Genomic DNA, 274,108 nt, shown 5'->3' on the forward strand with positions numbered 1-274,108 from the left:
GCTCCCCAACTCCTGGTTTTATCATATACCCAATCATGATTTTAGCAAACATTTCTATTTAATTGAAGTCACAGAGTAATGTCCCACGTAGCCATCAGGAGGGCCCAACAGAATATGGCTACCAACCTTTTGATACGCGTTATTTAAAGAGAAGAAATCTTTTGGAACAGTAAAATTTATTGCTTTGCACAATAAGGAAACAAGCACTTGGCTGCAACCCCTCCCCCTCACCCAAAAAACCCACGACCATTATACATTCTTCCAGCACAACAAATGGGGGTAGTGAAGCAGTCAAAAGAACTGAGCTTCTTGGTACAGCTTTTGCATAGACATCATAGTTACCAACATGTGAAAATGTTTATCAGCAACAACTCACCTCATAGGCTGAGGGTACCAAATCAACTGGGGATCCTGTGCATACTCTGGTGAATTTTAGGCCATTTTCTTCTTAGTAGGGAGAAATGAAAAAAGCAACGGGTAGGAGGACCCTAAAGTTCACCAGAATTATCCTTCCACCAGGCCCCTGGCTTACTTGTGGAGTTTTCTCTTGAGAAAAATATTGCTCATCATCTGCCCCCCAGCTGACCTTTTCTCTTCATCTGTCTGATTGCAGGCATCCTCATCCTCATCAGGAACAGGGAGGGGGCAGATGGGAAGTGGCTAAAACCAGAGGCAGTCAGTAGAGGTAACAAAACTCCAGCTACCGGCATGTCTACTTCCACTGTGTTCACATGCACATACATACATACATACCCCACTCACAAACACATAGTTACCAAGCTTTGTGCAGTTCCATGTGTGAAATGTATGCAATTTTTTGTCTAATTTGCATGTCTGCAAATAAACTTCAGCTTACAGTCAACAAACCTTGCTCCAAGCAACAGTGGAGGTTGGGCAAGAAGATGCACCAAACTGATCTGCTATGGTTGGAATAGGTGGGGGCTGGAAAGTGTCTGCAGTGTTCGGGTACCTGAGATGGGTGGTTGAGGGTGCCTAGGGGGTAGTTGGCTGCTGAGTGGAGTGGGAGACTTGGGGACTGGGGGTGGGGGAAGAACTGCATAGCTGCCAACTTTTGTGCAGGTTACATTTATAGAAGACCATAAACTTCAGCTGAATGTCAACACACCCGGCCCCAGGCAGTAGAAGGGGTTGGACATGGAGCTGCACACACCTTGGCATGTGTGGCTGGCGGGTGGATGGATGCTGAGGTGCGTGCGGGGAGCAGGCGGGTGCTGCATGAGGGCTGTAAAGGAGCTAGGGCTATGGGAAAGCTGGGTGGGCAGTGGCTAAAGGAAGCTGGGGTTGTGAAGATGTCTGGGTGGAGGAGGCGGTGATTGGGGGCTGGGTTTGTGGGAAGTAGCTACAGGGAGCTGGGGTTGTGGGGAAAGATAGGGAGATGCTGAGTGGCAGGGGGCTGGGCACAGCTGGGGTGTGTGGGGCTGGCTGGGGGTTCCTTGGGAAAACTGGGCAGTAGCTGGTGTTATGCAGGTAGTGGGGTTACTGGAGGAGGGGCTGGTCTTGAGACACCTGCGGGGAACACAGGCCCAGTACTAGCTCCCAGCCTCCCCTCACTTACCCCTGCCGCCTCCTCAGCAGCTGCAGCCCGTGCCACTTGCCTGCTCCTCCCGCTTGTTGCCTCGCTCAGATCCAGCAGGGGGAGTAGCGAGACAGAGGCCGCTTGGCAGCCTAACTCAGCAGGTACCACGGCGCCCTCTCGTGGGCGTGACCTGCAATCGCAGCGCATTCCTGAAGCGCCGCTGGGCGGGCCATTCTGCCTGGCCCGCAGGAATGCGCCTGTCTGTGAGTACCGACAAGATGCGAGACATTTGGCAGCCCTGAAGGTGAATGTGTAGGGGCTTCTGGGGAGAAGCTTGAGGGCAAGCTGTCTGGGATGTCAAGTCCCACTGAAATCAATGCGAGTTGAGGGCATTGCCATGCAGCACTTTGCAGGATTGGGCTCATTGAGCAGAACCTGGCGCAGAATAATTGTATGCTATTGTTCGCTGTCTATTTCATCATTCTTTACACAGGATTGTTTGCGTTTCCCTATTTGAAACGAACAAGCACTAGGAAAAGGGATGAGCTGTGTAACATTTTTACAATGCTTTATAATTTCATCATACATCCGAACATGTCAGAAATAAATATTCTGTAAAAACAATACTTTGGGGAAATAACTCTATACCAGAAATTCCCCCCCCCCCCCCCCAAAAAAAAAGTAATTATAGATGGGTTGCACAAAGAGCTTGAAAATGTGACTCATTATTTGTTTTCAAGACCCCAACATTAATTATTATTTTTAAAAAATCACATGATTTTAAGCCACTCATGATTTTTTAGGGGGTCTGATTTATGATTTTCTATGGATTGGGGTTTGCAATACATAATATTATTATACTTATTCATGTTGCCATAGCACCTAAAAGCCTTCCACATAGGCACACTGTGCTAGGCACTTATGTGAATTAATTTCCTTTTGTGTGTGTGTCTCTGATTATACAGTACAGAATATACACTGTGTAAAAAAATTTATAGGCATATATTTGGGATGACCTACATCTCCAATGAGCAAGAGTTTGTGATGATGTGCAATTCCTGCAAGTTTATTCATGAGTAAATTCATCCCAAACATATGCCAATAAAAGCCTTCTGCCACACTAAACCTTACCATAGCATTTGTTTACAGCTGTTCCTCAAACTTTTGAAAGTTTAGTGCTCCTTCAGAAAAATAAAATTGCATCCTCCTTCAACCCTGCCATGTGTTGTAAAAGGCTTACCCATATTTTAGAATTTCAATAAAATGAATCTGTAATTTAAAATATGTTCTTAAATTTTTATTCAAGGAACGATGTATATTTAATATTAGATGTTAAGAAATGTTTGAACAGATGTTATTTCATTATTTAAAACTATCATTTCCCCTTTCTTCCATGTGTCCTTCCAAGCCCAGGATGCCTGGACACAAGGCATCCCTTATTTTCCTAGCTCTCCTGCACCCACCCCCAGCTGGCGCATATTCTGGCTGCTTTAATCTAGCTAGCTCGGATATTGATAGCAGTGAAACTGTGGCACTATGGGCTTCAGGAGTGACTGTGCAACCCTGCCTGGAATGCTCAGTAATTATCTGGGCAGATAGGCCACCCTGAAGCCTTTGCTGCCACAGCTTAATTGATACCAGTACCCAAACTAGACAGATTAAAGCTATCTTGGGTATGTCTACACACACAGAATCACACTCCATGAGTGCAGTGTTGTAGGCATATCCTTCAATATGTCTACACTGCACACTAAGCCTGGGCTCTGACTTATGTTTGAGCCCAAGACCCCCTTTCATCCACACACAAATCAGCCTGACTCAGATCAGCAGGCACTGAGGACCCAGGACCTAGGATCCTGCTAGGACGGTGGGTCAGAGCCCGAATCATTTTGCAGTGTGGAAGCAGGTCAAGCCACAGACCCAAGTCAGAAGGTCTGCATAGTACAGTAATGACACATTAGCACAGCTGTGAGACCTGGGTCCAGCAACTGGGCTTGGAAACATCAAGTACACAAACAAGGCTCCCACAGACCCTGGCTTAGAGTGCAGTGTAGACATACTCTAAGTCTCTATCTCTAAGCCCTGGTCTACACTACGAGTTTAGGTTGAATTTAGCAGCATTAGGTTGATTTAACCCTGCACCCGTCCACACAACCAAGCCTGTTTTGTCGACTTAAAGGGCTCTTAAAATCAATTTCTGTACTCCTCCCCAGCGAGGGGTTTAGCGCTAAAATCATCCTCGCTGGGTTGAATTTGGGGTAGTGTGATCGCAATTCAACAGGATTGGCCTCCGGGAGCTATCCCACAGTGCTCCATTGTGACCGCTCTGGACAGCACTCTCAACTCAGATGCACTGGCCAGGTAGACAGGAAAAGCCCCGCAAACTTTTGAATTTCATTTCCTGTTTGGCCAGCGTGGCAAGCTGATCAGCACAGGTGACCATGCAGAGCTCATCAGCACAGGTAACCATGTAGTCCCAGAATCGCAAAAGAGCTCCAGCATGGACTGAACGGGAGGTACTGGATATGATCGCTGTATGGGGAGAAGAATCCATGCAGGCAGAACTCCGTTCCAAAGACGAAATGCCAATATATTTGCCAAAATCTCCAAGGGCATGATGGACAGAGGCTACAACAGGGACACACAGCAGTGCCACGTGAAAGTTAAGGAGCTCAGGCAAGCCTCTCAAAAAACAAAGGAGGCAAACAGTCGCTCCGGGTCAGAGACCCAGACATGCCGCTTCTATGATAAGCTGCATGCAATTCTAGGGAGCCCCCCCTACCATTACCCCACCACTGTCCGTGGACACCTGCAAGGGAGGAGGATTTTGTGCAGGAGGAAGATGAGGAGGAGGAGGAGGTTGAGGATAGCGCAGAGCAGGCAAGCGGAGAATCCCTTCTCCCCAGCAGCCAGGAAGTCTTCATCATCCTGGAGCCAATACCCTCCCAACCCTCCCAAGGCAGGCACCCAGACCATGAAGCCGGAGAAGGCATCTCTGGTGAGTGTACCTTTGTAAATATAATACAAGGTTTAAAAGCGTCTTTACTGATTAATTTGCCCTGAAGACTTGGGATGCATTCATGGCCAGTATAGCTACTGGAAAAGTCTGTTAATGTGTCTGGGGATGGAGCAGAAATCCTCCAGAGATATCTCCATGAAGCTCTCGTGGAGGTACTCTAAAAGCCTTTGCAGAAGGTTTCTGGGGAGGGCAGCCTTCTTCCGTCTTCCACGGTAGGACACTTTACCATGCCAAGCCAGTAGCAAGTAGCCTTGACTCATTGCGGAACAAAGCATTGCAGCAAATGGACCCAGGCTTTGGTAGCATTCAAGCGACATTCGTTCTTTATCTCTCTGTGTTAGCCTCAGGAGAGTGATATCATTCATGGTCACCTGGTTGAAATATGGGAAATTTGTTTAAGGGGACATTCAGAGGTGCCTGTTCCTGCTGGGCTGGTTGCCTTTGGCTGAAAAGAAATCATCCCCGCTGTTAGCCACGTGGTGGGGGGAGGCCCGTTCATGCTGAGCTGTTCACGTTTGGCTGACAGGGATCTTCCCTGATACTAGCCATGAAGTGGGGGTGGGGGATGAAGTGATCATCCCAGAGAATTTGGCAGGGAGGGGGAGGTTTGGATTGTGCTACACATTCACCCTAAAACCGCAGCCCCTCCTTTTAAATGGCCAACCCAACGGGCTTTGCTTGGTATGGGAAAGGAGGATGCTGCTGTTTGAAACTGTTCCCACGTTATGAAGGTTGAAGGAGCCGAAACCCTTTGCCTTACCATGGCTGCCTGCAAGCTGAATTCTGTTGCCCAGCTGAGGGTGTGTGATGTCTCGCACCAAACTGGCAGGCACATGTGTTATGTAATGTGAATCACTTGATTCAGTGTGAAATAGTCTTCCCTTTGTTCTCTAAAATGTATCTTTTTAAATACTACTCTCCCTTTTTTCCCTCCCACAGCTGCAAATGTTTCTACACTCCCCCTATCAACTCCGTCCCAGAGGCTAGCACAGACTAGAAGGCAAAAAAAATGCACTTGTGATGACATGTTCTCAGAGCTCATGCAGTCCTCCTGCACTGAAAGAGCTCAGCAGAATGCGTGGAGGCAAACAATGGCAGAGTCTAGGAAAGCATTAAATGAATGCGATGCGAGGAGGGAGGAGCACGATGAGAGGAGGCAGGATGCAATGATGAGACTAATGAGGGAGCAAACTGACATGCTCAGGCGTCTGGTGAAGCTGCAGGAAAGGCAGCAGGAGCACAGACCTCCATGGCAGCCCCTGTATAACTGCCTGCCCTCCTCCCCAAGTTCCATATCCTCCTCACCCAGACACCCAAGAACGTGGGAGGTGGGGGGAGGCTACAGGCACCCAGCGACAGGCATTCAGTAAGTTTTGAACTGTAGTGTGGACTTGTCCTTCCCTCCTCCCCTCATCCACCACTCCTCCCGGTGCTTCCCTCCTCACCCACCCCTCCCAGGCTACCTTGCAAGTTTTCCCCCTATTTGTGTGATGAATTAATAAAGAATACATGATTTTGAAACAATAATGATTTTATTGCCTCTGAAAGTGGTGATCGAAGGGGGGAGATCGGTTGGCTTACGGGGAAGTAGAGTCAACCAAGGGGGCAGGTTTTTATCAAGGAGAAACAAATAGAACTGTCACACCGTAGCCTGGCCAGTCATGAAACTGATTTTCAAAGCTTCTCTGATGTACAGTGTGCCCTGCTGTGCTCTTCTAATCGCCCTGGTCTCTGGCTGTGCGTAATCGGCCACCAGGCGATTTGCCTCTACCTCCCACCCTGCCATAAACATCTCTCCCCCTTACTCTCACAGATATTGTGGAGCACACAGCAAGCAGCAATAACAATGGGAATATTGGTTTCGCTGAGGTCTAACCTAGTCAGTAAACTGCGCTAGCGCGCTTTTAAATGTCCAAATGCACATTCTATCACCATTCTGCACTTGCTCAGCCTATAGTTGAACTGCTCCTTACTACTGTCCAGGGTGCCTGTGTATGGCTTCATAAGCCAGGGCATTAAGGGGTAGGCTGGGTCCCCAAGGATAACTATAGACATTTCAACATCCCCAACAGTTATTTTCTGGTCTGGGAAGTAAATCCCTTCCTGCAGCCATTTAAACAGATCAGAGTTCCTAAAGACACAAGCGTCATGAACCTCTCCTAGCCATCCCATGTTGATGTTGGAGAAACGTCCCTTGTGATCCACGAGCGCTTGCAGCACCATTGAAAAGTACCCTTTGCGGTTTATGTACTGGCTGCCCTGGTAAGTCCCGTCCCAAGATAGGGATATGCGTTCCGTCTATCGCCCCACCACAGTTAGGGAACCCCATTGCAGCAAAGCCATCCACTATGACCTACACATTTCCCAGAATCACTACCCTTGATAGCAGCAGCTCAGTGATTCTGTTGGCTACTTGGATCACAGCAGCCCCCGCAGTAGATTTACCCACTCCAAATTGATTCCCGACTGACCGGTAGCTATCTGGCATTGCAAGCTTCCAGAGGGCTATCACCACTTGCTTCTCAACTGTGAGGGCTGCTCTCATCTTGGTATTCTTGCACTTCAGGGCAGAGGAAAGCAAGTCACAAAGTTCCATGAAAGTGCCCTTATGCATGTGAAAGTTTTGCAGCCACTGGGAATCATCCCAGACCCGCAACACTATGCGGTCCCACCAGTCTGTGCTTGTTTCCCGGGCCCAGAATCGGTGTTCCATGGCAGGAACCTGCCCCATTACTACCATGATGTTCAAATTGCCAGGGCCCATGCTTTGAGAAAAGTCTGTGTCCACGTCCTCATCACTATCGTGATCGCACTGTCGTCACCTCCTCGCCTGCTTTTGCAGGTTCTGCACATACTGCAGGATAATGGGCGGGGTGTTTACAATGCTCACAACAGCAGCGGTGAGCTGAGTGGGCTCCATGCTTGCCGTGGTATGGCATGAGCAGGAGAGCAGGAGAGCAGAGTTGCAGCAGAAGCGGTGGCTGACGACGGATGCCACGAGAATAGATATTTCTACAGAACGACGAGAGGACCTGTGAGGTTGATTTATGGCACCAGGAGAGCAGGAGAGCAGAGTTGCAACGGAAGTGGTGGATGACGACAACATGGAGAAATTTGCTAGTGAGACTGAGCTCATTTACAAGAGCAGGAGAGCAGCGTTGCAACAGAAGCGGTGGATGATGATCATTAGCAGTCCTACTGCACCGTCTGCTTACAGCAGCACCCAGGACACAACAGCAGGAGTGACGGTAAGCTGAGCTGAGCAGGCTCCATGCTTGCCGTGGTATGGTGTCTGCATGGAAAAAAGGCGCGAAACAATTGTCTGCCATTGCTTTCACGGAGGGAGGGGCGACTGACGACATGTACCCAAAACCACCCGCGACAATATCTGCCCCATCAGGCATTGGGAGCGTAACCCTGAATTCCAGTGGGCAGCGGAGACTGCGGGAACTGTGGGATAGTTACCCACAGTGCACCGCTCCGTAAGTCAATGCTAGCCATGGTAGTGAGGACGCATTCCGCCGACTTAATGTGCTTAGTGGGGACACACACAATCGACTGTATAAAATCGATTTCTATAAAATCGACCTAATTTCGTAATGTAGACATACCTAAGTATATTTCTGTACTGTGTTTTTTGTATGTCTCTCAGTTTTTCTGTGTAACGTTCTCAGTCTATTTTGTGATTTTGGCTGCCTACCTTTGTCTTTGTAGTCTGTCTCTGAATCCTTGTAGTCTGCCTCAGTATATTCATCTGCCACCCCAGCAGACTACCTCACTACAGCGAAATGTATAACACTGATTTTTATATACATATAAGGCTGATTCTTACCAAATACAAAATCAGTGGCTATGAACCAGAAAGAAAGCACCAAAATCCAGAGGAGGACAGTGCAATCTATCTGAAGGAGGAGAGCCTGAGATAGAAAAACACTTTGTTCACCACTGTCCAAAATGTGAGGAACTGAGAGAAAAGTATTTCCTCAAAATCTTAAACGCGATGAGACTTTTCATCAACAAGCAAGGCAGAAAAGCTGAGGGAAGGAGGGAGGCAGTGATGGCAACCTACCAGCCCAGAAAGGGACCCAAATGAAAGAGGGATAATAACCCTTTCCCCAAACACAATGCTAACCCCCGCGGTGGGGCAAACGGTAACTACGTGTGGCAGTCACCAGCGGAGCACCTCTTGGACAAGACGTGTTTGCCTTGCCACGCTAATGACTTGCTGAAGTGCTGAGCCACACATCCAATGGGGGGAGCCAAGGGGTGTGTGCCTCTCTCTCGGGGAGGGTACGCGTGGGTGCCTCCCTCTGCACTGGCAGCGACTCTGCCCCCTTCCCACTTCCTCTCCCCCTGGCGCCCCGGCCCGGCTGCGCGGCCCGACGGAAGGGGATTAGCGCTCGCGCCTGCCCCTCTGGCTGGGGCGTGCGTGCGGGGCTCGGAAGATGGAGGGCTACGGGCTCTTCCTCGTGCTGCTGGTCTCGGCGCTGCTGCTTGGCTTCCTCTCCGTGCTCTTCGCCCTCATCTGGGTCTTTCATTACCGGGAGGGGCTCAGCTGGGACGGGGGCTCGGCGGAGTTCAACTGGCACCCGGTCCTCATCATCACCGGCTTCGTCTTCATCCAGGGGATCGGTGCGTGCGCGGCGCCTGCACCAGAGGGCGCGGGGAGGGCTCCGGGGGACCCGGGCCGGGCCGGGGGCGAGGAAGCGTGGGGGGCCCGGGCGCGCGTGGGGCTGCGGGGCGAGGAGCGGAGCATGGGGCTGGAGGGACTGGACGGACCTGCCGGGACAGGCCAGCGCACGGGCTCGTGCGGCTCTTGTTATTGTTGACAGGCGCAGCCCGGAGACTCGCGTTCTCGCTCGTGAGCGCCCCGCCCCTCCGGGGAAGGGACAACGCGGCTTTCGTGACTCGCCGAGGCGGCTGGGTGGGTTTTGCGCTGGGGCCGCTGATTTTCCCTGGCCTGGCATTTCTGTGCGCTTTGAGTAACGCGGCGGCGCGCTAGCAGGCAGGGTGCAGCCTTTATGCAAGTTGTGGAACTAAATGTCAGGGCTGAGGCGTTACTCTGCTCCTCTTCCTCATGCCGTGTCTGGGTCGCTGCTTCGCCCGGGAACAAGCAAATCAGGAAAGAGAAGGGAGGGTCTGCACCACTGACACCATGCCCAGGGAAGTTTTGCCTTAGCCAGAGCCAACGGCAGCATCATATATGCCATTTAAAAAGCAATTAGTCACTCTGGCTTCAGTGCAAGTCACCCCATCCGGCTTCCACTTCTTGTTTTATGTATATTTAACGCTGCAACCTAAGTATTGTGAAGTGGCCAGGGCGGGGAGGGAGCTGTTTTCAATAACTCTGTTTTTGGTTGCTTAGTCTTCAAACTTTCAATGACTTTCAAGCGCTTCCTGTTAAACAAGTACCCCGATAATATTAACTATTTCTCCTTTCCCTTCCATAACACACCATTAGTCCCTGGCACCTTTGTTCTAAATGCAGAGGGTGCTCAGAATGGGTTAATCGTTACTCTCCATTTTGGACTGTGACGTAACTTTTATTACTTAGAATGTTTGCTAGCTCACCAGAAACAACGAATGAAGACATACTATGGTGCACAATTGTACCTTTATGTAATATGGGGGAGAAGAGGAAAACTTGCAATTCTCTCATTAGGCTTTAAACAATAGAGAAAGTGGTAGGAAAGCTATGGGTGAGTGGAATAACAGTGACATTAATCTATTATGTCTATGATTTGGTCCAAATTGAGATTACAGAGTGCAAAAATGAAGGCATTAGACTGCATCAGAAAATACTGAAGTGTTGGGTGAAAATAAAAGGGATAGAATAATAGAGGAGATGGACATAGAAGAATAATAGAAAGGGTTCCAAGAATCTGCTCCCACTGCAATCTGGCAAAATTTGTGTTGGCTTCCACAGGAGCAGAATCAAGTCCTATATTAACAAATGTCCAGGTGCAGTGCAGAAAAAAAGTGAAATACCAGATTATTTTACCACTTTTTTCTTTTTGTTCAGCATTTAAACTTTTTTGTGGGAGGGCAGGGAATCATTTCTAGCCCTTCTGTTTGCAAAAAACTTCAATATAAATGTAAATTAGTGCCTTTTTTTTTTCACTTTATACAGTAGTGGTTAATTTAGAAGGTTATTTTTGACCACTTTAAATACCAAAGTTTTTGTTTGGTTCACTGTTGAATGATGATTCAGATTCATCCAGTAAGCTCACTAGTCCAAAACATCACACTATTTCATAGGAAACTGCTGCATGCACATTCCTGCAGCAGAAAAGTCAGGCTGCATCTACACGATGGGGCTGTTGATGTCAGCTATGCCCCCTAGTGCAGACACAGCGTACGCGGATGAAAGAAGTTTTTCTTTCAGAATGGCAACACCAGCTACCCAAACAACGTTATCTACATTGACGGAAGCACTCTACGCTGCGGGTTGTTAGCCCTGACTGACACAGCTAGCCTGATGTAACTTTTCAGTGTAGACATAGCCTCAGATTTAAAATCAAAACATAAGGGTGTGGGTGGCCTTTTAGTTTTGGTTTGGACAGGGAGTTGTGATTTTAAAAATAAAATCCAAAACTCATTCCTTCAGTGGGGAAGTAGTCCCAGTTTGGTAGCTTAAAGTAAAAATATTTCTTTTTTGTCCATTTCTAAGAGGTTCAGTAGATCACATGAAGTGCAGTTTTAGGGTCTGATTACACTTTTAATGGTAAAACTCCTATTGACTTCAGTAGGAGATGGATCAGGCCTGTGACAGGGTGAATAGAGCCTCCTGGGCAAGGAAGAGGCCAGAGAGGCCCTTGTGATAGTACTAGCCCCACCCTTCTGGCCCTGTCAATAATACAGAAGAGGGAGGAAGGCTGAAAGGGTGGAAACTGCAGTCAAGGGAGGCGGGGGGGGGGGAGGGGGGGAGGGGAGGGGAGCAGGATTGCCCTAGGCCAGTGGCTCTCAACTTTTCCAGACTACTGCACCCCTTTCAGGAGTCTGATTTGTCTTGTGTACCACCAGGTTTCACCTCACATAAAAACTACTTGCTTAGAAAATCAGACATAAAAGTACAGAAGTGTCACAGCACACAATTGCTGAAAAATTGTTCTTTCTCATTTTTACCATATAATTATAAAATAAGTCAACTGTAATATAAATATTGTACTTACATTTCAGTGTATAGTATTTAGAGCAGTATAAACAAGTCATTGTATGAAATTTTAGTTTGTACCGACTTTGCTAGTGCTTTTTCTGTAGCCTGTTGTACAACTAAGCAAATGTCTAGATGAGCTGATATACCCTCTGGAAGACCTCTGTGTACCCCTGAGGGTACGTGTACCCGTGGCTGAGAACCACTGCTCTAGGCACCAGGCTGTAGGAGTGACTCCTGATACTGCAGAGTGAACTCCTAGGTTGGAGACCTTCACCACTAAGTAGCATACAGCAGACTCCGAGGGCAAGACAGACAGGTTGAGTCTGCCATGGAGACCTAGCTAGAGCTATTTCCACAAACCCATTACCTTGTGACTGGATTGTTGACAGCACTGTAGATTCACTAGCTCCCTTCCCCAATCCCTTTTTCTGGGACCTCATGGAGAAAGTATCCGTGAAGGCATGGGGTTTTGTGACTTCCATTTTGATCTCCCAACCAGAGAGACTTAAGGCAGCCCACAAAGGGCAGACCACCACCTGCCAATAGTACGGAAGTGGGGCTGGTGTTGTGACCACCTGGTGTGAATAACTGGGCTTGGTCAGGTTCCCCCACCCCCTGAGGAAGGAACCACCAAGGACTCTGTTACAAGGCCCTTAATCAGTCTTCATCACACGAACAACTTTTATTTACAAGCAGGGGAATTTATTTTTGCAGAAAGTAAACAAGTTTCTCTCTATAGACCTTTCCCCCACCACCATCACAACCACCCCGAGATTTGGTTTGCCCTTCTGCAGTGACCAAAGGTTTTGTTTAAAGCAATATTTGCACAGGGGATTTTTAAAAAGTAAATAAAAGGTCCTCACAGCTCAAAAGAAATAAGTGTAAAAAGAAGTCATTGGTAAAAGAATTATCTGTGATATTAAACTCTGAGTACAGTTAATATTGTCAAATAACAGGAAAAGCAAATGTGGAGAATGAAAACAAGATTGTGCAAGAAATTGGGATTAATACAAGAATAAGAACATAAACAACAAGGTTATAGACCAGATCTAAAATTCACTGAAGTCCATCAAAAGACTGCCATTGACTTAAAAGGGATTTGGAATTGGATCAGGCCTTAAAATAGGGCACCCCTTTGTACACAAACTGTGAAAAGAAGTACAATTTCAAAGTAATTAATATTGTATTAGAATGGAATCTCAAATTAAACTTAACTGTGGGATATGAATGGGTAACCAGATCATCCAAACTGAGAATAGAATGAGCACATGCGGTTATTTAAGGGTGGAAAGTTACGGAAAAGCAGAAGTGTGAGGTATGAAAAAGAAGCGTGGACAGTGGTCGAGAAGTAGACTTGTAAAATGACCGAGACAATCTAAATTCAGCCCAGGAGGAAGGGAGAAAGCTGGTTGTCTTGCTGTTCTTTGTAAGTGACGCAAGAATAAGCACAAGTGGAGATCAGACATAGTTAATGAGCTGTGAAAGAAAAAGGTGCATGGGCCCCTACACAGAGGTAAAAAAATCTTTATTGCATGTCACCAGCTCTACCTCCAAGATGAGTTTGACACAACAGTGTGTACGAGGATGAGCAGTTTCAGAGATTAGCACGCATATTTAATGTAGCTAAATTAAATGTTAATGAAATTATTAATTTTCTTAACTAATAAGATAATTTCACAGCAGTTTTTAGAAATACTTGTCACTGTTTCAGTATCTTTATTTGGTAAATGGGCTGAATGGAGGATTGCGTAGGATTGGAGAATGCCTGAAAGCTGTATTCCCCTCGCTTTTTTATGTCCACCTCGAACTGCCCCCTAGTTACCACAGTGATGGGCATGGTGCCAGTATATAAACATAAACAGAAAATAATTTAGGTTCCTCCACGCATGGGAGTGGAAGGGATGGTGAGCCCTTAATCACCTGAGTTTTAAGAGCAACATTTTCACTGGAATTCCTTAGTTTCACAAAACTTTGAATACATCTGTGTTGCACCTGCAAAATTCCCATTTGTCACTGTAAAATGGATAATGGAAGCAAATAATTATCAGTTCAAGTACAGTTATGGAGGCCATAACAACTGGGCCTGAAACACAGCCTGAACAACTCTTAAGGCATTCCCAAAAAGAGACACAAATAAGCAACTATAGTTGAACCCAAACTTCTTCCCTAAGTTGCCTTTACAAGAAGAAATATTACAGTAAATTAGGATTATGCCAAAACGGGTGACCAAGGAACCTTAGCATGTCTGAATAGTTGCTAAACTCTTGGACACATAAATATCCATTCCCACAATTTATCCAAAAGCCAGTGGAATTTTTGCCCTTATAATTCAATTCTGAAAGTTTCCTAAAAAGATGATAGAAAATGCATTACATCTTCCTCAATCCATTTGTGCCAAACAAGTTTCTGAACAATTTTAAATGTAACTTTTTTATTTATGAAGGAATCTCAGGAAGATCTAGAAAGGTATGTAAGCCACTGTTCATCAGTGGGGATGATGGAATAAATCTTCCCAGATTATTTAGAGTGTCAGCTGTGTGAAGTATTATAAGTCCTATCTTAAGTTGGGCCTCTATAAACTTTAGCTGTTTAATGGTAAACAAAATTATTTTTATTAATTGAAAAAGCATCTTATGCTTAGGTTAGCATTTAGTAGGAAAGTTATGAACTAATTTACCAACAGAGAACTGAGGAACTGAGGTACATTCCACAATATTTTAAGAAGTGCTGAGAATGAGGGGATGTGATGGTTGTGGGATTGTTGATAAAGCTATTAGTTATTTTTATCAAGAGATAATTCTTATTGAGTGTGTACCTCATGCTAGAACTCAAAGCAGAGGCTGCACCAGTCTTTCCCAGCATGGACCAAAATAGTTTCCTCCTGAGCCTACACATTTCTGGAACATCTGATCTTGTACAACCAGGGACATTCAGATAGGATTTTCCATATGATGAAGTACGGCTTAAAAATTGCCCACTAGAATTACAATTACTTTATCCAGAATACCTGGATACACTTAATTGGCCCTGAAGCTACAAAGGTGGTCTTTGATACGGAGTAAAGGGAAACCTACCCTGTAAAATTTAAGACTATGTGGAAATAAAGTGCTGTCTCTTGAGGCCAGAGCAACACCTGGTGCCACGTGCTCCTTGCTTCCCTTGAAACATCTGGGTCATCAGTGATGCCAGCCTTGACCCACTGTTGCTGCCAGAGAGAAGCTGCATGCTTTAAGTTATGAGCTATGATCACCTCATTCCAGTAAACAACTACTACATGAGTAGACCTGGGCAAAATTCTTTTGGTGAATAGAAAATATGACCTCAAAATGCATTTTTTAGAGCACCAAAACTATTTGTGAATTCAGGTCAAATTTGGTGTCTAGTTTCAGCCAAAATAAAATGGATTTTTTTTTCTGAAAAAGTCAAAACAGCTGGTTTTGATAATTTTGAAATAAAATGTTTGGACTTTTCATTTAAAAATGTAATTATATTTATTTGGGAGGGGAAGTGAAAAACGTCAGGAACCAAACAAAAACCATTGTGGATCGAAAAACAACCCAAAAACTAAATGAAGTCTCCCCTCCCCCAACAAAGTTGTTTTGTTTTGATTTTTTTTTCATTGTTTTGGGTGTTTTTTATCTGAAACAATTTTTTTTTTTTGGTTTGGTTTGATTTATCATTTTGTCAAGAAACCGAAAAAAATCCATTTTGGTTTGAAACTAACCAATTTTTTTCTGGTTTGGCCCCCAAACCAAAAAAATCAAGTAATCACTCAGCTCTACAGCTGTGAGTTAAAGATCATAAGAAATGAAGAAATGTAAACTCTTACAGCTGTTTATCATTTAGTTCATGGGGATGCCTCAAAACTCCTGTGCTCTGAGTATGTGAATAAATATTGTGTTTATAGGTAACAACACCTTTAATAGTCTCCTATCCTAAATAAAATCCAACTATCCTTAAATTAGCCAATAACTCTCCAGAGTTAAGGAGTAATATTCTGGCACTGGCTTTTAACATTGTAACTCTTAGTCATTTTTAATTTGAAATAAAAAATTTCATATGTAATAGAAAATGTAAATTTCTCATTTTTAAAAATATTAGTAGTAGTTTGTAAAATATAAAGGAGCAAATTCTGCCCTCAGATACCCATTAATAATAGAAGTCACATTTGTGTATCAGAGGGCAGAATTATGCCCACATTATTTTCAGAAAACTTTGGGAATAATTACATGAAAATCTTCAAGAAGTTGTTTACGATTATGCTACTTAGCTTCATTCATAGTAGGACAAGGCAAGGCGTTTTCCTTCTTGTTAGATAGTACTCATGAGACTGACATGCTGAACTGTAGCAATCTTTGCTGTGTCATGTGGTTTGACTCCTGTCAAGCTGTCTTGAAAATGAGGCTGCCATCTTTTCTGAGTTTGAATAGTGCATGCTTTACTTGTATCCCATTCTTGAACAAAACCCCATAAAATACCTAAATGCTGTATGCACAGTTATATTAAGAGGATTTTTTCATTCCTATGTTATGCTTCCCATAGGATGTAGAAATTTACGTTGATCTGAGACCTGTTCATATTCAAGGACATTCCACTGGTGAACAGAGTTCTCTTTGTTTATTGTGTAGTGAAATTCTGTAATTTCTGGCATGCATTGTACCCAAATAAAAATCCAAATGCATAAATAGGGCCTTAAAAGCAATTTGCCATTCATTATTATTCATCCAAACACACACAACACATATTTCCTTTCAGGATTCCTATATGATTTCATTAATAATGCTAAGATTATAGCGCAGCAGTGAACTGAAAGCATGAGTGCTGTTTATTTTGCTAAGTAGTGATTTTATCCTTATATTACTGGGGAAAAGTCAAGAAATACACTCCCCCCTCCCCCCAGTGTACATAATAGTACATTCATGCTCCCGCAGAGCAGGAACATTTCATATAGCTAGGAATACTCTCATTCTTTTGTTTTCAGCATAGTTAACTATATATACACTCAGCTTGATCCTAACACATCTGATTGCCAGTCTGCAGCCAGAAAAATTAAATGAGGATTTTATCAGTTTGCTCATTGTTAAGAAACCGTTGCTTTGTTTATTGTGAAGGGACTGTCCCCTCCAACCATTAAATGATTTTTGGATTTTTTTTACATTAAAGTGGTAAATTTCTGCCTCTCTTCATTCAGTTGCTTTTCCTCCCTTCATTGATATTTCCTTGGAAGGGAGGGACCTGTGCTCATAATCTGTTTTTTTCTTACTGGTGAGCAGTTAAGATAATGCTATTTCATCAGCAATCCAGAGTCAGACGCAGCCTCTCCTTTCTGTAAATAATATAGTTTAAGGACTGACAACTGTGTAAAAGGGGTCAGTGCCAAAAAAGACATGACTTGTGTACATTTAGTGGATTCTGAATTAGTAATAACAACTGCACAGCGATTCATTCCACAAATTTTCTCAGGAAGGGGCATGTGGTATCTAAAAAGTCAGTACCTGACAGGAGAGTAATACTTTCAGACTTAGACAAAATATACAATTTGCTAACATTCTTTTGCAATATGCATATACTAAAAACTATACTGATACAAGATTAAGTTTTTGCCTAATCCCTTTGGTTTTAAGGGCCAGATTTTGATTCCCTCACTCTCACTGAGTAGCATCTTACTCCACATATAGTCTCATTGGGGCAATGAAGCTACTTGTGGAGTAAAGCGCTATTTAAAATGAGTAAAGGCATCTGAATAAATTTTTCCAGTAGATGATCCCATGGATAAATGAATTAGGACACAATCCTGCAATCTTATCTGCAAAAGAGGACCCATGTGCCCTGTAGGATCCCACACAGATCAGGCTTCAGGAGTGGGGCCTAACATTTGTTTGCTGTTAGTTTTTAACCTGTTTAGACAAAACTTCTACGAAAAAGTTAAAAGAAAGTTTCTCCCTAGAGGTTATACTTTGGCCTGAATTGTGTGTTGGGAACTAATGAGATTACATGTAACATTGTGAAGTGGGAGGAAAAAAATCTGACTCCTCTAAAGTTTTTCCTGTTCTGTAGTTTACACTGGAATGATTTGAATTATGCATGATTATCAAAATCCTTATAGAAAAGAGATTTACTATTAAATCTTGCTTTTATTCCCTCCTCAGCCATTATTGTGTACAGATTGCCATGGACCTGGAAATGCAGCAAACTCCTGATTAAATTCATCCATGCTGGGTTAAATACCATAGCAATGATTCTTGCAATTGTTTCTCTGGTAGCTGTTTTTGATTTCCACAATGCCAAGAACATTCCCAACATGTACAGTCTGCACAGCTGGATTGGACTGGCTGCTGTTATATTTTATACTCTGCAGGTCAGATTTTAACTACTGTATTTATAAATAAGATATAAAGCTGAAGAATGTGTCCTATAATTAATTAAAGTACAGTAGAACCTCAATCATTTACATTAACTACGAGGAGACCTATTTTGATTTACTGAATATTGTAAATGTGCAAATAAACACACAAATGATTAAAAAATGTCAAGGATACTGTATCACAAAATGTATTTTGTTTATTTTACTTTGATGTAAAAATAGTAGTATCATCACAGTAGCACGGGCAACGGCGGCAGTCGTGGGGGCCAGTTGTCCCGAGTACGTACTCGAGGGGTTCAGGTGGGTTTGTACTCGGGGAAGCTAGCCTGTGCTATCATGGCTGCACTACTATTTTTAGTGCATTAGCTCAGATAAGACCTAGCACAAGTGTGTGTACGCGACCTGGGAATCACATCCCTTGCTTGTTGTGTTGACATACTCTACAAGTTTAATATGAGTCATTTTCTCTACCTTCAGTTTAGTGATTCTGCAGTTTGAGCTGAAGCCTGTAAAATTAAAAGAGGGCTTGGTTACCCAATGGTCACGAGGAAACACAGAAAATGCCCACTCCTGAGCTTTGTCCCTCATTCTCCAGGCTGGCAAGAGCAGGGAGTCAGTGTGTTCTGATACTGCAAAAGGGGAGCATTTTGCATCGCTGTTCAGCATACGGTCTATTGTTGACTAAAAGAGCAACAATTACTGGGTTATGAGAGGCCTATTGAAATATAAAAAATATTACTCTCATTATTAGACATTCCACCATTGCCCACCATTCGACATTTCTATAGCAAAGCAGTAATGCCTAAAGAAAAAAGTTTTAATATGATAAAATAAGTTTTTACAAATTAATAGTCTGAATAATTATATTTCAGTAGAGTTCCTGAGAAAGTGTTCATATACAGTACTGTAGCTAGAAGATACTCTGTTCCTATGGATATGGTACTGTAACCTGCTCTATTTGGACAAAATTTATTTGAATACAGTGAAGTGAAAGGTAATCTATCTAGGAATAGAAAAGAATGCAGGCCATCCCTATAGAATGGAGGCTCTATCCTGGAAAACAGGGACTCTGAAAAGGACTTAGGGGTCTTAATGGACAAGTAACTCAACATGACCTCCCAATGCTGGCGTAAAAAAGGCTAATGCGATCCTTAGATATATAAACGGGAACAGTGAGTAGGAAGGTGATTTTACCTTTGTATACACCATTGGTGAGACTGATACTGGAATACTGCATCCAGTTCTGGTGACTGCATTTTAAAAAGGATGTTGAGAAACTGGAGAAGGTGCAGAGAAAAGCCATAAAAAATATTTGAGGGCTAGAAAAAATGCCTTAACATGAGAGATTAAAGAGCTCAACATGTTTAGTTTATCAGAAAGAAAACTGAGAGGTGACTTCTTCACAGGGAGAAAATAAGAGGGCTCTTTAGCAGAGAAAGGCATAACAAGAGCCAATGGCTGGAAGATAAAGCAGGACAAATTTAAATTAGAAATAAGATGCACATTTTTAACAGTGAGTGGGATTAACCACTGGAACAAACTACAGAGTGAAATGGTGGATTTGCCGTCTCTTGATGTCTTCAGATCAAGACTTGATGCCTTTTTGGAAGATACGTTTTAGTCAAACTTAAGTTACTTGGCTCAATACAGGGGTATCCAGGTGAAATTCTTTGGCCTGTCTTATACAGGTCAGACTAGTTGATTTGTGGGAAGGGGGAGAAATCAAAATGAAAGAGGATACTGTTAAAATAAAAATAATTTTCACTCCATACAGTATTATTCTGCCGTAGTTTATTGAAAATGAAAGCTTTACTGTTGGAAGACAGGATCCTGGGCTAGATGGATCTTTGGTCTGACCCAGTATGGCCATTCTTATGTAACTTAAAATGGTGTTTTTCACTATGCAGTTTGGTTACTTTTTACCATTTCCACTTATTTTGGTCAGTGGTAGAAGATTGGTTTATTTATAATCCATTTCATGGACTGTGTCTTAGAAACTAGCACAATATTGTCTTTGCGTTTAACACTATAGGGCAACATACTTAAAAATATATTCCTAGTTCAATTAGGTTTGGATCTCAGACACTTTAAAAATGAACCTTTTAGGGTGGTTTCAATTTTCATTTAAAAGTGCAGATTTCTTTCACAGTTTTAATGCTGAATCTGTATTCTGTGTTTAGCTTGTCTTAGGTTTTGCTGTCTTTCTGCTGCCCTTTGCTCCAGTTTCTCTTCGAGCATCTCTGATGCCAATACATATTTATTCTGGCCTTCTCATCTTTGCAACAGTGATTGCAACAGCTCTCATGGGATTCACAGAGAAACTTATTTTTGCTCTGTAAGTACTATATTTCATAATTTCACCCTTCCACTTGTTTGCTCATTAAATTCAACCATGAAAACTATCGTCAAGTTTGCATACACCAATGTATTCTAGTATTGATCCAGTGTTTATTTTTAACAACATGAATAGTAGTCTTTTTTTTTTAGGCAACTTTAAGATGATTGTCCTTAAAACAGTTCTTTTTATTTATTTTTTCCTGCAAAGGAAAAATCCAGCATATAGCACATCTCCACCAGAGGCGATTTTTGTCAACACTCTTGGTCTTCTGATTCTAATCTTTGGTGCTCTTATTTTGTGGATGGCAACAAGACCCCACTGGAAGCGCCCACCAGAACAGAATTCTAAAATTCAGCAACCAAATGGAGGGACACCTGAAGGTACAGAAGAGGAATCCACTATGACAGACTGCAGCAATACAGATAAATCTGATGTGGAGTTCAATAGTGAAGCAGCAGCCAGAAAACGAAACCTCAAACTTGATGAGGTAGGGCAAAGGTCTACCATGTAAAGGGAGTACACAGAATTGCTGTAGTCTTACATTATAAAAAAAGCTATTCCTATCCAGCTATTGATTACATTTGGTATTTAAACAGGGAATTTCTATCAGGCTTGCTTAATGCAGTTCAATTTTTCTGTACAACTAGCATGAGCTGAAAAGGTCTCTAAAATTCAGTAAGACCCACATTTGTCATGACATTTCTTATTGTATCTCTGTCTAAAAGAATTGGGGACTGGGATGAAAAATCATGTTGAGATTTGTGCCTTTTAAGAAAAATGTAGTATGTTTGGAATAAGGACGGAGTTTAAAAAAGCATCTAATGGGAAAATTTCTAGATCACATCTTAATTTATCGGTTGTTTCTATGCAGTTCACTAGTTTCTTTAACCAGTTATTATGACTGGGACAAAATGCTGCCCCGAGTTATGCTGTGAATGGGCATAAATGAGAGTTGTATATGCACAGCTGAGTGCAGAATTTATCCAATAGCACATGCCTATGTTGTTTTATAATATTGTTCGACTTTCTTAAGGGCCTGATTCTCAAGCATTTTTCAGAATCACATTGTAAACGTTTTTGGCCAAAAGTTTTGAAATTAGGAAAGAAATTAAACAGAATTTTTGTTGAAATTTTCACTAAAATGTCATGTTGTTTTTGACCAGCTTTTTCCATTTATTTTTTTAATGAGAGTTCATCAACATTTTGAATTGGTTTTAAACCAGCTCTAGTAAATGTATAGATTTATAGCCAGCACTCACCCTTGGATACACGTGATTGCTACTGAAATCCATGGGAGCTACAAGTAGACATCTAAGGGAAGCGTTTGACCTGTCTTGAAATGTATGCAGTTTTTGCATTCACTTCATTAATAGAATTACAAAAACTATGTATTGGGTCATTGAATCCATCCCTTTCCCTTGGCCTCTGGTACCAGTACAGTATGGTCCTTTGTGGTTATATCTTATAAGCTAATATTTTGAAGCCTTTTTTCTTTTTGTTTTAATCTGGAAGAGTAAGATGAAGAAAGCAGTGTCTAATGGTTTAAGCACTGGAGTAGAAATCAGGGCATATGGGCTATGTCTACACTTCAGTTAGAATCCAGTGGCTAGTCTGTGCCAGATGACTGGAGCTTGGGCTAAGGCTGTTTAATTGCAGTGTAGACAGCTGGCATGCGCTAGTGGCAGGTTTTTAATTACAGTGTAGACATATACATGGATTCTGTTCCCACCTCTGCCACTGGCTCACTCCAATCTTAGGCAAATCATATAACCTCTGTCTTACTTTCTTCATTTGTAAATTGAAGATTTATGTAATCCTTACCTTAGGCAATTAATTTAACGTTTGTAAAAGTGCTTTGCACTTCTATAGCTTCTTCTGACAATCAGTATTAATGCATTACTTTTATCTAAAATCTCTCTCAGATATAAAAATAAACATTGCTTTTACTCACTTGCATAATTTTAGAAGAATGGAAAACTACTCTCATAGAAAAATAATTATAGTGGATGGCTTTGTGTGATTTTAAGTGTCCAAAGTGATTAGCTTTTCTCTTGCAATCTGCTTGTAAGGGTTGCCAAATTTACTTTTGGAATCCTAGTGTCTAGGGCTAAAATCATATTGACAAGTGGCATGACTACTTCATGTTTACCACTATTCATGTTGCAAAGAGCTCTAGACTAGACCTGTGGACACTATACCACTTTCCATTTCTTCTGAAGACTATTTTCATTTTGATTTATTTTTCAGCTTCTCACATATATTTAAACACATTAGGATCCCACAAATATTTTAAACTTTCTAGCTCAAAGTGATGCATTGACGTACATAGTTTTGATTGCTTATTGTTATTTTAGGTCTCCTTTGAGATAATAAAGCACCTTGTGTCACGAGCTTGGGTCTGTAATAACACTGAATCATTTGACAATACAAGAAAAGCTAGTATATTAATTCTTAGAAAAATTTCTCTACAGTTCTGTTTTGGTAAACAAGGTTTATATCCTAGGTTTCTGTATCACTTACATATATGTCTGACAGAGCTTAAAGTCTTAATGTGTGCTTGATCTTAATATAATTGCTTAGAAAAAGATTTCTACACACATTGTTTAAAAAAAAATCATATTATTGACATCTGCCATTTCCTCTTAGAAAACATATGGCCTTAGGAGATCAGAAACTTTTACACATTTTAATGTAGAACTCAGATATGAGAAGGGAAAATACTTTCTTCCCATTGCCTGATCAGACCTCCAGTCCCACTCTTTGGGCTTGTCTACACTACCCACCGGATAGGGTATAGACGCGATAAATCGACTGCTGAGTGCTTTCCTGTCGACTCCGGTACTCCACCAGAATGAGAAGCGGAAGCGGAGTTGACAGGAGAGTGTCAGCTGTTGAATTACCACAGTGGAGACACTGTGGTAAGTAGATCTAAATACGTCAACTTCAGCTACGCTATTCACGTAGCTGAAGTTGCGTATCTTAGATCGACCCCCCGCGGTAGTGTAGACAAGCCCTTAGTAAAAGAGAGGGCTGCTGCTTCCATCTTTTTAAAGTATACACTAGGTATGTCTATATTTCCCAAAACAATCTGGATTCACTAAGAATCCCCCTGTAGTCTGAGTCTAAAATCAAGAAGGCACTCTGCATTCATGGTAATGTTTGTTAAGATAAGAGGAAAAGTGAGGAAAATTAGAGTACTTGTCAAAGTTCACTGTGACCAATTTATATGTCCTTGAATTTACTGCATCCTATTATGGCTGTACAAGTTACACATGAGAAAGGAAGGATCACCGTAATTTACACAATGTGCTAAATTGCACTGTGTTTTTTCCTATGATTTTTTCATAATCGGATCAATCTACAGTGTTTTTTGAAAGCTTGACTCAGTGAGCACCCGATACCGGAATAAGGCCTTTAACAAAACAAAACAAAAAACAACAAAGATGCTTTAGTGCTTATAAAAGGTGCCATCTTAACTCTGGAGGCTGGATTCCTGTGTTTATCTATAGAGCAGGTACAGCACAGAAAGCAGTAGTTCAAATGTCTACAAACTTGCCAACTCTTGTGTCTCAGCCACCTGTGATATGTAATACATTTTTAATATCCATTTAATCCTTCATGCACTGCTGAGACTGCTAATATATGTGACATCTGACATAATAAAGATATAATAAATGTGGGTCTTTTGTGTGCAATATGGACACCTGCCCAGGAAGTGGCCTGGAATAGACTAATTTCACATGAGACATAGCACAGTAACTATTTAATCACTTCTAACTTGGGCTATGGTGGAACCAGAAACTTACAGGTGAAAAGTTCTGCATTCTGTTAACAGTGTCTTGAGTTATACTAGTGACTATGCCTTTTATTTTCTATTTGCTACCTATACTGTCTAAGATTAACTTAAAATTAGTTGTAATGATACAGTTTAAAAGAGCAGTATCACTTTTTTCCCCTTCCTATGAAATACATTATAAAATCTTTCATTCTAAACTGATAATAAAATAACATTTCTATCCCAATTCAAAAATGCTTCTTTTAGTTCTGTCCTGGAAAAATATCTTTAAAATAAAGCTGCTTTAAGGACTGAAGAAAAAATGTTCACCTTTTAATCAATTAATTCCTAAAAGGCAATGGAAATCTCACATCCTAACTTAAATTATTACACTGTAAGTGGAGCAGGTTAGCTTACCTCTCATCATAGGGTATAATAGGGTATTTCTCAGAGCAATTTGTCAAGAAATATGCATTCAGAGACCTGTTAAATCTTACATCAGATAAATAAACTGCACATATTCTTGCTCTGTTTGAAAAATGTTATAAATATGTAACTTGTATTACCTCTAGTAAAATGTGATGTGCAAAACCAAGTTCAAGTCTTGTAGAAACGTGGAACCCGAAGGTCATTTTCAAAGGCAAAAATGGGAGTTAAGACCACAGCTTCTACCAGCTTTCAACTGGATGCCTAACTGTGCGTTTGAAAATGTCCCTCTAAACTATTAGACTTTTAAAGGGAGACTGTCACAGAGCTTAGACACCAATTTTGGATTTGTGTAACACTATATATAAATAGGGGGTGAGGAAGGCTACAAAACCTAAAATAAACAAGTATTTTCTTTTAAATTGAATGAAAACAGGATAACTTTTAATGTATTTAAATGCTTCCCTGCAGTACTAGGCATTGAGACATAACAGCATTTTGTTCCTCATGAATGCAACCGAAAAAAAGGGAAACTGAGAACTAAATTCACTCTTCTGAGTGAATGCCAGCACTAGACAGCATAAATTATTGAAAATTAGATTTAAAAATAATTTCTATTTTGAATATTTAAAGTGGTGGTAATGATTTTTAAGCTAAAATGGAGTTGAATAAAACCAAATAGCTGAACGTACAAGAATTACATGTAAATTTCTCTGCCACAGATAATGAAGATGATTGCGTATGAGATTGTAAATAAGGATTAACAATGTACATGCAAATTACAACCCGGGATTTTAGTGAGATGGTAAAAGAACATTACCAAAATATTTTCTATTTCATAAGAGTTCTTTACTCTATTTCAGCTTATTTATAAGAAACTGAAGCAACTGAATGTTTGATCATTTGCATTGCTTATTTGTAGAGGAAAAGAAAAATGTTTTATTACAATGTATATTTCCTTACTCTTTTTTGTATGTCAATAAAAAGTATTTTTGAAGCTTGCAATACTACTTAGTGTAGAGGTGTATTCTGATACTAAATCTCAAGCGTTTGAATTTGGTGCAAATTCAAATTTGGGTTTTAATTACAGTGTATACAGTATATTGTTATAGTGAAGAGTGCTAAGAAAATTCAGTAACTGAAGATGTAAATATTCCCTGTAAGTTTCATGCTGAATACTATGCATGGTACAACATTAAAAGATTTGATTATAATCACAGTATCATAAGGGAGAAATTTTGCATATTCACCACCTAATGATTTCTGTGGAAGTTGTACAGACATACTGGAGAAAAGAACATGGCCATAAAGTTGTTATATTCTATAAGACTATTACCCCCCGCATAGTGATCTTTGCCAGCCGTTCTGTAGCACTGCCACCTTTCACCTGGCATTTAGGCAGAGTTACCTTGACCCCAAGAATAATGGCCACCAGATACCCAGTTCAGTTTGGCCTAAACTAAAAAAGTCTTTATTTGCAGTTTTACAGAGAAATTTTAAGACAAATGACTATGGGTAATCTTTTACAAACTGCCTAAATCCCATTTTTCAAAGTCGCGTAAATACTTAGGAGCCTTAATCTCACTGAAAATCTAGGGGAATTAGTCTTATAAATCATGTAAGTGCTTTACAAAAAATGTTATCCCATATTCACACCTATATGAATAATAGGAAAGTATGGTCAGACTTAAACTTACAGAGCATAACAAAATTATCCTGTCGACTGGTGTGAAAAAATATCTTTTGGTATCTTCTTGCTTGGGGGAGGCATAGTAGAAAAGAGTTTCCTCTGCAGAAATTTCTCCAGAGAGAGTTATGAGCTTTCATTTAGCAATTCCATGCACCCTGTTCACCTGTCTCAGTATCCATTTTCCACACCCTGGCAGGGAGCCAGTTTTCCCTGTAGCCTGCTAAACTGTCTCAACATGAACCTCACTCACATGCTCAACTGCCTCACTGTTGACCTTGTCCACGTGCTAGTGAGAATAATGGAAACAAGGGGAAGGTGTTTCCCCCACCCCAAAGATACCCTCCCTCTGCTATAGGCATGGGACCCTTATTCCCACAGTTTTCAGAGCAGGCAGGAAAATTTCAAACATGGTAGTTCTGTGAACTGATCAGGCCTCCATCCTCAAAGTCTCCATGATCTTCCTCCTATGGTAGCAGTGGTATTGCTGCCCTAGTGACTGAATCCAAACATCCTAAGGTTGTGGAAATGCGTAAGTTAGATGTGAACAGAGCCTACAGGTGAATATAGCAGAGGGAGTCAAAGCCTCAGGTACAAATCCTCTCATTACTCTGTATCCGTGAAAAGAGCAGCAGTTTTGTGAGTGGAGTGATCTCTCACCCTCTGAGGAGGTCTGCACAGCTCCTATAGTCAGGGCCGGGTCTAGGAGCGAGCCAGCAGAGGGGTTGCTTGGCTACTTATTGGGTGGGGGCACTGAAAACATTTTCAGTCCAGGCCAGCAAAACAGCTAGGGACACTTCTGCCTACAATGTATTCCATACTTTGATACTTTAGCGTGAACATCCTCACTCCTGCTGATACAGCATTTGGTTGAAGGGTGTTACAGAACAAAGGACCCCAGTAATCCATAAGTTCATTTTCAATTCTCCTCTCACCCAAGGGATAATGTACTGCTTTCTACGTTTCATCATGAAGACTGTCTGACATGGAGGGAACTGAGAAAGGAAAGATTCTGTCTTGTGAATTTTCATTCTCAGGCCCTCCATGTCAGACAGTGTGACCCTCCCTCAGAAGACTGCATTATATCCAGGGTTTTATCTACTATTGCTCACTTGTTAGGTAGTTTGAAAAGGGAAGAGAGCGTTCCTACAGAAAATCCCAGCTCTGCTACAAATGGTTTGAGTTGAATAGCACTTTTATAAAGGTAATATTTTTCTGCTTCTGGAGAGTTCTTTCTGAATGGTAGTCCTAAAGGCAGTGTGAGAGCACAGATCTAGTCTGTCTTCAGTTGCCATGAAGACTGGGAATGCCCCACTATGAAGCTGTCTGACATGGAGAACCCTAAATGAAAATTCACAGGTAAGTCAGGATTTTCCCTTTTTGTATTAATATTCAATAGCTACAGATGTAATATACTGAAATTTTGAGGCAGTACAAATTATACTGGAGAGGATTTTTTAAGACCAAAATATTTTTGTTCACTGCTTCCAACAACAAATCACAAGAGGACACACTAAAAAGAAAAAAAAATCCAGTTAGCCTGGGAATATCTATGATATATTTCACCCTTATCTAAGAACTTCCTTGCTTTTATGGTTCACTGTTATTTTAAAGTACAATATTAAGCCCTGATACTGCAACGACTTACACAGAGGCTTAACTTGATGAAAATGAGTAGTACTATTGAAGTCAATAATAGTAAGATCTGGCTTCAGTGATTGTTTTACAGCTATTATACTTTTGTGGGTAGTTCCACAGTTGATGAAACTACTCATGTGTGTAAATGTAAACAAATGCACAACTTTTTGCAGGTTCATTGCCTTGTTTGGTGCTTAATATTATGAAACTTCAAATGTTAGGGGCCATTTATTGACACAATGTTTTTATTCAAATAAATTGGATGATATCCACTAACTTGATGCAGCACATTTACAAAACAAGTAAAATTGCACAAATGATTCCTGCTTTTACAACACCACGTGTGTCTCTCTTTGCAGATAATATAAAAAGACAATGACCCTGTACCAACGAGTTTATACAATATAAGGACTAGGACCTGTGATCCTTACCTACAGTGGTACTCAGATGGTCAGCAATTAGAGATGAGCCCCAAGGGACAGGTCTAGGTCTCATTGAATTCAAAGGAAGTTTTGTCCTTGACCTCTATGGGAGTTGAAGAAAATCATAAGTTATATTAAACAACAAAAATGAAGTTACATTATTGTTAAGGCTGCTAAATGAAGTTCAAAAGGTAACATACCATTAGGCACATCTGCAAAAAGTCCACAAACACCAAAGCGCATGCCAAGTTTACATAAGCAATTTTGAAACCAATTTTAACACTCAGTTCACACAGACCATTAACACACACTCGCTTATGGAGGGTGTTATCTTTGATTCAGCCCTTTCTTTAGTTCCTCATGTCCAGGCCATCTCTAAATCTCACCGCTTCTTCCTGCATAACATCTCTCGTGCTTGACTGTCAGGACTGGCTGACTACAGTGGAGTCAAACAAGTCCTGGCTCGCTGCACAGCTGGATCCCCTGGTCACCTGTGCCCCATACTCCTTCTCTTCCTCATCCACCTCCTCCTCCTTGCTGTTCATGTAGGGGCCTGTAACTCAGGCTTCTCAGAAATATCAACGGTGCTCTTGGGGGGCTGGGGTGATCCTACTGAGGATGGCTTGCAGCTCTTTGTAAAAGTGGCAGGTCTGCAGCTCTCCACCAGATCGACTGTTGGTCTCTCCGGCCCTCTGTTATGCCTGCCAGAGGTCCTTAGCTTTCATGTGGAACTGCAGCTGGTCCCTGTTGTAGCCCTTCTCCTGCATCCCCATAGCAATCTGTTCATAGATGTCCACGTTTCTATAGCTGAATTGGATCTTTGCCTTCACAGCCTCTTCTCCCCCACAGACCCACTAGATCCACCACCTCCTGTGTAATCCAGACAGGAGCATGTCTGCACAGTGTAGCTGGCACAGTCAGCTGGGTAGTTACACTCAACAGTGGGGAGCTGCTAGGTGTGCTTGCCAAGCTGGGCAACCAGGAAAAGGAATTTCAAAAATTCATGGGGCTTTAAACAGGAGGGGGTGGCTTCCTATTTACCTGATTCCAAAAGAGTTTACAATGGTGACCAGAGCTGTCAGCATGAGTCATTGTGGGGCAGTTCCTGGAAGCCAGTAACTGTCGATGTAAGTAATGTCATGCCTACACTACCACTGTGTCAACCCTGACTCTATGCCACTTGGGGAAATGATGTTATTAAGGCAGCGTAGCGAAGCACTTACATTGGCAGGATCCAAATTTAAGTGAAGACACAAGGCACCTTACCTTGCTGTGTATGTGTCGACCTAGCCATATAGTGTAGACCAGACCTCAGATCCAGCCTTTCCCTAACATCCAGATAACTAAATGTCTTATCCAGGCCCTCATTATCACATCTCAACTACAGCAATCCCTTCCTCACAGGCCTTCAGAAATGCAGTGTTGTCACTCATATACCCATTCAAAATACTGCTGCAAAGAAAATGTTCCTAGTTTGTCGCTTTGCCCACATCACCCCTCTTTGCATTTCTCCACTGGCTGCTGTCCTACAATGCATCAAACACAAACTACTCACCTTGACTTTTAAGGCCCTTCCTGGTCTACCACCTCCCTATCATCTCTTAGACATTATCAAGATGTCGACTCCCACTTCTGCTCCGCCAGCGATGCCAGCCTTCATTGCTCATTTGTTAAAATTTCCAACAAGCATCTTTGTTCTTTTTCCCATGCAGTTCCTTGTGCATGGGACAACCAATGAGGAAACAGATGGATGGCATGTGGAAGGTCAGTTGCTATGTGTTCGAATTTAGCAATGGATCACGAAGGCTTCCAAAAGTTCTGCTACTATGTCACTGATATTCAGACATAAATAAATTGATTTACTTACTTATGTTAGTTCTAACCACAAGAAATCACTCTGAAGGTCGTATAGATGCTGCTTTTTGTTCTGGGTGTTGAAACTGGATATACTTGGTTCTCTGAGGCCGTATCTAAACTGGAAGGACTTTTTTAATCTCCCACCATTATATTACCACTAATACAGATCCACTGGTGGTAGCAACAGTGGGAGCACTCACATAGACAGAATATTTGTGGTTTTACACCTGTTTAGAGCAGGTCTAGATGACAAAGTGGTAAAAATACCAGTGGACACCTGACCCCGGTATATACTAGTTCTCCCATTAATGCTGTGACTGCTGGATCTGAACTGGCAACAACATAATGGTGGGAGAAATCAAGCGTAGATACAGCCCTGGAGTATCAGGTATGCCCAGCTTTAATGCTGATCTTTTTGTTAACATTTTCCACTGTTGCACTAGTTCACAGGCAGCACCACAGATGGCAGCAGGAGTGGGAGCATTAGCATTGACTGGCTATTGGTTCTGCGCAGACCTAGGCAACACTGTATTTAAAAATGCTGACGGTCAGTCTACACTAGTGCCCCCACCATTGCTATTACTGGTGGAACTGCACTGGTGCTAGTGCCATGGGAAGAGATTTTTACAAAAAGTTCAAAGTAGATACAGGTTTCAGAGTAGCAGTGTTGGGAGGTCTCTTGGTTTTTGGTACTGTTTCTCTCCCTCTATGTGTGAAGCTTGCAAGCTGCTAATTGCATTAGTACATTCTAAGACAGAGTCTGTTCTCAAAGCAATTCTTTGTAATAACAACTACTCACACAGAGAGAGACTCAAAGCAATACTCTGTAACAACAGAAACAGCACCCAGAGACTCCCCTCCCTTTTGTTGTATTCATCTTGCTTTGTTAACAATTGTGATTAAAATAGAGACAGGATGTATGTGGATGGATGCTTGGTGTGGATAATAACTGAATGATCAGGGAGGTGCCAGCCTAACATTTTGGTGGAGAATTGCGAAAGGGGGAATATTGGTAAAAAACCTCAGTTATTGTAAATATTGGTGTGCACACCACCAGCTCTGTTGAGCTAGGCATTTCTATTAGGTTAACCAGACCTGCTGGCCTCCGGGAAGGTAGCAGGGGACCTGCTGGCCTCCAGGAAGGTAGCAGGGAAAAGTGTATAAATCAAGCTAAGGTTACTAAAAAAAGAACAGGTTAACCAGACCTGCTGGCCTCCGAGAAGGTAGTAAGGAAGAACAGGTTAACCAGACCTGCTGGCCTCCGGGAAGGTAGCAGGGGAAAAACGCATAGATTAAGCTATGATTTCAGAATCTAGGCTGTGTCACTTGCTAAGTAATACCAGGAGTGACAAAGAGATTGAAATATCCATGTTAAGATGTTTAAAAGAAAACAGGGTAAGCCAGTCCCAGAGGGAGGAATGGAGTCAGAAGGAACTCCAACCTCACCTTTTGTTAAAGAAATTACACCTTTTAAACAAATCCTTCAAAAATTTGGGCACAGTCCTTGGACTAAACAAGCCCTAGCTGATGTCTGCACTATTTCGGACCTAGAGGATAGATTGGCTCAGTATATCCTCATATACAAACCTTCTAGTGCTGCCAAAAGAGATGCAGCAGCAATTTGGTTGTTGTGGGAGGCATGTAAGGATTCTTACCTCCGCTTGTCTTCATGTAAAGAGGAAAAGGCACAAACGGAAAAGGGAGCAGACATTTGGAAGGTGCTGGCTACAAATACCCAAAGCCAGCTGAAAATAGTGAAAGAGGCACTCCAGGAATACAAAAAGAGTGAAAAAGTTAACTCTGCAGAGGCTGGAGGGTGGCAGGTAAAGGGGGAAAAGGTCCTATGTATGGCACCCCCAGGCATAATTACAAAGAGAAAAGAGAGTGAAAAAGTTAACTCTGCACAGGCTGGAGGGAATTAAGCAGCTAAACTTTGTGAAAATGTTAAAAAGGAAAAGTGTTAGAGAAAGAGCATTCTTGGTTTCTTTGCAGCCATTCTGAAGGAAAAATGGGCCCTTTTCCAAAGGAATGTCTGTAAATTAGCCAGGCAAAAATAAACTATCTAATTAAAATAATTTGACTGGACAATTTAGTCAAATTTGCTAAAAGAACATAAGAGGATTCTATTGGAACTTAACTGCCTCAAATGTATAAAGGGAATGTAAGATGTAAAAAACAGAGCAGTGTGGAAGGGATGTTAAGGAAAAGAAAATGTGTACGTATCTATCTGTGTGTGTGTAAATATGTAAAGTTCTAAGGACCAGTTGGTTTTGTTTTTGTTTTAAATAATGCCACTAAAAATCCATTTGACTCTTTAATTCAAAGTTGCAAAACTGACAGACCTTTTTGCTAGACACAGGTAATTAGTGTTGTTTGGCTTTGGGATTTGGCATTTAACCCTTAAAAGATAACTCAATGCTTTACAAAATTTAAAATGTTTTTAAGTTGTGGCTGCAGCAGGGCAGTCCAAATCAGGAGAAAAAAAATTTCTGGATTCTTTTTGTTTGTTTGATTTTTGTTTGTTTTTGTAACAAAATAGCAGATGAGAACTGTAGTAAAAAAAAAAAATTAAAAAAGACAGTGCCCCTCTGAAGCAACAGCAGGGGTGAGGTGCACAAAACAAAAAGAAGCAATGTTAGAAACACTGAGCCTTAAAATGACTCTGAGTAATCAGACTATCACTTTGATAAAGGTACATGAAAACTCTGTAAGCAAAAAAAAAAAAAAAAGAAATAGTGACACCTTATGTAAAAATTGATATGGATAATGTTATAGAAGTTAAACTATGGAAGGAATGTGCATTTGCCCCAGAACATGTGCAGGGTATATTGTAGAAGGGGCAAAAGAAATGCAAACATACCATGCTACTTAATTAAAATGCTATTAGGGCTCCAAAGGGAGTTCTCTTTTTCAGATTGCTGTGTGTTTTGGAAGCAGAAGTTAAAAGTAATCAAAACTCTGGTGAAAGTTGATTGTGTCCCTTTTAAGATAGGTTTCAGAGTAGCAGCCGTGTTAGTCTGTATTCGCAAAAAGAAAAGGAGTACTTGTGGCACCTTCGAGATTAACCAATTTATTTGAGCATAAGCTTTCGTGAGCTACAGCTCACTTCATCGGATGCATAAAGTGGAAAGTACAATGAGGAGATTTTATATACACACAGACCATGAAAAAATATACATTGTAAGGAGAGTGATCACTTAAGATGAGCTATTACCAGCAGGAGAGTGCGGTGGGGGGAGAGAAAACCTTTTGAAGTGATAATCAAGGTGGGCCATTTCCTGCACATTTCCAGGAGTTAACAAGAACGTCTGAGGAACAGTGGGGGGGGGAAGGGGGGAGGAATAAACAAGGGGAAATAGTTTCACTTAGTATAATGACTCAACCACTCCCAGTCTCTCTTCAAGCCTAAATTAATTGTATCGAATTTGCAAATTAATTCCAATTCAGCAGTCTCTCGTTGGAGTCTGTTTTCGAAGTTTTTTTGTTGAAGGATAGTCACTTTGAGATCAGAAATCGAGTGACCAGAGAGATTGAAGTGTCCTCCGACTGGTTTATGAATGTTATAATTCTTGACATCTGATTTGTGTCCATTTATTCTTTTACATAGAGACTGTCCAGTTTGACCAATGTACATGGCACAGGGGCATTGCTGGCACATGATGGCATATATCACATTGGTAGATGTGCAGGTGAACGAGCCTCTGCTAGTGTGGCTGATGTGATTAGGCCCTATGATGGTGTCCCCTGAATAGATATATGGGCACAGTTGGCAACGGGCTTTGTTGCAAGGATAGGTTCCTGGGTTAGTGGTTCTGTTGTGTGGTGTGTGGTTGCTGGTGAGTATTTGCTTCAGGTTGGGGGGCTGTCTGTAGGCAAGGACTGGCCCGTCTCCCAAGATTTGTGAGAGTGATGGGTCGTCCTTCAGGATAGGTTGTAGATCCTTGATAATGTGTTGGAGAGGTTTTAGTTGGGGGCTGAAAGTGACGGCTAGTGGCGTTCTCTTATTTTCTTTGTTGGGCCTCTCCTGTAGTAGGTGACTTCTGGGTACTCTTCTGGCTCTGTCAATCTGTTTCTTCACTTCAGCAGGTGGGTATTGTAGTTGTAAGAATGCTTGATAGAGATCTTGTAGGTGTTTGTCTCTGTCTGAGGGGTTGGAGCAAATGCGGTTGTATCGTACAGCTTGGCTGTAGACAATGGATCGTGTGGTGTGGTCTGGGTGAAAGCTGGAGGCGTGGAGGTAGGAATAGCGGTCAGTAGGTTTCCGGTATAGGGTGGTGTTTATGTGAACATCGCTTATTAGCACTGTAGTGTCCAGGAAGTGGATCTCTTGTGTGGACTGGTCCAGGCTGAGGTTGATGGTGGGATGGAAATTGTTGAAATCATGGTGGAATTCCTGAAGGGCTTCATTTCCATGGGTCCAGATGATGAAGATGTCATCAATATAGCGCAAGTAGAGTAGGGGCATTAGGGGACGAGAGCTGAGGAAGCGTTGTTCTAAGTCAGCCATAAAAATGTTGGCATACTGTGGGGCCATGCGGGTACCCATAGCAGTGCCGCTGATTTGAAGGTATACATTGTCCCCAAATGTGAAATAGTTATGGGTGAGGACAAAGTCACAAAGTTCAGCCACCAGGTTTGCTGTGACATTATCGAGGATACTGTTCCTGATGGCTTGTAGTCCATCTTTGTGTGGAATGTTGGTGTAGAGGGCTTCTACATCCATAGTGGCCAGGATGGTGTTTTCAGGAAGATCATCGATGGATTGTAGTTTCCTCAGGAAGTCAGTGGTGTCTCGAAGATAGCTGGGAGTGCTGGTAGCGTAGGGCCTGAGGAGGGAGTCTACATAGCCAGACAATCCTGCTGTCAGGGTGCCAATACCTGAGATGATGGAGCGCCCAGGATTTCCAGGTTTATGGATCTTGGGTAGCAGATAGAATACCCCAGGTCGGGGTTCCAGGGGTGTGTCTGTGCAGATTTGTTCTTGTGCTTTTTCAGGGAGTTTCTTGAGCAAATGCTGTAGTTTCTTTTGGTAACCCTCAGTGGGATCAGAGGGTAATGGCTTGTAGAAAGTGGTGTTGGAGAGCTGCCGAGCAGCCTCTTGTTCATATTCCGACCTATTCATGACGACAACAGCACCTCCTTTGTCAGCCTTTTTGATTATAATGTCAGAGTTGTTTCTGAGGCTGTGGATGGCATTGTGTTCTGCACCGCTGAGGTTATGGGGCAAGTGATGCTGCTTTTCCACAATTTCAGTGTCCAGCCAATGGACACTGGATTCTTAGGCTGTTTAGAGCAGTGTCTAACTATGATAACAACCTTGCAGAACCTGTGTGTGTGTGTGTGTGTATGAATGAATGTATGAATAAATATGAGATTGAATGGAATGTTACAGCTATAACTAACTGCTTACTATGATTCTTTCTATATTCACAATAAATGTGGTATTTTGCCTTTTCCCCTTTAATAAAGATCCTGCTGGTTTTTATTTTATTGGTATAACAGCAGCCGTGTTAGTCTGTATTCACAAAAAGAAAAGGAGGAGTACTTGTGGCACCTCAGAGACTAACAAATTTATTTGAGCATAAGCTTTTGTGAGCTACAGCTCACTTCATCGGATGCACAGTTATTGAGACTTGGTCGAATAGATCAAGTTCCTAGTGTAGACAGGACTTAAAAACGATTATCTCCCAAATGGATTCTCAACGGGCAGTAAAATATATAATTACAATACTGTCTGGTTAAATTGTTCCCTCGTGAACTGAGTTATTCTGTCTGTACTTAATATTTAGGTCATGCAGAAATAAAGGCCTCTCTATCCATAATCACACTTCTGTCAAACTGTCTTCTTATGTTTTTAAGGAAAACACCAAATTTCAAAAAATAAACTTTTTAAAAAATGTACTTTTCATTGACATCTTTCAATATAGTTTTAAAGCAATGGCAAGCGTGTTTAATGAAAAAAGATGGTCTGGCACATAAGTCGAGTAAAAATGTATAACATGTAAGATATCACTTTTGGTCTTTGCAATTCAACCACACCTCTGACCGGTTTTTCTTCATATCTGAACTGTACAGCAGCTAGCAATATGATAGTACTCCCTTTGTAAGGCCTACCAATATCCTGTCAAAACCAAGTCCTGTCCCTCAATGCACAGTCTATGTATTCTATGGAAGTTGAGGTTGGAAGGTCCCTATAAAACCAGCTGCAGTGGCCAACGCAACTACAACAACTGATGTAGTACTCAGCGATACCCTCAGCTGCTCTAGTCTCTATGGCTGTTACCCTTCTGCATTGAAAATACAGCTGGTGGTTGCACATAATCGCAGATTCACTGATCATATCCCTACCCCAAGTCCTACTGCCACAGCAAAGAGGGAGCCCTTCAGAGAGTCCTCAATCCCATGTAGTGGAGCCATGCCAGTTGCACTGCAGATAGGGTCTTCTGTTTCTGCAAAAGGTGAGGCAGAATTTGCCTCTCAATGAGGTTGCAAGTGTGTAACTGACAGCAGAATTTGGTTTTGGGTTCTTCCCTGCCCTTCAGGAGTCCTCCATAATCCCGATAGAGCCCTGTGATCTCCTCTATTTTAACCTCTCAGAGTTTCTAATCCTTGCTTAGGTTCCAAACCCAAAAAAGGAACATAGGACATTATCGTACTGCATCAGACTGCAGCTACACACACTGAGTAGAGATCTAAACTGAGCTGTCTGCAGTAATGCGCTATCCCTTTCCTGAGTTGATACGGTTAATTTACAACCCTGTAGGTAAGTGAGTACACCTGTAGTTCAAATTCTTCCACCCAATGTACATTACTTTGTATTTATCAACATTGAACTTAATCTGCCTTGTGTTACTCATTCACCTAAACTGATTATGATCCTCTGAAATTTCTCACAGTCCTCTCTGGTCCTGACTAACCTAATTAACTTTGTGTCACCTTCCAATTCTATTATTTCATCGCTTATCTCCATTTCCAGATCATTAATAAATATATTGCACAATACCAGAACTAATAAAGAGCCTTGAGGCACTCTGCTGTTAACCTTTTGCCATGAGCTGTTTGCATCAGACACATACGTACACCACTTGGGCATAAAAAAACCAAATAGTTATATGAAGTGGAGGAGGGATAGCTCAGTGGTTTGAGCACTGGCCTGCTGAACCCAAGGTTATGAGTTCAATCCTTAAAGGGGCCATTTAGGGATCTGGGGCAAAAATTGGGGATTGGTCCTGCTTTGAGCAGGGGGTTGGACTAGATGACCTCCTGAGGTCCCTTCCAACCTTGATATTCTATGAAGCCAGTCATCTGCAGGGGTCAGGACAGAAATTTGTTCCCCTTGATGTTCTCTATGTTTGGGGGTGATTTTGTTTTTGTTTTGTTTTGTTAGCTTGTGATACACAGAAAATCATAGTAGATTAGTTTAAGATTCTTCTAGTCTTAAACTCTGAAACTAAACTGGTTAATGCCCACCCTGGTCACTGTGCAATAGGTGTTCTACCTCCTTAGTTAGACTGCGTTTAAACTCTGAATATAGTTAAAGTTTTTATGTGCTCTATTTAATCACTTAGGGAAGAACTTCTAATTATTTAGTTTAATCATCTATGAACAATTACATTTAGAAGTCTACTCCCCCTCAATGCTAAACTCACACATCATTCAAACTCACCTGTGGTCACTCCATCTGTTTTCCTTGGTTTGTAGCCTCTCCTCACCCAAGAAGATCCTCACACTGAGGAACACTGCACTGTAAACATATTTCTGCATCTCAATATTCTTTATATTTTCCATAGGTACTGTAAGGTAAGCCACAAACAATAGCCTGAAGAATAACTGTAGATGATTAAACATCACAAAGGTCTGAATTATAAGCAAAAATGTTTTTTCCTCTATTTTATCATTCAGAGCATGTTATCCAAAATCTGAAAACACAAAAAAGACCATATGCACAACAACAAATTGCTAAAATGACTGTAATGATGCACAGTTCTACAGTGACTCTTTTCTCTTAGAGGAAGAACCCTGCATGCAAGCCAAAGCTCCATCTGGCAAATTCTAATGGCAGTCTTTCTTATTTATACATACATTACACAATGCAACATGGTTGGCTTTAAATAAAAACACTATGTCACTTCCATTATGGATTGGCAACTGGTACAAATGGAGTTATGCTAAAATACACAGTTTCTTTGCTAATCTCAGACCTTGGCTCCAGGCCAACAGCTGTTCTGACTTTTATTAGTTGCAGTAGAATCCAAAATAGAGGCTGAATAAAATAATTGAACAGAAATAAAGCTCCAGATAATAATGCCTATGTGCCTCACTCTCTCATTTCCTTTTTGTCTCTCCCTAGGGGTAAAGCAGTTATTCTTCCTCATGCTAAATCCAGTTGCTCCCCACAGCAATCATGTAAATCTTGGCATCCGTCACACAGCAGAATGAAAAGACAAATCAGCAGGTATCTTTCACATAAGTGCAACAGGCAGACATGGGGGAGGGGAACCAAAAATATCCTCTTAAACTGTTCCCCTTTTCTCCTAAGATTTCTAGTCACTAAAACTTTCAAATATTCTAGTGATTTAAAAAAACCCAAGGTAATGTGCATTCAAAGGGTAACAAGAAAACATTCTACAAATACATTAGAAGCAAGAGGAAGACCAAGGACAGGGTAGGCCCGTTACCAATAAGGGGGGTGGGAAACAATAACAGAAAATGTGGAAATGGCAGAGGTGCTTAATGACTTCTTTGTTTCAGTTTTCACGAAGAAGGTTGGTGGTGATTGGACGTCTAACAAAGTGAATGCCAGTGAAAATGAGGTAGGATCAGAGAAGGCTAAAATAGGGAAAGACGAAATTACAAATTACTTGGACAATTAGATGTCTTCCAGTCACCAGGGCCTGATGAAATACATCCTAGAATACTCAAGGAGCTGACTGAGGAGATATCTGAGCCATTAGCGATTATCTTTGAGAAGTCATGGAAGACGGGAGAGATTCCAGAAGACTGGAAAAGGGTAAATATAGTGCCCATCTATAAAAAGGGAAATAAGTACAACCCAGGGAATTACAGACCAGTCAGCTTAACTTCTGTACCCAGAAAGATAATGGAGCAAATAATTAAGCAATCAATTTGCAAACATCTAGAAGATAATAAGGTGATAAGTAACAGTCAGCATGGATTTGTCAAAAACAAATCTTGTCAAACCAACCTGATAGCTTTCTTTGACAAGGTAACAAGCCTTGTGGATGGGGGGGAAGTGGTAGACGTGGTATATCTTGATTTTAGTAAAGCTTTTGATACTGTCCCGCATGACCGTCTCATAAACAAACTAGGGAAATGCAACCTAGATGGAGCTACTATAAGATGGGTGCAAAAATGGCTGGAAAACTGTTCCCGGAGAGTAGTTATCAGTGGTTCACAGTCATGCTGGAAGGGCATAATGAGTGGGGTCCCGCAGGGATCAGTTCTGGGTCTGGTTCTGTTCAATATCTTCATCAATGATTTAGATAATGGCATAGAGAGTATACTTATAAAGTTTGTGGACAATACCAAGCTGGGAGGGGTTGCAAGTGCTCTGGAGGATAGGATTAAAATTCAAAATGATCTGGACAAACTTGAGAAATGGTCTGAAGTAAATAGAATGAAATTCAATAAGGACAAATGCAAAGTACTCCACTTAGGAAGGAACAATCAGTTGCACACATTCAAAATGGGAAATGACTGCCTAGGAAGGAGTACTGCAGAAAGGGATCTGGGGGTCATAGTGAACCACAAACTAAACATGAGTCAACAGTGTAATGTTGTTGCAAAAAAAAAGCGAACATCATTCTGGATGATGTGGGATGTATTAGCAGGAGTGTTGTAAGCAAGAAACGAGAAGTAATTCTTCTGCTCTACTCTGCTCTGATTAGGCCTCAACTGGAGTATTATGTCCAGTTCCGGACACATTTCAGGAAGGATGTGGACAAATTGGAGAGAGTCCAGAGAAGAGCAGCAATAAAAATGATTAAAGGTCTAGAAAACATGATCTATGAGGGAAGACTGAAAAAATTGGGTTTGTTTAGTCTGGAAAAGAAAAGACTGAGAGGGGACATGATAACAGTTTTCAACTATGTAAAAGGCTGTTATGAGGAGGAGGAAGAAAAATTGTTTTTCTTAACCTCTGAGGATAGGACAAGAAGCAATGTGCTTAAATTGCAACAAGGGAGCTTTAGGTTGGACATTAGAAAAAACTTCCTGTCAGGGTGGTTAAGCACTGGAATAAATTGCCTAGGGAGGTTGTGGAATCTCCATCATGGGAGATTTTTAAGAGCAGGTTAAACAAACACCTGTCGGGGATGGTCTAGATAATTAGTCCTGCCACAAGTGCAGGGGACTGGACTAGATGAACTCTCGAGCTCCCTTCCAGTTCTACGATTCTATGAAAGAATAACAGTTGATGGTTCAGAAAACTTGCCATCCTTCCATTTCAAAGCAACAAATCTGTAAAGGGAACAAATTGAAGTCTCTGTCTTTCACTGTATTTTGCATACAGGCTATACAGTCTATCTTTATCAAAATGGGTTTGACCTCAAATTATTGATCTAAATTACTAAAAATTGTTAGCATGAGGTTTGAGGGACGTAGTCTATATCTTTTACACCAAGATGGAAACTATAGCCAGAAAAATATTTTGATTCCAAAATTCAGTAGATTAAACCAGATAATCAAAAGCCCTGTTCTTTAAGACAATATTATATATTCAAACAATTTTTCTAGTAATTCAGTTTTAGGTAGCTTTCTAACATTCTGAAGTATGGAAAGAGAGAATATGATACAAGTATAAGTGAGCTATTTATATACATATATCAACGACATTATGGTAAATCTACAAGAGCTGCAGTGGTTTGTGGTGTCATCTAAATTCCTACATATTGTACTGTTTTATTCCTTGTTCTTCTGTGATTTACTTTCCATATCCAATGGATTGCACATGATATCTTTAATAAGAAACCCATTTTTAAAATGAAAATCATATACAAAATGTCCTTCTGTCATGCTGTATGTTTATTTTTTGTGATATGCTGTTAGAATCTGTCACAGGGTGAGCTACACCTTTAGGGAGGCTGGAACTCAACGTTTTCTGTGACAGGATTAGTCCATCTCCCCAGGTTGGAGGCAATGAATACAAGGTCACATGGCAGAAGAATATGTGACAAAGAACCAGGCCTGCTGGTAGTGATAAGGCTAGCCTGCACTGAGTCAGAAGAGAGACTTTATTTAGGGAGAGCAGACCTGGAAATAAGCGGTTATTAGAGTAGGAGAACAGCCAGGAAAAACTAGTGGGGAGCCTTAGGCTGGTGTTTGTATGCTTATCTGACCACAGGGAGGCCCTTTCTCACAAGACTCGGTCATCCTCCCTCCCCTAACAGACTCCCTTATGCCTATGGTTTTCTATCTAGGGGGAGCCTAATGACCTCTACCAGCTTGTTTAGACAAACGGGGCAGGCTTGTTCCATACAGTAGTATTTTTAGGAGGTATCTGTTGTTTTCTCAGAGTGGGAGTTTGGGATTCTCCCTTTTGGAACTGGGAAGACTTGGGGCTTCTCCCCTCTCTCAAACTCTCCTTTATTTCTCTCTTTACCTTTGTTCTGTCTCCCCTCTTCCCTGGGGAGAACTGGGCAATCCTCACATCTCTCTCCTCCTCCTCCCCTGCTGAGTGCTCAGATTTTCAAAGTGGAGAAACCAGGACACCTGTCTTAGGAGGAGATGTTCATAGACTCTAAGGCTGGAAAGGACCATTATGATCACTAGTCTGATCCTGCATAACACAGACCACAGAATTTCACCTAGTAATTCCTGCATCAAGCAACTTCTGTTTGAGCTACAGTGTATATTTTAGAAAGACATCAGTCCTGATTTAAAAACTCCAAGTATAATATTCCTACCTACATTATTACTATGGTCAATTACCCTCACTGTCAAATTTTCACTTTATTTCTATTCTGAATTTCTCAAGCTTCACCTTTCAGCCATTGGATCTTACACTTTTGTCTGCTAACTTAAAGAACCCTCTTCTATCAGTTCTTCTCCCCATATAGGTACTTACAAATCATGATTAAGCTCCCTTTTAATATCTCTGTAATGTAAATAGATTACTTAGGACAAGGTCAGCTCCTGGGCAACACAGTATGGGGAGGAGGTGAGCAGCCCTCAGTGATGAAAGAACAGGTTAAGGACTATTTAGAAAAGCTGGACATGCACAAGTCCATGGGTCCAGATCTAATGATTCCAAGGGTGCTGAGGGCATTGGCTGATGTGATTGCAGAGCCATTGGCCATTATCTTTGAAAATCTGTGGCGATTAGGGGAGGTCCTGGATGATTGGAAAAAGGCAAATATAGTGCCTATATTTAAAAAAGGGAAGAAAGAGAATCTGGGGAACTACAGACCGGTCAGCCTCACTTCAGTCCCCGGCAAAATCATGGAGCAGGTCTTCAAGGAATCCATTTTGAAGCACTTGGAGGAGAGGAAGGTGATCAGGAACAGTAAACATGGATTCACCAAGGGCAAGTCATGCCTGACCAACCTGATTGCCTTCTATGATGAGATAACTGACTCTGTGGATATGGGGAAAGCGGTGGATGTGACATATCTTGACTTTAGCAAAGCTTTTGATATGGTCTCCCACAGTATTCTTGCCAGTAAGTTAAAAAAGTATGGATTGGATGAATGGACTATAAGGTGGATAGAAAGCTGGCTAGATTGTCAGGCTCAATGGGTAGTGATCAATGGCTCGATGTCTAGCTGGCAGCTGGTATCAAGCGGAGTGCCCCAGCAGGCCGGTCCTGGGGCTGGTTTTGTTCAACATCTTTATCAATGATTTGGCTGATGGGATTAATTGGACCCTCAGCAAGTTTGCAGATGACACTAAGCTGAGGGGAGAGGCAGATATGCTGGAGGGTAGGCATAGGGTCCAGAGTGACCCAGACAAATTAGGAGGATTGGACCAAAAGAAATCTGATGAGGTTCAACAAGGACAAGTGCAGAGTCCTGCACTTAGGAAGGAAGAATCCCAGGTACTGCTGCAGGCTGGGGACCGACTGGTTGAGCAGCAGTTCTGCAGAAAAGGACCTGGGGATTACAGTGGACAAGAAGCTGGATATGAGTCAGCAGTGTGCCCTCGTTGCCAAGAAGGCCAACAGCATACTGGGCTTTATTAGTAGGAGTATTGCCAGCAGATCAAGGGAAGTGATTATTCCCCTCTATTCGGCAGTGGTGAGGCCACACCTGGAGTACTGCGTCCAGTTTTGGTCCCCACCCCCCACTACAGAAGGGATCTGGACAAATTGGAGAGAGTCCAGCGGAGGGCAATGAAAATGCAGAAGAGAAGAGTGAGGGGGTATTTGACAGCAGCCTTCAACTACCTGAAGGCGGGTTCCAAAGAGGATGGAGCTAGGCTGTTCTCAGTGGTGGCAGATGACAGAACAAGAAGCAATGGTCTCAAGTTGCAGTGGGGGAGGTCTGGGTTGGATATTAGGAAAGACTATTTCACTAAGAGGGTGGTGAAGCACTGGAATGGGTTACCTAGGAAGGTAGTGGAATCTCCATTCTTAGAGGTTTTTAAGGCCCAGCTTGACAAAGCCCTGGCTCAGATGATTTAGTGGGTGTTGGTCCTGCTTTGAGCAGGGGATTGGACTAGATGACCTTCTGAGGTCTCTTCCAACCCTAATAGTCTATGATTCTATTATGGGCCTCAAAAAGGTGTGCCTGGAAGGGTGAGGGGGAAAAAAGGTGCCCACTTCTCTCTCCTGCCCTACAGAACTCACCTGACAGCACATATATCTGACTCTGTCCAAAGGGGGAATGAGTTGTTTAAAGTGCTTGATTAGAGCGGGTTGTTCAGAACATCTGGCAGAGGATCAATATGTAGCAGGCCTAGTCATGGGAGATCAACTGACTCAGCAAGCGTCAATAATTTCTCTGTCTCATCTGGCCAATGGCTCCTTCTTCTAGCCATTACACATTTACAAAAACTGGCACAAAACTGATTTTTGTAACAGGGACAGTATAGCTTTTCAGGGGTAGATGGGCACTCTATTCCCTCCATTTCCTCCTTGTGGTAACTTTCATATATACACCTGACTGCAACACCAGGACACCTGCAGAGAAGTAGGAAGCCAGTTACTGACAGCTCCTCCCTTCTCTGTCTCAGTCAGTTTTTAGATCCACTCTGTAATGGATGAGAGAGGCTATGTCACGAAGAAAAGAGAGAGCATTAAGTCATCAGCTTCCTACCTCCCCCACCCACAGCAACATATAATGATGAGACACATTAAAACACACAAAAAACAGATCCATCCAGCAGTTTGGCTGGCGAAACAAACACCAGCGCTGTTTAAAAAAAAAAAGAAAAAAAAAAGCACAGTCCCAGTGAAAAGGGAATAGTTGGCATATATAACTCGTGTGTGTGTGTGTGTGTCTGCCACCCCATTAATTAATACAGCTGAGCAATTCCCGGTCAGACTCCATTTGCCAAATGAACTGCCTGTAGCTAGCAACCTGACAATATAAACTGATATATACTGTTAGGGTACCCTTTAAGTAGCATGTTGTTTCAGCCATGGTGTTGGTGAGAGAAGTGTAAGGCAAATCTGAGTGTATTATGGTACATGCTGCCTCCTTCCTCCCCTCTGAGCCTTGTCTTCCAGCTCACCAACCCTCTACCTCTTGTCTACATTCAAGAAATCAGTTGGTGCTATGTACACTGATTGCTTAACTGCTGAGTATGGTCATCCTGCAACCGTTTAAGGATAGTAATTGCAGTTTTGCTTTGCATCACTTGTGTATTCTGCCTCTGGCAAAGTCAGATAATCCTCTGGGGCTTCTATTCTCACCTCAGCAAACAGTTCCTGGCTGGTAAGATCGATCTCATTCTCATCTTCCTCCTTCTAGCTCTCTTCTTCACCCAGACAAGGCTCTCCGATGAGCTCTGGCATTATCTACTGCCAGGTTGGATCTTTACTGAGGATTCTGTCCATGTCCTGGTAGAATGGATACATCGTAACAGGCAATGCAGGGGCGGGCAAACTTTTTGGCCTGAGGGCCACATCGGGTTTCCAAAATTGTATGGAGGGCCAGTTAGGGGAGGCTGTGCCTCCCCAAACAGTCAGGTTTGGCCCGGCCCCCAACCCCTATCCGACCCCCCTTGCTTCTCACCCACTGATGGCCCCCCCAGAACTCCTGCCCCATCCACCCCTCCCTGACTCCCCACCCCTGACTGCCCCCTGCTACCCCATCCAACCCCTCCTCTCATTCCTGACTGCACCCCCAGGACCCCAGCCCCCATTCAACCCCCCTATTCCCCACCCTCTGACCACCCTGACCCCTATCCACATCCCCACCCCCTGACCACCCCCCCGAACTCCCCTGCCCTCTATCCAACTCCCCCCGCTCCCTGCCCCCTTACTGCGCTGCCTGAAGCACCGGTGGCTGGTGGCGCCACGCCACTGCGCAGCTCAGAGCACCAGGTCAAGCTGGTCTCTGCAGCTGCGCTGCCCCAGGAGCTCACAGCCCTGCCGCCCAGAGCATTGCGCCGGCAGTGCGGTGAGCTGAGGCTGCGGGGGTGGTGGGAACAGCAGGGGAGGGGCCGGGGGCTAGCCTCCCAGGCCAGGTGCTCAGGGGCCTGGCAGGAGGGTCACGCGGGCCATAGTTTGCCCACCTCTGTGCTATTGTGACCCTTGGTTGGTTTTTTGCATGTCTCACATCCTTCCCCCGCTTGCAACAGTGTGCAAACAGCTGTTAAGTCAAATATTAATACATGTTGGTGTTGCTTTGGTAGTTGTCAGCTATGCCCTGATATGCTCCTCAGCTTAAAGGCAAAGGTATAGATATCCACAAAGGAGCAGCCATCTGAACACTGTGGCATTTCAATAGGTTCTGGCTGAAAAGCTTTGCTATGAAAATGACTTGCACCTGCACTCTCTGTAGTGTGCTGCACTACTTGTACAGGTATGTAGCTTCTGGACAAAGAAGTGGTGAAAGGTGACTGCACAGGCCACGTCTGCAGTGACTGTTGTTCTCTGGGATAAGTATTTTGGAGTATCCCAATAGTTTAATAATCCCACAATAAACTGGGCAGCAGTAGGCTAGCTTGGTACAGGAAAGTAAAGGAAGTCTATAGGGAAGAATGGCAGGCACTCCACTGCTATTAGGCAAGTATTAGGAAACTTTTTCAACCAAAGTTTAAATGTAACTTGATAAACTGTCCCTCGTCATTACCATCAAGCAGCGTCCAGTTTTAGATTACAACCAGCACAGTATTAACTTGGACAGGATATCAAGCAGGTGGCAACTGTCAAATTGAACCTTAGAAATGTAGGGCTTCAAGAGGTCAACTAGTCCCGCCTCCTGTGCTGAGGCAAGAACAAGTAAACCTAGGCCATCCCTGGCGGGTGGGTGTTTGTTGGAGATTTGTAAGAACAGTTTAGACAATGGGGATTCCACAACATCCTTTGGTAGGCTATTCCAGTATTTAACTGTCTTTATAGTTAGAAAGTTTTTCCTAATACCTAACCTAAATCTCCCTTGCTGCAGATGAAGCCCATTACTTCTTGTCCTACCTTTATTGGACATGGTGAACAAGTGATCACAATCCGCGTTGTAACAGCCATTAACATATTTGAAGACTCATCAGGTTCCCCCCCGCGTCTTCTTTTCTCAAGACTAAATATGCCCATCTTTTTTGTAATCTTTACTCATACGTCAGATTTTTTTTAAACCTTTTCTCATTTTTGTTGCTCTCCTCTCCAATTTGTCCACATCGTTCTAAGCATGCGGTGCCTAGAAATGGATATAATACTCTAGCTAAGGGCTCACCAGTGCCAACTAGGGCGGGAAAATTACCTCCAAAGTCTTACATATGACACACACAACTGCATCAGATCATTGACATATTCAATTTGTGATCCACTAATTCCCAGAAATTTTTCTGTAGTACTACCACCTAAGCAGTTATTCCCCATTTTGTAGTTGTGCATTTGATTTTTCCTTCCTGAGTGAAGTACTTTGCACTTATCTTTATTGAATAGCATTGTCTTGATTTCAGACCAATTTTCTAATTTGTCAAGGTTGGTTTGAATTCTAATCTTGTCCTCTAAAGTGCTTACAATGTCTCCCAGCTTGTTGCCATCAGCAAATTTTATAAGCATACTCTCCACTCCGTTATCCAAATAATTAATGGAAATATTGAATAGTACTGGACCCAGGGCAGACCACAGTAGGACCCCACTAGATATTCCCAGTCTGACAGCTAAGCATTGATAACTACTCTCTTCCAACTAATTATGCACTCATCTTATGCTTGAGAAGTGTTACAGACAAGTGCTGGAGAATGTCGAAAGATGTGGATGCTTGTATAGCAGAAGCTGCTGCCACATTCTGGGGCCTTCAGCGGCCTCTGTGGATACGTTGGACATCAAGTTTACTGTGAAGCTGTAGATGAACAGAACTACAGTTATATCAACTCTATTGTACAGCAGTGAAACATGGAGGCTGAGGAAGATTGAAAAGGACCAGACTGACATGCTCAAGTCTCATCACCTTCATCAGCTGCTCCTTATAAGTAGCAGGAAAAGATCAGTAATAATATCCGTAGCCGAACCTGCAAATCATCTCCATCAGCACTGCTGAGGTTTTGGCAGTTTTCTTGATACTAACATACTAGAATGGAAGACCAAAAAATGCTGCTATATGCTTGGTGATTATACGGGTGCCAAAAGCTTTGGTGGCATGATAAGGTCACCCATGCTGGACACTGACTGAATATCCAGGCAGATCATCTTAAGGACCTAACTAGAGACTGATCTGGGCAGCACTCAATCTTCAAGAAGGTTACTTCCCTTCAAGATTTGTCATGATGATCATGATGAGATAAAGTCTTCAGCTAATACCAGTTCACAGAAACTCAACCTACAAAAGCTCTCTAGCAGGATACTGAGTGGCAACACGCTCAACCAAAGAAAAAAGACAGAAACAGAACAACAGAAGATTTTCAGTGAGCTGAACATACTTTAATAGCATGACACTCACCCAACAACTACTGAGAACTGATAATCCCACTACTTAGCAGGACACTGGTACCTAGTAACTACTTGCATGGGCTATAAGTCAGTACAAAACCTGGCCTAATACACTCTGAAATTAATCTTTTGCTTTTGAGTTCAATATGGCTATTTCTTTTTGGATACTTCTGTACTTGAAGCTTTTCTAATTATGTAATATAAAGGGCCAAATTCTGAGCCTGAAATCTGAAATCAATGGAGTTACTCCAGACTTACACTGATATAACTGAGGACAGAATTTACTCCTCTAGCTCCTTGACTGTGGGGAAATGTGTCGCTCTTTTTTCCACTTACACATCACATTATGCTCCTAGGCTTTGCTGAAACAGTATAACTAGCTTTTCTCTACACTTTAAGTAAAATATTTCCTTTGGCCCACATCACAACTTTTGGACATAGAAGACTTCCAGCTTTTCGGTAATTTAGGGATGTTGCAATAACACAATTTTTGAAAGTCAAAACAGGACTGTTTTGTATTTAGTGAAATGTTTGCATTCCTGCGGTTTTTCTTTGGAATGGATTCAGCTCCCTTGTGTACTTTGGAGCCTGCGAAGTCATTAGACACAAGAAGAAGTTTTCCACATTTTTTTCCTCTTTAAATGGTATAAACATTTGAAAAGCAATAAATGCTTTCACTTAGCCTTTATTCTCTTGCTGTATTAATATTTTGCAATGCCAGCTTGATTACTGCCTAAGCATAATAATGTTTAAACAGACATAATTAAAATTCATTTTAGATCTCTAGCTTACGTAATTTTAATTTTTTAGGCCTACAAAAGGCCAATCGGAGCAGCACTAAGACAAGCATGGAACTACGCCCATCTGGGCGCAGTTCAGACATCTTTTAGAACAAAAGATTCCCTCCTCCCTTCCCCCGCCCTCCCAAAAAAAATAAAAATAAAAAGAATCCTACTCTTGTAAGACCTAAACAAAGCTACAAGATTTCCTTCAACCACAAACCTGTATTTGGGGAGCGATGAGAGCACTCTCTGTGCTCTCGGCTGTAGTTGCTGCTAGCTATTTTGGAAAAGGAAGGTAACACACTCTACAGGCTGCTTTTGAAAAACAGCTTCTGATTCTGTGGACTCACTTAACTGCAGGTGCAAATGCTGGTATCTAGATGGCTAGCAACAGAAGTGTACTCAGAAATCAGGCAGTCAGATAATATCATTAAGTATTTCTATTGTGGTAGCACCTAGAGATAATGGGACGGGGACCCTAATGTGCTAAGCACTATATACACATACAATAAAAATACAGTCACTGCCCCAAAGAGTCTACAATCTAAGATATCTATAGATTAGCTTGTTGAGAGTGCAAAACTGGTGGACACATTTAAGATGCTTTTATCTTAGCTGGATGTGTTGTAACATCTTTTCTTAGCCTATTAAATATAAAAACTGGATGTTTCAAATAGCACCTCCAATTACATAAGCAACTGTCACAATGCCTACCTAGTAACCCTCCTTTGATATTTAAAGTGTTCTACTTCCATCCTAGGAGGAAGCAAAGAAGCTTTATTTCTATTATATGATCCTGCTGATTGATAGCTCTTATATAAATTGTCCAGAAATGTCATCCCTATACAGATGGAATATATTTCTAGAACATAAGCCCCTGGACTACTGAATGATATACACATTATGAAAACCTTTCTCCACTGAAGTCAGTGGGTATTTTTCCACCAACTACAATGGAGCCAGGATTTTGGCCATTAGCCTCTTAACAGTCCCAAATAAATGAAACACATGGAAGGAGGAACTGTGTTCAGAATCCTATACTCCATTACTGACTACACCAGCATATTGTCCATGGCAACGAGGCTAGCAAGGGTTCTTATGTCATTCAACAGCAATTCTCTGCCCAGTTCATGTTCTTTCCTTTCATCCAACATATGGCCAGTATGCCTGGGAACCCAATCCAATATAACTTTCACATCCAGAGCTCCCGCTGACATCAATGGGAATTTTAGGTGCAAGCAGTGGAGGAATCTCACCCTTGAACTTTACCCATGCAAGTTACAGGATGCACTGTCCCTATTAATTATAATCACTACAGACATCACATTTTTATACCTATAATTAAGGGCTAGCTATCATACAAATTAAGGAGAACAAGATCAAACAGATTTATTTTCTCTCTTGTAGTATCACAAAGAAAGGGGACAAATTTTAAGGTCACTGTGAAAAAGGCATCACAGTAATTTTTTAAAAATATTTTTTTTGCCTGTGGACATTCAGGTTCAGTGTCAAAATTTATAAGACATATAATAGAATCTGGATTTCAGTACGTGCTCTAATCAATAAAGGCTTTTTTTTTTAAACACACTGAAGTGCAATTTTATTCTGGCTCTACAAAATGGCAGTGTGGGGTTCCATACTTATTGTCTGTCTCAAAGACTTATGTATCCAGTCTACTCACTGTACAAGTTAAAAAAAAATTTCTAACTGCCAACCCTGCAAACTCAAAGTCAAATTGGGTTCTTTCATTCTGATGCATTAACACCTGTAATAAAGGATGGCAGGCTGAATTAGGCCATCATTGACACCTGTGCAACCCTGTGTCTTCAAGTCAGCCATCAGTGACTCTTCTTATACGTAAGCTGCCATCAATAAGTTTGCACAGGTAGAACCAATTCATCCTGTAATTGGAAGTCAGTAAAAAATTCTGTTGCTATACAACAAGGAATAGAATCCAGCTAACATGCTCTTAGTTGTGTTTGGTTTTGAGTGTCTACATGAGGACACTCAGGAAACTTAAGGGAAATCAACTAACAGGGTGAAGTCAATGCACATAAGTTACAGTGGGTTAAATCCATGTGTGCATGCTCTCACTCAGCAATAAAGTGGTATTAGTTTGCTGTAACTTAACCTATAAGCCAAGACAGAAGAAAATAATAGTATAAAGTTAAGCCATGTCTACATGGGGATATTACAAAGATGTAATTTGTTTGCACTAAAATTCAGCGATTTAACTGTAGTGAACAGAAGTGCATCCACAGCACTTATTACAGTGTAATAATACTACATTATTAATAATAGCGTCCACACACATTGCCTTAGATCAAATTTACTGCTCTTCATTCTGGGCAGATATCTCATGGTGCACTGTTCCATTACTCTGCTCTCTGTTCTATGTTTTTTCACATGATACTTCTGATGCATACTGTAAACTCCAGGAATACTAGGACTTGGCGTCAAACTAACAATCCCATGATTCCTCTCCTGCGATTCGTTCATTTTGCTGGTCCCATTTTCCAGCTGGTATCAGGCAGCATGGAGCACCCAGTGCTGAGGACTGTGATCATGGTAATCATTCATATGAAGAGGATGATGCATGTGAATTTTGAGTCATGTAGGCAATGGGTTTGGCTCTGCGGTTTCATGGAGATGTTGATGTTGTGGCAGTATGGCTACAAGGTAAGCAGAAGCAGGAGGATGAAACTGAGCAGTCACTTTCACAGGGCATGTACCAGGAGCACCTGTACCCAGTGGAGTGCTGCTTCTGTGCTCGGCCAACTAACAGTTACTGATGAGAGAGGGTAATGATGCAGAACTTCAGGATGATAAAAACAACTTTCCTAAACATCTATGCAGAGATCATCCCAGATCTGCAACAGCACAAGACTAACATGAGAGTACCCTTCTGTGTGAAGAAACATGTTGCCATCACCATCTGGAAGCTCACCATGTCTGATTGGTACTGGTCGTAATTAACCAGTTTGGTGTTGGTAAAGAAACTGTCAGGGCTGTTGTCAGGAGGGTCTGCAATGCTATGAGGAGGATGCTACTGTGCCATTTCATAAAGCTTGGCAATGCATGGGAGGTTATTGATGGCCTGGGGCTCCCAAACCATGTAAGAACTATTGATGGGACACATGCGCCTATTCTATGTCCCCAAACCAGGCCACAGAGACTTTATCAAAAGGAATGGGTATTTCTCCATGGAGCTGCAAGGCATGCTTGGTCACTGTGGAAGACGAATCAGTAGTAATGTACTGTGGTCTGGAAAGGTCCATGATTCAACTATTGTTAGAAAATCATGCCTGTTTGCTGGAGTGAGCAAGGGAACTTTTCCTCCTCAGAACACTGTGGACATTCACGGAATTAAGGTGCCTCCATTCATTCTTGGAGATGCAACTTACTTTCTGCTTCCTTGGCGTATGAAGCCTTACACCGGAACTTGTACAAGTGGAAGGAGAGATTTAACTTTAGCCTGAGTAACTGCAGAATGTCAGTGGAATGTGCTTCTGGAAAGCTGTGAGGGAGATAGCAGTGCCTGGTGAAAAGGCTGTTATGTGCCCTGACTTCAGCTGACTTTGGATTAGGCCCCCATGTTTGGAATTGCTGTTGAGTTGAATGGGAGTTTTATGCCTAGAGGGCTTCCAGGATTGGGCCATAAGTGACTACAATGAAAGTAAAAATGCCTGCATGTGATTCCCCAGGCAGAAGTACAAATACAGTAGAATCACATTTATCGGGCTCTCCATATTAACCGAACAAGCAGCACTCACAGGTCCAGAAGCAGGTGATCTCTCCTGTGACCACTAGATGGTGCTGCAGCCTTGCACTCTCATTCTCTGGATTATCCACATTTTTGGTTATCTGATCTGGCCCCAGTCCCAATTAGATCAGATAAACGGAGGTCTGCTGTATCTCTGCTGAGATGATCTCCCATTCATACATCATTACTCAACATCTATTATGTTATCCACACCTAGCCATTTGTTATAGAAAACAAAAATAAAATGAAGACCCCTATATATGTTTCATTGGGTCCGAAAGCACTGGAAATGATGTGCTATGACTCATTACCATTTTCCTGGAAATACATGTAGTCTAAACAAGCACATAAGTTTTGATTCCAAAAGGCTTAGCTAATTAGTTTTCCTCCTCTTGAATTTATGTTTACATTTCTTAGCTCCTGTTACAAGTTTCATGTCAGTATTTTTCAGTAAAGGTTGTCAAAAGTGCTTATTCCTGTCTTTTCTGAACTCTTTGGCATAATTCTGTGCTTCTGCTTCAAATGGATGGTCCACCAAAGGGTCTGGTTCATCCAGAAGCTCCACGTAGACTTGTCCACACACAGAAGTAATTCACTGACTTAAAGTTCAGTTGGTCCAATAAAAGATACTACCTCACCCACCTTGTCTCATTAAATCAGTTGAAGTGAATCTATAGTTAAGTGTCTGCACCAGCTCAACTAAATCACTTTAGAACCAATTTAGTTAAACTAGTGCACTTTTCTAGCCTAAACAATGACAAGACTAGGAAGTGGTGAGTTAGATAAGAACTTACTTTGCACGTGGGCAAAATTTATTAGGGCATTTTGCCTAAGAAGGAACTGCAGCACTATGCCCACAATATATAAAACTATATTATTGCTTTTCTGCTATTATGATACGTATGATATGTTATGACCAAGTCTGACATATGCAACTATCTTGCAGGAGAAACTCCTAATACGAAGTAAAAAAATCTAATACAATTTACAAAAGATGGTCACAGCTGACACTGTTGATACTGTGGATCAAATTACCATCTGCTGTTTTTACATACTTGGTATAATTAGGCAAAACAAAGATAGATGTATTATTTTCCTATACATCCCTGTACAAACAAAATTAATTGCTGTTTCAGATAACTGGCAAACAACTACAAAGTAGGTCCTGTGGATTCCAGAGGGTTAGAACCTGATCCTGCAGTCCTTACCTAGTCTAAACGGCCAATGAAATCAATGGAAGTATTGCCCTTGAATGACAATTTTCAAAGTGGCTGGTGATTCTGGGTGTCTCCGTTTTTGAGTGCTTAACTTGAGACATGCTGCATCTGATTTTCAGAAGTGTTGAACACCCACAACTACATGTTAAATCAATGTGGTCATTATATCTGAAAATCAAAACCAAAATATCTCATGGTGGTCACCCAAAAATTGAGGGACCCAAAATCAGTGTCACTGTTAGAGAAATAATCTTGAAGTTGACTTCCTGAGCCTGAATCTCATGTGATTACTCATTTATTTTTACAGCAATAATTAATATTCATACATACAAAGCAGAGGTCTAATAATTGGCAGTGTAACTACTTCCAGCATTTTGGTTTTAAGGTACTTCTTGGAAGTTATCAGAAAAGAATGACTGTTTCACGACAACAGTACAACACAATGTGTAGTTAAATTTCCACGCTAAAATGTTTAGCATAGAAATTACAAAACAACTTCAAGTAATCATTTCAAATCCATGTTAGCACTTCAGCAATATAACTTGCTTAAACATGGAGCTCAAACATGATTGTATTTTTGCTTTTTTTATGTTTCGTTCCTTTCTTTAATTGCCATTTTGCACTGCTTATTCCACCATGGAAGTGAGATTTCAGTTTTGGAGGGACTTCAGTATTCTAGATAAGGCTACAGTAGCTGTTGCTATTAATCCCTTTATTACATTATAATTGAAATTCTCTAAGCCATCACTCACACAATTAGTCACAAATTCAGTACAGTTACTTGCAAATAGCTCCCAGTTAGCTTTCTTAAAATTCCAGGTGGGTAATTTTCTATTACCTTCAACCTTACCTTGCCCTTGAGAAGTAATAAGTATAGGGAAATGATCACTCCCCTTTCCTTCTTCCTTATATATTTCCCAGTTGCATGTAGCTGCAATATCTGTTGTTATAATTCCCAGTTTATAACTAGGAAACACTACAATCTGCAGCATTAAATCTAGTTGGGGTGCCATCTTTTAAAATTACTAGATTGTTTTCATCAATGAACTTTTCTCAACATGTGCCGTTTTTATCAGGTGTTTTACTTCCCCATAATTTTTTAATGGATCTACAGTATAGGTCACCACATATATATACACACAGTCATTTAGCATTCTTCACTATTCTTTGCAGCTCCAAACTTTTTAATTTCCCAAATGGGTTACAGATATTATAAATCCTTAAAGAAATATTTCTCTTCTGCATTAGGATCTCAGCACCATTATGTGGTAGGCTTACTTCTTCGGTCTCTATTGCTATCTCGTTTAACCTTATGAATTACATACGCTGCCTCTCCTTCCTAGTTTTCGGTCTTGCTTAAAGATTATGTACCCTGAAATTTTAAAAGCAAGCTTTTCAACCAATCATGTTTCCTGGATTCGTATGATATCTGGTTTAGTTTTCATTGCCAGGATATTTTTTTTAGTTCTTGACCATGTGCTATCAGACTGTGCATTTTCCAACAAAAGTTCGAGATCCCCATATTAGTCACATTTCACCATTAATCTCACCCAAAACTGCATGAATACAGTCCACTAACATATTGCTAACATACACGTATTTTTCCATTGCTGTCTCTACAATTTTCATTTTTTTCTGATTTCTTCCTAGTTTGTAATATACAGTTTTATCTCTTCTATCATAAATGCAACAAACCTTTCTTTTTCACTACGAGTATATATCGCCTATTCTTTCCACAGTGTTTATCATAATGTTTATAAAATAAGGCTGTGTTTGCTGTTTGCCTTTCCTATGCTGATTGTCTCTTCCTTCTCGGCCTGATGATTTGAGACTCCTAACACCTTTTGCATAAGATATGTTATTAATAATTTTTTTTCTTTAGTATCTCTGTAACTTGTCTTGCTGCAATACACCCTCTATATGTTGGACTGTAATTATTACTGCAATTATTATATTTGACCTCTCCCCCTTTTATAAAATTTTCATAGGAATGCTCTCCCCCACATTTACCACACCTCATTTTCTCTTTACAAACAGTTACTACATGCCCATACCATTGGACTTATGACACCTTAGGGGAGGGAGGTCTACGGCTTGGACAGGATGGCAGGCATAATAGGCCAGGGAAGGCTGGGGCCTTCAACAACTGGGCCCCTTCCCCGAGACCCCCCCACCTCCTCCACTCCACCCCCACCTCCAAAAGCCCCCACTACTCGCCGTGTCCCTCCTCCTCAGGATGGGGGTGGGCGGTGAGGAGTGACACAGAGAGCCAGTGGCCAGTGGACTGAGGAGGCTGAGGACTGGGGCCAGCGGCTTGGTGGGGGAAGGAGCTGGTATTTGGGGAGGCTGGCGGCAGCTTGGCCAATGGGTTGGGGGGTTCATCTGCCACCCATGGGCTTGGATCTGAATATCTGAAACCCTAGTGTTACTTGTTCAGGTAGAATCCTTTCCTTAAACCTAATCAGTGCAGCTGCTGATTGCTTGCTTTCTCCTCCTCATTAATGAATTAGTGGCTTACTTCTAACACTTTATCTTCTCCTGTGCTTCTGATTATCTCATCATCGGTCAGCTCTAGTGGCACTCCAATATTACCGCTTCAGTTCAGTCAAATACTTTGGTAGCTGACAACTTATTTTAACTTTCCCTAACACTTTAATTTTTAGCTATTTATCAGCTTGGTCTTTGTTTTTACATTCAACTAAAAGATCACCATCTTGCAGCCCCCTGGCTCTTACAATACCCCCAGTCAGCTACTTTCACCGGGTTAACATCACCTAATCTTATTTCTTTGGCTAGGGATCTTACAATTATAACATTTTGGTTTATTTCCTTCCTCAGCTTTACCTTTTTGCTGATATCACCTGATTCTGTTCCTGCTCTTTTCTCTTTGTTTCCTACTTTGTATTCGTTCTCCATCTCTTTTGGTTCAGGACTATCTCTAGTTTTAAATACTAGAAAAAAATATACACTGTTAAATATCAATAAAAATATAACCTAAAGACTGTATAGCCTTAATATTACTACAAAGATACACTTCAGGATCTAGACCATCAGATGTAGCTAGACAGATTTCAAGTTTTCAAATCTGCTTTCTCCCTATGAGGTTGACTGTTAAGTGAAATGAATAATAAGTTAATAAAATAAGCTGGGTCTGTTCCTCTGTATCTTTACGGTATATTTTCATTTTGCCTTAAACTACTTGTCATTTTTATGACATGGTAATTATATTATAACCTCAGTCTCACTTAATTAGAAACAAATGTTCAGGCTGTGATTGCTTATTTGAACAAATTAGCTTGATACTGGAAATGAAATATTGATTATTGCTTATATTAAAAAAAAAAATCAGTGAGTAACATATGACTAAGCCAGCGTAGTCTGAGAATCACTGACTGTACATCACATAAACACAGACCACCCCTCCTGCAAAAAAGATCAGAGTAAATAAGGGAGATGGAATTCATGGCCCCCACCTGCACAACTTGTATGCTGTAACAAAGCTCCTCTGCATCTACTACTCCCGCCTACAAATTGAACTATTACTACTATCACGCCACATATTCCATGTGAGTGTAAAGGAAGTCAGAGCTCTGTAGTTACAGATCTAATTTTTCCTTTCCTAGCCCCCTCTATACCTTCTCACACAGTAAATTTTTAAGGTCAATGCTAAACCCTCTTCCATACAAGAGCTGCAGAAACTCTCTCTGCCATCTGCCCTCTTTCCCAGACTTTAAGCTCTGCAGAGGGCCTTTGCACAGGTGAATTTTATACTTTTTGACATAGGTGCTGACTTTTGGTTTTGCCGGTGGGTGCCCCATCCCGGCTCTGCCCCCTTCCCCAAGGCCCTGCCCCCACTCCGCCCCACTCCACCTCTTCCTGCCCCTGCTCTTCCCCCTCCCCTTAGGTCCTCTCCCCTGAGCATCTCCTGCCCACTGCTCACTCCTTTCTGCCCCCTCCTGCCTTGAAGGTGAGGTGTTTGTGTTGGGGGGGCTCAGCCTCCCCCCAAAACTGGCAATTTTCAGCATATTTATACTCTTCTTTCACATTCTGTTATTGAATGTGTGTCTATAATTGGCATCTTAACAATGTAATCATTATTAAAATAGTAATGAAATATATCATTACATTATCATGAATTACAGTATATTAAAATCATTACACTCAGCTACAACCTGTCTTCACTAACATCCCTGTTTAAAGACATTACGTTCGCTCTGGGCTTCATACCTGCTCGGGGCCTGTTTGGGAGCTGAGGCCACTGATGGCTGTGGGAAGAAGGTGGATGGGAGGGACAAGCAGTGGAGAGTCTTTCCCCTCTCCCTGCCCCTTTCTGCTCTCCCTTTCTTTCGCTCTCCCTGCCCCTTTCCCTTTCTCTAGTTTCTTCTCTAAGTCCTTGCTCCCCCTCCTGATGTTTCCCCCTTCTTGCTTCCTGCCCATGTCCCTTTTTCCATCTCTCTCTGCTCCCCACCTCCTGGTGACTCTGTCTAGTGCCTGCTCCCACCCACCCACTCAAAGTGGCAGAGGAGGTTCCCCCTCCTTGGGTGGGAAGGTTGCCTAGTGGTTAATGCACAGGCCTCGGGCTCAGGTGTTCTGGGTTTGATTCTCTGCTGCCACAGACTCCCTGCTTATCCTTGGGAAAGTCACTTCAACTCTGTGTGCCCTAGAGCCCACCTGCCAAATGGGACTAATGCTGACCCTGCCTCCTAGGCTAAATCCATTCATGGCTGTGTGATGATGCGGGAAATGGAGATACCAATGTGGGTAGATTTGGGCTGAATTTCTCCACAGCCAGAGAGTGCGAGCCAGCTCCCCAGTGGGGATGGGAGAGAGGGGGGCTCAGTCCAGCTCCGCACAGAGTGGAGTCAGGGCTTCAGCCCTGCAGCTTCTGCCACTAGGGTGGCTGGGGTTCCTGAGCCGGAGACTTCAGCCCCACATGTTCTGCCAGGGTCCGTGGCTTCTCCTCCCCCAACCCAGCGTGGCTCCTGCCGGGATCCGGGGCTTCTCCACCCACTCCCCAGTGCGGCTCCTGCCGGGGCTTCTCCCTAGCACGGCTCCTGCCAGGGTCTGGGGCTTCTCCTCCCTCCTACTTCCCCCAGTGCAGCTCCTGCCAGGGCTTCTCCTCCCTCCCCCTCCTCAGTGCGGCTCCTGCTGGGGTCCAAGGCTTTTCCTCCCCCTAATTCACCACTGCACCCAGCCCTAGCCTAGCTGGGCTCCCTTGGGTTACCTGATGCCTGCTGTGGCCAGAGTGGAGCCTGGCTGGCAGGGAGCAAACATATATGTGGAGGACATGGCCATCAGCCCAAGAGTGTAGGGCGCCCCTAGGTGAGCAGGGGCTGGCTGGGCTACTGCTGATAGCCCAGCACTCCCGCCCACGCCTAACCCTAAGGCTTTTTTTTTTTTTATGAGACTCACTCAGCCCCTGCCGGAGCAGGGAAGTGGGAAACAGCTGATCTGAGCCAGCCCACCAAACAGCTGATCGCAGCAGCGCGCAGGCCACCCACAGAAAACAGCTTATCTGCCGAGGCACCCGCAAAACAGTTGATCCCTGGCTGCCAACAGCTGGTCATCCCAGTGGGAGCTGAGCACCCCCTATTTTTTTTCTGTGGGTGCTCCAGCCCCGGAGCACCCACGGAGTCGGCACCTATACTTGTAGATAAATGAGAACTGCCCCAGTTAGACATAAGATTAGTGTTGTGGAGGTGTTGGAAACTACATTGTTGGTTAGGAAGGTGTTGGAAAGATTTGGGGGAAAACATTTTGAAGAAATATAACTATTTAAGAACAGAGAAAATGAATGATTTCCTGCAGTCTTTTATGGTGAGGGAGGGAGGGAAAGATAGTGGCCAGGTTTGAGGAGAACTTTTTAACTTGAGAAAACTCAAGCATAAGTGTGGCTCACTATGTAGTCAAGGCTGGAGGTAACAGAGGTGTTGACGACTGTTGCAAAGTCTGCATTAGAAAGGAATGGCTGCAGTACCATAGCCATCTCTAGATAGAAAGGGCACCATGATCATTGACGCCAGGTGGGAATTCAGAAACAACAATGAATTTAGTAGAACCAGAGTCTGTAAATCATTTGACAAAAGTCAAGCACACAGCCAAAGCAGATGAGGCAGACCCAGCCACCACCAGCTCCTCAAATGCTTTCTCCTAACAACAAGCATGACTTTTGTGGTTAATTTACTTTTTGATACAGTATCTTTCTGCTGGAAGATTTTTTGCTAATTACGTCTCCATACATTTACGTCTCCGTACATCAACAAAGTATTACAAATGGCATGTGTTTACAAAGTATGACATCTAATAAGTTACAGTTGAAATGGAATCTCCTTTCAATATTCTTATTTTCTGTTGCTTCTATCTTTCTGAAAATATTACCCTTAGGGCTGAAACATCGAATACTTAGTTTTGGCAGGAGATTAATATTTTCTGAAAGGCTGAGGAAAATCTGCCTCAGTGTGTTTTAATTATCTAAATATGAAAAAAAAGTTTTATCCATTAAGAAAACTGAGTGCAGATAATCATGTGAACAAATAAGTATAATGGCTGTGGTCTTAAACCTCAATTTCGGCATATACAATATGTAATCCTGAATGAGGAATATGCACTTTGTCTCGTCTAAAGAGTTCTGTTTTTTAAACAAAGTTCCAAAGTGTGCAACGAACATTAATATACTTATGATTTAAGTTTACATCATAGCATAACAATCACAGGTGCAAATTTATGCACGTGATTACATCACTGTGATAGCTACCACTGAGGAATGAGGCATGGTTTAGTCCCAGCAATCTTCCAGAAGAGAGATTTCTAGGTCTTTCACCTAGACTCCCCTGATTTGGATGGCCTTGTCCTGTCTTGGTTCACCTCCTACCTCTCTAACCTCCTTTATTATTGTTGTTGTTCTTTTGTTATTACGTGGCACCTAGAAACTCCAAATGGAGAATCAGAGCCCCTCTGTGTCAGGCACTACAAATATATGGATAATGAAAAGATGGTCCATGACTAAGGCTACGATCTAATCATGGGTAGTTTTAGTAAAAGTCATGGACGGGACACGTGCAACAAACAAAAATTCATGGCCCGTGACCTGTCCATGACTTATACTATAAATACCCCTGACTAAATCTTGGGGGCAGGGGCCCTGCTAGTGGTGGTGGGGACTTGAGGGGCCTCTGCTTGGGTTGGTGGAGCCAGCGGTACCAGCTGCAGGGGGCCACCCCAAGACAACTGCTAGGGCCTGCTGAGCAGTGGCTGCTCTAGCCACCCCCAGGACTGCTGCTTGGTGGGGACCGGGGGGGCTGCTGCTTGCGGGGGGCCCAGGCCAGCAGCACCAGCCGCCGGGGGCTGCTGAGCACCGGCTGCTCCAACCGCCCCTGGGACCGCTGCTCAGGTGGTTCCTGGGGCCAGCCAGACCAGCCACTGCTCACACTGTCCCCGGGCCAGCCACACTGGCTGTTACTCAGGCGGTCCTCAGGGCCAGCTCCCCAGGGCTGCCAGAGCAGTGGCCGGTGCAGCTGGCCCCAGGGCCACTCTGGCAGCGGCCGGTGTGGCTGGCTGCGGGGCCGCCTAAGCGGTTAGCTGCAGAGCTGCCCCAGCAGCAGCTGGTGCGGCTGTCCCCAGGGCCACCTGAGAAGCCGGCTCCGGAGCCAGCTGCTTGGGCGGCCCTGGGGTCAGCCACACTGGCTGCTGCAGAAGTCACAAAAGTCACTGAAAGACTCCATGACACACACAGAGCCCTACCCATGACCCAAAGAACTAAGTAAGCACAATATTTTCAGTGTTCCCTTGGGCAGTTCTTTCTCCTCCTGCTACACCTTGCTTATGAAAGTTTAGGACTTTCTTCTCTCTCTCTACACTTTATCCCTGTATAACCTTACTTCCTTAGCTTCAACTACCATAGCAGTGCTCAGATCTCAAATCTCTCTTTCATACCTGTCCTGTCTCTTGACATCCACTCCCACATAACTGAGGGTCTCTATCATTCACATACTGGCTTGCTGCCAACTCCAGCTAAATATGGACATAATTTCTCTTAAAACCTTTGAACTTCCCCCTTTCTTGTTAACATCACGACCACTGCAGGTCTTCAAACTTGATGAAATCTCAGACTCTCTTAATCCTCTCCTTCCCTTGGCCCAATTAGATTATCATCAAATTGTGCTTCTTTTTCTTCCATAACATTTAGAAAATCAGACCCTTCCTTTCTGTCCAATGCAGCACCTCAACAAATCTGGCTCATTGTTTTTAAAGCTCAGAAAGACAGTGTCTAGTTAGTACTTTGATGGAAGACCTCGAAATAAACAAGAAATCTGAAGAAAGTGTTTTTTGTGTATTACAGTATATTTCACAGATCTCAGCTAGGACTACAGCTGACAGAAACTACAGATTCTCTTTTAGTGCTACTGATTTAGATGCAGATGTCCCCAATTCAATCTCTTGCTGGACTGGATTCCTCACAAATAAGGATAATCCTTCATTTTTCGCTTGGATACCTTTCTGTATTCTGCACTGTTCACATCAGACTTTACAATTTTTATTTATTCTTGCCAGAATGCATTTATGCATTGGCTGATTTTATTACAGTTATATGGTTGAAACGGCACTTTCATTTTAGAGCCCCATTTTTAGTGGCTTAAAAGAATTTTCCAAAACAATTGTCTGTGGACAGATTCTTCTCATCCTTTTTCTCAGCCTAAATTTTTTTTTGAAGTTTTAAAAAAACATATCTGGTAGCTTTTGTGGGTCAGACAATCAAATACACATCTACCCCGACATAACGCTGTCCTCAGGAGCCAAAAAAGCTGACCGCGTTCTATCCAACTTGCTTTGATCCACTGGAGCGTGCAGCTCCGCCCTCCCGGAGGGCTGCTTTGCCGCGTTATATCCGAATTCGTGTTATATCGGGTCACATTATATCGGGGGGGAGGTATATACACCAATGTGTTTTTACTAAATGTATTATTCTCTTATTTTTCTTTTCAATTTTGTTGGTTTTTTTCTTGTGGTTTTTATTTTTTACCACAAAAAATGAGTCAATTAGAATTAGTAATGAACAACCATGCACCATTTTCAAAAAACAAAAAAAATTATTCTCTTTTCTGATCTTTCCTGCGCATCCTGTCCACTCTGTGTCTGTCTTGTTTAAACTGTAAGCCATTTGATGCAAGGACTGGCTGGATTGTGTGTGTATTGTCTGTGCTTATTAAATAATGTTAATAAAAACGCTATTTTGACTGTTTTGGTAAAAATAAACTTACACAGAAAACTATCAGTGAAACATTCTGATTTTACACGCATAAAAGTTAAACCATACCAAGTTAAAATTCCAAGAGCAGACACTACTCTGCATCATAATATAATGCATTACATAATTATTATATAACCACCTATGTTGTGATATCAACATTATATGATCACATGGCCAATGTGATATAATATGCAGCAAATAATGTAATTTAATTATCCAGATTTTCAGGTATGCCAGCAAAATCTGGCCCCGGAGCCTGTGCAACTCACTCCCTGCTGTCAGTCCTGGGGGTGTATGTATTCACACCTTACATGCCACTGAAATAATTTTTGTACAAAGTATGCCTTGTGAGGTATCATTTGAAAACTCATAATTTACTGGTCAATACTGGTCATGTCTTGGTGAAATATGTATGTGAAGTTATAAGATACCCCTGTATAGTGTTATTAATACATGTTCCAAACCCCACAGCCCAGCCCAAACCGAAATCGATAAATAAGTCTGTCCTAAACAAAGGGAGCTTAAACAGGTGAGGAAAAAGCAGCAGGGAACATCCTTCTCCATAGACTTTTTGTTTCCTAGTGCTCAGCTGCAAATGTTTTTCAAAAGGAGGACTGAAACAATAAAAAGGGAGGGACAAATACCCAAGCCACCCCTCTCATCCCTTGCTCCCCTGCCTATCATATTCACAGTACCTGAAGCGACAAAGAAAGCATTTGTTGAACTCTGGGAGAAGAGGGTCCTGACCCATAAGGTAAGATTGCTGAAAGCGTATGGTGCGAAACTTTGCTTGAATCTGATATGATTTGTTAAATGTGGGAATAGTAAATGTCTTATCTTTATTTTTCTTGTAACCATTTCAGACTTTTATGCCTCATTATTTGTACTCAAAATCTATCTTTGCAGTTAATAAACTTGTCTTATTGTTTTTTTCTAATCCAGTGTGTTTAAATTGAAGTGCCTGGGGTAGCAAGTTATGTGCATATTATTCCCTTAAAGGAATATCGGATTCAAATGGTTTTATTGTACAGCAGAGGGCTGAGCAGAACAAGACATACGTTTCTGGGAGGAAAATCTGAGACGAGGGCTATGCTAGGGTCACCCTGCAGTATAACCAAGGCTCGTGAGAGCTGGAGTATAACCCAAGTATGGCTAGCAGGCTGCAGTTACACACAGACACTTGGTGTGGCATGCATGCTGGAAGCCTGTTTGTGAGTGGCCCAGGTGGGACTTACTTCAGCAAGGCATTGTAAGGCAGCCAAGGTTGAAGGGCAAGGGTGACACAGCGGCTCATTAGTCTGGATTGTATAGTGGTATGTCACAATCATCATGTGGCCAATGTGATATAATATTCAGCAAATAATGCAATTTAATTATCTAGATTCTCAGGTGTGCCAGCAGAATCTGGCCCTGGAGACTAGGCCACTCACTCCCTGCTCTCAGTGCTTGGGGCGTTTCTGTACCCTGCTGACCCAAAGATACTATTTTGGTCCCATGGGGCCAAGACTGGACTGGCACAGAGCTAGTCCAGGATTTGAGAAGTGCAAAAGTGAGCTTTATGCCACCCTTCCATCATCCCACATCCCAACTTGTACTATGTACTGCTCAGCCACAGCTGAAGATCTGGCCCACTATATACTTTAATTTTGGATGGTAGGAGACTCAAAATGACTATCCATATCAGACTTTGCAATTCCATACAACTTTTACTATGAGAGTTGTTTATTTTCCATTCAAAATTATAGTTTTAGTATCCCCTGATTATTACGCTGACAAATTTCAACCAAATCTAAATTCAGTGTGGATTAAGGAACTCTCATTTAAAGCAGTACCAACATTTTCTTAACAGACACTACACCAGAATTTTCTATCACTTACAGCACCTATGTAAAATATCTATTTTAAAATGTATTTCAGTCCAATGCAGCCACATTTATAACATAGTACTTTCACATCTCTCAGCCTTCCAGCACTAGCTCTATGCCTTATAGATGGTCTGCCTGCCCGCCACGGGGCCTCAGAGCCCAACCAGGAGGGGTGACAGGGCTGGGAGAGGTGACAGGGACAGGCCCCAGCTCTCCGCCCTTGGGAAGGGGAGAGGCCCGCAGAGAGGCTCTGACTGATGGGCTGGTGCTGCATCCCGGGCCTGTGCCAGCCTGTGCTATCATAACAAAGAGTGCAACACTGCCCCCCACCTCAAGTGTAAGGCCACAGGTACCCCCTGCAGCCCCCCCAAATACCCCTTCAAGCACCCCAAATACCTCCTCCCAGTACACACACTCATCCCTCTAGCACCCCCCACTACACCCTCCCAGTACACACACCGCCCTTCAGCACCCCCCAACTGAACACTCCCCCTCCAACTCTCCCTACCTCTCCCCCCGGCAGTGTCCTCCACTTGGGAAATTGAAACGCAGTAACCCTAGCCAAAAGGAGTATGTGAACTCACCTAACATCAAAGGAGCTTTTCCTGAGTTTTACTTTGGGTGGCAGGAAGGGCATGTGACGTGGGGTACGTATGTGTGAAGGCTGAACAGACAAAAAAAAAAAAACAAGGAAAGACTTAGCATGAAGGAGAGAGAGCACACATGTGCGCACCTAAAGGAACTGCTGCAAGCACGGTGGCTGACCCTGGAAGAAACCTGGGGAGAGGTTTTTGGGTCAGGGTCAGGCTGAAAAGTGTTCTTGGTGGTGCTACAAGCAATAAAAGCTGTTTCCTGTTATTTGATTCCTTCTGCATTCAGAGACACAGACTTTGTACATTCTTTATAAATAAACAAAACTGCATCAAAGAAATACCTGACTGTCACTAATTTCTCTTCCCAAGTGGAATAACCTACTAGGCCCCACATTTTTGCCTAGCCACTCAGATCACAAGGGGTAACATTCTATATTGTGGGCTTACATGGTGGTTCTCTTATTTAAGTCAATGAGACTATTTCTGATAGTAAGGTGAGCAGGATGCTATGCATGAATTCTACACATTGTTTTTAAAAGGTTAAATATTCTGAATAGCTATTTATTGGACCATACCTTTACTGGTGCAGAACTGAGGAAAATTTTATCAACTATAAAAATATAGGGAAAGTATCTGACTATATTTTTTCTATTAAAAAAGTCAATTGGGTATTTAAAATGTACTAATATCAAGGAGTAATTGGTTATAGAGGGAACAGTTGCACTGAAACTGGCAGTCATTTTATAGTTACATGCACAATTCAAATGGGGTAGTACCACTATTACTCAAAATTCATTTAGCTGAAACAATAAGATAATTTGTTCTAAAAATTCACTGTCTTATACTCAACACAGTAAAGGATCAATTTAATCTAAACATGAGTAGAGTATATACCACATCATCTGATCCAAAGCAGTGACCTACTTGATTCAAATGCAAAATGCCTATTCCTGCTGCAGATGAAATTCACCAAGACAAAATGTTCAACAGAAAGATTACATTTCCAGTGGGGCAGAAGGATATTTACCAGTATCTCATTACGGTTTGATACAAATATCCTGGATTTCAATCAGCATTGAGATACAATGGCAATAATCCAGTAGTAAGACTCTAGCCAAAGCTTTGTTTCCTGCAGCATTATGCAGGGTTTTTTTTAGCTACAATAAAATCTTGAAAAATTTCCAAGAGGAAAGAAATAGAAGGAAATAACCTTCTTGTCATTTTAATGTCAGATACAGGATGCATCTAGTGATGTCTGCCTGATAACTTTGCACCGGCAGGAGAAGGTGACATCATTTACATTTTTTCTAGCATAAATGAAAAGCACTGAATTCCTTGAACTGTAAGTGTCCCATCAATTCTTCTACTCTCACTGCCCCACCTCCTATCATTAACATAGCATACCCACTCTATCTGATGCATTTAATCCTTTTCTAAGAGAAGTAATTTGCCTTCTTAATGGAAATGTATGAAATTTGCTTTAGCAGATTTTCTGAGTTTAAACTAAAGCTCCACTGAACATTTCCATCTTGAAAGAGGTAACCTTTTAGTCATAGGAGACATGACAAATTTCAGTCATTTAAAAGGTTTACTTCTAAGTATTATTTTTAATTATGAGAAGTAATGTGGTCTTCTGGTTAGACCATGGAACCTGAGTCTTGGATTCTACTTCTGGCTCTATCTCTTGAGTGGCTCTTTGACCTTGGTCAAATTGTCTAAGACCTCTGTGCCTAAGCTGTCCCATCTATAATACTGGGGCTAATACTTGTCATACTTACCTCACAGGGGTGTTGTAAAGCTTACTCCATTAGTTTACTCTAAACGCTGTGGGCTGGGATCCTTGAATAGAAAGTTATGTAAATGTAAAGTATGATTAATTTACTGATTTCTCTGTTAAGAAAAGCTCTTATACTGTATGCAGCATGGATCCAATTTTAATAATAAATAATAATAACATTTACACTTACTGTATATAGCTCCATTCAAAGAGCTCAACATGTTTTACCAATATTAATGAATTTAGCCTCACCTGTAAAATAGTATTATCATCCCCATTTTAAGAAAACTGAAACCTTGAGAGAATAAGGACCCTGATTCTGCTCCCACAGAAATCACTGTCAAAACTCCCTTTGACATCAACGTGAGGAGGATCGGGTCCTAACTCACTTGCCCAAAAAAAGGAAACAGGATATATGTGCTAGATATGGGAAATAATCCAGTTCTTCTGATTTTCTGTTCTGTGTACTAACCACAAGACTGTCTTCCCTCCCATGAAAGTGAGTTCTAAAAAACATTAAATTTACCAACAAACAGAATATAATAATAATAATTACTGAATTGTATAACTCCATTTTTGTTACACCCTTACCTTGGATTTTAAAAACATTAATGATTACAAATATATCACAATAACTGACCAAAATCTGCCCTTGTATCTATGCACTGTAGGTTTACATACGTGGCAATTCTTTCCTCATCACTAGGGTGAAGAACAGCTACAGTATGCAATTGTTTCATTTGGAATGGAAATGGAGGAAAATTTCTCCTAGAACTAGAGGGAAGAGCTATTAAAATATTGGACACCTCAGTAGCCTAAAAAACCCACAGCTTTAGCTAGATTTTGATCCTACATATACATCTCAAACTCTGTGCTAGATTTTGCTAGTACCAGCATGCAGAGCTAACAAAAAGAAAAATTCTCTCAACTTCTGACTACATGGTTAGAACAGTTTTGATTTAATACCCATGGCCCCTGCTCTACATGGGTTCTACATCAGGGGTCCCAAACACGCGGCCCACGGAGTTATTTCCTGCAGCCTGCCAAGCTCCCCACACCCCCACCCCTACCACTCTGGAGTTATTTCCTGCGGCTGCCAAGCTCCCCTCACTCCCCGTCCCCCCTCCCCAGCGCGGCAAGTCCCCACTCCTTTGCCTACCTCCAGGCACTTTCCAGGAGGGTGAGGGGATGAGCAGGGAGCCGCGTGCTCAAGGGAGGAGGCAGAGAAGAGGCAGGATAGGAGCGGGGATTTGGGGAAGGGGTTGGAATAGGGCAGGGAGGGGTGGAGTTGGGGTGGGGCTTCATGGAAGGGGTGGAGTAGGGGTGGGGTGGGGGGGGCTTTTGTATCTTTGTATGAAAAGGTGTCAGTGGTGCAGCCCTTGTGCCAACGTACTAGTCCCTCATGTGGCCCTCGTGGTGATTTGAGTTTGAGATCCCTGTTCTACATACTAAAAATTCACACAAACCCCTACAGATAGGCAAGCAAGCATTTAAAAAAAAAAAAAAGTCTGATTCTAGGGAATTCTTTTAAGAGATTCTACTTCCTTGGAATTCATGGATTTTCCTCATCCATTAATATCTGTTGCCCCAGATATACTATTAACTGAAACTCAAACAAAGCTCCCCCATACTTGTTAGATTTCAGGCAATTGAAACAGTGACAACTGTTAATTTGTTTTTTACCAGAAGAGGGCTCCTTAACTACACCATTCACTCAAAAACCACAATGAAAATTACTGAAAAAATGTGTAAAGCCTATCAATTTTTTATCATGCTGTATGCTTAGATTACACCCAAAGGACAAAAGCTGTGCTGAAAGTTCATAAGGCCTAGTCTATAGCTAAACTTAGGATGACCTGGCTACATTGCTTGGGGGTGTGAGAGGCACAGTTAAGATGCGATGCCCTTATAAGCCCCGGAGTAGACACCACTAGGTAAACGGAAGAATTCTTCCATCGACTTAGCTACCACCTCTTGGAGGGTTGGATTTACCATTGTGGTGGAAAAGCCCCTTCCATCGCTGTAGCAAGTGTAGCTGCAGCATCACAGCTGTGCCCGGTAAGGCTGGTAGCATAGAGATACCCTAAAACATGGAGTCTTCATCGTGAACAGAATAATGTATAAAGACCACCTCCCACTTTCTGCAAATGCACTCATAAAATATATAATTAAAAAAACTAACGGTCAAACAAATTATGTCCCTGAATGGAAAGAGCAATATAAACAACATAATGGGTGTAGGGCTTGAGTTTGGGTTAGAGGCCAGGAACGTTTCTGTTTTAATGACTTACGACAAGGATGCAGCTCTTCACCTATACTTAGGTCACTTTTAACCTCAATTTTACCATAATTTACTGTAAAACCAGTTAAATTGGACTACAGGTGAACCATATCATTACAGAACATGTATATCATTACAAAACAAATGTATTACATCAATGTACATATTTAAGTTGAGTGGTAGTAACATTGGGCTGCTACCTCACGGCTGTTCAATAGGACTCCGATTTTGCTAATTGTAGGGATTTTATGTGATAGCTCAATAAAACAAGGTTTATTAAGTTTGTCCATCACTAATGATGACTTTCTGTTCTGATAAAACTGTGAACTGATATGACTGCAATGGGAATATCGTCAAATTCTCAATTCAGATTGTTGCACTAAAAATCAAACCATCCTAAATTCTTTACTTTCTGGGAATGATTCATACCCTGGACAGGTTTCAGAGTGGCAGCCGTGTTAGTCTGTATCAGCAAAAAAAAACAAGGAGTACTTGTGGCATCTTAGAGACTAACAAATTTATTTTGGCATAAGCTTTCATGGGCTAAAACCCACTTTATCGGATGCATGCAGTGGAAAATACAGTAGGAAGATATATATACACAGAGAACATGAAAAAATGGGTGTTGCCATACCGACTGTAACGAGACCAATTAATTAAGGCGGGCTATTATCAGCAGGAGGAAAAAAACCTTTTGTAGTGATAATCAGGATGGCCCATTTCCAACAGTTGACAAGAAGGTGTGAGTAACAGTAGGGGGGGAAAATCAGCATGGGGAAATAGTTTTTACTTTGTGTAATGACCCATCCAGTCCCAGTCTTTATTCAAGCCTAATTTAATGGTGTCCAGTTTGCAGATTAATTCCAATTCTGCAGTTTCTCATTGGAGTCTGTTTTTGAAGTTTTTTTGTTGGAGAATTGCAACTTTTAGGTCTGAAATTGAGTGACCAGGGGGGTCGAAGTGTTCTCCGACCAGTCTCCGACCAACTGTTCTCTGAGCAATCTAGAATTAATTGGTCTCATTACAGTTGGTATAGCAACACCCATTTTTTCATGTTCTCTGTGTATATATATCTTCCTACTGTATTTTCCACTGCATGCATCCAATGAAGTGGGTTTTATCCCACAAAAGCTTATGCCCAAATAAATTTGTTAGTCTCGAAGGTGCCACAAAACTCATTTTTTTATACCCTGGACAGACAACTTAATAATGAGATATGCTGAAGTCTCCTTAAACACCAGAGTAATTCCTTTATAATTTCTTCTCTCTTTTTCTTCCTGTGCTAATGTGAATCACAAAACAAACTCAAAATACTGCTCCACATTGTACTCTCCCAGATTCACACATGAAAGCGACCTCTGACTGCAGATCTCCCACATTCAGTGTAGAAATGGGCTCAGCCTCCTCCGCAGCGATATTCCACCTCTTCTCAGCCTTGAAAGACTCCAGGTGCCTTGTGGGTCCAGGTGCCAGTGAAAAATGCATGGGGATGGTGGGAATGCATGTTATCTCCATTCCGATACTAAGGAGAATCCCCGGAGGAGATAATACAGCCTCAGGTCCCAGGAGTACAAGGGAAAAATATAGTCAGGGAATTGCACCATCAAGAAGCCAGCATCCAGGGATTACAGCTCATACGGAGGCACAGGGACATCCATGCATTCTTTGGGATCTGTATGAAACAGTGGAAATCAGCTACACTTGGGAGTGGGTTTCTTGAACTTTTCTTGTCCTAGCAAGATGGGAAAGACTGCAAACTCCCCTTTCTCTGTAGTATTATGTTGGGGAAAATTTGCAAGAGAATCATTGCAGAGATTTTCTCCCCAATCACCCACTCTTACAGGTTTTTCTATGGGAAACGATCAACCATTTCATTTCATTTCATTTCATTTTGGTTACATGGATTTTAAATTCACTGATCATCGTATTTCTCTTTATTGCACATTCAGTTAAAGGGATTATCTATAATGATTTTGACCCTGCTTTTATATCATAACTTTCACTGCAAGAATCCAAAGCTCTTTCAAACTTTTGCCCTTATCCTGCAAACACTTATGCATGTGCTTAACTTTAAGCTTATGAATAACTCCTCTTAAATCAATGGGACTGCTTATATGCTTAAACTTAAGCATGTGAGCAGGGTCGTCCCCAGCTATTCTGGGGCCTTATGCAGCCCCCCCTATGGGTGGGGAGGGGTGTGGGACCCCAGGCCTCCGCGGGGGGCGGGGGGCAGGGCTGGCTTGAGGGGTAGGAGGGAACTACCCCCCAGCACTCACCGGCGGCGCGTCTGGGGCCAGGTTGATGCACTTCCCACTGCCGGTGACTGCAAGCCCGGACCTGCTTCAGTCCTCAGGTGAGTGGGGGTGGGGCTGGGGCAGAGCGGGGGTGGGAAGAGGCAGAGCAGGGGCGGGGGCCATGGGGAAGAGGCGGGGCAGGGGCTGGAGCAGCACGCAGCTGCGTAGGGCACCAGGGAATTTGGCACCCCAAATTTCCTGGTGCCCTACATAGCTGCATACTTTGTGTATGGGTAGGGATGGCCCGGCATGTGAGTACATGTATAGATCAGGCCCTTTGCCTTATCTCAACAATTTGATCCAACTATTGGGTCGGAATCCTTGACTTTTGCCCATTAGTTAATTTTGGGACCAATATTTTAAAAATATTGTAGTATGCAATATGTTCTCTGTAACACAAACAGCAACCAGGTGTATATTGTTTTAATTAAATTATATATTTGAAATACATGATAGAATGTATTTCCAACACATTTTATTTATCTAGTCAAAATATTTGGAAAAGTATATATTTCCACCATATGTAATTAAACTATATATAGAATTTCTGCAAATAATAAACGTTTACTTTGTGTGGAGAAGCAGAATTTTAATTGTAAAATACTAGAAATGTACAGGAACTGAAATTTCCATTTAGCAGGATGTTCTGCAATGTCAAAATTTGATTTTGTTCTGAATCAGAATATTGAATATTTCCAAATTTACCACAAAATGAAATTTTAAAAAAATCATTTTTGATTTTGACTTTAAAAAATAATTTGATAAATTTTTAAATTAAAAATTTAAACATTCCATTCTGGAAATAATCAAAATGGACCATTTCAGCAATATGCTTCAAAATGCTTCATTTCAACTTTTTATCTAAACAAAATGTAATCAAAATCGACGTGCTCCTGTGGAAAGTTTTGATTTAATCAAAATGGCATTTTCCACCAAAATCTGTTCTATTAGAAAATTTTTAACGAGAACTATAAAATACTTTAATTTTTCATTCGCTAGGGAGTTCACTGGAATAGACTATGACATATAAAGGAACAGCATACTCTATGTTCTATTGTTTGTAATATATGTTTGGAAGAAGCTAGAAACTTGATCAATGTAGAAGACATTACTAACACAGTGCAAGAGTTTTTTAGTAGCAAATCTCTGAGAAGAATTATAAGGATTTCTTAGTAGCATTTATTGGTTTCAGACAGGCAAGCATGCATGACTATCCTATGGATGACCAAAACCCAATGACTATCCTATTCCAATCTATTTTATTTTAAAGTCTATTTTATAGTCCTTTGCTTAAGAAGCTACCAACTATGCTCTCAAAATTACACACACACACACAATTCATTCACTTGGAAACATATCAAAAATTGATGCATCCAAAGATGCACCAATTCGTACCAGTCAATGAAAGTTTTACTTGTGTAAGGACTGCAAGTTTTGGCTTAAAATAAATAGATCTGCTAATGGTTAATTTGGGTTTTTGACCAGCAATTGGTCAACGTTAGCGTACAGTTGCCCTGATTCTCATTTACATTACGGCTGCTCTACATCTCTCCAGTAGTGTAAAGGGCCCTTGAACTGGGTGTAAAGGTTAAAGTTGTAGTTTTAAGAATGAGATTCAGCCCACTACCTGATAGAAATATTTTTATGTGTGTACAGATTTAGGTTTGTAGTTTCAAGAACGAGAATTAGGCCCACTATCATCATCAGTCCCTTCAGATTAACAACTGATCTGCTATGCTAAATCTAGATGTACTACATCACACATGTTGAAGTAATAGTACATTCCTCTCTAGCCACAGGCTAGTAGGCAGTCCCCTATGAGAAAGGTACATCTTTGAAGGCATAGCTGTAACGTTTCTTTTATACTAGCACTTCTGCTCCAGTAACAACTCAAACAACAAAACACAAACACAAACTGCGATTCCTTAAGACAAACAGGCTGCGCATCTTATAACTGACATAACTTATGACTGACAGAAAGGACAGATTTGACTCCACAGGAAATTGAACACTAAGAACCACTGAGACCTGTGGAGATTACCCTTATGGTTAAAAGCATTTATTGGATAAAAATTTGCCAGCAGTAGAGTATCAACTTCTAGACATACATAGCAGCAAAATACACCGTCCTTGCAGGAAATTGCACACTTCTCTCAGCTTTTTAAAAACTAGAAGCAGTATTTTTTTAAATTTCTAACATTATATGATGTGTGCTTTTCATTGTCTTATGATTTTCTTGAGTCTTAAAATCCCATGTTAAAGGATGGATATAAACTCATTTAACTCCACACAATTTAACGCATGTATTCCATTGTATCAGAAGCATAAAAGAAGGCCTTTTTCAATTTTTTTATATTTTATTTATTGCTTTTTTGCATCCCAATATAGATCCTTTAAAACAATCAAGAATATAAAATGAAACACCCTATGACTCAAACCAGATTGCTAGGACATAAAAATGTGAGTTTTTTGCTCTAAAATAATTGTATTTCTAAATCAAACCACTTTTAAAGACCAGAGTACTTTATAAGAAAAGATTTACCAAAACATTTATCAAACAGATTTGATTAGATAGAGTAATTCAGAGTGATTCACAGACATAGTCTGTGAAAAGTCTCGCAGGGGAAGTGGTAATAGCCCTATGGCTTAGGACTTCTAAAACTAGAGTGAACAACTGTTCTGCACAAACAGCAGAGCCAGTGCTAGGCATAAGAAGATTAAGCAATTGCTTAGGGCCCCAAGCAGCTCAAGGGGGCCCCCAAGTAATTATTAATATGTGTCGGGGTGGGTAAAATTATTGCTGCTTAGGGCCCCCATGGGCTAGCACCAGCAGTGACTAGCAGGGAGATTGACTAGCTGTTCAAATACGTGTTTCCTGTCTGTAACATGTATTATTCTTCCCTTTACATTATAAAAAGTTAGGATTTAGTCCTTTATCTGGAAATATTTTCCTATGAAAGCATATTGGTTTTACATTTAACTTTCAAAAACAGCTGATTCAGAAACAAATCAAAATATGGTTCACTTACAATATCTTTCATTGACAGTCACCCAACTTTTGCACATAAGAGTTGTGTTGATGAAGTGCATCTACAACTGTCTGTTATACATCCCCAAAAGATAAAGAGCTTGATTACGTGCTTCTTTGTACCCATGGAGGCAACTGTGCCAACAGCGCTGTTGGGGAGTTCACCATATTGATACCATTCTCACACAACCATGCAACCAGAAAAGGGCAATTTGAAGTTCTGGCTAAGGGTACATAAGAACTCTGACAGCAGAGGCTGCCTGGGAGATACTGTGAATTAGTGCCTCTCTCTGACGTCATGTCTCTGCCCTGTGCAGCTATCTCCACCCACTTTTGGGCCTGTAACAGTGAGCTTTAGGGCCAGTTTTGTTGCAGTAAATAGCCAGCTTTTACTTCTGTCTTCCCACTCTGGACAAAAAGAAAAGGAGTACTAGTGGCACCTTAGAGACTAACCAATTTATTTGAGCATAAGCTTTCGTGAGCTACAGTTCACTTCCTTCTGTAGGCAAGAGCGAGGAGTGAAGGTTTTCTGACAATGGTAGAACTGCATTTTCAACTACTTACAGCCTTGCTACTTATTTTAAATATGAGGGATTTGTTTCAGTTTTAAGGCAAGTAAGAAAAATGTACAATGCAATGCAATATTGTTGTTTACACATTTTCTCTGTAGTTTAACTGCACATCATTTTTCAGGACTTTGTCCATCACATTGGCAAGGCTCTTACTGAATCCTCAATAAAGGGCCAGATTCTATTTTTATTTACACTGTTAGCTCCAGTTCTAGTTGATATTTTCATAAATTACTTGAATTATAGGTTGGAGATTATGCTTATAAAATCTGCAGATGCCGCCAAACTGGGAGGGGTTGCAAATACTTTGGAGGACAGGATTAGAATTCAACACAACCTTGACAAATTGGAGAATTGGTCTGAATTTGAAAAGATGAAATTCAATAAAGATAAGTGTGAAGTACTTCACTTAGGAAGTCAAAAATCAAATACACAACAAGATGGGGAATAACTGGCTAGGTGGTAGTACTGCTGAAAAGGACCTGGGGATTATAGTGGGTCACAAATTGAATCCAAGTCAACAATGTGCTGCAGTTGTGCAAAAGGGTAATATTATTCTGAGTTGTATTAACTTGAATTTTTTTTAAAAGACACAGGGGGTAACTATCCCACGCTACTTGGCACGGGTGAGGCCTCAGCTGAAGTACTGTGTCTAATTCTGGGCACCACTTTAGGAAAGATTTGGACAAACTGGAGAGATTCCAGAGGAGAACAACAAAAAGGATAAAAGGTTTAGAAAAACTCACCCATGGGGAAAGGTTAAAAAACCTGGGCACATTTTGAGAAAAGAGAACTGACAAGGGACTTGGTAACAGTCTTCAAATACATTAACAGCTGTTATAAAGAGGACTGTGATTAATTGTCCTCCATGTCCACTGAAGGTATGACACGAAGTAATGAGCTTAATTTGCAGCAAGGCAGATTTAGGTTAGATATTAGGAAAAACTTTCTAACTATAAGGTTTGTTAAACTCTGGAATATGCTTTCAAGGGAGGTTGTGGGATCCCCATCATTAGAGGTTTTTACAAACAGGTTGGACAAACACCTGTCAGTGATGGCCTAGGTTTACTCAGTCCTGCCTTAGCACAGGGGACTGGACTTGATGACTGCTCAAGGTGCCTCCAGCCCTGCACTTCTATGATTCTATGAGATTCTCAGATGAAAGGCAGTATATAAATGCAAATTCTTCTTATTATTTTTATATCCTTATATTTTATTGCTCTTTGTCATGTTTATTACTTGTCATCAGCATACTGAACTTTTTCTATAACCAGAAAGGCTTTAAATTTACCTAGGATTAGAAACCTATATGTAGTTCCCTGGTTTGTAGCTTTAAGATTAATGATTTTCTTTCATGTAATCTTTGTTTTTTTCTGAAGTCATAAAACATTTTGCATGTTAGTAACTGGCAATTGCTACATGATGGTAAATAATACTGCTAACAACACCAAGTACTTATAATTGCAAAGCACTGAACAAACAATTATTAATCTTCACAAAATCTCAGCAAAGAGCATATTTTATCCTACAACTTAAAAACAAATGTAAAAAAATGAATACGACTGAAAAATGAGATGCTTCATTTCTCCAGACTTATCCTATTAATTATTTTAATTAACAAAATGTATATAATAAATTTATAAGGAACTCCTATAGCGTCTTCTAACAAACATTCAGACATACTGTCTCCTTGGTGCATACACATAATCCCTGTAAGGGTTAATGGGAGTTAGATGCACAAATTGAGAGCAGACTATATCACAGCCTGTAGTATATCTGAAAATGGTTCTTTGGATGCTGATCTTTTGGCTGTGTTTTCATTCTGTCTTTTAAAACCATTATAACTAGCACAGGTCTGGATGCATTATAGGGACCTTTGAGAAGCCTTCATTATCTCCCCTCTTTTTAACCACATAATAGGAAAAATTGAGAGTATAGTACATAGACCACATTGAGGAAAAGGAACTTACCTTGAATTTTTGAACTGGTATATCTATTTTCTATAATGCTCAGTGGTGAATCACTCTTAAGTGCTGGCCCATTCACGAGTATATGTGTTTTGTGCCAAAGGTTATCAGATTGCAAAAGTGTACTCATCTCCCAAGGGACTCATAATTCACCATCACCTTATTTTGACACTAAGGGAAAAATATGTGTATCAAGCAGGGGAAATAACAGGGGGAAAACCCTGTGTTAATGGTGTAGGAAATCTTCCAAAGGGAAAAAACACAGGCTAGAAAATTAATAAAGATAACAGAAAAGTAATACTATCACATTATGAGAAAAGACTTGCCTGTGAGTTCATGCACTTCACAGAGTTCCCAAACTGTATTTGAGGAGTTTTCCTGAAATGCAAGGAGAACGAGACAATTAAAATGTTTACTTAAATTAGCAAAATCTGAACCAGGTTTACAATGGCTCAAAGAAAAGAGACAACAGGATTTATTATTGCCTGAAAATACAGTAAAAGCTTGAGTAAAAAAATATTCCTGCAAGGTGACTATAGATACAGAATATTCCTATACAACTGTAGAGTCATCAGCCCAGATCCCCAGGTCTGGCCCAGCTGTGCTAGGCATAGGAGGTGAGGTGTGGGTTGGACAAAGGAAGCTAAAAGCCACCTTTACATTCCCCCAGTCCTGGGAATAGACAGGGCCAACTGTATTCCCATCATAAATTAGAGCATCTTCAATCTAATTTACACAGGGGCAGAGGCTATTACACAGCTGGGGATCCCTGTAGTACAAGATGCTGCAACAACAGGGGAAGGTTAGAGATAGCTATGCTGGCTCCATGCCAGCCAATGTTTGCCCTATTCAAAAGGAATTCCCAGATGCCCTGTTAAGCAGCTTTACTTTGGGAATAGTGGGATGAAGTAAGGAAAATGATGGATTTATGCTGGTGCTGGATCTGCACTGTATATGAATTAACATTCTGTAGATATTTGTACACCATTGCCAATTTGCCCCAAATAAAACCATTTTAAAACTAATCAGCAGAAGTGGTTGTGGAGAAAGAAGAAAGATAGGGATTCTAATGCTAATAAATATTAAATATTAACTATTATACATACTATTTTTAAACGTAAAACTAATTTTAAAAACTGCGCTTCATTAAGTGTAATAACTATGCTCTATACTAAGAAATATGACCCAGTGTTAAAGAATTTAAGGATTAATTAATAAAAATCAATGAGCCAAATTCATCATGTTTTTTTAACCTGTCCATATGACAATCTATTCTTTGGACTCTCATTGCTAAGAATTAATATGTTTTTCTCTATATAGAATCTTATATATGAGGTATTATTTAACACCTGTAACTTGTCTTTTGAAAGAATTTGCAAATATTTCAAAATCTTACAAAACATTTTAAAATGACTTTTTAACTAATATCAAAATTTGTTATATATATATATATATATCAAAATATATAACATTAAAGAAATAAAATTAAAATCTAGTACATTCCTGTTTTCAGGCACACACAATTTTCAGAAGACATATTGCCCTTAGCAATGAAATTCAAACACCGACAGATGTTTGTAGCAATTCATTATTGTCGTCTTCACATTCTCATCACTGAAAGGCAGCCCCTTTTCTTGCACATCATGAAATCTCCTCTGACAGTTTCATTAAGAAGCATTTATATTCTCCCTTGAATAGTATCCCTTACTCTTATGAATAATACCTCATTAACGATTAGTAGCAGCCAGGACACAAGACACCTTTTCTAATTCCCCCTAAATATATTCTAGGTCAATGGTTCAGTACTGACTCACAGAACAGACAAGCTATTGAATAGTCAACACTGCTTCTTGCAGCAACCTGAGTTTTCTTTGGAGACATATAAGTCATGTACTAACCTGCTTAGTTTATGACTGTGATCCCCAAACTTTTCAGGGTCGCACCCCTCATTACACCATCCATGGCTCCCCAGAGCTGGGGCTGGGGCCATGGTTCCTGGGGGGAAGAGGAACATAAACAGGGTAAGGGGGCCCAGGCTCGGGCGGGGCCAGGGCCAGGAGCAGAGCCTCAGATAGGCCACGGTCAGGGGTTGGGCGCAGGAGCTGGGCCATAGCTGGGGGCAGAGCAGGGCTGGGTGGCACTCCCTCCCTGTCCCATGTGGGGACTGACCTGGACCCCACCGTGACCCCCGAATGTTCCTCTGCCCCCCCAAAGGGGGTCACACCCCACTGCTTGGGGACCTCTGGTTTATGATACATAACAAAATCACAGCGTGAAGTGGCATGAATGCTGCCTTGAGACTACATATCCTGAGAACAAAAGCAAGCCAACCAGGAGACACTGGAGCATTTCCTTAGCAAATGTAAATTAGCACAACTCCATTGACATCTAATGGGCTATGCCAATTTACACCACCTGAGGATCTGGACCCGACTCTTGAGCTAACTAATGCAGGTCTTTGCTCTACTGCAGTGATACTGGCCTCAGGAGTTCAGGCGCCAAATTAATGATCAACATTACGCGAAAGAACCAAAGTAGTGTGAATTCATTGTTTCATTTACTATAGTACTATATATTCATATTTAAACAGTTTGACAGGGGAAATATTTTGTGTGTGTGTGTATATATATATTTCTCACAACAAAATGACTGACCAAATATTATTATTTTATCAACTACAATTGGTTAATAACATAGTACAACCATCCTGACTGGTTAATAACTTAGACTGGTTAATAATTAAATCATACAGTGTTTTCATATCATGTTCTGCAAAGGAGAGACACAGAGCCACTTGTGGCTTGCAAGCCTCAGTCTGAGTATCACTGTTCTATGGATTCGATTTTACAAGGTGCTGTGCACTCTAGCCCTGATCTAGCAAAGCACTTCAGCATGTGCTCAACTTTAAGCATATGAGTAGTCCACATTAATAACATGCTTAAAGTGTGTGCGTAACTGATTTGCTAACTCAGGATCACAGAGATCAGCATTCTGAAGGATCAAGCCTTGTACTGAGAGTGGCAAGGTTTGCCTATGGCTTTGGCTTAACCAGCAGGAAAAAGGGCAGCTCTTCAAAAGGGCAGCCCAGTGGACAAGTGGCAACCCCTTATCTTTTGGAATATTTGTCTTAACCTTACTAACCTACTAACCATATTATTAAACTGGGATTTCTTTGTGTGTAACTTCAGCACTAGCTTGGAGTTTGAATCAAAGTTGATTGTTTGCGTGTAACTTCACCTCAGCCCAGCACTCACATTGAAACAGCTTGTGTGCAACATTACCTCTAGCTTAACAAAACTTGCATCAAAGTGACTTGGATGCATGTAATCTCATCTAACCCAGTCTGACATTTATATTGGTTTATTTGTGTAACTTCACTTCTAGTTTGGCACTCATGTCAAAGCAGGTTTTTAGTTCACAACATCATCCCTAGCTTGGTACGTAGACTCAAGTAATTTGTATCTAATTTCATTTCTATCCTCTTGCAGAACCAGCTAGTTTGTAACTTCACCCAGTCTGGTACTCACATAGAAGTGACTGGTGTGGAACTTCAACTTGCAGCTCACATGGGAGTGTCCTGTGTATCTTTACCCAGCTTGGTACTTGCACTGAAACAGCTTGTTTGTGTAACTTCATCCAGCTTGGCCCTCGAGCCAGAGCAGTTACTTTGTGTGTGAAACTTGATTACTGGCCTGGCACTTGCACTTAAGGGACTTTGGTATCACCCTGCACAAAACAGTGACAGTCCTAATAGCCTTGTTAAAATTGCTTCTTTATGAACCCAGTGACATTACTGCCCCATCGCTAGCAGACATGTTAGTAAGTGGAGGGGGCAGCAGGTGAGGAAGGGGAGGGTTATGCAGGCGGTGTCCCTGCTTGTGTCCCTAGCCAGAGCAAGATGGGAAATGCCTCTCCCCGTCCCCATTTCATCTCAGCATGAATGTGACAAGGATGGGAGCTCTTGAGGCCCAGCAGTGCCATGTCCTCACACCAGCAGTGAACACACGTTGGGAGCCTTCTTAGTGACCAGGGGGACACCATGACCGCACCCACCGCCCGCTTCCGACACTGCGGTCCACCATGGCTGCGTACGCCCCCAGTGCGCCGATGTGGCCTGTTGAAACTACACTTCCCAGCATGCAGTGCTCCTCGCAGCCTCAGCCCCTGAAACGATCGTTCCCAGAATGCATTGCTCCATTCCCAGGGCTGCGGCCTGGCCGCGTTACCTGCTGGGAAGTGTTAGCCCTCTGGCGCCGCTATGCATGCTGGGAACGGTGATCTCCTCGGCCGTAGTTCCGTACTTTGATACCGAGGGAGCAGTGGTGGGTTTATTTTATGCTATTTAGGTGCCGCTGGAGTTCAGCCCTCCTGGGCGGGGTCGGCAGCGTTTTGCCAACACTTCCAGTGTATTCGGGTTCGGGTCGAGAAGTGCATGTGTCCGCCTGAGCTCTGCGGCGCGTGCGCGTTCCATCGAGAGACGCTGGTGTGTCCTTCCGCACTTGCCGTAGGTTCCCGGCTCGCCCGACGTTGCCACCGCCTTTGTGAAGAGGCGAAAGCGGAGCTGGGCGCGGAGCCTCCGAGCGGCGGTTTAAGCGGAGAGAGGCCCCGCTGTCAGGTTAGCGCCGTGCCCGGCGAGCCCTGGGGGAGGGGAGCGCCCCGTAGCCCCTGAACCAGCCACCGCTAGCGGCAGAGAGGTGTCGGGCCCGCCCTTCCCCCCACACCCGGTGCCGCCCAGGGGAGGAGAAGCCGGCAGTGGGGAGAGGGGAGCAGGTTCCGCCCATGGCCTGTGGTGGGCGAGGCGGCCCCACACGCGGGGCAGTAGGAAGCGATAGGCTGGGGCGGTGGGGAGAGCCGGCCCCTGTCTCAGGCGGCGCTGCCAGGCCTCTCGGGAGGCGCTTGCTGCCTTGTGTTGTGGGGAGGGGGCCTTGGGCTGAAGCGCCGCGGTTGCTGTAATGGGTAAGCCCGGGTAAGCCTAGGCATCCCGGCGGCGTCTCCTTCCAGCCCGAAGGGCTCCAGGGTGCGCCGATGCTGTCACCTTTGGGTGGCAGCACGAGTCTGTGCAGCAGCAGCAACAACAACAACACAGCCAGTGTGCGCGGGTGTCCCGTCGAGCTCTCTCACCCGTTGTTCGCTTATCCCCGCTGGCACAGCCCCTTTCAGGCGTCTCTGGTGATAATGTACTGGGTCAGGAAGAGGCACCTAATAAGATCAATTTTTCATCTTTTTCCAGTTGCAGCAGTGCTGTGAAGCTGGCTTTCTGTATTGGAGCCACCACGTTACATAATTTATGCTTTGTAAATTTAGTATTAAACTTGCAATTCCTTTATTAAAAACTAAACAAAACTAAACAAAAATATTCAGTGGTAGTATTAATGTCTTAAGTTGTTTTGACAATCTTAAAAACAAATCAATTGGCAATTTTATGTTTAAAATAAATATAAAAACATCAACATTTACAATGGACTTAAATATATGAAATTTCTGGTATGTTTCTTTTCTCATGCACACATGCATGTATGTGAAAAAAGAAACAACTGTCAAGTAATGGTTCACGGCTTTTAGCTTTATCATCTCTGGAAAGCACTGCATCTGCAAACATTTGCTCAAGTGCATAATTTCAGGCTCTTGAATAGTTCTATTACTTGGGCTTAAAGTTAAGCACGTGCATCACTGTTAGCAGGATCAGGGTTTAAGGGCATTCACGGCTCCTCCTATTGTTCACTGTAGAACTTTCTCAGACATAATTTGGATTTCTTTTTCATCAACAAATTTGATCTTAGTCTTCCACCCCATACACATACAGCTCTTCTGATCTGTATTTTAATTTTTTGGTACCTTTGTTTAATGGGGATGAACTCTCCACTTCTACCAACCCGTTGAATTTGGGAAACCTTGCTGTGTTCACAGTATAACATATAATTGACCATGTATTTCTGAATCCACCCGTGTCTTCATTTTTCTTTTGAAAAATACACTGGAATCCCTGACAGTAAACACTAGACAAAAAAAAATTATACAGAAAAACATTGAGTAATCTACATTTTGTATAGTTCAAATTGTGTTCTCTAATCAATTATACTTACCTTGCTTTTTAGTTCATAATAAAGTTGGCGTTCCTCATATGATTCAGAATATAGATTTAATACAGCTACGTACTATGGAATATGCTGTTAAACTGCAACTTTTAAAATGAACTTAAATACAAAGGCAGTACATTATTCGTTGATATTTTCCTTCCTACTGTCCTATGCCTGGATCCTGAATGTAGTTGACACTCTTCATATGCAGAGACACATTGTCGGATTAGAGGCTCTAATCTTTTGGTAGCCAGCAGGATATGGTGAGTGAGGGAAATCTGGATATGATGTAATGAATGTTTAGGTGGCTCCTTAAGGCTTTGTTTCACAGCTTTGTTTTTAGTAGGTCAGATAAGTATATTTTTATCAAACTGACTAATTTTTTGAAAAATCATGGAAGTCCACTATGTTAAAAATACATCACTGTCAGTATTATATGACTTGTTTAATAATCACTTCATTTTGATCAGGATTCCAGCCATGTCTGACAAAAGTGAATTGAAGGCAGAGTTAGAGCGCAAAAAACAACGCTTGGCGCAAATCAGGGAGGAGAAGAAAAGAAAGGAGGAAGAAAGAAAGAAAAAGGAAGTAAGAACCTAAATTTTATCAACAAGAAAATTATCAAATATTTGCTTATGTCCTGTAACTTGTCTTGCACTTAGTAAGTTATTAATTTGCTTCATATTACTTAAAGGTATGCTGTCAAGTAGGGTAGGGCTAAAACTTAAATGTGCGGTTTTGTTTTGTTTTTAAGGGGGACTAACACCATTTCTGAATAGAAATATTTTGATGAGTGTGTTTTTCTTCCCCATGCATTGTTAGAAATCCAAACATAATAGCATTATACTAGTGCATGAGAAACAGAAAATTGAAGTGATCAGTCAGATCGCTAATCAGTGATCAGGGCGGCACCTGTAGAAAGTAAACAAACTGCATAAACTGTGAAAAGTTTTGGTTTTTTGTTTTTTAATTTAAAGTACTTTCTTAAATGTAGTTCTCAATATGTCCCTCAGTAATGACTATCAGTGCTGTCGGTGGCCAAGTAGAATATTGTGCCGTTAGCCAACTCTAATCTTCAGCCTGCATTTTCAAGTCAAAACAATAATCAGGTCAAAGCCACCTACTCTGCATGTTAGAAGAGAGAATTAATAATCAGTAAAAAGAAATCCAAGCAATTGCTTAAGTGCACAGTTGGCAGTTATACTCTAGAGACTTCTGCTGCACATTGGCACACATTCAACAAAGCACTTAAGCATGTGCTTGAAATTAAGCATGTTTAAATGCTTTGCTGAACTGAGGCCTTCGTTCATGTCTTTTCTGCACTTAAGTTATGAGCTGTTAAGAATCTTAAAACAGCACTTTACTGAACACGCCAGAAGCATGATTCATATGTAAAGAAAAGACAGAGAAATATCTTGCAATATAATTCATGTCCCAATGATCACAGAAAAGTGTATTGACAGTTTGCACTTTCCAGGAATCATGTATAATACAGATAGCACATCATTGGGGGCTTGTTATAATATTTGGGAACTCCTTGATTTAGGAGAAATCATACAATGGTTTGGAAATATTACGTGTATCCAAGAGAGAAGTAGGCATTTATCTTTAACCATAAACATAGTGAGAAAATTGACTTATCTAGGTTTTTCCACCTATACAAAGGATTCCGGTTGAATGACTGGTTTATCTTTGTCACTGTTATCCTTTTTTATAGAGTGCCAATGATCGTACTCTAATTATGTGATTGAGATAAATTTATTGTATGGTATGAGCAACTTGAATTTGAGTCATATTTCTTCAAGTTAATAAGTAATAGACATAGACTTATTTGTTTAAACTTAATGAAGTGTTATGGATCTCTCTCTCTCTCTAGAACATCAGTTATTGTAGACTTTTTTCAGAGACCAGTTGGAGGATAGTTCATTTGATTTTTAGTCTGAAGTGATGTTGTTGGGAGCTGAGTGTGCTTTAATCCTAAAATTGCCTTGGCCCAAACAATCTTTTGGTTATTATTTTGAATAATATGCTGAAGCATTTGATCACTTGATTTTTCCTTTTGTTTTGTGGAGTGTTGCAAGAAACAACTTAACTTAAACTGTACATTGCATCCATCAGTTGTGTTTTTGCATAAAGAAAGAGTGTAATATAGTTATTTCACCCTTCCCTTTCTTTCATTTTGTGAAACCTATATGATTGCATAGAAAACCTAAGCAGCCCATGTACACACCTACAGAGAAGTGGTTCTAAATATGTTCATGCCCACTAGCACATGATCTATATATTCTCCTAATTAGTAAGCTTGTAAATATTTGCCATATTGGGCAGAGTGTCCTGTCACACCATTGGCCAAGCTTCTGTCTGTCTCCTTGCTGTCCCAAACCCATAGTATTTTTCTTTATAAAAGTTACTGCCATTTGAGAGGTTTTCCAGACCATTATCTCATTAAGGAACATAGAAAGAGCTCTTTGATTTCCCTGCAAAAGGAGCTTGAGGATTTCTAGATCAGACTTTTCCAAGTTCTGCTCATGATGTTAATGAATACTGGAAAAAAAACTAAATGTTTTCTCACACATGAAACCACAAAATGTTTTATACCAACTATATACTGTCTCATAAAGGTTGTGTCTGTTCCTGAAATTTTTTTAGACTGATCAGAAGAAGGAAGTTCTTCCTATACAAGAAGAGTCTGACCTTGAAAAGAAAAGAAGAGAAGCTGAAGCATTGCTTCAAAGCATGGGATTAACACCAGATTCTCCTATAGGTAAGAATAGTACCAGTTAACTGTTTCATCCCTCGTATCCTACATTAAGAATGTAGCATTTGTATTAGAAGCATGAAAATTAAATGACTGACTCAGTGGTTCTAGCCTGCTTCTGTCTCTTGTCTTTGGCACAATTTGTCCTGCATAGTTCACCATTTGTCATAAATGTCAATCCTAAATTATGTGCCTCAGTGCACACAATTAAATGCTCGATCTCTCTTCTTTTACAAAATATTGTGAGTAAAATGTTGAACTCTGCAAATCTGCTCAATATTTAAGACCATCTCTGAGAACTGGGATCTAAATTTAAAGTATCTTTGGTACATAAAATTGAGGAGTATATGTCAAAAGTAAGTTTTCTTCAGAGCATAAACAAAAGTGAATTATTGGGAATCTGTTTTGGGCTGCATTAAATAACATACATTTTTGTTTTCCTCCTATTTTCCCTGAACAGCACATTGGTATTTTGTCCTCTGTCAACAGGCAGGGTTTTGGCTAGCGATTTTCCACAATCACTGACCTTAATTACTATACATTATCAGTAATGCATCAGTCTGTGCATTTGTTCTGTTTCTACTACTTCCCCCTCCCACCAACACAGTCTTATGGGTGTTGGATTGAGGTTCACTTAATCAGCCGATGGGTCTAACAAATATTTTTTAAGGAAAAACGGAGTAGTGATCAGTTACAAGTGGGAATTCATTAGGACTATCTCATCAGTATCCTCCAGCACCAAACAATACAGCAGTCTCCCTTCATCACACAAACTTATTTATAACTTCTGGTTATATTTTCTTATAGATATGTACTAATTTCTCATTTCCATGTTAACTCTCTTCCCGGTCCGTACAAGTTTAGTTTTAAAGCAGACCGGTCTCTTCTAGCTTTTTAGTTATTATCTTGATTACTCTGCAATTTCTTACACATATGCAACACTAACATGATTATTCTGTAATTTCTTACATGTACACATTTCTGTTTATGCTGTTAAATGTTATCAGAACAGCAGTCTTCTGTCAGGCCTAAAGGTGCTTTCACTTCCAATAGTGGGGGTAATAGCAAGGTCAAATGTAAGTTTTAACTGTCTAGGAAAATATACTTGTTCTTAACTTGTTCTTTCCCTGTTTTAGCCTCAGATCCTACCCCGTTCTTGGATAGGCTTGTAATCAGGTGTGTCTGATTGCTCAGACTTTGGTTTTCCTTAGTCGTATCTTTCTGAAAAAAAAATCAGACTGGAGTAGTATTTTTAAACTCCATCCTATATCTCAGACACTTTTCTCATCACTAGTTTTTGAGCACCCAGGATTTCAAGTTATCCTTTTGATTTGGGTTTTCACTGTGAATCTTGTCTTGCAACTATGAAGCAGTGTGGTAGTTGCTTTTCCATTATGGACATGATCCTTCGCTGACTACCCTGTTGCATCTGGTCTTGAAACAATCCCTGTGTATTTTGAAAGCGACCATGGGGATGCCATTAAAAACATTCTTATTCCATAAGCTTCAGCAGTGACCTACAATTGCTTGTGAGGGCAGAATCCGGCCCTAGAATCCTGCCCTTAAATCATTACTCTGGCAATTGTACTCCACAGATGTTTGAGTATCTTTTTCTGTGCCTTCCATTCAGTGTTTTGGCGTCTTTAGCAGTACAATATGTTACAAACTATCCATTCCTCTCTGTGTATTTTTGGTAGACTAAAATTTAGGACATTTCCATACAGGAGAAATGACGGTTTGATAGTTCTGCTGAAATAATATGAAAGAGTCTTTCAGAAGTCCACAAGCATATGCTTACTAGCTGTCTGTGAAAGACTGAAAGCCATGAACTGGTACATCTCTCTGAAAGAAATGGGTTTATAAGGTATAACTGTTAATGGAAAATTGTCTGAAAAACCATGCCCTAACAAAATTGGTACTCTTCATGCAGGGAACCATTTGTCCAAAGCCTGGACCTTGCTCGCATGTGACAGTGGAGAACACTCCCTTTCAGTGGCTATATTTAACTTCAAGCAGTAGCTTTGATCAAGCTCTAACTCAGGTTACATTAAGTTTCTTCAAAGGAAAGAGTGGTATTGGAAAAATGTATGAAGTAAACACGTATTGATAGTTTTTCCTTTCTGTAGACTTCCAGTAAGGCGGTTTTCCTATATTATTGCCTTAATGATAGAATATGGGATTTCACTTTTAAGAACTCCATCCTCTGATCCACGTTTTCTTAAATACCACCATATCCCTGATGTAAGAAGATATATTGTAGTAGGAAGAGAGCCTGAGATATAAGCCCTTGTGTTAGAGGCCTGAGCTAAAGTAGTGGGCAAGCTTTTGCTAATATAACGCAAAGTTAGCAAAAGTTAGGCTGTGAGCAAACATCAGGCTTTGCCTGCTTGCAAGTTCACAGAATCTGGCAAGAATAGGGCTGATATTGCAGAAACACACATTTCTAAGAAGTGCTAGGCACAGAGTCCGTATGCAAACACATTTCAGAAGAGTGGTACCAAAACATCCCGGTATCAAGGATGGTACAAAAATATTTTCCAAGAATAAGGAACATGCTGACCCCCTCCTAAAAGATAAGGTCAGGATAACAAAGTGATAAATAGAGATGTTTTGTTTGAACCAACATGCACAAGGAGATGGGTGATAACTAGCCACCTCAGGGAGCAGTAACTAACTGTCTCACAGGAGCAGTACGTAATTTGTTTGTATCAGGGTATAAAGAGGTATCTCTAAAGCCTGGTCTACACTGGGGGGCATCGATCTAAGTTACGCCACTTAGCTGAGGTTGACATACTTAGATCGACTTACTGCAGTGTCTTCTCTGGTAGGTTGACTGCTGACGCTCTCCTGTCGACTCCGCCTACACTTCTCACGCCGGTGGAGTACTGGAGTCGATGGGAGAGCGCTCGGCAGTTGATTTATCGCATCTTCACTAGACATGATAAATCGACCCCCGCTGGATCGATTGCTCCAGAAGTAAGTGTAGACATGCCCTGAGAGAGTGTCTTGGTCCAGCCAAGGAAGGAATGGAAAGTCCTGCCATTCACAGAGCTATGTTATGGGCATACATGTCTTAGTATCCTCGTAGAGTCTGCCAGGTGCTATTACTGTGCTTTTTCTGCAATAAACCTGGCCTGGTGCCTTCATACCTTAATGGATCTTGTGGTTATTGGACAGTTTGCTCGAGGTCTGCTATGCCGTCTGTCTGCGTAGAGCTAGGGCAACACACAGGGAGAACACACACATGCAGCTGAAAATCTAACAATACTTACTTAGTGAAACACAAAACTGCTTCAAGAAATCATTAAAATTTTATCTTCTAACAACCAAAATTAAGCATCCTTATTTGGACAGTCTCGTAAGATAATTACATATGCATTAAATAGACATTGTCCCCACCAAGGGGGAGACTGCCTTCTTGGAAATGACATGCTCCACAAGGGGGCATTGCAGTATCGCAGACTAAACTTGAGAATGATTTAGAAATAATAAATTCTTTGTGCTTGTCATAAGGATCCTGTGCGCAAATCTTTTTCTCAACAGTCCTCTGATCTGCTCTTCCCACTAGCCCACTTCTTAACTAGGAAGAGTGTGCAAGTTTTAGTCTAGTAACAGAGCCTAAAGAGATTAGGCCTCAAACCTCTTCACTGCATCTTTATTCATAATCAATACTACAAATATTAAGTACTGTAGAAGAAGATGTAGTAAATTATGGTTTTACCTGAAAATCTGTTTACTAGATATATATGCCTACTACAAATAAGTGATAGGCTACTACAAGTTGCCTTTTGGTAAATCAGTTTAAAAGGACTAGTTCTTGTCAATTCCTTTAACATTTTGCCTAATTTTAGTCTGTTTTCTACTCATACTACAATATTTTAGATCTGCTTTTACCGTACGTGTATTGGAGAGTTCTAAATGTAATTTCCTCTGCAAGAAAAGCATTTTGCGGGAGGAGCAACTTTAGGGGTTTTTTTAACAGGCAGAACATCAGAAATAAGAATTATTTTCCAAAACCCTGGATTAGATCTGCCATTTACTTTGGTAATGAGAATCTATTTCTTTAGCATATACACATTGTACTACAGATAAATCACTCAGCTATGCTGTATATAGCAGTTGTTTTTTAAAAAAATGGAAACTTCATACAAATGCAAATAAACTAGGAGGCATAGAGTAGGTACTCAGGTTGACACTAGTCTTTCCTTTCCACCTATATAGTGCTGTCTCTCTTTAAAAAATAATAATTCTGGTGCAAATAGGATTTAATAAAGATAGAATTTTCATTAAACACTTGTGTGGTCTTCTGTTGAACAAGAGATTCCTAAAAAGAAAAAAGCATTTTAACTTTAGTGTATATTAGAGTGTCAAAATCTGTCCTGACTCTCACTCCATGTAGTTTCAAAGTCTCTAACAGGGTTGCATCATATATAAATTGGGGCAAAATTTGGTGTAGAAAACCAGGGAACCTTCAAACGATTGTTTTCATTGGTTAATTACTTTCATGGCAGTGATTATAGATTATCTCGATAGGTCATCTAGTCCAGTCCCCTGCACTGAGAGAGCACTAAGTATTATCTAGGCTGTCCCTGACAGGTATTTGTCTGACCTGTTCTTAAAAATCTTGAATGATGGAGATTCCACAACTTCCTTAGATAATTTGTTTTAGTGCTTAACTACCCTTACTCTAAGGAAGTTTTTCCTAACATCGAACCTAAATATCCCTTGCTGCGATTTTAAGCCCAATTATTTCTTGTCCTGTCCTCAGTGGATGAGAACAATTTTTCACTCTCCTATTTATAACAAACTTTTACATGAAGACTTATCATGCCTCCCTCTTCCCCTGGTCTTCTCTTCTCCAGACTAAGCAAACCCAATTTTTGCAATCTTTCCATGTGGATCACATTTTCTAGACCTTTAATCATTTTTGTTGCTCTCCTTTGGATTTTCTCCAATGTGTCCGCTTCTTTCTTGAAGTGTGGTAGCCAGATCTGGACACAGTACTCCAGCTGAGGCCTTATCAGTGCTGAGTAGAGTGGAAGAATTACTTGTCATGTCTTCCCTGCAGCACTCCTTGTAATGTATCCCAGAATGATGTTCACTTTTTTTGCAACACTATTACATTGTTGACTCTCATTTAACTTGTGATCAATCTACTATAACGCCCCCCCCCCCCCCCCCGATCCTTTTCTGCAGTACTTCCTAGGCAATTGTTTCCCATTTTGTATTTGTGCAGTTGTTCGAAAATTACTTCCTGCATGTTTGTCAAGATTCCTTCTCCACTCTGAACTCTAGGGTACAGATGTGGAGACCTGCATGAAAGACCCCCTAAGCTTATTCTTACCTGCTTAGGTTAAAAACTTCCCCAAGGTACAAGCTTTGCCTTGTCCTTGAACAGTAAACTGCCACCACCAAGCGTTTTAAACAAAGAACATGGAAAGAGACCACTTGGAGACATCTTCCCCCGAAGCCCAACACCCCCTTTCCTGGGGAAGGCTTAATAAGAATCCTCACCAATTGGTACAGGTGAACACAGACCCAAACCCTTGGATCTTAAGACAATGAAAAATCAATCAGGTTCTTAAAAAGAATTTTAATTAAAGAAAAGATAAAAGAATCACCGCTGTAAAATCAGGATGGTAAATACCTTACAGGGTAATCAGATTCAAAACACAGAGAATCCCTCTAGGCAAAACCTTAAGTTACAAAAAGACACAAAAACAGGAATACACATTACCTCCAGCACAGCTTATTTTACAAGCCATTAAACAAAAGAAAATCTAATGCATTTTCTAGCTAGATTACTTACTAATTTTACAGGAGTTGTAAGGCTTGCATTCCTGATCTGCTCCCGGCAAAAGCATCACACAGACAGACCAAACCCCCCCCCCCCCCAGATTTGAAAGAATCTTGTCCCCTCATTGGCCATTTTGGGTCAGGTGCCAGCTAGGTTACCTTAGCTTCTTAACCCTTTACAGGTGAAAGGATTTTGCCTCTGGCCAGGAGGGATTTTAATGCACTGTATACAGAAAAGTGGTTACCCTTTTCTTCCTTTATATTTCCCTTTCCTTTATATTTATGACAATGTTGTACTTTGCATTTGTCCTATTTATTTCACACCATTTATCCAGTTTGTCAAGATCATTTTGAATTCTAATACTGTCCTTCAAACCACTTGCAACTCCTCCCAGCTTAGTATCATCTATAAACTTTACAAGTGTACTCTCTCTGCCATTATCCAAATAATTTATGAAGATACTGAACAGAACTGCTTTCAGGACAGATCCCTAAGAGACCCCTCTCTTTATGCCCTTCTGGCTTGATTGAACCATTGATAACTACACTATCATTTTCCAAACAGTTGTGCACTCGCCTTATAGCAGGTTCACCTAGGCTATATTTCCTTATGAAAACATCATGTGAGACAGTACCAAAAACTTTACTAAAGTTGAGAGATATCACATTTACTGCTTCCATTCTATATCCACAAGGCTTCTGTCAAAGAAGGATATTGGGTTGGTTTGACATGATTTGTTCTTGACAAATCCATGTTGACTGTTAGAAGAAAATAAAGGTGGTAACTAAGTGCTTACAAACTGTTTATTTGCTCCATTAACTTTCCAGGTACCAAAGTAAAGCTGACTGGTCTAGAATACCCTAGGTTGTCTTTATTTCTCTTTTTATAAATATGTACTATATTTGCCGTTTTTCAGTCCTCTGGGATCTCTCCAATCCTCCACAGATCCTAGCTCATTTACACTTATGTTCCCTATGTTAGCTCTTTTGGTGAAAAACTGAAATAAAAAAAAGTTTCAGAGTAGCAGCCGTGTTAGCCTATCCGCAAAAAGAAAAGGAGTACTTGTGACACCTTAGAGACTAACAAATTTATTTCAGCATAAGCTTTCATGAGCTACAGCTCACTTCATCAGATGCATTCAGTGGAAAATACAGTGGGGAGGTTTATATACAATGGGTGTTATCATATACACTGTAACGAGAGTAATCACTTAAGGTGAGCTGTTACCAGCAGGAGAGGGGAAAAAAAACAAAAAAAACCTTTTTTGATAATCAAGGTGGACCATTTCATGATCACGTTCACCCAAGCTGTCTTCCACCTTCAAATTCTCCTTCATATTTGTCAGAATTAAATCTCAAATAGCTTCTTCCTTCTAGTCTTTCACCACCTTCTGTAATAAAAAGTTGTCTCCATTGCATTCCAAGAACTTGTCAGATAATCTATGCCCTGCTGTATTATTTTCCCAACAGATGTCTGGGAGGTTGAAGATCCACATCCTGTGCTTTGGATGATTTTGTTAGTTTAAAAAAAGCCTCTTCCAACTCTTCTTCCTGGTTAGATGGTCTATAGTAGACTCATATTAGGACGTCATCCTTGTTTTTTACCCCTTTTATCTTTATTCGGAGACTTTCAACAGGTCTGCCTCCCACTTCTGTCTCAGTCTCAATGCAAGTATATACATCTTTCATGTACAAAGCAACCCTTCCTCCCTTTTGTCCCTGCCTGTGCTTCCTGAACAAGCTGTACCCTTTTATATTGATATTCCAGTCACATGAATTATCCCACTAAGTCTCTGTGATACCAAGTATGTTGTAATTGTGGTTATTCACTAGTATTTTTAGTTTTTTTATTCCCTATACTACTTGCATTAATGTACAGGTATCTAAGATGTTGATTAGATTTCCCCTCCTATGATTTCCTATGTTCCCCCCAGATTCTGACCCTTCATCCAGATCTCCATGTTTTGGATTTACCTGTGGATTTTTGTTTCCTGCTCCCTTTGAATGTAGTTTAAAGCCCTCCTCTGTAGGTTAGCCAGCCAGATGCTCTTTCCCTTCCTTGATAGATAGATCCTCTCTCTGCTCAGCAGTCCCTTCTTCTTGGAACAGCATCCCATGGTCAGGGAAATCAAAGCACTCCTGGCAACACTGTGACCGAATGGCTTTGCATTCATCCCAGGATGTGTCTGTCTCTCTCTCTGCCTGGGTCTCTACCCTTGACCAGAAGGATTGATGACACCGCCACCTGTGCCCCAAGCTCCCTCTCCCTCACCTCCAGAGGCCTGTAGTCACGTCTGATCTGCCCATTGTTATATCTTACCAGCAGGTGGTTTTCTCTCAGGACTGGTGGCCACATTTCTTCCAGCCTTGGGGATATGTGGCTTCTCCTCCTCCGCCTTTGGGGGAGATTCCTCATTGCCAGGGTAGAAAACTAGTTTTGAGGGTTTTTTTGTGGCCTATATGGAGGGTGGGTTGGGAGCAGAAGTAGCCAGCATCCAGCTTCCTCCCTATTAAGGCACTCCTCCTCCCCTGGTGGTGCTACTGCTGGCCTCCCCACATGGATTGCTTCCTCAGTCTTGGAGGTCTCCATGTGTATTATTTTCAATCATTTTCAACCTAGCACCTCCTCCTGTAGCTTTCCCACCTGCTCCCTGAGGGATTCTACCAGTAGGAAACTCTCACACTGGATGACCTCTTTAGCCTGCCTTTCTGTGATGGGTACTACAGGTCACAGTCTCTGCAAATCCACACCATAGAGTCATCCATGACTGGGTCCTCTGTCTGGACACAGGAGCAGTGTAGGCATTGGCAATGTGGCCTTTTTGACCCATGCCCCCTCGTTAATGCAGGGGAAGGGTGATCAAAGATGATTCAGGATCAAGGGACAGGAGGCTAGAGCCTTGCTAATGCACACTCAGCAGGCCTCTGGCCCCCAAACACACAGTCCCATATAGGCCACGCTGTAAACTTTAAGCAAGCCAAAAGAAAAACCAAACAGAAACAAACTCACTTACCCCAAGAATTAGTGTTCGCTCTTTCAGCAGTCTATATCCCTCTCAGACTCCCCTGTTTGCTCTTTATACAGTTAATGCAGGCAGAAGATGCCTGTTCATACACTTGTAAACAAGCTCAAAGTGTTCAGGGAACAGTTATGTCATGTTCTGGTGGGGGGGTTTTATTGCTGCTCCTACCTTTTTTGTATCTGACTCTTTCGTGATCTATGAAGTTGTGTACAGTAAGCAGCTGCTTCCTGGGGCAAAAGAAATCCTGGGAAGTCAGTCATTTGTCCTCATCTTTTCTTCCTTTGGATTTTTTTGGAGGGAGTGTGGGGAAGAGCTGCTCTGCTTTGGAGAATAAATACATACAATTTTAAGTTGCAGTATACATAAGTATTTTTAGATTTGGCTCTGTGATATTTAATGTCATAGTTCAGTGTTTGATACTTTATATCTATTAGTTAGAGCTCAGTCACTAGATTGCACATTATTAGGGCCCCTACCGAATTCACGGTTCATTTTGGTCAATTTCATAATCATAGGAATTTAAAATTTAGTCAGTTTTATGGTTTCAGATGTTTAGACCCGAAATTTCGTGGTGGTGTATTCGTGGGGGTCCTGACCCAAAAAGGGGTTGGCTGACTCTCTCCGCCCCTCCACCCCCCAGCAGCTGTGCAGGGGAAGAGGAAATACCATCCCTCCCCAATCCTGCCAGAACTAGCAGCTGGAGCTCGATTTATGGTAGGAGCCTCCACCCTCAGTCCTGCCCCTCTTCACCCCCTCCAATAGCTAGATTTCACAGGGGAGAATTGATTTCGTGACACATTTTTCAAGGCCATGTATTTGACACAGTCTGAGCTAAATTGATAGTCTGGGCATTGTGATCCCTTAGCTCTGTTTTCAGGAGTTAACTGTTTAATTTAATAAAAGCAGAAAAAGTTTTCATTCATGCTTGTCTGTTTTTATGTTAATTACCTTTTTTTAATTGAACAAGTTAGTGATAAAATCATGCTGTACTAGAATAGAAGGTTGTAGGCAGTCATTCTATAAATTATCCAGCAGATGGCAGTGACTACCCAGTAAAAGTATACCTGTAAAAAGAGCTATCTACCAACTCTACCTGTAACTTTTCTCTGTTTTGGGAGCAAAGGGGGAGTTTTGTTTTTTGGTGGTTGGTTTTTTGGTGGTTGGTTTTTTTTTGTTTTTTTTTTAACTCCCAGTTTAGGGGAGAACCATGGCTTTGGGTGTCTGTTACTGAAAAATGGAACGTGCAAAGAATTTTGAGGCATTATTAGGCTGTCAAAAAGGTATAAAGATGGGTTAGGCCATTCTTACAAATCATAATTTCTAGAGTGGGGAAACACAGTTTTGCATGATATTTAAATTGCATGATGTCACTCTTCATTATGCATCAGTTCCCAAAAGCGCATTGCTTTTTAAATTTTGTTTACAGTCTTCGCCCAAAATGCTTGAAACTTTTAAAGGAGATATATATTTTAAATATAACATCATTATATTTAATTAAAAAACAGCTTCAGGATAGCAGCTATTCTTGTGTTTAAAAGAAGTGTTAATTACTATTATCCAATAAAACAACAACAGTACAGGTTAAAACTTATTGTATGGCAAAAAAAATTGTTGCAGTTGTAACTGAAGCAAAGGCAAATTTAGTAGAATTTAAATAGTGCATTTTATGGTCTACTTAATCCATGAACAGTTCTTAATGCTATACTAACAAATGCCTTGAACTTATTTGGAAATGACAAACTGTAAGGAAAATTGTCTCCTTTGAAAGTTGGTGGCAGCATTTTGTAGAAACTGAGATCTTTTTTAAAAAAGATTCACCAGTCATTTTCTCCTGGGTGCGTCTTTTTTTTTTTTTTGTTGTTTAATATATATAAAATCCCAGGTACATTAAATGCCAAAGAGTTGCATGAGTCTCCAGCATGAAATGTTAACATTGTCTTTTCCCCTCTCTTTCTACTATTCATTTTCATCCATGTATTTTTTGTTTGCCATCACTTTTTTTTTAATACTTCATGTTAAATTAATTTGGAAACATCCTAAGCTGTGCAACCTCTACGAGTAGTAACAGCGGATACCTGTCTGTTTCACTATTTAGTCCCTCCTCCTATGTCTCCATCTTCCAAATCTGTGAGTACTCCAAGTGAGGCTGGAAGCCAAGACTCTGGTGATGGTGCTGTTGGATCTAGGTATGGTAACTTTCTTAAAACATTAGATTGTTAAAATGATGTTAGAAATGTTTGTAGGTTGAGAAGTGCTTTAAAATAATATTGAGTTACTGTTAACTTAAAATTTGTAAACGTCTAAGTCAAATTTTATATGTCTAAGTCATTTTAAGATAAACCACATAACATCTCTTGTTCTAAAGCAATTAATGTTTTTTACTCTAGTGATTATGTAAAACCATTTTATCCTCTGATTCAGATAATTTTCTTGGAATGTATTTTATTTAAATACTGAAGCTGCAAATAAAATGTGAAATGAAACTTTGAATTTCTTTTTAATTTTAAGATGAATCAGATATGTTTGTTTCTAATGGACCGATAGTTTAAAGTGGGTGGGAGGAAAGAGAATGTTATATCAAAGGGGTGTTTTCACTGTCATATCATGTGCACTTTCTTCAGATAGTAGGTAAATTCTCGTAATAATTTGCTCAGAAAATCTATTAATTGGCAAAGAGATTAAGGTATTATGCCGCTATCAAATATGTTTTTTAACTTATCACACTATATGCTTATATTATGGAATAACTTGTTAAAACATAATCTTCTAGATTTCTTTGTGTGTGCTTGCACATGAGTTTTGCTCCTTTTTGAAGAAGTTTAAATAAGATGTTTGCTATAATATTTATCAGGACGCACATATTCATGTCTTCCAAATACTTGTGTTGTGGCTGATGTGTCATTCCCATATTTTGCATACCCCATGCTGTGAAGAATGAGTGCTTGAGCCCCATTATGTATAGTTTAAAATGTTGCTATTCCCACCATCCTAACTGTAACCAAAAAAAAAAAAAAAAAGTGAGTATTTTCATAACCAGTTAGTGGCATAAACAAAAGTTTAGGTTGTTGCTAAAAAATGAGCTATGAGCAAAATTAGGAGAATGTAACAGATCACTAACATGGCGACACATTGCTTTCCTGACTGTTCGTGGACACTATGCCTCTTGAATGCTACTTTGTGTTTAATATTTCATTCAGTCTGCGTGGATAAAGCCCACTTTTGATGTAATAAAATATCCAGTAATATTAGTCTTTCATTTAGTAACAACCAGATTTTAAGTAGTACAGTTCACATGTGACATGAGATCTGTGAATCGTTTGTATCATAATCCATTGGGTGGGAGGGTTATTCTCTGCTAACATTATTTTAATCTAAAATATTTGAAGTTTAAATTCCATTCATGTGTAATATTTAATGGTGAAGCGAGTATGAAACATGTTTGACATGAAACAAACTTCACATGTGCATTTTATGGTGAATTCATCTCTAACTAATGAAAATATTATAGTCCTCACTATTGTGTATTCTGCACATGCAGTTACATAAATGCATGTCACATAAATGTAGAGTAGGCACAGGTGCTTGAAAACTGTTGAGAGAAAATAATACCGTGCACTTCTATAATTTCATCCATATATCTCAGCTACATGTTAGGATTAACAGCAATTTACAGAGTTTGGAAGTACAGTACAGCGGTTTTCCCATGTTGCAGGTGAGGGAACTGAGGTATAGATAAACAACCTAATTTGCTGAAGATCAAATAGTGAGTCAGTGGTAGAAAAAGAATATAATTTTGAGCATTACATTGGGAGTCAGAAGAGCCAACCACCAGACAATACTTTCAGATAATTTAAAGTACTAAAATATCTGCCTCTATGTATAGTATATTAATACATATGGACTCTTGGTGAGACACACTGGTATTCAAAAAATCTTGAATTTGGAAAATCATTCTGCAGGAATAGTTTAGTATGATCGCCTCTAGAAACCATGTTAAGGAGTTAACCAGTTTCAGAGGCCCATCAGTGTGCCCATATCAGTACACATCATCTTTTGGAATCTAGTTCTAAAAGTTTGATACGGATCTGAAAATGTAAAACTGATCCTTCTATTTTTTTTCCTCCATGTTTTTAACCCTTTAATCCCAACATTCCACTTCAGTTGCATGTTGAACAGCTATGTGATCACATGATCACAGTGCTTCTCTTATGCAGCAACTCAGTTTACAAAGATTGTCTTCCTGGTTAGCTTAGCATCTCCTCTGCATTTTTACCTCTCCCTTATGGTGGTTGGCACCCAGCTGCATTTCTTAGCTACCGGATAAGCAGTAAACCACTGTTCAAGCCCTATGTCCACTGCTGCTATCAGTTTACCTGACTGCTTCTCCTGTCCTTTTCATCAATAAACCATTTTGCATACCTGCTTCTTCTCATCCTCAAGTTGCTGTGTTTATTGCAGCTCTTCTGCCTCTCTTTCCCACTCCCTATGTTTCTCAGGAACATTCAGAATAAAAATTCAGGGCTTTGCATTTCTAACTAAATCATTTAATGAAAGGTTCATGCCTTTTTCACCAAAACTTGCTACTAGAACAACCTAGTACATAATTAAAGATACATAAATTTTAATTTAATATTTTTACCACACTTTATTAAACTATTGGGAGCAACTTTACATCTTTCTAGGAACTCTCCAGTTACACTGGAAAATAACTTCAGTCTTCCTAAAATAATCATATGGAAAAACCTTTTATTGATCTAGCATACAAACATATTACATGTTCTTTATTTTTAAGCTTCTGATACAAAATAATAGTAAAATTCTCTACAAAGTATGGTAGCATATACAAGCTTACTAAAAGCAGATGTTCTGCTGCTAATATTTCACGTACATTTGTTTGAAATTGCTTCTTTGTGCCCTGGTAGAGTTAGAAGTAGACACCAATACTGGATGAAGTAGATTTCCCTCCCCCCTCCAGGCAAGACTAAACTATAAAGAAGGTCCTATTTTATATAAGTGACCTGTAACAGATCCATTCCATTTCTTATTCCTATGTACTGTGCTGAATACTCACTATTTTGAAACGTTTTAATATAAAGCCCACTGTTTTCTACGATACTGAGTATCTTAAATTGGCTTTAAATCGGATGACATTTGTAAGCCCAAGGCAGTGCTTAACCCATAATTACAGCAGTGTCACATCTTGGAAACTCTAGCAGTTCTGTATCCCAGTGGAAACGCATTTTGCTTCTCTACCAAAAAGTTTGTGTGTTGACTCATTTCCTTTACCAATATGACAATTTCCTGCACATATTTAATGCTTTGGGCAAGATTGCAGTACATTAACAAACGTGACTTCATATGACATAACCAAATTTGTATAGCTTTAAAATGAAGTTTAAAGTTTAACAGTTCCTAAGCTGTTACAAATGGATTTTTATTCATTTGGTTTTCATTTAGGCTACTTTTGTCAGTGATTCTGCAATGCTTTAATTTCCCACCTCTGAAAGAATTGAATGTCTCTAATTGCTCTGAATTGTATGTTTGTGTTTAACTGTTTTATACTTATTGCATGTATTGTAGCATTGAACATTCACTGAATTTCCACTAACTGACATTATATTTTGTTTCCTTTAAACAATGAAAAAACTGTAAACTTACAGTAGCTTTAACATTTCATAGTGTGTATTTGCTTCACTAATCTCTGGCCTCTTTTGCTAATGCTGCATGGTTGTTCAACCTACGGTATCAGGACGCTGCATTGGGATACTGATCCATCAGTTCTTCAGCTCCACTCTGATTCCGATCTGGGGTATTTCATAGATTTTATATTCCCTCTTTTGTCTATTTATAAATATACAATTTTTATATATATACTCCAATATGAGAGCTCTTTTTTTAAAAAATGAACTTTAAGTTACTATTAAGGGAACACAAGTTCTGAAAGTAATCAAAGTTCATGCTCTCCCTGGGTTTAGTGCAACTGGCCTATACTAGGCAACTTCAGTATTACTGTGATTGCAAGTTTATCATTTTTCCAGCAATATGTTTCAGTCTTTTAACTTTTTATCTACATCTTTTTTTTTTTTTGGCAAGACAAACTATAAAAAGTCATTCTATTGAAATAAAATAACTACACATTTTAAATATATACAAAATGTGTCTAGTATAAGAAAAGATGGGAACTTACTGTTTTGTGGCTAATGTATCATGAAGTCTATTATAAATTGTAAGCTTTTTCATTAAGACCCACATCATGTTGTAGAATTGTTTGCCTTCCAAAAATTAAAGAAAGAATGTTAGAATTTTTCCTTGAGCCTGTTTAGTCTGTAATGAATTTTTTTAAGTGTGGGAGAAGATGATGAAAAGATTAATTTTCACATACTGCTTTTTATTGCTGGATTATTGGACTAGTGATTAATATACAAATTGAAGTTAATAGGGGTTTTTACATAAAAGTTCTCCTGAGGTGGGTCTAACTTGCAATATATATATATTTATATATAGTGTGCGTGTGTGTGTTGCAGTTAGACCCATTTTGTCCATGTCAGTATTGTAAATGAGATCTTGTTCTCTCAATTTTTCTTGTTAAATCTTTATCTTAAGTTCTTTAGTATTCCGTTCCAGGATATTATACTACTGTTTGGGAACAGACTTACAGTTCTAAGTCATAAATAATAGGTTTGGGAGAGCTAAGGAAATGGCCAATATAGTTAAATGGACTGGCAAACAGTCATTAATTGCAGAATAATTAAACAATTTTGCAAGCTATGCAATCTTGGAACCCTAGTCCTGCAAATATCTTTCACGTGAGCAAGGAAAACAATGGTAGTGCTCACATGAGTTTGGTTTGTAAAATAGACCCTTTAGCCAGTGAGAGAGAGCCTTGTCATACACTAAGATTTAGCAAGCCTTGAAAAACACTTCGTGTGAAGTCAAGAAATCCAGATATCTTTGCCTTTTTTCTTTTTCTTCTAGACTGTGTGTATAAGCCAGACACCTTTTAAAAAATAAAGATAGCATATCACTAACATATATAGCATTTTTCAGATGATAGCATCCTTTGGATTTAAACTTGATTTTTAGAGTGTGGAGTGAGATGATGCCTTGCAATCTGAAACGCCTTATAACTTAATCATGATTGTATTAAAAATATCAATTGTTCTGATGTCTCTGTTCATTTTATTTAGACGTGGACCTATTAAACTTGGAATGGCTAAAATTACACAAGTTGACTTTCCTCCTCGAGAAATTGTTACATACACGAAGGAGACTCAAACACCAGTTATGACTCAACCAAAGGAAGGTGAATGTTAACTTATACTACTATTACATGTATTTTTTCTGGTTATTAAAATGTACCAAGACTATTCTAGAAGGACAGATGGAGATCAGTCATTTCTATTTGATGTTTTATATTTTACAAAATAAATAGTGTTTCAGAGCTGGACATGGTTAAGTGTAAATTGATCTGAGAGATGACTGGTAATGTCTTGAGTCCACACACATCTTTTTAAAGAATGTCATCCTGCATCTTGTAATTAATTAAAGGAAACCTATTAAGCACTCGTATTTTCCTCTCCCAAATACACAGTTTTCTAGAAGATTTACTACATTTATTTGTAGACTTGCTGATGTTTAAGCAATGTAGAATGTGTTCCATGCACATTAAGGTAACAAAATCAGTTTATTTGAAGGCTTATGTGTTCTTAATCTAAGAGTCAAATATGTGATTAGCATATGCAACTCCTATTCTCATCAATGGAATTTTGATCAATGATTAATGGCAGCCTGTGTCCCAACACATAAAAATCAATTTATAAAAATAAGAGTCTTTGAGAGTGGCATCACTAGCAGTTGATGGAAAAATGCCACTCTCAAAGACTCTTATTTTTATAAATTGATTTTTATGTGTTGGGACACAGGCTGCCATTAATCATTGATCAAAATTCCATTGAGAATAGGAGTTGCATATGCTAATCACATATTTGACTCAGCTTACGGCACAAACTGAAAAGAGTTGGAAATTTCTAAGTTAAAGCTCCAGTTGTAACTCGCTGTCTTTGCAGGAAAGAGATTTTTTTAAAGACGATTCAGTGGGTTAATTCACTTGCTGTTAACCTTTAGAGACCTGGGAATTCGATCACAAATGACAATATTTGGTCTTTGCCTAGTCCTTAGTTCATATCACAAAAACACTGAATTTTTCAGTGTGACTTCCTACCTGATCTCTGATGAGAAGCTCACTATGAGAACATAAATTGAGGGCCTAGAATTTCAACTTCCAATTTTGTATTTCCTAGCTTTGGTGGGGTTTGTGTTTAATTTTCTGGCATCTTCTCAAATATAGATAAAAGCTATGGGCAATGTGTTCATTTATTCTGTTAAATTTATATTTTACAGGATTTAGTTCTTAAATCTTTTCATTTAAGAATCACAAGCATATTGTCTGAAAAGGTTTGATGCAGAATGTATAGCACTCTAGCTTGCATCAGTACTTTTTAAATATTTGGCAGTGGTTTATGTTGAAGCCACTTATATTAGAAGCACACCTCTATAGAAGAGAAATGAGAAAAAGCAAGTCACAGTACTACTACCTCTCTGTTGAAAAAGAGCTTTTCTTTCTTTTCCCCCCTTTTTGCCTCATGTAAGGGAATCCAATATACGTTCCAAACACCTAAGAGGGCAGGTTTCTAAACTTGATAAACTAGAGTAGAAGAGGATTTTTTTCCCTGTATTTAAATGGTTTGTTTTATTTCCCCACAAAAATATATATAGACCTAGTATTTATTTTTATTTATCTGACAAACTGAAATATGTACTAATACTTCAATGAAACGTATTTATTGAATATTCAATATATTGCCTACAGATCATAGGCAAAACCATTCTTTTGTGAACAAGCTTTCTATCCCTTCATATGTGAGGGTTTTTAAAAATACTTACAAGTTCAAAGGCTTTTCTGTAGTTTCTTTTCAGTTTTTGAATGGTGGCTTCTACTTGGAGCACTGGCAAAAATGGAAGCTGAATGCTTGTTTTTCAAGGGTACATCAGTAGTGACATCAGAGGAATCACATTGTTCTTCAGGAACTCACCAGTTCATGAAAATGCTGATTTCCACTTTAACTGTTCTTTATTTATGAGGTCATCTCAATCTGCCTCTAAGAGCTTACAGTAGCAAGAGCCGTATAGGTGTGCATTCACATTCTACGTGTATTGCGTTGGGCATGGTGTCTGCTGTCAGTGTTTCAAACTCTCCTCTGCTCTCCTGGCATCATGTAATTCACTGTTTTGGTGTGATCACACCTGGGTGGCATCTCAGAATTTTTCAGTGATGGAACAACTTTTCCTTAAGGAATCTTCTTGTCTGAAAAAAAAATAGGAGTTTATGCAGAAACTGTATGTAGGAGAGTTTACTTTTTTGAGAGTTCTAAAACTAAGTCTGCTAAGGGTTGAGTGTGTCTCTCTTTAACATGGTGTTGCTGCAAATTTTGCATAGGATGAGGGAAAATTAATGAACAGATAAAATTTTATCTCTTGGATTGCATTCTTCATCCAAGTATTTTACTAATAATCCTCATAAGATGTTCAAGCAGTAAGTAGATATTCCTATTTTATAGATGGGGAGATTGAGTCAGAGGTTAAGTAATTTATTCTATTCTCTCTTGCCTCCAAAACCATGAGCTTGGATTAGAATTCATGATTTTCTGGTTACCTGTGCTCAAACAAGCTTTAGTATTTCAGAGTGATTTGTATACAATTTTATTTTAGAAATTTGGGCGGGGAGGGGTGTGTTAAAACTGGCAACTTAAGTGATAAAAGGGGAACTGGATACATTGAACTCAAAGTTAAACCTGAAAATCCATCTTAAGTCCCGTAACATACATTTTTAGAGGATTAAAGATGAGTTAACTCTCAAATTCTGTACCCTCATTGACTTTCCTGAAAATAACCACTTCTTTGCCTAGGAAGCTCCCTGTAGCATAACTATGCAATACTGCTCCTTCCATCCATTTGTATAACTAGACCTCTGAATGAGACAGTGTGATGGAACATGCATTGAAAGTACAACTGGTTACCTTCTAATATAGTCTAGAAAAAGGCAGTTCAGGTTTTTCAAAGATTAAACTTGAAACATTCTAAAGGAAGAATGCTATCTTGAAATGTAGTGAATTTAAAACTGACTTAAAATAGTTTCAAGTGCTACAACTGCCCCTTAATTCCTCTGCATGTTTTGGTGGTTTTATAGTCACTCTTCAATTTTTACAGATGTTTTTCTCTTCCCTATTGCTATGAGATCCACACAAACAGTGAAACCTGACTGTATGCAGAGTAAACAAATAGAAAAAAAAATCTTTTCTGTAACCTTTCAGCTATACTAATTTTGTTTATATATAAAAATAGTAGGTAAAAATATTGGACAAAAGTGTATTTAAATTGACAATATTCATTTAAATGTGTTTTTGGTGACAGAAATAACTTCTGTGTTGACACCTTCTACATCAGGCTCCCTTTTCATGCAACTTTGGGAAAGTCCATACTTTTGGAAAACAGCATTTCCTAATGGAAAGACTGCAAATATTAAATGTGAGATTCTTGGTGGTTTCATTATTTCTATTGTGATATGCAGTGTTGTAGCCGTGTTGGTCCTGGGATATTAGAGACACAAGGTGGGCGAGGTAATATCTTGCATTGGACCAACTTCTGTTGGAGAGAGAGATGAGCTTTCAAGCTTACACAGAGAACTTCCTCAGGTCTGTGTAAGCTTGAAAGCTCATCTCTCTCTCCAACAGAAGTTGGTCCAATGCAAGATATTACCTCACCCATTTTGTCTCATTATTTCCAAATAGCTTCTGGCTCATGGAACATAGTCCCAGGGAGTAGACCACAGTTCCAGGGGAAAAATTGCCCCATGTTACTTTTAATCTATCAAGGCAATTTTACCTATAAACTGTAATAACCCATATAACTATTTCAAAAAAGCAAGTGAGCTACCAAAGTTCTCATTGTCTTCCGTCTTTCTTCCTTCCATGTTAGTCTTTCTCTTTTGCTTTGCCTCTTTTTCCCCACCCCCTCTCATTTTCTTCCTTTTTTCAGATTCTCACTGGAAGGTGGAGAGTTAGCACATGGGTTGTGTGCTGAAGTGCTTTACTTACAATGCCTGCTGTGTGTGAAATTGCCTGGGATTGCATGATCCTTGTTAGTGTTACTCTCAACAGATATGCTGTAGTTAAAGAGCTTTAGTTCAGGAAAGTGACTGTGAACTGTCTGCCTCCCACTGGTGATTACCAGAACCCTCCCTTGGACACGATAAACTAGGATGGGTGGGTGCAAGCAAACTTAAAAGTTCCTTGCTTCCTGTTCGCTTGAGAACTACTGCTTTAATTGTATTGTTAAATCTACTGGTATTGTGTATGTGCATCTCTCAAATGTGACTTGACACTTGTATTAAGAAATGGGACTGATAAATTTGCTTTGAAGCCTGAATGTCTTTTTCATACGACTTCTTTCCAAATACATCTTTAATAAATAACCGGGAATTATGCTCCCGCCTCTTTAATATGGGGACTACAAATAATACTACAGTCAGAAAGTGAAATTGCCACAGCAAACTGGAGTCTTGAAATGTGGGATGCTATGGTCATAGTTTTTTCTATCTAAAATATCTAAGAGGATACAAGCAAATATGTACGCATGATTTGTGTGAGTTCGGTGAGAGCGGAGCACCTTTAGTTCATGTATATCTTTTCAATTATCACATTTAATCTCTAGGCGGTATTTAGTTATGGAATTTCTAGTTCATAGTGTATAAACTAAGTAGCAAGACTATAAGACGTATACTTGAAGCTTGTTCTGTTTAACATAGGGTAACTTGATATTACATAGACTAACAAAATGTTCTGTATACAGGGAACCATGATGATGAGAATGTGTATTGGAATCTCCTTCATCTGTATACTCAAACTATGTCTGTATTAGAAGATCTGACTATACAGTCAGAGGCAGTCACTTCAGAGTTAGGGTTGCAACTGAATTTCCATTTATAATCCTAATTTTGGCAGTTCCTCAAAAATCCACAAATGAAAATTAGCAGGTTAGATCCAGAGCGGAGGTCAGTTTTTTTCTATAAAATGTGTGGGTGAATTGGACACAGTGTTTCTCAATTGTGACATCCTAAAAAGTGTAGTTTAAAACAATTTTGGAACTCCATTTAACATGTTTCCTTTCTCTCAAACCCTCTGCTGCCCCATGCCTCCTCCTCACCCCAAAAAAGAGGAAAGAGGCAGCCTTACTGGACTCCCCCAGCTCTTCCCTAGGTGCTTGACTTTGGCAGGAAAGGTTGTGAAAGTCTAGCAACCAGAGACAGTTCATTCAGCCTTATTCTCTGTACTTGTCTATGTACTACGTATACAGCATGGTGTCTGTATTTTTTAGCTGTAAGTGTTTTATCATGTGTTTTGGCCAGTGGTTCTTGTTTGTACATATAATTTGAAGTCGCATACCTTTTCTGTGGATGACTTACAATCTCAGGTCCTTTCAGAATGGCTGAAGCCTCGTTTCTCCTCTTTAAGCACGCTGGTGGGGTGTGAAGGTTGATAAAATGGTTGACCTGAGTTTTAATAATAATTAGTGTCTTTCATTTGAACATCAAACTTGAAATTGTACAGATCATTTATCCCTCAGTGAAATAGGTCGAAAAGGCAGAACTTCTCTGAACACTGCCCAGTATGGAAATTAAGACCAGAAATTAAGACGACCCTATCCTATAGGAGGATTTAGGTAGGTCGACAATTCCAGTTCGGTAGTTATTGTTCTAAGATATAGGGGCTAAATGAGGATCTTGACTTTACATCTCATCTGCAAGTCAGTACAGTGCCTCCTTATGTCATGCCCCCGCACTTGGTCCAGTACTGATTCAGATGGAAAAGTGTCACATACTGAATCATGACTTTTTTGACCATGTTCCATTTTTCTTGAAAGTCTTTCCTCCAAGCACTAGCTGGCCTCATCTATCTCACTTCTGTTATAGGAGGCCTATGTTTATGAAACGTGACTGCATCCAAGCCGGATGTGTTGTAGCTGCAGGTAATGGAAGGCTTGACAATTGTTCACCTATTGTTGTATAGCTGTATTATGACCTCTGAGTTCCTTAAAATAGTGATGAGAAACTCAGTGTCTTGGAGAGATTGGAAATTGTTCTCTTTTGCTTTTCATCTGACACACTAGAATAATATAAGCATACCTCTCAACATGTATTTTCTCAATTTTGTGACTAGGATGAAATGAATAGTCTTTTAAGAGATTCATTAATGAATGTTTTGCCACAGTTTTTCATACATGCTCCGAGCAACACAGCAGAGTACCTTCTTTTCTTAATTCTTGATCCTAAAATGAAGTAAATTCAATAAATGCTAAAACATAAGCAGAATTCCAGAGTACAAAACAGACTTATAAAGGAAGTTTTACTAAATCTTTCTTCAGGTTGCACCTACCACTTGAAGATTTTGTGCGTCCACAAAGTACTCCTAGTCTCTATGTAAAGAGTATAGTCTAGAAGAAGTGAGCAAAAACCAGATGGAAGCGAACATAGCACCTAACACAGTGGGGTCCTGATCCATGGTAGGAGTCCTTGGTGCTATGGTAATACAAATAATAGATAACCATTGGGGAGAGGCAGCCAGACATTCTCAATGGAGGGCCTTAATGTTCTTGAATTTGCTCAGTCCGGGACCTTGGTGCTAGAGTAGCCTTCCTGTGGTGGTCAAAAACTAATCCAGCTTTATGATGTAGGTCAAATAAATCAAATATACATTTTTTAAAAGATAATAAAAAAGCACATTTTAGACTGTTATTGCAGTAATTCACAATTTTTTCATATTTGTGGACTGTTTCTTCAGCCAGATCTTCTCTTATGGACGGTCTTCCCCCCCCCGTGCTAATCCCACACCTATGCAGTAGCTATAATGATTGATAACCTAAAGTAGTATTAGAACAACATAAAGGAGATGAGATGAAAATAAACTTGTTCCAATGCAACAAGTGTGTTGTCTTGGTAACATTCTCTCCTTATTTTGTTTTTGTTACCTTTCCATAATGTAGAGTATTGAATTCATTCATTCCTTTGTACTAAATCTGCCCATTGCCTATAATTGCCACTGCACTGATCTAATCTGTCTGGGTCATTTTATAGTTTTGGGCTGTCCTCTTGTGATTTGCTACCCATCAATTTTTATGGTGTCAGCAAATTTGATCATGAAAGAATTTTAATACCAGGGACACCTGACAAAGACTTGATATGATTCATGTGTAATCCAAACAGGAATAGGCATCCAAGGGAATTCTGCTTAAACACTGGCTCATTGTTAATGGATGCTTTCTGGGATAGGAGGCCCACCTCTTGTTTTAAATGCCACGTTGCACCTTTGTCATGGAAGCACTTATGGACCAGGGTTTGAGAAACACTGATTCTGTTAGACAAAAGAGAGGATGTGGCTCATTTATTGTTAAATGTTTAAATTGTGTGTGTACACATGCCTAGACCCTGCGTAACCGGCATAAAACAAATTCTTAAAACTAGATACAGTAGAACCTAAGTGTTATGAACTAACCGGTCAACCACACACCTCATTTGGAACCAGAAGTATGCAGTCAGTCAGCAGCAGAGGCAAATGCAGTACAGTACTGTGTTAAACGTAAACTACTAAAAAAAATAAAGGGAAAGTTAAAAAGAAAAAGATTTGACAAGCTTAGGAAACTGTTTCAGTGCTTGTTTCATTTAAATTAAGATAGTTAAAGGTAGCATTTTTCGTCTGCATAGTAAAGTTTCAAAGCCATATTAAGTCAATGTTCAGTTGTAAACTTTTGAGATAACAACCATAACGTTTTGTTCAGAGTTACGAACATTTCAGAGTTACAAACAACCTCCATTCCCAAGGTGTGTGTAACTCTGAGGTTCTACTATACTGTGCTGTATCAGAGCATTACTAAGTGACTGTAAAGCTGAAAGGAGCAGCTGAGGATTCCTCTGCTGTGAGGGAATCCTTGGCTAATCTATAGTTGAGGTAGCCAGCCAATTTCGGCTTTCCTCGCTCCCATCAGAGGGCATATATCTGGAGCACAGTGTGCTCAAGTGACCTTAACCTTAATGCAGGGGCTGTTAGTGGTAGCCGGAGAAAGTTAGTCCAGTCTTTAGGCTGGACTTAGTTGTTGTGCCAGTTTAGCCTCTGGACAGGCCCATGATTTGGGGAGACGGAAAGATGGCAAAGCACCATGTTGGCTTCCCTTTAGTTGTTTGTGCCAACGGTACTCCAATACAGCAGAGGATTGAACGTAGGATGTCTAGTAAGAAGTCAGGTGACAGTTTTTCTCTATAACCATCTCTCTTATAACATCTTCCTTTCAGATTACTCAGACAACTGGAACTTCACATTCTAGTATTTATTTCTAGGTATAGGCTAACTTACAGCACTGCCTTTCACTCCATCTCTCCAAAATACATCACAAGTTTGATGTTGAGGTAAAAACTCACCCTACATTCAGAAAGTAAATGGGGGAAGTGTCCAGGCTGACACACTCCCTGAATGTTTTGCAGTTCATGTTTGTTAGGGAATTCAGAGTGATTTCCTATGAGTGAATTGCTGATAAGCAGTAGAATAGAATATTGCACTAATAAGTATAATATACAGGAGTCTGGGGAGAAAGACACAAAGAGAAAAAGGTATATGTGAACAGGTAAGTATTATAAACATGAAAATCAACAGAAGATCTGTATAAATGTGAAAATTAGCATAGAATTACACTCAGTTTTTGCTTGGGACACTATTTAGTAATGTATTTCCTCAGAACCAGATGGACTTGGCTTATTTCAGTAATTTATTGCATAGATGGGACACTTCTGATGTGTAATATACTTAAAACCTGGGAACCTCTTAATTTACAATTATTGTATTCCTTACTCTTGTAGATTATAAAATTAATGTATTTGCAGTCTCTGTACAGTAAAGTGCATTTGTGCAAGTCATATGTAATTATTTGTTAACTAAAGACAATATTGCTGTATTAGCTCCACACTGAGTATTTGTAATTTGTTATTGGTGACTTATAACTGCTTAATTATTAGTTTAAAAAAATGCATAAAACTTGTATGATAATATTATTTGGTTAAGACTGATTATTTTAACTCAGGTTTTAACTATATTTAACATCCGCATGTAAGGCCTCTGGGTGCTACAGCAATACAAACAACACCACACATAGTATTTATATATTCCAACGGTACTCTTTAAGAAATAGTTTAGTTTTATATATGCCTTTAGTTCCCAGTACATGCTATAAATATACAATGAAATACAGAAGGAAAACTTAATAGGAAGACAACTTCATCTTAACAAAAGCCACCCATTTCACAGATGATTTAACTTTGATTAACCTACTCAGCAACAGATTACTCAGACAACTGGAACTTCACTCTATAGTGTTACTGCTAGGTGCAGACTAATTTACAGCACTGCTTTTCTTTCCATCTGACCAAAATACATCACAATTTTGATGTTAACTCAAAGTAAAAATTCAGTGGTTCATTAAATCTGGTTTTAGCATTCATTGACAAGAGATTTGTCACTTTAAAAGTAACTGCTACTTTTATGCACTCTTTACTGCTTAGTTTATAACCTTAGATCCCCTGTCAGGAAAAAACATGGAGTTAACCACTTAGAATATTGTAATGAATATTCATCAATAAATTGTGACATACAGTCCCATTTCCAGTCTTCATGATCCTGTGCAGTTTTTAAAGTTTTAACTGCTTTATCTTCATCTTTTTTGGGGGAAAAAGGTTAGCATTTTTAAAAAAAACTAGAAATTGTATCAGATATATTGCTAACTTAAATGGTGTAAACACCCAGCAGATAAAGTTGTCAGTAATGAACAGAGGGGAGGCTGAAGTAGAGAAGGTCATCTCTGCAAAAATTCAGGCTAAGATCATACGTTTTTGGGTTGGTGTGATGCATTTAGATTTTAAATGAGTACTTAATGCATTAGAAATGGTAAACTGTTTTTCAACATTAGAACTTTTAATACTTTTTAGTGTGTGTTGCTATTCATCATATTGTATCACAACCCCTGCGAACACTTAACACTTGGACCATTATTGTTAAAGTAAGAGGTGGTGATTGGGGGGGAAACGAGTTGGAGGGGAGGGGAGAATAGGAGAGGAAAGGACATTTTAAAAACTTAACTCTGATCCTTTCTGTTCTCCAGTGGATTCTGGTTGTGTCTTTAGATTGTAAGTTTCTCTTGGTAGGGACCATTCTTTTGTTAACAACTTGATATACAACGTTTTAATTTTCTAAGCTTTTATATTTTAATTCAAGATTCTTTACTAATCCATTTGTTTATATATATAATAGCGTTGCTTAATGTAAAGTAACCACAATAGAATTAAGGCTACAAGTCTTATGAGCCAGGGGGATGTTTGTACATATGTAAACCTAAAAATAGGACTGAGTCATCAAAAGTCCTGATAACTTAAAGTATTGGAATAATTGCTGCTCTACTATGTCTAGGACTCAGCTGCAGCAGTAACTAATAAGATGACAACATATACTGAGAGTAATATGAAGGAATTTGGATCTCTATAATATACACCATCTATGTTGAAACATTAAAAGGGAGGAGCAATCTGCTACAAGATCTTTTCTGTAAAATATGTAGATTATGAGGTCACTTAGCTCTAAACAGCTGACCATCTGCATTTGTTAGGAATTTGACTCCTGTCATTGAAAATGGTACTTAAAATCAGTGTGATGCAGCAAAGTTGGGATGCATTTTCTGATTCATTACATTTAAAGCTAGAGTAGCTGTCCAGAGTGACCAGAATCCAGGTCTCTAAATATAGGGCATTTTGTTAACTGCAGCAAGATTGGTTGGGGAACAAATATTTTTACATAATTAAATTTAAATTGTACATCAGTTGTCTTGCAATTTGCTATTCTCAGTCATATCTATTAAATATAAATTTATCAGTGTTCACACCCACAGTGACTGGACATTAGAATTTCAGTTTGCTTTAAACAGTACTGTTTAGAATTGCTACAAGTTATACAGTTTTCAGATTAATAGTCAGTTGTACATGCGAATCCATCTAAAAAGGAGCAGTGTCTTTCTGTTTCTCCATGTGATTATTTTGCGCAAAAAAGCTTTTTTTTAAGTAGCACAAAAGCTGTAATTGGCGTGCTTTGTAAGGAAGTGTCAATGTGCAAGAGAGTGGAGATCACTAAGAATTCTTTTACGCGTTCTTTCCCCTTTGCACCACCGCCTCCTCAGCAGGGTCACTGAGATCACTAGCTTTTCTTGAAATGGCCATTTTCACTGGCAGGTGCATTATACCCTGTATTTTCAGATTGTTTTTCCATTCTGAATGTTTGGCAGGTTGATTGCTCTGGCTGCATTGACAGAGAAAGGGCTGACAAATGCGGTTGGGCTGGCTGAAAAGACAGTGATTACTGTTTTCCTTTGTGGCTGATTGAGGCCCTTGAAAGGAAAGATTTTAACCTTCACCATTTGGTTCAAAAGTATGAGCATATATTGAAATCATTCATGCCATTTATCCTAGTTCTGTAAACTTGTCAGAACGTAAAAATCGCTCAATTTCAAGTAATGTACGATTGGCATACGTCATTATCATTTTGATTAAGTTGGAGTTTGTATTATTGTGAGCATTATACAGTGTCACTTAAAGCTTTCTTTCCTGCAGGTACAGTTATATTTTTATTGCCTGTACTATGGAGTTAAAAAGACATTCAGACCTCTCTAAACCTATCACTATGTGTGTGGTTTGGCAGCTGGTATGGCCTACAAGCTGTATTTTGTTTAGAGGGTAAAGGCTTGTCTGTGGACCTCCTGGAGTGCTGGTAATTGCACAGGCTTGCCATTGGGGAAAGACATGATTGGAAGCAGTGAGGCAGAAAAATGTTGTGCCATCCCATTGCCACCTCATAGCAGAGACACACAATCCCAGCAGTACCATCTGGTTGTTGCTATCTAGTCAGCTGGCCTGGCTGCTGGGAGCATGGCTTGGCAGCTGGTTCCCATCCCTTGACCACTCTTTTGTGTGTGTGCTCGTGTGTGTTTTTTGTTAGAGAACTTTAAACATGGGTCAGAGAAACGTCTGTGACAAACAAGTAGAGTCCCTGTTGAATACTGTCTCGTTACTTGTGATGAAGCATGCTGTAGACTCCTGCTGCCATTCCCTTATAGACAGATGACATAGCTGTTTAACCAATAAAAATAGTCTTTTCAAAAACTTACCTTAGAAAGGATAGGAAGAAAAGACAGGAAATGCATATTCCACAACACTAAGTAATTTAAAGTTATTTTCTGGTTTACAGTATTCAAAGGATAAAATGTAGTAATGTAAAAAGTGCTGTAAACCTTGTCAGTATTCCAGAACATTAACATTTTAGGTTATTCATTGCAATTAGGGAAAACACATTTTGCTTTAAAATTCTCATTGCCAAACATGATACAGATAATGAGACTTGCATTTAGAATGACAGAAAAGAAAATGTAATCTCTCAGCTATTATCTTTAGCAAAATTTGCCTCTCAGAATAGCAACCTGAAAGCTAATGTAAGTCATCTTTATGCCATATGAAGACCCATTAGACACTGATGGTTTCAGATCACAAGTAAGCAGCAGCTCTGTAGGCTATTTTAGACATTTGATTTTCTTTATTCTGCAGCATTAATGTGTCAGCATGTTACATAAAACTGTGGTACTTTCATATTCTGTCTGGAATGATAAATGCTTGTAAATTTAGAGATTTCCACTGTGAATTCTCTACAATTGCTTATGTATTCTGTTTCAGTTTACACAGCTACGCAATTTGGTATGACTGTTGTATACTAAATAGTGGTGTAGATAATGTTCTGATTAATATTCCTTCACTTTAACCAAACATTATCCTTTTTAAGGATTACGTTTTAGGAACTGAATCAATTTATGTAAAACTATTCCATATGCACAAATGTATTTACTTTTGTATTGTGTGAAACTGGATGGAACTTTACTGTGCTTCTCTAGGACTGTTAACTATTTTGCTGTATCATTTCTTTTCAGATGATGAAGATGAAGATGATGTAGTGGTACCAAAGCCATCAATTGAACCCGAAGAAGAAAAAACATTGAAAAATGATGAAGAGGAGGAAGGTACAACTCGCTTTAGGACACAGTATTAGGCATTGCAAATAAAAGGATGTTTAGGAATTTTAATGTAATAGTTTTTGTAATCAAACTGACATTTGACTTTTTAGCACCTTTTTGTAAACAAAAATATGAATAACTTAAAATCCTATGTAAAAATTATTAAAATATATGGATATGAAAATGTTTTTTTAATTTGAAAAATATTTGGGTTTTTTTTTCATAAATGTTTTAACAGATAAGAATGAACTTTAGGAAAATCCAACCTTTTTTTCCCTCCCCCCCCCAGCTGCCCCTCATGAGCTTACAGAAGAGGAAAAACAGCAAATTTTACACTCTGAAGAGTTTTTAAGTTTCTTTGACCATTCTACAAGGATCGTAGAAAGAGCTCTTTCTGAGCAGATTAACATTTTCTTTGACTACAGTGGAAGAGATCTGGAAGACAAAGAAGGGTAATGTGGGAGTATTGAGTGCTTTACTGTGTTTACTATATTTGTAACTGAAAACGTGATCTTGGATTAGTACCCTCCATTTGTCTGTCTTTACAGAGAGATTCAAGCAGGCGCTAAACTGTCCTTAAACAGACAGTTTTTTGATGAACGCTGGTCAAAGCATCGTGTTGTTAGTTGTTTGGACTGGTCATCTCAGGTAAAAAAAATATTTACTTTGAGTCACCTTTGCAGATACCTCAAGTTTTGTGCACTCAACTTTTATTTGAACCATACATTCAGTGGCTTACATATAGTTCTTAGAAGAGCTCTGACACATTCTGCTGTTTACATACTGTAATTGGATGTGATTGTGTTTATATATTTTGAAAGAGGTAACAGAAGTTAACTCAATGTTCTTTTAAATGCAATCTATAAATAGAACAGAAAATGCCCAAGGCATAAAGATACAGTATTAGCTCCAAGAAACTAGCCTCACCTAAGATATTTTTAAATGGATACAATTTATAATACATAAGTAACGAACACAATATTATCTTGTATTTTAACACTATTTTTGAATAAACCCTTGTAATTATACTTACTATGGTAATTAGCTAATCCAATATTTTCTGTTTACGGGGCTGACTTATCCATGGGTTAAACTTAGTTTTGCCAGTATAAATCAAGATTCTAGGACTGACTGGACCATAAGGCAGTTGTTTATTTTGAACATTTTTTTCCATTAATTTCTCTATAACTAGTATCCAGAATTGCTTGTAGCCTCCTACAACAATAATGAAGATGCCCCTCATGAGCCTGATGGGGTGGCTCTTGTGTGGAATATGAAATACAAGAAAACTACCCCGGAGTATGTCTTTCACTGCCAGGTATGATGTGAGTTCCTGTCTCACCAGGCTCAAGATTTTATGTTGATTAATTTGGACAAGTGCCTTATTTATACTTGTCAACATGATGATTTCATTGGGTTGGCATGTACTTTAACCACATGTATTTGCAAACAGATGTTGATGGCTGAAGACTTCATCAGTTTGAAAAGATTCCTCTGTTTAAATATTCTGAATGTCAGAAATTTTGCATGTCTGAAAATCTGTTTCTTAATCTCATTTATTAAAAGAAAAACTGACAATTATGCCTTCAGTACGAGGGGCTTTTCAGGAACTATGATGCAGAATGTACAACTAGACCTTAGCCCACTGAATAAAGTGTACATAGCCTGAGGAACTGGAAAAAAAATAGATAAGTAAAAACACATGCTTCAAGTAGAAAACAGATGCAGGTCTTAAAATGGATTACTGAAAGGTAAAAATGTGCAAACCTTTTCTGTTTGACCAAACCTACAATAACCATTTATTTTCAAAATGTCATAATTCTGAAAAATCACTTAGTTGAATTAAAACTAGTTTGTAATCTGATGCTGTCAGATTACTGTCAAGGCATAGATTGCAAAGGTAATTATATTATGATTTCATACTATAGTGACAAAACAGTTTTCTGCTCTCCTTGAAAAATGACCACAGAATGTGTCTTATTACTGGATTCTATTTCTGTTACATTTGATTTGTATCTTTCCTAGAAGTTAGTAGTATGCATATGAGGAGAGTGTGATTTTTATTTGTATTTAGTAAAAGTTGAGACCAGAAGAATATCAAGGTTTTTAAATAACCACTCAGCTCATGTAGTTGTGAACCTTCGTGTGTTTGGACAAAGGAGCAGAAGATAGGAAAAGCAATATCAAATGTAATTGAGGAAACAGCTCACTACCAGTAATTGGTCAGATTTTCTATCCTTAAATTCTGGATTTTAGTCTTAAAACAAAACTTTTCCTTGTGTGTGTGTGTCCTTTGCAGTCAGCAGTGATGTCGGCTACATTTGCAAAATTTCATCCAAATCTGGTGGTTGGTGGCACATATTCAGGCCAAATTGTGCTATGGGATAATCGCAGCAATAAAAGAACCCCAGTGCAGAGAACTCCACTTTCAGCTGCTGCTCACACGGTAGGGGGTGAAATGAGAACTACTCGCTGTTGAGCCGTTAACCCCTTGGGGTGGGAGAGGGTTTCCCCTGGATGAACAGTGATGATGTTTTAATATTTATGTCTGGGTTTAACAATAGTAGCACTGAAGAATTGTCTTTGTCATGCAGCTGTCAGTTTTAAAGGAGCCTATCTCAACACCATGCGTTACTTAAATGCTAAAAGGCTAAATAAGTTTTCATATCTTTCAAATAGTATTGTTAAGTCAACTTAAACTGTTGTATGAAGTATTAAAATTTGTATTTCACACTTGTGTTAAGTGAATGTCATTGAATTTGTTATTATGGAAACTGTTTCTGAAAAGAATTTTGTAATCTCTCTTCAGCACCCTGTATACTGTGTAAATGTGGTTGGGACCCAAAATGCTCATAATTTGATTAGCATCTCAACTGATGGAAAGATATGCTCATGGAGTCTGGACATGCTTTCCCAACCGCAGGTAGAGTAAACTTGGGAAAGTATGTAATAGAGAGCTATAGATGAGGCTATTACTTACCACTTACCTCTTTTTAGCTCAGGTAGTCTGTACCTTACTAAATACTTAGGATTTTAATATTAATTTCACCTGTTTGCTTTACCTATTTCATAAGACTTTGTAAAGTAGTGTTCTGCATTTTGACAATATGCAGACATTCCCTGCTTGAGTAGTTGTATCGTAATTCTGTAAGATAAATTCCTTTTTTACTGTAGTACATTAATTTTTGGATTCTTCAGTACTGATGCTAAAGTTTGGATTCATGAATAAGAGAGAGATTTCCAAATGTAGAAAACGGCTGGAATAAGAACGGCTTGTGGACTAACTAGTACTAGGAAACCCACATGATTTCTGGTAGAAGTTAAGATGGCAAGTTTGAAAAATAAGTTCCTGCTACTTTTTTCTACAGGATAGTATGGAGTTGATTCATAAGCAATCGAAGGCTGTAGCTGTCACGTGCATGTCCTTTCCTGTTGGAGATGTCAACAACTTTGTTGTTGGAAGTGAGGAAGGCTCTGTGTACACAGCATGCCGCCATGGCAGGTGAATAGACACTCAAATTATTCTTTTGTTTTAAATAGTAAAGCTTATCAGGATTTTCCCCTTAATATAGAAAGATTTTGTTGAGCAAGCTTAATTAGCGTTCATAGCAGAGCTTCGTGTTTATATAAAAAGGTAATATCTTTTTAAAAATATGAAATATTAAATCAGACTTTTAAAGTTCAAGAAAAGAACCCACCATTGCTACTGTTGGATCTTTACCTTGGCTAGGAATACTTTTAATTATGAAAAGGAAGATGAACTAGTAGACTTCAGTTCTATTCATTTGAATTGTAGCAGAACATCCCAAACTTTGTATCAGTTCCCCAGATAATTGTACAGTAAAATCACACACAAATCTTAAATTGGCTAGCATTTCTCCTGCTGTTCAATCTGCTTTGAAATTGTCTGGCTGTATCCTATCAATTGCTTTCTTAAATAAAATTGAGTGTCCAGTTTTCATCTCAAATACACATCACTCTCACAGCACAGCTCTTTGGTTTAAAACTAGCCAAAATTGTCTCTTTTGTAACATCCTTTTTCCCTCCTCTCCACTTTATCAGTTCTGATATGAGATTATTGGGGATGTATTGTCACTGGGACTAAAGTCTGTCCCAGCTACTTATGTGCAACTCCTGTTTAAGGCAATTTAAGGAATTTCGTATCCGTATTTGAGGACTGAATTTTGTTATCTGATCCAAATATTTAGCTATTGCTTGAAGAGGTACCTAGTCAAATCTGGATGGGATAGCGTTGCCCAATGTTACTGTTTTCTATGGTATTATGTCTACACTTAAATATAACAGAATAGGGTTTTGGAAAAGAGAGGCTAATACACAGGATCGTATTCAAACCCACATTTCACTTCCCCTCTGCAGGCCAAATCTATTTGGGTTCCACTGAAACCCACTCCCAGTTTATTTAAAACATGTATTCCTTGTTGCCTCTGTGTGAAATATAGTTTCAAAGGAAATTAACCTACATAATGTATTTTAAAACAGCAAAGCGGGAATCAGTGAGATGTTTGAAGGACACCAAGGACCAATCACAGGTATCCATTGCCATGCCGCAGTTGGACCTGTAGACTTCTCTCATCTTTTTGTCACCTCATCATTTGACTGGACAGTAAAGCTTTGGACAACTAAGGTATCTAAAACAGAGGTGTCTAACAATTTAGACTTTGACACAAGGTGGTGCTATAATGTAAGCTTTAGTTAACCAAATTGTTGTCAAAGGGTTTAGGGAAGCTTGTTAAGTCGATTGGGTGAATGGTAACATCAGATGAGTTAATTTATGTAGCTTAGTTCTCTTTTAATAACCTGCAAGTAGCATCACCAAGATTACTGTAACTTATTATCACCTAAATGAAACTTATATGTAAATCCTGGCTGTTTGTCTATTTCTGGTCCATTTTGCTCATCCTTTCAACTTTTGTAACTGGGTTGGGAAGACCAATGTAATTATTCAAATAAGTTATGTTGTAATTCAGGTATATTATGTATTATATTAAGTATATTATAATTATGGTAATTTAGATGTCCATTTCATGTCCTTGCATCTCCATAGTTCTCACTACAGCCCGCAATGCATTACCATCAACACTGTTTCTAATGAGCCTGAACAGAGTTGCAGTCAAGAGCCATGATACTCATGTCTTTTCCATCGCTTGCTTAGCAAGCTGCCTCTGCAACATTGTTGTCCCAGGGATCATGAAGCTGGACTAGGGTCAAAGTCAAGCTAGGGTCTCCCCCATAACAGTGCACAAGCCTACCCCTAGGCCATCAGGTCAGCTCAGGAGACTTTACCAGAATTCACTCATATTTAGGTTGTTATACCAGCCTCCTGTTGAAACTATGTTGTAATAGCAGGCAGTAAACATGCTATATAATTCATCCAAACAGGGGGGTTTGGTTTTTTTCCCCATCCTGTGGTTATTTTTTGGCCTCTTTCTATGTAAGAGACAGTTTAAGAAATTCTTTAAGCACAGATAGTTACTTTATTTTAGAATTGCTGCAATATGAACTGTACAAAAACTCAGTCTTTCACCTTCATTGCAAAAAGATTTCGCTTTCAGAATCCCAAATGTAAAGTATGGTGTAAAGTACTATATGGTGCTTTGTTTCAGAATAATAAGCCTCTCTACTCATTTGAAGACAACTCAGACTATGTTTATGATGTGATGTGGTCTCCCACTCACCCTGCCCTGTTTGCTTGTGTGGATGGAATGGGTAGGCTTGATCTGTGGAATCTCAACAGTGATACTGAGGTGAGGCACAACAACTTACCTACTTCAAATCTGACAAGAACTAAAAATCTTAGGCTTCTTCAGAAATGTGTATGGCCAGAAATGGTTCATCATGATTGCACTATGTATTTCTGCTGCTGCAGTGGCATTACGCAGTAGATGTGTGATTAGAGGGGAATAATTCAAGTCACCTCGTTTTTAGTGTCGGGTGGTGGTAACTAAAATGTTGTCCTCCCAGTATAAAAGGAATACAGAATTTCTATCTATATAGCATGCTATACTTGTGTGGCTTTTTCCACATAGCATACAAGGGCTAACCCCCCCCCCATACTATGAATGAGTCACATAAGATCGCTATTATGCTGTTAGTTGCTCTAGTAGATTCACTGGCTCACATTCAAATGTAGCTGTTAATTTTTCTAGCATGAAAAAAAAAAACCCCACGATCATTAATCATCTGGTAGGGTGATACACACTTATTTTCAGACATAAGAATGGCCATACTGGGTCAGACCAATGGTCCATCTAGCCCAGTATCTTGTCTTCCGACATTGGTCAATGCCAGGTGTGTCAGAAGGAATGAACAGAACAGGTAATTATCAAGTGATCCATCTCCTGTTGCCCATTCCCAGCTTCTGACAAACCGAGGTTAGGGACACCATCCCTGCCCATCCTGGCTAATAGCCATTGATGGATCTATCCTCCATGAATTTATCTAGTTCTTTTTTGAAACCTGTTATAGTCTTGGCCTTCACATCCTCCTCTGGCAAGGAGTTCCACAGGCTGACTGTGTGCTGCATGAAGAAATACTTCCTTTTGTTTGTTTTTAAACCTGCTGCCTATTCATTTCATTTGGTGACCTCTAGTTCTTGTGTTGTTAAGAGGAAATAACACTTCCTTATTTACAGCACAGCTTTGCAAACAGTAAGGTTCTGTAAAGGATTGTAGTCAGTACCTATCCCGAAGCCCATGTATACTTGCCTATATTACATAGAGCCTTTAATACCAAAGGGCTTTGTACCTCAAAATGCACCTGATCCTCACTGTACTAGCAGAGGCTACTGAGGTCATTCCTAAATGCAGGTCTTCCAAGTAGCAATGAAATTGATTGCCACTAAACAAATAATCTGTTGTGTTATGTGTTTTAAGAAGAATTAGGGGGGGAAAATTGTCCTAGGATGATTATTTTTTTGGCAAATTTCAAATCCATACCTATTGTCCTGTAACATATACTGTATTTATACCAGAGATGTTCCTAATGATTTAGGGACTGTTTGTATTAATGTTATGAGGCAATTTTTTCTCTCTAAATGAGGATTGCTTAAAATAGGCTCTCTCATGACCGTTTCTGCATATGTATATCTCATGAATGCTACAAACTCAGGATTTATTTTAAGAATTGAGGTAGCTTTTGGGAGGAAAGAGGAGTAGGAAAGAGTAACTGGGGTAAGACTTGTAAGCTCCCATCTCTCCCAATTCCCTTTCCCAATGTATTGGACCATTGGGGAAAATACTTGTCAGATCAGTGTTGAAGATTTGTTTCACCTTTTAAAATCTCCTTTTTCTCAAGGGGGAACAGTTGGCTAGAACACATTTCCGTATGATTTTTATGCTGCTAGTTTTAACTGTGTTCTAAATGGATATAGGTGCCAACTGCAAGCATTACTGTGGAGGGTAATCCTGCTCTTAATCGTGTGAGATGGACACATTCTGGGCGAGAGATTGCTGTAGGTGATTCAGAAGGACAAATAGTTATATATGACGTGGGAGAGGTAGGTAACTTTTGTGTTTGCTACTTTGTGTTACATGGATTTAAAGCTTCTTTCTGAATTTACTCTGTCACTTAACTTTTTGACTTTCAACTTTCCTTCAAAACATTTTTGCCAGGAATAAATGGTAATTCAAGATAAAGTTTCTAGTCCTCTTGCTTTCAGGATTAATTATGATTTTTAAATGTTTCAATCTCAGTTCAACTTCATACAATATTTTAGCATTTTAAAGAAACTTTGATGTGTTGTAATTGTGCAACAAAGAAAAATGGTCAGTATTAAGCTGTTGAAATAAAGAGATCTAACTATTTAAATTTATACTGTAGTAGAAATTGCATATAGAGGAGATTAGTAGTGGGTGTGGACAAGATTTCACCTCCTTTATCACTACTCTGAATGCATGCCAGGTTGGTTATGAACAAAATGTACCATCCAGTGGCCATTTGAACTGTAAAGTGAGAAGTAGTTGCCTCACTTCAGTTCCCACTGAGCAGCTGTCAGTCTCTCTAAAACAATTAGAATTGGTATATATATTTCAAGGATTGTTGGACAAGGATAAAAGAACTACTTTCTCACCTGTGGAGGTGGTCTCTCCAGACTGAGGTACATGGGCCAGGCTTATTAGTACCACTGCCCTATTTGTTCTGTGCTTAAACGCAGGACTTCAATGCCAAAAAGTCAGACAGCACCCTTATCAAGCACTGAATTTATTAGTTTTTTAAAGTTTACTAAGGCTTTGTCTACACTGGCACTTCGTTGGAAAAACTTTTGTCATTTAGGGGTGTTAATAAAAAAAACCAAACCTCTCACCCCCGAACGACAAAAGTTTTACTGACAAAAAGCGCAGTGTGAACAGTGCTTTGCCTGCAGGACTCTCCTGCTGACAGAGCTGCTGGTGGAGTGGAGAGCTCTCTCCTGCTGACAAACAGCAGCTACATAGCCACATAACTGCATAGCCACAGTTACCACCATTTGTTGGGCAATGCATACCAGCTGTATTTGCTAGTAAGACTATTGGAAAACTTTTAATGAATAAAGTAAGCTGTTAGCGTAATTCATAAATGTGGTGTTTAGACCAGATGTAAAAATGAGCTAAATTACATTGTGTTCTTACAATATTATTTACATTATTTCTCTATAGCAAATTGCTGTTCCGCGCAATGATGAATGGACACGTTTTGGTCGAACACTAGCAGAAATTAATGCAAACAGAGCTGATGCAGAGGAGGAAGCTGCAACCCGCATACCTGCGTAAATCTTTCAAAATGAGTTATAGTAGTGGATTTGGGAATGACTTGTGTACGTTTTCAGAGTAATAGCATGCTTCATTCTAACTGGTAACCTGAGGAGAAATATGTGGAATAAACTGTGGATTTTGAAAATGTATAAAGGTCACTGAAAATTAAGTCTCGCAATGTCACTTTTTTATACATAATTACAAGCACGTTATTCTTGAATTTGTTTAATTTTTAATACAGCTGCCCTGACTTTGCAAGAAATGTTTTGCTGAAACACTAACCCAGATGTATATTATCTGTAACGCTATTGAATTTTTCAAACAGTATGTAACTATTTCTGAAAGATAAACAAGTTCCATTTTTCAATCAGAACTTCCTGTATTATACTAGCTAACTTTTTTCATTAGGTAGTTAATCTCTGAAGGATTGTTAATATTAGGATATTAGAACTGTCCACGGAAGTGCATGCATCTGTTCAAAGTAAAGCTTCATCCAGTTTCTTTCTTGCTCTTTTTTTAATAAGCAAGCAAGGCTAGGGTAGTTAAGTTATGTATATGAATAAAATATTTAGTCTATAAAACTTTATTTGGTCACTGAACCTGACTTTGTAAAATAATACATATTTAGTACTAGGTCTTTGTTAAAAGGTGAGATTTCTTTATAAATAAAGGTTACGCAAGCTTTTAGCACCAGCCCAGCCCCCCAGTCTCTCATTAGTAGTAACATCTTTGCTCAGATGTACAAAATCATTAGGAACCACTTCTTTATAGTCAAATAAATCAGTGTAAGATTCTTTCCTGTTCCTCCTGAGACAATTCAAAGAACCAAGAGGTTACCAACTCCTGTCATAGAAGATTGCTATCCCCATCATACTGTAAGAGCCAGGTGCTGGTGTCCTTGTTGCCACAGCCCGTACGTAGAAGTATATGGTATTAAAACATTCTGTGTGACTAACTTAATGTGTGCAAAGAATGTAGAAATGAGTCCTTATTCAATGTTCTGGCTAGAGATTTCCAGGATTAGCAGGAGGACTTCTGGAGGATGTTGAAAAGCCTATTGTAATCTGCAAGATGAAAAAATGACTAATAGAGTAGATGAAATTACTTAAAAAAACCTCACCTCATGTTATAGGTAATAAAATTGCCAAGCAACTAGAAAAAAAAGAGAAACATGCTCCATTTGTGCCAAGTTCATGTGAGGCAGTAAAGGGGCTTTTGTAGAGATGTGGATCTAGCTTAGCCTATCCCCTGCCCCATCCCACCCTGAAAAAAAAACAAAAAAACAACCTAGTTTGTGTCACAAGAATAAGATCTCTTAGGTTCTTGTTTGCTCCAGCTCAGTCTGTTTCCCCAGGTCAACATTAGGGTGCCAGAACCTTCTTTGCTACCCTACTTTCAGAGACCATTTGACCGCAACTTTTCAAACTAGAACTGCCTACAAAGGCTCTCCATATTATCATAGGTGCTTCTCCTCTCAAGGATTTGCCAGTTTAATGCAGCAGTATCGCCCATCTGCTTTTATATTATTTTTCCTCTGTCAGTTACTCCACTCTGTCCCCTCCCTTGCTTTGGCAGCAAGAGAGATGCTTTGCCCTTTGTGTAGAGAAGACAGTGCCTCTCCATTCTTGAACCAAGATTCTGATTAATATGTCTGCTCCAATAAAGCCTTTTGTCTTTATCAAGACCAAAGTCACTCCTTCATACCTCCTGTGAGAGTATTGACAGTGATTTAAAAAACATTTATGAATTCTATTCCTGCTTAACTATCTCTGTGCTCTCTGTACAGAAAAGGCCCTAATTGAACATCAAGGAGCGTGCCTGACTCCTCCATTAAGAACATTTGTTTCTCAGGTTTTTCACTCTGCAAGATAGCTTCTGTGTAGCTGAATGATGCTGCACAGGACTCCTCAAGACTATCTGCTTAGAATAGTGTTCCCCAAATGCTTCCTCAGAGCCATCTTGGAGGGAAAGGAAACTTTTAGCTTATCTTCTCCCCCGCCCAAACTTGGGCCCATTTGTTTGGCAAGTGACAAAAATGGGCTCTCTAGAAATGTTAGGTCAGTGCTTCTAGAAGAAAAGTCTGTCTTGTACTCTGAGGCCTAGGTCCTATTTCCATTATTTTCCCTCTTTTTTACAACCACGGCAGAAGCAATGCTTAAGTGCTGTGAGCCTGAGGACTACAATCTAGCCCAAGGCGAATCCCACTCATGCTGGGAGAAGGCGTACCTATCCATCATGCATGTAAGGGAAGGGGCTCTTCACATTTAAAGAGTAATGGAGACTTACTCCTTCTGACTAAATAAGGTAGTAGCCCAGAGCTATTTCAAAAATGTAGGTGTAGACAGTATTCCCTACCATTCTCTAAACGTAGCCTCTTCCCATCCACCTCCAAAAAAATAGCTGCAGGAGAGAAAAGAATGCAGGCAGAAGTCCAGCAGCAGAGTAGGCTACCAGTTTATTGCACTGAATGCAGCATGTATGATTAACTGCCTTGTAGGCAGGTGGCGTGTCAGGTGCTTATGGCCCTCACAGACTGAGTACAGGCTCTTGAGACTAAAGTGGCTGAACTGAAGGAGCTAAGAGACAAAGATACATAGATGAGACTTTCTGGGACATAGAACAATCCTCCTCCACATCTGACAGTCTCGGTGCTGTTGAGACTGTCATTCTCCTCAAGAGGAGAGAAATGATCCCATAGTTAGGACCCTCCTTCCAGATTATGTCAGTCATTGTATCCTTTTGTACTGAGGATACCTCTCCAGGGAAGGGAATCCTGGTTATTAGGAAGAGACAGGTAATAGCAATGTAGGATTCAATCATTAGAAATATAGATAGCTGGGTTTGTGATATCCAGGAGAACTGCATGGTGAATTGCCTGCCATGTGCAAAGGTGGCAGATCTCTTGAGACATCTAGGCAGATTTATATGTAGTGGTGGGGAAGAGCCAGTGTACATGGTACAATGACCTACAGAAAGGCAGGAGAAGTGTCCTGGAGGCCAAATTCAGGCTGCCAGATAAGAGATTAGGACCTCCATGATAGCATTCTCTGAAATGCTTCCAGTTCCATGTGCAGGCCCAGTTAGGCAGAACTGCAGGGTCTCACTGCATGGATAAAACTAAAGCGTTTGGAGGAGGGGTTTAGGTTTATTAGGACCTGGGGAACCATTTGGGAAAGGAGGAGCCTTTAGAGAAGGTTAGGCTCCACCTGAACAAAAATGGAATCAGATTGCTAACCTGTAAAATTAAAAAAAAAATTGTAGAGGAGTTTTTAAACTAAGGGCTGGAGGAAAGCTCACAGGTGCAGGGGAGGATCTATTACTGGGGATTTGCTACATCAGGGGTGAGCAAACTACAGCCTGGGTGCTACATCCGGCCCTTCAGACATTTTAATCTGGCCCTCGAGCTCCCACCAGAGAGTGGGGTCTGGGGCTTGCCACGGTCCACATGTGGTGCAGCTCCCGGAAGCAGTGCTATGTCCCCACTCCAGTTCCTACCTGTAGGGCAAGCCACTGGATGATCAACATGCTAAAGAAGCACTCAAGGAAGATTAGGCCATAGTGGAGAAGCTAAATTAATTCTTTGCACTGTTGTTCACTGCAGAGGATGTGAGGTAGATTCACACACCTGAGGCATTCTTTTTAGGTGTCAGAGGAAGTTTGAAATAAATTGATAAATTTAACAGTAATAAGTCACCAGGACCAGATGGTATTAACCCAAAAAAAAAGCGGATTCTGTACCAGATGACAACTGAAGGATAGCCAATGTGATGCTAATTTTTTAAAAAAGGCCCCAGAGGCAATTACAGGCCAGAAAGCCTAATGTCAGTACCAGGCAAATTGATTGAAAACTATACTCAAGAACAGAAGGATCAGACATCTAGAAGAACATGATTTGTTGGGGAAGACAAAATGGCTTCTGTAAAGGAAAACCATGCCTCATCAATCTTTAGCATTCTTTAATGAGGGGGTTCACAAACTTGTGGACCAGGGTGATCCAGTAGATACAATGCAATTGGACTTTCAGAAAGCCTTTGACATGGTCCCTCAGTAAAGGCTCTTAGGCAATGTAAGAGGTCCTAAGATAAGAGGAAAGGTCCTCTTACTATCAGTAACTGGTTAGAAGACAGGAAACAAAGGGTAGGAATAAATGGTCATTTTTCAGAATGGAGAGTGGTAAATAGTGGTGTCCACCAGGCATCTGTGTTCAACATATTCATAAATGACATGGAAAAAGCTTGCAAAATTTGTAGATGACACGAAAGTACTCAAGACAGGTAAGTCCCAAGCTGACTGGAAAGAGTTACAAAGGGATCTCACAAAACTGGGTGACTGGGCAACAAAATGGCAGATGAAATTCAAGGTTGATAAATGTGAAGTACTGCACACTGGAAAACAGTCTCAACTATACATACAAAATGATGCATCCTAAATTAGCTGTTACTAAAGAAAGATCTTGGAGTCATCTGGATAGTTTTCTGAAAACATCCACACAATGTGCAGCAGCCGTCAAAAAAGCTAACTGTGTTAGGAACGTTATAGACAGAAAATATAATGCCACTATATAAATCCATGGTATGCCCACGCCTTCAATACTGTGTGCAATTCTCGTCACCCTATCTCGAAAAAGATATTAGAATTGGAAAAGGTACAGAGAAGGACAACAGAAATGATTAATGGTATGGAACAGCTTCGATATGAGGAGCGGTTAAAAAGACTGGAACTGTTCAGCTTGGAAGAGACGACTAAAGGGGGATATGATAGAGATCTATGAAATCATGAATGGTGTGGAGAAAGTGAATAAGGAAGGAAATGTTATTTATTCCTTCACATAACACAAGAACTAGGGATCACCCAATGAAATTAATAGGCAGCAGGTTTAAAATAAACAAAAGGAGCTACTTCACACAGCGCACAGTGAATCTGCAGAACTCATTGGCAAGGGATGCTGGAAAAGCCAAAACTATAACTGGATTCAAAAAAGAATAAGGTAAGTTCAGAGAGGATTGAGCCATCAATGGCTATTAGCCAAGATGATCAGGAATGCTGCCCCATACTCTAAGTGTTCCTAGGCCTCTAACTGCGAGATGCTAGGACTGAATAACAGGATGGATGATTGCCCTGTTCTGTTCATTCCCTTTGAAGCGTCTGGCATTGACCACTCTCAGAAGACAGGATATTGGCCAAATGGACCATTGATCTGACCCAGTATGGCCATTCTTCTGTACTGGCTTAGATCATGCTTTTCCCTGGGATAGGTGCAAAGAATCATGCGGGGGGGGGAGTCATCTGACCCTAGACTTGAAATGACTGATAATTTGTGGTTCTCAAATGGTTTAAAATTGAGTTGTGTCCACTAAGTGAACTTGGCATCCTGTAGGCCTGTTGATGCTCTCCTTCAGGTTAATAGTGCAACTGAGGGACTTCCCTACTGTTACAAGTAGATGAGATATCCATCATAATACACAGTCCTCTGCCTGGTGAAAGCGCTGCACTAAACAGTTACAAAAACAAGGAGTCCGGTGGCACCTTAAAGATTAACAGATTTATTTGGGCATAAGCTTTCATGGGTAAAAAACCCCACTTCTTCAGACGCATGGAGTGAAAAACAACAGTTGCAGGCATAAATATACTGCATCTGTAATTTTCACTCCATGCATCTGAAGAAGTGGGTGTTTTACCCACGAAAGCTTATGCCCAAATAAATCTGTTATTCTTTAAGGTGCCACCAGACTCCTCATTGGTTTTTGTGGATACAGACTAACATGGCTACCCCTCTGATACTAAACATTAGTTGTCATCCCAATGTGAGAGAGAGTTAGGAATATAAGCATTGTTCTAAACTACACAATCATTTGAGACTGAGGGCAGGGGGGAAAGCAAACCAGGTCTTTCCAGCTCTGGAAGGCTAAGGCTTGTTAAGCTAAGCTCTCTGAGAGTGAGGCTGAGTACTTTCCAAAGGATAGCCCTGAACTCCAATCTTTTCCATTTCAGCCAACCTAAATAAATTGGTAAGCAAGGTAGGATCTGCTTGTTTCTAAATTCTTTGGATAAATCACCTGAGCCCAAGATTGAAACCTTGGCAACCCAACCTTATATGCAGTCCCATGATTATTCTTGCTGTTGAAGAGAACCTGCTAAGTTCTGGAAGGATAATGCCTTTCTCACCTAAGAGACCAAAATGGTGATGCTCCCTTCTGGAGGCAGATTGAAGGACCTTACAATAAATTGTTGTTGCTTTTAATGTGGGGGGGGGGGGGGGAGGTACTTACAAGAACCACCTCTGGGATCACCAGAGACGTAAGTCAAAAAGAGGCTGAAGTAATGCTCATTTCTGCTGTGACACTGCATCTGCCAGAATCATGGTGGAAAATGCATAAGGCTAATGTGTTATCACACTAAATGTAACCATGAGAGAGGTGGTGGTCACCAGTGACAAATCCTGACCTATGGCCAGAGCTCCCCTGAGCTCTGAAGGAGAATTTTGCTTCCCATCTCATGAGACCTACACGACTCTTTCAGGATTGGGAAGCATGAAAACTAGACAGGAGTGTGAGCAACCCTAAAGGAACCTAATGAAACTGAGTAAGTGGTAGAGCGGATTCAAAAATGGGAATAATTGTCATTAAACAAGTCTGCTGAAAAATTGCAAAACTCAAAATGTGACCAACTGTCAAGCTATGCGAAATCACCCCTTTTTCAATCAAATAGAAACATTCAAAAAAAATTCATCAGCTCTTGTAATTGGGCAACATGGCAGTTGAAATTCAGTGTAGAAAACTGGAAAAGCTCTTTAAAGCTATCCTGCAGCATTCAGGGGCTCAGGATTGGTCATCTGAAAAACTATCAAAAACAGAAGACATCCGGAAGAGGACACAAAAATCAGTCCCTGCTGCAGGAGTCTAGATAGAGGAGAAATTAATAGGAGTGGTCTATTTAATCTTAGTACTTTTAATCTCAAAATGTTTCTTAATAATTTGGAAAGAGGAATACAGCATTCTGAATGGTGTAAAAGAGGTTAATCATGTAGTTCAGTTTATCACTTCCCATAGTGCAAAGGTGAAATGACCAGGAAGGCAATAAAGATCGAGCTGATAAAAGGAAATCCCTTTCTGGGCAGCATATACCCTGTGGAACTCCCTATTGCAAGGTATCATTGAGGCAATATCTTAGTAGCAAATGCTTAGAAGCATTGTACACACAGAAGACTTAGCAGGTGCAGTTACACTTACTACATTAACATGCAATGGCTTTTTATTTCTTATGCTTCAGCGTATACCCCAGTATGACATAGTGGAGTTAGGAAGACCTTTTCCCAATAATTTAGTATGTCTGAAGTAGATGTATGAGCACTATCAGACACTAGCCATGGTAAGGGATGGGACACTGTATTTGATTAGATCAACCACTGATCTTGGCAGCTTCCAAAGCAGCATGAATAGAAAAAAAATGTTAATAGTGCATCTTGTAGCAAAAATGCTCATGTTCAGAGAGGGTACCCTTTTCCTAAAGAAACTTGGATCCAGGTTGTTCGAGAGTAAAGCAAGAAATCTGCGCTCAGTCCTAAGGTGGATGAAAGCATGGCTTTCATTTCGAGAGCAAGTCGCCTTTCCGGAGTAGCTTATCCTATTTCAAACAAACAATCTGGCAATACTTCAAACAAGACTGAATATTAGTAACTCTCCAGTGCTGGAGACCCGAGGAAAAAGTAGGCTACCTTCAGGCCTGGAGGCACACTAGCTTCCAGTCGCATCGGCATCGACCTTGCTGCAGGGCCCTGACAGTGGAAAGTTCTCTGCACAGAGGACACTACAGTAGCAGAGAGCAGTTTTAATCACATAGAAACAGAGGAGGCCCAACACAGTCCCACAAATGGGCAAGACTGGGCAGGGTGCGTGGGGCCATGGCAGCTGGCAAATGCACTGATTCGGTACATCCCCTCAGCAGCCTCCCACAGTCCAGTCCCTACTCAGCACCGGTCAGGATTTAAAGCTACTCAGGGCAGGCAGTGACATCGCTTCTGCCTCGAGGTGCCTGGGAAGATAATTTTCACCTCCTTGTTTCAGCTTCAGCAAAAAAAAAAAAAAAACACACTTTGAAACAAAAAGAAACTTGAGGCTGAGGATTTAACAAAAACAATAGAAAAATCCAACACATGAACCAATCTTAGCATTATGTAGGTTTAAAGAACACAAATCCCAAGTGTTTCTCTGTCTGATTGTGCGTTTCAGATGGGTGGCGCTCCAGGTACATGCACAGGATAGCTGCAGCTTACTGCACTATGTTTTTTATGGAAATAAATGCCATGCAGCATTGAATGTGCTAATTACATGTCTTTGTGTCTATGTAATGAGACATGTAATCACAGCACTAAAAGCTCTTGTTTATTTCAGTGTGCATTAGACATGCACAGAGCTGGAATGCAGCACTGCTACATTCAAAATATTTGGCAGAAAATTCAGAGGTGCTCATACAGATAGGCAGGGCTCCAAAAGCAGCAAAGCTCATCCATCCACTATGCTGGGGACCCAGCTCAGATGGCCCAGGATGGGAATCTCTCCCCTCCCCCACCACAGATCTGTTCCATACATCAGTAGGAGCATCAAAAGGATGTTTTAAAGGGAGGGCAGGGCCATAACCAGTGGATTCTCAATTATGCAGCTCCACTAGCTAACTCTGCGACATTGGGCAGGAGGGGTCTGTATCATAGAGGCTATTGCAGTCCACGGGCTGCAGCAGCAATCAAAGTGTCTGAGCTGGCACTCTGGTGACAGGGAGACCTCTGCTTTAAGTCCATTTGTGCTGTGGTTGTGGGGAGAGCTGGGACCAGACTGCAAATATGCCATGATTTTTAAAAAACTTAATTTCTGATCCAAATCGCCTCAAACACTTCAGTGGCACTTATCTGAAGGGATGACTTAATCCAGTGGGAGACTGAAGTTTTAAAATTAATCCAGATGAATTACCCAGGTGGAAAAAACCATCAGATTTAACCACCTGCACAAATACTCCCCCTCTCCCTTCTCTCTGAAAACCTCAACAGCTGCCCAGTGCTTCACAAAATAAAAAATACCCTTTGGGCTGAGAACAAGGGGAAACATCATACCCCCAAGGATTTTTTCTCCCACCCAGCAAGTTTCAAGTGCCTGAAAATGGGCCCGTATAGGGAGAGTGCTGCCCTCACCATCACAGTAGCTTTGACAGAGCCCTGCACTGCACAGTGGAGCTGGCTGGAGAATGACAGTTGTTTCACAACAACTTGTGAAGTTTTGACTTTTCTTTTTGTTCCACACAGCGCAAAACATTTTGGCTTCGTGTGTTGACAAAAAAAAAAAAAAAACACCACCACCACACACACACACACAAAACATTTAGCTGAAAATGCTTTAACTAGCTCTACTATATGGGTGAAAATCACCTTCTGTACTTTAGTACCAGAGAGCATTCAAAGTTTATTTAGTGCCATTTGTTCTTAATCTCCTCTACAATCCTACTTCTTTGACAGGAGAACCATTTTACGTATTTCAAAATCAGAAATGGGTTTATGTTGCTATTTAATCTATGCTATAAACAGAAGTTCTCTTACCAATTCTTGGTATTAAAAAAACCCCTCATTCTATTATGAGCAAAGCTCATATGGAGACTGGCTGCTGCAATCGGAATTATGTCTTCAGGAGGTTATCTTCGCTCAATAGATTTGAAAGTGAAAACTTCAGGCTTCCATCAGCTTTGCCTTATCAAAGTACCCCCTCTATTTTCAATCCAAAATCATGCTATTCAATTTGACATTTGCCCTGTATATTTTCACCAACCTTACGATAGTAGCTTTCTGTTCAATTGAGACACACAAGGACTGCATAAAGAACAGGCATGTCATGTGATGGTGTCTATCCTCCAGGCATGGGAATTTTTAGCAAGCGGAGCACAGCTCTGCAGCTTCTGCTGGAATTTAAATAAATTTTAGAGGTATTTTTCCCTCCCTCTCCACTCCAAAACAATTTCTTCTAATTCTAGATGAAAATTTTCAAAAACACAACAAACTAGTTCTGCTCTAGAGGACTCCTGACAAGCACTAGGTATGAATACGAGTCTTGGTAGCTTCAGCATGGGTCTGAATCCACAGGTCAGGTATCATTTAGGGAAATGTATTGAAAAATGGAATCTAGCTTCAAGCAATTTATAACCATTTTTATTTTTCCTCCCAAACCATATTTGCATTGACAACCCCATCCCCACAAACATTTAGGGAATGAAAAGAGGATAGGGTGGATGGGATTTCTTTAGACAATCCCATGTCAGCAGTTATGGAGGGACCAGCTTGCCAGTTGCAGGATGCTAGATATTGTAATGACCATCCCAGGAGCCTCACTGTCCAATAACTATTTCGGAACTCAAGTCAGTCAACAAGCTGTGACCAAGATTAAATGCCAGTGTGTACCAAGGATTTTTCTACCCCTCAAGGGAGCATATTCTTTTCACAGAGCAGAACAAAATTTGAAGATACAAGAGCGTGAGCTGCCTAAGAAGCCTATGCCGAGGCAAACTGCATAAACAGATACATTCTCTGACCGAGGACTGGGAACTGGGTGCCCCATAATAGCCTTCATTACATGCACTCAATTCCTGTTGAAGTCAAGGGAAGTTTTGCTCCAAAGTTAAGGGTTGATTGTAGTTCGGCAGCTACAAAAGTTACCATCTCTTGGACAGCGACTAAAACACAGGGAGATTTGCAAGTGTTTATTTGTCAGAGACAATAAAGGCTGGACATTCCTATTCATTTTTTTTTAAAAAGCTCCTTCTTCCTTAAATGCTCTCTAAAGCCTTGGCCTTCACCTGTCGTACGGTGAACTAAAATACTTAACTGGAATAAAGTCAAGGCAATTCTAGTTGCCTTAAAAAAAAAAAAAAGTCCTGGAGGCTATTTAACCAACAACCATGGCCCAGAAACTATGGTGTCTGAAACTGAAGTTGTAGGATAGGTAATTTTCTACCCTGCTTATAAAAACCTGGCCACTGCCTGTCTTGTGGAATCAACAGCTCTCTCTTCTCAGTATTACATTTCCTTAACAGTTTCCTAAGGAATTGCAAACCTTTCACTGTCCCCCATTTCAATTAAAATAGCTGCCTGAGATTAAGTGGCAACTGGATTGAGCTCAGCAGCAATCTTGCCCGTCATTTGGTATTTTACTGCAGTTCTTAAACCCAGAACATGGAAGCAAGCCGTTAGCTAGGCATTACTTTAGCGGTTCCCACCCGAGTCAGTTTGTAGGCAAGGCATGGCAGGGCTTCTCCCCAGTTTACCAAGCATACATTGTCAGACCCAGTCTCCTTTGAATAGGTTTATTGTTCAAACATAAGCCAAATAAACAGAAAATAGTCCTTCTGCTCACCCTTTATCCTAGCCTCTTCTCCCAGAGGTCTCTGGTAATTCTGCTTCTTGCAGCTTTCCAGCTCCCTGCTCAGCCAGTCCTCATTCAGCCAGCTCCAGCTGCTCTTCTGGAACAGCTCCACCACAGGAGTTAGCTCCACTCGCCTGTGGTGCCAGGTACAGCCTGTCCCAATCATTACGCCTCTGACAGGCTGTTACAGCCCCAGGTGTAGCCCTGCTTCCTTTAATTGGCTCAACTGGGTCCACCTGCTCTGATACAGGGGCACTGGTCCTGCACTGCTTACAGAGACCAGCTATGACAGTAGGGTGATAGATTACAGCTATGAACAGGGACTCTTGCTTTTTCCTGAGAGTCTGGCTGGAATTCTGCATTTGCATTGTTCCAAAAGCAAATTACCCACCAGTCAAAAAGGACTTTTAATTTAGCAAATTTTAATTTTAATTTAGCAAACTTGAGGCAAAAGTTCTACATAATTTTTTCTTCAAAATACCTGGAAATCGTCTCAAAGTATAGCACTCCTCCTGTGGAACACAACCAGGTGCCTCCATTTTATTTTTTCTGGAATTTAGAGATTTTGGAAAACAACTAGCTTTCCCCCTCGTTTTCCTCCTACTAAGAAGGAATTTAGCCCCTCCCTGAGCAAGTATTTCCAAGTGGATTAATTCGTATATACCTCAAGCCCACAAAGCCAGGAGGGCTTGCAGCTCCCCGAGCTGTCAGAAATCATTCTTCTAAAGCTACAGAAACCTCCTGTGCAGAATATAGAGCAGCTTTGTAAGTCTGCAAGGCTGTACTCGGAGATGTTTGCACACATTCACACAGTGCTACAGATCAGATGTTAACCCCCTGGCAGATTTCCCCACGCTGCACATTAATCCAAACTTTGTACTTCTAGTGAAGGCACAATCATAATAAATGAAAGCTGTGTCTTTTAAACAAAAAGAGATTACATCAGAATTCAGGAGTTATGAATATTCACCAATCCAACCACCGGGTGATAGATTTCCTAGACTACACGGGGAGCCAAATTTATCTCTAGGCGATTCCATTGAACACAATAGTTACATCAAAGATGAGTTAGGCCAAGGCCTTTTATTACTTAATTACAAATATGACACTTTTGGGACTTGCTGGCAAACTAGCAGTGCATATCCTGGCAATTATTTCATCCGAATATGCTAAAACTAAACCCTGGACTTATTTTACTTGCTATTCAGATATGTACATTTACAGGATAAATTTATTCAGAGTGCTCATAATAAAATCCACTTATAACTGGTAAATACAATCTCACTACATTTAAACATGATATGCTGGAATTCAGAATTAGCAAAACGTTACTAGTCAACATTACCATGAGTTTCTGGGTAATTCCTACAGTTTCCAAGCACTCCTCCCCACATACACACCCACAGTTCCTGTGCCGTAACTTCCTATCAGCATTGCATGTTTATGCTTTTGCCTTTATTAACTAATACCTTGATTTATTCTCTAAGACAAGTCATGCTACACTATAATGGGACCTTTCTGGCCTTAAAAATCTATGACTAACTACACCAAATATCTGATGGTTTATTTTTATATATTACACAAATATAAGAAAATGAAATGACTTTAAATATATTTTATTGTTACATGATTCTTAATAAAAACACCTTCAAAACATTCTGTACATTTCAAACTGCTTAGAACTGCATACCCATTATATAAATGTAATCGTGTATGGATGCCATGATGTCTCTGTACAAAGATGTACAATATGTACAGTAACATTAAGTGCAAGCTGTGCAAAGCCAAGTAAAGGTTACTGATTCATGCCACTGGTTGGGGGGAAAAAAAAAATCTATGCAGAACTAAAGCTTCAATCCGTTTCCTGTGTGCAAATGATTAATTTATAAACAAATAAATGCATACTGTATATCATTTAGAAAGGAGTGATTTGACTTAAATTCTCAGTTCAGCAAGAGCGACATGCAGCTGCCTGGATAGATATAGTGCTGTTCTCTTGAATTTTTTTTTCATTGCGTCGTTATACTAGGCTGAAAGGTCATCTCAGGATTCAGCTGCTACTTTTGGTAGAACTGAAGCAACATCAGGAGATCGAAATTTTGGAAGATAAAGCCCAAACTTGTTTTCTATGCCAGCAAATGTAGCTGTAGCAAGTCTGTATCCACCTATGTGGTCAGGATTAACAGGAGGCAGGTCTGAGATTCGAGATTTGGGGGTTGGTTCTGATCCAGAGGGTTTGCTGTTTGAGGAGAAAAAAAGAAAAGATTATTTATTTAAAATGTTTCTCCTGCATCAGAATAACAGAGCAGAATCTATAGTAAGCCAATACTAAAAATGATCATCTGTCTACAACATATAAATCAACATAGTTAGAAGTTAATTATTCTGATTAGTTTTTAAAATAAAGGAAGCTTGCTTTAAAAGCCACTATCAAGTAGTTCAGGCTAAAATTTAGTTTCTGGATATTTTAAAATAGAAATATTTTCATGAAAAAAATATTTTAAATGATTTTAATTAAAACAGTTTGAGGGGGATTTAATTATCATCTTGCAGTGTAGGAAACCCAAATACAGAAGTTTTGTGCAGTGTATTAAGAAAAGTGAAACTGACAAACTTCCTGTTGCTTAGACAGTGAAATAGTATACAAATCAAGGCAATTTGATTTGTTTAAGCTCTTTCAGTTTTAATACCCAAAGATGTTAATAGTAATATCAGTGTTTGGGGGGTTTTTTGTGCAGGGCACACTTAAAACAAAATTCTGGCACTTTGATTTACAGCTAATCAATATCATTAAGTTTAACTACATCTGTTTCAACATATTCTTTCCATTTAGTTCTCTGAAGGCTCTGTATGAATTCAAACTTAGCAGACCCGGTTTGCATGTTAGTTAGCAAATGTTTGCACTTACATTCCTCCAAAATCAACATAGAACCATCGCTGCAGAAGTTCATAGGTCACTAACGTAACACCAAACTGAGGTGAAGATCTGAACACTCGAGCTGTTGAATATTACAAATAATACTGTAATACAGCAACGTTAGATCAAGAAAGATGGTCTGAGAATTTCAAATGAACCTGTGAACTACAATACTAGGGCCCAATCCTGCAAACTTTACTGCTGGGAGCAATCCTGAGTAAAATAACACAGAAAAAATTTGCAGGATTGTGGTCTGACTTAAAATATAAAGAAAATTCCCTACCCATAGCTCCCTTCCAAAAAGCCGAAGGGCCTTCTTCTCTAAGTATCTTTCTAAAACAGTCAATAACTCCACTGTATGTTGTCTGACCAGCGCGAGCTGCCACTTGCAGTCTTGTCTTGATGACATCAGCAGGGGTTACCAAGGAAGCAGCAGGCACACCTTTTAGAAGAAAACAGCATTTAATTTACACAAATCTCAGAAGTTTCTGCAGTTTCCACAGTATGCATCCGATGAAGTGAGCTGTAGCTCACGAAAGCTTATGCTCAAATAAATTGGTTAGTCTCTAAGGTGCCACAAGTACTCCTTTTCAATTTACACAAAGTATCTTGTAAAAGATAGAAATATGTCTAATGTCAAAGAAAATACCTGCAAATGTCAATATTTTCATAAAATCAAAGCTTATTAAAAATGTAAACCCACACACCCTGGTACTAACGTAAAGTATTCAAAATTGACTTTTACTGCAGCTAGCATAGCGCAATCCTTCTAAATGTCTCTTCAAAATCACGAAGTTAATTTTAATACAGATGCTAAAGAAAAATACTATGAAAATACAGCCAAGAGAACTGCAAAAATTATGCAACGATATTAACAGAACAATTCTCTCAAGAGCTCCCCTTTGAGTTCTATTATCAGTCAATTCAAATATCTTTTATTTTACCTTGTTTAAAGAGAGACGCAAATATTTCCAAGTATAAATAGTTAAAACTCACTCTCTCTCTTTTTCAATATAAGGGATTAAATATTCCTGACACAAATTAGTGGTGCTCTCAGCTGATTCTAGGAGCTCTGTCAGCATTACTGTGCTTTGTGAATATTAATAGTTCTACTCACCTATTGTATGCACCAAGTACTTTGTAACAGTATAGCTGATTAACTGCTCTGCAAAAACCTCTCAAGTACTAACATTCCAATGCTTCACAGATCCATTTGTTTAAAGGTGTAAATACGCAAAGAGATCATTTAGAGGCCTTCTATTCTACAGTGCGAGATTTCTGTGGTGCTCTTTGGCCAGTTCATTAGCAGAACACAAGAACACAAGTCTACTTAAAAAGTAAACTATAAAGAAAGGTTGACAATAAAGGCATTTTGGGCACAGACACTATGGTAACAGCCATCAATGATGGTACAGTAACAGTACCTCACCCCAAGCACCACATTTGGTTTCTTATTCAAATGAAAGGGGAACTGTGCAGGTAAAGTACTATGCTGTTAGAATATTTATAAAATTTAGATGTAAAAATCCAACTCTCATTTTTAGTATAATGAATACTGACTCATTTCAATCACTTAACCAAAACCAAGAATTCCCTTCCAACTTGGAACTTGAATGTTCACTTTCAGTCTTGGTTGAATTGTTACTGTCGATTTCAATACAATTAAAAAAACAGCCTAACAGTTGTCTACATAGCACTTAAGGGAGATTTATAAAGTTGACAGGTCAGAAATTTAACGAAGTTACAGTAAACCTTCCAAGATAAAACCTCCTGAATTGATCAGCAGGATGTTTTGGGAACAGGAGCAGCAAAGCCAGTCTATTTGCTAAAGCTAACTATGCACTATTACAACCCTACAAACTTTTTTTGAAGCCACATGTGTACACACAATGTTCTCAGTTATGCTTATCTGATTCACTCCCATTAAACAGTAACATGAATTTGCAGCTCAGAAAGAAGGATTCTTGTAGGCTAAATTTTATATCTCAAACAAGATTTATAGCCATTTCTACTGAGTGCATTGCATCAATATCCAAGTGTCTGATAAACATTAATGAATTAAGCTGTGGTTAAAAAACACAAATGGCAAGTCTTATTATAGGATACTAGCCCCCACAGTGTATTTTTCAGTAGTTCTATGAATAAAATGGAACAGATTTTCTTCCCATTTCTGGGCCCTTTGTGCCATTCAAGAGCAAAAGGGCCCAGAAAACTGTCACATCTCCCCAGCCATGGGGGCATACCCAATTGGGAAAGAGCGGGCATAACCACGTCCTACGCCAACTCCAGTTTAGGTGGCAGGCTGGAGCACAAAGAGCTCTAGTGATCCCTGGATAGCTCTAAGGATGGTCTAATAAACTACACATAGGCCAGCACCAAATGGGCCCAGGATCAAGGAACTGCAAACACCTCCTCTGCATTCCACCCCACTTGTGTTACACCCAGCAGATACTGGGTGCAAAAGAGAATTTGTCCACCAGGATGTCCACCATTAATTTGTCTAGCAGTGCATTTTTAGCTTATTCACCATCATCACATCTGGGCCTAATTTTATTAGCCTACGGACTGAGATAAGAGGCCATTATTACCAACAAATCAGTTATACATTCTGTTCATACCAAGTGCAGCCAATGATTTTAGTTTATTGTTTATTCATTGGGTAATGTTATGATTTACTAACATGTTATTTTACATATAATCATCGTATTCGAAATAGAGTTAAATTGTAGGATTATAGAAATATAAGATTGATCAGTAGTTAGAAGGGGTAATTATGTATTAGATATCTAAGTAAGTAGGATTGTAAGACAAGGCTTACAGGCTGAGGCCTGTAAGATTTTAGCTTAGCCATTCTAGGCCATAGGCTTAAGAAAAGCTTGACAAAAGTAAGCGACCAAAGAATGACCCTATGCCACAAGATTACCAGAAAAGATGTACCAATGGGTGATATTGCAAAAAAAATTAACAGTAAGAGTCATTTTTTGCTTACAAGATGCTCAGTAGTCACATTTTTCTAACACATGCCCTCACTGCAGGGTGCACTATATGCATAAATACTAATGAGGTATAGTCAGAATCACATTATAAAGAGAGGGTGCCCAGATTAGGAAAATTGAGCTCCCTATGGGAAACTCCAGCAGGAACCATTCCTTTACTTATTATCAATCCATGAGAGACCCACCAGACCCTAACACTATCTAGGAGGATGTGAGTATAACTATATAAGTAACGTGTGCATAGGTCTGTATAGAATTTCTATATGCTTAGGTAATCATAACTTTGATTGTAACTTTAGTAAAACTTGTCAAACAGCCTAGACATTATACTTATAAATGTATGTGTGGTTTCTACCCTAGGCCTTTGTGTGTTCCTAGAGACTCTAAATCTGAAGCAAGTAGCAGAGGTGACTTTCACTCCATTAAGCCTGAAACTGTAGCCACCAGAGCCGAACCCAGGGTGGTGTAATACCACATTACAAAATTCACTTTAAATAAAATAAAAGCCTACAGAAGTCATTTCTAAACACTAACTTCATGTAAGTGGGGTGAGTTTGTCCCACTATCATTAGAAGGGAAATCTTGCTTAGAAATTCTTTAAAAAAACATGAAGAGTATGTTATTTCCACTCCTGTCCTGCTATTGAACAGTAAAGGCACCTTCAAATCCTTGTTTTGGCATTTACCTTTGAACTGAAAGTTTCTTCCCCAGTTGTTTAGGAGCCCTAAGCTAGAGGAATCATTTTCTTTCTAATTCTTCTCAGTATATGTTCATCAAAGATTCAAATTAGCCTTCAAGTCAGAGAGCCTGGTAACAACTAAAACCCCATTGAGACAGACAGATCAAATTTGGCTACAAGTTGCTGAGCTGCATTAAGCTGTTTATCCACATTATGCAAATGTAATTAGCTCTCATCAAAATTACACTACCTCCCACCAAGGATAAAAGTGATCAAATTTAGATTAAATCAGATACAATGGCATACTACCTTTCATTTATATGGGACTGATGAACGAATATTAAATATTATCTATTAAGGGGGAAAAGGTTATTTCTAGAAAACATATTGAGAAGTTACCTGCAATGGCACCAGCTGTAAGGAGATTAAGCCCTCCCACATGGCCATTTTCATCAGCAAGCATCAGTTTACCGTGAGCATAAACAGGAAAATAGATTGCAGAAAAGGGAATGTCTCGGAGGAAACACGCTTTGGCACCCTGTCACACAAAAAGGAAACATAATATACACACGTTATATAAATAGGATTAGACTTAAAGGCTGGCAAGAAGCCCCAGGCCACCGGGTATAGACTGAGCCAAGGCTCTTGAGGGGATCTACCAGGTAACCAGTAAATGTAATATGTCTTAGGGAATGTAGTATGGAGATTTGAACATCAAAAGAAGCACAGTTAGTCATTCGATGGTCAGCTCTCAGCTTCAGCGATGGTTTCTAACTTTAGCAAAAGAGTGACACTTGACAATTAAGGGCCTGCCATCAAACCTTAGATAGATCGTTTTTCGTACAGAAATGTACATGACAATTTAACCTGCAAAAAACCTTCTCTTAGCTGATCCTGCTGGCCTGGTGACAGGGAATGTACTGCCACACAAGAGAGTCGACTGGGGCCCTTGCTTGCCACTTGCTCCACAGGAAGCTGAGAGCATCTCCACTGACCCTCTCTGGCTGCCAGAAAAAACTGCACTGCAGGGCTAGCACAGTTTGCTCTCTTTCCCTATGGGAAAGTTGCCACAACATGGAAACACTAAAGCATGGGAAAGTAAATACAGAGACAAAGGATGGGGAACTTGAATGACTCCCTTGCTGGGAAAAAAAAGTAATTCTTGGTTAAAACAAAAGCAGACTGTGAAGAACTTCAAAAAGATCTCACAAAACTAAGTGATTGGGCAAAAAAAATGGCAAATTAAATTTAATGTGGATAAATGTAAAGTAATGCACATTGAAAAAAATAACCCCAACTATACATACAATATGATGGGGGCTAATTTAGCTATAACTAATCAGGAGAAAGATCTTGGCGTCATCGTGGATTGTTCTCTGAAGACTACCACGCAGTGTGCAGCAGCAGTCAAAAAAGCAAACTGGATGTTAGGAATCATTAAAAAAGGGACAGAGAATAAGACGGAGAATATCTTATTGCCCTTATAGAAATCCATGGTACGCCCACATCTTGAATACTGCGTACAGATGTGGTCCCCTCATCTTAAAAAAAGAAACGTGGGCATTAGAAAAGGTTCAGAAAAGGGCAACTAAAATGATTAGGGGTTTAGAACGAGTCCCATATGAGGAGAGATTAAAGAGGCTAGGACTTTTCAGCTTGGAAAAGAGGAGACTAAGGGGGAATATGATAGAGGTTTATAAAATCATGAGTGGTGTGGAGAAAGTGAATAAGGAAAAGATATTTACTTGTTCCCATAATATAAGAACTAGGGGCCACCAAATGAAATTATTGGGTAGCAGGTTTAAAACAAATAAAAGGAAGTTCTTCTTCACTCAGCGCACAGTCAACCTGTGGAACTCCTTGCCTGAGGAGGTTGTGAAGGCTAGGACTATAACAGGGTTTAAAAGAGAACTGGATAAATTCCTGGAGGTTAAGTCCGTTAATGGCTATTAGCCAGGATGGGTAAGGAATGGTGTCCCTAGCCTCTGTTTGTCAGAGGGTGGAGATGGATGGCAGGAGAGAGATCACTTGATCATTACGTGTTAGGTTCACTCCCTCTGGGGCACCTGGCATTGGCCACTGTCGGTAGACAGGATACTGGGCTGGATGGACCTTTGGTCTGACCCAGTAAGGCCATTCTTATGTTCTTATGAACTTGGCATACCAGGCCTAAAAGCAAACTAAAGAGAGTCCCTCTAGATCTTGACACATGCTACAATATCTGTGGAGGGGCTGTTAAAATATGCTATGTCAAGAATCCTGATTAAAATAACTCCCCAATTATTCATCTGATATTGGATGAATTACTTCCTGCTGCAAAGAGCTCATCCTGAGGGTGAGCCATGGAGGCTTCAAAACTATCTCCTCCACCCACCACTTTCAGTCCACTCTGTGCCAGAACAGTGGCCATTGACTCTCTGGGTTCCCTACATAAGAGGCTCTGGGCCATGGGCCACATAAGAGTGATGCCAGGGCCTTAGGAGGTCACACATTTCTAAAAGTTCCCCTCCACGCTAACCTATTTGGAGCAGACAGAGTGCTCTCCGCAGGGGATCTGTGGGGCTTAAGTGGTATGGATGGTCTTGTGGAGACACACTCTATGCTTGGATGAATTTCACTCACCGTTATTACATGTTTTAAAAACAGTCCCCTTTTGGTATTTACTCCACTGAGCTTTGTATTCTTTTTTTCTTTAACTTAATTATCCTAAACCTCCTTGAGATGACTGTTCAATTTTAAAGAAAGATAAAATTTGTAATAAAACCATCTTTCTAGTCATCAGACACAAAAATGATTACTGCACTAAAATTTTGCCCTAGGTACCAAAACATCGATGCTATTTAGGGAAACATTATAGCTGTGTGAATCTAACCTAGTGAATTCAGAATAAAAGCTGCAGCTATGGACGTAAATTTACACATTTTTACAGTGCTACATAGCTCCATAAATAAATCAGCTAAACCAATATTATGGAAGTGCACAGCTGCCTATAGCTGTTGAATTTACGTATTACTCCTTGCACTGGCACAGGATACAGGAAGAAATACTCTTCCTTGTTTAAGAAAACTAATCGCTTCTGCACCATTACATCTGATCTGTAATGATGGTAGTAAGTATACCTGCAGGGAAGGAATCTGTTGACTGGCATTCTGGTAAAGTACAGTACAGTACAGGCTTTTTTTTTTTTTTTTAAATGGAATTCATTATTGACAAATCCCACCACTTAACTTCTTAAAAATCTGAATCCTACTAAATTCTACTACTGTTTCACTGCTGCCAAATTATTAAGACAAAAAGAAGATGCTGCTGTGAGGATAACAATAGAGATAACTGAGATTCAAAATAAATGTAAGACAATTTAGGCTCCTAAACAAACACAAAAGAAAAGCTAAAGAAACTTTTCACAAAAGCCTCCAGATGAAATGATCCATGCCAGAAGCCAGCAGGTTTGCAGTACAGGACTCCCTGCAACCTGATATAAAAGGCCAAAGGATAGAACAGGAGAGTATTTTTATGTTTCCCTCTTCCACTAATATGAGTATAAGGGAAAATCTACACTACAAAATTAAAAAGAAAAGGAGGACTTGTGGCACCTTAGAGACTAACAAATTTATTTGAGCATTAGCTTTTGTGAGCTACAGCTCACGAAAGCTTATGCTCAAATAAATTTGTTAGTCTCTAAGGTGCCACAAGTCCTCCTTTTCTTTTTGCGGATACAGACTAACATGGCTGCTACTCTGAACACTACAAAATTAAGTTGACCTAAGAGTATGGCTACACTGGAAACTTCAAAGCACTCCTGTGGCAGCGCTTTGAAGTGCAAGTGTGGTCGCGCGCGAGCGCTGGGAGAGAGGTCTCCCAGCGCTCCTGGTAATCCACCTCCACGAAGGGATTAGCTCCGAGCGCTCGGAGCCTGGCTCCCAGCGCTCGGAGCCTGGCTCCCAGCGCTCGGAGCCTGGCTCCCAGCGCTCGGAGCCTGGCTCCCAGCGCTCGGAGCCTGGCTCCCAGCGCTCGGAGCCTGTTTACACTAGCACTTTAAAGCACTCTGACTTCTACGCTCAGGGAGGTGATTTTTCACACCCCTGAGCCAACAAGTTAGAGCGCTATAAAATGTAAGTGTAGCCAAGCCCTAAGTTATGTTGACATACAGCCACTGCAGTAAATAAACTGCTTTTGCGTGTCAACCCTACAATCCTTGTGTTGGTAGTGCGCATCCTCACCAGGAGCGGTGGAACCAATTTAACTGTCAGGGTGGGGCACTGTGGGATGGCTCCTGAAAGGCAGCAACATTTAATGCAACAACACACTGCGTCGACCTAATTACATCGACTTAACTGCTACACCTCTCATGGAGGTAGAGTTATTAAGTTGGTGTAATGGGCAAGTTACATCAGTGGCAGCTGCATTTTACTGTAGACACTTACAGATTTAAGTCGATGTAAGCTGTCCTACATCGAACTAACTCTAATGTAGACCAGGGCTAAATGTGTTCCCCCCCCCGCCCAACTTTTCTACCATGTGACTGCCCTGCAGGAAGACATTATTTTTAAATTTGAAAAGATTTTTGTTTTTCAGCAATGTTTTTGTTTTAAAAGTTCTTTTAAATTTAGCATAAAATGGTTTAAAAGTGGTGTGCCAGGAATGCCCAAATACATACCTTATAAAGACCAAAAATTCCCAGTTCTTTTAGAACAGTAAGGGCACTGACTCTGGGTCCTGTAGCGATTTCTCCTGCTACCTGCAACCGAATCTTTACAATCTCTAGTGGATTAGTGAAGATGACCTGCGAACCTCCTGCCTGCAAGACCAGAGAAAATGAGTTACAGTGAATTCTATCATTATATCACACCAATAAGAGTCCACTCCTGCAAGGTACTGAGCACCTTTGGCTCCCACTGAAGGACAACAGAGCCCTATTACATTACGTATCTGCAATATGGAACACACTCAGTAAAATCCCTGTTCTGAAGTCTCCCGTTCTTCTGCATAAAAGCATGTGCTTTTTAAAGTAAATTGAAACAGAAAAAGGCAGACTGCCATAGTTCTGTATGTATTTGTGATTTCTATTACAGCAATTCATTCCATTTTTCTTCTCCCTCTGACATCCATATTTCTAAACAGCCACATTACTGCCTAGAAGTTTATCAACTTTCATCCATATTAGATATCAGGTTAAGTTAATCATAATGCTCTGCAGTCCAAGGCTCAGGAAAACCGGAACAAAAGAAAACTGCTCTCATTCACAGACTAAAGTAGAGTATATATCAAGTACAGTTTTGCCACAGAGATGAAGAATAAATATTAAAAAGGGAAATTTAATTGATCAATATTAGAGGAATATGTATGAAGTTTACAATATGCAGTGACAGCTCAGAAAAATGGATATTTTAGTTGCCATAACTCTACAAAACTGAAAGTTATGAAATTTTGTACAGTTGTATTTGATATGCAGTAGAATAGTTGGGTTCAATAAATGAAAACCAGCCAATGTGTTGAGGTGTTATTTGTAGTTAGTGCTGCTGCCTGCGGGAAGTAAGCTGACTGAAATTTATATTTGAGGTTGTAATTTTAAATAATCGGCAGAGTGGTCATATTTTTTGTGTGGAGCTTTTAATTGTTCTATCTGGAAAATTAAATAAATAAATGTAAACAATAGACATACCAACATTTCCAAATCTGTTACAAGGGAAAATAGATAGCTAGATACAGACTGGCATCCATTTCTCTGACCTGAGCATGACACAGATTTAATAGCTGGCAAATTGTTTTTACTTTATTAGCAAAGCAGAAGCACCATATCTTGCTCGTTTCTCCCATCTAATATTGCTGCATGAACTGTTCTACAGATTCTGCATTTTAGCCTAAGACTTTCACAGAGCTGCATCTCAAATTTTACAGAGAGATTCAACATGACAGTTTATTCAAGAAACATGTAAATGTACTTGCAAGTAGCATGTTTAGACTTCTCTTTGGTATGCTGTAGGTACCACCCTTCCCTTCTGGCAAAGTGCATGGTCCCTCACAAAACGGATAATTTGTCTTTACTGCCGACCCCAATGTTCCTTTCTCTCCTCTCCCCCTCTTTAATTTTTTAATTAAAACCATTTACAAATTCTATTTAAAATATGTGGCACTGAACATGCCCAGCCTTATATTAATTAGCATTTTCCTCTCATTTTAAAAACTCTGAATCCCTTCCTCATAGCCCTTTTACATTCACTCCAACCTGTCAAAAACATCACCTAAGGAAAGGGAGACTTCCCCAAACAGCTTTCTTTTTTATCATCCAGGAATTCAACTCCCCCTTTGTGAGCACAGTGGAAAAATGCAGGAACTTGCTTCTTCGGACAGCTATCCCATCTCCTACAAAGCACCCAAACCCAGGCTTTGAGTACCTACTAATGATTTAAAATTACTAAACTAAATATGCAGTTCAACCAACTCACCCCTCCTGCCAAGCAGTAGCTCATAACCAAATGTCGACATATCCAGAATTGAAATCTGTGTTGGGGTTTGCCAGGGCTCAGCCTCTTCTGTCATGTGTAGTCATGCTGGCAGGGATGGAGCAGCATACTCTACAAAATATCATCTTCTGTGCAACATGACCTCGCACGCACTGTGTGTGCAAGGTCAGGCCAGCCGAGGGGAGCAGCACGCAAAATGGCATCCTCTGTACAGCACCCTCTATTTGAGCCCCAGCATCATTTCTTTACAAATTAAGAACTTGACATATAGGCCAATATATGGGTGTGTCTATCTCCCTACCTCTCTTCAAAGGCAGATGCAATTAAAAGGCCATGCAACATGGAGTGAAAGTTGGCAAACTGGGCTACTTCAAATCAGGGGCAGGACAACACTGCAGAGCCCCAGTTTATCTCTCACCCCTTCTATTATTTAGAGAGGCAATCAAACATCAACTCTCCACTGATCACAACTGCAGACTGCACCGACTGTAAATTATTTTTCTACTGATCAAAGTTTGCAATAAAGGAGAATGACAACCCTGACAATTAAATGGTCATTATGCTTTGAGTCAAAACCCCTGAACCCAAATAAGGACAGTTCACATTTATCTTAATGGCATAGTTTCCCATTGGTCATCATCATACTGGTTTACCTCTGGATAACTTTTTGAAGGATCTCTCTCAAACAGAGGAGTTAGGTCTTCAATTTTTCTTTTTCTGGAACACTTGATGCAGCCATCAGGGAAAGTGCCAACTTGCTGAGCCCCTACAGGCCAGCTCAATTTGACCCCAGCTCCTCTGTGATGAACTATATATAGTAAGTTGTCTCAGTGCAATAATGCCACTGGTGTCCAACGCCATTTTTCAGACCTAGTTTCCTTCCTTCCAGTCTCTCTCCCCCTCACACGCACTTAAAACAACAAAACAACAATGGATGATGCCCTGCAGAAGAAACATTTCAGAGTTTCAATCTAAACAAATTTTATAAAATTACCAGCCGGCAAATTTTGTTAAATAATCACCTAATTCATTTTTCTTCATGTTGTATTAAACATCAAACCAATTTGAAAACTTTATGATTTTCCTACATTCATTTATTTCAATAATTGTGGTAACAATAATCTTAGGCAGAATGCTTGCATTATAATGCAATATACCACAAAAACAATCCTCAAAGAAACCACAAATTTAGATGCTGAAACCAGAAATTCAGTTCTGCTAGACAATAATTTGTTAACTGCTCATTAAATGTGCATACTGTGTTTACATGTATGAAATTCTAGTTTTTATTTTTAATCAGTTATAAATTAGAATGTCCTGCAGGGCAGGCAAAATAACTGTCCCTCATTGCCTAACACACAGCAAAGAAACACAAACAGACCAATTCATAAACATTTCTATTTTCTACAAAAAATCCAATCTTCCTGTAATTAACATTCTCTTTTTCTATCTGCAAAAGTGGCTGGGTCTCTGTTAAATCCCAACAAAAGCCTGCTTCTGAAGGGGCAGAGTTGGACAAATAGGACTCTAATTCACACAAAAGTCTTTAACCATTTTCTATTAAAAATGTGTGTTTTGATCAACAGATAGCTGCATAAAACACATCTACTAGGGGAGCCCTAACATGCGCGGGCTTGTGTGTCATCATTAAAGTAGTATTTTGAAAAGTGCATTAATCATACCAACCTCATTAACATTTGGCGCGCACAGTATTCAAGATACTGACGGACTCCAATAACAGACACACTTGTCACAAAGGTGACTTAAGAAGTTTCAGAATATTTTAAATAATATAATAATATAATAACTACAACCACAACTAAAACCCATTTTAAATGCTGCTCTTTAAGAATAAATTCTCTTGCCCAAACATTGATTTCTCAACACAGCTTTATTTTTCATCCAGTGTTATAGGTGTGCTTGGACCTCTGCAGGTCTCTACGGTTATGTCTGCATTGCATGCTAGCTTAAATCTACATAAAATGGCTTAAAAAAAAAAAAGGCACAAAGATGCGGTGACACGGGCTTCAGCATGGGCTGTACAAGCATGCTGGTGACCCTAGATACATACTCGCATTGTCAGTCTGTGCCATCTTGGCTTCACTACTATTTTTAGCAATAATAGCTAAATTATAGCTAGCGCACATTTGCCAGCTTGTGCTGCAATCACACCTCTTACTACAGTTTAGACATACCCCACGAGACACCACACTTTCCCAAAATGTTCTTACAATCCAAGACCTGATACTGCAAACACTTCGGTACATGAGTAACTTTACTCATGTGAGTAGTTGCACGGAATTCAATAGGACTATTTGCATGAGCAGGGTTTTGCCAGATTGGTTCCTTGAACATATCATTTATGAGTATGACAGAAGAAGGAGGGAAGGCAAAACAGAGGACATTTACGGAAAACGGGAAGCACAAGTTAACATTTTGGCAGTGTATGTATTGTAATTTTTTAATTTATTTTTATCAATGTATTGTTTGTTTTAAAGATTATGAAAAGAAGAGGATTTTGAGGAATAAGGAAGAGGGGAGACTAAATTGGATAGGATCAGGGAGGTAACATGAGGCATAGGGAACAGTACTGAAGATAATGCAAAAGCAGAAAGATAGAAAGGAAGTGTTAATGGAAAGAAATTGGTGGAGTGCAGGCACTGCTTGTAAATCCTCAATATTTGTTTGCAAATTGGTTGTGCAAATATTCATACTTCTTTTTTCCTTTTTTCAAATAGTCCTATTTCTATTTATTTCTTTGTGTGTTTGTGACAGAGTGTGTGTGTGTATATATAAACAGACACATATCTCAAAGGAAATTCAAGTACTAATATTAAAATTTATTTCTTTTTAAAATAGAATTGTCCTTTTGCACCTAAATTACAACAGAGACATTAAAAAAAAAGGTCGACAAATTTATTTCTGAATGGAGGTTATTCATACACATCAGAAACAACAATAATAAAAGCTTCTATTTAACCTTAATGTCACGTAAAATAAAAACTCCACAAGAAGCAAATGAAGGAACTACAATTGACAGCAAAGGTTATGAGAGAAAAGATGTAGTTTGAGATCCCACTGCAAACACCTCATGACATGCCAAAGCCTGAAGGAAATACACAAATGACCCTACAACATGAGACCTCTTGCCCTTTCCAATTCCACCCCAGAGGCATATGCTACAAAGTGGGAGATGTCTGCTCCAAGCCCTTGTTTACTTCCTCCTTGCAACTGCCACATCCTGGACCAAAACTATTTCCCCATTCAACCAACTAAAATAAGAATACGTTCTTTGATGTTTATGAAGTGGTCTGATTTAAAGAACTTGCACTCCACTCCCAACTCAGAGCTTTCATTGTTCATACACCTACAGTGTTGCTAAATAATACACCCCCTCTCCATTTAAATACGTATGTTTAAGATTGTAACAGAAATCAACGCAATTTCAAATCGTAGCTGACTTTGCCCTTAACTCTCCTTGTACTTTCAACAGGCAAAAACATACAACAGCACAAGTAAAGGTAAACAATCATCTCTAATTCTACACTTCCTGCATTTTTCCTCTTTGATAATTAAAAACAATTGTTTAAACTTTTTATAACTTCTTTAATTTTTAAAAAAATATTTGACAAATGCCTACCTTGACAAGCTAGAAGGAAATGCACATAAAAAAACATTAAAATTTAATAATTCTTTTTTTGAAATAAAATCCAAGGAGTGTTTCGAGACTAGACAATATCATATTTGTTTTTTAGTTAGAAACACACAAAATGGTTTAAAAAAAAAGATTATTTTTAGGGTCATATTTGGCCTTTGGATGGATGCATGCATATGACAGCTACAGACATTAGTGGAAGCTCCACATCTGCCTGAAAGGAAGTATTTGGGCCTTGGGCTTCCTGCGACTCTTGCACCCCACATCCTCCTCCTCCTCCCTCCAGCAGAGATCAGAAATCTCCTCCAGTTGGGACTGGATGCATCCCTGTCCCAAGTTTTAATATTGCACTGTCTCCACGCTGTTTAGGAGGTATTAACTTTTTCCTGTTTAATTTTAGAAGTCACAGAACATTGTTTCTGAAAGGCTGTGAAAGTCCTTTCAAAGCATTTATACAGCACAATAGGCGTGCATGCGGCTTTACAGACTTAACATGGACTCTCTCCTCCTGACTGATGAACTGATTGTTTCAGAGACAATATTTAACTATACAGCCTTATGGGGCTCTCTCACAGCATTCTCATCTGAATGCAAAACCCATGATGCTGAGTAGGAGGAAAGCTTGTAACTTACAGGTCTCCAGAAATTAATTAATTTTATTTATTTAATCCATTTATAAAGCAACTATCAGCAAAGTGTTCAAGAGTCATACAATAAAAAACAAATTACAATACTTAATAATAACCCACCAGCCCAAATACACAGCCTGAAAACACAAATAAGCCTGGCATGGGAGAGAATCTAACAGCCCCACTAACAACCCCCCACTCCCAATTAATAAAAATGGATTAATGGGCAGGGAGAGAAAGGTGGGTCCCCAAAATGGTCAACAGTAGGCCAAAGAGCCAGGTGGGATTTGCAATGTGTCCTAAAGACAGACAATGAGGGACTCTGACACACCTCAGTAAAGGAGTTCACAGCAGTCCTGAGAAAACCCTGCCATGTCCTGGCCCTCACTGAGCCTAGGTACTGAGGGCAGACCTGTACCAGCTGACCATAACAGCTGGGCAGCAACACATTTGATAATACTCTGCAGTAAACTGACATCTTTGTAAACATCAGAAGTGAGTAGAACTTTTTCACTCTATACCCCAAAGCAGATGACATGCACGGAGGCTGACCCACATTGAGGGTGGGGAACCAACGTTCAGGATGGGATTCATGAAGCATCTCCAGCAGTGTTCCACTTTCAGCCAGCACAATAGCTTCACTTTGAATTCTCCTGCCCTACCTTGCTTGGAACAGGATCCATATGGAAATGGTACTGAACATGTAGAAGGAAGCACTGACAATCAACTGGCATTGTTTCAACCACCTAATCCTGTCAGTTTTCTACTTTAGCTTTTAATGAGCCAGCAGTGTGTCCTAGATTCAACACTAGTATTTGTGAAAAGAATAAAAGAAGCTGAAATGACATGAAGCAACAGAGCAGTCACCCATTTGTAAGCTATCACGTGACCTACGGGGGCTACAAGGAAGAGAATGTGGTCTCTGAAGTAGCTGAAGTGAGGGCAAGTGGCCTGCTGTCTGCACCTCCTAAAAATGAATGGAGGGGCAGAATAGGTATGCCATCTTCCCCTATAGATGCCAAAAGGGAGAAACAGGACTACTAGACACACCATAATACACGAGAGAGAAGTAATAGGCCAATAGCCCACCCCCCAAGAAAATAATTACTGAGAATACAGCCAATTGGAGGAGAGGGTTGTGTTTGGATAGCAATATGGGGAGTCCTCAATTTCAGAGGAGCATCTGAATTTTTGAACTCTTATATGAAAATCAAACATTCTCTCAAATTTTCACATGTCCTCTTAAAATATGATAAAGAAGATCCTTCAGATAGGGAACTACTTATCAGAAATAGATATGGCTTTTAATGCAAGTTTTACTGTGTATGAAACATTTTGGTACAAAAGGATCTAAACATAGTAAATCTGATTATCAGATTTCACAGCCAGATGGAAATTACAAATACCTTGCAAATATTTTTAACTTAACACATCACAGGAGAGAAAAACACCTAATGAATTACACGGTCTGCAAATACTGTTTGTACAACTGAGCCTTCGAGAAGAAGGTTAGCGTTTGTGGTTGATTTTTGCTAGCTACATATTGGAACTCCTTTTACCCATTTCCATGAAAGTAAACTTTGTACACTGACAGGTGAAGACTCAGGTATGTACCATACTGCCAAATCTAATCAGGGAGAACTATAATTAGCCTACCTTCAGGGCTTCTTCTTTGAATTTAAATCTTGCAGAGGTCAACCACCTTATTGCCCCAGGTTGTGTGGCAAGCTGAGGAGGTTTTATTCCAGCTTGCCAACTTCCAGCTGGAAGTTATTAGGGTTCTCTGCTACAAAAGTATCCCTAACCAGCTTTAAACATTCTACACTGTTACCAAATGTTGGGAAATCCCACAAATGAAATTAGCCAAGTTACAGACACCAAAGTCTGTTGTCATTAAAAATGCAAACCAAGTACAGATTGCTTAAAGAACTACCAAATTATAGACTTCATTTCCAGCGTAAATTCCATTTGTATATTTACTACTTTTACATGCTGCTTTTAGTTAAAATATGGAGTAAAATAACTCTAAAATTTTGTATAAAGGAATTTAAACAAACTCCCTCAGATCTGATAGCTCAAAGCCAATAAATACTGTTATTCAATCTCCTTACATTTATGTAAACAATGTATTAAGAGTTGTTGTCGTTGCTGTTTTTAAACAGAAGATACCAAGTGAAGATGTAGGTTTAATTCTCTTTTGAGATTTACAGCAGGAACTGGGCTGTCCAAGTCAGTTTTTAAACCCCCTTCTATGGGACTTTTTCTGGGAGGACCAAAGGAAGCTGATGATGATCCCTCTACTGTATTCTCAAGGACTGACAGTGAGCCATCTCGTCCCCTTCACGCAAAGTATTAATACCATCCAAATGTGCCAAGAACTATGGAAAGGGAGGAGGAGCACCCTGTCTTTGAGACTGCGGAAGCCCCTCCTATGAACACCACATCCTGGGACTCAGTCTGACTGAGCTGGGAAAGTATGGTCAGTCAAAGATAGGAGCAGTGATAAGCAGCCACTCCACAAAGCAGGCTTCCATGGCAAATTATAGAGTATAAGATTCACTCAGCATCAGTGTTGCTGACAGCAGTATTCACTTTATCTCTGCAGCTGAAGGTAACAATGAAGAGGGATGGACTTAACAAGCAGCTTTGGCTGGGTCAGCAATGCCAGCACATCTCATATGTTAGCTGTGCTGATAGGGCGGAAAGAAGCAAGGAGCAATACAGAGGGGCCATAATTCCATGCTGCTCTCCACGATTCATGAGACTGGAAGAGGGGGTGTGAATAGATCTTAGGGAACTGGATCACTCTATATTTCCTGCCCCTTTCTCACAGCACTGAAACAAGTAGATAATGCTTGCTTGGGCACTCCACATGGAGAACCACAGAGTTTCAGTAACTTTTCCCATGTTTCTGTGTGGAAGAGGATGGTTTGCCTGATGTCATGGAATATACATTATACTTTATCTGTTATTCTGACTGGCCAGTGCAAGGGTGGGAATTCTCTCACTCTTTTTTTTTTTTTTTTTTTTTTTTTAAAATAGGTATGAACAGCACAGAACTGATACTTACACAACTTCCAGCAAGGATCTCTGCAAACACTGGAATGGAACCATCTCTCTGAGTGAACTTGTCTCTGACAAAATCATTAACCTAATAAAAATATACAATTTATATATCACAAACAGTTTTTTACTTCAACTTTTCTGATCAACACACATTACATTTGTAACCAAACTTAATGGAACACTAGTAAGTGTTCATCATTCATGCATTTAAAGGAAACAAAGCCCAGCTGCTTCTACAAACATGGGAATGCCAGGAAAACAGACTTGTCTTTTACTACTACAAATCAGACAAAGATTAGTAAGAGACAGACTTAATTTAGAAATGGAGAAACTTACTGTAAGCTTAATGGCCTTTTCTGGAGCAACACCTATAAGCTGTGGTAACAAGCCTATAGAGATAGAGAAAATCATGAGGAAGCATTTTTTTCTATCAAAGAGAATATTACTTTTATAAGAGCCCAACACTCCTGCCTCTCCATAGGTGGAACTTCCTTTGAACTCAATGCCAGTTCTGCATGTAGAGCTGGCTGTAACATTGGCTGCTGAACGTGTACTTATGCAACTGAACATCTTAATACTTCTGCTGAAATTGGCAATATAAAGGATAATTGAATCCCCCTTCCATAATCAAGTGAAACCAGAAATAGTGGTAAAAAAGGGGAGGGGCTTGGAATATTTGTTTACACAATGGATCATTCAGCATTTTCATGAATATTTTAGCCTCCTTACTCAGCACCGCTCTCCCATGAAGTATACAAATGAATGATTTACTCTATGAGAGAGTGAGGCTGAAGAATGTCTGTCTAATATTTTCATCCTTGCAGTACACTGAAAGCAGACTGAGCTTGGATCTCTCCTCTACAAAAGTTTATCTTGTACTTTTGATGAAGGATGTTCCCTACCTGATTTAATTTATTCACATTAAACACATAATCATGCTATTTGACAACTAAAGCAAGTTTGGTAACAACCTGTTAAATGTCAAAATTCCCAACATAAAATAAATAAAATGTGTAAGCTTGAAAGCTTGTCTCTTGCATCGACCAAATTTGCTTCAATAAAAAGATACTACCTCACCCACCTTGTCTCTGAAATAAGAGACAGTATTAGACATCTAAGCAAAGCATCGTTACACACGGCCAAGTGTTGCCATTACTTAGGTGACTTGTTTAATAAAACACAAAACACACACACACAAGTTTCCTTTGTCCAAATGACAATGTACTACTCAAAATGTATGGTTTTCTTTTTTTTTCCTATTACTTAACTTACATAGTTAGAATGGATATCGAGGATCAGCATTCGGGAAAAAAGTTAGTTGTAAGTAACATTCCATTCGAATTCACTAGTTTCTCTTCAAGCACCACATGAGGTGGCACATGCAGTACTTTAACTTTTAAACCATTAAAAATGTTGTTTACAGGCTACATTTTGGCATGCAGCAGCTGCCTAAGACAAACTAACAATTAACTTCTATAGGGAGTCACAGGGCTCAATTTGCTAGAGGCTACAGCTTATCTAAGGCTTTAAAGGATTTCCATTCTTTCAGTACAACAGGGTAGCATGCACTTTAAAAATTGCTACTAATAAATGTTTTCTATTCTGTCAAGTGTGTGTGTTGATGGACCCCTAAAACATACCTTGGAGAGGCTGATGAGACGGACATTTTTGTTTTGTTTTGTTTGTAGACAGCCTGCAAATATTCTTGCATACATACTACTATCAGTCAAACCGAATCAATGACAAAAGCACATGACCTACTCATATACGTTTCTAGGAGCAGACTGATTTAAAAGAATAAATCAGTAGATGGCAGTCTTAACTTCCTAACATCCATGATTAGATCAGCTCCTGTTACTTTTAATCTAAATCTTCTGCATAATCATGTCAGTACAGTATATATGTTACAAAACCTGCATAAATAAAAGGTTACAAATTGTTTAAGTATTGATTTGTGCCTTTGATGATATAACTGTAGCTTTAACGAATATTAGGCTAACCTGCCAAGAGTTTTGTCATTCAACGGCCGGAACAACAGACCACCAGTTATAGGTGATGTCAGACAACAACAATAAACAATACAACCACAGGTTTCCTACTGTCTTGCAAGGGTAAGACAGGAAAAAAAAAATCTATGAAAATATTATGCTATTTAAATAATAAAGAAGGTATAAAGATCCCCCACCACACTTAGCCCATTTAATTCACATAGTACCTTCCTCTAAGCGAACCCACAGAGAACATGCACCTACATAGAAGGATCAACAAATAATACATGCAATGTCTTGTTTTCTTCCAACCCAGTATTTTCTGTGCAATTTACAGGCTTACTACACTGAGGAAAGGTACTTATTACATACAAAGAAAAGTTGACAATGACAAAAAGAAACACTGCCCTCCCAGCCTGAATCTCTGATCCACTGTGAAAAGAAAATCCAGCTCTACAGTGCCCACAGTTTAAAAAAACAAAAAACAAAAAAAAACCTACTAGACAAAACACCACAAGACACACCTCCCACTGCCTTTTTCTGTGCTGTTAAATACATGCACACACACACTCCATAAATCTATATTTCAGAGAGCCTGAGATTCATTGAGTTCTAGCCAGAGGAATGTACAAAACATTTCAGAGTTAATTCTGGAGTTGGGTGGCAGAGTCCAGTAGCCTTATGACAGATATTAATAAAAAATAAAGAATTCCTGTAAGGGATCACTTTATTTCTATGTAATTTATGTAGTAAAAACACACGTCACATCTGCACTGTCCTATTCTGTCTGAATACAATTAAAATTAACACATTTATGCACACAAGAATCCACCTACAGATACACTGGGCATCTCTTCTGTGAATGCAATATAAATGTTTCTGTACTTCTACTTCTACATAATTTGAATTATGACAGTCTGGCATGGTTGTGGAAACAATCTAGTGCTATGAACTCAGTATCAGAGTCTCCACAGATTTGAGTTTTTCAAGGACACAAAAATACTAAAAACGACCATACAATCTAATTAAAAACAAGTATAGAACAGATCTAAAAATAATTTGATCACTGTTTATTTTAAGCAATACTTTAAAAATGTAAAACATTGTGTATCATTCATGTAGAGAGAGTCTTTGCTTTCAAAGTGCTTGTCAAAGGTTACAAAAAGAGGCAACAATGGTACTGTTAGCAACAATCAAAACTCAGACAGCATCAAAGCCAAAAGCTCCAATGCAAAGCTATTTGACTAGAAAAGGAAAAGGAAATACACTAGAAAAGGAAGAGAAGTGATGGGGTTTCAGGTGAAATTTTAAATCATGAATTAAGGGGTAAAATTGTTCTTGTGAAATAATTAGCAACACGGGAAAGCAAATCTATTTACCAGTAAGATAAATTACTAGCAAGAGCCATAACAAAAGCTGTGCTACACTAACTATATCATCCCTAATATATCCCTCCCTTTGTGTTCACTTTCATTGCAAGCCCCCAGAAAGACAATGTAAAAGTCGTACATTAACTACGTACCACAAATAATGAGATTATTAAAACCTCTTTAATCAGAGCAGTCTCGTTTTAACTGGATTCTCTAGTGTAAAAACTGCTCAGGGGTTATCCCTTAAATAAATTGGAAGATTACCAATGCCTCTATGGACACAGCACAATGCAGACGACCCAGACAGGGAGCATCAAGGAGGTGAGGGACTCCACCCCAAGGAAAAGAACCAACTTAAGAAGTACTCCTATGGCAGCTGGAGAAAGTTTTTGTGAACACAATTAAGTTAAACCAAATGGTAAATAAGAATACAGAGGTTGGTTAAAACACAAAGATTGCAGGTGACCAGTTAGAAGGGCCCCAACCATATAACATGAAATAGTAACAGTCCTTTGGAATATGCCCGAGCTAAAAAGAGGAGATGGACCCCCTATATTTGGGTATATTGAAGCACCTGATTGATAAAAAGCAGTTTTAATTTCTCAACTTAGACTTTAAAATCAGTATTACACTGATAATCAATTTTATAAAATATGAGACATATTATTCATATTTTAGAACTAATACAATAGTAGACAGCAACAAAAAACAAGGAAGGCTTCACCTAGCGAATGATGTTTAGTTTTTCCTAAGGAAACATTTACAAATCATGGAGCAAATCCCATTTATCACTCATGTGAACAGAACCATTAAAAGCATGAGACTACTTGCTTGAGTATGATGAGCAGGATTTGACCCTTAGTTCAGACATTACATTTCAAATGATTCTGTTTCTGTCTTGTATTATGTATTTCTCATCCTTCTCTAACAAATATTTGCATTAAAATAGGATCTTTGCTCCTTAGACACTCATCTGCTCCTGCTGTTTATCTCCCACCTACAGTCACAATCCTTTTTTTGCAAGATAACAATGAAGTCCACAGCACCCATAATGCCCCAGAAAATTAGGACTTCAAGCAATGTAAATAGCACTAGAGGAACAAAGATCCTGTTTTCCAAGCAAGTGTTTATAATGACACTGATCAAGGGAAGATAAATACTCAGTTCAGCTATGTGAAATAGAAGCAGAATTGTTCTGATTAGCAAGAGTTTTTTTGGTGTTCCCATAAGGGGTTGGCTGTTGATGCACTGGATGAAGAAAATTACTAGATACCTTTGATTTATTCACTTACCTCTGTAAAGACCAAAAAAGCCTTCATAACGCAAAACTTTTTTAAAACAGTCATAGCTGTTTTTATACATCAATTCTCCCACAACTGAACCAGAAGAGCGCTGATTCTGCATTCGTGTCTTCACCAGGTCTATGGGGTACACAGCAGTGGCACCCACAGCTATAAGCAAAAATTACAAAACATTATTTCTACAGTACCACAGGTGTGTATGTTGCAATTGACTGTTAAAAAAAAGTACTAGTTTTCTACAGCAGTGACCCAAAACATGAGGTTCAGAGGGTAATTCATGTTTACGGGCACTGCAAGGGAAAGTTGATGGCACAACACGAGGCAGAAAAAGAAATCTTGGATGGACAACGTGGCATCCTTGGTGGATCAAAAGAATTATTCAGCCACACAGAGATTAACACAGGATGGTACAGAATAGGCTACTGTGGTTGGAATCCTCCAGTAATGGAGATGCCACATAAGAAGGCTGTATACACTGTGAATAGTACCAATTGAAGTTAATGAGACTAATCACATTGTGAAACAGTAAACACGTGCCAGTCTTTGCTGGATCAGGAGTGTAATCCCTATGCCTCAGTTCCCCATCTGTAAAATGGACAGGATATGTCCCAACCTCACAAGGATGTTGGAAGAATAAATATTCGTATTTGTGAGGTTCACAGATATTATAGTGATGAGAACCATAAAAAAGTGAATATGTAAAATAATCTGTTCTTCTTGTTTGAAATTTGCCAAAGGTTGTAAGGACTGCAGAAAGCTCAGAATGCACTGTAACTTCACCTGTTCTGCTGCATGGCTGGTGGGTATCTGGAAGCACACGTTCAGTGGCTCTCTGAACCCTTCCTGCAAGTTGTGTGATGGATTCTGGCCCTCCCAACCCTTGAGTAGTTCTCTGCACAATGATCATTTACTCAGGCTGTGTAGGAGTAGAAGGGGTTGAATTTCACCCCAACGTACAATATGTCTTAAGCAAAAAGTCGCTGAAATTAACAAACACAAAGCTTTCAAATGCTATTACAAAAAATGAAGGACAAAACCTTATGACACCAATAGATCATGGATTTTTTTTTAAAAGGCATGTTAAAATGTTCAAAAACTATATTTAAGGGGAAAATTGACAAAAGCTAACAAAATAAGAAAAAGTTTGTTTATAATTATGTAGACAGACATAGCAAAATCCTCAGTTTTGTCCCTCTCAATTTTGTTCTTATGTTTTTGGTATCACTCCCACCAAGTATAATCAATGGCGGTGCAATACTGCATGCAGAAAGCCGATGTCATTATGAACGTTTTGCCTTGAAGACTGTCTGGAGCCAGAGGTGCCACTGCAATGTTCTGCCAAGTCTTCTGATCATAGGTAAAAATAAAGAGCACTTCACAAAGCTCTCCAGTTCTTACCCTTTCAAACAATGAACTGCACCTTAGATGATCTCCATTAGTCTGGTGAGATAATATTACATTAACCCAGCCTTGAAAACAGTACACAGACATGTCACTCACCTCCAGCAACTGAGCCCAAAGTGAACCTGTAAGCAGACTCTGCTACGTGGAGCCAGATAGGCCTGCCCATACCGCCGTAAGATTGCTGGGGGGGTGAGGGGTGGGGGGAAAAGGGAGACATGATTTGGAAAACATGTGAGAAACTGAAGCAGCCTATGAACTGGCTTTTGTAAAATTAAAGAAAAAATTTGACAGAACAGCAGCTTTAGTTCAAGGGAAAAAAGACTGGATAATCCTCCTTTGGCATAAAAGAAATAGCACATTTTCAAATAAATCTCTTATATAGTTTTACCTCCTATATTCCTTGTCTGACCAAAGAAACAGTTTGAAAAATTATTTCTTTATATGAAAGGTGCATGAGGAGATGCTTTTAATTTATGATTTTTCCCTTCTGTAGGGCTCGATTCTATGAGATGGTGAGTGCCCTCCTCGCCCACTGATTTCAATAAGCTTTGAGGACCTCAGAGACAGAGCTCAGCACCTCACAGGATCAAGAGCATTATCAATATAGTCTATGTTGTATCATTATATATGCATTAGATATCCATACTTAGCACATACAGCACTTTACAGTCTCAAAAGCAAGGAAAAAAGTGATCTAGTCCTCATAACACCCCTGAGAGGTTAATAAGTTATAAGTATAGGGTTGACTTTTGTTTTAAGTTATAATGATGAGCCTCAGATTTCACTGACGTATGCTAGAGTAACAAAGCAGTACATGGCCTTGGAATTTTTCAGTGATAGACTTAAACAAATGTACATCTGCAAGGGAAAAAGCCTACAGAGACTGATATTGTGGTGTCGACTAGTTAGAAAAAAGGTGCCACTAGCAAGCTAGTCTAACTTGCACTGATGAGGCATTCTGTAAAGTATGCAAACTGGGCCAAACAGAAATCAGTGGGGGTAGAGGAGAGTTTGTTCACTGAGTGTAAGATGAATTGCACACAGAAGGAAAGGAAGATAGCAGTAAGACTAGTCCCTCCTCCCACTCCAAAAAAAGTGAATGATTCAAAATTGTGAATTGAGATCAAATGGAAATTATTGGGAATTAACTGTGTTCAAGTCAGGGAAATATCTGGTCTGGCATAGTAAGGGTGATATTTATACTTTGCCAGAGATACGCATAGTGCTCTATGGACACAAAAACCAAGACCCCACCTCCAAGGCCTTACAATCAAAATTAGTCAAAGTCCCCTCTTGCTTATGCTGTGGTTGTACAAGCAAGGAGGGAAAATATCAAAAGGTGTATAAGTAAATCTCCTTGCTCCATTCCCCCGACATTTTTAAAGCCATTTGCACCATGGCAGATGACCCCAACACTCCTGACAGTATATTTAGATCTTGCAGAGGCCCCAGGGTGTTACGGAAAGGTTTTGCTCTTAGACCACACATGAACACATGAATATGCACTAGAAGATATATGGCATTTTACTGAAAACACAGTTCCTATATCCACAGGAGTATATTTTAAAGGATCTATCGCTAAGGTTGCTTAAACGACTTGTGCTGAGCTTGCTGCAGCACTGGGGATCATCTCTTTTTCATCTGGCAAAAAGTTATACAGCATTGTATGCATTTGACACATCCATCCTGGCTGCTTAAAGAAACTAGTAATATATCTTTCTCAGTTCTCACTTTCTGCACCAGTTTTTGGGTCTTTTATATAGGATGGCAAAAACAGGGTGCTCCGATTCACAGTTCCAAACATGGTAACAATGGTGTAAGCCGTATGGTAGACAAGGCTCAGGTGTTTTTAACCACCATATTAATTATCTCTACTCAGTACATATTCCACCCTTCCTATCACGAGTGGAGGTACACCACTGCACAATGATGGAGAATTAGGGTTCCATCTTTGTCAGTGTCAACACGGCCATAGACACTGTGGTGACAGGCACTCTAAAAATTCCAAAGGTCGACTAAAGGATAGATAGGTTTCAGAGCAGCAGCCGTGTTAGTCTGTATCTGCAAAAAGAAAAGGAGGACTTGTGGCACCTTAGAGACTAAAAAATTAATTTGAGCGTAAGCTTTCGTGAGCTACAGGTAGATAGTAGGTAAATCACTCCGATTTTCAGAAAGTGGGGACCTAGAAAAGGGAAACGATGGTAATCCACTGAGCACTTAAGGCAGAAATACAGAGCATGGGTGTCTGTGCACATAAAGAAGCTGAAGAATTTATCTCTGTTTTACATAACAAGGAAAAAGGATATGGAGACATCCTTTGGTCAGAAGGCAAGAGTTCAGGGGAACACTGGATTTAGCTGTACCTTCTTGAAAGACTTACTTTTAAAGGTACAGCTCCATATTTCTAGAAAGAAATAGACTTTCTATCTATACTTTATAGACTGAAAGTATAAATAAAACCATTTAGGCTCAAGTACTGCATTTTTTCTTTGATTTTTCAGCTCAGAGCACAGTTAGTATTCAATGTAAACAATCACAGTCAGGGCAGCATGATTATGTAATCATTTAATCTGCCACATACATGTCCTTCTTTCTGAATTTGCTGCATAACCATGTTTCAGGGCTTGTCTTCACTGCAAAGTTAGCCTAGCTCGAGTGACAGCAGTCACTGCAAAAACACTGGAGATGCAGAGAGTGACTGTACTAGCAGCACAAAGTAGCTGAGGCCTGGTATAGAACTACAAAGTCAAGTCAACATATGCTGCCTTGTGTTGACCTAGTTAAGCATGTGTCTACACTTAAATTTGTCTCACGCGGATGTAAGTACTCCATTATGCCGACATAGTAAGACCTGAGCAGTGTTGAGTCATAGCTGATGTACTCAGGTTGAGACAACACAAATGTAGACACTGCGTTATCTATGTTGACCCGAACAGTCCTCTAGCAGATGTCCCACAATGACTGACACTGACCGCTCCAATCACAGTTGTGAACTCCACTGCCCAGGGGTCACGGAGACCAGAAGACCTGTTCCCTTTAAAACCCTGTGAATTTAAATGCCTTTTCCTGGTTGTCCACCTTGGCAAGCACACTTAGCAACTCTCCACTGTTGTGCATAACTGCCCAGCTGACCATGCCAGCTATATACTCCAGATGCCCTCCAGCCCAGAGTCGACAGGAGATATTGGATCTACCTTATGGGGAGAAGAGGCTGTGCAGGCACAGCTACGGATCTGCCGTAGTAATGTGGACATCTATGAGGGGATGTGGGAGAACAGGTATGACACGGATCAGTGGCTGTGCTCCGTGAAAGTGAAGAACGTGCGGCAGACATACCAGAAGGCAGGAAGACCAACAGTTGACTGAGTGCTGAGCCACACACTCGCTGCTTTTACAAAGAGTTGCATGCCATACTTAGCAGACACCTCACCACCATCCTGCACACCTCCATGGATACCTCAGAGAAGTCTAAGTCACTGGCCCTTGGCAGGAACAGGGAGGAGGAGGAGGACAGGAGACATGCAAGTCGTGGTGGTGGTGCGGGGGGTGCTCCAACTATGCTGCGAGCCAGGATCTGTTTGCGACTCCACAGGAGTCCAGCCAGTCCCGGTGGTCAAGACCGATGCAGAGGAAGGAACTTTGAGTAAGACTGTACATTTATTTCCCATTACAGCGATGGCACCACCACCTTGGCAGGACACAACTACTGTCTTTTCATATATTTACTCATACTAGAAGAGGTAGCAGTACAGCAAAGAGAGTGTAACTTGCCACACAGGATACAGAGCCTTGACTTGTAAAAACACCTAAATCTAAAGTATATAAAACTTCCATGAAAGGAAACCACACAAATCTATGAAGAAAGATCTCAAGTGCAGGACCAGCTCTAGGCACCAGCAAAGCAAGCACATGCTTGGGGTGGCACAATTCCAGGGGCAGCATTCCGCCACCCTTTTTTCTTTTTTTTTGGCTTGGGTAGGGGCGGCAAAAAACCTAGAGCCAGCCCTGCTCAGGTGAAGTAAAGAGTTAACATTCTGAAGCTGTATTTTCCATCCTCCAATTCTACATTTTTCATCAGCCCCACACAAACAGGATTCTTCTGTTGCTATGTAAATCACAAGAGCTAATGAGTATCAAATAACATTAGCAAGATTCAGTGAGCATTTTAAACAAACCATCCAAGTCAATCACCATGGAAGATGATTACTCCAACTAATCTCTCAAAGGAGAACACATTTATCAGCCTTACATGCTGTATACACAAGTATATTCACAACATAAAGATAGAGCTTTATTATGGAGCTCAATATGGAAGTGTACTAAAACAGAAATAAAACTCAAAGTGTACTTCCAAACTAGTATTTATTTAAGGATGGATTTTAACAGAAAATTCCAGATATTTTCAGGAGTTAGTGGATATGTTTTTAATTGGTTTATTAACAATAGTGGGAATTCCAAGTGTATAGACAGTTCATCAGAGGGTTTAACGGTTTCGTAAGTTTCTTCTCTAGTACAAAAAATATCTAATATTTTGATTAAAATCTATAAGCATCTACTCAATGAATGATTTGTTTCAGGAAGTAATGTTTTAAAACATTCTTACAATTTCAGTCCAATTATAAAAAAATGTAATAAAAACTTCCCTTAAAATCTAGTGCCTAGACAACAAAAACATCACTAATGTCAGAGGGATCCAACATGTTTTCTTTATATTCAAGAGAGAAAAGAAAATCTGTAAAATCTGGGAACAGATTTTCTTTTCTTTTCAAACTATAAGCACAGATTTGAGTTTTGTAAAAGCCTTTTTAAGGCAAATAGTTCTAATTTTCATAAGCAAATATTCAGAAGTTTTATAAATTGCCAACTTCTAAATGTTTCCTTCAGTTTAGCATTTTCACAATTGACTGTACACATGATATCACTCCTACCTACCTGCCGCTGGAGTTCTGCCAAGTTGTAAGGCAAGGCACCTTCAGCCAGTGGTGTTATTCTCTCAATATCTGACAAAGTTAAACGCCTTCAGACAAGCCCAAGGAAAATAAATCATTGTTAGCCAAAATCATAAACAAATCTCAGCAAGCACCTTTTCCTCAACAGACTAGATTATGGCTTTATATATTACTTGTTATATTTCAGGTATTCCTAAGTACTTTACTAAGTACTGTTGCAGGATCCAATCTTGGGAGTTATAAGCATTTCTGTTCTCACTGTCCTCAGTGGGCATAAAGGGAACTCAGCATTACCCAGGTTTGGGCCCTTGCATACTGGTAATATAGGGTCTGCACTCTGTAAATGCAGCAGCCACCACGTACCCCATAATAACTCACATGCTGCAATCTAGTCAAGACACCTCTCACACTTCAAGTTTACACCAGCAATCTGTGTATTACAAGTTTTTTGAAGCAGGGAGTGTATTTTGTTATTTTACACCATATACTGATTATCTGATGACTGCACTATACATATTCTTATACACCACTCACCCTCCCGCACAGTCAGCAGTCATCAAATAATCCATATATACGTAATATATGAATATATACGTAAAACAAATCTATTTTAAAGTAAATATAAATAGGGTGAAAAGACTAATATGAATGATTATGATAGTTATAAATTACCCTGTAGCATTGTATAAGTCTGAAAGTTGATAGAGAATATCGATTTCCAGCGGTGTGACTTGTCCAAATTTGATTGCAGCCTGGGAAAACTCCTCTGGATTTAAGAGGAAGGGGAAAATAAGGTAAATGATCCTGAATCATTTATCACATTTTCACTTTAAATAGAATGAAATGAGCCAGAATTAACACCACATCTATTTCAGAACAGCAGCTTCAATCACAGCGTAAATCTGATCTTGCAACTCTTACTTATGCAAGTAGTCCCCATTGAAATCTATAGCAATTCTCCTATCAGCAAAGTCCATAGATCAGATCCAGTATTTGGGGCTCTACTGTAAAAGCAGACAATGGTATAATTTATGGATGAACCAATCAGCATTAAAACTAGCACAATCATTTCAATGTTCCTTCCTCCCCTAGCTCTCATTGTTCCCAGGTTTGGATAAGTGCCTATCCCCATTACAAATACAATTTGTAACACATCCATGACACTCCTCTGATCAGTTACAGAAAACATGGTTTAGTAGTATCTATAAAACAAGTTTTTCACAAGATAATCACATGTGAGCCACGTTTGTGCATTCACATCTACAAAAATAGTTAGGTAGTGATGTATCAGTGCAAACCGGAGAATCTGGACAGGTGTCCCATCCTACCATCCAAAGACAGAGGGTGCCCAGAGCATATGAACATAGAGCAGCACACATGGGGTATTGCACTCTTAGATGTCTAACTTCATGAGAACTGGAAGGAAAAGGGGTGGGGCCAACCCAGAAGATATAGTTAGCGGGTCCCGTCCACAGATGGGAAATAGCTATGTTATGAAATGGTTACAGAAAGCCAATCAATCCAGGCCACTGGCAAGGTTGAATCATAGTTAACTTGCATGCTTGCTAACAGTATTAGCCTTATTGTATGTGTGGAAACAAATTATATTTAGCGCACACCATGCCATTAAACGGTTACAAACTCCGCTAAAATTGTGTGGAAAGAGCTACAGTAGCACACAGGAACAGCCAACAGGACACAGAGAGTTTCTGATTAAGTATTTTTGTTATTGTTAAAGCATACCCATTCTGCCAAAGTTGCCATATTCCCCATACTTTTCTACGCTCCATGTAAACACTTATCACTACCACAAGAAGGTCCACATTGCAGTGGTATCCCCAGGATATCAGAACCAGTCAAGGCTCTTGTCAGAACCCTGACAACTCTTCTCCTTAAAGAGCCAGCTAGAACCCTCTGCTGGCCTGTGAAGTCTGGAGTTGAGCAGGAGAAGCACATTCAGAATCAAACTTGAAATATTTGCATAGCTGTGCTAAACTTCCATATTACTAGATTTACTAGTCTTAATCCATATACAGTATAAAAAAGGCACACTTTATAGATCTGAAAATTAATAAAATATAGTAAATTTATTTTACCTTTTGTGACCTCAATATCTTTCCTTGTAGCTGCTATAATACTGTATATCTTTCTAACGAGTTCCATGTTATTCAGCAGGGCATTAAAAGCATTGAAATAGGAGAAGCTGACCTGATGTGAAATAGTTCCACCTGCTACCTTAAAAACATAAATAATAAAAAAAAAAAAAAAAGATAAAACACAGATCCTGATATGTGGTTAGGATTCAGCTGATAGCCTTAAACCCCTTGACAACCCAAGAGAGCTTTACTGTAAATTAACATCCATCTGGACATACAAGAAAAGATTAAGATATATTTCCATCATAGTAGTTATATCCTGTTTTTTTAGTGATACCAGTGAGGGGGTCATTATTACATAGAAAGGGTACTATGGTTTTTGATGCAATAAAAATAATCAGGAAACAACTGTAGAATTACTATTAAACTTTTTTGTAGAATGCATTGTTCTAGATTTTTCCAACAGTGAAATTTGCGTATGTTTTATTTTAGATAATTTGTAGCAATAGTTAACAGTGTTAACAATTAACCTTAGAAGTTGAAATTAACACAAATCCTTACTTTCCAAACTAAGACACCTCCCCCATCCAGCAAAACACTTAAGTGTATAAATAGTCCCCATTGACTTCAATGGGACTTCTCATGTATTTAAGATTAATCACATGCTTAATTTGTTTGCTGGACTGGGGACTTGGCTGTAAAGAGCAGTGAGCCAAAAGATGGGCAAATTCTGACTCACATGAATAGTCCTATTATAGTAAATAGGACTACTCACATGAGTACGAATTTGCAGGATCTGGACCACATTTCATGTCACTAGTTATAATACTGTTTACATTGCAAATTTCAGCTCAAATTTTTTATTTACTGTGACAGAGTATACAAACCCCATACAAGGTGGGAAGTGGTTAATGAGAACCTGTGGGCACAATTAGCCCCATCCTGCTTCACTTGCAAGAAGTGCCAAGCCTGGAGGAACTTAAAAGGGGAAACATTCCGTGCAGGGGCTGACTGGGAAGAGAAGAAGGCCTCTTGAAGGAAGGCCTGATTAGGACCAGGGCCTACCCCAGAACTGACTGAAAAAAAGGCCTGGCCAGAGCCAAAAGATAACGAGACACAGTTAGACCTGAGTCTCCCTAGGGGTATGTAGGCCTGGCAAGGGACTCATATATGTTGTCTGTACCCAGAGCTATGGGTTTTTTCCTTTTGGGATCTGTGAAGGAGTGCGCCCAGGAAGGAGCTGGTGGAAAGGCCTAGAAGCAGGCCACAGTAGGAAGCAGTGGATACAAATAGGCAGACCTTAGCTGTTTATTACAAGGTCCCGGGCTGAAACCTGGAGTACAGGGAGTGCCTGGGTTCCCCTACTAACAAAAGTAGTGGGGAGGCCCCTGGATATAAGGGCTGGAAAGGACTTAAGCCTGTAGCTGGGATGAAAACCCAACATAAAGTCACTGGGCGACAGCCATACGGATTATGTTTACCCCAAAAGAGGTGGGACCATACAGAGGTCCCTGGCTGGAGGGCCAAGTCATGAGAACAGCAGACCACTGCAGGGCTAGAGTGACTGTCAGCAGAAGGCATCTAATGAGAAGACACTACTATGAAATGCCAAGCCATAAGAACGTGCACCTATGGTGATTCACCTCACTGACACAAAAAAGGAAAATACTCAGCTATTCATGACAAACAATCTTGCTTTCAGTAATGCAGAATAACTTGTACTTTATCATCATTATTAGGGCTGTCAAGCAATTAAAAATAATTAACCACAATTAATCACACAATTAAAGAATTAATTGTGATTAATCATACTGTTAAAACAATAATAGAATACCATTAATTTGGTATTCTGGTGACACTGTAAATAAGAAGAGGACAGCATTATCTCCTGTAAATGTAAACAAACTTGTTTGTCTTAGTGATTGGCTGAACAAGAAGTAAGACTGAGTGGACTTCTAGGCTCTGAAGTTTTCATTGTTTTGTTTTTGAGTGCAGTTATGTAACAACGAAAAAATCTACATGTGAAAGTTGCACTTTCACAACAAAGATTGCACTGCACTACTTTTATGAGGTGAATTGAAAAATACTATTTCTTTTGTTTATCATGTTTACAATGCAAATATTTATAATAAAAAGAATATACCCTTTGATTTCAATTACAACACAGAATATGAATATGAAAATGTAGAAAAACATCCAAAATATTTAATAAATTTCAATTGGTATTCTATTGTTTAACAGCGTGATCAAAACTGTGATTAATCGCAATTAATATATTTTTAGTTAATCATGTGAGTTAATTGTGATTAATCGACGGCCCTAATCAGTATTACTTCTATAAAAACACAATATTGCATAAAAACCCTGTGTGAGCAATGAATGGTACTGCATTGTCAGTATTGCTAATGAAGAGGAAGATAAGGCGTGTATTAAGAATTTTAGACATATATCAATTAAATTACAAACTCTCACTTGAATAGCACTTATATTTAAGACATTATTTTCTTTACACTTACTGAAACTAGATTTTCTTCCACAAACGGACTTAGCATATGTGAACGAATGGTAGCCATGATGTCACTAAAGTCCAGTCCAGTAATCATACCAGTTTTGTTTTTGTCTTTCAGTGCAAAGGCTTGTCTTGCATGTTCTGACTGTAGCTCCTGAAATACGAATTAGAAATATCACATTAGGAATACGAGTCTGTATACCCACTGTGCATGGAAATCCCACTGTCTTCATCCGCCTGCCTAAGAGAGTGCATGCAAATGTTATACTCTATATAAAAATACAACAGTAGTTTTAGTAAAAGCGCCCAACAAACTGATTCATCCCAAAAAACTCCAATCCAAAATGGAAGCCAAAAAGTCTTCCCACCACTCCCACCCATTCATCTTTGCTGTCACAAGAAAATCAAAGGAGAACAATTGGAGTTTGAAATGTCATCAAATCTGGGCTTTGGTGAACTGAAGCACAAAGGACTGTTCACAGTTCGAACCCAATGCCCTGCCTGCAGCCTGCTCAATGTTAAACCAGGGAGCTGTTAGCCAATGCTCCTCCAATGATGTGTTATGCAGTACATAAAAGGTTGTTACAAGGAGGAGAGAGAAAATTTGTTCTTCTTAACCTCTCAAGATAGGACAAAAAGCAATGGGCTTAAATTGCAGCAAGGTCAGTTTAGGTTGGAAATTAAGAAAAACTTCCTAACTATCAGGACAGTTAAGCACTGGAATAAATTGCGTAGGGGGGTTGTGGAATCTCCATAATCGGAGATTTTTAAGAGTAGGTTAGACAAACACTTGTCAGGGACGGTCTAGATAATACTTAGTCCTGCCATGAGTTCAGGGGACTGGACTAGATCACCTCTTGAGACCTCTTCCAGTCCTAATATTATATGAAATGAGGAGAGTGCTGATCTCTCAGGTATTCAGGACTGAACACAATTAGGGTTTTATAGGTTAAAATTATCACCTTGAATTGTCCTGAAAATAAACTGGAAGCCTGTGAAGATTCCAGAATACAAGTTTAGCATGCTCCCTGAGAGAAACATCTCTTTACAAGTGGATCACTGCATTTTATACCATCTAATGTTTACAAATGAATTTAAAAAGAGTAGCCTCATATAAAGGACATTGCAGCAATCTAATCCCAAAGTGACAAAAGCATGGATCACTCTAGTGAGAACCATATAAAAAAAACTGCATCCTTCTAGCCATGCATAATAATAAAGCACACACTCAACTCCCATTATTCCTAGACGTCTAGAAGCAGCTGGGAATCCAAAATATGCCCAGGTTATTAACCAGAGTAACAAAAGGCATGCAAAATTTTCCAGCTGATACCCACTGAACTAAATATTCTGGTTAGTTTCCCCAACCTACCAGTACTACCTCAGTCTTGTCTAGATTGAGCTGCAACCAGCTTGCCCTCATCCATACTCTGATCTCAGCACGACACAGACTAAGCCAGCTGAATGCAGTAGCAGGTCTGATAATTTGCATGGGCTTGCCAGAGCTGAGCCCTGGCACTTCTAAGCTTGGCAGTTCATAGCCCTGGCACCTCTGGGATTGCTGCATCAGTTATGAATGTAAAAAAATTGCTGAAGCCACTACACCTTTCATTACAAATTAAGCACTGGACAGAACCCTGCTGTATCCCATAAGAGAGCTTCCTTGGGACTGCCCAGGATACTGCTCTGGGTTATCTCAACAAAAATTGCCACTCAGGATATGTGAACAGTGCATTGTTGCCCAAAACCCTTATCATCCACATTCAAAGCCCTAAACCCACATCTAGGGATGTACTGAACCCCAGCTCACATGTTTGTATAAGGGTATACTGAGCTGTGACCCACCACTCTCTTACCACCTACTGTACAGTGTGGGCGCAGCAGAGGTATCTGGGCTTGAGTTTAGATGGCACTCCACTGCCATTCCCACAATTCCTTGTACCACTATCTTCTGCTTACCTCCCACAATTTTACTGCATTTCTTCCATACACACCATGGACTTTAGAACCTATCTAACCAAACTCTTTATTTTGTAGAATGCCCTCAGTATCTATGTCCTAAACTATCATTACAAGCCACATAACCAATCTAATTCAACACTCTGTACTTTCCTGCAATTATTTCCAAAAACAAAACAATTTAATTTCACAGGCCAGCCGTGGAATTACGTCAGTTATGAAATTTTAATTTTCTTTAGGTCTAAAAGCCAGAAACCACAACAAAAATATAATATGAGTTGATCATTTCAAATTATATAGAATTCAATTACCTACATAAATTTGCAAAATCTTTTCCCCTTAATTACAATGCACAGCTGTCCACATTCTCCTTCTTTCCTTTTCTCTTAGCTGACAACTCCTTTTTTCCCCAAATGTGAAGTATGGTTCTGGGAGTGAATACTTTTAAAGTCCTCTCCCCACAGGATTCTTCAGCAAACCTTTGAAAGGAAGACTTCTGGCTTACTGCAAGTTTGGCACAAGGGTCTTAAACTTCTGAGGTGCAGTAGTGTATATTATGGGGAAATGTAATAGGAAAAACTTCATGAAGCTAAATGAAAAATTAATCAATACAACAAAGTATCAAGGGAAGCTATGGAGTAACAGCCAGTGGAGATATTCAGGTCCCAATCCTTTTCCCATTGAAATCAGTTTTGCCACTGAACTCCAACGGGAGCAGGACCAGACACCCACACTCATAAATGAGGGGATGTTTTAGAAACAAAATTAATCCTGCCCTCCAACAAGGTGGTGGACCAAAGTCTAATACACTGTATGTGATCTTATTATATAATCTGTATGGTAAAGTGATAGTTTAGCTCTGTTCTGATTAGTCTATCTGGACAACAAATTTCTCACCACCATGTAATAAAACTAATTTATAATGGCATTAATACAGCAGAAATGACAGAGCTGATGGCCAATTATGCACAGAAAGAAAAATAAATAACTGACCTGCAGAAACTGTGTAAACTCCGAGTAGGTAAGATTCTTCTTCCTGTTATGTCCAAAATGCAGTCGAATAAACTCACAATCCCAATTAAAAGGGATTTGATGATGAATAATGGTCTGTCCAAAAATTTCTTTGACATTTTCTTGGGAGGGGAAAAAAAGCAAATGAGTTGTGGGATAAAATAATTCACCCCTGCCTAAATGTTCCTGTTAGAAAATAAGCAGTTTTATAAGGCCATTTAGAAAGTGTTGTAGTCTGGTCACTTTAGAGTAATTTCTAAGTTGTATATTCAGAGCCACGTGTAAGAACACATTTACTACAGAATTTAATACTCAAATTTGTACATTACTATGTAAAGCCATGGAATTAATAATTTCATATTTAATTTTAATTAAGAAGCAATTTCTCTTGTAGCACTATAAATAGCTGCTATTTTGTACTCTGATACAGAAATCAATAGTAATTCCCCATTTCTGCAAGGAGTCAAATTAAGCCTTTTATCAAAAACATGAATACCTGCATCACTGTCTAATGCAATATTTGTCATACTAAGTATGGTTTGATTGAAACTTGATTATTACATTCACACTAACCTGAATATGTCTATTGAAGATAGGCATAAGAAATGCCACCTAAAGCATATCATTAGCTCAGCAGAAAGCACCTTATTAAAAGCTTCTGATAGTGTCATAAAATATGGCCCTGACACAGAAATCAAACCCTATAAAACATGATTGGTAGTCTCAGTTATTAAAATGTTTTAAGGTAAGTGAAATTAAAGATGTCACCTTTTAAATGAAGTAGAGAAGGAAAAAAACACATTTGAGGGTATGGAATTATATTGTGTGTACTGTACAACAAGTCAACCTATAGCATATTTGTCCTTAGTAACAAAGCCCGATACAGAAAAATTAGATGGGGTATTATGTGCATACAAGTCTGGTATGTGTGTGCAAATGGCCAATGGGACACAACTGGACATTTGTTCACACAAATTGGACACATGCAAACTAGACCAGCACATAATTTTCTAAATTCAGCTCAAAAATTTTAAATCAATTCTAAATTTCCTTGTGAAACTAAACTAATTTAAAAGCCCACCACAGAGCTTAAGTTAAAAGAGAAATGCTAAAATATTTTCTTTAAGACAGGACCGGCTCTCTTTTCTGTTAACAACTTAGCTAGCTTATTTAACATTGTTTGAGTTTACATTTATCAATAGTACCAGAGGACTCTTACCCTATGAGCAGTTATCTACTCTGTTTCTAAGCGGAAATTCACAGATGTGGACTGCAATATCTTCCGTCCATTTTTCCATCACAGACTCTTTCTTTGATGGAAATCTGTTCCCTTCTTTACATTAAGTGATTAGTTGGTTTGTTCATGTTTTAAAGTATATGCTTTTCAGATCTATAGCTGTCTTCTTTACATGAGTCAATGCTACTCCATGATTGTAGAGGCTTTATTGGTTCAGTGTATGAGAAATCATTGTGGGAAGGAAAGAAAGAGGGACGAATGGAAATCTATGGAAGGGGTCAGAGTTCCAGATCAATTCACTAATGTACAAGATTGGGTTTTTGGTTATATCATTTGCCTCACATTATAGTTGCAAGGGAGTTTCAAAAGTATGGTCATACTCTGGTGACTGTGAATGAAGTGATGTCCACCAGCATATTTGTCACACTGTCCCATGCTCTAATTTTTCTCTTTACTCTGTTCTATCACAGCAGGTGCAGGTACTTACATTTCTACGTTCAAGCTGACAGAGTATTTATAACAACAGAAATTGATAAAATCAGCTAATGTTAAGGTATGTGTACTCCTTTTATTTCCCGAGACAGATGTCAGCAAATTATCAAAGATAAACTGCAAGTAGTTCATATCTGATTGAACCATTCAAATAAGAAAGAGATCAGATAGCAATTCACTAAACTTAAAAAAAAATTGTAAAAAACACCATTTTATTACAATCTGATAGAAGTTTTTCATTGTCCCCATCAATCCATGCTGCTTATTTACTGAAGTCTCTTCCCAGTCTTTGCTAACCTTTCTGTGGTAGAATTACCTTTTGCTGGACAGATACTCTCCTCCAAGGCAGATATCAATGTAGCTCCGTGATGCAGCTTTGGATGTGGGCTGCCACACAAATGACATGGCCAGAGCACAGCCCTGTGATGCATCCAATCTACCATCAGCCCCAGGAGTTATAATCCTAAAGTCACATACAAACCCATAGCTCCAGCATTCCAGTGCACTACCTCCAAATTAAAGGCAAGTGCTTAGACAAAATGTTTACATGACTGCCACAGAAATTTTCCACCTGACCATTTAAAGCAAATTATAGCTGTATCTGAACAGCATTTATTTGAAGGCTTTGCACACCAGATTTTGTCCAATCACCTTCAAATATTTTGAAGATAGGGCCAAAGTCAGCACCTGTGAGGCGCAGTAAATTTTCTCCAAACGAAGATCCTTTTCAGACAACATTCAATTTCAAGGGAAGAGGCTAAATACCAATCTGAGTTCCAGGCACGCAGATACAAAGATGAGGAGCATGGTATAAGAACCCAAACAGAACACAGGTGCAACTGAGCTCAACCATCATCCCCCTAATCCACCCACCCACCCACAAGGGGGGAAGGGACTATGTTACCGCAGAATCGTAACAGTGCTACTCAATCCTTTTGATCTGAGCTATAGTGCTGAAAGTATTCTTTTTATATATTTGTTTTACTTTTATATACTGTACTTTATTTTTTTAAACTGTGAACAAATATGAATATCAGCTGCAACCAGGAATAATGTAAATTGCTTCATGTAGCTCTAACATTGCACCTACATCATGACAATCTCCAACAGCCCTTATCTTTTAATCTTGGCTTTCCACTGAGCAGAGGGCTAAGCAAGCTGAATTGTACAGCAATTTAGGATAGAATGGAAATTAGTATAGTGCTTAGCACATTCTAGTTATGGCTAAGGCCACTGGAAATGCACACAATGGAAATTCTATGTTGCATCACCAATTTAGGATCAGCCTGCAGATTTTTGGCATTTCAAATGTTTTCGGCAGAATGTAAACTTCAGGGCTCAGACTATGCTATTGCTCATACATTAAAAAAAGGAAAGGCAGCAGCCCTCACCAACAATTTAACACGAGGGTAAGCACAGAGGCAAAACTGGCAGTTGGACATCTTGGCCCTTGGATAATGACAGGTTTCAGAGTAGCAGCCGTGTTAGTCTGTATCCGCAAAAAGAAAAGGAGTACTTGTGGCACCTTAGAGACTAACAAATTTATTTGAGCATAAGCTTTCGTGAGCTACAGCTGCATCCGATGAAGTGAGCTGTAGCTCACAAAAGCTTATGCTCAAATAAATTTGTTAGTCTCCAAGGTGTCACAAGTACTCATTTTCTTTTGGCCCTTGGGTGATAGCTACTATAAGATGTCTTACACAAAATGCTTGTACTTTAAATTGAAAAACACTTAAAATGAATTACATTTCATCAAAAATTGAAGACATTTCCTTGGAACAAGGAGAAGGGAGTCATTCTGTAAGATGTCCATGAGATGGGGTTATCAACTTTGTCTCAACTTTTCTGGATACACTGGATAGTGCACAGAATCAAAGCAGCCTTTTAAGTGATCCTGGCTGGGAACCCTGGGTTCTGAGTTCTCTCTTCTCTTTCTAAACTCTCCCAAAATTTAAGATCTGGGAGTATTAAAGCTTGTAACTGAGCCTGAAACTTTAGGCTCACTGTAAGTACAAGTTAATCACTTTATATAGGCAATGCTTATAGTTTGTGAGGCCTCCAATACAGCCCACCCAAAAACCACAGTTGAGATTTCATAGAAGTTCTACACTCTGCCAGCCTGCATAGCAGAGTTTGTAACTCCCTATCATCTCTCATGAAGCAAAAGTTCACACTAAAGTTACAAGCAAAATCCATTCCACAGATAAGCTATACGAGCATATGTTGGGGACATACGACAATGTTGGGGAGGGCGGGTTAAGTGAGATTTTATTTATGTATCCAGGTTCTTTTATGGTCCCCATCACTAAAAGTCTAAACGCTAATGTAAGCAATGCATTTCTAAAGTGTTGCTATGATCTTTTGCTATTTCTGCAAAAAGCTAATTTCATTCACTTCCACCTTCAGGATACAAAACAAAAATCAAAACAAAAACCTGCTGTTACTTGCAAATAACATAAAAAACAGAAGTCTGTCTGAAAAGCTCCCTGGGGATGTTGCGCAAGTGGTGTGTTAGGGAATAACAGAGGAAGGAATCCAATGGTATATCTACATAGCAACTGGGAGGGGGCTTCCCAGTTCAGGTAGACAGCCATGCACTACCATGCTAAAAATAGCTGTACGGCTTCAGCAGCATGAGCAAGCCACCCCAGCTGCTGCTATTGCTGCCTGTGGCCACACTGTTATTTTTAGTATAATCACTCAGGAGGAGCTAGCACGCGTCTATCTACCCATTCTGGGAAGCACCCTCCCATCTACTGTATAGCCATACCCCAAGTGTAACAAGTGCAGCAGTACGCCTGCTAGTGCTGAGGTGGGAGAGTGGGAAGAGGATGATGCATGGGGTGAATAAAAAGGAACTAAAATGAATGGAAATATATTTCTATTCCTATTTAAAAGGTCAGGACCATCATTAATAGTGGCCAAAGTACAAAGGTAATGAATTAATCATTTTTGATGTAAATAAACACGTACAAGTCACTGCTTCCTGCGCTGCTGAGCTCTTGTTCTGTAAATTAACACTGTCCCTGGACTTTAAACTATTTACTATTAAAACTGAATGGGTGCCTCTCACATATCGATAACAGATTATGTTGAGTGGTTCTAGTTGTGAGATTGGAGAGGAGAAAGGGTAGTGGGATAGAAGATTAAACAGAAAAACATGTGGAAGGACCAAAGAAAGGAAGGGTGCCATTTCTAATTTCACAGGAACTCCTGGAATTATTATAAATAACTAAAATGCACTGATGCATACATCATGTTCCCATATTCACTGCATGTACCTATGATACCACGTTAAACAGAAACCAACCTCAGGTAAGGTAATAAATGTACACTAAATTTAATATGAAGGTATGTTGTATTTAAAGTTTGGGGTTTTTTTATCCAATCTCATGAATTAGTTTTAGAGCCTGACTCATGATTTTTGAGCGTTGGGGGTTGGCAAAATAGGAAGTAAACAGTTATACTGAAAGGTTTCAGAGTAACAGCTGTGTTAGTCTGTATTCGCAAAAAGAAAAGGAGTACTTGTGGCACCTTTGAGACTAACCAATTTATTTGAGCATAAGCTTTCGTGAGCTACAGCTCACTTCATCGGATGCATACTGTGGAAAATACAGAAGATGTTCTTATACATACAAACCATGAAAAAATGGGTGTTTACCACTACTGAAGTGTTCTCAACTACCTCTCACTCACTCTTCCTCAGCCCCTCCCCATCCTCCAACACTCTCAAAACCTCTACTGTTTCTCAATCTTAAGGAAGATTTAACCCTCTCTTTCCCAAGGAGTAATTTGTTACATTTGTTGGAGTAAATTTACTGGTTTAAAATTAGAAATTTGGTTAATAATCCCATCCATCTATAATAGTATAGACGGAGCTTTTGTAAATGCTTTCTTAGGAGATTAGGAGATAGTCTTTTTTTTGCTCTGAGCAACAATATTTAAATGCCTTGCATTAGTCAGCGTTCAAGTATCCAAATACCTTCCAACTTGCTCCAAAAGAATTTGAAAACTGAACACAGGGAAATCATGAACAAGAAAACCGTAAAACAATATACAGTTTGGTTATTTTATCTGTTCTTCTGCTCTTCAGAGCTACAAGATTTTAAGTTAGCTCAGGTATTTAACTAAAAATCAGCCTCTGAAACATTCCATGAGAATGGCTGTCCTTCTAACCTCTGCATGAGAAGGTGCAAAATTGGAAGAAAGTGCTTGGACTTGTACACACCAGTTAAGTGACACAATCCAGATCAGTTTAAAGTTTACCCAGTTGACAGTTCAAGAAGAATCCTTTCATTTCCAGTCAAATACCTACTTCTAGAGAAATTTTAAGCAGTCTTGGCAATCCCAGGTTCCAGTCACTTTTACCCCACAAGATGGGGATTATCTGCTTAGCATCAAGCAAAGGCACAGCTCTTTGAGTTATCTCAGAAGACAGAGTTGAAAAGCAAAAACTACCCAATACGAACATTTGCTCTAACCCAATTTCAGTTCAACTAAAAATGTATAGAAAAAAAATCTGTAAATTCTCTCAGCTTTGTAGCATTTGTTTTATATCTTATTTTAAATACTTCTTTCAAGTTAAGAAGGTTTATCATCAAGGAAGTAGACAGTTACTTACCTTCATCAATGAAGGTTTAAAAAAATAATCAGGGTCTTAGAATTACCTGATTAGGAAAAGTCCTGACTTGAAAGTATTCTAAAGGTGAACTGTGATTTCACAAATCCTTAGCATGTTTATTATTAAGGGATGCTAAATCCCTTTCTCAAAAATTGTTTTCTTTCTATTACAGCCAAGATTGAAACAGGAATGAATGGTTTAAATGAGGTTGAAAGAACGAGGAGTACTTGTGGCACCTTAGAAACTAACAAATTTATTTGAGCACAGTGGGCTTTAGCCCACGAAAGCTTATGATCAAATAAATTTGTTAGTCTCAAGGTGCCACAAGTACTCCTCGTTCTTTCTGCTGATACAGACTAACACGGCTACCACTCTGAAACCTGTTAAATGAAGTTGTTACTTGTTCAACTAGGTATTGACTGCTAACCATTCCACCCCCCCTTTTCTTTTATTTCAATAAACTTAGATTTTAGATAATTCTCAGGAATGTATAATCTCACATATGTTATCCACTGATAATGGATCAATCTTTCCGACAAATAGTTTCCATATAAATATAAAGTTGTTAACCTTGACCTCTATGAGATTTTAGGTGTTTCTGTGTAAAAGCTTTACACATAATTTAACAAACAAGTTACTCATTGGGAGTAGAATATAAACATTTTATAAAGAGCTAGTAAGAGTAGAAAAGTGACAGAAAGAGGGCAAAAAAAACAGCAAGAAGCCAAGATGGCCACATTTGTCATGGGTATATATGCAGGGTCAAGCCTAAGGGAGAGAAAAAAAAATCAGAGTGAAGGAAACTACTTGTTGTGTGTTTGAAATGTAACCACAGTTCCAGATCTACAACTGTCTACCAATTGTGCGCGCTAGTTGGCTAGCTCTATTCCATTTTGGTATAATTTCTAATAATTCTCTACATTAAAAATATTTATACATACGGGACATGATATACATGCACAGAACCTTGTACACTATACAGATTAATATACACAATATGCCACTATTAAGTGTGTGTATTTTAAGTAAAGCAATGGGTAATACCTTTGTTTATTCGCACTGATTGGCTAAGGTCAAAAATTACAAATCGAAGAAAACTGGCCTTCTCCCCTCACCCCACAAGGAGTAAATATCTTGTAAGATTCTTTGAAGCAAAGATCCAGAATGGAAATATCACACTTCACCATGATCTCATCTCGTGAGGTCTTTGGAGAGTTTCCTAATTTGACATAACTGAAATTGTCTCCTGCACTCATATGAAGCTAACCTACTGTCTGATACATATGTAATGGGGTAGGGGGGGAGCCCAGAAATAAACCAATACAGAGGCATCTCCTTAACTCACAAAAGTGATCTGAGACCAATTGCTGATTAGCAAATGTCAGTATTTCATATGAAATTATATTGTGCTTTATATTTCCCCCATACTCTACACACTTATAATAACCCTGTGAAGGTGGTTATGTATCCCATTTTACATATAGGAAAATTGCCAAGAGAAACTGCCAAGCAAGAAGCAACAGAAAGTCAGGGGTACCGCACCACAAAACATATATTATAAAGAATTTAAAACATTTCACAGTACGCCACTAACTATAAAATATACAAGTAATTGCACTATGGCATATTTTGTAAAAGTAATGAACTGGGTGGGGACAGTAGTATAAAACTTCCCTACAGCACTCTGTTATTAAAAGGAATATCAACTTAAAAATCACAATTCTATCTGAAAGATTGGTTTTAGTTGTATTTTTACAACTAACGTTATAATAATTGAAAGAGGACAAATTTGTATCTATTTTTAGAGATTACCTTGTGCATTTGACAACACTTTGTGTTTAGTCAGTTTCCCTTGTTTTGTGATCCTCTAATACAGCAACAGAAGAGGGAAAACACAATTTAACAGTAGGAAGCTCTGACCATAAAACCACCAAAATCAGCACAGAGGGACACAAGGGCATATGTACTCTGTGAAATTACTTTTAACTCATTTTTTGAACCAGCTGTTTCAACTTGACTATGTTCATGTACATTTGTGAGAAATGGGGGCATCATCACTTTTTTGGTGAGAATTAATGTAATGGATTGCTTTGTCAGTTTGACAGCTAGCTAGTACCTGAATTTACTCTTTCTTTTTACAAAGTTCTTACATATTATTTCTCTTTAGGATGTGGCAGCTCCTGAGTGCTTAATATTTTGCCCTGTTTGTTAATCATGTCACTTTATACGAGTAATGATTCAAGCAATACTATATATATTTTTTCAGAAAAAGGCTCGTGCATGATTTGAGTTTCACCACTACTTCAAAAATTGGTGCAAAAATTTTCAGAAATTGCTGGTACAGACAGTAAGTGGCTACAAATCCAAGCATAAATTGCATTATCTTTATTGAAAGCTTTATTCTTTTGGATAAAATTAACATTTCGCACTCCATGTATTAAAATTCTCAGCATTAAATGTTTTCTAATCTAAATATACATTTTAGCTTAACATTAAATAACAAATCTACAATCTATTATAATCAGTAAGCTTTTACCTATTCAGTAACATGATAAAATGAAACTCTTTCACCTACAGAATCCTGTTCAGTTCAGTTCTTACTCAGTGATAAAAATTAGACTGTAACAATAAAAGTCTAAAAGCCAAATTCCACTCTTATTTACATGGGTTCAGCTCAGGAGTTGTACCCATATAAGATAGAGTAGAATTTGTCCCTAAAACAGGAAAATTAAATTGGGATTTCTAAAACATGAATTAGAACATCTTCATTTCTATCTGCAACCCCTATTATCTTCTCAATAAATGTAGTAACAGTTCTCCAAAGCTGGTACCTGGAGATCCTGAACTTCTTACAAAAATCCCTTCAGGAATGAAGGAATTAGTACCCATGGTTCACTATGTTTCAGGACAGTCCTGCACAAGCAAGTTTTGCACCACCTATTTTAGGAATGTGTAAGAGTCAATGATTCAACAAAGTATAGTAATTACATTTTTGGATTTCTTACGCTTGTGTTCTAACCAACACTTTGAAAAAATGAAAACAAATTTTACCTATAGATACCCTTTTAGGAAATCAGTACTGTATGTGCAGAACTATATGTATTTCCGGTTAGATTTCCAGGGAGTCTTGGCCATTCTTGCTATCGATACTATTGACCTTAATCTGTTAAAATGCTTTCTGAGAGTATTCTTACCAAATGTCACTTCTCCATTGCCACTCTTGTCAAACAACTGAAAAGCAACAATGAACATTGCATCTGGAGTACACAAAACTGACTCAAATGCCAAAAATTCTTGATAGGAGATCAACCTACAAAGGAAAAACAGAAGTTAAAGGCTTTAAAAGATATTCACAAGGGCCATGAAGGTTGGGGTTTGATAATTTGGAAGGCTTCACAATCCAGTGATTAAGAACAGGTGACAAGAAACCTGATTCTATGTTAAAAATGGGAACAAATGTGCTGTGTCGCCTTAGGGAAGTCACAACCCCTGTGACTCAGTTTCCAATTGCATTCAGATCTGTGGACACAACTCTCAGTGTGAACCTAGTATTTAATACTTCATAATTATTTTTCAAGTGCTGTTCTACTTGGATTTACAAAGTGTGAAGTAACAAAGCATTTCTGCTGAAATGAAATTTGGAGGGTTGCCACTGCTAATATACATGCTGTACCAGAAAAAGTTGGATTTTTTATGAACCAACATACAGATGAAAATGAGATTTTCCTCGCAAAATGCAGAATATAAACACACCTTGAAATTCTTTTAAGAACACTGAAATAATACACTACTTTTCAAATTAAGCAAGCAAAACACGTATAACTGCTACAGTTCTGAATTTCAGATTAGCAGGTGTCTAGAAAAATAGTTGCAGTATAGCACGAAGCCCATTTTATTCACATTCCATCATTAATTTCTTTATCTACTTTATTTTAACATCAATTAGGTATTTTTTTATTTCATTGTAATCTCCGAAATAAGTTTAAACCACAAAAATGAACTGCATCTATAGCAATAAAGAAACATGCATAACATTTTTGCAGACTGTCAAGGTAAGAAGTCTCAAAAAAATATTTATTGATCTCAATTTACAAAATATAGCCTTCCAGTACTCTCAATGCTGAAGGATGAACTCAGTTCATAGCAGTTATTTTGCACTGGGACTGTTCATGTCTGAAGACCCCAGTTGAACAGATGCATATTTTATGAAACAGTTTAATGGATTAGGCCATAGTAGCCATTAGTTCATCTAGCCCTTATACATACACTAACCAAAGTGCAGATCCTTATAACAAGATCCTTTACTTTCCATATTCCCACTGAACTAGAATCTAGAAACATTATGGGCCACTAAACAGGAAAAATCTCAACTTTGACATTTCTATCATAGACCACTTCTAACAATTTACAAAAATGAGTTTCTTCCACAAGGTGATGATTTTGGAAAAGTTGAAATCTAAGGGCCCTGGTTCTATTTATCAGATTTAACCAAGAAAAATTAGAATGGGAGCAAGAGCTATGCAATTACCAACACAGTTACATCCACCCAAAGGACAGACTACCATCCAGTCTTACACAACACACAATTTACTCCACATTAAAGATAGGCAAATTAGATTTTAGCCCCTGAGAAACAACATCTTTTAAATAGGTTGATAGCCAAACTGTGGGACAAAGTAAACAAGAAGCTGAACCAAATATATACAACTTGCATTGTGCTCTGAAGACCATCAGTTCTGGATTGTGGGAGAGCACCAACTGAAGGAGGTTTCAAAAGGAGCCCTCTACCAAGAAAGCCAAACACTGCTGCTGCTGAGTTCAATCCCAGAAAAATGACAAACGTATCAAACTAAAGGACAGAACAACTATTTTTACAAAAACCTTTCTAAGGTGCACCTAAAGCAAACTGGTACCCAAATACTCCATCTTTTTCCAAAACTGTCATAAACTTTGGTTATTCTTGACCATTTTTTCTAGGATTGTTAATCCTTCTTGAGTTACTTAAAACTTGAGAACTTAATTTTTAGGGGCAGACTAGTTAATGGTTATTCAGAAGACCTTGGTTCTATTCCCAGATTTTGCAATTGATCTGCAGTGTGACTATGGGTAGTCGCTTCAGCTCTGTGTGTGTGTACACAAAAGATACATTAATACCTACCTAAACATTGTAAAGCAATTTTAGATCCTCTGAAAAGCGTAATGTATTATTACAATTTAGTTGTAGACTAAAGTAATTAATAATGTTATAAATGAAACTACCTGTAGAAATAATACAGTTATCTAAGACTCACAATGAAGGCTACAAAAGAATATGCTTCTGGAAAAAAAATTCAGGGATAAACCTGATGATGTTACCATATAGGGACAGAATAAATCTTTCACATGAGAAAATCCTGACTAGAGATAAATATAGATCTGAAGATTCCGGAAGGCGCAGTTTCAGACAACTGAGTGTCCAAATATTTTGTATTCCAGATCACACAATAATAGTTCCCCATCACATAATCAGTTATTTGCATATAATGCATAGTCATTTTATTTTTAATTGTACAACTAAAACTTCACATTTAAGTTGCAATTCACATCATCCTATTTTTCTAATAACTTCTACTTTTGAACAAAAAGTTATTTATAACACCAAGTTACTATTTCAAACATCCCTCACAAGCAAATATGATATAGAATCATATCCTTATTTTTTCTGTTCCCTGATCACATTTATTTCTAGATTAATTTTGTGTTTTTAACAGTGAGGAAATAACGCTTTGACACGAAGCATGCAGCAGTCTGGTGCTCTGTGAATTGTCTCACATAATTCTGAAAACGGAACTCCACCTTAGCCTAGGGAAATCCTATTTTAGTTATGCGTTTTCCTGAACTGAGACTACTGATCAGATTAAACAGTGTTCTGCATCTGAATCAGAATTAGAAACTAGGACAAAACCAAATGCATTTTCATTTGTGACTCTTTTAGGATCTGAACCCAGGACTCCTAAATAAATCCAACTCTGAGTTCCTATCTCCCACCAATTTTGGATGATAGCAACAAGAGAAAAGAAACACTTTTCTAGACCCAGTCAACTAAGAATCTCAAGCACACAACATTAATTGCTTAAATTGTGAGTGGAAGAGAAAGAGGTATTAAAGAAAGCATTAAAAAAGAAAGTTAAAATGCCTACTAGTAAATTTGAAAAAAGATTAGTTTTATGCAAGCAAGATTATTTTAATCACATTTTTGTATCCTGTTAAATAATCTAAAATAGATTTTAGAGATACACCTCTACCCCGATATAATGCTGTCCTCGGGAGCCAAAAAATCTTACCGCGTTATAGGTGAAATCGTGTTATAAACTTGCTTTGATCCACCAGAGTGCGCAGCCCCGCCCGCCCGGAGCGCTGCTTTACTGCGTTATATCTGAATTCGTGTTATATTGAGTCCCGTTATATCGGGGTAAAGGTGTAATTTTTGCCCTCTAATATGCAGCATGCTTCACTCTGTAATTTGTAAAAATTAACCAGTGAGCTCTTTTTCCAAGGTGTAGATTGTCATATTCTGGAGAGCAGGCTCAAGCCTCATAAAAATGAAACCGTAAGTGAATAGAAAATTAGAGAATACTGCATTAATTTGTAAATACCAATCAAGATATAAACCATATTTTACTAGTCCTATTCATATTTTGAGAATGTTTTGATATGAAACCTCGCAACTACAAAAATCCAAACACTAGTGAAGGTGGAATAATAAGATGTTATAAGTACTTGCTCTTCTGAATTTTAAGCAGCAGATTTAATGATCAGTAGATGTAAACTACATTTATTGCAACAAGTGTGGAGGTTTTGCTTTTTCACAGTAGGCATATATAAGGCTGGAAATATTGGCCTTTATTCATGGAGGGTGCTAAAATTACCATTAGCCAATGAGCAAAGAAATGCTCAAAAACTGAGAAGGCAAGCTAAATCTGGACAAGTTAATGCTCAAATACCTTGGCTGCCTTCCAACTTCTTCTGTCTCTGTAAAAATCCAAACTCTGGATAGTAAGTTACACATTATTTCATCATATTTTATCACCTGCATGAATACACTGATCTCGTTCTGAACAATAGTGTCCAAACAAAAAGCTACACACAAAACAGAAAGTGGTAGAAAAACAGGAATTTCTCAGTCTGAGGGTCTGCTATAAGAAGTGAAAGACACTCTTGATTCCTAACTGTACAAAAAGTCCTTTTATAAAACCACTCTTCAAATAAACACACTTCTAAAAGATGACCAACAGCTGCGGGAGAAAGCAAAATATTACAGATTTGCTTGTTTACTGATCATGATTTCAAAAAGATACGTATATTCAGCCATATTGCTGGTGATACATCCCATTACATCCATATGTTAGAGACAGTAATGTAACTTTTTTGGGTTATCAAATACCTCCTAAAAGTCCAAGGAGAAATGTTGCAACCTTATTTAACAAACATTATGTAACTATATAACAGAGTAAATTCTATCTTCGCTATTTAACACAAATTATATGCATTTCATAGAACGATAATTTTAGTTATCAAGTGAAGATACCAAACCTTCTTGATCAGGGTCCTTGAAATATAAAATAAAATATTCTAAAATACTACAATAAAGGAAAACAAAAACCATCTGAATACCATCCAGGGTCAGATTTACACTTACACTTACAGAACCAAGGAAAATAAGAGGCTTTCAATTTCAAATAAATGAAATTTATCTATAAAAAATAGATTGTATTCTATTTTAATAGCAGCCTTCCATCTCTTCTCTACCAAATGCCCACTCCTCTCTGATGGTATTTTTGACCTCTGCTCTGATGCTTCTTAACCTCTTGGCTCCACTTTAACAACATCCATGCTTCTTGCTACAATACAATGCCAAACCGGAATGCCTACATGCAGCAATGGAAAAGAGCAAGAAGGCAAGGCTACTTTGGAACAGAGTCGGTTAAAAAAATAACATACATCTTAAGACTGGGCATTTTGTAAAATAGTTTCAGAGAGCAATTTATAAACAAGGACTACTGTTCATAAGCAATGATTAAAAAACTCTGTGCAGTATAACCTTATCTTGATTAGGTTATACTTTTCTTCCTAAATAAAAAGCGTTTGGTGTCTCTCTTGCCAAGAGGTTCTCAGTGGTTTGATCTGTTTGTGAATGGTGGCAGTGAGGTATTATAAAGACCACACACTACAGAAAATGCATGACATCTTTTTTATTTTTCCAAGCTGTGTTTAATTATGGATACTGAAGACCAGGGGGTGGGCAAACCTTTTGGCCCAAGGGCCACATCTGGGAATAGAAATTGCATGGCGGGCCATGAATGCGCACAAAATTGGAGTTGGGGTGCGGGAGGGGGTGAGGGCTCTGGGGTGGGACCAGAAATGAGGAGTTCAGGGTGCGGGAGGTCCTCTGGGATTGGGTGGGGGTTGGGGTGCGGGAATGGGGGGGAAGGCTCTGGCTGGGGGTGCGGGCTGGGGATGAGGGGATTGGGGTGCAGGAGGGTGCTCTGGACTAGAATCAAGGGATTCGGAAGACGGGAAGGGGATCAGGGCTGGGGCAGGGGCTTGGAGCATGGGGAAGGGCTCTGGACGGCACTTAACTCAAGTGGCTCCCAGAAGCAGCAGCATTTCCCTCTCCGGCTCCTACACAGAGGCATGGCCAGGTGGCTCTGCACGCTGCCCCGTCCATTGGTTCCCAGCCAATGGGAGCTGCAGGGGCTGCACTTGGGGTGGGGAAAGCACACAGAGCGGAGGCCCCTGGCTGCCCCTATGCATCGGAACCAGAAGGGGGCCATGCCGCTGCTTCCAGGAGCCGCGTGGAGTGGCCCCCGACCCTGCTCCCCGGCTGGAGCGGGGCAAGTCCCAGACCCTGCTCCCCAGCGGGAGCTCGAGGGCCGGATTAAAATGGCTTGCAGGCCAGATGTGGCCTGTGGGCCATAGTTTGCCTGCCCCTGCTAAAGACTCTACAGTTGCTGATCATGGACCTGAATAAACTGAGAATGAACTTCTTCAAGGTAATCATGAAAAAATGGATGAACTTATTTTAACCAAAAATGTAGCTATTCTGTTAGGCATACACAACGGCCTCTGGCTAAGCCCCATATTAATAACCTAAATACTATGTTAACCCCTCAGTTAAAGCATCCTTAAAAATTGTTATACTCTATATTCTCACTAATCTGAAACAAAATTATCTACTGAATTTGAGAAAAATCTCATTATTTAGGTAAACAAACAAGCTCATACAGCGCAACACAAATAGTAAGATATTGTTTTAGAAGGCAATAAAGTAACCAGAAGACATATTAAATCATTTGCCAATTATACGCTTTTAAAGGAAAGCAAAGTTCTCACCCATCCTTTGTTTGATCTGCTACTCCCGCCAACAGTTGCACTGTTTTAGGATTATAATTTGGGTCTGTGTATAGTCCTAGGTATCTCTGCACAAAATCTCCTGGTGTCATGTAATGCTCTCCATCTTTCTCAACAGTGGCATACTAGAGAAAAAGAGAGAAAACAAAATAACATAATTTGGATGATTAGGTTAGCGGTTACTGAATTGATACAATATTTTTTGTCTTATTATCTATCCCTTTCTTAATGATTCCCAACATTCTGTTTGCTTTGACGACTGCTGCTGCACATTGAGTGGATATTTTCAGAGAACGATCCACAATGACTCCAACATCTCTTTCTTGAGTGTTAACAGCTAATTTAGACCCCATCATTTTGTATGTATAGTTGAGATTATGTTTTCCAACGTGCATTACTTTGCATTTATCAACATTGAATTTCACCTGCCATTTTGTTGCCCAGTCACCCAGTTTTGTGAGATCCCTTTGTAACTCTTTGCAGTCTGCTTTGGACTTAACTATTTGAATAGTTTTGTATTATCTGCAAATTTTGCCACATCACTGTTTACCCATTTTTCAGGACACATTAACAAACTTGACATTATCCCTTTAATTATTATAATTCTAGAACTTCTTGAAGAAAAAAAGGAGAGGAAATGCCTGGTTTTAGGACCACAGTAACCTGAGGCAGAACATACCTAGTCTAGTCTCATCCCATCCCCTTGCAAAGGCAGGATGTAGAGCCTATTCCTACAGAAGCATTAGATATTAAAAAGTGATACTACACTTGCTCATGATATAACAGTTTTCAGACTTTTGGGTATTTGTGACCGCGGTCATAGTGGGGAGCTTGCTATGGTCACTCAATTAGGGTGAACTGCAAAGAACGGCGCAGCCAAACCCCAAAAAGCTGGTGGATATTCCAATACTTAGATTCACCAAACCAGCTTCTTTATTACCTTATTGGTTACTGAGAAGTCCAAACAACACAGTTCCCTTAAAATGATCCAGCCTCAGGCCTCCATCCACGGACCCAGGTCAAATATGATGAATATTTCTGTAAATCTTATTTCATCATTTGAAAGAAAAGGTTCTACCAATCCCAAAGGATCAGACACATTACCTCCCAGGTTAATGAATGTTTCAGATTCTACCCAAATGCACACTACAGCCAATTCTTATTAACTAAACTAAAATTTATTTAAAAAACAAGAGAGAGAGAAGTATGGTAAAAAGATTAATATACATACAGACATGAGTTCAATTCTTGAGGTTCAGATTCGTAGTAGAGATGGTGAGCTTTGTAGTCGCAAAGAGTTCCTTTAGAATTCAGTTCATATGTCACAGTCCAATGTACAAATATCATATTCAGGGAGTACTAGAATAACTGGGATCTCAGTGTTGCAACTCAAACTTCCCCTGATGAAGCTTAAGCAGATCCGAGATGACAGAATCACGACCCAAGGATCTTTTATAAAATTTCATGTCTTTTGACAAGTTGGAATTCCTCAGAGAACAAAAAGGTTATAGGATGACTTTGAAAGAGGTCCATCACAGGTACTTAGCTACACAAATTAATGTAAGGCCATTTGCTTGTTCCTCCACCATTCACAGTACATTTCAAAGAGAGATGAATACTGAGATATCCCATGTTACAATTCATTTACATGATAGGATGTTCTTTTGACCTCTGAATTATCAGAATACAGCACAGACAGGGACTATTAATTACATTGTCCACCCTACTTATACATATGTAAATACACAAACATTAGCTCCTTACATGTCTTTTGAGGGTTGTTTATTTTTCAGGATGTTTAACCCTTTCTAGCCATGCGTCACACCTCCAACGTTAGTCTGGTGTGGAAGGGCGAAATTAGAGCTCCTGGATACACCTTAAGGATCTTCCAACATTGATACGAGCTGTGTTTACATTGAATTTTTTGTAAGGCCAAAGTATTGATGCTTGCTTTGGCCCCAGCCAAAACTTAGCCCATACTTTGTGAAACACTTTAGTGATTCCAGGGTTTGGTCTATGTGTTAAATTAACATATCCATTAATGTTCTTCAGAGAGCCCTTACTCTGGTATTCAGCCCTGAAGGCTGTGAGGTGTTGTACCCCAGTTTCCCTTTGTGCACAGCAGTTCAAACTTGTCGTGGTTTTTCTGCTTTGGAAAGTTTTAGAAATATACCTATGCATTAGCTGTGAAGCCTCAACATTATTAGGCTTTTTAACACAAAGTGTGTTCTTGTTGAACCAAACAGCATAATCATAAAGGTTTCTATTATGTACCACTCTTAACACATTCAAGAGCTTTTCCAAAAGACCATGCACATTGTACATTTTTACAGTTCTTTGTATCAGCAACAAACTAGTTACAACCATTAGCAATAACATTAACATCAGTTCTATCACGTGTACATTTACAATTATTTTTGTCATGCCAAGCCTTTGGTTTAGACAAATCATTCTTTAGGTCAGCTTGTTCAATATCCCTTTTGAATCTTTGTAGCTTTTTCTTGACCTCAGGTCTTCCTTAACATAGGCTTTCAGTTTAACCAATTCCTTGAGGTTTTGGTATTTTAGGGTTAACCTGTGGCTTTTATTTGCAAGGTTTAATCCTTCCTTTCCTCACTATCCACTAGGGTCAAAATCTGAACTCTTTTGTGTTACAGAATCCATTGGCTGGCTGGGTGCATCATCTTTGCTAATGGCTATGGGCAAGTCTTTCTCCCCCCCCCTCCCCTTCTCCCCCCCCCCTCAGTCTGGTAATTTGCATTAACACAGACCTTAGCTTGTTTACTAGTTTTCAAATCTTCAAGCTTTACCAATTCCAAGGCTGCACTCTGTCTTAAAGAGATACCATCAATTTTCACTAGCATGTTATACTCTTTTGTCTTTCCATTACCAAACTCTGCTTCCACATGTAATCAGATGTCAAGTCCACTAAGAGACTACAAGTCATATCCCAAATATCTGGAGTCAAGAGTTTGCCTGCTCTCCCCTGCATCCTTGTAACCCGGTAACCAGATCTTTCCTCAGTACCTGAGTCACAGACTGCTTACTTAAAGAATCAACATGGAGACATTCATGTTCCAACAACATTGTCTCCCCAACAAGCTGGTTAAGCTTATAGGGCTGTTTAAATTCCCTAACAATTTTTATTGCATTTGAAATCTTTTCAAAGCTATCCACACTGGGCCTTTCTAAATCAAAGTCAGTGGATCTATATAACTCGGAAAGAATCTGGCAGTTTGGAACTGGAACAAGTCTCCCAAACAAATTGTTGCTTTCTCTATCCCGTGATTCATCCTGAGTTAACTCTATCAAATCAATTCCACACCCATCAGTTGCAGTGAACTGCTTGTTAAAACTACCCTGAAGATTTCTCTTCAGGAATCTTCCTAAGCAACAACCCATTTTTCACAGAAATTCTGCCCTTAGCCTTTTCACCTAGGGCTTGCTCTAAAGGAACATTTTCTTGAGCAACAACAGACTTTCTGGGTTTCACTTAAATCCAGAATCATCTCTGTCCCCTCAGAAAGATTTTCACAAAACGCCCTTTCAGGTAAACGGCTAGACTTCATAGTCACAAGATTAGAAGCATTCTCTTCCTTGTTACAAGTTTCCACTCTGTAAACTCAGGCAAACATCCTTGCAAAACCTTCTTAAGATTCCCTTTCCATTTTAAAATAATGTTTGTGGGTAACACAGTCAGATTACCTTCATGCTTTCCTTGTGCCCTGGCTATATCACCCTGATCAGACAAGGCTGTCATATCTTTACTCAGCAACATACTAGCAACAGGCAAAATAGAAGCACCAAAATCGCTTGGTCTCTGGGAGCGATTTATGACATTAACTGGATACAACCTAGTTACAATAGCATCCCTAGCAGACACAAATTCAGGAACACTTCCTTCCTGGGCTTTAGTTGTATCCAGAATCAGCTCTGGGTCAACTGATAAATTTTCAACCATCATAGGCTGACAGGCTTCTACTGTCTGCTTTACAGACAGAAAAGAGCTGGAGAAACATTCCCCTTTAACAGACAAACAGCTTGGCATATCCTTTCTTTTGTCCCAGCACACATGGCTGTTCACAGACAATTGCTTGGAGATTGGGATAGCTCCCTTCATAGGCAAGTCGTTACCCCTCACAGACACAGAAACATTTCCTTCACTGTCACAATTCTCCACACTGGTAACAGGTAAGGTGTAGGGATACTCATGTTCCACTAATCTTGCCTTCCCAAACTGCTGATTAGACAAAGCTATCAGCTCAGAAGGCTGCCTATGCTCATCTAAACTTTCTTTGCCTTTCCCTCCCTTATCATATAAACTGCTGTTTTCTACAAATAGTGTCTTATTACACTGAGCTATTTTAAGCATATCACTTTTACCTGGGTCAGGCTTACTTTCCCAAGCTTTATTAGCCAACATTCCCATCACCCATAAAAAAATTACCCTCTTCTTCCTCAATTAGGGCTTTAACCTGATCACCAACTTTAATTTTCTCTAGAGAAACATCTTCCTGAGCCTTATCTAATGTTAGATTCACTTCTGAGATACCAGACAGACAAATAGGAATTTTTTCCACATATGCACTGCTTCTTTGCACAGATAAACAGCTATCTTCCTCATACAAACATTTGGAGAAACCTTCCATAGGTAAATCCTTGCCCCTAGTAGACACAGGTTCAGGATTATTTCTTTCCTGTGACTGGTTTATGTCATCAACTTGACTGAACAAAGTTTTAATATCATCCCCAATCAAAAGAGCCTTAGGCAATAACTTCTTTCCACCAGCTATAACTTCACGTTTAACACCATTCCATTCAAGATGGATTCTGGCTAAAGGCATACTTACAGTAAACTCATAGAGGATTACAATATTCATATTCTAATTTGGTAAATAATCATCTTCTTTGAAAAAATCTCTTTTAACAAGAGTAATGTTAGCTGTAATTTGCCCTAAACAGCTTTTACGATTGACTTTTACATTCTCTGCACAAGTTATGGGGTTACCTTCACCCGAGGTCAGAGTAAAATTATTTACATAAAATGTGGCAGTGGTGGGGTAAATTTGTTTACACATACTCAACTGTTTAGAGTCAAACAACACACCAACACTGTTACAAACTGGATAGATTCTATCCCCGTCTTCACAGTTGAGAGGAGTTGGCTTTCCAGGATGATACAGTTCCTGTTGTTCCTTTATGGAGGTGGAGCTTAAGTCTGTCCACTTCTGCCTTAGCTTCTAGTTCCTGCAATCAAATATATGCCATTCTTTGTTCATGTTCAAAACACAGGCACTCTCTTTCAGCAGCTTCTCCTTCCATATTAGCTATTTTTTGCTTTTGTACAAGTTCTAGCTGCAGGTTTCTCACTGCAAGCATTTTTGCAGGATCTGCTTCCTTATCACTGGCAATTAACAGATCTTCCAGTTCCTGCTCTGGGGCCTTTTGCTTAAAATACAACCCTCTCTGTAAGCACAATACTTCCAGGCATTTTCCGTCAGGCATCTTGATCATGGGTCGCTCACTGTAACTGATTTTTAACCCTTAAATTCTCCCAATATCAAAATTAAATTTTGACAAGTGTGTGGTTCTGATCCAAAAACCCGATTAACCTGTGGTAATGTGTATCCAAGAACGACTACGCCACTATGACCAGGATCCTAGTGGGGAGTTTGCTATGGTCACTCAATTAGGGTGAACTGCAAAGAATGGGGCAGCGAAACCCCAAAAAGCTGCTGGATATTCCAATATTTAGATTCGCCAAGCCAGCATAAAAGACTTTCTTTATTATCGTATTGGTTACTCAGAAGTCCAAACAACACAGTTCCCTTAAAGTGATCCAGCCTCAGGCCTCCCTCCACGGACCCACATCAAATATGATGAATATTTCTGTAAATCTTATTTCATCATATAAAAGAAAAGGTTCTACCAGTCCCAAAGGATCAGACACATTACCTCCCAGGTTAATGAATGTTTCAGATTCTACCCAAATACACACTACAGCCAATTCTTATTAACTAAACTAAAATTTATTAAAAAACAGAGAGAAGTATGGTAAAAAGATTAATATACATACAGACATGAGTTCAATTCTTGAGGTTCAGATTCGTAGTAGAGATGGTGAGCTTTGTAGTTGCAAAGAGTTCCTTTAGAATTCAGTTCATAGGTCATAGTCCAATGTACAAATATCATATTCAGGGAGTACTAGAATAACTGGGATCTCAGTGTTGCAACTCAAACTTCCCCTGATGAAGCTTAAGCAGATCCGAGATGACAGAATCACGACCCAAGGATCTTTTATAAAATTTCATGTCTTTTGACAAGTTGGAATTCCTTAGAGAACAAAAAGGTTATAGGATGACTTTGAAAGAGGTCCATCACGGGTACTTAGCTATACAAATTAACATAAGGCCATTTGCTTGTTCCTCCACCATTCACCGTACATTTCAAAGAGAGATGAATACTGAGATATCCCATCTTTACAATTAATTTACATGATAGGATGTTCTTTTGACCTTACTGTAAGCTGTGGTCCACATTTTTAGTCTTCAATGTTTCATAGCTTTTTGTACTGAAAATATATTTTTGTCTTGACCAACCATAACAGAAGTTATCAGAGAAGCTGGGAGTTTCAAAATCTGAGAAAGAGGAAGGCAAGGCTTTTGGCTCCAGAGAAAGTGTAGGAATTGTTTGGGACTGTGGGATAAGAAGAATAGTAGATGTATACTGCTGTTAAAATTATCAACAGTGACATGGTTAAAAGCTAACATTTAAATTTATCCCTTATAATTAAAAAAAACAAACAACTTTAAATGACTCCAAACCTATAATTATTATCTTCATCAATCATCTCCTATTTGTTTGTTACATCTACTTGTGTCTTGTCTTAGACTGCAAAGTTTTGGGGTCAGGGACTGCATCTGTCTATGTATTTTACGAAAGCTAGCAAAATGGGCCCTTATTTTGACTGGGGCATGTGGGACTCACCATAAGACAAACAATAAACTGTTGTCTTATATTTAAGAATTAACACTCCATTAAAATAAACAGGATAGTTCAAACTTTATCAGAGCTATTGTTTCAGGGTTCCTGCATATTTGGCAAAGTCAGGCAAACATCCTTGCAACACCTTCTTAAGGTTCCCTTTCCATTTTAAAATAATAAAACCTTAGATTATGAAGCATGATTCCGCTGTAAGGAGTGCATTCCACAGTAAACTCTGCATATGCAAGATCACAGAACATACAGGATACTGAAAATATTCACAATAGCAGCAGAATTCAGTTATAAAAGAGGAAGCACGCAGTCACGGACACATGAAAGACAGTAAACATTTAAGCATATAATACTGTAAACATAATTATCCTATTTCTTTAAAAACTAATCAAACTATTTTTATTAAATTGTGAATTATTTTACAATAAATAATCTGTTTTGGAATTTATGTTTGATACAAATGAATGAACCATTATCTGATAGATAATTCTCAGCTCCATATGAGAAGGTCATGATAATTAGAAAGGCTGCTGGCAAAAAGCCAACATAATAAGGAGTGACAAAGTAAGTAAGCCTTTCACTTTTGGCATGTATTTATAAATTCAGAGTATCTGGCCCTAAGTGACCTTACTGCGATGCAACCTATAAGGCAAGGATCTCTTAGCATGAAAAAAATAAAAGGTTTGACTAAACTCTGATACATATATTCTTTTATATTTATCTATATTTTATTAAGAAGTTATTTAATTTACCCCAAAATTAAAATAAATTTACATTACACATTAAATTTTATACTAAAATTAAAATAGATTCTTCAATTCCAAATTATTTCTTTGCAAAAGAGAATTCTTATCACACATAAAAAGGATAATTCAAAATTGAGCATTTGATTAATTTGAACATCTTGTTTTCTACCACCACAACATAACATGTCTAAGCTAAGAACAGTCTGTCTTTTTAACACACAGTTAGATGCCATCACACTGGTTTTCAGCCTAAATTAATATTTCCTCCAAACTTTATCCTTGACAGAAGAAAAAATTCACAGGTATCCCTCTCATCATTCTCATTAAATCAGGTGCAATAGATTTGAGAAAATGGACTTTTAATGGAAAAAACTGTACTGTGTTTTAAATAAATGGAAAAGGGTAGCATGTTCTTTTTTCCTCCTTACTGGTTCAGTTCCATTTTGGATTCAGCAGACAGGGACTCATTCAACCAGATAGTTCCCACATTTAACTGCATCTCCTCTAGGGAAAAAAATGGAGGTTCACCAGGAGATTAGATAAACACTGTCCTAAAGAGACCCGTATCCCTCCTGCTCTCCATTTCAACTTCTCCTTTGTTTTGTTCCTTTATGCTTTTATACTCTAAAAATAAAAATTTTCTGCTAACACTTTAATAATTTAAACAATAAAATCTTACACCAAGCTTCACAAATTCTAATATGCACAGCATACACACTAATATATTCATGTGAATTGGATGGTAACATTTAGGAGAATGCACCACGTGAACAAGAGGAAGGATAAGGACACCCTGTACCACAGTGCAAGGTGAACATATGAACTCTCTTCCTCTTCATGATCCTCATCGTTACTTGTGTCTATTTTCAAGGGAAGCCAAATTTAGGCAGGAATGCATGCCCTTTAGCTGAACAACATGGAACAGACTTGCACCCTCAGCAAAGAGCACAACATATTTGACCCATGAAACGTGTTGTAACACTAACAATATTTCTCAACAAAGTTCTACTCTTTTTTGTCTGGAGGGTTTCTGTTGTGATAAAAAAATATAAATTTATTTATAACCTACCAACATAGCATGAACAGGATTTCAAACTTGTGTAATTTGCCAAATTATCAAAAAGAAACAGGAGATTATCTCTTTCTATGACCATAACTTTTTCTTAATTTGGTGTACCTCTAAACAGGAGTACAATTTAAAATGTTTAAGTTCCTATAGCTTTTTTATTGCAAGTTTCAGCTATTCAAGAAAAGTAATATGGCAGCCATTATATCTTCATTTCTCATGTGCACAAAACAAGGTGGTTTGCATATCTATTGTAGAACTTGTGGAATTAAGGCTTTTTAAAAACAATAAACTGCCAACGTGACAGTAAAATATTTAACTTCATATGGAGAATTTACAGATTTAGCATCACGGTAAGGATAAAAATACTACATACATGACTTAAATCAAGGGTTTCAAATAATTTACTTCACTTCAGCAACAAAAACTCCTACTTCAAAACACAACATAAGACAAGAATCACATATGCTCCGCGTTATGCAAAGCATTCCAGTTGAACAGAATAAGATTACGCAAAAAGTTAAATATGCCAAATGTCAGAAAACAACCCAATCATGTTTCAAGTCTTGTATGACTTGCAAAATGTTTTTTTGACGGTCTAACTACCAAAGTCCACAAGCCAATAAAAGAGCTTTTAGATATCTGAGACTCATTTGTATTTCAATAAATTAATACTTAACTATTTTATTCTTTAAAACTAAATACTACACATCCCGTTTATGCTTTTATGCTGGGGAAAAATCTTTACAGGGTATATCTGATGTTAAAAAATTAGACAATCATTTGAATACAACATTGCAATTTTTAGCACCCACTCCTGTATTCAAATTAACCGTCTATGAAAAAATGTGATGGTTAGATATAACTAGTTCTCTCAGCCAAAAGGGTCTCTTGGCTGCTTATTACATCTGGGAACTTGATAATACAGCATCAAAGGTCACTGTCAAGGGTGACATAAAGGTGACTTGTGTTATTACTGTCTTATTTCCAGGGGAACTCCTTAATTTAAAATTACTTTCATTTCCTGTATTCTAGCTAAAGTATTTTACTTGAGAATTACTGAATGTAAGGGAAATATCATCTTTACATAGAAAGATATTTAAAATATTAAGGGACACAATCAAGGACCAAAGACACATTTGATCACATCAATCTTGTTACAAAATCTTACTTTCATAATTTCGTGTTTTCCTTTTAGAATTATCTTTCTGATGGCTTGAGGGAAATCAGAGAGGAAGGAAGAAAAAAAGTTTCCAGTAATTCAATATAAACATACCAATTTGGACACCCTTTACTAAGAAAGTGACATGATGTAAACAGACTAGTACACACACACACACAAGTTGTAACCTTAAGTTATCCTTAAGGTAAGATCTACAGTATAAAACCACTTTCAAGGTAGAGCTTTTTATTATCTTGAAAAGTATAACTTAAAAAAATAATGAGGCTTAGGGTTTGGGGTTTTGTTTTTGTGCTGTAGAGGAAATGTTGTAACTATTTCAAAAATATTTGAAGGAAAGAAGTATTAAGCCATAACTTGTTTCAGTATCGGTTTACCTTAATGCCACTCAAACCTCAAAGGGCCTTTAGACATACAATATAAACAGTGTGAACTTTAAAGATCTTAGTGAGTGTGACATAAAACGTGTGTCATACATTTGACATACCAACCGCCCCGCATAGCAACCGCCCTCCATGGTAACCACTCTCCATAGCAACCGTCCCTCCCTAGCATATCAGGGCATATCAAGAGTTAGGCCTTGTCTACACTGCCACTTTACAGCTCTGAAACTTTCTCGCTCAGGGATGTGAAAAAACACCCCCCTGGGCAATGCAAGTTTCAGCACTGTAAAGTGGCAGTATAAACAGTGCACCAGCACTGGGGAGCCACGCTCCCAGCGGTGGTAGCTACTTGACTTGTGGGGGTGGTTTTTTACAGTAATGGGATAGCTCTCTCCCAGCGCTGGTGCCGCGACTACACAGCCACGTCAAAACGCTGCCGCGGCGGCACATTAACATTGGTAGTGAAGACATACCCTTAAAGAAAAAACTGTCAATCAAATAAATCAGTTTACCTGTAAAAATATGTTCCGTAGCTCATTGGGATCTGCTCTTTTGGTTGTTTGCACCTGTAAAGCCAAGAAAAGAAAGTTAATGCTTTACTAGCTGGGTAATTGACTTATAGTATAGAGAATCCTCATGCAATCTATGCTGATAAGGGTAATAAATGTCAGCTCTCTTATCTAACTGATAAACAGAATCCCAAACATTAAAATCTAAGTTTTTATTGCTTAACTTTAAAAAAATTCAGGGAGTAGTGATAGCTGTCAAACTCAGTAACTGTTGTCTGAGAATAAGGGAGACAGTGAAACAGGCTCAAATGTCAGAAGCAACAGTATTTCCAGTGCCCCAAATGGTAGAAATTGCCCTTAGCAGAAGGAGTTGCAGTAAATCACTAACACTTGTGAAGTGTCTCCACTTGCATTTATAATTGTCTTAGTTAACTTGAATTAAAACATGACCACACTCTAGTTTAGACAAACAGTTGGGAAGACCTTGGGACGCTTAAAAGTTCAAGCACATGCACCAGCATCCAGGCTACACCTGTAGGCTAAAAACACACTAAGCAAACACATTTTAACACCTTTGGCTTGACTACGTGCAACAGAACAACAAACACATACAACAAGAATCATCAATATTTTTCCAAGTGAGATACACTGTTCTGAGAACTCCCCCACCCCAACTGTGCTCCCCCAGCTGAAGACTGCTCTGCAGGCTCCTGCTGTAAAACTCCCATCTTCCCAAAGAGCTCCTCTATTCACCCTCAATACCCCCCAGAGGTGCTCTCACCCTCCACTGCCCACCACAGGACCCTTCCCCCAGGGCTGCTCCCTGCCCCCACCACAGGACCTTTCCATCCCGAGCTCCCTCCCATCCCCCAACCGCTGGACCCTTCCCCCCAAAGCTGGTTCCTTCCTTCCCACTACACGCCCCTGTCCCCGGGGTGGAGGCTGTCTCCCCTTCTCCTCCCCCGGGGTGAGGGGCGCTCTCCTCCCCCCCATTGCCCCCTTGCTGTTTGGGGGCCGCTGCCGGGTACCAGGCCCACAGAGGGGCGGCAGCAGCAGCAGCCGCCGCCAGCTCCCCGCCTGCCCGCATAGCCCCGAACTGGCGGCGAAGGGGCCGCCCGAAACACCCGGCTCCTTATGCAACAAGCGACGGAGGAGCAGAGTCACCTTGACCGCCATGCTGAGCGCGGGGAGGGGGAGGAGGAGCTGCCAGCCCGGCACTACCACCAGCCAGCCGCGCCGCCGCAGCCCGGCCCTATGCTAATGAGCCCCCCCTGCCGGGACCCTGCGCCAACAGGCTGGGACAGGGGCCGTGGTGCTGGGCCCCGCCGGCGGCTGGCCAGGCAGCGGGCGCCCGCCTGAACCTTGTGGCCGCAGTAAGCGGTCCCCACGGAAGGAGAGTGGCCGGAGTGAGGCGGGAGGGCACCTCCCAGAGGAGGACACTGGTCTTGAGCGAGGCAAGAGTGCCAGCCCTGCGGTTGTGACCGCCTAGCGCCTGCCAGACAGGGCTGTGAGGAAGTTGACCTAGGTCAGATGCTGGTGGTCCGGGGGAAGAGTAAGGGGGGGTGCCAGCCTTTCCTACAAAGGCCTTGGTATGGATCTTGCCCAGTAATGCACAACCTCAAAATCTCTGTGTGACTCCTCTCCTCCCCTACCAGAGCTCTGGATCACCTTTTCTATAAAGTGACCACCCCAGGATGCCCCTCTGTTTATACCAGTGTAGAAAGATTAGGGTAGTCTTGACCTCCTGACATCTGTTCATGACTCCCAGATTGAGAACTGCTCTAGGGGTCTGACTCTGTACTGTCTTACACCTTATACAGTCATTTACACCTAAGCAAGATGCAGTGCAGAGGAAGCAAGATCTACTAGGTAGAAAAGACTGACTGGGAGTCATCTTCCTGGCTCTATCAGTGATTTAGCAAGTCACTAACCCCTATATATTTCATCTGTAAAATGGATATAACATTGCCCTCTCACAGGGGTGTTGCACAAATTATTTAATAATGTTTGTAAAGTACTTGAAGATCCTTATTAAAGGCACTATACAAATCACAGTATAAGTAGATCTAGTAAAAAAAACTTGAACTTTTGACAAAAACTGCCCATCCCCCAAAAAATCTTTTTGCCAGCTCTAATTATTGTTATTATGTTGCATGTATAGTTCCAGCAATTATAATTAGTACTTATATTTAGTAGCATTTCATATCTGTAAAATGCTGCACAAATTCATTACTGGCATAACCAGGTGCAGCAACTCCATTGAAGACCAATGTAATTACACCTGTTTACGTCAAGTGGTATATTTGGCCCCTAAACTAATAAATCCTAGCAACATGATCCATGCAAGGCAGATAAATATTATTATCCCCATTTTTTGGATGGGGAAATGGAGACACAAAGTAATCAGTGGAGTTGTGATTGGAATTCAGAAGCTTCTGGTTAGAAGCTGTCCTATGCTTGCAATGCTGCCTGCCTATCTTTAAACTTGAAAGAAATATGCAGGCTACTCATTCTCAAGGAGGGAGACAATGGCACTATGTTTGGACAACTTGTTCACAATCTGCCTTTGGGAACCAAATGTTTGAGAATAATGCACTTTTGATTTTGCCATATAAAAATTTCAAAGTGACCAATAAGATCTCTTTGCAAAGCATATATGACTGCTGCTTTTTTAACCCCAGATAAGATACACGCAAATATTTCCAACTACAGTAGATAGGAGTTTGGGGTTTATAAACAGTGTGATAAAGCCATAGGTCCTCTGCTGTGATATAAGGGTAATTGAAAAAGTAGATTTACTTTTACTTTTATGGTAGAGTGGAACTTTGTCAGGCTACAGCTCAATGACAAATTCCCACAGCCCACTTTTAGTTCATTACCATGCAATAACCATATAATTATTATTAATGCATAATAGTTTTTGTAATCTCAGATTAGATTAGATTAAAATAATGTAGGCACATTACATTTTCCCCCTCACATCAGTTGTGCTAATATACCTTGTGTCAGATTTGGAGCTGCTCTGTAATAATTTATAAACACTGTATGTTGACCTAGTTATTAGAATGTTTACTGTATTAATATTTTAGGATCACTCAAGAGGGCTATCTAGGTGAACAAGTCAAGAAGGGAAAGTAATGGCTCAAGATAGATAGTCACTTCTCAGCAAACACTTGAGAGTTGTAAGGGATAGGGCCAGAACAGGTTACTCACTTTGTGCAGTAACTGAGGTTCTTCGAGATGTGTCCCTGTGGGTGCTCCACTCTGGGTGTCTTCGGATCCCTGCGCTTCAAATCAGAGATTTTTGGTTGCAGTGTCTGTTTGGCTCGCACATGTGCTCTCCTCATCTCACGCTGTGCTCTGTTGCTATATCCGGCTGTGCAGGCTAACTGCCCTCAGTTCCTTCTCTACCTCAGAGCTCATATATAAGAACTCTGAAGCAGAAGGGAGGAATGCGGGTAGTGGAGCACCCATACGGACACACTATGACACCTGGGAACCCCAATATTTACCAATGTAATGTAATTAGGATATGTTTTATACAAAGTATACCTTGTGAGGAATTACTCTAAAAGTCTTGATCTGCTAGACAGTAATATCTCATTGGATTGTATGTGCTATCGTCGTATGTGAAATTATGAAGTTTGGCTATGTATGTGTTACTGAAACATGTCTTGAGGTTGAAAACACCCACAAGGAACCTTTCAGGTACAACAGTAAAAAGGCCAAACAATGGTAATGGTTTATTGAGGAAATGTACACAAGCTCAAGGATTACCCCAGGGACTGTGTACGATAGAACCTCTCAGAGACAGCACTACACAATGGGAACTGTTTGACCCATGTCACAGCAAAAGAGCTTTTGAGCAAGTGGGAAGAAGATATAAAAGGGGGGAAATGACATCATGATGGTACCTCACTCTCTCTACAACAACCCACCTGGAAACACCTAAGGTGCAAAGACTGAACTGTGGGAAGTGATAGTCCCAGGCTAGAGGGATTTTTAGTCTGTGTATGAAAACCTGGAAAAACCAAGGCAGTTTGTGTCTTAAGACAGCCAGCCTGTTTATCACTCAGGGTGAGAAATTGCTAATTCTTATCTTACCTATCTAGCGTGTTAAGCTCAGTTTGTGGGTTTTTTTATTTTCTAAGGTAATTTGCTTTGATCTGTTTGCTATCACTTGTAATCATGTAAAATCTATCTTTTGTAGTTAATAAACTTGGTTTTGTTTTGTCTAAAACCAGTGTGTGGAAATTATAACTTGGGGTAGAAAGCTGTTGTATCTCTTTCTCCACATAGAGGGAGGGGGTGAATTTTATGACCTTACTGTACAGTTCCCTGTGCAGCACAAGACAGTATAATTTTGGGTTTGCACTCCAGAGGGGGATGCATGCCTTAGCATCTGAGAGGTAACTTAGCTGAGCCATCCGATGCAGAGCTGATCTCAGCATCTATGTGTGAAGCTGCAGTTTGGTGTATCCCTATCTGTGTGTATGTTGGTAAAAGAGCAAGCTTAGAGAGCGTGGCAATTTATCACATCACCACAGTGTGAAAGGGAGTCCAGGCTACAGGGTCAGGCGGGCTCAGTGGTACCCCAGTTCCAAGTGGCATCCTAGGGGGAACCCGTCGTGATGTTGCACCCCATAATGCTTTATAGAAATATGCTTATGAATGTAAATATGACATAACTGGAATATGTTTTATGCTAGATATGCCATGTAACATCTCTGTGCAAAGGTTATGTTCTTCTGCATGTATTCATCCTGTTTGTATGAATGTATCATTCTTGTATCTAAAACTAGAAACATGAAATATAACTCTGAGGTCCTATTGTAATTATGCAAAGTGTGGGCCATTAATGGTGGTTTGGAATCTTGATGGCTCCCATTAACCAGGACAATTGACTGTAGATGGCTCTGTTTACTTGCAAGCCTTCCTGTGAGTCAGGCGGGAAGAATGAAGGCTTGGGATCTCACAGGACATGTGACTATGTCACCTGGTACTGGAATCCATCATAAACCTGGTGCTTTTCCATTTAGAAGGAGGGGTGGGAACCCAGAGAGGGACAAAGGATTCGCGCGTTGTGCAAAAGATATATAAGGGGGTGGAACAGAACAAAGGGGGCTGCAGTCATGAGAAATCCCTAGCTACCACTTGATCTGGAACAAGGACTGTACCAGGGGAAAGGATTGGGCCCAGACTAGAAGGAGGCTAGTCTGTCAAAGAAGCATATTGGAACATCTCTGAGGGTGAGATTTACCTGCATTGTTTTCTACTGTATTAGGCTTAGACTTGCGTGTTTTATTTTATTTTGTTCGGTAATTTACTTTGTTCTGTCTGTTATGACTTGGAACCACTTAAATCCTACTTTTGTATTTAATAAAATCATGTTTTATTTATTAATAAAGCCTGAGTAAGTATTAATACGTGGGGGGAGGGGCAAACAGCTGTGCATATCTCCCTATCAGTGTTATAGAGGGTGAACAATTTATGAGTTTACCCTGTATAAGCTTTATACAGGATAAAATGGATTTATTTGGGGTTTGGACCCTATTGGGAGCTGGGTATCTGAGTGCTGGAGACAGAAGCACTTCTTAAGCTGTTTTCAGTTAAGCCTGCAGCTTGCGGGGGACATGGTTCAGACTTGGATCTGTGTTTGCAGCAGGGAAGTGTGTCTGGCTCAAACAAGGCAAGGTACTGAAGTCCCAAGCTGGCAGGGAAAATGGGCTCAGAGGTCCCAGCACATCAGGTGGCAGTCCCAAGGGGGTTTCTGTGACCCAACCCATCACACACACATCTTCAAGAACCTCAGTTACTGCACAAGGTGAGTAAACTTTTCTTCTTCTTTGAATAGTGTCCCTATGTGTGTTTTATTCTAGGTACTCTGGGGCAGTGTCCCTAATGGAGGGGGTGGGACTTTGGAGCTGAGTCCAATATTGATGATAGTATGGTGAAACCAAATATCACATCAGATGCTGAATCATGAGTGATTGCATAATGTTAGCAAATGTATGAGCAAGTCACTGCTCTGCATATTTCTGTGACTGGAACATTATTGAGGAAGGCTATGGAAGCGGACAGAGATTTTGTAGAATGAATTTGGTCTCCCGAGGGGGGTTGTACATCATGCATGCAATAGGAGTAGTTAATGCATTCCAATATCCATCTAGAGAGTCTCTGCTTAGCTATTTGGGATCCCTTAGATCTGTCTGCAAGGGAGAGATTTTCGGAAAGGCTCAGTCCTTTCCAAATAGAAGGCTAATGCTCTCCTGATGTCAAGCGTGTGCAGTGTTGCCTCCCTTCTATCCCATTTTGTTTGGGAAAGAATGCTAGAAGGGTGAATACATTGATTTATGTGGAAGACTGAAGGTATTTGTGGTAGGAATTTGGGATGTGGTCTCAAAGATCTTGTCCTTGAAGAAAATCATAAAGTGGGGGGAATATGCCATTAGGGCCCTATCTCTCCCACTCTCTGAGCAGATGTGATGGCCACTAGGAATGCAGTTTTCATAGAGAGGTGTAGAAGCAAGCAAGTGGCCCTAGTCTTACAGTTCTTGGCTGTGGCTGTAGTGAACAGGTCTATCTATACTCTTTCTGATCCAATGGGAGATGTTCAATAAAGGCATTTAAATTGGAATCATTGATGTGGTTATATTTTGCCATGAGGGCTTGATAGTTAGCAACCCTAAATTATAAGGTTGCTAAAGAATATGATTTATATCCAAATAAATCCAGACATTTCCAGTCCTTGTCATATGGTGTCATTTTAGCATGGTGCTATCTGTTATGTTCATTAACAGGTTTGACAACCAGTGAATTTGGGGATGGGTGAGAAAACAAAAAGTCCATGTGTTTAAAGGGCACATAATATTTCTTGTCTGCCATTTTGGACATCAGGGGTATTTGGCTGGTGTCTGCCATATAGTTTTCACTGGATCAAGCAGCACCTCATTTATGGGGAGTGTAATTATGGCTGATGGCAACGTCTGCAGGATGTCAAGTAGTTTCTGCTGTGACTCTTTGACTTCTTTGAGTGGGATTTGAAGGGAATCCACTACCCTCTTAAAGAGGTCTTGAAACTGCTTGAAGTCATCTGCTTTTGTTGGCAGAGGAGGCATGGCTGCCTTGTCAGGAGATGATGAGGAAACGTTGGTCACCAGAGTGGCTTCCTTGTCTAGTCTCTCCTCCTGTTCCTCAAAGCTCTCCTCTTGAGAATCAGGAGGTCTGGCTATTGAGAATGAGGTAGATCATCTTTCTCTCTCTCTCTGAATGATGCTAGAGGTTCTTGAAAATTGTTGTCTATATGCCACCCATGTGGCCACTGAGGTTGTGGAAATGGCATGGACAGGGGCACCCAAGGGTGTCCATACCAACTGTCTCTTCTACTCTGGCAGTAGATTGAAGAAACATGAGTTTCCACCTGGCTAGCTCCCTGGTGTTGCAATGGAAAGCTCTGGATTGACAATGAATATAAGTCATCCCCATCATTGTCGTTGTCGGACCAGGGTGAAGCAGTCATGGATGGTGGAATAGACTGTCCTGGTACCACATGTAAATCCAGAGACCTGGGTGTAATCCATACTTCAGTTATGTCGGTGTCTGGTAATGGTGATTCAGTCATCTCCGAGACCATCAAGTCTTTGGGGAACTGAAATTCCTGCAGTACTGGAATAGCCATCAGCACCATTGAGGTCATAAGAGTAGGTGCCATTGAAATGGAGATAGCCATCTGTACTGGAGGCCCTCTGCACTCCGAGGAATGGCCAACAGGCATCGTCGTAGTCTTTTACGGTGCTGGTGTACTTGGCACTGATTGTCTATAAGCCTCCATCAGTGCTGTTTTTAGAGGAGCTGGGTCTTTCTTTGCTGCTCCTTTCCACTTATGGGACTATTCTGCCTGAGCCTGCCTTCACAGGGTCTTTGGGCTTACTGGTGGTATCGGTACCGGAGGATTCTGCAGCTTCATAAGTACCTGTGTATCAGTCGGTACTGAAGTTATTGACCATGCCTAAGACCTCTTTCTCTTGGCCAATTCCCTGCTCGGGGAACCTGTGGCCCACTTCTTTGAGACTTTCTGAGAGAAGTCTAAGGATTTCCTCTTTGAAGCCACTGGAGAGTGTTGAATGGACGATGTTGACGGGATCGGTCTCAATGGCGACTGCTGTCAAAAGGGGGGTCCCGGGCTCTGGGGTCAGAGGCAGGTCAGACTGAATTTCCATCATGAGTAGTCTTAATTTCAGCTCATGACTCTTTCTGTTCTTGCCTTTAGTTTGAGACAAAACATGTACTTCTGAGGCAGGTGTCCGTCTCTGAGGCAGCGAATGCAGCAGGAATTGCCGTTGCTGACAGGAATGGCTTCCCAACAGAAGAGACAATGTTTAAACTTGGGGAGAGCTGCGCATACCCTTTTTAGGGCTCACTTTCTGAATGGGAAGAACTAGGGAAATATAATTTATACTATTCTATAAGCAAAATAATAATATATATGAATGAAATTAAAAAAAGAAATTATTAACACTAACATTAACTAACTGAAGTTGTATTACTACTAAGGAAAAAAATTATTAAGAAGAATCTCTATCAATGGGCTTGCTAAGGCTCAGTCTCAGGCCAAGGGTAGTTGAGAAGGAACTGAGGACGGTTTGCCCGCACAACACTATTTAGCAACAGAGCACAGCGTGAGATGGGGAGAGTGCACATGCAGGCCAAATGGATACTGCTACCAAAAATCTCCAATCTGAAGCACAGGGCCATGCACCTATAGGGTCACTATTTGAAGAACTGTTAGCTTGAGTTTTGCCTCCTTTCCAGCCAACCTACAAAACTGGTTTTAGCCAGGATAGGTCCATGAACACAGAAGAACTCTGGCAGTATGAGACAGGACCGTCTCTGAGGAGAGGGAAACTTGTTCAGAGGAACCTGACTGAGACACACAACACCCTGCTGAGGGTGCCTGAAGAAGTTAGGCCTGACTAGGTTACCATCAGAGGGTGATAAGACTTTAGTTAAGAACAGATGCATGAATACTTTTTTTATATTAAAAATCCTTTTTCTTCCCCTAAAAGCTCTATTCCTTTTGCTAAAATAAACAGTACTTTGATTTTAAGAAGACTTGCCTGATCAATGTGTACCACTGGTCATACACTCCTGAAACGAAGACTATAGGTGCCCGAACTCAGTCAGACCTCAGGGTAAGAATTGGTGGAAACACATATAAGAGATGTCTGTTCCATGTGAGGAGTTGTGCACAGGACACAGTGTAGCCCAAGATCCAGTGTAGGAGTGGGAAAACTATGCAAATCCACCCCAGGATAGGTAAAGGCATGAAACCTAACATCTGAGGGGGTACCTTCAAAGACCAGGAAGGGGGCAGAGGTGTAACTAACACTGTGACCATGGCATATCTGTTAAGTAATTTTTTTTCACCTGAATATGCAGGTTTTGAATATAGAAATATTAAATAATAGAAAAACTGTGCCATAACTTTTTAAAAAATATTTCTTTAAATAGAGGTAGTGTATTTCACGAATGTCTCAGCAGTGACAGAACGGGAACAGAAGGTAGTGAATAAGCAGCCTAGAAAAACAGCCTTAATGGAAGGGTGTGAAACTGTTAGGAATAGAAGGTATTGGAAGGGGAGTCTGGTGTCCACAATAAGAAAGAGGAAAGGAGAAAACAAAGAGCATCAAAAAGACGTTCCAAATCAGAGGGCATAGGGTGGAGAGAATGGGAATTGAGAGAACCATGTTTGGAGAAGACTACAGAGAGAGGAAGAAAACACACTAGGATGTTGGTGTAAGTGTGGAGACAGCCTGAGGGAGTGACAGGCACAAAGAGGCAGAACCAGCTAGACACCATATCTGTACTATAGCATCTCCAGCCAAAACCAGGGCTGTATAGGGCTGAGCACTGTACATTAGGGCTGCCAACCCTCCCAGATTGTCCAGGAGTTTCCTGGAATCGGAATCAATCTCCCAGTGGCTACTGAAACCAATCTGGGAGATTTTAATAGGCCGCTAAAAGTCCAGTCGACAGCGCGGTGGGTGTAAGGCAGGTTCCCGGAAGTGACCGGCACATCCCTCTGGCTCCTAGGCACAGGGGCAGCCAAGGGTCTCTGCGCACTGCCCCCGTCTGGAGCGGTGACTCTGCAGCTCCCATTGGCCAGTCACCAGAGATAATGGGAGCTGCGGGGGGCAGTGCCTGCTGGCAGGGGCAGGACGCAGAGCTGCCTGGTCACCCCGAGCCTAGAAGCCAGACATGCTGGTCGCTTCCGGGAGCTGTCCGAGGTAAGCACCAACTGGCCAGAGCCTGCACCCCATGCCCCTTCCCACACCCCATCCCTCTACCCCAGCCCTGAGCCCCCTCCCATGCCCAAACTCCCTCCCAGAGCCTGCACCCCAAACCCCTCCTGCAGCCCAACCTGCTGCCCCGGTCCTGAGCCTCCTTCCACACCCCACACTCCCTCCCACACTCCAAACCCCTCGGCCCCAACCCGGAGCCTCTCCTGTACCCAAACTCCCGCCCTGAGCCCGCACTGCCTCCTACACCCCAGCCCCCAGCCCAGAGCCTGCACCCCCTCCCACACTCCAACCCCCAGCCCAGTGAGGATGGGCGAGAGCACGCTGCAGAGGGAGGAAGGATGGAGAGAATGGGGGCGGGACGTCAGAGAGGGGGCGGTGAAGGGGCGTGGCCTCGGGCAGGGGTGGGGCAGGGGTGTTTGGGTTTGTGCCATTAGACAGCTGGCAGCCCGTCTCTACATGAGCATGGAGCTGAAGCCACAGGGACCAAGAGAGCCAGGAGCTGGGAGCAGGCCAAGCCACAGGGATTAGGCAACAGGCCCTGGGCTGGCAGGGAGCTGGAGGTCTTGAATCGGGGGGGAGGAGGGGGAAGGTGGAGACTAGAGGGAGGCGGGCTTATGCAAATGAGCCACTAACTCTGTAAAAAACACAGCGTCCCCAATAACAAGGGACAGTTCGTTACCATGCCACGGGAGTGTACAGAGCATGCGCGCTATCTGTAGCTGCCTGTTCCCTTCCCCCCTTTGCGCACCGTAGCTGTCGGCGAGCGGAAGCGCGTGGCTATGTTCTCACGTCCGGTGTGTGGGCGCGCGGGTTGATTCGGTCTGTGTCCGGGTGACTTGGCTGCTGCCGCTGCTCCCAAATGGCGGGTAAGTTGTGGCGGCGGAAGCGAGCTGTGGCCCCAGGCTCTGTCGCGGCTTCGCCGAGCGCGGTGCAGGGAGGGACCCCGGCTTTCCCTCGGCCTGTCCTGCGGCCCAGGAGTATAGGGGCCTCCCCGGTGCCGCTGCTTGCGGCTGTGGAGGGGCTTCCTGCTCCCCGCGGGGATGGGGGGGACCGGCAGCTCCCGCCGTCCGCCCTCACCCCGCTGTTTGGGGGAGCCGCCAACGGCGTGTTTGCCAGTCCCCGGGGTGCGGTGCCTAGTGCCTGTCACGCCGCCTGCCCCGTCGCTCGGGGCTCCCGGAAAGCGGCTCCTTGTGTCCTGCTGCTCCTGTCTCTTCCCCTCGCTGCGACCCGGCCTGGCTGGGCCGCTCCGAGGGGATCCGGGTCGCAGTGTGGTAAGGAGGCGTGGGAAGGGACGCGCTTACCGCGAAGCAGAGCCCAGAAGACTCTCTCATTACGAGCCACAGCCGTGTTAGGCTGTATTTGCAAAAAGAAAAGGAGTACTTGTGGCACCTTAGAGACTAACCAATTTATTTGAGCATAAGCTTTCGTGAGCTACAGCTCACTTCATCGGATGCATCATAAGCTTTCGTGAGCTACAGCTACGGACCCGATGAAGTGAGCTGTAGCTCACGAAAGCTTATGCTCAAATAAATTGGTTAGTCTCTAAGGTGCCACAAGTACTCCTTTTCTCATTACGAGCCGATGAGACTCTTCACGGGGTGTCTGCACCCTGCTTCTGGGGAAGAACAAGGGAACATGACTCCGCAGTGGCTCTGCTCTATAGGTCCGGGCCAAGGATACATTCGCACCTGTGAGCTATATCCAGTTTCAGGTGTCTGCCCAATTCTTAAATACACAGCAGCCTGTTTAAGTCAATAAAAAACAACTTTACAGATGGTCTGGATAGGGTAGTAGCAAATTTTTCCTTTAAGTACCAACTCTCCTTTGAACATGCTTATGCTAAATTTATGGATCCCCAGAAACTAATTAAACTGCAAAATCTTTTGTGCAAACTTCAGCTGATTTATGAGATGGGTCTAAAAAACTTCAAAAATTTACTTTTTAAACTTTGTAAAACTGTGGCCTGTAAATAATGTGGTTTAGAAACGTCCTTTGTTTTAGTCCATTGTCCTATATAGGGTCAAGTGCATTTGACTAGATACTATGATGGGTGCACTAGAAATGTGTGAGATGCATAGGTAACTAGATATCAGAAATTAACTAATGTTTGGGAATTATTTTTTGCACATTATTGAATGCTTTGAGAGTTAGGCAGACTTTTCTGAAGTTCTATCGGCTAAACTACTCAGTTCAAGGTTAGTGGTGACTTGCAAAAGAAAAACAATTGCACTTGTGCCCTTTTTTCTTCATGATCTTTCTGAATGCAAGACACCTTTTTTCAAATGTGTCAGCTTGTACTTTACATTAGAAATTAAGGGCTGGTCTGTCTTAGGACTCTTTGAACAACGTGATATCATAGCCCTACTAGTTTTTCAAAGTGCAAGGTAATAAAACCCTGATTTATTGAGGTGGAGAAGCTTTTTTAATCACTTAAATTGTTTTTGTTAATTGTTTAGCCTACCAGCACCTCTCTCCTCATCCTTTTGTCCAATAGCTTCTCTCCTGTGTGTTACCTTCTCTCAACTTTTTCAACACGTTTCAGTGGGAGTGGGCATCTTTGTCCGTGCCCTATTGACTGAGATTAGTGTGTGTAGATTTGCTCCTGTTAGGTGGAGTGGAGAAAAATGGTAACTTAAACTGATTTATTTTTGATTTTTTAAATTTACAATAAGTACATTTAAAAAAACTATTTAAAATTAAATTTGAAATTGACAGCCTATGCCTAAACTTAGTACAATCTATTAAAATAATTTAAATTTAAAAAAATCATATTCAAGCAGTACGTTTGCTTCTGAAGTTGTAAAGAAAGTAAAGCCACTGAACTGGTGGAAGTCAATAGCTAACCACCTGGAAACAGTTTGTGAAGTGTTAAACCTGCTCTGGACAGCAATAGCCTCTTCTCCAGGTGTGGAGAGAATATTTTCTTCATTCTGTTTGTTCAGCTGAATGAGTAGTCCATTCAACGTTGAGACATTGATTGGGAGTCGAAAAAACAGCAGTTTTCTTCTTTCAGACTAAGTAAAAATGAGGTATGAGAGACTGAAACTTACTTGTTCTAAAATATTGAAGATCATGGAGACCACAGATCAGTTCAGTTCACTAAGTACAGACAATACTGCCTTTGTTTAATATATTAGTTTAAAGGCAAGGTTTTGATAAATTTATTTCTTATGTATTCAGCACATTTAAGGTAGCTTTATTGAACTAATAAAAAAACTTGAATATGTTTTTGTGCATTTTTAATTGAATTATAGTTTTCATCCAAATTTAGCTTGACACAAATCACAAGTGGAAAAACAAAAAATCAAATAGATAAGAAACTCCTCATTTGCTTATACAATAAAAATGTAAACATTAAGAATCTGAAAAATGTATGTAAGTTTTGTAATAGTGTATCCTCCGGGCTAGTGAAAAGCAGCACCAGGTTTAGTGTGGAGGCTATATTATGTATTAATGATTATAAACCAATGAGAATTGACATCTTGAATTATTTTTCCTCAAAATAGTACAAATGCAGAAAAAGATGAAATTGTGATTAAAATTGGTGATTTTAAATCAGTCCACCCTGGAGAGGTTCATATGCTCTGTCTCTGTAATATTGGGTCATTTTATTAACACTAGTGCAATGTGATGCACAGACTTAAAAACTAGGAGGAAGAAAAGCCACCCACTACCTCATAACAGCATTAGGTTCTGAAATATATAACTCATAGCCTTTATGGCCAGAAGAGACCACCATGATCATCTAGTCCAGTGGTTCTCAACCTATTTACCATTGTTGGCCGTATCCAATGCTACCTGTATGGCCCTGAGGATGTCACGTGGACTGCAGCTATGTGCTGATTGGGCCACAGGTTGAGGACCACTGATCTAGGCTGACTACCTACACGTTGCAGGCTAAATAACCTCACCCACCTGCTCCTGTAATAGACCCATAACCTCTGGCAGAGTTACTGAAGTCATAGATTCCGAGGCCAGAAGGGACCACTGCGATCATGTAGTCTGACCTCCTGTGTAACACAGGTCATAGTACTTCCTCCAAATAATTCCTAGAGCATAGCTTTCAGAGAAATATCCAATCTTGATTTTAAAATTGCCAGTGATGGAGACTCCACCATGACCCTTGGTAAATTGTTCCAGTGATTAAGTACCTTCAGTGATAGAACTTAACTTCTTATTTCCAGTCTGAATTTATCTATCTTTGGCTTCCACCCATCAGATCATGTTATACCCTTCTCTGTGAAATTGAAGAGCCCATCATCAAATATTTGTTCCTGTAGGTACTTACAAATTGTAATCAAGTCACCCCTCCATTTTCTCTTTGTTTAGCTAAATAGACTGAGCTCCTTGAGTCTGTCACTATAAAACATGTTGCATAATCCTTTAATCCAGGGGTTCTCAAACTTTATTGCACCACCACCCTCTTCTGACAACAAAAATTACTCCAGGGCCCCAGGAGGGGGAACTGAAGCCTGAGCCAGCCTGAGCCCGCCCAAGCCCTGCTGCCCCGGGTGGGGTCCAAAACCCACTGCCCAGGCCAGGGGGCCCAAGTCCAAGGGCTCCAGCCCCAGGTAGAGGGCTAGTAACCTTAGCCCCACTACCCTTGGGCTTTGGTCCTGGGCCCCAGCAAGTCTTAAGTCAGCCTGCTGGCGACCCCATTAAAATGGGGTTGCGACCCACTTTGGGGTCCCGACCCACAGTTTGAGCACTTCTGCTTTAATCTGTTGGCTCTTCTCTGAACCATCTCCAGTTTATCAACCTTCTTGACTTGTGGACACTAGAAATGGACACAGTATTCCAGCAGTGGTTGCACCAGTACCAAATACAGAGGTAAAATAACCTCTTGCTCCTACTCAAGATTCCCTTGTCCATGTATCCAAGGATCACATTAGCCCTTTTGGCCACAGCATTGTACTGGGAGCTCATATTCAACTGAAGAAAAGGAGTACTAGTGGCACCTTAGAGACTAACAAATTTTTTTGAGCATAAGCTTTCGTGAGCTACAGCTCACTTCATCGGATGCATTCAGTGGAAAATATAGTGGATGAAGTGAGCTGTAGTTCACAAAAGCTTATGCTCAAATAAATTTGTTAGTCTCTAAGGTGCCACTAGTACTCTTTTTCTTTTTGCAAATACAGACTAACACGGCTGCTACTCTGAAACCTGTCATATTCAACTGGTTACCCACCCTACCCCCAATCTCTTTGAGTGACTGCTTCCCAGTGTAATAAAGCCCAGGTGCTAAAACACACTTTTTAAGCCTTTGGTGTAATCAATAGTCCATGAGAAGTCCCCCTTAGTGGCGTAGTTCTCTCTCCCCAGGGCACACGCCTTTCACGTTTTGGTCTTTTGTTTCAAATAATTGTTGATTACTAACTAAATTTTAAAGATTTTTGGCTTATGCAGTTACTGATCTATTTATATAAAATAAGATCCATGTCAGTGCTTCAGTATTCTTTTACTGTTGTCCTACTCGTGTTTCATAAAATGCATCAAATCCAGTCTGAAACTGAAACTTGAGAGAAATACAAAGGAACCTACAGGAAAGTATTGATTCAACATCATGCCACGAAGCCATGTCTGATATTTCTTGATTCGTGGTTATGTGCGTTTAAATAAGTATATACAGCTGGTGTAAATTAGCATATGAAACCACTTTTACTACAGTATAGTACTTTTAAAAACTGTTGGTTTAGCTATTCTCTGTATGGGGCTTTTGTGCTTACGTAAAGAATGGAGGCCACACAGCTTTTAACTACAATTTGTCCAACAGACACATTTTTCAGTGCATGGTGGCAGGGTATGTCAGCATAGCTCCCTCGCCCAGGAGTGTGGATTTTTACCTTCTAAGTGACTTGGCTATGTCAACCTAAATTTTAAGTGTAGACCAGGCCTAATTAATACAAGTACACGTAAACTGTCCAAAAACTGATGTAAGAATACAGGTTTTGCTAGGTACAAAGGATGTAATTTATTAAAGGAACACCAGCAACTTAAAAAACAAACTCATCTGAATATTTAACACGCATCTTTCCTTGCAGGTTTATAAGACAGTTGAGTTTAAAAAGGTGTTAACAGTACAACAAAATACATCTTTAAACAGTCTGATTAAAAATCTCACCACTCTGTTGCTTAAGTGTCACATTTTTGGTACTTATGTTAATTTCTAGTTTTCCTGGAAAAATAATGCAGACTAGACCTGAATTTCTAAAGCAAAAAATAAGCAGGAAGAAACCTGTACTTTCTCAGACAACCTGAAGAATCATGGACCATATTTTCATATGTACTTGTTTAGCACCTGGCATAATCAGGCCCCAATCCTCGTTGGAGCTTCTAGTGCTACATAATATAAATATTTTTTTCTTCCTTAGCAGCTCAACTTTTAAATAAAAAACAAATGTAACAAAAAATAATGCATAGCTGCTAATAGTTCCTGTTTAATGTGAAGTTTCATACTTTTTGGTATCCGCTGATGCAACTCTTGTCAGGAAAATCTTCACGATATTTCTATTTGTAACATCAGTGTTCCAAAATGAACTGACAACATTTTGGAAAAATAATTCTTGGCAAAGAACTTGTACAGTATTTTAAATTTCAGCCAGTAGCATATTTACTACTGGCTGAAATTTAAAATACAAGTTCTTTGCCAAGAATTTTTTTTTTTAGTTTTTACAAAATGTCAGTTCTCTTTATTGTTTAAAAACAAACAAACCCCCCAAACCAGAAATATTTTAGCTGACTTGTTTGCATTACTAAGAGGACTGTATTTTTTAATTGTAAAAAATGGTAGCCCCTTATTCAAAAAATATGAACTAGGGTATTTCTGTACCCTCTAAATGGTTCTTGCCACTCTGATGCACAGAGTAATTCTGTGTGTAATTACTCTCTGTATATTGTAGATTTACATAACATTTAGTTACATCTCTAAAGGGTCCTGTTTAAAAATGAGAATCCACATATGAAAAGAGACAAATTGAAGTGTTTTTGATGTGTATTTATTTCTTTACTTCTGTAAAGTTTAAATGAGAACCTTATTGTTTTAAACATGTTCCCTTGGATTGTGGCAGTACGTAGTTTAAATAATGATTTGCATAAACTTTTTTTCCCAGGGCTCAGTGCTATGGAGAAGAAGTTGGCTGAGTTCAAGTGTAATACAAATGAAGCAATTCAGCTGAAATTAGGTAATTTGTTTTCAAGTCTTTGCATTTGGTATTGCAGTATGTTACCAAGTATTTTAGAACCATTGCTTGATATTTAAAGTTTGTCCAGTAAAAGTTTGTTCACTTTCTTCTATTCACCATACACTGCATGAAGTGTAAATATAAGTGTAGTTTAACAATGTCTAGTTCCCTGGGCTCAGTGGAGATAAAGTACGCGAGTATAGAAATAATCATTGAAGGACTCATGCAAATAAAGGGAGTCCCACCTCCCCATAATGTGTGTTGAATGATCCTTTAGTTGGTTTCAGCACTTTAGTAAACCTACATTAAAATTAGTGATATGCTGAAATTGCCCCATCCCTTATTTTTATGTGGCATTCAGTACATGCTGATAATACTGGGAGGGAAGGGACACAGCAGTTCTGTTCTTCTAGTTCTTCCTTTCCTTCCATGTCTTTGGTATTCAGCTCTCTTGAGGGTACCTTTGACCTCTCAGTGGATTTAGTGAAAAAATTAGTATTACTCAACGGTGTATTTTTTTAGTTGCACAGTATCAAATATCCAATTATGCATTAATTTTGTACTATCCATTAATTCTTTAAATTACTTTTTCCAGAAAAGGGATCTTGCATTCTTGCTACTTAGTAAAATAGTATGAAATCCTGGTTGTGGTCTGAAAGAAAATACTCCATAAATAGTCTCTCTCATTTTCATTGACTTTCTGGATGGTTTAAGAGTTTTTAATGAGAACTTTTGGGGGGAGGGGAAATCTGAATGAAAATATCTGCAATTCTGGGTTTCACCGTAGTGAATTTACCTAAACAACATCTAAAATGCAAAAAAGAACTTTAGAACTCTGCTGGATGTGGATGCAACATAATTTAACTTAAACAAGCCTATCAGTGTCAATAAAAGTTTTGCAATAGGAGAAGAATAAACCATATCTTTGTAACTTTAAATTTTTCTACCTGCGGGTAAGTGTTCCTCTGATATGACCCAATTGCATAGTTGAAAGGTACTAAGAGGGGGGCCTAAGTTTGGAAGAGGAGCAGCAGCAATCTTCAGAATACTGAAAGAGAGCTAATATCAAACTAGTGTTTGACTTTCAGGGTAGGAGAGTATTGCTTTGAGGACCAAGAGTATGTGTAATACTCCAGGTTAGTGGGAAAGAAAAGAGAACGCTTACTCTAAAGTAGAAAAATTAAACAATAAAGAAACATTCATTCTCTCTCTATTCTGGAGAAGATGAGCATTTAATAAGCTGATTTCGTCTATAATTAAAATTGAATTCATAATATGAACTCAATTTAAAAACTTGTAAGCCAAAATTTTGTTCTAACTGAAGTAGTTTAAAGCTTTAAATATTGGATTTGTAAAACCATTTTCCTCAGATTAAAAAAATATTGTTTTACATATACTTTCTTGAAAATATCATGTTTTATGGGGATTTAATTTTCACTTTTGTGTTTTGAGACAATCTGTCATTTCCTCCTACATTTTTCAAAAGGGATGGAAATAATGGGGTGTATTTGAATTTTGGCTACCAATTAAATGAGCTATTACATTAATATGAAAAAATCTCAAATCGTCCCCCTAAAATTAATTAATATCTCCATATTCTAGTCTTCCTTTTCTGTTTTATTCTCCTGTTCCAACTTGAGACTGAAGAGGATCCTCAGGATCAACCACTTCTATTCCTTGCATGTCTTTGCAGCGTCTCCCTCCTCCTCGAAAATGTCGTTTGTTTTTCCTGCATGTGTACAAAGAAGTAGGAGTACATCACCTTTTATGGACCCTCACTCATTTCAAAAGTGCTTTGTCTTATTAAAACTTTCTATGGGCTTGCCTCAGGCAAGTTCTGCGTATCTGCTTTCTGAATCTAGCAATGGTTGCCTTTCTGTCCCTTTTTGCTATTGTAGGTGCGGGGACTGCTTTCTCTATCTGGAAGCTCCTCGTTTGCATTTCTTCCTTCTTTGTTTACACCTTAGTTTTCTCATTTTAAATGTATAAAGATGCATTAAAGCAGCTATAAAGTTATATATTTGACAGCAGGCAGGAAATGCAAAAATGAAGGTTCCAATAACAAGCTTAACTCTGCAACATTGCCTACATGTGTAAACACTAAACGTGTATTCATTATCATACACTAATCAAATATACAATTTATAGTGTCTTGAATGGCCTCCCCTTAATTAAGGGTATAGGCAAACTGCCATTGTAATGCATATATTGACCACTGCACACTTTATACTTTTACAAAACTTCATTTAACTGATTTTTATTTTTTTTTAATGTGGGTGTAGTAGATACTTGTAGAGTTTTCAGAAATGTAGGAAAGAACTTCCATGGAAGTCACAGAAATCCGAAATTGGATGAGGCAAGAACTTATTTTTTTCCCGTCAGTTACATCTTTATCATATTTTACTGTACAAGAATATATTTTAACACACTGGATATAAACTTATTTTTACAATGATTTCTGCAATTGCTAGCTTTTCACATCATGCCCTATTACATGTTTTTCCATCATAGAAGATATTGTTAAATGTCTAAAAAGGGGGCAGTAAAGTGATGCAAAATGTGTTGACTTCTAGAACTCTGAAAAGACTATTGTTTTTGAGGTGTTGAAAATCAGAAGCCCCTTATCCTAATCATTCACAATTTTCCAGAAAAATTCTACCTCAACCTTAGACTTCGCCTACTGATATTAAGGCGAAGCAGACTTATGGTGGAAACACTGTTGTAACCTTAACTATAGAGTAACTGCAATTAGTCCACAGTGTGAATAAAACACAGCTTTAGTAAGCTATTGCATTTGTGTTGATGCATCTGTGGTGAATATTTTTATATTGCTGAAAAATAAATAAGTAACCTGTTTATTGAGATTAACAAAGTCAGTATAATCAGTTAAAATAGTCTCAGGACTGGTGCAGTTTTTTTGCTTACATGTGTGTTCTGGTTTTCATGTCATTAAGTGATAGAAGCATTAGATCTAGCACATAACAGGATCTCTCTACTCCTTGCTGCATTATTTGAATCACCTGCAACTGACTGTATACTTTGCTTATTCACAAGTACAGAGAAGACTGACAGAGTGGGGGAGCAATGTTACATATATGCTTATATGTGCAAAGAGATCGGTAGATTGATTTGGCTTCTATGGGATTGCCCCAGTCTGTAATTTTATATAGTGACCACAGTGATGTTCTATTTTAATGATTAAATACATAAGTTTGAAAATATATCAATTTCTCAGTAGAGATCTCAATTTGTTAAACATTTTAAATAACAGATTTATTTTGAATGCATAACACTATAAACGGATGAAAATTAAACTTTGTCACTTAACCAAATGTCCTGAAAGTACAGTAAAAACCTAGAGGTATAATTTTGATTGTGTGTACTTTGGTACTACAGAACGTTGGTGACCTGCAAAACTTATCTATGCAAAGCAGTGATTGTGCTGCTCTTAATAAAAATGTAAAAGCAGATGTAGTGAAGATTCATAGTGCAAAGATTTCTTTTCTCAGGGACAGTGTGAAGCATAAATACAACTAAACTACAAATAATACGAAATGTGCATTGTTCATATTTTAATGCGGTGTCCTGGATTTGTATTGTCTTTGCTTGCTAATTGTTGCGGGGTGGGAAATCAGTGAATAACAGGCCTCCTGGGTAATTGTTAGTGTAGCATTAGCAAGGTTTACTAGCATTCTAGAACTACCACTAGATGAAAAAATCTTCTGAATATTGCCCTTATGAAAATATACTACAAACAAATGGTTGTGTAAACTAACTTCTTCTTTCCAGTTTTAATGGTGTTACAGCTTGCCTGTAGACAGGGTGAATTTGATTTAAATTACTAGTCAGGAAGACTCGATTTAATCACAGATTTCTAGATAAAAGTACATTCTTGTTGGTTGTTATAACGTTAATACATATTCTTCACAACTCAGAGATGTAAGTTTCATTTTTAGAAGGTACACACTATACATTTTTAAGTGATTTATTTTGAAAACTTTTCAGATTAGTTTTACAGCTATGTCAGAAAATGAATGATTGTTTGGTTATTTCATTTACCAAAGGTAATTGAAGCAGATATTTATGAAGTCATTGGGAGGTGAACCATCTCTAATTCAACAGGTTAATCAGTAATAATTTGGAGGATTTTCTTGCCATGCTGTATTAGGATAAGAACATCACCAGACAGACACTTAAAACATATAATATTTTAACAAAACAAGCATATGATTTTGAATTTAGTTAAACATTCAAGTTTTTTTAAAATCAGATTTGTTTTTGTTAAAATTGTTTAACTAAAATAGTTAAATGAAATATTAAAAAAAAAAAATTGGCTATGTCAGCCAGGTCAACATGAGAAACTTAAAATACTGGCTTCTGCAGTTAACTCAGTTGTCTTCACCTTCATTTTCCTGTTTGTTCGTAATCTGGAAAAGAAAAACAAGCTTTCCTGCTTTTTCAGGTCCCAAACGATTTTTCAGTTTGGAATGAATTAGTCCAAAGGAAGGAAATATTCTTTCTATACTGGCAGAAGAAGCTACTGCTGTTAAAAGTGAGATTATCACTTCAACAGTCTCCGAATCCAAGTGCTTAAGTGACTTCCACTAGGTCACTGGTGTGACTTTCTTTAAAACATCATCAGCAAACATATATTTCTTGAATGGTTCACCCTCAGCTCTGAAGTTTATTGTAGTTAGCATTATGGAGGGATGATTGCTGGATGTCCATGTCAGAGCCGCCAACTCCTCTTCTTCAGCAGTTAAGGTTTGACCCTGGTATCGAGTATTGAGAATATTTGCAAGAAAATGAGCTAGAGATAGTGCTTGTCCCATTCGTTTTTTTAATGCTTGTAATTTAACTCTGTCATTGCATATTTCTCTTTTTAAGATCTCACTCAGTTCCTTCCAAATTTCAACACCATCAGCAATTTCCCTGCATTTTGTTCAAGGCTACAGAAATAGGCTTCAGGTTACTCAGTATGTGTTCAACATTTCTCTGAAGACCAATGTTGAGAACTTTGGCTGTGACAGTGCCATCTATTTTGTCATGATTTTCTTCACAAACTGTCATCAGATTAGGCCAGTTCTTGATATAGTGCTGAAAACTCTACTGAGTTTTGCATGTCTTGTGGGAGAGTTAGCTTGGTTCCTCCCACTTTTTTCAGAGCAGCTGCTGCAAAGTGGTTATTTTGGAATTATTTTGCAATTTCAACAACATTAGCCTTTATTTCTGGAACACTGAAGTCTTTGGCTAGGAGGGGCATCAAGTGAGCACTGCAACTATATGTTAGCTTGGGACTCTCTTCTAAATTTCTTCTCATCTTGGATACGTTTTCAGCATTGTCTGTGACCAAGCTGTATACTAGACATTTGAATCTTTTTTTCCCCCACAGTTTGCTATAGCTTTTACTGCTGCTACTTGTAAGTATTCTGCTGTCTGCATTTCCTGATGTATCAATTGTTTCTGTAAGGAAGACATTCCCTTCTTCTGTTGCCACACAAGTACGTACAACAGGATCATTGTGGACGTTGCTCCACCCATCAAGACTCAGGTTAACAATTTCACCCTCTAGACCTTTTGTACACTGCTCAATTTCTTTTTCATACACATTATCCAGCAATTTGCCTGCGCCATCTGCTCTGTTGTGTGGACTGTATCCTGGTCTTAATGACTGAACCATGTTAATGACGTGTAGGTTCTCTGTCATACAGAAAGGAGAGTTTGTTGCATAAACAAACTGGGCAATCTGCTGGTTCTTATCACAGACTTATCTATGGTTGTTTCTGGATGATGGAGATTTTTTTTTTCCTTTTTGCCACAGGTGATATATACTGTGGCTATGTGACATACATGATGTGACTGAAACACTATAATTTGCAGATAACTCTGAAACTATAGAAAATGATGGTGATCTTGAAGGTGGATAGTCTTCAGAATCCTGTTTGTTGAGGATGGATTCTCCTAAACAAAATAAGTCAATGCAATTATTTGGTGATAATAACTATACTGCTCATTTAGTATTACTCATTGCGTTCACTGACACTCTGTACTACTTCAAAGGTGAAATTGTAAAAGGAAGATATGTCTATTTCAGCTATTTATTTTGTATCACAACTGCATCTAAAATGATAGTACCATAGAGTAACAACTATATTTTTTTGCTCAAACGTGAGAATTCAAGAATAGTTCAGAAGGAAGACTGGCAGTCCTTAAGAAAGAAGTATGAAATAAAAAAGTTTACCAACCTGAAGATCCTGTATGTTCAGACATGTTCCTTTCATCATCTTCAACACAACTTCCTCCTGAGAAGGAATACTTCTCATGACGTTTGTTTCATGTGGGCGACCAGGCCTTGCATTTCTTTGTTGCAGTGTCTGCATTTTGCACGTATGCCTGTCTTACCCACAGGTAGAGGAACTTTGTTAAAATATTCCCAAACTGGGTCTCTCTTATGGACTGCTGCCATTATAGGTTTTCCCTTCTAGTGAGAGAATGGTATGATAGATCTCAAATCAGTGAAGATTACACTCAGAAAGACCTCAACACTTCTGGAATATGCTGCTCAAACAGTTTAATTTTGTTTCTATTGCCTGTCCCTCCCTTTTCACATTTATCTCCGGACTTCTCCGGATCTATTCCATTCCCAGCAATCTTCTATTCATTGAACTTTTTGAAACTTCGCACTTTTAGAGAGAGGTAAGGGATTGATTGTGTACACAAATTTGCAGGGGGACAATAGGGTTGAGGTCTGTTATTTCTAACCTCTCTATATTTATTTTTTTGTCTGTCTATCTCTGGAGCCCCAAATCCACAGTGTGATAACTGCAAAACTAAGCATCTCTGATGGTATCTTCTAGATTGAGCACTGAGTCCCATTGAGTAGATAGCAAGATTACCCTAAATAATCTATACAGAAGCCCCTGGAACTCCATAAGATTGGATCCTTAATACATGAACTATTGGAACTCATTTACAAAACTTATCTCAACCGTTACATGAATATATTGTCTCATACTATTGAATTAAAATTTATAATCCCTATTCCATGATGAGATACATTATAGCTTAAAGATATTTTAATTAAAACTATTTTTAGATAGGTTTTTCCTCAAAAAGCATTTTACCAAAATAATCCAATTTAAATTAAATTAAATCCAATTGAAAAAAAATCCAATTTTTTTTTTAAATCATTGATTTTTTTTTATCCACCCTGCCTGTAGATATTTTTAAATTATGAACAGAACCACAAAGAATTCTCAGAACTATTAGAATTTTTCTTGAGCACAAGGGCAAATAAAGTTGTCTGACCACAATGAGAAAATGGGTGTTAAACTGGTGTGGCATCTACAGTATTTTAAAACAAATTACAAAAAAAATTGCTTTGACAAATCACGGTTGCTTGTGCTTATAGTAAAATTATGCCATTTTCTTTTCAGTTCGTTTTCCTGAGGATCTGGAAGATGACAGCACAACATTTAATCCAGAGTACAGTCATCAAGTGTTCGGGGATGAGTAAGTTATCTAATCAAATGTCAGGACAAATGAATAGGACTTGAAGGAAGACGTCAATTTTGTTCTAGTTTTAGAAAATAGGAAATGTATTTTTTTAAATCACTTTTTAAAATCATACAAGAAAATACTTAAATGTCTTGATGAACATGTGGTAAGAAAGATACCTCAATGGTCATCTGAGAGTTTGGGACTGTAGTCACTTTTTTTTTTTTTTTTTTTTGTAGAAATTTTGTCAGATTGTTGAAGAATGCTGGGTCTGATTCTGCAATCAAAATTGTCATTTACTTCAAAGGGAATTCTGTTCATGGAACAGTTCCAAATCCTATTAGCTGACTTTCACATTAGTGTGTGCCAAACTCATATAGGTACTTGTGGACCACTGCTAGCTAACTACATTTTAGTTTCTTAATTTTTTTTTTTTTTAAATCACATATGTACACATTAGGTTTTAGTTTCAATCCAGATCCCTCCTTTTAACACATGGACTGTTAAAATTCAGGAGAGTATTTTCTCAAATACAGTAGATTCCCCTTATTAGCTACCGCTGGGTTGCTAGGAAAAAGTTCCCATTATCTGTTAATTGCTGATAAGTGGAAGGCAGGTTTGTGAGGCTGCAGTCAGAGAATGAAGCACTGGGATCTGGCTTCCCTGGCTGCAGTCCTGAAAAACCTGCCTGTGGGGTGTGGGGCTGTAGCTCAGATGTCTGGGCTATCTGTGAGGGTTCTGGGGGGACATGGAGCCACGTGGTACTTCTCCCTGCATTCCAGAGGTCAGGACTCAAAAAGTCCCAGTGCTTTCTTCCCTGGGTGCAGTCCCCAGGCAGGGTACAGCCCAAAGAGCATGGGGAGAGGTACCATGCAGCTCTGGTATCTGGGCTGTAGCCTCTCCTCGCTGCTACTGCCCTGGCCATAGCCTCCCCTCTCAGCCTGCAGTCCCTTACCTCCTCTGCAGTCCCTATGTGCAGGCAGATTTTGCAAGGTTGCTGCCCCAGAAAGAAACAGTGGGACAGGCTGAGCACCGGCTTCAGCCAGCTTAGTGGGGCTGCAAACAAGGAAGGCATGTCCCAGCACTTCCTTCCCCGGCTTCACTCTTGCAAACCTGTCTGCAACTTGGGCCTTTCTTCCAAAAATATTGTTTTAATAAGTGGCATACCATTCCAATAATCCAAATCCCATTAAAATTAGTCAGTGGGATGGGATTGGTTTCTGGCAAAATGTTGCTATTAACCAGAAGTTGTAAATATCTAGGCTGCTATTAAGTGGAATCTATTGTATATCAACTCATACCTACACAAAATATAGAAACCGTAGTCTGTGTCCTAATGCGTGTCTGTATATTTCAGTTTAAAAATAAAAAAGCTTTTTGCATTAGATGAATTTTTAGCCCCAAAAGGATCAGCAGGAGTTTTGTTATTTACTTCAATAGGGCCAGGATTTCACTCATTATTTTTAATACAGTACTGATTACCAGTCTGTCCATTATAAATAAAAATGTATTATGTGTAATAATCCTGTGGTGTACATAGTGGTGTACTAGATGTAGTAGGGATTTTTTTCTGAGATTCCTTAAAGAGCATCCTTAAAAAGATCAGATTTTGAAATGGTCTCTATACATTAACCAACCATAATAAGTTATCAACTTTACAACTATTAACTATTTCAGTTTATTACTAACAATCTCACTTCTCAATGCTGTTATGAGAACTTTCCAATCTGTCCATTTAAAGTGATTCCCTTGCACTAGTAATATTATTTCCAAAACTACCGCTATCAATTTTGAAGGCCTGTTACCTTTCAGGGAAAATATGAATGAAATGTCACTTTTTCCTAAATAAACATGGGAAAATAAAAACTGTCAATATTGGTTTGTAAGTAATCCAGTAACTCTTGTGCCACTGTAAGTAGAACTGTTTTCCAGAAACAAAGTGTATTTCTCTATTCATTGAATAGAAATTCTCATAGACCTTGTGCCAATGATCTTCTGGGTATGTTCTATTCCTTGAATAGGTAGTAGAAGGCTCAAAAACCTCTTCGCTTCCTTCCCTCCCCTTCACATAACCCCATTTCTGTTTTCAATATTAGACTTCCCTGCATTTCCTTCAGTTCTGTCCTAAGTCTGGTATGTTTCATCAGGACCATCAACCAAAAGAGAACCTACTTGAGGTTACTATAAAAATTTTTTTTTTTTTAAATATGCAAGTGTCATTTGCAGTAGTCTACTTGAATATAAAATCCACATTCTGAAACAAGGATCCCAGTAAATGCAATCTGCCTCGGTATCTGTCTGTATTAAAAGGTCAAATTACAAGTGATTGATTTAAAAATTTATTTCTAAAAGATCTTATAAAATAAATGGAATGCATAGTTGTATCATGTCTCCCAACTTCTTGACCTTTGAAATAGAGGTTGTTTTACGCGTGTATACATTGTCCTTTAAGGTCGGGGATGCGTGTGTGGTCTAAGACTCTTTTTATGAGTTGTCTTTATTCCTTTATGATAAATTCCACAGATAACTAGTCACTTCACTTCTTTGTTTCATATTGACAGATGAAGGAATATGAGTGGTATATTCATGATAAAATATTGTAAGGAGTTACCTTCATTGTATATATTCTGATGTAGTATATGGCAATTCTATTTCTCTTTTCATATATGAGCAGGTTTGTACACTTAACTTGGAAAGTAGACATGAATTTCAAAGCTTTATACAGATTACAGTTTACTGTGATGATTTTTTAGTAGAGTCTAGGGTTCCTGATTGCTTTATTTTTTTTTCCTCCCCCAGTGAAGTTGCCTTCGGTTACAAGGGTCTGAAGATCCTTTTGTACTACAATGCTGGTAACCTGTCAACACTTTTCCGCATCGAGTATACATCTAAAGTTAATGAAAACTTTGACTGTGTGGAGGTAAAGTCAGAGTCAAACTTACATGTTCAAATCTTTGTAGAATATTCAAAATTCTTAAAAGGGCCATAATCAAGAGGTTTAGGCCCCGCACTTATCTACTTCATAGTTAGACTATCAGTTTTTAAAAATATATTCTCTTCATACTGTAGCTAATTTAAAAAAAGCATTGAACCCACCTGTGTGTTGTGCCCTTGTGCATCTTCTGACTACAATAGTCAAATTAATGCAAGCTGTTTCCAGAGATGAGCTGACATCAAGCCTAGTGTTCAAAAATAAAGTAAGGCTGAAATTTCATGTTAATTAGAAGATAGGGTGGTGTTGAGTTTTCCAGACTTAAAATAATCCCATTAGACCGTAAAGAGGTTCTTGTAAATAAAATGTGTATGGTAAAATAGGAATATTTAAGAATATCCTTATAAATGGGAGGTGCAGAAAGCAACCGATATGGAATTTTGTTTTAGAAATAGAGCTATCCTAGTTTCCCATCCCAGTTATGTATCAGTTACTCTCTGATCTCATTTTAAAGGGATATTGTCAGTATTTATATTTTACTACACACACTTCCTGTGTTACGAAACATTTTTATAGGAAAATATCTTTCCCTTCTGATTATATCCTTTTAAAAATTTAGTAGACTAATTTTTCCACCCCACATATCATTCATTATTAGGTTGACTTCTTTTTGTGAGCTAATCTCAGTTTTTGAATCCATTTATAAAGCCTTTTAGCTGAATTATTCAGATATGAAAACTGAAGCTGAACAGTCAACTTTTGATAGTCCTGCTTTTCCCTTCAGTAGGCTAAAGTATACCATAGAGGTAGAATATTAATAATGAAGTTTTTAGTCATGTTTATACAACTAGATATTAAATATTTGAATAAGAGTCTACCTAGTTGTTTAGAAAAAGACTAAGATCTTGCTGGTGGTTCCTGATGGATTAAGAAAATTCACCATTGTTTGGTTATTACTTGGTTACAAGGAAGAAAAAGTTTGTATTGATTTCTTTCCAAAAGTGCTATTGATTTGGTTATTGCTGAATTTTTATAATACTGCATAGAGTGAAAAATAGCTATGCATTTGTATTGACTTCTCATTGTGCTGAGCCTGAAAACAAGGTTTACCATTTAGAAATATTTTTACCAGTAAGCAGCCTTCCTTTCTATGATTTCAAACTGAGTTTAAAGTTCCCCATTTCAAAAGTGGAGAAAATTTAAATATGTTCAAGAAAAGACGCATTTAATTTTTCTAAAGAGAAAAATTGGATTAATTTTTTTGGTGAGGGATTTGCCATTTCTTCTCCAAAGTTGCATGAAGGCATATTCAATCATTTACCCTATGATTAAAATGGTATCAAGACTAAGGCAACACATCAAGACACCTAAAGATCATGCTTTGTAATCTTGTTAGTTTTCTAGAACTGAAAAGAGATGAGAAATGGCAGTCTCCAAAATCAGGATTATCTAGATGACACAGTTGAATGGGTTCAGCCCTTCTCAACACTGTAATTTCAGAGCTGTGGTAAAATGGAGAGCGAGGTGTAGAACACCATAGCAAACTTCCATGAGCATCCTGATTCATATACCACCACCAACACAGCTTCCTTCCCTCTCTATTCACGATGGGAGAGTCCTTGTTCACCTTTGTAGTCCCTGGGATCCGCCAACGTTTTTTGCTCATTCAAATCTCTCAACTTTCTCTCAAATCCCCATGGTGATATCTACCATCTCTCTGGCTGAGGAAGACTGATCAGGACTCATTCAGAGCCTGAAGGAACAATCTTTAATCAGCTAGAGGTGTCGTTATCCACTATGAAAGCACACCCTTTCCCACTGTGAAATACTCATGCACCTTGTCCGCATGAGAGAGATGCGGCAGATAGCTTGTTCTTACCTTTGCATGACTGCAACACACCACATGTACACTATAGCCCTAGTAGAAAAAATATTCCTCCTTTTGCCATCACACCAGTCACTGTTTAGATCTACTTCCTGCATTCTACTGTACCTGGATCAAGTTGACTGGAAGACATTTACCTGTACAAATAGTACTGTGCACACAATTGAGCTCATTTGTGTGCTGCTTTCAGACACAAACTTAATTATTTATATTTATCTTGGAGGAGGCCTTCCTATGAGCATGGTGCCAGCTGGGCTGAAACAGATGTGCAGGCAGCCATCTACTTAAATTATAAAATGTTTGGAGCAGTGACCATCTTCTTGATTTTTTTGTACACTGTCCAGCAAAATGGGTCTGGGACCTCCAAGCACTATCACAATTCAGAGAGGGGGAGACCTAGTGCCAGTTGTGCTTTACCATACACAGTACTTCAGTGTATGACTAGGTGTCCAAACAGCTGACTAGGGACATACATCACTTGGAGCAGCAAACAGTGCTTCAGGAAGATCTCCAGCCTCAAGGTCCAGAATAAGAAGTCTGTCTGACTCAGAGGAAATATTACCTTTTTAATGACAAACTGGGCCAAATTCTCAGGACTCTACCAAGCCCAGTGGACTTCTGGATATCACTTTGGCACCATACAGTGAGTTGGTGAAGGACAAGGAGGATGTGAAAGAAAACGCCCACTCTGTGAACTAGGTAGACAAGTGAGAAGTGGTGACAGACCAGGAAATGCTAAATACAGTGGGATCCCAGGATCTGGAGACTATGGTTGAGGTAGTTAGAAAATAAAGGACTCTGGAGACTTGGTATCCTCTGTAGCAGATATGTAATTTCTTTAATTGTAAAATTTACTGGTTCTGCAGGTTTTATGGTTTTTTTCCTAGGTTTTTATGAACATTGTTATAAGTTTGCAAAAGGTTTTTTGTTTGTGGTCTTTTTGTTGTTTTTTTTTTATAGTGTCACCTGAGGACAGATGTGGCAAACATCTCCTGGTTCCCCTAGTAGTGTTTCTCCCCTATACCTCTCCACTGAGCTGCCAAGTCCCTTGTAGTCCAGCTGATTTGGTTTCCTCATTACTTCCTGTGGTGTTTCTCCCCCTTGCATACCTCCTTCCCTTTTGACTGCATTGGCTGCTGTTGCTGGCCAGGGCAGTCTAACTCAGCATGCAGAGCAGCTGACTGAGCCCACATGATGCACCAGTGACACAGGCCATGGGACTAGATAAAATATTGCCTATTCCCTGTTGTTTTATACATTTCTCTAAATCAAGAAGAGATGTAAGTTAATCTGACCCCTCTATTTTCCTCCATCCTTGCGATTTGTATCTGGGGAGAAAAACTCTCAAAGCAAGGCCTCTTGCCTTACAATCAGATTTTGGGACAACGCATATCTTCCTCCATCCCCACAGAAGCACACACAACTTTTTCCTTCCTGAAGCCGGTCCTCTGTTTTCCATGTAAACAACACACTGCAAGCATATCAGTCTTTCCCTGGATGGAGGACACTCCTTAGATATTTGAAGGTCCTGTATTGTCTGCACTAAGTAATAAACTGTTATGGGCACCTCTCATTCTCATTATTATTGCACTGCTTGACCATAGCTAATCACCTTTATTCTTAAAAGGGTTATGTTAGTTTTAATAAGTCTTTATCATATCTGGTCCAAGGAGAAAATGGCTTGCAAGAAAGCACTGGAATTCAAAATGAACTCTAATTGTTACTTTTATTTTATTCCGTGGTGTGTTAACATAGCATTAGCAAATCTGTCCCTTATCTTTCATTTCTTGTTTTTTCACTTCAGTGACTGCTTTGGTAGTGTGGACATCCCAGAGTAGGTGCCAGGCAAATAGACTGAATCCTTACCAGAGGAAAGGCTCCCAAATCACAGGTCCAGGAAAAGGAAGAGTAAGGAAGACCTATTCCTCAACATGCTCAGATTGCATGTATAGGTTTAAGGACAAACAAATAAGGTCACTTTTGAGAGAGAAGTGTCAGGGCTTGAATTGGACCAGATTGAGCTAAACTGATGATCAGGCACTTTCTTTGTTTGAGGCTGTCATCTTGTTCTCCAGAATCTCATCTTTCGTTTATTTAAAAAAAAAAAAAAAAAAAGCACCTCTACCCTTTATGGTTGTGGAGAGAAATTTCAAATACATAAACAGAGGAGTAAACAATACGGTGATGTTTGCAGAGAAACTGAAACACAAGTTGTCAGCTCAAAGGGGTATTATTCAGATGCCCAACAACAGATTTTTTTTTTAATGTTAACTATTTTAATGTTGATCAAGGCACATAAGAAAGAAGGCTGATTGTATTAAGGTGCAGTCTACTGAGAGTGATGGCTAACTTTGGTGCTATGAATAGACGATACTTTGGAGGAGATTGTCGGGCTCAACGGGTAGTGATCAATGGCTCCATGTCTAGCTGGCAGCCGGTGTCAAGTGGAGTGCCCCAGGGGTCAGTCTTGGGGCCGGTTTTGTTCAGTATCTTCATAAATGATTTGGAGGATGGTGTGGATTGCACTCTCAGCAAATTTGCGGATGATACTAAACTGGGAGGAATGGTAGATACGCTGGAGGGCAGGGATAGGATACAGAGGGACCTAGACAAATTGGAGGATTGGGCCAAAAGAAACCTGATGAGGTTCAATAAGGATAAGTGCAGGGTCCTACACTTAGGATGGAAGAACCCGATGCACAGCTACAGACTAGGGACCGAATGGCTAGGCAGCAGTTCCGCGGAAAAGGACCTAGGGGTTACAGTGGACGAGAAGCTGGATATGAGTCAGCAGTGTGCCCTTGTTGCCAAGAAGGCCAGTGGCATTTTGGGATGTATAAGTAGGGGCATAGCGAGCAGATCGAGGGACGTGATCGTTCCCCTCTATTCGACATTGGTGAGGCCTCATCTGGAGTACTGTGTCCAGTTTTGGGCCCCACACTACAAGAAGGACGTGGATAAATTGGAGAGAGTCCAGCGAAGGGCAACAAAAATGATTAGGGGTCTGGAACACATGACTTATGAGGAGAGGCTGAGGGAACTGGGATTGTTTAGTCTGCAGAAGAGAAGAATGAGGGGGGATTTGATAGCTGCTTTCAACTACCTGAGAGGTGGTTCCAGAGAGGATGGTTCTAGACTATTCTCAGTGGTAGAAGAGGACAGGACAAGGAGTAATGGTCTCAAGTTGCAGTGGGGGAGGTTTACGTTGGATATTAGGAAAAACTTTTTCACTAGGAGGGTGGTGAAACACTGGAATGCGTTACCTAGGGAGGTGGTAGAATCTCCTTCCTTGGAAGTTTTTAAGGTCAGGCTTGACAAAGCCCTGGCTGGGATGATTTGATTGGGGTTTGGTCCTGCTTTGAGCAGGGGGTTGGACTAGATGACCTCCTGAGGTCCCTTCCAGCCCTGATATTCTATGAGACCACAACTTCTCACCTCAAACTGATCCATTTAGCCAAAAATGTGAGGCAAACCTTACCCAGGGGGAGTCAATCCTTCAGATCCCAGTAAGGCATCCAGAGGGCCATGGAAAGGGAGCCATGCTGCTGCTTTTCTGGTGACAGGGGCTGCTGCCCTTTCCTCTGCAGGAGGCTGTCTGCAAATCTGAGCAGATATTTCTGCCATAGTTTCTTGGATCATGTGAAAAAGATCTTGGGGGGGAAAAAACCATCAGGGCAAGAAACCTAATTTTTTTTTTTTTTTTTTTTTAAGATGAGATTCTGACATCACCTGACTTTAAAAGCTAGGACCTAAGGCATAGGCATATGCCTAATCTGCACTGCCCATAAGTGTATCTAAATCCCATTGAGAGAGAGCCAAGCCTGAGGAGCCCAGTGGAGCATGTGATATATTTTGAACATCTGCATACTCTTCTGAGAGTAGTACTTCATTTTGGCATTACAAGTGGGCAGAATTTAGCTTGTTTTTCAAAGAGAGATTAGAAAAAAACACTATTTCTCTTCTCTTTCTCCCCCCATTCCACAGTTTAAATCGGAACAGTATTACCTATTGGACTGCCTTCTGCTCTACCGCTTGCTCACTGCCATTCCCTAAATATTGCACTCTTTTACATGGAATCTAAATGAGGCATTGTAGCCTCTTAGACAACTTTTGCTCTTTGTACTGTAAATGTTAGCTTGTTGTGCCAGTGCAGCTGGCCTGTGACCTCTTCTGCTTTTAATAAAGAAATTCTATGAAAAGTGTGTGTAACTTAACATCTGGCATGTTATTTAATTACACTACCTCAGATCGCTTCTTCATATACTCCCTCATCAAAACTAATACATAAAATGTAGCTCCTGCTTTAGAAATGATTTGTATCTAAACAAAAGTATAATCCTGTTTATAAGAAGCTACTTAATAGTGGCATGCAAGCCACATAAAGGAACTTCATATTAGCAACTACCCGTCAATACAACTAAGCACTTCTCCATAAATCACCTCCACCGTGGAAAATAAGAGAATAAGGTTACTAATTAAGGTAAAGTTTTAATACACAAGGAGAAATCCAAAATCAATTTGGCATATCTCCTAATAAAAGTAGGGTTTAGTTCACTAGTCCATTCCCAATTCCCCATCATCAATTTGAAATTAAGTGCACATGGCATTTCTTATGTGGCAGCATACAGACTGCAGGTAATGCCTATGTAGGTAACAGCACCAGGTTCAACAGCTTTTCTGTCTGGCTGTGCATACGTTATTTCATTGTCTCACTCTTGTTTATTGAATACCTTACCCTTGATTTTGTCTGTTATACAAGATGTAGCAGGCAGATTTTTATAATTACTATATTAGTTGGCTGAACTGTCATTGAGATTGGGAGAATGATATAAAGATGGAGATCTGTCAAAGGCAGAGTCCACCATTATCATGCATTTGCAGAATTTGTTTAAACAAACCCAGAGAGATACTGATTCATCAGGTAATCATTTTTGCAATAGCTGATTCAAATTGACATATGTGGTCATTCAAAATCTCTGGGGACAGATAAATTAAGATAAATATTTGGGAATAATCCCTGTTGAAGAGTCACATCATGCACTTTGCTTGGTCCTTGTTTGTAACTGCTATGTTGATCACTTTCGCTGTCATTAAGGCTGATGTGCTCCTGGACTGACTAAGAACGGGCACTTGAGTTCCATCACGTGCTCTGGAATAGTTAGAGTTCTCTAATTGTTCATATCTCTGTTGTTAAGTGTAGCAGTAGGTGTAATGTGGACTTGGTAACCATAACTTAACAAAATTTAACCATAACTGTCAAGAGTAGCTAGTCACTCTTTTCTGTTCTTGCCCTGGTGCTGCATTGTTGGTACTAACTTACCACAGAGGTACAGAAGTCTCCCCCTTCTGAAGTTAGGCAGCCGTAGCTGTTCATACTAGGTGCTGAGAACAGCTCTGTCCCGGCTGCTTTTAGTCATGATCCAAAAATAAAAGCATCACTCCACACAGTAATCATTATTAAGCATGGTACAGAGACAAAAAGAAAAGGAGTACTTGTGGCACCTTAGAGACTGACAAATTTATTTGAGCACAAGCTTTCGTGAGCTACAGCTCACTTCATCGGATGCATTCCGAAGTGAGCTGTAGCTCACGAAGGCTTATGCTCAAATAAATTTGTTAGTCTCTAAGGTGCCACTAGTACCCCTTTTCTTTTTGCGAATACAGACTAACAGGGCTGTTACTCTGAAATCGGTACAGAGACAATGTCTCTGCAGGGGAAGAGGAATTAAAGCAAAAAATCCATCAACTGTACACTTTGCTTCCTGCAGAGAGATGAAGCCCACACTCTACCACCTTGCAGTTGCTTTTCCAGAAGTTCTGGCAGATGTCTTCAGTCCCGAACAGGGACTGATAATTGAGTGTTCAGAGCCTGAGAATTTATTCTCTCCCATAATTCTTCTGAGCTCACCAAACACCTTTCAAAATCTCAATGAAACAACTGTAGTAGGGAGCTATACCAGGAACCCTGGGATTAATACCCAAAATGCTGTGCAACTGCATCATATAGGTGACATGTGAATATGAAGCAGGATGGCATAGCTGGTATATACATGCTGCACCATTGGATTAACTGACAAAGTTTCAGTTCACTAGACTAGACAGCCATAATCTCTCCTATCCCAGAGAATAATATATATTGGATTGGGAATTGGATCCAGGTCTCCCGAGTGCCAGTGTGGAAGCCCACACGATGGCCCTCTTTCAATTTTAATAGGAAAATATTTCTTGTGGGAATTGCAGTAACTCCCTTATTATTCTTTATTAAAAGAGTTTGATCCTTATTTCCCTTCCACTTAATGTTCTTGGTCTTCAAGAAGAATGCATGCTAAAAGCTTAGTCATGAGTAAGGGCAGGAGGAAAACTAAAATTTACAGAAAATTCTGGGATTTTTTCAGTTTTTCTGGATATTTTTCAAAGGTGTTGTGGTTTTTTTTTTTTTTTTTTTTTTTTTTAACATAACACATTTTGGTGGTTGCACACATTTATAGGAGTTAGAAGTCCGGTGGGATAGTGTCAAATGGAAGGATTTCAGGGAGCTGACTCCTACCCTGAAATTAAGGAAGCAATGGGCAGTCCATGACAAGGAGGAAATGATTATTTAAGTTCTTGAATATGGGTGCTGCCATAAATGAATACAAAAATTAGTAAAATATATGTGCAGATTTAAATTACTAGCCATTTGCTAGTAGCCATGTGGTACTAGCCATGTTCTAGAACTAAAATCCCAGATGTGATTATTCGTGTGCTTTCAGGCAGTTCATATTCAAATATAGCAAAACAAAATAGTTGAAAATCAGGACTTTATACATCTACCACCTCCCCAAATTGAGGATTCTGGGTTTTTCCTTGTAAGAGGTAACCTCGCAAACTCCTAAGCAATGTGAGGAATACAACTTTTTATAAAGAATTACCAATTCTGTCTTCTGCAAACAAAATAAAGCTTTTCTAGCCATGACAGTAAATCTTTTGTTATGGAGAGGTTGCTTTAGATTTTTCTGTAGCTTTTTCCCCACTATGGCAGTAGCTAATGAGGGCTCCCATAGGAAGTGTTGATCATATTCAAACAGCTTGGTGTATCTTCTTAATTTCAGTAGGGGAAAGAGTTGCAATGTCCTCACCACCACCACTAGCCTAGCCACATGAGAAAGTTTGCTGCTGTTGTTCTGTGGAGTACACGGGAGGGAACTCACACTCTCAAATATACATGTTTAAGCATAATGAATCAACAAATAACTAATGGATCATACTGAACATAATTTCTCCTATTTCTAGATTTTCTGTATATATACTGTGAGGAGTTACTGTAAGCATTCACTGAATGGATGATTGCATTTCTATTTTGTGGTATTTTTCCAGAAATACAAAATAAATTTTATGGTAAATGTTGATTTGCCGTTTTCTTCAATTTTGTCAGTTTGTGCAAGCATAAGTACTTTAATACATATAATAGTTCACAAGGCATGACTACCATTTTATGGCTAGATAAATAGGTTGTGAAAAATAACGTTAATGTTAATACACACATTCACTCTGTTGTATTGTTCTTTCGTTAGTAACTACATTGCGTTGATCTTTAAAAAAATGCATAATTTTTGTTTTGCCTGATCCATTATTCAGTTGAATTAATGGTTCCAGGGAAAAAAAATATTTATCAAATACTGCTTTAGAGAGAACAGAAAAGGTTCTAGTAAATGCACCTTCTTTGTCTTGAGAATGAAATGGATGCAAAGACTGATGTATGGATTTAAAATAGGCTCTTAGACAAAGTATTGTAGAGCTATATCTTAACCAGTTAATAGCTCTTTTTATAGATATAAAGCAAGTTAAATATAAATGTTGGTAGTACCAAACCATTGAGAATAAAACTTGTTTGTGCTGAACTCCATCCATGGTTTTCTGTCCTAAAAATCTAACTGAATGATGATAAAGTGCTATTCATTTGCAGGTGCATTACTTCTACTTAGGGGACTGTGGTTGAAAGGACAGGAATTAGTAGCATGTTGTATTAGCCTTTTGTAGTGTATTTTGTCCTAAGCATCTTAATTTCCCTGTTTTGAATGCTAAGTAGCAAGGGTCTTGGTTTAGAACTAATACCCATCATGCATGTAAACGGTGTGAAAGAGCTGCTTAGTAAGTTAACACAGTGTTCTTGTGTCAGTCCTTGTGGAAATAGATACAATACAAACATTACAGCTGAACTCATGGCAAACTCCATTAAGTAAAAACCTGGGTTCATTGTTCAGAGGAAAGTTTCAATAGAATGTAAGCTCATTTTGTTGAATGTAATGTCAGGCTTTTAGGGGTTGTATTGAGGGGTTAGGTTTTTGTTAAGTTGAGACCAATTCATTAAGTTTTATTGCCTGGTGAGAAGCAGTAATACGTTATTGTGAAACTTCATCAAATATTCATGGTTAAAGAGAAGTAGTAAATGTATTCAATCAAGTGGTCTTTGGGAGTTTGAAAAGGATTATGAAGTCTGCTCAGCTGATAGCCTCTAACATTCACTGTGGTCATTTAACAAAGGTAATTTTAATCTCTGAATTAAAATTTGCTCTGAAGACTCATGTCTCTTCCCTTCCCCCATTTTGAGGTTACAAATCCAAGTTGTTGAAAATTGTCCTGTTACATTTCTGTGTAATATCATTTTGTCTCAAATTCAATTTTCAAAAAATATTTTGGTTAGGAGGTAGGCTCTCCTTCTTTGCATTTGTAATGTTTATTGTGGTTGGTCCTTTAGGCATGCATTTCAAGTGTGTGTGTGTAAGAGAGAACAAGAGTGCTAGCTGCCATTCTTTCTTACTAGGACTGCCATTTTCTCAGTTACCTCCCCTATGCCTTTTGCTAGCTGCCATTGCTTGGCTTGGAGAAAGCAGTATCATGGAAGAGCACACCACAATCAGTGCAGTTTCAAAGATTTGCCAGCTGAAGAGAGTCTTAAGGAACAGTAAGTGGAGCCAGTATCTTACTTTGAAGAGTAATTGCACCACATCCACCACACGCTGGCAAATGGGAAAGCGGGAATTCCTATGCGTCTCTGAGTTCACAGCCTCCCTTTTATCCCATCATCTTCATTGGTGTTTATCAACACAGTATCTTCTCTCTTAACGGAGTAAATGTTCAAAATTGGCCTATCAAAAAAATCTCTTACTAGTTGACAGCTTTGAGGACTATCCCCCCAACACTTCCAGTCTTTCCCCGTTTCACATCATTACCCTTTGGGCATACAGTATAGCTACCATGAGACATGGTACTACATGAGCTACCATGGACCAAACTTCCTTTGGAGCCCTTTAATGCTGCTGCTTCTTCATCCAGAAGGGTTATTGTTAAGCAATGAAAGGCATTGCCTTCCTTCACCCTGGTACTGAGCACTCCTCCTGAAATTAGACAGGCCTTAGCAACTTTTTTTTTTTTTTTTTTTTTGGTATCTGGGTACTTTTTACAATAATTTGTTTTTCCCAGTAGAACTATGCTTTCATAATATTGTGTGTGGAATGCTAGCTTTTGATTTTTTTGTCTCTCTTTCTCACTCTTTTATTCTGTAGGCAGATGATGTAGAAAGCAAAATTAGAAAAATCATCCCTCCTGGGTTTTGCACAAGCACAGATGACTTTGTGTCTTTGCTGGAAAAGGAGGTTAATTTTAAGCCCTTTGGAACGTTACTACACACATATTCAGTTCATAATGAGGAAGCAGGAGAAGACATAACGTATCAGATATATCAGGTATGAAAAAGTCTAATAGATCCTTTAGGACAGATATAGCTTGCTTTTGTAGTCATGTATTTTTAGTAATCTGTTATAACTGCAACGTATAAACATCATTATTTTACCAAATCTTTTTTCAGTGTGTGTCTAGTTGAACCAGAGTATTCTGCTTATAAATATTTTCCCACAGGAGTATTTAATTGTATTCTGCAGGCTTTCTCTTTGACCTTGGTGATGAGTTTCACCTGACTTCTCCTGGCTTTTTCCCTAGGCTGACATGACATGTCCAGGCTTTCGAGAATATCATGAAAGGCTTCAAACCTTCTTGATGTGGTTTATTGAAACTGCTAGCTTTATTGACGTGGATGATGAAAGATGGAACTACTTTCTAGTGTAAGTACAGTTCTAAAGCAACAGTGGAACTTATTACCTCCACAAAGCCTGCATTTTAATTGTGGCTGGCCAATTATTGGGACAGTATAATGATATTTTTCCCAGGAAAGAAAAACCATTGTTTATCAGGCTTGAGTTTTTCTCCATTATGCTTTAGGAGACCTTGAGAATAGAGCTGAATTAAATGCTGTTGTCAGTTAGAACCCTGAATGTAGGCTTAAACAGTAAAATGAGCTTTGCCTGTGTTTTCTTTTACTTGCCACCTATTCATCTTTATAATAGGCAAGTGCACTAAACTGCTGTAAAGAGGCCTGATTTATCCAAGTTGCTGCACACCAATTAAGTGAATTGTACATTCAGAACATAGCAGGTGTACCCATTGGGCCCTCACAGAGTAGCTTGCTGACACTGAAAATTCAGTTGGAGAATGGAAAAGAAAATGGACACTGCATGGGAGCGCGACTGTAATTGACCTGCTTGGCTTTCTGTTTTATCTGCAGATTTGAGAAGTATAATAAGGATGGAGCTACGCTCTTTGCGACCGTAGGCTACATGACAGTCTATAATTACTATGTGTACCCAGACAAAACCCGGCCACGTGTAAGGTAATTGGCAGCATAACACGTGCCTTCCCTTTTATTTCAGAAGAGGGAACTGCTGAAGTTCCCAATACTTGTTTATAATGGTGTTGATTTGTTTAAAAAAAAAAAAGTCCCCATTATTAGCTGGCTTTGCACTGATTTGTTTCATTGTTGCCCTCTGTAGCAGGGTGGAATCTCAACCCAGTTTTGAATATTTTAGCAATTTTTTAAAAAATTGTTGCATGTTTTAGTCCCCAAATTGCCATGAATTAGCTTTAATCCTTAAATAAAATGTTGATCATAACACAACATATTTAAATGTTTAAGTTGTGTTGTTTCCTTGTTGAGTCCCTTTTTAATTTAAAAAAAAAATCCTTTCTGTCTGCAGCCAGATGCTGATATTGCCACCATTCCAAGGAGAAGGCCATGGTGCTCAGCTTTTTGAAACTGTACATAGATACTATATGTCTTCTCCAACGGTGCTTGATATAACAGGTATGTGAATGCTCGTTTTATTAGATATGTGAATTCAATTAGACAAATCTTGGAGCATTTGCTGCCTGTTAGCCTGCAGCCTAACTTTTGTATTCATCTGTCAGAATTAAATGGTCTTTTGAAGATTTAGCTTCAGTTTACTTCAGGGTTAATATTATCCTGTTTTACAGAAGAACTGCATATAATACAACTCTTTAAATCCTGTACTTACAGAGAACAGCACACCAGGAAAATCAAATCCCTGGCATGAAAGGATTACCAGTTAATTACCTATTTTATTGTGAGGTACACAGCTGAGTTTGCCGAGAGATTGAGCTTTCTCAAACTCCTTGATGAGCTTGCTCCTTTTAAACAAAACAGCAAATCAGAAAATATATACTGATGGTAAAATATTCATGTTAATGTGAAGGCCAGAGTCTTTCAACCACTGGAAACATATACAGCAGTCTGGTGTCCCAGGAGCATGGGTAGTAGACTGACTAAAGATCTGCATGAAGTTGACCTTGCATGAATACCTGAAAAATATTAGTGGGATTGTAGGGTGGAGAAGAAAGAAAAAGAATATAAAAAGAAGAGGTATGTGCTGCTTATAACAGGGAAAGGAATTGGCATATGAAACCACAGGAGAGAGATTGTATCTGTAGCCCACATATTAGTCCACAGTATGATAAACAACTGTGAGAACAATGTCTAGTAGAATAACACTCCACTCTAGGTGCTACCTATGTACAAATAACATCCAATTGTGATATTTTAAAAAAATTATTCAAAGAGAAACATTAAGTACAATAAGACATGTTTGCTTTCTTCTACACAGTGCTGTAGGATTATCAACTAATACATACAGGATATCTGGTCTCTGAACTTCAATGCAAGTTACAGAAACCTCACTGAAGCATCACAAACACTCACAAACACTTTTTTTTTTTTTTTTTACTGTTATGTGAAATGAAGTGGAATATTTTACATTATAAAATGTATATCTAATTTCCTGTTAATGTAAAATGCTGTGGTTTCTAGTTATACAACAAAACCTTTCATATGATCCAGTAAATCTGATTATGGCAAAGCAAATGAAACATTTGACAAAAAGTGTTCAGCATAGTGTTACACAAGTGATGAAACCAGGATGTAAAAGGCAGGTGACCAGTCTGTCCCTCAGTGCACAGTGTGGTATATGTTCTGACCCAGTAAAACTGTTCCAAAAAAGAGTTTAAATTGGCCTGTGGAATAATCAGCCAGGAACCATGGTGTTTTCTACCCGGAGTTTAAAGGGTATATGGAGAGAAATTCATCTTTTCATTCATTTCTCATTGCCACTGCTGGGGAAAAGTTGGGCTGGATAGGCGTAAGATGGGTAGGAAATTATGAAAATTAGATGTCATCTAAAGTTACAAGGTGGGTAAGGAAGGGGTATCAAACTCAGTGAGAAGCACAAGATAATGTGGATTTATAAAATTTTTGCTTGGTTGGAGTGAGTTGAAAGCAGTTAACTTGTCTTCAGTTTGCACATATATATTTTACTTGGACTTGGCATTTTTTGTGAATCGTCCATTCCTACATTCGGTCACAGAAGCCTGATTCTAAGTTCATGTCAGTTAAATGTACTTCAACAGTGCTCATTACAGAGGAATTGCCCACCTCTTTTTGTCTTGCTCTAATTCACCAGTTTCACCTTTACTGTCCTTTCAAAAATCAGTCCCCAGTTTTTCCTTTTCATCAAAATTAATTCTGGTGCATATCCTCTTGCCTTCCTTTCAAGATAGGCTCATAAGGCTCACCATACAAGTGTAGACCATTAGTCCACCAAGTTGATATACTTTCCCTGGTAATGATCAGAAGCCTTCTCCTCTCCTGCGCCAAGAAAATAACTAGCCAATTGTGCAGTACTGAATGTGTGATGGAAAAATTCTGTCTTAACCCTGTTTATGTGGTCAGTTTATGCCCTGAAGCATGACACCTGATTATCCTTAAATCACAAGTGTTAATGTCAGACATTTACCAACCCTTTTAAAAATCCAAGTATTATGTGAATCTGGCTGCCTGTAGCACTGAATTCCACAGGTTAGAGATCAAAAGCAGCTCCCAGGCTCTGGGGAGCCCAGTGTTTCTTTCAGATAAACTTTTTGTCAGAGACCTGTCTATGAAGGTTTAGTAAGGGAGTAAAAGCTGCTTGCAATGGTTTTGTAAACGTTTCCTGCTGGGTAGTTCATAGGTGGAAATAAGTCTGCACAAATGACTCCATGCTGGTTTGCATTGTAGCTGATACATGTCTTTTTAAGTTTCCTTCCCACTCCTGGTAGCTCTCCAGAGCTGTGATTTGAATAGAGTTAACTCCTTTTGCTTACAGAGAAGCATGTGTGATGATAGACTATCAGATTCCAAATAAAATATCACTAATAGTGAGTCATTTTTAAATTCGAATCTCACAGGAGGTTTTTCCGTTTGCTATCCTTCATTGAAATGGAGTAGGTGTGTTCCTGTCTATACCACGATAGTTGCCTGAATACCCTGTCATATCCTGAGGTATAATAAAAATAAACCCAATGCTGTTATGATTATATTTGTTGTTGTTAGGTAGATTAATAAATATCTAACAAGTTGAGAGAGCTTTTTAATTTTTTTTTTTTTTTGACAACTTGAGGCCTGGTCTACACTACACAGTTATGTCAACATAAGGCATCATACGTCAACCTAATTATGTCAGTGTACACACTACAGCTCTGTCCCGCCGATGTAAGTGCCCTACTACACCAACATCATAACTCCAGCTCCACGAGCGGTTAGGGCGACAGTGTCTCTGCAGACACTGCGTTCCTTACACCGGCTGTTGGGTGTCTTGGCCATTTCACGGTTCTCATCTCCATGCAGCTTTTATTATTTTTCTATAGCTGACATTTTATAATTGGTATATTTTGGAGGTTATTTTCACTCAGTGTTGTCCAATTCTTATGATTTGTACTATAAGAACCACCTTTAAATCACAAAAAATGGGCATACTCCAGGCATTGGAAGGCAGAAGCCACTGTTTAAAGCAAGGAAGAACAGAGGTTAATATTTGGTCCAACCCACCTTTTAGTGCCTTACATATTACAACAGATTTTATAAGAAAAATCACCCACTGAACTCATACAATATAGATTCTGTGGGATAGAAGGAGAGTTAGATATGAAATTAGTCTTAACCTCAGAAAAAGAAACTGAGAGTTTATGTTGGACAGTAGCTGAATGTGTAAGGACATTGTATGTTAGGTCTTTTAGATACATTTTAAGAATTTGCCCACTGTGATCTTTTTTAAACTTGTCTTATTTAGGTTTGTTTATATTATGGCAGTACCCAAAATATGGGTGAATAATGAAGTACAGTTATGTATACTTTTGTTTCTGTGTTTTAAGGATGTTGTCTGTCCTTACTTTTAATAAGTTTCCCAAAGTATCAGATAATTAGATGCTTGAAGAAAGAACAGATTACAGAAAGTTCATAGTTACTGTATAGTTCTATATTCTTTCCAGCTGAAGATCCATCTGAAAACTATGTGAAACTCAGAGACTTTGTACTTGTGAAGCTCTGCCAAGATCTGCCTTGCTTTTCCTCAGAGAAGCTAATGCAAGGATTCAGTCAAGAAATGGTGACAGAGGCTCAACAGAAACTGAAAATAAATAAGGTATTTTAAAATCTGTACAGGTATACTCAGGCCTAATCTAATCAAATCTAGTGCTTAGTATTCAAAAGTTTTCACAAACACGGGTGCTCTGCTCTTCAAGTTTCTAACACACACCTCCTGGTCTACATGCAGCATATTTCTGGAATGCATTTGGAAATGAAACATTTCCTAGCTTACTATGGTTTTAGAAAAATACTTTTCTTTCCTAGAATGCTTTGGTACGGTACCATTAGTATTTTGGCATAAGACTTGACTAGGAGGAACAGTGTGTTTATACAAATAAAATATGTTTTAATTGGATATATAATAGAATACTAAAATGTAGGGGAAAACTGCTAAAAGGCAGATTCTAAGCTGCTACAGAACTGAAGACTGAAGGTAAGCTCCTTACGGAGTGTTTAAACTGCAGGAGCGGAGCTGCGGAGTTGCTCAGGAGCTCTGCTTCTTCCCTTAACTTGTTCTGGATACTCTGATTTATTTGAACTTCTGATTTTTATGAAGTCTTTGAAAGTACTGAGACCTAAATAAAAAAGAAAAGTGTACCCATATTTTACATATGAAAACTACATAGTGGTGTAAGGGGAGAGCCGAGTGCAGACCTCTTGTGTGTCTATGGGACATTACATTTGAATGGATAAATATTTAATATTTAAATGAAAACTTAGATAAACATGTAGAAATAATAAGTGTATCAAAGGTTCCATCTCTATTTAAAGAACATACAATAAAGACAGAATAAATGCTTTTTAAATGCTGAAAATATGTAACTTGATTTCATATATTTTGTTGTAGATTTGGAGGCTTTCAGAGGTAGTAGGCAATTTTGTTAAACTATTCGTTTTGAGTAAAGAAATTTCTTAACTCATTTCTTAAGTTAATAAATTGAGTTAATAAAACCCGTTAACATAACCAGAAATTTGCTGTATTCCTCTAAATAATGTTTCATTGCCCGTTATTTCTAGAGGCTGACGGAAACATTTTCCTCTAGAACAATGTTCCCAAAAGCTATAGAATAGATGCAACAGAAATGGAATGGTGTAATGGCAGCAGGAATCTTTTTTTTTCCAAATTTCTGAATTTTGCTAAATACAATTGCATCACTACTTTGACTTGCCCCACTTTACTGGTTTGGGGTTTTTGTCCGATCGTCCCTCCCCATCTCCTAAATAGTTTAATTTTAAAACGGCTGTTCCATGCTTAGATACAGAACTGTGAGGAAGTGGCTTTAAGGAAAGCAGCAGGTGGAGCAGCTCCAAATTAGCAATGGAACCACAGTATTATGAATTACCCACCAACAGATCAGTCCCAAACTGTCTTTCAACTCTGGCTGCAGGGTTTCTGCCAATTAATTAGATAAACTCCTGTGCAGCTTATGCCTTTGTGACTCTGAGTGGTAGAATCCTTTGCAACTGAGTGTTGCTGCTTCTGAAGTGCCACTGCAGCTGGTACAAAGGATTCTGGGGTGCATTAAAGGCACTGGTTGCACAAGGGGGATTATTTTAGAAGAAACACTGGTAGAAGACTGAGTGAGCTGCCAAACTTGTCAGTTACGAAGTACCATAGAAGTAAGGAAGTGATGGGAGGAGGAGAATCAAGTCTCTGTCAATACCCTTTGAATCTCTCATGATACATGTAACATCTTGAGCAAAATAATTGAACATGTAGCATTTGCACATCTTTTCATTTCTTAAATCATTCAGCAATAAGTTTGCAAATTATAACATTATTATTCATACTGTTTTTCTTTTTTTTCCCTTTGATTAGCAACACACAAGACGGGTTTATGAAATTCTCCGATTGCGTGCAACAGACATGGGTGATCCAGAACAGTCCAGAGGCTATAGGTTGGACATCAAAAAAAGATTGATTGGCCCATATAAGGTGTATATGACTTAAGTACTTTTTAACACTTACTCCAGAACTAATCAAACATGGTTTTTGCTTTCGTTTCTATCAATACAGCTGATGCCAGTTATGTTGCCAATCAACTGTTGCTAGTTATGCAGCATGAAAGTGATCTATACACAAATATAGAGCATTTTTGTATTGTCTAGTGGTATCTTTTTACACTGCCATGCTGAAGATCCCATTTTACTTTATATGCTAAAATCTGAGATACCCACAACACTGAAATTTCCAGCGGTATTTCTTACCTAACATTTAGTTGTATTGCATTATTTAAATAATATGTTTCTTCTTCGAGTGATTGCACATATCCATTCCACTGTGAGTGTGTGCATGCTGTGGGCACGTTTGTCAGAGATTTTTCCCTCAGTGTTATCAATCAGGGCAGCATGAGCACCCTCTGGTGCCTTGCGCCACTGCACGCAGGTATAAAGGGCAACATTGCTCCCTGACACCCCTTCAGTTCCTTCCTACTGCCAATGACAATTATTGGCGCTTCGATGCTTGTATTTACAAATCTTCCCCCTTTTAGCGTATATAGTATGTGCACTATTAGTTTTTAGTCTAGTGTAGTGTGTTTGTACATAGTTAGATATAAGAGTAAATTCTGAGTCTTTTTTTCTAGAATTGGGTCACCAGTTCCCATTTGTGTACGAGGCTTGGTACTGGACTAATGCCTTGTTCTACTGGCACCAAGGCCTGTTGCTCATATAAAAGTCTATGCCAGTGAGCAACCCCCATACCAGCTGCCTTAAATGTGTAGGAGAGGCCCATGTGAGTGTCAAATGTCACATTTGTAGAGGGTTCAAGCCCTGATCAAAAAAGGACAGGGCTGCCACAATCAAGTACCTGCTTATGGAGTCTGTGCTTCGCCCGCCATTGGAACCTCCCCACTTGGAACAGATCCTTGTCACCAGTACCTAGGAAGAAACAACGTAAGTCTCCCAAAGACTCAGTACCGAAGCCTTCAAAAATCTACAGTGAAGGCACTGAGTGGAGGCAAGGATTCAGAGATGTGACAAAGAAGAGGCACCCCCAGACACACTCCGTAAGCCAGCAAGGATTGCTGACTCTGGAGCCCAAGGATCCACTGAGACCAATCCCTGAAATGTTGGCGCACCTTTCGATACCACAGTCAGGAGCCTCTTCCAGTACCATCTACACCCGAGGCTTCTGAGGCAGCTTGAGTTACTGAACTTGTTGGTGCTGGCTTCCCCCCTGGTTTAGGACTCCTGTCTGGTACCAGGATTGGAAGTGCACATCCTTACAGTCCCAGCTTCAGCCCCAAACCGCCATTCAATACTGCGGGCTGCTACAGTTGCTGCACCTCTCTGTAGGGTTCCATCCAGAAGGAAGTCAGCAATGATCTCACTGTTACCCCCATCTCCAGACTCAGAGCCAGTCTCCCCAGTTCCAATGACACTAAGGTAATCACCACAGATCAGTGGGTCCTAAGCACGGTGGAACTGTGATACACCGTTCAATTTATTTCAATCCCCCTCCTTCCCCATCCCTCTTCAGAGACCACTCTCATGAAAGCGTGCTACTTCAGGAAGTCCAGTCTCTCCTCATGGGGGACATACAGGAAATTTCCCATGTCGTTCAGATACTTGTTAATCCCAAAAGCAAAGGGGTATCTTGGGACTATTTTAGATCAAAGGGAGCTAAACGAGTTCCTAAAGAAAACAAAATTCCAGATGGTTAGTCTAGCATCTGTTATCCCTTCCTTAGATACCAGGATCTGGTACGCTGCTCTTGAATTAGAAGACACATACTTTCACATGGCAATTAACCAGAGCCACCAATTCACAGTGCTGTCTTTCGGCGTATAAGCAGCCCCTTGCATACCCATTTTTCACTAAATATTGAGCATGCAATAGTGAGCTGGAATTGTGTTTCTTCCCAGACATCAGTGGAATTGTTCTCATACTGTACCCAATCCACCAACTGCAGGGAGGTACAGCCCACAGCTGCTGTTATGGTGGCAGCTTTATAAAAGTTTCTTGGAGTCAACTTCCCAGGATGTATAGACATGGAGTGTATCAGCACAGTCCCTGTACGTTGCATATACAGCTTCATTGTGGATGCTTCATTGTGGATGCTTACTCTCTACTTCAGGCTTATTAGCAGGCTTCTTCTCTACTGGGAATTGTTCCCTTCATCTCTTCAGTTTTCCTTCCACCCATGCCTGATGGCAACAGGATCCATCAATCAACGCTCTTGTTATGAGACCAATAAGAAAATAATTTCTACTGTTGTCTCCCATTTCAACAGAAATAGTTTGTTCCTCAATGATTTACTTCCCCAAACAACTTGTTCCAAGGGAACCCACTCTTGGAACTGACATATCAGGATCTCCAAAGCAGCAAAATTCAGAAGCTGGTGTGCCCACCTAGGCTCCCTGATGTGCTGGCCAAAGTGTTCCCAGGAAAATGATCAATGGAGCATCAGTTGACTAGAGTTTGGGTTCATCTGGTCTTTGTTGAAGAAATTTACTCTTTCCCTGGAATCTATAAATTCTTACAAATTGTGACAATAGAATGACCCTAAGCAGTGTTGCCAAATGTGGGGGCGCTTTGGAGTTCCTCTTTGTGTAGAGGTGATCAGGATTGTGTCTTGTATTGAAAGGCCGTCATAGGAAGCAGACAGTTATGTCTCAGTAAGTGCCCCTGCCAAAGAGTAGTAATTAAGTTAAACCAACATGTTTTACACACCTTACCGCCTCTTCTCCCCCCACCCCCCACCCTGGCCTGTGCGGTCCCCGAGATGGAACTTTTTCTACAACAATGAAGTTCTTGTGTCTACTCCCAGCACTGACAGAAGTCTTCTTGGAAGATGGACACCTTTTCCTTCAAGTGGAAAGTTCTGTGCCTTCATCCCATCCATCATCATTAGCCAGAGTTGCCATGAAAAGTGGCCTGAACAGAGCCACAAAGATCTTGGCTTTCATATGTCAAGGCAAGATCTCTTAAAGCTGCCCAGCAACCAGAGATCTCTTGACTTGGGCTTAATCCTGCACCCAATCCAGAGGTGCTTGTCTCTAAACCTGGAGACGAAGGGTGGTATTTTCCAAAGCTCTCTGTATTAGCTTAACTCTGCTCTCATTGAAGTCCATGCAGATTTTAGGCTAGTACTGAGCACTTTAGATTAGAATATCCTACCCCAAGAAGCTGAAGTTTCTGGACTCTTCCCTGATCCCTTGAGTAGGCAAGTTTATCCTGAAATCTGGATGAGACTCTAAAACTAAGATTTACCGCTGAATTGTTCTTCACTTGCAGCCTGGTGTGCCCCCTTCAGCATTAACCCTAAAATATTATTTTAAAAAAAGCTTTTGTCAAGGTCTTGCAGGGTGGTGGTTGTCCCATTCCTCCCCCACTCCAAAGGGTGTTGGGTTCACAAAGGCTTATGTTCCAACTATCCATGTTGCCCTTTGGAGCTTCACCATCACCTTCTGGATGTTAAGAAGGCTAAAAAGTACTATCTGGACAGAACAAAAATCTTTCTGCAGATAGAATTGCCTTTTCATTTTTTATGGGGATCATGAAAAGCCTCAAATCATCAAGGCCAGTATAGCAAGATGAGTTTGTTCTGCTATTGTTTGGGTCTCACAATCAGCAGGAAAACTTCCACTTCGAGAGCACAGCCAACTATACCCGTGATAGTGTCAGAAACAGCATCTTCGAAGCTTTTCATGGCTGTGACTGGATTGTTTCTGCTATTTTTACTAAGCATTACAAAACTGATATCGTAGCCGTGTTGGATGCTGCTTTCTGTTACTGGGTCCTGCAAGATGACCCTGTATTCTTTTCCTTACTGTTTAATTTCCAGTTGGGCCAGGACTGGTGGATTGATGATAGGAGAATTGAACAATTCCTTTCACTATAAATTGATCATCTACCCAGTCCAGCAATTATTTTATTCTCTCCTTGAAGTTATTATTGATTGCTGTTGCTGGGCATTTATTTTTAGTTGTGGATATGTTTTGCTTAAGCTTTTGAAGTATCTACTGGGAGTATGTTGAGGTCCCTCTTGCCTTTATAGATTGGAAATTGGTATCTTGAATCTTCTTGAGAATTGCTTTTGTGACAACAGCTATGAGCTGGATTAGGTTTATACTGGTAGGAAACTGCCAGCTTGCAAGTAAGGAGCAAAAATGTCACATTACACATATTCAGTTGCAGTCCAAATTGTCCCTTCACTCACACCTGTGTAATGCCAGTGAACATAGTGGAATTGCACAGGTGTAACCAGTTGCACAGGTATAAGTGAAGGTAGAATTTGGCATGCAGAATCTTACAGGTGACCATGAGAAAAGAAAGAGTTTAACTTGAGGGTAATATCTCAGTTTGGCAGCTTTATAGAGAAATAAAAAATGCGGATAAATTTGACCTTAAAATAACTTCAACTAACATGGACCCTTGTGATGCCACTTTAACAAAGTCACTATTTCCAAGTAAAACTAGACTTTAAAGGTACCTTCCTGCCTTTCTGAAAAATTAATGATGTTTTAAGAATGAGTAATAGGCTTAAATTCATAGGTGATACTGTTCCAATTAAATACCTTTCAAAGAAATTGGATATGTAGGTGTGAGGGGAGATTTAATTTTTTTTGACAGCAGCTTCCTGAAGGCTGGAAAGAATAGTGTGAAGAGTGAGACTGAAAAAACATTAACAATTATACTGGTGACTGAACTGGTGGTGTTTTCCCTCTTTCCTTTCTTAAAAAAAAAAAAAAAAAAAAGACAAGATTACTTGAAAGTGCAGCTGGTCTGGAATTTTTCAGCTAAACATTTTTCATCTGAAAATGCCAAATTGTCAAAACCTAAACTCTTTGCAGGAAAGAGATGGTTTCAATGAATTTTCCATTTCAGATTTTTTTTTGAAAATTTCAAAAATGTTGAAACCTCATTTTGATGTTTTTGAAATGAAAGTTCCATTTTTATGTTCAAAATGACTTTTTGTTTAGAAATTTGTTACCTTATAGTAAAATGTAAAGATCTAAATCAGATCAAAACATTTCAAGATTATGAAAATGAAATGTTTCAGTTGTTCTAATCTGAATTTTTTTCCTGATTTTTTTTGGTTCACAGAAATTTTCACGATTCTGACTTTTCTTCTTGATTTGGTGTGGGAAAAGTTTTTGAAATCTTGAAAATTCTCATTGGATGGGAGCCCAGGTCTACTTGAAAGGCTCTACAATCCAAAATATTGTTGTTTTTCTCTGCGTTCTGGGAAATGAGAGTAAAAGCAATATGTGGTGGCTTTTACTTTGAGACTGGCTTTGGGACTGAAATTTCTTAACAATTTTTCTTCTGTGTTTTACCAGAGACGGTATAATTACATAGACATCACTAAGGGTGATTCATTGCTAATGTACTCGGCATGTAGGACGATGATTGCAGTGCTGGTGATGCATGAATACCTTCTTTTCAGATAGATACTATTGTTGTAGAAGTACCAATGGTGATACTGTGAGGTGGAGAGACAAAGCAGTGGTCCTGTCTGAAGCAGAAATGAGAAGTGCATATGCACACAAATGGAGAGATAAAGACACTGAGCACATCTCTTAAAAGCATTGCAATTCTGAATGACTTGCTTTCAACAAAACATATTTTTCTCACATGAAACTCTTATATAGAACAGCTGTCTCTGACTTCTCAGCCCTTCCAGAGCTGTTGTCGACTAACGTAAAAATATTGGCTCATGAAGACTGACCAAACTTGAACTACAGACATGAATATTTAAATAACTGACATTTCAATAATTTCACTTCTGGTAGCATTTAGATTTTTAACTATATACATTCGATTAGAAGAAAATTGCTAATTGATATACTTCCATTTAGAGCTGAGGAAAAGATAAGAACAGCAATACGTGCTTGTTTTTCTTGGTATTTTCATATTGGACATTAGGACACAGACCTTTGGAATCATGATGTATGTACTTATTCATATTCTAACCGTGTTACTGCAGTAGCTAGTTCCTTTATGAAAAATGTATACAAACACTGCTATGACCCAAGTGGTGGGCCATTAGATACTGTGGAAAGGCCAGGAATACTGGTTCAATCCTTTCCAGCCCCACAAATTAGGAGGGTGTGCAAAAGCGGTGTGCAAAAATCTTAGATTAATTGACAACAGATACAGAAAAAGGGGGAATAAGTGAAAATCAGAATTCTCTAGTGATAGTGCAGTGGGAAAGTAATTATGGAAGTATAATGGAGTCAAATTGTTACAGGGGTTCTCTCACTCTGACATATATTGATTATTTATCTCTTTATTGGTCCGTGCATATGAGCAATTACATCTTAAAAACAGGAATGGGATATAGTAAACCTGAAAAGTGTCCTAAAGAGTATTTTGGGAGGAGAAGCCAGTGCAAGGAGTGTGTGGTACTAGCAAACTGTTCCATTAACAAACAAAATTATTCCCATCCCAGAGGTGAAAGTATTGGTAGTGGTAGGGAGGTAATATGAGGAACAAAAAACAAATAATGGTGCTGTTCCACTGGAAAAACAAATGCCAGGTGGCACAAATACTAGAATATTATCATGCCATATATTGAACACTCTCTCTCTCACTGTGGATGATCTATCCAAAACTTACTACAGCTACACTCAAAACCTACCCAGAAAGGGTGTCTTTGACACAACATGCTGCCACTTTATATCAGTGGAAACTAGTATTATGTTTGAGCTCAGCTGAGCAAAATAGTGATACCCCATTTTTCAACACTGAATGAAACTTAGTCCCCCAGTTTAACTCCTGCTTCCAAGTAAGAGCTTTTAGTCTGTAAAATGTATTACCAGGAAGAACAGAGTGGCAGCATGAGAAGATGATGACCCATTTGTGCCACTTTAGACCTACTTGCATAGCCAAATGTAACACACAGGTGACAGTACTGATGAATCTGACATACTTGCAGTTTGTTTCTATTAGGATAGTCTGGGAGAAGATCATTTAGGTGGAAACTTCAGGAAACTAAGCTTTTTCTTACTGCTCCTTTTCATATAGAGTAAGTGCATTTTCTACAGAATTGGTAACTTCTCATGGTGATAGCAAAAACGGTACTGTAATCTTTACTTTAAAAGGTTTTCTGATAAAGACCGTCCCCAAGGGACAGTAAGAAAATTTGATAACCACTATGAAAGAGGTAAAGCCCTATTACAGATTAAGAACTCATTGAGATAGGAAAATAAATAGCCAAGTCTTGATGGAGAAGAGGTTAATAGGAACAGAGATCATGAATAGGACTAGTGGTGGTAACTATTTAATTTTTAAGCGGGTGGGGACAATGGTGGGAGAAGTGGCATGGTAATAGTGAAGTGGTAACATCTGTAGATGACATGAGTCAAAACTAGGAAGGACTTGAAGAACTTGGAAAGAAGCAAACAAAACTAAGGAATCGGGCAACTTTTGATGAAGTACAAAGTAGTCATTGGTAGGACAAAACACATTGTAAGTAACAAGAATATTCTTGTCTGCTACTAGTTTTGAATTAGTTAACATCTCAGAAAACAGTCTTAGGCTACATGTGTACTGCTCAATGAAGTCCTCTTACTGCACAGCTGTGCTCAAATAACGTTAGGCTGTTTTTAAGAATAGGCTAGAAATCATGCTAGTATATATTTGATAATACAGCCTCACTTTCAGTGCTATGTTCAGTCTTGGTCTTCATCACCCAGACGCTAATGGAAAAGGTCCAGAGAGAGGCAGTGAAAATCTAGTTTAGGGCTTCCATAGAAGGAGAGACTAAAAAGATGAATTAGAAGTCAGAGCTGGGAAAATGGGAGGTCACTTTGTCCAACCTCCCTGCTGATGCTGAACTGTTCTTGGTCTATTAGTGGGTGCTTTGTCCAGTCTAGTTTTTAAATAACACAAGTGTTGTGGGCTTTCTTTGGGAAACTGTTCCAGACCTCTTATTTTTCCTGCTATTCAGCCTATAGTTTCCATTGCTCATTTTCATCCTATCATTTCAGGCTATTTACTCTTGAGGTCAGCCTAAAGAATTCCTTCTCTTTAATATTTTTTCTGTTAAGTTGGCGAAAGTACAAGAAAGGAGATGTATGTAAAACAGCAAGTGGTCTAGAGTGAGCCAGCTGAGTGCTCCTTTTTACCCTTTCCCTATAATACAAGAACAAGAGGCCATTCTAAATTAAAATGCAATACTTTTTTTCTCAACATATAATTAACTTGTGGAAATAGACTGCCTCTTGGTAGCACTGAGACATTAGCTTACTAATATTCATAAAAGGAACAGACAAACATTCATAGGAATATCATCTGCAATTTAAAAACCAAAAGGCATTTCAGTCTTTAAGTACAGTTTAGGCACAAACTGACCACCAGCTGGGGGCAGAAATTGTCTTTTGTCTGCATTCATGCTATAATTACAAAATTAGGTCCATTTTGTGGGGGTTTATCACTTGCTCTGAAGCACACCACTTTGGCCAAAGGGTACTGGATTACATGACTCCTCTCTTCCTCTATAGCAATTCCTTTATTTCCCTGACTTTCGTAACTAAGTACTTAGTCCCATATTATCTTTAATCAGTATTTTAAATTCCTAATAGGTTTTGGGGAGGGGGGTTTGGTAGTAGTTAGGTATAATTTATTGATGGGTAATGGGGTGGCGGTATGTGGAGGGGCTTACCAATTAGTGAGGAAACATTTTTGAGGTGCATTCTTGTCTGTTATATTGTGCAACAAGTGACCCATTATGTGTTTCCACTAATAATTCTCCTCTACTAGTGTTTGTGTGGGTGGGTCTGTTTTACTGCCGTTCCCAAATATTGATCATCTGCATAAGATTTTTTTTGCATCAGATAAATTATTAGGCCTTCCTTCCTTATTCTTGGATTATTTTCTAAGTAGTGGAGGAAGGGTGGTTAAAGTTAGTTTTTAATAGCTGTTAAATAGATGTGGGAAATATAAAAATTTGGCAGAAGATCAGCATAATAGTACATAGGTGTGGTTAACACTGGTAGAGGAGTAATATATAAAGTAGTATCAGTTCAGATGGTTACCAAAATTAAGGTCAGTATAATATTTTTTTCAAAACCAAACCAACAACACGCACACAAAAAACCCACCAAATGAGTAGTACTACTCCTAGTCTCTTAGCTTCAGGAAAAAATACAGAAATCTGGATATTACTTTCTTTTAGTTTATTATTGACCTCTTTGTTTAGACTTTCAAGGGAAAAAGTGTTTTATCAGGAGAATTTACCCAGCCTCCCACTGCTCTTGTTTAAAAGTAGGGACATTGTGGAAAGAAATACGTACTAATAAAAGGAATATATTTAATCAATAAACACCTTCTGGATAAATCTTTAGACTCTACTGCTGTTCACTTCATTCTGAAAATACAAATATCTACCAATAAAGATGATGACATTGTTTTTAAACCTGTTTATTTAATTGTTTAGAAAAAGCAAAGAGAACTTGCCAAGATGAGAAGATGTCTGAGACCAGAGGAGTTGACGAACCAGTTGAACCAAATAGACCTAAATATGCAGCATGAACAGTTAGAAGAGAGCTTCCAGCAACTTGTTTCAGATTACCGAAGGGTCCTAGAACGACTTGCTCAAGCATGAGAATTCTACCTTTCTGTACAGGAAACTTGCAGATTTCTATACATTGTGTTGTGAAGCACATCCATAATTGCTACTTAATTGCAAAATCTCATGTGACGTTTTAATCACATTTAAGATGACTTTTTGTGTGTTTTTTTTTTTCTGTGCATTTTGAATATTTTCTATTTTTGTGCTGTAGATTTAAAGATGGTTGTATTTAGGTTTTGGGGCACTTATTGCTTAAATAAACAAGAATGTAGATTCTGAGATGCACTATCACTGCAAGTGTTCGGGTCTTCTGTACAGTTTTGTTCAGATGCTTAGTGAGGCTTGAGATGAAGCAGATTGGACTATCGTAGCCTGGAGTATTTAAGAAGTCACTAACAATCTCAATACTTCAGTTGTTCATAAGGTAAGTTAAAAATAAAACCAAATGTTTTAAAAGTGAAATGTTTGAGTTAACTACTAGAAAATTTTTACAAAATTCTATTTCATTCTCCTGCCCTCTGTTGTTCATGACCTGCCTTGTGCATATACTGTTATATGGCTCTCATCATATGATCTGAGCCCATCTTAATTAAACAATATAAAAACCTCATCCCCTCCTGCCTATAGGAATAAACATAAATAGTAGTGATTTTTTTTAGTAAGTTTCAGTATGTTTGTGTTGAAAGATGACTCTGTTTGTGTAAGAAAAGAGTTGTTGATGGAATGCTAATTTGAAGAAATGGACTTTACATTTGGCTCCAAACACTGAGATCCATGGTCATTCTCTAGGGAATTCCTGTTGAAACTGTTGATAAACAGTAACATATTTATGTGTTTGTTTAATAGTTTTAAAACTCTTCACAGTTAAGCAATTGGCTTAACTCAGTGTGCTTAGCCAATGGAGGCATAGCTTCTCATTTCAGTGTGCTTAGGTTACTTATACAATGTTCCACACTCTCTTGTGATGGTATTTACCTGCAATCCCATAACCAACTCCTGTAACTCACAGCTTTCAGAAACCACCGGTTTGCTGTTAACTCCTTAGCTCTGAGAGTTGGAATTTTTGGCAAAGTTTGCCAGATCAACAACTTTAAAAATTGAACTGATGACAAGAACACCCAAGTTCAACTGGTGCTATCAGACCACCCTTCACTTTGCTTTATGACTTACCACTCCTGCAGATCCATAAGAGTCCCACAACGCTTAATATTATTATGTACTTTACTTGCAAACCATCTGTGGTGCTGTAATATTCAAAGTGTACAAACAGCAACTATAACTATCTACATTGCTCAAGTTAATGAAATAAATGTAAGTCTGACAGGGTGAATCATCCTTTTCCACATAACTGCTCCCTCTCAAAATCCTGTCTGTGCAGTAGTCCCCTGTGTCAATAGTCCTTCTCTCAGTAATGTACGGGATGATATATTAGCATTGAAATTATTATACTGACAGAGAGGCTCTATGGACTTGCTCTTACAATTTATTTCATAGATTTCACAGTGGACAGGTTGAAATCAAAGCGATTTAACAGATTTTAATCATGATTTAAATCAATTTTCATCATGTTTTGCATTTGTAATTTTTAGTTATTTTCTTAAAAGTTGATTCTCATTAGTTGCTAACCATTAAAATGTTTGTAACTAAGTATAGCCTTTACACTCAATGTGGTGCTTCTTTTTGCTAACCAGGAGGATACACTATATACACATTTATTTAAGCAATGATGTAGCTAAACTTAAATTATTCAGTCTCAATAAGACATTTTAATAGTCTTAATTTTTTCATTTTTTATTGTTATAAAATGATGAATGATATATTTCTTATTTACTAGATGATAAATTTTTTACTTGAGATTTGTGTCAAGTTCTATTTGGACGGAAATTCAAATTCAATTAAAAATACACAAAAACAGGTTTTTTTGTATTAAGTAAAACTGCCTTAAATGTGTGGGATACATAAGAAAAGTTTATCCAAAAAAATATGAAAACACATTTTGCCTTTAACAGCAATTTACTAAACAAAGGAAGTATTCTCTGTGGAGTTAATGAATTGACCTGATTGTTTCTGGTCACTGGGTCCTGCGAGATTTTAGAAAGATTGGATCTCATCCTCTCACACCTAGTTTTTTTTTTTCACAAACTGGAAGAAGAAAACCAGCTTTCCTGCTTTTTTCAACTCCCAGTCAGCTTCTTAACTTTGAATGAACTTGCATTTGTACTGAACTAGTTGAATCAACAAAAGTGAAGAAAATATTCTCTCTACCTGCAAAAGATGCTTCTGCTGTCAAACATTGATTTAGCACTTCAACCAACTCTGGTTGCAGGTATTTAGCTATTAACTTCCACTAGCTCAGTGCTTTGACTTTCTTTAAAACTTCAGTAGCAGACATGCTGCTTAATATTATTTTTGTATTTAATTTAAATAACTTTAATATATTTTTAGGCCTTAACATAAGCTGTTAATTTCAAATTTAATTTTAAATACGTTTATTTTTAAAAATCTATTTAAATTAAACTTAAAAATGTGTGATTTTTTTTTTTAAAAAATCATTGATTTTTTTCATCCATCCTGATAGATTTGCATTGATAGGATAACATGCTTTGCACAGCTTTGCCATTAAATGGTCACGGGAATCTCATTTTGTGGAGCTATGAACTTGGTAGCATAATATACAGGCATTCAGTAGTTAACTTTTCATACTTAAGTATCTTGGTTCTTTTAAATGCTGAGAGAGAAAGGAAAAGTTTACACTTCAGCTATAGATATTAGCGCAAAAAAAAAAAGCTACCTGAAATTGGATAATTAAATGTTGAATTAGGCCATGTTTTCTCCTATTCATTACCCGTGTTAAACATAAATAATTACTAACAGACACTCCAGTGACAAGCATTCTATAGAAAACTAGAAATATTCTGAATGCAAATTTATATTTAAGAAAATTTAATCTAAATTTTCCAGGATAAACTAAACCAAGAAGTTGCTGTTCTTCCATTGAATTATTAAATATTTAATGGGAACTTTTCATTATATATGGAATAAGCATTAACAGATTTATTTTAAGTGATTTTATCTTTTTAAAAATTCTCCATGTATTTCTTACCATTTTGGCTACAACCAAGTTGCTCAGTCACTTTAACTGAAGACCAAGTGAAACTTTAAACTTCTTGAAACAGGATTTAAAGGAGAGTTTGCTGCACTTGAAATACCATGTTGAACTTTCAGGTTGTACAGCATTGGTCAAGAAACTAAAGTTGTGTATGATGTTCTTTGTTGTAGAAGCATCAGAGTGCTGCTTTCTGCTCTCTGACGTAGTCTTTCATCGCTTACTAGACAATTTTGATGCAAGTAACAGTGAAAGTCTCTTGTTACCAGTACAGAAACCTGTGAATCTGAGCAAGTACTTCAAAGCAAAGGGGTAAAATAAAATGAAAAAATATTGGAATACTTGAAAAGTTGCCAAACTCCCTTCAGTCTCAAAATAAAAGTTACAGTAACAGCAACTCAGCATTAAATGTAGTTCTACTCTGACCAGCAGCTATGTAGAAACAGCACCTTACTCACCATTATCTGCTCCTTGTATTAATTCAGAGTCCCAGCTGCTTGATCATTTATAGAACAGGGTTTTTTTAGTACTTTTTATGCCTGCTAGCAATACAGAGAGAACACCAGATATGGGAAAGTGAGGTGGATTTTATTTTGGCTCTCGCATCTTCAGAATTGTTAATGCAATTCAACTGCAGGGTCAGATTCTTTTCTGTTACATCTGTGCAAACCCACTGCCATCCGTGGTATTGCACAGGCTTAACAGAACAGAATTTGGGTTGCACACTCCTATTCTAGTGGTGATGTGTGAGAATGCAGCTAGACTGTCAGACCGCATGTTATGTGCAGTCACCTAAAAAACCCAACATTTTTTACTTGAAATGGAGCAAATATGTTCAAAACAATCAATGTGGAACACTCATTGCAAATTTTTGTACAGCTTTTTGGAAAACAACCAGACTTTAATTTTCAGATTATATGGGTAGATTTAATGACAAATGCGTTTTTAAATATTATTTTAAAACCCAATTCCTCTGCTTACCTGAGCAGTGCCAAGTTTAGAGTTCCATGTTTCCCCTGCAACAGTGGAGGACATCATAAATGCCTAAAATAGCGCAGAAAAGAAGTGCTTCTTAAACACAAGATAGTCCTTAAATACAAGAACTTTAAAGGATCAGGAGGAGAGAGAAGAGCACTTCCCAGAACCATTAAGATAATTTCATTCTACTTCTAGTGCCTGATCATCCTATGATGAATTGTTCCCCTTCATGAGGCTTGGAGAAAGACTAGGCCCAAGACCTTCAGCTAGTTGCTAGTCTTGGTCCCCAGGAAGGCATTAGAGAACTGCCCCGCCCTCTGCAGCAGTAACAGGATGTTCCAGGTAACCTGTTACTATGGAACCTTAAGAATAAGTTTTTCCTGTGCAAAATATGTTGTTTAACGCAAACTTTAAAAAAAAATTCTTTTTTTGTAAATGCAAGCACAAAATCCTCTAGCACGGAATGTGATTCTTCTGAGTCATTGCTAACCCACCCAAGGCTGAAGAAGTTTGTGACAAAGCAAGAAGATGGAACAGAATCTGAGAAAACGTTCCAGTGCTCTGTCCCCGCATACCTCCCTCCCACCTGCTATTGCAGACAAGCTGCTGCTGGTGGAGAAAATCCTTAAAATCTCATGTAGCTGCTCTGCCCTCCTTCCCCCAAACCAGCAACTCAGTGAGAACCTGGCTATATTTAAAGGATGGGTTACCCAAACCATACGGTACCACAAAAAGGCAACTCCCTGTCCCTGGCTTTAGCTCTACTGCCCACAGCAGATTCAGCACTAGCCGCATCAGGGTTAACATGCATCAGGAATAGGGAACCTGGCCTCTGCAGAACTCTCGTGCCCACGAGCTTTTTGGGTGGTGGCTTGGTTGTCTTTTCAACCTCCCTTCCTCTCCATGATTCTGCCTGAATTTCAGGACAGGGAAACTAAATTCTTCCAGAGACTTTTGGCTGTGCTGGTTTACAGGCAGACAACTTGCCTTTCTTCCTACCCCCAAGTTCTCAATTCCATATCCCTGTAGTCTTTAGAGGGAGCAAGGACCTGTGATGTTACACCCCATAGTCTTTATGCTTATGATATAGATATGGCGTAACTGAGATATATTTCATGCCAGATGGGTCTTGTAAGGTATCATCGGAAAGGTTATAATTTACTGAATATGATTATCCAATTTGTATGCATGTGTCATTTCTGTATCTAAAGTTAGGAATATTGACTATGTAACAATTACAACTGTGTGTGTATTTGGGAGACACCCACCAGACAACAGCCCATCAGGCTTGATGGGCCATTCGGAAGAAACAATAAGACCTTGAAGATACTAATCTCTTTCCTTCCTGAGAGGCATCTTGTGACGTAGCTGTGACACTATTAGGTCAGGTGGTCCTGTCACCTGGTACTAAATACCATCTTGGACTTCTAGTAATTTTCCACTAAAAGGAGGGGAAGGTCAAGACTGGGAAGCAAAAGATTCCTGCCTTATGTAAATCTTATTTAAGGCTGGGAGGTAAGGCAAACAGGACTCTTTTCCATTGTCTTCCTGCCCAAGAAGAAAGACTGCTGAAAGTACCTGACGAGACAAAGGAACTGAGCTGAGGGAAAGGCAAGGGCTGAGTCCAGACTAAGACAGGAGTCTAGTCTGTAAAGAGAAATAACTGGAACTCGAAGCTACAGAAACTCTGCAACTTGCCTAAAACAACATTTAGGGTGAGAAATTACTTGTTGAAACCAGGTGAGCTGTAGCTCATGAAAGCTTATGCACAAATAAATTGGTTAGTCTCTAAGGTGCCACTAGTACTCCTTTTCTTTTTGTTGAAACCAGTCTCTTTAAGATCTTAAGCTTAGTATGCATGTTTTGTTTTATTTGCTTGGCAATCTGCTTTGTTCTGTTTGCTATCCATTATAATCAATTAAAATCTGCCTTTTTTTAATTAATAAACTTGTTTTATTATTAAACCCAGTTTGTGCAATTTCTAACTGTGGGGCGAGGAGAAGTTGTGCATCTCTTCCTCCACATTGAGGGAGGGGGTGAAGTTCTTAGCTTACGTTGTATAGATTTCTCTACAGCACAAGACAATATTATTTGGGGTGTACCTTCCTGAGGGGAGCTGCACTTGAGTGCTTCGCGATTTCCTAGCTGAGTCTTCCCATAGAGAGCTGTTCGCAGATTCTGTGGGATTTTATAGCTGGTGCCTCGCTCTCTGGCCTATGGCACGGTAGGCTAATTCAACAAAACGGGGAGAGGGAGCCCAGGCTAGTGGAGCAAGGAGGCTCAGTGAAATCCCAGTACATCAGGTGGCATCCGAGAAGGGGGGTCCAAACCATGACAGGACCCTCCAAATGGGACTACCTGGGCCCGCAACCTTTCAGAGTAGTTATTAGGAACTATGTTACTCTCAGTTGCCCCCCTAGCCATTGTCCAACCAAATTGACTCTGTTTGACATGAAGAAAAGGGTTTGTGGCAGGTGAATGCAGAACACCCAGCTACACAAAAAGCACAAGCTGAGATGCAGGGTGGTTTTGAGTGAGTCTATCTTGGATGAGCAGCATAAATGCATCAGCATTTTATCCTGAGTCACAACAAACAGCTAAATCACAGAATGATGACAAAGGCAAGTGAGGAGCAATACACCTCTCAACTTCTTTTTCACTTGCTGTCCTGAAGAGAGCAATACCATCAACCAGGAATTAGAAACAGTAGAAGGAAAGCTTTTGAAGTTTTAAGAGCAGTGAGAGAAGGAAACTCTGCCACGTACTTTGAGACTATGCTATAACATGAGTGGTATCTATCTGACATCGCCAATGAGGAAACCACCTCTGGATAAACAACAAATAATGAAAACTAAAAAGAAATACAAAAAAGTCACTAGGAAATAGATTTCTTTCTTGGCTCCTGAAACTATCTGATGTCAAGGTAGAGAAGGAGGCATAAATCACAAAGTAATATAGATAGAGGTTCATGTAGCTGAGGCTCTGCATCTGAAGCAATATCCTGGGCAGAAGATGTCCATGCCTCCTATGAAGAAATACAAAAAGCTGCTGTATGTGGTTTCAGTCCAACCTACTATCATCCTCTGCAAAGTTCAACAGAGGCATACAGTAATGCCTTGGTAGGAATTACTCTTGTTTATACAGATAACTTTATCGATTTATTCACTGCTCTTTGTCTTATAGTAGGATTGTTGAACTCTGGAAGAAGGAAGACATTTAGATTATCTTGTAATGTCCTTTCTCTGATTCTGAGTGTCTGATAGAAACTGTCTCTTATACTTTCTATTTGAAGACAGTTGCAAATTAATCTTTTGTCAATCTCCTAACAGTTTAAGTACTGTCACTGCTTTGCGAGTATACCTTTCTAATAGCTGTTCCTTTAGATTGAAGCTGAGCAACTGCTTGAGGACATGTGCTCTGATCTGCATTCTAGCCTACAGAAGGGAGAGCAACTCAATTTAGCAAAGGTTTGTTGGACACTCAGAACAGGAAATAAGTAATTAGCAAGTATGTTTGTCTTAATAAGTACATACATGCAGAAATGTGGACCCAACTTTTCTTGTTTATTGCAGGGGCTGAAAATTATACTGGTTTGAGAACTGGGACTTGGCATGGTCCTGGACCACTACCAAAAGCACTGCTAGAACAGGGGACCAGAAACAGTTTTGAAACTGAACCTCTCTATCAGGGCTAGTAAAGAAAACTGTATACTAGTTGGTAAAGTTTGGAATTTCAGCTTTTCAAGGTAAACAGCATATGTTTCCTACCCTGAATAATAATACTAAACTTTAAAATGGACTAAGCATAGGTTGTATGCGGTGGCGTAGCCATGTTGGTCCCAGAATACTAGCGACAAAAGGTAGATGAGGTAATATTGTTTATTGGACCAACTTCTGTTGGTGAGAGAGAGAAGCATTTGAGTTTATACAGCCCTGTGCTGCAGGTCTGGGAAATGTACTTGGAATGTCACAGCTAAATACAGAGAGACCTGGGTTCAGTTCCCAACTCTGCCTCTAACTTGTGGGCAAGATACTCTACCTTTTTGACTGTTGCTTCATCTGAGCAAAGGTGATGATGCCTACCCTTCTTTGAAAAATACTTGGAGATCTATGGAGGAAAAGTGCTAGCTAAATCCAATGTTGTATATTTTACCATTCTACCTTTTCTCCCTGTATCAGTTCTGACCTGATTTCAGCAGTGTGTCAAACTGCTGGAGCTGAAATACATGGCTGTAAGCTGACCACCTGAAAACTTGGAACTGAGGCTTTCCAACTGCAAAACGTTCTCTAATGCTATTGATTTGTAAGGCACTGGTCACTATAATGTTGGATTTCAGTGGGGCAAAGAAGGTAGCATGATAAAATATTAGTCTGATATCTCTGCACTGGCTAGGAACATTGTGACAGATGAATACAAGTGCCTTTAGGACCACTAAACTATTCCAAGCACTAGTCCTGGACCAGTGACTGGAGAGGAAAAAGATTTCAGTACTTAATTTCCATTTATCCAGTTGTTTAGCTTGCACAGGCTTTTAGCCACACAATTGGCTCTCACTGGTATCCTTCACCAAAAATCTCAAGCAGTGGTTGAAAATGGAAGGCTAACTATTCAAAGCAATACTAATAGATGCACAATTTGTTTGCAGGTTTCAGAGTAGCAGCCGTGTTAGTCTGTTTACAGGACGCTATCCATCATCACACTTGCTTGATTTCTAAGGAGGAAAAGCTGAAGGAATAGGAATGCTGCTTTCTCTTCACCACCCAAACCTTTCACAATGCAAGAGGAAAAATAAAGTGGAGAGCCAATATAAATAACCATGTCTACTCAAACTACTCCACCTATCAAATAATTGTCTATCATCAGGTCAATTGCACCTTCTTCTGAAGCATCTGGTACTGACTGTTGTCAGAAACAAGATACTGGACTATAAGCAGGCTTGGAAGGATTTGATTTTTATCAGTAAATGTTGGTAAACATCGATTTCACTATGTACACCCAAACCAATAAAAAATATTTTCACCAATGATAATTAACAGATATGCAAAGTAAGAAGAATGCTGCTTGAGAACTAAGAGTTTGATTTAAGGATATTTATTTTGTGTATTTAGAGATGTGATGCTGACAACCCTGCATAATTCTATGCAACTGTGAAAATTTAAATCAATAAAAATTGAAAAAATGCTTTAACATCCATATTATCCATAAAAATTATATACAAAAATTGAATTCTGCCAAGCCCATCAATGAGCATCTATGAGGCTTCTCTGCAGTCCCATTGTTAGCCCCATATAACTAGAGGGATCATTGATCTGATCTATTATGACAATTCTCAGGTTCCCAGGTTAAAAATGTTTAAATCTCCAGCACAAACAGATCTAAAAGGGCAGGGAAATTCCTCCCTTCACCCCTTTCAAAATATTGCAAGCTAATAGAAAAATGTTGATTTAGACAAATTCAGTTCAGCTGGCAGATCTTTTAAAAAGAATTATTGTGGCAGGTGACTACATACAGAAGCCTTGGGCTGATCACATATGTGCCTCAGTGTTCTGTCTTGTTCATTGTGAAAGCTCTGGGTGACAGCAGAGCAGGGCTGTGTGCTGTCTGTTCCTGCAGCAGCTGCAGCTTTTCTTCCTTTAGCGATCAGAGAAAATGTAATGCTGTTAACATGCCTCAAATAAGAAGAATGTGCTCTAGTTAGGGCTGTTCTGAGTAAATCTGAGTGAACATAAATGAAATCTAGTTCAATAGGGGAGGGGAAGGCTCAGCATCTGCCTTCTTGTTTCTAAATGCATTATAATGAAGGAGATGCTCCATGTTTAATATAATTTATTTTTGAAGATGCTCATCTCCCTTCCCACTGAGCCTTTGCTTATCTTTTGAAATAAAGCATGCTTTTAAGATTTTCATGTTCCCTGCTTAGTTTATCTATTTCATGTTAATCTTAACCTGAAACCTGTTAGGTAAGTGAAAGGGCTGTATTTTTTTTTGTGGTGTCAAAATTTATTGTAATCTTTGTCTATTTTATATGTTTGGTTTATCATTCATTTAGAAACAATTTCTGTTAGAAACGCTTTGCAGTTCATTTTGAAAATATCATTTTAAAATGATGATGTTGAGCTCTCAATACTGAATGCCCATTAGGAGAAAAATCATTTTATATACTGATACTACCTAAAGTTGTCCCCCCATAGGTATATTCTTTCCTTGCCATGTGCATATGACTTTCACTTGATGTTAACGTAGGTAACTTGCATGTGCATCAAGACTAAATACTTCCCTACACCTCTCCTGAACTCCCTCATCCTTCCCTTAGTGGTCAAGTCTAGTGTTGCAAAGTTAGTGGGTTTTGAACACCCCTCCTCTAATTTCAATTCCTAGGGGAAACTCCTCCCACAGCAAGTTGACTAATCATTTCAAAGGTTTTGGAAGATTTTGAGTGACTTGTGAATAAAGCCATATCTAAGAACAGAGTAGCAAAATCAAAGTTTTTCCGGTGGTGGGTTTATTAGTAGTATCTGGTCACAGCAGGATGCAAATCCTTATTTTTAATGTGCTTAGATTTAGTGGGCACTTCCTTTCTGACTACAACTAGATCGGTCCTCACTTATTTTCACTGTATCTGAATCTGTATAAAAGTTTTGACTATACTTAAATCTGACAGGTTATAGGTGCTTTCTTACTGAGTAGCAAAAATCCTCATCCAAGCACAAATTTAAGACTACTATAATGATTTCCTAATTGGGCTTCCTTTGAAACTGATCCAGAAGTTGCACTTGTTCTTTAGGATAATAGAAAAGAAGCTGGGCATGCCAGTCTTCTGATCCACACTTGACTTCCCATACAAAAAATGAAACAATTCAGTCTTAGCAGTAGTATATAATCACATGTACTAGTTCCAAAATCTGCCCTCTATTGGCAAGGTAATTGCAAGACAGTTGTGGCATATCTGGAATCCTTGGATTTCCTTGGTCCTTGTCAGTTGGGTATCAGGCTCATGGAGATCAAGCTAACCTCTGTCATTGGTCTACTACAGCAGCACTCGATAAGACTGACTGAGATTTTCTTGAGTCATCTATGGCCCCTGGCAAGAAAGCACAGAATTGCATTTGAATAGTGTCTGTTTCTGTTCATTAGAAAAACTCCACAGAATAGTGATAGCTAATTACCTATCAGCACCCCCCTACACACACCGATTACATAGGAACATAAGGATATAGGACCTGATGGCCCAGTCATCTGCTATTGCAGACAACCCCACCATGTAATGCCGTTCATAAACTTTATTCTGAAGTTCTGTAGTTCTGGCATGCAGCCCTCCCCACATTTCAGCATGTATGTAAGATACTTTGAGCTGGGTGGCCATTGTGCAGGTTGCATGAAGCTCTACGTTTCTTTAATTGAACCAAAGGTGAGATGTCTGTTTTCCAAGTGCCTTGCCAAGATGAAGCAAGCAGGCTGAAGCTCAATCCAGTGAAAGAGAGATCATGCCGTTTGGCTCAAGGAGCAGCCATATGGAGGTGTTGGATTCTGCCCCTATGAGTAGGGGAATTCCTTGAGTCCTACTAGGTAGCAATGGGTAAGAGTGGGGGAAACTCCATTTTTCATCTATTTTAGCTCAATTTCTCTTTGATTTGGATCTTGCCACTTTCATCTCCACATTGGATTATTATAGTGCTACCCTTGAAGACAAGTCACAGGCTACAACTGATACAGAATGTAGCATCTCATCTGCTTAGTGGGTCTTGATGTAAGGAATGGATTAGCTTACTTGTTCGTATCTGGGGGCAATACAAGGTACTGCTACTGATCTTTAAAGAACTACATGGTTTGCATATGAGGTATATGATCAACTGATACACTTTAGCTAACAGTCCTTAAACAGGAACATGTGGGGGATGGGTTGCACATTGTTTTGAATAGGAGGCCCTCAACTTTTGAAGTTGCCCCCTCGCTGGTTCAGTAGGTAGTCTATCCTTGAGAGTGCAGGGTAAAGTTCATATATTTTTCCATGAGTGGGTGGGGGGCTGATTGCATTGATGGTGTTTCTCTGATTTTTAACCTATTTCTAGTAAACGACTTTTTAAGAATCTGTATATGCAGCCAGAGACAAGAACAAAGCCAGGAAATAAATACAAAGTTTTAGCCCTCTACTCTTATCTAATGGAAGTTTGTAGGAGCAATCCACCCCTCCCCCACAGCTGACGTTAAAATATACTGCAACTTTTTGGATTTTTTTACCCTCTTGGACTATTTATGTCACTTCTGAATTTTGGGTTCCCTCCCTTTCCTTTTGTAGCTGCTACCCTAATTGCTCCCCATTCCTATTATTAGTTGGGTATTTGATCCCTTTGTGCTTGATATGTTTGCCTTAAAGCTGTTGGGTTCATCATCTAGATCAGTGGTTCTCAAACCTTTTTTTTTCCACACACCACTTGAAAATTGCTGAGGGTCTCGCTGGACCACTTAATGATCTTTCCCAATGTTGTTTGTACCATTAGCTAACTATAGTAAAGCGCATTGGATAAAAGAGCTATATTAAAAAAAACAATAATTAACATTTTTTTGTTCTACAAATAAAAGCACACAACTCATATTTTAATATCAGTAGTTTTATCTTTCTAATACGATGGATGTGCCCTCTCTTCCCCTCCCTGGCAGCCAGATCTGAGGCTTGGAAGGAGGGCTGTCTCTCCCCGACAGCTGCAGCCCTGGAGCTGAGGAAAGTCGCCTTTCTCCGGCCGCCACAGCCCTGCACATCCCAAATTCCCCCCACTCCCTTTTCTCACCACACTGCCCCCTCCCACCTGCCTCCTATTCCCCCCCAAGGCCACCACCTCACATTACATGTGCATCTTCTCCAGGGTCTAGGCACCTAATTAGTGGAGCCATGCCTGTGTGGAGCCACTAATTTGGTAAGTGGCCCTTCATTCTCTTGTGTGCGGCAACCCAGGTGCGCACCTTAAAGGGAACTATCTGCGGACCACCTGAATGGAGCTTGTCGACCACTCGTGGTCCATGGACCACAGTTTGAGAACCTCTGCTCTATAGTAAGTAGCTAGTTTGGTTTTTTTAGGTGTTTAATTTTTATTGCATGATGTTTGGCTGTGTTGCAGTAAGTGACTGTAGATGAAGTAACTAGCTGGACTAAAATACAACTAACTTGTTTTAGTTTTAGGCATCTCTTTCATGATTCTGCATGGATTAAGCAAAGTTTATGTAGTTGTCATAAATACAAAGGGAAGGGTAAACACCTTTAAAATCCATCCTGGCCAGAGGAAAAACCCTTTCACCTGTAAAGGGTTAAGAAGCTAGGATAACCTTGCTGGCACCTGACCACAATGACCAATGAGGAGACAAGATACTTTCAAAAGCTGGAGGGAGGGAGAAACAAAGGTTTTCTCTGTCTGTGTGATGCTTTTGCCATGGACAGAACAGGAATGGAGTCTTAGAACTTAGTAAGTAATCTAGCTAGCTATGCGTTAGATTCTGATTCCTTTAAATGGCTGAGAAAATAAGCTGTGCTGAATGGAATGGATATTCCTGTTTGTGTCTTTTTGTAACTTAAGGTTTTGCCTAGAGGGATTCTCTATGTTTTGAATCTAATTACCCTGTAAGGTATTTATAATCCTGATTTTACAGAGGTGATTCTTTTTACTTTTTCTTCTATTAAAATTCTTCTTTTAAGAATCTGATTGCTTTTTCATTGTTCTTAAGATCCAAGGGTTTGGGTCTGTGTTCACCTATGCAAATTGGTGAGGATTTTTATCAAACCTTCCCCAGGAAAGGGGGTGTAAGGGTTGGGAGGATTTTTGGGGGAAAGATATTTCCAAATGGGCTCTTTCCCAATTATATACTTGTTAGACGTTTGGTGGTGGCAGCGATAAAGTCCAAGGGCAAAAGATAAAATAGTCTGTACCTTGGGGAAGTTTTAGCCTAAGCTGGTAAAAGTAAGCTTAGGAGGTTTTCATGCAGGTCCCCACATCTATACTCTAGAGTTCAGAGTGGGGAAGGAACCTTGACAGTAGTAAATAAAACTGTGGCTCCAGTGAAGACTTTTGTCCTCTCATGTGACTGCTTCATGTCCAGGGTTTGTTCCATAGACTGTTCTTACTTGATATAAGCAAATGAGATAGAGAAAATTCTAAAAGGGGAAATTATACAATACATCATTTCTAGTATTACGGAGTGTGGTATAGATACAACTCACCTGTGGATTGTAATTTCTCTTTAGGAATCACTCTGCCACACTGATTCACTTACTGGTTAAAAATGACTAAACCCTATTTCTGTTTTGGTTTTTTTTTTTTTTTTTTTTTTACTTCCCATCACTGCCATTCAAAGCTATGAAAAAACGGAGAATACTCATGACTTGAATAATAAGTGGGACTACTTCATACAGCTTACAGCAGCGTCCCTAATCAAGCTAACTTTGTTAGAAGCAAAGACTCAATATGATTTAAATTACAGCACACAAGAGAAATTCAGCAGTCCTTTTCAATATCAGCTTTAGAACAGACTCCAATGCTCCCAGCAGGCCAAGCTTGCCACTCTGTAGGCAACCAACTACTGGCAGTGTATATTAGGGCACGTCTACACTTGCAAAGTTACAGCACCGACAGTTACAGTGCTGCTCAGAGAGCGCCGAAGGAAAACTGCTGTTGTATGTTCACACTGACAGCTGCCTGTGCAATAGTGTGTTCACAATTGCGGCACTATTCGGAGCGGTACACTCTGGGCAGTTATTCCACAGAGCACCTTTCTCTTTTGCCACTAAGAATTGTGAGAAGGCGGAAGGGATCGCGGGGCATCCTGGGTCCTGTCCGAATGCCCCGTCATGCATTGCTTCGCATCCCAGCAATCCCTGTGCTTCCGTCTGCATTTAGTGCCACCTTTCAATGGTTTGTGTACTGTGCGCCCTGCCCTGCCTCTTTCGGGCTGCAGGAATGGATCCCGAACTGCTGACCAGTATGCTGCCAGTATGCGTGGTAGTGGAGTTATTCCTTAAACTACAAAGGCAAGAGGAGTTTGACATTGATCTTGCCACGCACACTAGTGTTGGATCATATTAAAGAAGTTCTGTATTAAAATCACAAATGAGTTTGATTCCCCATAGTTTAAATTCCAGGGTATTACTAATTAAGAGGTCTTTTGGTTTTTGGTACTGTTTATCTCCCTCTATGTGTGAAACTTGCAAGCTGCTAATTGTGTTAGTACATTCTAAGACAGAGTCTGTTCTCAAAGCAATTCTTTGTCTGTGTGAGTGGTGGTTGTTACAGAGACTCAAAGCAATACTCTGTAACAACAGAAACAGCACCCAGAGACTCCCTGCCCTTTTGTTGTATTCATCTTGCTTTGTTAACAATTGTGATTAAAATAGAGATAGAGGATGTATGTGGATGGATGCTTGGTGTGGATAATAACTGAATGATCAGGGAGGTGCCAGCCAAAGAATGCAGTGTCCATCGGCTGAAGAAGGCGTCAAGTGGAAATAACCAGAGGACCCCCAGAGGGCAGACTGGAATCTACCCAACAGACTCAAGAATGGGAGAACCAAAGAACAAGATAACATCTGGCAGCACGGAGCCGTCAGGAATGTGACATCTGCTGATTGATTCAGCAACAGCATGATGAAGCAATTCCCATAGACTGGCATAGGAAGAAATTCCTATAAAAATGGACTCTAGAAAGTGAGAACTTTGGGGTCTCATTCTGCAAACCAACTTCCAGGAGCATCAGATGTGCATCTGACGAGGCCCTGCTCCCTCCTCATGTCCAAACCACCTGGCCAGTGGCTTGTCATGAGCAACTCTAAGGCTGGTTACTATGATAACAACCTTGCAGAAACTGTGTGTGTGTGTGTGTATGTATGTGTGAATAAATATGAGATTGAATGGAATGTTATAGCTATAACTAACTGCTTACTATGATTCTTCCTGTATTCACAATAAATGTGGTATTTTGCCTTTTCCCCTTTAATAAGATCCTGCTGGTTTTTATTTTATTGGTATAACACTAGCTACAACACAAGATTGCTAGTGGCATTCATGGAGGTGCTGACCACAGTGGAACGCCGCTTTTGGGCTCAGGAAACAAGCACTGAGTGGTGGGATCACATTGTGATGCATGTCTGGGATGATGAGCAGTGGCTGCAGAACTTTTGCATGAGGAAAACCACATTCATGGGACTGCCATGATGAGCTTGTCCCAGCCCTGCGGTGCAAGGACTTGAGAATGAGAGCTGCCCTGTCATTGGAGAAGCGCGTGCTGATTGCACTGTGGAAGCTGGCTACTCTAGACTGCTACCGATTGGTCGCTAACCAATTCAGAGTGGGAAAGTCGACTGTTGGAGTCGTGTTGATGGAAGTGTTCAGGGCCATTAATCACATACTGCTCCGAAAGACCATGAGACTGGGCAACGTGCAGGACATTGTGGATGGCTTTGCACAAATGGGCTTCCCTAACTGCAGAGGGGTGATAGATGGCGCACACATTCCAATTCTGGCACTAGACCACCTAGCCACTGAGTACATTAATCGCAAGGGGTATTTCTCAATGGTTCTCCAGGCGCTTGTGGATCACCGTGGGCGTTTCACAGACATTAACGCAGGCTGGTCCAGAAAGGAACACTGGCCTGTTCAAGAAGCTGCAAGCAG

The 274,108-nt window shown here is 39.7% G+C and overlaps 4 protein-coding genes and 3 long non-coding RNA genes across 22 annotated transcripts; 3 read left to right on the top strand and 4 right to left on the bottom strand.

Annotated features, from left to right (window-relative positions):
• The first annotated feature begins 8,834 nt into the window (after positions 1 to 8,834).
• LOC102931375 (plasma membrane ascorbate-dependent reductase CYBRD1) lies at positions 8,835 to 25,625 on the top strand. Its single transcript, XM_007056582.4, has 4 exons — positions 8,835 to 9,188; positions 17,862 to 18,070; positions 20,257 to 20,411; positions 20,622 to 25,625. The coding sequence occupies exons 1-4, from the start codon at positions 9,002 to 9,004 to the stop codon at positions 20,923 to 20,925; spliced, it is 855 nt and encodes a 284-aa protein (XP_007056644.1). The 5' UTR covers positions 8,835 to 9,001; the 3' UTR covers positions 20,926 to 25,625.
• On the bottom strand, positions 24,375 to 77,824 carry LOC119567317. Of its 3 annotated transcripts, none has more exons than XR_005227289.2 (5): positions 77,661 to 77,824; positions 45,092 to 45,238; positions 37,886 to 38,012; positions 28,372 to 28,465; positions 24,375 to 27,815 (listed from the first exon to the last, which is right to left on the bottom strand). It is a non-coding gene; the product is annotated as an uncharacterized LOC119567317 (long non-coding RNA). The 3 variants fall into 3 exon arrangements; XR_005227288.2 differs by lacking the exon at positions 77,661 to 77,824 and adding exons at positions 65,733 to 65,812; positions 67,520 to 67,580 and having other exon boundaries at positions 24,375 to 28,465; XR_005227287.2 differs by having other exon boundaries at positions 24,375 to 28,465.
• Positions 77,825 to 77,982: 158 nt separating this feature from the next.
• On the bottom strand, positions 77,983 to 81,815 carry LOC119567318. Its single transcript, XR_005227291.2, has 3 exons — positions 81,185 to 81,815; positions 79,556 to 79,652; positions 77,983 to 78,035 (listed from the first exon to the last, which is right to left on the bottom strand). It is a non-coding gene; the product is annotated as an uncharacterized LOC119567318 (long non-coding RNA).
• A 16-nt stretch (positions 81,816 to 81,831) lies between these two features.
• On the top strand, positions 81,832 to 124,841 carry DYNC1I2 (dynein cytoplasmic 1 intermediate chain 2). 7 transcript variants are annotated; one of them, XM_043525492.1, is made up of 17 exons: positions 81,832 to 81,979; positions 84,205 to 84,322; positions 86,384 to 86,498; positions 97,353 to 97,497; positions 101,061 to 101,120; positions 102,499 to 102,614; positions 115,427 to 115,516; positions 115,800 to 115,962; positions 116,059 to 116,158; positions 116,703 to 116,828; positions 117,810 to 117,956; positions 118,320 to 118,433; positions 118,879 to 119,012; positions 120,011 to 120,155; positions 121,135 to 121,275; positions 122,901 to 123,026; positions 124,165 to 124,841. In XM_043525492.1, the coding sequence occupies exons 2-17, from the start codon at positions 84,215 to 84,217 to the stop codon at positions 124,276 to 124,278; spliced, it is 1,944 nt and encodes a 647-aa protein (XP_043381427.1). In that variant the 5' UTR covers positions 81,832 to 81,979; positions 84,205 to 84,214; the 3' UTR covers positions 124,279 to 124,841. The 7 variants fall into 7 exon arrangements, with proteins under 7 accessions (XP_043381427.1, XP_043381430.1, XP_043381426.1 ...); XM_043525491.1 differs by lacking the exon at positions 81,832 to 81,979 and adding an exon at positions 81,986 to 82,272; XM_027819027.3 differs by lacking the exon at positions 81,832 to 81,979 and adding an exon at positions 81,986 to 82,272 and having other exon boundaries at positions 97,407 to 97,497.
• Positions 124,842 to 124,960: 119 nt separating this feature from the next.
• Positions 124,961 to 136,021, bottom strand: LOC122462414. Of its 2 annotated transcripts, none has more exons than XR_006284941.1 (3): positions 135,648 to 136,021; positions 134,070 to 134,199; positions 124,961 to 125,324 (listed from the first exon to the last, which is right to left on the bottom strand). It is a non-coding gene; the product is annotated as an uncharacterized LOC122462414 (long non-coding RNA). The 2 variants fall into 2 exon arrangements; XR_006284942.1 differs by having other exon boundaries at positions 134,070 to 134,196; positions 135,648 to 136,015.
• Positions 136,022 to 137,256: 1,235 nt separating this feature from the next.
• SLC25A12 (solute carrier family 25 member 12) lies at positions 137,257 to 202,659 on the bottom strand. 6 transcript variants are annotated; one of them, XM_037911919.2, is made up of 20 exons: positions 201,273 to 201,287; positions 196,466 to 196,722; positions 195,475 to 195,636; positions 191,621 to 191,877; positions 190,372 to 190,514; positions 184,194 to 184,309; positions 174,632 to 174,771; positions 171,687 to 171,833; positions 169,171 to 169,318; positions 167,747 to 167,840; positions 167,058 to 167,142; positions 162,222 to 162,306; positions 160,713 to 160,871; positions 156,399 to 156,451; positions 156,067 to 156,147; positions 146,906 to 147,046; positions 142,648 to 142,786; positions 138,857 to 139,015; positions 138,565 to 138,655; positions 137,257 to 137,895 (listed from the first exon to the last, which is right to left on the bottom strand). In XM_037911919.2, the coding sequence occupies exons 4-20, from the start codon at positions 191,624 to 191,626 to the stop codon at positions 137,700 to 137,702; spliced, it is 1,983 nt and encodes a 660-aa protein (XP_037767847.1). In that variant the 5' UTR covers positions 191,627 to 191,877; positions 195,475 to 195,636; positions 196,466 to 196,722; positions 201,273 to 201,287; the 3' UTR covers positions 137,257 to 137,699. The 6 variants fall into 6 exon arrangements, with proteins under 6 accessions (XP_037767847.1, XP_037767849.1, XP_037767846.1 ...); XM_037911921.2 differs by lacking the exon at positions 191,621 to 191,877; XM_037911918.2 differs by lacking the exons at positions 191,621 to 191,877; positions 195,475 to 195,636; positions 196,466 to 196,722 and adding an exon at positions 202,434 to 202,658 and having other exon boundaries at positions 169,171 to 169,309; positions 201,273 to 201,326.
• A 9,324-nt stretch (positions 202,660 to 211,983) lies between these two features.
• HAT1 (histone acetyltransferase 1) lies at positions 211,984 to 257,662 on the top strand. Of its 2 annotated transcripts, none has more exons than XM_037913012.2 (11): positions 211,984 to 212,436; positions 218,680 to 218,751; positions 226,188 to 226,263; positions 229,048 to 229,168; positions 240,611 to 240,790; positions 241,044 to 241,165; positions 241,666 to 241,770; positions 242,135 to 242,241; positions 245,754 to 245,905; positions 247,670 to 247,786; positions 257,237 to 257,662. In XM_037913012.2, the coding sequence occupies exons 1-11, from the start codon at positions 212,430 to 212,432 to the stop codon at positions 257,402 to 257,404; spliced, it is 1,227 nt and encodes a 408-aa protein (XP_037768940.1). In that variant the 5' UTR covers positions 211,984 to 212,429; the 3' UTR covers positions 257,405 to 257,662. The 2 variants fall into 2 exon arrangements, with proteins under 2 accessions (XP_037768940.1, XP_043381431.1); XM_043525496.1 differs by lacking the exon at positions 211,984 to 212,436 and adding an exon at positions 212,444 to 212,841.
• The last annotated feature ends 16,446 nt before the right edge of the window (positions 257,663 to 274,108 follow it).

The sequence above is a fragment of the Chelonia mydas genome, chromosome 11 (genome assembly GCF_015237465.2).
Source record: "Chelonia mydas isolate rCheMyd1 chromosome 11, rCheMyd1.pri.v2, whole genome shotgun sequence".
Classification (NCBI taxonomy): Eukaryota; Metazoa; Chordata; order Testudines; family Cheloniidae; genus Chelonia; species Chelonia mydas.

What these genes read in the sequence shown, in the direction of transcription:
- LOC102931375 (XM_007056582.4), top strand. Translation starts at nt 9,002, where the DNA reads ATGGAGGGCTACGGGCTCTTCCTCGTGCTGCTGGTCTCGGCGCTGCTG. An exon ending in CGTCTTCATCCAGGGGATCG is followed by an intron (nt 9,189 to 17,861) that starts GTGCGTGCGCGG and finishes TTCCCTCCTCAG; the next exon opens with CCATTATTGTGTACAGATTG. An exon ending in GAGAAACTTATTTTTGCTCT is followed by an intron (nt 20,412 to 20,621) that starts GTAAGTACTATA and finishes TTTCCTGCAAAG; the next exon opens with GAAAAATCCAGCATATAGCA.
- DYNC1I2 (XM_043525492.1), top strand. Translation starts at nt 84,215, where the DNA reads ATGTCTGACAAAAGTGAATTGAAGGCAGAGTTAGAGCGCAAAAAACAA. An exon ending in GTTTGGACTGGTCATCTCAG is followed by an intron (nt 116,159 to 116,702) that starts GTAAAAAAAATA and finishes CTCTATAACTAG; the next exon opens with TATCCAGAATTGCTTGTAGC. An exon ending in TTATATATGACGTGGGAGAG is followed by an intron (nt 123,027 to 124,164) that starts GTAGGTAACTTT and finishes ATTTCTCTATAG; the next exon opens with CAAATTGCTGTTCCGCGCAA.
- SLC25A12 (XM_037911917.2), bottom strand. An exon ending in TTTGGGCTCAGTTGCTGGAG is followed by an intron (nt 160,872 to 162,221) that starts GTGAGTGACATG and finishes TTTTGCTTATAG; the next exon opens with CTGTGGGTGCCACTGCTGTG. An exon ending in GAATTTTTGGTCTTTATAAG is followed by an intron (nt 142,787 to 146,905) that starts GTATGTATTTGG and finishes TTTGTGTGACAG; the next exon opens with GGTGCCAAAGCGTGTTTCCT.
- HAT1 (XM_037913012.2), top strand. An exon ending in AGCAATTCAGCTGAAATTAG is followed by an intron (nt 218,752 to 226,187) that starts GTAATTTGTTTT and finishes TTTTCTTTTCAG; the next exon opens with TTCGTTTTCCTGAGGATCTG. An exon ending in AAAACTTTGACTGTGTGGAG is followed by an intron (nt 229,169 to 240,610) that starts GTAAAGTCAGAG and finishes TTTATTCTGTAG; the next exon opens with GCAGATGATGTAGAAAGCAA.